At 40.9% G+C, this 241412-nt stretch overlaps 42 protein-coding genes, 1 long non-coding RNA gene and 1 other non-coding gene across 59 annotated transcripts; 20 read left to right on the top strand and 24 right to left on the bottom strand.

Moving 5' to 3' along the window:
- The first annotated feature begins 3286 nt into the window (after positions 1-3286).
- On the top strand, positions 3287-7202 carry LOC108111059 (zinc finger protein Xfin). The gene is given in 6 exon segments (XM_017220388.2): positions 3287-3654; positions 4498-4871; positions 4932-5147; positions 5149-6051; positions 6053-6330; positions 6395-7202. Coding segments are annotated over 6 exon segments (2352 nt in total). The 5' UTR covers positions 3287-3650; the 3' UTR covers positions 6972-7202.
- Positions 7188-8060, bottom strand: LOC108111060 (transcription initiation factor TFIID subunit 11). Its single transcript, XM_017220389.2, has 2 exons — positions 7722-8060; positions 7188-7657 (listed from the first exon to the last, which is right to left on the bottom strand). The coding sequence occupies exons 1-2, from the start codon at positions 7982-7984 to the stop codon at positions 7336-7338; spliced, it is 585 nt and encodes a 194-aa protein (XP_017075878.2). The 5' UTR covers positions 7985-8060; the 3' UTR covers positions 7188-7335.
- Positions 8061-8480: 420 nt separating this feature from the next.
- LOC108110938 (methionine aminopeptidase 2) lies at positions 8481-10348 on the top strand. The gene is given in 4 exon segments (XM_017220231.2): positions 8481-8700; positions 8802-8914; positions 8916-9615; positions 9740-10348. Coding segments are annotated over 4 exon segments (1347 nt in total). The 5' UTR covers positions 8481-8594; the 3' UTR covers positions 10168-10348.
- LOC108110936 (sodium channel protein Nach) lies at positions 10327-16538 on the bottom strand. Its single transcript, XM_017220229.2, has 8 exons — positions 16417-16538; positions 15903-16109; positions 11940-12290; positions 11733-11883; positions 11135-11328; positions 10757-11083; positions 10591-10700; positions 10327-10537 (listed from the first exon to the last, which is right to left on the bottom strand). Exons 1-8 carry the CDS (start codon positions 16527-16529, stop codon positions 10338-10340), a joined length of 1653 nt encoding a protein of 550 aa, XP_017075718.2. The 5' UTR covers positions 16530-16538; the 3' UTR covers positions 10327-10337.
- LOC108110940 (zinc carboxypeptidase) lies at positions 12389-13966 on the top strand. Its single transcript, XM_017220234.2, has 2 exons — positions 12389-13081; positions 13223-13966. The coding sequence occupies exons 1-2, from the start codon at positions 12395-12397 to the stop codon at positions 13808-13810; spliced, it is 1275 nt and encodes a 424-aa protein (XP_017075723.2). The 5' UTR covers positions 12389-12394; the 3' UTR covers positions 13811-13966.
- On the top strand, positions 14582-15918 carry LOC108110939 (zinc carboxypeptidase A 1). The gene is given in 2 exon segments (XM_017220233.2): positions 14582-14872; positions 14874-15918. Coding segments are annotated over 2 exon segments (1272 nt in total). The 5' UTR covers positions 14582-14605; the 3' UTR covers positions 15879-15918.
- Positions 16539-16628: 90 nt separating the features above from the next.
- LOC108110937 (sodium channel protein Nach) lies at positions 16629-18605 on the bottom strand. Its single transcript, XM_017220230.2, is given in 7 exon segments — positions 16629-16776; positions 16843-16940; positions 17022-17190; positions 17245-17708; positions 17765-18067; positions 18153-18481; positions 18483-18605. Coding segments are annotated over 7 exon segments (1599 nt in total). The 3' UTR covers positions 16629-16663.
- Positions 18606-18675: 70 nt separating this feature from the next.
- On the bottom strand, positions 18676-21279 carry LOC108110463 (pickpocket protein 11). The gene is given in 6 exon segments (XM_041819081.1): positions 18676-18854; positions 18928-19031; positions 19309-19441; positions 19492-20118; positions 20186-20711; positions 21211-21279. Coding segments are annotated over 6 exon segments (1638 nt in total).
- Positions 21280-28222: 6943 nt separating this feature from the next.
- Positions 28223-34612, top strand: LOC108111116 (inositol-trisphosphate 3-kinase homolog). Its single transcript, XM_017220466.2, is given in 5 exon segments — positions 28223-28888; positions 32714-32842; positions 33168-33277; positions 33468-33909; positions 33911-34612. Coding segments are annotated over 5 exon segments (1335 nt in total). The 5' UTR covers positions 28223-28612; the 3' UTR covers positions 34289-34612.
- Positions 34613-34921: 309 nt separating this feature from the next.
- LOC108111222 (alpha-ketoglutarate-dependent dioxygenase alkB homolog 4) lies at positions 34922-35962 on the top strand. Its single transcript, XM_017220623.2, has 2 exons — positions 34922-35689; positions 35749-35962. The coding sequence occupies exons 1-2, from the start codon at positions 34965-34967 to the stop codon at positions 35951-35953; spliced, it is 930 nt and encodes a 309-aa protein (XP_017076112.2). The 5' UTR covers positions 34922-34964; the 3' UTR covers positions 35954-35962.
- A 53-nt stretch (positions 35963-36015) lies between these two features.
- On the bottom strand, positions 36016-37211 carry LOC108111221 (transcription factor E4F1). Its single transcript, XM_017220622.2, is given in 3 exon segments — positions 36016-36169; positions 36171-36881; positions 36935-37211. Coding segments are annotated over 3 exon segments (960 nt in total). The 5' UTR covers positions 37061-37211; the 3' UTR covers positions 36016-36046.
- A 3834-nt stretch (positions 37212-41045) lies between these two features.
- LOC108110562 (neuronal acetylcholine receptor subunit alpha-7) lies at positions 41046-126358 on the bottom strand. Of its 9 annotated transcripts, none has more exons than XM_041819102.1 (13): positions 125946-126358; positions 70564-70703; positions 70299-70343; positions 64122-64166; positions 60691-60800; positions 53688-53868; positions 52267-52342; positions 51676-51870; positions 46591-46677; positions 42285-42394; positions 42003-42217; positions 41738-41911; positions 41046-41213 (listed from the first exon to the last, which is right to left on the bottom strand). In XM_041819102.1, the coding sequence occupies exons 1-13, from the start codon at positions 126010-126012 to the stop codon at positions 41129-41131; spliced, it is 1530 nt and encodes a 509-aa protein (XP_041675036.1). In that variant the 5' UTR covers positions 126013-126358; the 3' UTR covers positions 41046-41128. The 9 variants fall into 9 exon arrangements, with proteins under 9 accessions (XP_041675036.1, XP_017075149.1, XP_017075144.1 ...); XM_017219660.2 differs by lacking the exon at positions 64122-64166 and adding an exon at positions 50797-50883; XM_017219655.2 differs by lacking the exons at positions 46591-46677; positions 64122-64166 and adding an exon at positions 50797-50883.
- A 33-nt stretch (positions 126359-126391) lies between these two features.
- On the bottom strand, positions 126392-142743 carry LOC121530250. Of its 2 annotated transcripts, none has more exons than XR_005993875.1 (3): positions 142435-142743; positions 133379-133567; positions 126392-126930 (listed from the first exon to the last, which is right to left on the bottom strand). It is a non-coding gene; the product is annotated as an uncharacterized LOC121530250 (long non-coding RNA). The 2 variants fall into 2 exon arrangements; XR_005993876.1 differs by having other exon boundaries at positions 133379-133549; positions 142435-142742.
- A 2207-nt stretch (positions 142744-144950) lies between these two features.
- On the top strand, positions 144951-147068 carry LOC108110905 (FK506-binding protein 59). Its single transcript, XM_017220166.2, has 8 exons — positions 144951-145225; positions 145287-145429; positions 145614-145734; positions 145791-145929; positions 145988-146345; positions 146409-146519; positions 146576-146713; positions 146828-147068. The coding sequence occupies exons 1-8, from the start codon at positions 145024-145026 to the stop codon at positions 146939-146941; spliced, it is 1326 nt and encodes a 441-aa protein (XP_017075655.2). The 5' UTR covers positions 144951-145023; the 3' UTR covers positions 146942-147068.
- Positions 147011-147825, bottom strand: LOC108110906 (putative RNA polymerase II subunit B1 CTD phosphatase RPAP2 homolog). The gene is made up of 4 exons (XM_017220167.2): positions 147667-147825; positions 147496-147607; positions 147339-147436; positions 147011-147270 (listed from the first exon to the last, which is right to left on the bottom strand). The coding sequence occupies exons 1-4, from the start codon at positions 147693-147695 to the stop codon at positions 147078-147080; spliced, it is 432 nt and encodes a 143-aa protein (XP_017075656.1). The 5' UTR covers positions 147696-147825; the 3' UTR covers positions 147011-147077.
- Positions 147826-147980: 155 nt separating this feature from the next.
- Positions 147981-148466, top strand: LOC108110907 (cysteine-rich PDZ-binding protein). The gene is made up of 2 exons (XM_017220168.2): positions 147981-148198; positions 148260-148466. Exons 1-2 carry the CDS (start codon positions 148035-148037, stop codon positions 148387-148389), a joined length of 294 nt encoding a protein of 97 aa, XP_017075657.1. The 5' UTR covers positions 147981-148034; the 3' UTR covers positions 148390-148466.
- On the bottom strand, positions 148369-152517 carry LOC108110903 (twinkle protein, mitochondrial). 2 transcript variants are annotated; one of them, XM_017220164.2, is made up of 7 exons: positions 152211-152517; positions 151780-151948; positions 151511-151607; positions 151232-151310; positions 150310-151044; positions 149814-150251; positions 148369-149589 (listed from the first exon to the last, which is right to left on the bottom strand). In XM_017220164.2, exons 5-7 carry the CDS (start codon positions 150599-150601, stop codon positions 148469-148471), a joined length of 1851 nt encoding a protein of 616 aa, XP_017075653.2. In that variant the 5' UTR covers positions 150602-151044; positions 151232-151310; positions 151511-151607; positions 151780-151948; positions 152211-152517; the 3' UTR covers positions 148369-148468. The 2 variants fall into 2 exon arrangements, with proteins under 2 accessions (XP_017075653.2, XP_017075654.2); XM_017220165.2 differs by having other exon boundaries at positions 152165-152217.
- On the bottom strand, positions 152022-152137 carry LOC121530269. The gene has a single exon (XR_005993883.1). It is a non-coding gene; the product is annotated as a small nucleolar RNA Z5 (small nucleolar RNA).
- Positions 152518-152628: 111 nt separating the features above from the next.
- Positions 152629-153452, top strand: LOC108110697 (rRNA-processing protein FCF1 homolog). The gene is given in 3 exon segments (XM_017219828.2): positions 152629-152736; positions 152795-152851; positions 152853-153452. Coding segments are annotated over 3 exon segments (603 nt in total). The 5' UTR covers positions 152629-152733; the 3' UTR covers positions 153396-153452.
- Positions 153453-153723: 271 nt separating this feature from the next.
- LOC108110694 (40S ribosomal protein S2) lies at positions 153724-154977 on the bottom strand. The gene is made up of 2 exons (XM_017219825.2): positions 154908-154977; positions 153724-154597 (listed from the first exon to the last, which is right to left on the bottom strand). The coding sequence occupies exon 2, from the start codon at positions 154594-154596 to the stop codon at positions 153790-153792; it is 807 nt and encodes a 268-aa protein (XP_017075314.1). The 5' UTR covers position 154597; positions 154908-154977; the 3' UTR covers positions 153724-153789.
- An 810-nt stretch (positions 154978-155787) lies between these two features.
- Positions 155788-168114, bottom strand: LOC108110695 (mucin-2). Its single transcript, XM_041819080.1, is given in 5 exon segments — positions 155788-159783; positions 160044-162331; positions 162485-162593; positions 165495-167740; positions 168105-168114. Coding segments are annotated over 5 exon segments (8604 nt in total). The 3' UTR covers positions 155788-155832.
- A 344-nt stretch (positions 168115-168458) lies between these two features.
- On the bottom strand, positions 168459-173855 carry LOC108110692. 2 transcript variants are annotated; one of them, XM_041819063.1, is made up of 10 exons: positions 173655-173855; positions 172861-173342; positions 172359-172799; positions 171261-171676; positions 171103-171199; positions 170349-170496; positions 170032-170263; positions 169397-169873; positions 169117-169329; positions 168459-169047 (listed from the first exon to the last, which is right to left on the bottom strand). In XM_041819063.1, the coding sequence occupies exons 4-10, from the start codon at positions 171396-171398 to the stop codon at positions 168823-168825; spliced, it is 1530 nt and encodes a 509-aa protein (XP_041674997.1). In that variant the 5' UTR covers positions 171399-171676; positions 172359-172799; positions 172861-173342; positions 173655-173855; the 3' UTR covers positions 168459-168822. The 2 variants fall into 2 exon arrangements, with proteins under 2 accessions (XP_041674997.1, XP_041674996.1); XM_041819062.1 differs by lacking the exon at positions 170349-170496 and having other exon boundaries at positions 170032-170294; positions 173655-173854.
- Positions 173856-174014: 159 nt separating this feature from the next.
- LOC108110691 (SWI/SNF-related matrix-associated actin-dependent regulator of chromatin subfamily A containing DEAD/H box 1 homolog) lies at positions 174015-177867 on the bottom strand. Its single transcript, XM_017219822.2, has 8 exons — positions 177574-177867; positions 177354-177514; positions 176391-176962; positions 176004-176336; positions 175675-175942; positions 175474-175620; positions 175116-175418; positions 174015-175055 (listed from the first exon to the last, which is right to left on the bottom strand). Exons 1-8 carry the CDS (start codon positions 177704-177706, stop codon positions 174429-174431), a joined length of 2544 nt encoding a protein of 847 aa, XP_017075311.2. The 5' UTR covers positions 177707-177867; the 3' UTR covers positions 174015-174428.
- Positions 177868-177920: 53 nt separating this feature from the next.
- On the top strand, positions 177921-185157 carry LOC108110950 (enoyl-CoA delta isomerase 1, mitochondrial). 2 transcript variants are annotated; one of them, XM_041819065.1, is made up of 4 exons: positions 177921-177930; positions 184141-184376; positions 184434-184580; positions 184634-185157. In XM_041819065.1, the coding sequence occupies exons 2-4, from the start codon at positions 184149-184151 to the stop codon at positions 185102-185104; spliced, it is 846 nt and encodes a 281-aa protein (XP_041674999.1). In that variant the 5' UTR covers positions 177921-177930; positions 184141-184148; the 3' UTR covers positions 185105-185157. The 2 variants fall into 2 exon arrangements, with proteins under 2 accessions (XP_041674999.1, XP_041674998.1); XM_041819064.1 differs by lacking the exon at positions 177921-177930 and adding an exon at positions 183898-183976 and having other exon boundaries at positions 184140-184376.
- Positions 178129-180245, top strand: LOC108111138 (probable splicing factor, arginine/serine-rich 7). The gene is given in 3 exon segments (XM_017220504.2): positions 178129-178747; positions 178749-179240; positions 179242-180245. Coding segments are annotated over 3 exon segments (1545 nt in total). The 5' UTR covers positions 178129-178261; the 3' UTR covers positions 179809-180245.
- LOC108111094 (3-ketoacyl-CoA thiolase, mitochondrial) lies at positions 180457-182499 on the top strand. The gene is made up of 5 exons (XM_017220433.2): positions 180457-180569; positions 180831-180997; positions 181262-182035; positions 182095-182249; positions 182313-182499. The coding sequence occupies exons 1-5, from the start codon at positions 180551-180553 to the stop codon at positions 182392-182394; spliced, it is 1197 nt and encodes a 398-aa protein (XP_017075922.1). The 5' UTR covers positions 180457-180550; the 3' UTR covers positions 182395-182499.
- On the bottom strand, positions 182489-183463 carry LOC108111095 (translocon-associated protein subunit gamma). The gene is made up of 2 exons (XM_017220435.2): positions 183210-183463; positions 182489-183145 (listed from the first exon to the last, which is right to left on the bottom strand). Exons 1-2 carry the CDS (start codon positions 183355-183357, stop codon positions 182721-182723), a joined length of 573 nt encoding a protein of 190 aa, XP_017075924.1. The 5' UTR covers positions 183358-183463; the 3' UTR covers positions 182489-182720.
- A 189-nt stretch (positions 185158-185346) lies between the features above and the next one.
- Positions 185347-186970, top strand: LOC108110949 (enoyl-CoA delta isomerase 1, mitochondrial). The gene is given in 5 exon segments (XM_017220244.2): positions 185347-185455; positions 185562-185819; positions 185876-186022; positions 186117-186224; positions 186226-186970. Coding segments are annotated over 4 exon segments (852 nt in total). The 5' UTR covers positions 185347-185455; positions 185562-185591; the 3' UTR covers positions 186595-186970.
- Positions 186971-187143: 173 nt separating this feature from the next.
- Positions 187144-188303, top strand: LOC108110948 (enoyl-CoA delta isomerase 1, mitochondrial). Its single transcript, XM_017220242.2, is given in 4 exon segments — positions 187144-187311; positions 187314-187513; positions 187567-187713; positions 187769-188303. Coding segments are annotated over 4 exon segments (861 nt in total). The 5' UTR covers positions 187144-187259; the 3' UTR covers positions 188231-188303.
- Positions 188294-190409, bottom strand: LOC108110947 (dynein regulatory complex subunit 3). 2 transcript variants are annotated; one of them, XM_017220240.2, is made up of 6 exons: positions 190172-190409; positions 189835-190118; positions 189483-189661; positions 188865-189417; positions 188467-188801; positions 188294-188411 (listed from the first exon to the last, which is right to left on the bottom strand). In XM_017220240.2, the coding sequence occupies exons 1-6, from the start codon at positions 190407-190409 to the stop codon at positions 188294-188296; spliced, it is 1707 nt and encodes a 568-aa protein (XP_017075729.2). The 2 variants fall into 2 exon arrangements, with proteins under 2 accessions (XP_017075729.2, XP_017075730.2); XM_017220241.2 differs by lacking the exon at positions 188294-188411 and having other exon boundaries at positions 188636-188814; positions 190172-190262.
- A 300-nt stretch (positions 190410-190709) lies between these two features.
- LOC108110479 (serine/threonine-protein kinase dyf-5) lies at positions 190710-196026 on the top strand. 3 transcript variants are annotated; one of them, XM_017219554.2, is made up of 8 exons: positions 190710-190821; positions 192462-192662; positions 192721-192888; positions 192950-193288; positions 193351-194360; positions 194583-194858; positions 195133-195192; positions 195592-196026. In XM_017219554.2, the coding sequence occupies exons 2-8, from the start codon at positions 192507-192509 to the stop codon at positions 195734-195736; spliced, it is 2154 nt and encodes a 717-aa protein (XP_017075043.2). In that variant the 5' UTR covers positions 190710-190821; positions 192462-192506; the 3' UTR covers positions 195737-196026. The 3 variants fall into 3 exon arrangements, with proteins under 3 accessions (XP_017075043.2, XP_017075044.2, XP_017075045.2); XM_017219555.2 differs by lacking the exon at positions 195133-195192; XM_017219556.2 differs by lacking the exon at positions 195133-195192 and having other exon boundaries at positions 194583-194829; positions 195592-195733.
- On the top strand, positions 196025-196889 carry LOC108110480 (larval cuticle protein A2B). The gene is made up of 2 exons (XM_017219557.2): positions 196025-196426; positions 196477-196889. The coding sequence occupies exons 1-2, from the start codon at positions 196316-196318 to the stop codon at positions 196774-196776; spliced, it is 411 nt and encodes a 136-aa protein (XP_017075046.2). The 5' UTR covers positions 196025-196315; the 3' UTR covers positions 196777-196889.
- Positions 196890-197356: 467 nt separating this feature from the next.
- On the bottom strand, positions 197357-198730 carry LOC108110461 (larval cuticle protein A2B). The gene is made up of 3 exons (XM_041819079.1): positions 198712-198730; positions 197974-198122; positions 197357-197896 (listed from the first exon to the last, which is right to left on the bottom strand). Exons 1-3 carry the CDS (start codon positions 198728-198730, stop codon positions 197456-197458), a joined length of 609 nt encoding a protein of 202 aa, XP_041675013.1. The 3' UTR covers positions 197357-197455.
- Positions 198731-199611: 881 nt separating this feature from the next.
- LOC108110778 (UPF0430 protein CG31712) lies at positions 199612-202833 on the bottom strand. Its single transcript, XM_017219996.2, is given in 5 exon segments — positions 199612-200252; positions 200313-200396; positions 202038-202310; positions 202366-202574; positions 202577-202833. Coding segments are annotated over 5 exon segments (870 nt in total). The 5' UTR covers positions 202713-202833; the 3' UTR covers positions 199612-200084.
- A 57-nt stretch (positions 202834-202890) lies between these two features.
- On the bottom strand, positions 202891-203483 carry LOC108110779 (bis(5'-nucleosyl)-tetraphosphatase [asymmetrical]). The gene is made up of 2 exons (XM_017219997.2): positions 203262-203483; positions 202891-203203 (listed from the first exon to the last, which is right to left on the bottom strand). The coding sequence occupies exons 1-2, from the start codon at positions 203429-203431 to the stop codon at positions 202945-202947; spliced, it is 429 nt and encodes a 142-aa protein (XP_017075486.2). The 5' UTR covers positions 203432-203483; the 3' UTR covers positions 202891-202944.
- A 72-nt stretch (positions 203484-203555) lies between these two features.
- LOC108110776 lies at positions 203556-205683 on the top strand. Its single transcript, XM_017219995.2, is given in 4 exon segments — positions 203556-204219; positions 204221-204761; positions 204764-205404; positions 205461-205683. Coding segments are annotated over 4 exon segments (1713 nt in total). The 5' UTR covers positions 203556-203796; the 3' UTR covers positions 205569-205683.
- LOC108110775 (ATP-binding cassette sub-family G member 4) lies at positions 205605-212716 on the bottom strand. The gene is made up of 10 exons (XM_041819069.1): positions 212435-212716; positions 209243-209628; positions 207705-207875; positions 207508-207644; positions 207299-207444; positions 206999-207237; positions 206528-206938; positions 206363-206467; positions 205943-206297; positions 205605-205885 (listed from the first exon to the last, which is right to left on the bottom strand). Exons 2-10 carry the CDS (start codon positions 209607-209609, stop codon positions 205744-205746), a joined length of 2073 nt encoding a protein of 690 aa, XP_041675003.1. The 5' UTR covers positions 209610-209628; positions 212435-212716; the 3' UTR covers positions 205605-205743.
- Positions 212717-216959: 4243 nt separating this feature from the next.
- On the bottom strand, positions 216960-219058 carry LOC108111169 (methyltransferase-like protein 17, mitochondrial). The gene is made up of 3 exons (XM_017220548.2): positions 218013-219058; positions 217666-217955; positions 216960-217604 (listed from the first exon to the last, which is right to left on the bottom strand). The coding sequence occupies exons 1-3, from the start codon at positions 218994-218996 to the stop codon at positions 217481-217483; spliced, it is 1398 nt and encodes a 465-aa protein (XP_017076037.2). The 5' UTR covers positions 218997-219058; the 3' UTR covers positions 216960-217480.
- Positions 219059-219419: 361 nt separating this feature from the next.
- Positions 219420-221088, top strand: LOC108110773 (zinc finger CCCH-type with G patch domain-containing protein). The gene is given in 4 exon segments (XM_017219990.2): positions 219420-219440; positions 219502-219723; positions 219725-220420; positions 220482-221088. Coding segments are annotated over 4 exon segments (1542 nt in total). The 3' UTR covers positions 221085-221088.
- Positions 221089-221141: 53 nt separating this feature from the next.
- LOC108110774 (DNA-binding protein RFXANK) lies at positions 221142-222024 on the bottom strand. Its single transcript, XM_017219991.2, has one exon. The coding sequence runs from the start codon at positions 221931-221933 to the stop codon at positions 221229-221231; it is 705 nt and encodes a 234-aa protein (XP_017075480.2). The 5' UTR covers positions 221934-222024; the 3' UTR covers positions 221142-221228.
- Positions 222025-222319: 295 nt separating this feature from the next.
- LOC108110772 lies at positions 222320-225177 on the top strand. Its single transcript, XM_017219989.2, is given in 5 exon segments — positions 222320-222892; positions 222955-223880; positions 223935-223998; positions 224000-224107; positions 224575-225177. Coding segments are annotated over 5 exon segments (1575 nt in total). The 5' UTR covers positions 222320-222586; the 3' UTR covers positions 224746-225177.
- Positions 225178-225524: 347 nt separating this feature from the next.
- Positions 225525-228863, bottom strand: LOC108110771 (transmembrane protein 184C). The gene is given in 7 exon segments (XM_017219987.2): positions 225525-226538; positions 226540-226679; positions 226794-227124; positions 227414-227510; positions 227574-227780; positions 227837-228114; positions 228193-228863. Coding segments are annotated over 7 exon segments (1488 nt in total). The 5' UTR covers positions 228493-228863; the 3' UTR covers positions 225525-226403.
- Positions 228864-229384: 521 nt separating this feature from the next.
- LOC108110995 lies at positions 229385-232321 on the bottom strand. The gene is made up of 4 exons (XM_017220304.2): positions 230904-232321; positions 230500-230792; positions 230051-230438; positions 229385-229987 (listed from the first exon to the last, which is right to left on the bottom strand). The coding sequence occupies exons 1-4, from the start codon at positions 232024-232026 to the stop codon at positions 229665-229667; spliced, it is 2127 nt and encodes a 708-aa protein (XP_017075793.1). The 5' UTR covers positions 232027-232321; the 3' UTR covers positions 229385-229664.
- Positions 232322-232414: 93 nt separating this feature from the next.
- LOC108110996 (60S ribosomal protein L13) lies at positions 232415-233634 on the top strand. The gene is made up of 4 exons (XM_017220305.2): positions 232415-232497; positions 232756-233016; positions 233081-233389; positions 233455-233634. Exons 2-4 carry the CDS (start codon positions 232774-232776, stop codon positions 233557-233559), a joined length of 657 nt encoding a protein of 218 aa, XP_017075794.2. The 5' UTR covers positions 232415-232497; positions 232756-232773; the 3' UTR covers positions 233560-233634.
- Positions 233635-241412: the final 7778 nt, after the last annotated feature.

Genomic DNA, 241412 nt, shown 5'->3' with positions numbered 1-241412 from the left:
AGTACAGAACGTGATGGCGGTGGTTGGGTGGTAGGTGGTTGTGGGTCGTTTTTTTGTGGGTGGTGCAGGGCCACCAGCGAGGGCAGAATGATAGATTGAGAGGAAGCCCACAGCTGAAGTCCACACTTACAGCTCTGCGGACTGTCCTATCCTAGCGAAAGGACTCTGAGATATGGGCCACGGACCGACTGAATGGCGAGCCATGTGCGAATCCACCAGAACCGCTTGCTTATATAAATTGACAAAGGTTTACCCAAATCCATATATCATTGTCTTGTTTGTGACGCTGATGAGCCGAGATTTGTTTATGCACATGTCCTTTTTATCGCCGAAAAAGTATCTATGCCACCTAGTCTCAGTTCAATGTTTTCTTTTTCCCCATCTCTCGTACCCTTTATGCCGCGTGAATAGTTCGCTTTTACAAATTGACAGAGGCTTTCCCAAAACCATATATCATTCGAGTTTCGTTAGATAAATTTGGCAAATAAATTATTCGTGCCGCCATCCATACAATTATTATTCATACGACTTCTGCTTTTCTCAATTTCTAATGAATGTATGCCTTATCATAATAGGACAAATCTATATGCAAGAAACAATTTTTAAAATTCTTCTTTAAAGAGTTATTAATACTCTCTGTTTTCAACCAAACATCTTTGTAAATCTGATTGGTTCAAGGAAATTGAACTCCATGCATCCTGTTGCATCCCTTCTTTGGAAATTCTTATACAATTTTTTGTCACATTTCACTTTTGAGTTTTGAATGACAAGTGCCTGTCATTGTTTTTCAGCCTTTCAGTTTGAATCCCTCAAATCCTAGTCCATCTCGCCTTTTTCAATTGGAATTGGAAATTTCGTCACGATCCCAACGGAACTCATCGCCTTACCCATGCGAAGGCAATTCAGCTTCTTCTTAGACCTGCATGCGAACGAATACGAGGATACGCCTATGTCGAGCTATACAGTAATATATATATATATATATGTGTGTGTGTGTGTGTATATATATAGTGGCAACCCACTTGGCTTGTCTACTAATTAAAATGCATGCAATAACCTGAAGCCTTTGTTGCCACATTCTAGCTGCTGTTGTTTTTGTTGTCGCCGAGGCTGTTGCTGATGTTGCTTTTTACTGATGTTGCCTCTAATGTTGTTTTTGTTTTTGTTGTTCTTGTAGCTGTTGTTGTTTTGTTGTTTTGTTGTTGCTCGTGTGCGTAGAAGGACGCAGCAGCAACGTTAACAATTTGCACAAAGTGCTTTGACATGTGAGGGCGGCACAAGGTGGCGGATGAAAACTTTTCTTAAGGCTAACTTATGTGGCAGAAGGGTAAGGGCAGGTTGAGGTACCTGAATTGAAGAAAAATCCCCATCTGGAGGGAAAAAGTATTAGGACAGCTTTAAGGGGTACTTTCGTTGTTGCCTTGCTTGTAATCCCATCTATTGATAGACCCGTTCATGCCGAAAGCAAGTTACATTTTTAATTGTTTATCAAAGGGGGGCTATTTATAAAACAAAAGATTCCGAAATGTCCTTGCTGGCTAATCTCAAGGGAGGACGTGGCTGGGAACTAAGAGAGACATAGACCATGGGGGTCAAAAGGGGACTCTGAAACGGGGGATTTCCCCACACATATATGCATTTTTAATGAAATTTGCCGACGATTTGCGCTCGAAAGCAATTTGAAAGCCCAAAAACCTCGCCAGCAACAGTTGCAACTACATTACACACACATTCTTGTTGTTGCTGGCTCACGTGTGCGGCTTACGAAAAATTAATGCAAATTTGCATAATAAACAAACACAATAAACGGCTAGGATGGCAGGACATGCAGGAGCCAACCGAAAGTTTTCAACTTGCAGCAGAATTGATTAAGTTGTTGGCTGGTGGAAGTTTTGTGTTAATATTGCTAGAACAATTTTCGGCTACATCTTCACCCTCTTCTCCATTTTGAAAATCAAAATATACACATATCATACATAGTATATATATTTTATTGTTTTACATGGTGCTTATCAAACTGTGCATTTTCTTTGTGCCACTCTTTCAACATTGACCTTCTGCATTTGTTTGCCCCCATATGTATGCAAATAAACAACGTTTCCAACTTACATACACACACACACCCACATGGCTTAACACCGACATTGACGTCACCTTTGAATGTTCGTGGGTTTGGGTTAAATTGCCGGCATAGAATTGTAATCAGCTTCGAGCCCAATAAACTGCATGAGTGTAAATTTCCTGAATGTAATCGCCCCCAAATCAAAATAGAGTACTCGGTGGCCTTCGAGGGCTTAGATGGGGCAATCGAGGATTGGGATGGGGTTTTGAGTATCAATACCAAACGGCAGGCAATGGTATAAATTGGGCATAGCCAGAGTTCAACACGGCAGAAATAATTCCAATTAAGACACGAAGGTATAGTGTCCATTTTATTGTCAATATTTTTCTTTCAGATTTATTAGTTACTAAAAGGCGTAAATATATTTCATATTCATAAACATATTTAGTTCTTTGGTTTAAATTTAATTTTTTGCTTTGACGTCTCTCAAGTTTGACTTTTCTTTTGCTTTGAAGTCTCTCAAGTTTGACTTTTTGTGACGAGTCCACAAAACAAACGGATTTTTGGTTTTTTCATGTTTGTCGTTAACATTTTATTTTTATTTTATATTACGAAAACTATTTATTCATGCCGCACACTACTATGGAGGCTGAATTTGAAATGTATGCTATATAGATCGGAAATGTTTAAAGAACAGGCATCAAAGAACATTTACACAAATACCTTAAATTCTTAATTGGATTTAAATTCAATGTTTACCGAATTAATAAAGCGTACAAAAAAAATCTTGTTAATTTATGCAATTTGTATTACCTTTCTATTATTTAAAACTCTTAAATATCTATGATCGTTTACAAGCGTATTAACTATTAATTTGAAATTAACCGCCGATAGCTTCCAAAATCAACCCTGTTTACATGCCCTCTCGTTGTTTAGTAAGCAAAAGGGTTATGATAAAATAAATTAAAAATAATGAAATGTACCTTAATTTAGGTTACTTTATAATAAATTCAAAATTATAAAATATTTTGATTATTAATAAGAACAAATTATATTAGATATAATTCATAATTTTCATAAAGTAGGGTTTCAAACCATTAAGGGGAAATTGCGCCTAGAGTTCAAAAGCAGAAAGCAAAAACGAACGAGAAGAATAATGCTTAACTGGTTCGTGACAATGCTGTCGGAGAACTAGTTTCGCCGCTCAAATGAGCGCAGCGACTAGGGCTGCATTGCCACCCTCGAGCTGCACAAAGAAAAATAATTTACTCGCCAGCAGCGCATTGGCGTTTTTTCATTTTTTAAAGTGTACTTAAGAGTTGTTAATATTTTTCACAGTGCTCGGGCCCGACCACAACAAACAATAATAGCCGAATATAAGTGTGAGTGAAAATGCAGCTAACTGCAATCGGCGCAAAACAGAGTGGACCACAGCACCCAAAGCCCAAATCGAAGAAGTCGAAATCAGGCGAAGCCATCATTAGCGAGACATTTGTATTTGTCTGACCCCAGCGGTGTCTGAGAATCTGAATCGGAGAGAAGAGGAGAGAAAAGAGAACTCAAGGAAGCGCCACTCGACCGAACCGATATGGGTAGGTGTATATGGTGTACGGTGGTACATATGTAGGTGTAAATATGTAGTCGTGTATCGTCCGATATCGGTGGGTTAAGGTGGAGCCCCATTTCGGGGTACAGCCGATGCAGCCAACTAGGAGCATTTCTGCGTGATGCGCGCACTTCCAAGTCGCTGTCCTGCCTACCTGCCTCGCCTCCCCCGACACTCGCCCACTAACTCGACGAACGCAATGCTACCAGGGTTGCAACACAGTGTCGCTAATCGCTTGCTATTGTCGTTTTTCTTGTTGTCGTTGGTGGACAAGAACAAATTGAGAAAAGGGCAGGAAAGAATATCGAACAAAGGGCTCTAAATCGATAGTTTACATCTAAAATAAAAGCAACTTAAACTTTATCTTATGAATAATTTGGAAATGCTTCGAATGTTATAATATTGTTTTTTATTAAAAGGTTTGAATTTATAGCCGATAGTTGTAACCGTTGTGCCTCTATCTATGCCTCTGTATTATTCTGTTGGTGAAACTATCTATTTAAACTTAAGTTTACCTGTAGAAATAAATCCAATCAGACTATTTGGAAAGGCATTACATCAATACATTTTAAATATAGTTTAAATTACAATAAATTTACACAACAGTTACCCAAGTAAATATAATAAATATTAAAGAAAGCTAAAAGTACATTGCTTATTGTTGAATATAATAAAACGAGTTTAAAAATATCGCGTCAAGTGCATTCAAACCAAGGCTTGAAGCGTTTCATCCCTGGTAGGCGCATACAAACCCAAACCAACTGAAAATCAAATTTGCATTTGTTTACATTTTCCCCTTTATTATCTATTCTTCATTTTCCATTTGCAGAGACTGAGTCGATGGCTCCCAGCAGTAGTGCGGCGGCTGCAGCCACCAAACTCCTGGTAGAGATCACCACAGATGGGGTACCCAAGTTGCATTGCCCGGTGTGCAACAAGGCGCTGGTCTCCCTGGCCGGATATGTAAAGCACGTAAAAAAGCATCAGCCGCCGGGCGGCTTCGAGTGCCGCCACTGCGATGCTCGTTTTTGCCACGAGGAAGAGCTCACCCAGCATGCCAAGGATGAGCACGGAATCACCGGTCCGGCTGCTGGCCAGGAACGCAAACCCTTTGTTTGTGAAAAGTGTGGGGCAGAGTACAAGTACCAAGAGGCATATCGACGTCACATCAGGACCAAGTGTGGCGAGGAAAAGCTACCCAGGGTAAGTAGAATGAAGGAAGAACATAAGTTATGATATTAATCTCAATACCAACCCCCTCAGGAGGAGTCCCGCCCAATGGAGTGCAAATGCTGCTACACCCGCTTTTCAAGCGGCTCTAATCTATCCAAGCACCGACGCAGTCGTCCAGACACATGTGGCCAACCGGAGTACGATTCGCCTGGAAATTCAGGGCAAAAGAAGCGAAACTCTTTCCGCAAGAAAGGTAGAAATAGGGACTCCGATGATGATGATGATGATGATGATGATGATTGATTATACGACCACCGAAGAATCGGACAGCGACGATGACATTCCTCTGGCCAGCCGGCTGAAGACGAAGCTCAAGCAGGAGAGCCAGAACTCGGATTCGGGCGACGAGTGCCCCGACTTCGAACCCAATAATAGTGAGGACGATGCTGATGCATCCGGATTCCAGCTGCCTCCGCCGGCCATGGTAAAGGTAGAGGCCTTCGACGAAGAGGATTTTGAGTACCAGGACGCCAGCATGTATGTGAAGACCGAGAGCACTGATATCTTTAGCAACGAAAAGGATAAGCTTCTGGATGTGCTACTCAACGAGGGCGATGGCCTAAAGCCCTTCGAGAGCTTGAAGGTGGAGCAGGGCGCTGGTATCCTAGACGAGATCGCGGCCGTGCCGCTGGTGGAGGTAGCCGAAGAAGATGTCTTGGCACTAAGAGGCCACCACAAGGAGAAACCAATAGGGGTTAGAAAACGAGGCCGACCGCCAAAGGAAAAAATTCCGGTCGTCAAGAGGAAGTATCGCAAGCGAAACGCACCAAGATCGCCCTCGCCTGAAGACTCTTCGGGTACTCCAAAACGCGTAGCTAAGATCAGCAAAAAGGAACTGAAGGAGCGCCTTAAGATGATCAACAAGATGGAGAAATCCTGGAAGTGTCCACACTGCGTCAAAATCTACCACATTCGCAAGCCCTATGAGAAACATTTGCGCGACGACCACAAGTTAAACGAGGCGGAAATGAAAGAGATATTTAAAGATGTTGATGTGCATGCTAAGCTGGACGAGGAGGTCTTTAAGTGTCCCATATGCAGCAAAATTTATCTGGTGGAGAAGCGCTTGGTCACCCACATGAAGGTTCACGGCGAGGATGGCAAGTTAACCTTTAAGTGTCCGTGCTACTGCAACCTGTTCTTCGCCACCAAAGGAGCAGGCCACGGAGCACGCAAGAGCCCAGCACAAAGAACTGCTCTACTGTGAGAAGTGCGACAAGTACATGACCGGCCATGACAGTCTCAAGAACCACGAACGCAATTTTCACTCAAAGAAGGAGCCGCGTAGCCAACAGCGGAACCTCATCTGCGATAAATGCGGCAAGAAGTTCACCGGACGCACCTCGCTCTCAGACCATGTGCGTTCCGACTGCGGCCGTCTCCCGCTCTATGGCTGCAGTGTCTGCGGCAAGCATTTGTCCACAGCTGGGTATGCGTACACTATATATTTATATTTTTAAAAACGTGTTAATAACTTATCTTATATCCCGCAGTATTCTAAAAACCCACATGCTACTTCACAAAGCAGACACCCCATACCAGTGCGACAAATGCGGTAAGACATTCAAAGTGAAGGCACAGTACAAGTCGCACTTGAAAACGCGACACACTGACTACAAACCGTACAAGTGTCACCTCTGTCCCAAGGAATATCCGTACAGGGAAAGTCTGCTCACCCACATGACCGTGCATACGGGCATAAAGCGTTTCCTGTGCAATAACTGTGGTAAGCGCTTCACTTGCATCTCGAACTTACAGGCCCATCGTAAGGTGCACGCCGACACATGTGGTCAATTGCCTTTGAATGCCAAGGCTACCCAGTACATGGGCGTGCAGCGTGGAAAACTCTTGATGGGAGCCAAGCCAGAGGCAGGCATGGAGTACGAAGAGACCAAGACTCTGATCGCTCAGGACGTCATCGACAGGGACATGCCCATGGCACAGGAGCTGAACTTCCCATCCGACGGCTCGGCGCCACTGGCTACAGTGCCCCTGAACTATGCCTCCACGCACTTGGTGCCCCACATCGTACTTCAGACCATGCAAGCCGAGGCCCGGCGATTGGAATAACTTCGGAACACATTCATTTAGCGATCCCACTTAATAAAGATGCTTTTGTAAACGGATGCGTATTCTACTGTACAACAAACGGGATGATAACTACATAATATCTACTTAATGACTGGATTAATTAAATAACATAAAAATTAAATAAGCTACATAAAATTGATGTAGTAAAAGGTTTAATGCCATACGGACCTGTCAAAAACATTAAAGAAAAATAAATTTTCCTTACAAAAATTTGTTTTTTTTTTTTTTTTAATTTTAGGAATTATGATTACTACAAATTGCGATAATAAGCAATTACCTTCTAATAGGGGAAACACATTTTTATTATTGACTAACCTTACAAACTATCTGGTTTCACAACACACTAGTTCAGTCTGAAATAGGGCTGCTGGTATCGACCTATTGGCATTCTATTCTTGGACCTCAGACGGCGTACAGCCTCACGGATGAATTTAGGTTGCAGAGCACCAGACTCGCCTTGAGCTTCCATCACGTCGAGGGCCTCTTCCACCACCTCCCCAACGAACACTTTTGCAATGCCGGACATGGCGATCACGACGTTCTGAGACACAGAACATCCAGTTATGGTCTGCATCAGACGCTTGACGGCGGCCTTGGGAAAGGCTGACCGACGGTACATCTCATAGCGATCTAGTTGCTCCTCCGTGAAGTTAGAAACGAGGACTCTGGGAGGGATGACAAAGTTGTTTAGAGGATGTGAAAAGGAATTGCCTTCTGGCACACACTCACTGCATTCGCTCCCGCTCCTCCTCCTCCAGTTCCTTCTTGGTCTTGAGCTTCTTGTGCGCCGGCTCTCCTGAATCCCCGTCTCCGTCCGTGTTTTTGTTGTCCCCATCCACATCTTTACCCTCGCGGTCTGCGTCGTTTCCCGGATCCGAGGTTTCACTGTCTTTCCGTTCGCCAGGTGCCGCTTGGAAAAATTTAAGGTCGACATCGTCACTGTCGCTCAGGGAATTGTTCTTCTGCTGAGTGGGAAAAAGGATTTCGTCCATTTGAGTGGGATTTTTAAGAGCACCAGCGAATATAAACAAAATAAACCAGGGCTGGAAGCAGCGCTAATGCACTTTGTTCATGTTTTGCAACACTAGTTTCGAGATACCATAAGCGGATATAAAACCAAGTATCGGTAAAATGCCTTATCACATTTAAACAAACAAAATACAATTTTGCATTAAAAATTTAGGTAGATTTATATCAAGTTAATTAAAATTTAATTGAAAAAATTTTTCTACGGCATTTGTTAAAAAAAATAAAAGTCAGTGTAAAATATTTTTTAAATATTTGTCCTGTTTAACTTTTCTAAATTCAAAATCGAAGCAAGCCCGTCCCATCGCTCTAAAGTATTAGCCCAGATAAATGCGGAAACTGCCAATTTAATTTATAAGAGAACAAGCATTATTCAAGAAATCAAGAAGCATAAAAACATTTTAAAAGGGGCTTCAAGACTGGAATATTCTTTTTGGTTTCGATAGTCCACCGCTCGTTGTGCAACACTGGCATATGACACCTCGTGTTTTTGTTCTTTTCTCCGCATCGGCATCGCCAGGCGCGCTTGATTTTGCGTTTATTTAATCGTTTAACCAGCTACCGACACACTCCGAAATGTCAGCAACTGAGACCCTAAATGTTGAGGCGGCTACGCCCGAGATTGCCGATGAAGCCAAGAAACAAAAGAAGCCCAAACCGAACAATAAGAAACTTCGCCAAGGTGAGTGACCTCATGTGAGCAGTGCGCTGCGGTAATTGCAATTTCACAGCCCACTCTGCCACAACCACCCACCACCCACTAAACAACCCATTAACCCACAGAGGCGGCAGCCAAAAAGGCCTCCGGGGAAGGCGGTGACGAGGAGCTGACCACAAACGGAGAAGCCAAACCGGCAGCACCGGCTGCTCAACCGGCAAAAAAGAAGGGGAACAAGGGGAAAGAAGAGCGGACAAACAGATCCGCCGACCATACCCATTGCCAAACTCTATCCGGATGGCAACTTCCCCGAGGGCGAGATCGTGGAGCACCCCACGCCCAAGGATCTTGCGGACGACCGCACAGCCAAGGATCGTTTCACGTCGGAGGAGAAGCGTGCCCTTGACCGTATGAACACGGAAATCTACCAGGAGCTGCGCCAGGCAGCGGAGGCCCATAGGCAGACTCGCCAGTATATGCAGCGCTATATTAAGCCGGGCATGACAATGATTCAGATCTGCGAGGAGCTGGAGAACACTGCCCGCCGTTTAATCGGCGAAAATGGCCTCGATGCAGGATTGGCCTTCCCTACAGGGTGCTCTCTAAACCACTGTGCCGCCCACTACACGCCCAATGCCGGGGACACCACCGTGCTGCAGTACGACGATGTGTGCAAGATTGATTTTGGCACCCACATCAAGGGTCGGATCATTGACTGCGCCTTTACGCTGACCTTCAACAACAAGTACGACAAGTTGTTGCAGGCTGTCAAGGAGGCCACCAATACGGGCATTAAGGAGGCTGGCATTGATGTGCGTCTATGCGATATTGGTGCCGCCATTCAGGAGGTTATGGAATCTTACGAGATCGAATTGGACGGCAAGACATATCCCATCAAGGCCATTCGCAACTTAAATGGACACTCCATCAGCCCGTACCGTAAGCATTAAAAATGTCTCCTTAATTTTTTTATACCTTTTTGGTAAACTTAATTTTTATTTGTGCTATAATTTAGAATTCAAATTTTGTGAGACATTATTTAATTATTAAATTACATTTGCAGGCATCCATGCCGGAAAAACGGTGCCAATCGTTAAGGGTGGTGAATCCACTCGCATGGAAGAGGATGAGTTTTACGCTATTGAGACTTTCGGCTCGACTGGTCGCGGTTTGGTCCATGACGATATGGATTGCTCTCATTACATGAAGAACTTCGAGCTGCCATTTGTGCCGCTGCGCCTTCAGTCTTCCAAGCAGCTTCTAGGCACCATCAACAAAAACTTCGGAACCCTGGCCTTCTGCAAGCGCTGGCTGGACCGCGCTGGTGCCACAAAGTACCAAATGGCCCTAAAGGATCTGTGCGATAAGGGCATTGTGGAGGCCTACCCACCGTTGTGTGACATCAAGGGTTGCTATACTGCTCAGTACGAACACACCATCATGCTGCGACCCACCTGCAAAGAGATCGTTTCCCGAGGCGACGACTACTAGTGGGTAGAGGATCTGGATGTTGATTACTATTCGGCGAGATATGGCTTGCATTATATACGGTTTTTGATATAAGTTCATTCTATTGTTGATTATTTGTGAGCGAAAGATGCCCGAATTATATATACAGTATATTATGCTCAGAATATAAGATGAATGAGATTAAAAAGATCTTAATATGGTAGATTCTTAACACCCTTGGGCATAAGTTCATTCCAGTAGAGGCTGTGAGATAAGTTTCGTTTTTTGGGTTTTTTAACCGAAAGTGATCTGAATATGTATACAAACCCTTTACCGGTAAGATAGTAAATAATCTCTATGTAACTGACTATGCTAAATCCATACATAAGCGAGAGAATTCCTCCAAAACGATCTGCGGTGGTTTTATAATAAGAATCTAATACAACAGCATACAACATTACTTACTCAGAAGAACAACCCAAGTGCTCACCAGTTGCGATTTAGTGGCTTGTGCAAAACGCAGTTTAAAGAATAGTTTAATTATGGCCAGTGGTCGCTCGTTGGTCAACCCCTTGCTGGAATTATATATTTCCAATGTTATAGAACAAAGAACTCATTCAATATCCCTTACAGCAAACCGTTTAAGTAGCCGGTACTATTAAGGGTACGCCTTAAGGGCGCCACATTGGTAGTAATGCCCATGCTTACTCCGTTGCATGAAGGCAGACAGTGCTCGCATTGGCGTTGAGCCAAGTGCTCATCTTTTTTCTGCAGATAGGAGAACTCACTGTAGCCATACCAAATGCTTTTCCATCTCATCAAGCAGGGCAGATCGGGTAGCATGCAGTAAGCGATGTCTATAGAACTGCCAACCATGGGTGGAGAGATACAGCCACAATGATCAACCATGCTCCTGATGCGGCATACCAGAAGGCACTCATCCAGAGAGTAGTATGACCTGGAAGGAGGATGTTCTCGCAGGCTCTAATGACTAAGGATGTGTACTTACTGGTTTAGCAATCGTCTACCTTCTTCAGGAAAGTAACATCGTCGCTTTTGCGGTGAAACAGCCCGAACCCCATTGCTTGAGCTAAAAAACATCGGTTGAATGGGAATCTCCACTATGGTGCTATGATCCACAAGGACTTCTCCTAAAGTTGTGGATTGGATGGTGGCATAGTCCTCTTGTGGAAAAATTGTTAGCTTAGAAATTTAAGAAAGTGAATGGGTTTTTAGAGAAAATATATATAAATATTTATTATAAGTATTTACTATAGTTTTTGGGCTTGGAAAGTTAGTTAAACACGCGAGATTTACCGATAAAAATGTTTACACTTAACGGGTAGTTGTGGCTAACACCAAAAATCTAACTTTTATTTTTAAAGTACCTACATACGTGCTTTTGGTTTTTACGCGTTGGTATACTAAACTTTAGTATTTTTAATTTAATTAGTAGAGATTAATTTGATCAAATAAACATGAGATGATAAATAAATTAATTTGATTAGGCCAAATTAAGATGAGATAAGCAATCCCAAGCTACTACCCCCTTAATAATAAGTGTAAAAAGAGTTGTTAAAATACAGATTTAAATTATCCATACTCACATGAAAAGCGTTATTGGTATGAAAGGTGTTTGTTTGATCTTCCTTCGGAGTATCCTGCAGAACAAACTGAACGCTATTCAATATAGAATTCGATTCAAATACCACCTTTGGGACAGCTTTCATCTCAGCATCCTCTTCTGCTCGCTTGTTTCTAAATATCTTTAATATCTTAAAACCAATTAAGGGGCTACATTGGTATAGACTTACGCAAATCGGGAATAGCTTTTACGTTGGTAGTTAAATATGCAACACACATTCGTAGAGGTTGGTCGTTTCAGGAACATTTGACTGGTGTTGACGGGCGCCCCGAAGACAATGCCTTTGATTACCAGTTCCCCGCAATCGGGGGACAAGCCACTTAGTATATCGCTCACCGAGTATCCACTGTCGTTGTGGTAACTAAAGAGCAGCCAGTGCAGCCGATCCAGCTCCGAGGCATTCCAACGTTCAGTTTCGAGGGGGTTCAGATAGAACTGAGCCAGCACCAGCAGGCGATCGGCCATATCGTCCACATCTAGGGCCACCGCCTGCAGAGAGGAGTTGCCCTGGTGATGGAATCTATTGGGGGCGTGGAGTGTTACGATCAGAAATTAGTATGCCTCACTGCACTCGTGTGGGGTATAAAAGGCCCACGGCAAGACTAACCCTGGACTAGTGCCAATATGAAGCTTCTACTGGTGCTACTGTCGGTTAATATTCTTACTTTTTGTTTGACTGAACGCCTGAGGTTCGATAATTACAAAGTTTATAGAGTGAGCCCATGGAAGGCGAATCAACTGGAGGAACTTCAATCTTTGGAGACCAAAAGCGAAGATGCTATAGTTTTGAACAATTTACATCTTGGTCCAACGGATTTTCTAGTAGCTCCAAGTTACGATGAAACTTTTCTTAAGTTCCTCAAAGGCTTGGAACTTTCTCCTGACCTTATCGATGGGAACGCCCAGGCCAGCTTATCCTTGGACATAGAGCCCGTTGCGGATGCTAACCGACGAAGTGATGATTACTCATGGAGTGAATACCATGAACTTAATGACACACATCGTTGGATGCAGAATCTTGTGGCTAAGTACCCGGACATCGTTAGTGTCTTTGTGGCGGGTCAAAGTTATGAGGGACGTGAGCTTTTGGGACTGAAAATTAATCACAAAAATGGTAGAGATGAAAAACAATCAATTTTCTTGGAGGCTGGAATGCATGCTAGGGAGTGGATAGGTCCTGCCACAGCCACCTACTTTGCCAACGAGTTGCTAAGTTCCCAGCAGTCACAGATCATGAGTCTATCCAGATCTTTTGTTTGGTACATTCTTCCCCATGCAAACCCAGACGGATATGTCTACACCCACAAAACGGTGAGTTTTAATTTTTCGGAGGGACATTATTTTAAAGTTTTGTCAATAAAGTAAAGTTGGTAGTAGGTTTTTGTCAAAAGTGCAATACTTTTATCTTATTTATATATAAAATTAGAATTTAATCTGCATTATACACAATAGAACCGCATGTGGCGCAAGACACGAAGTCCCCAGGACAAGAACTGTGTTGGCACGGATCCAAACCGGAACTGGGATTTTCATTGGCGTGAGGTGGGAGCAAGTTCTGATCCGTGTTCAGAGTCATATGCCGGACCTAAGGCCTTTTCTGAACCTGAGGTGGAGTCTCTCTCCCAGTACCTAAAAACTCTGCCGGAGCCCATGTTCATGTACCTCTCGCTGCATTCCTTCTCTCAGTTGTTGCTATATCCCTATGGACACACTTCCACTCTACCAGTAAACCATAAGGAGCTGGAGAAGATCTTCAACGTTGCTGTTGGTGCAATGAAACGGCGTTACGGAACTCGATATACTGGAGGAAATGTTTACGATGCTATTTATCCGGCAGCTGGCTCTAGCATGGATTGGGTTTACGGTGTGCTCAACGTAAAATACTCCTTTTGCTATGAGCTGCGTCCCTCCGGTTACAGTTTCTGGACCGGCTTTAGACTTCCCGCCTCCCAAATTATACCCACGGGTCAGGAGACCACAGACTCGCTGGTGGAAATGATTAAAGCAGCTGCTCAAATCGAAGGTTATAAAATTGAATAAAAGAGAGAGATTTTCTTCAAATATTTAAGAAGTAGTATTGATAAGATATGAAAGAAAGAGATCTGTTTAGAACACAAACTAGAACTAACCTTGTTTGATTATCGAAGATAACTTTGACTGGCTGATTAGATGAATGGTAAAAATTCGCTTAGTAAATTATCAATAGAAAAACAAATGATTTGATTAAATGTTTTATCAATCTTACAATCTGAATTGATACTTTACTTAAGAATTGAGTGGTACATATAAATGATGATACAACATAAACAATAGCTAAATTTAATGACGAAGCTGCCATTTTAACAATGAATATCAGCAATTTAGAAATGGGATTTTTCCAACTACGAATACTTAGATAAGGTACTATCGGTTTGCCCCTTGCTTAAGGGAAAAATAGTACAAATTTCCTAAGAATATGTTCAAATTTAATTTAAATTAATTATATAACCAACTGACAGAAAACCTAAAAAATATATTGACAAAAACGCTTTACTTTTTAATGGCAAGGCTAATGGAATCATTATTTAATGAAATGGCAGTTTTCTGATGAGCTCAAGAAGTCATGAACCGAGAGCAAGTTGGGAATTATAGTGATTTACCAGGCACAGCCGTTGAGACGGCGATAAAGGTGTTCCACGACGATTTCATAGATTACTCCTATATTTACTGCCCGAGCAATTGTCAAAGGCAGTCGCGGACCGTAAATCAGATTCAGTTTGTGGATTGTGACCGCTCTTATCGGGGGCCTATAAAAGGAAGTGGTTCATCAGTTTGTGGCTCAAACCAACGACAACCATGTCGCTGACAAAGTGCCTTCTTTTTGCCCTCCTGGCCATCGTGGCCACCTCATCCGTGAGTGCCGAACGAGTTCGCTATGATAACTACCGCATGTACAAGGCGACTACAGAGAATGCCAAGCAACTGGCGGTTCTGAAGGATCTGGAGGGATCTAGTGACTCGATCATGTTCTTGGACGGAGTTCACATTGTGGGCGCTGATGTCCAGATCGTGGTGGCTCCCCACAAGGTGCCCGACTTCTTGGAGATCTTGGGCAAGGCTGAAGATCAAATACGAACTAAAGTCGAGCGATGTTCAGAAGTCTATGGACGAGGTCGAAGAGAAGGTTGCCATCAAGGGACGTGCCACCAGGGCCTACAACTGGGCTGAATACTATGAACTCGATGATACCTACGCCTGGCTTCAAACCCTGGCTCAGCAAAACCCCGGAGTAGTCACCCTCATTGAGGGCGGCAAGTCCTACCAGGGCCGCTCCATTCTCGGCGTTAAGATCACCAAGGGAGGCAAAAACAAACCCGGCATCTTCTTGGAGGCCGGTATCCATGCCCGTGAGTGGATCGCTCCGGCTGCCGCCACCTACATCATCAACCAACTCCTGACGTCCGATGAGGAATCCATTAAGCAGCTGGCCGAGAACTACACCTGGTACATCTTGCCCCACGCTAATCCCGATGGCTACGTTTACACCCACACTACTGATCGCCTGTGGCGCAAGACCCGTACTCCCTACGGCAGCTGCTTCGGCGCCGATCCCAACAGGAACTGGGGCTTCCACTGGAACGAGGTTGGTGCCAGCAGCAGTGCCTGCTCTGACACCTATGCCGGACCTTCCGCTTTCTCCGAGGTCGAGACCCTGTCGCTGTCGGAGTTCATCAAAACACTAAATATCAAGCTATACATCTCACTGCACGCCTACTCCCAGTACCTTCTGTATCCCTATGGTCACACCTCCGACCTGCCCGATAACGTTGACGATTTCGTGAAGGTCTACGACGCAGCCATTGCTGCCGTGAACAAGCGCTATGGAACCAAGTACACCGGAGGAAACATTTACGATGCCATCTATCCGGCTGCTGGAGCTAGTGTGGACTGGGCCTACGGAACCCAGGATGTGCGCATGTCCTTCTGCTACGAATTACGCCCCTCTTCCACCTCCTACTTCACTGGATTCAGGCTTCCTGCTGAGCAGATCGTTCCGGCCAGTGAGGAGCTGCTTGATTCGATTGTGGCTATGACCGCTGAGGTCAACAACTTGGGCTACTTCAACTAAGCGACTTACTAATAAAGTACTCACAGTTTTACGGCATAAATTCGGAGCAAGCGTTTACTGATTTTGTTTGCGGTGCATACTCCAACCGCTGGAAAGGGGCTGTTGGCTACATGAACTAGGTCGGGTGCTATATGGATTTCGGTGGGCTGCACCAGGTACTCCTGGGTGAGATTAACAATCACAATGTGGGTGTAGATCACAATAGCGGTGAGCAGTGCTAGCCAAAGGGTTCTGCAAATAGAAAATCATGTGCTTGGTAGTGGTAAGTATTGCAAATATGGAACCTTTGGTTGAAAAATGGTTGAAAGATATATTAAGACCCTTGATATATCCTCAACATTATAAAGCTGAATAGGTTTAATATATAGATTATCTTTTATTGCTGTTATAGAACTATTACAAATATATCGATTTTGAAGCTGTCTGTATTTAAATTCGTGAATCTTTTCCATTTTAAACTATTCTTCAAGGTACATTACTAATAACTACAACTCATTAATATGGCTCCCAACTAGCTAGCTAGGCCTTTCCAACTCACTTGGCATAACGAACAGGTGAATGATAAAGGAACGGATGCAGTCCATTGATGCAACTCTGCCGCAAAAACTCACGGAACAAGCGCCGATAGAGAGACTCCTCCACTCGAGCCATTGTGTTTGTAGAGTGCTCCAGTCCAGACGATTTATAGTGCTAGCTATTGCTCATCAATCAGAGCCCTAATGAAAGCGTGTCAAGTGGAACGTGCAATGAGCTGTGTGTGTGGAGTGCAACTGTGTTTTGCGGCTCTAGTCCCGGTTAATGTAGTTGAAAACTGGCCTAAATGTCAGGAAGTAGAGAAACTCAAAGGCCGTCACTATGCTGAATCCCATAATTAGACCGAGCAAGCCACCAAAAGAAGCTGTCAAAGGAAATACAGTAATCAATAGGTATTGTGGATAATTTATTGAATTGTAATCAAGCATACCTAAAGCAGATAGCCAATTCTGGAATATGTCCGTACGGTACCTGGTGCTCATCAGATCACTGAAGAACACATGCAGCAGTATCCTGTCCGTGGCATTGCTGATTGGGATTAAGAAAGGTATTAGAAGTTAGGAGGACTTTATCTTTCTAACTATTCAGATATTAAAATGGAAGTATAACCTGTATGTTGGACGATTGGCAAAGTAACTCATATCCAGCCGTCCTGTAGTACTCTCCGAAACATAATGATTCGACTGACAGTCCGGCAGACATCCGCAGGGAAAGCTATCCGTCTCTCGAACAATCGAGAGTGAGAAATTCAAATTACCAAGAGCATGGGAAAAGAGTCCTAAAATCACCAGAGATGAGTAAGTATCACCCACAAATCTACTGCTTCACCCACTTTTGCTGTGAATCATGCAGTTGGTTTCCAGCACGCCGCACACTTTATAAGTGCCATTATTAAAAACGTAAGGCGGAAGACACCCGCAGAGATCTACGGCCATCCGGACACGGCATTCAAACATACAGTTGATAAAGGAATACCTTCGTAGTCCATGCATACTCCTCTCGCTGCCAAAGAGGCAGTTCCTCAAGGACAAGTCCATACGTCGGATATCATTGGTAGCGTAGGTAGACTCTGGATTTATCCTTACAAAACTTTCCCTTGTTGTGGTCACGACTTTGGTCTCCGAGTTCTCATCTGGAAAGTTGTAGGAATCGTGAAGGAGTAGTCGAAACCCATAGCCACTGAAGAACGTTCCGTAATAGTCAGATATCATGGGATTAAGCAGCACGGAGAGACCTGTGGGATAGCCGCAACCTGTGACCCGATAAGGTCGCTTCGGAACCTGATATGCGATTTTTCTGAAGTGTGAATTTGGTTATGCTATCATAGGAATTATTTTAGTATTCATACTTACTCTGGAAAATTATTGGTAATACCACCAAAGTAGTTAAAGGTGCAGCACTGCCCTTCCATTGTATCTATTCGTTGGAAAAGACTGTCACATCGGGTATTAATGCCCTTCCAAATGCAACTGGAGATCATATCGATGCAGTCTGGTGATAATTGCTGGGTGAGTCCTGTGAGTGTAAGATTATTGAGACTTAAAATTCGATCATAGATATGCAGTGAGCTGTTGCTGATGAGGTTGTCCACCGGCAAAAGTGTGAGATTGAAGAGGTTGTGAAGCTCCGATTTGTTAACACCAACTGGGAGTTGCCTAGAAAAATTATTGGAAATTACTTTGGGTATAGATTATCTATGTAGGGATAGAGATTGCTACAAACATTATATAATTAACTTACATTTGTTCCAGCAAACTGAGTGCCTTGTTCTTGGATATCTTGTTAAAGTTACATATAGTGACCGCTGGGAACGGAATATTCCAGGTGGGAAAGTGCGAGCTCTCGATAACGGTCACCGTTGGAGTTTCTTGACTCCAATACCAGGAGAAGACGACCAGGACAATGGATGTGATGATGGCCAGGATCACAACCACCAGCCAAAACCAACGCTCATTGCGACTGATGTCCTGTCGGGTGATGTAACTGAATCCGTGAAGGGACGTAGTCTGGCAGTAGTTCCGCATATTGTCAGTGAACCAATCTCTAAACTGGCGAAAACGATGTTTAGGGATGGATGGAATTTTGTTGATTGATGTGGATGGGATCACTGCGTCGTCGAGTGGCAGTGGTGGTAGCCATTTGTTGGGCCTGAACCTGCCGCAAATCAAAGATGCGCCGCTTCTTGAATGCCATCTCTACAGGTTGGCTTCCTTTGGGCAACTGTGACTTAGCCGAAAGGCAAGATAATTAGGACAGCTCCTAATTAGTTAGCCCTAATGACCACCCCGGTGTTTCCCACCTTTTGGTTTCGGTGACGTCGCCAAAGTATCTGTTGTCGGGTTAGCCAGTTGCATGTTGGTCGCACACACGAAAAGAATATCAACTCGAAGACCGAAACGAAACTGCAGCCCATAAATAGTCCGGTTATACCACCGAAGGTTCCTGCCCATAAAATGGGTTGTTCGATGAATGTCATTTTTAGTGGAAATACCTTGTAGGTCATTAATGGACTTGCCTATGAATGTCAGCCAGTTCTCGTACACGTCCAAGAGCAGCTGCTCGGCAATTGGTGAGTCGTAGTAGACATGGAGACGGACTTTATTTGCTGAATTTTTATAGCTAAAGTATTGATTAAAAATATTTTTATTTAAATCTAACCATAAGTATGGTTTATTTTATACAAATATTGATTTGATTAGTCCTTAACCTTAAGCACGGATAATGAATGTAAATATCTTTCAATATTGATGTTTTTTAATGGATCATAAAATCAATTCAATAATACCATATGGCTTTGAAATGAAGATTTCTTACAATTTTTCAAGAATATTTATAGCCCTAGGGAAAAATATATATTCCAATAAAAACTCAAAAGACTACAATATGTTGCACTTACCTTGAGTTATTAATGTTTTTACTCGTAGATTTCTCTATAAGTCGTATATCGCTTTGGAATTCATAGCGATTGAACTCACATGGCGGAAGGCAATCGCAGTTCTTTTGTTCTCCGTTGGTGACCTCATCATTATCTGTAAACAGTCAGAAATAAGTGAAGTTCCGTAAATATTCTGCCACATACCAAAATCCATTACACATTGCATTTGTTTTAGGCCGCAAATAGGCCAGCTTTCTTGACGAGGAGCTTTGGGTGGAACACAGGTACACAGCTTTAAGATTTCTTTGCTGCGACATTCTGCCTGGCAGTTGATTTGGTTGTACAAGTTAGATGAGATCAGAGGACGTTCTATTGGTAAGTAGCATCCTCTTTTCTGAAGAGTTAAACCCTCTACATTTTTCGAGAATCGGTTCACAAAAAGTCTTAGCATAATATGAGTTTCTGATCCGCTTGGCACTAGTAACCTTGGTGTTCCTTCGTTTGGTATTTCGTTGGATTCATGTATAAGAACCTCTAATCCACGCAAATTCGAATTTTCGAGCACTTCTTCACTAGGTCCTAAAACCAAACTGAGCCCTAAATGAGAGCTGAAAAGCTGATTTTTGTAATTAAAAATGCAGCAAAGGCGTTGATCCAGTGTCCAAATAGGCATCAGTTTCTCTAGGCAGCTTTTTCCTCGGTTTTCCCACTGACAAAATTCAATTTGAGGACAGATCGGTAAAGCCAAATCCTCTAGGAGTTCCAACCAACTTACATTTCTTATGGTTAGCTGATCTATTACAGAAGAGTTTATGGATGATAATGTCTGAAGCATTTCCACTGGCAATCTTAATTCTTCTGCTTTAGTCTGTAATCTTTTCTTTGGAAATTGTATGTAAACCGCAAATAGTGACCGCAGGAAATGGTACTTCCGCCGTGGGCTTCATCATAGTGTCTATAAAGCGTATGGTTGGTGTTTCCCTTGACATGGAAAGTGACATAATGACTAGGATAAGCGAAAGCAGAACTGCAGTGCAAATGAGCAGCCACCAGAGAGTTCGCTGCCAGGTTTTGGCACCCACAAAGATGTGAAAGCCGTGTATGCTAGCCATCTCGCAGTAGATCTCAAATCCTGTCTTCTTCTTACACAAGCCATCATCATTACGTTCTTTTAGAAATCCAAGGAATCTGGGCAGAGGCAGTTGCTGGAAGCGTTTTGAGAGACTAAGATATCATCTGAGTATTTTTAAACGTTTTAAGCTTTTTGTTAGGTTTAAATTTGTTTTCGCTTTTGGATTTTGAAATCGCTGAAGTGGCTGGCATTTATTTGGTTGCTTCGGCTTTAGGTAATTTTCAAAATTGTCCACATATATGGGTGGTGGGGAACCCTCTCTTTGTAAAGCTGACATGACAATAACAATATTCTGAAATTTTAAAGTGTTGTGAGTAAGTTAAGAATGACGCTGAACTATCCTATTTTTCTAAAAAAAGCTTTTTATATACAAAAAAAATTAAGTCATTTGGGCTCCGTGTTATAAAATTGTATCTGGGAATAACACGCCCTTAAAGCTGTTCTGTCCACAATCAACAATATCATAATTGAGGGTCAGTGGGCGTGAGTGGAGGACTTTCACCTCTATATCTGTGTGTGCTTAGTCGTAATCGAGGCAGTGTATCAATATCCATTGTTGATTTGCCTTCACACCCCCAACTGGAGAAACAATTATCCAGATATTTATTTGTCTATGCGCAACTGGCTACCGAACTACACAGGCGATAAGCTCGGTAAATATGAATAGAAAATTGTTTGCAGCAAATATATTATTATGTGAACTTCCTACTCGCTCATCCTCGTTATTGTTATTGTTTTTGACTTTGCATTGGCTTGCTAATGAGTCTATTGTTATCTACATACATACATACCTCCCTGCCGCCCACAATTACGGCGTTTAAATATTCCGCTCGTGTCATCGCTCGAAGTCCAAGTGTCATTGTAGCTCCAATTTTAAAATGGTTTTCGGGGTTTTTCCCAAAAAACTAAATTTGCACCTTCGTCAGCTGATTAATGGAACTGGGTCTGATTGCCAATCTGTTAGATTTTGATTTTCACGATTCGTAATCGCATAATCACACTGCTTTCATAATCTTTCTATACACATTTTAAGCAATTAATGTGTCAGATTGTATACAATCTTTTAAGGTGAAAAGCCCATTTAGATTTGAGGAACCTGATTTGTAATTGAAGTCGTTACAAGTTCAGCAAGTGCGGGAATGTTGTTATAAGGAAAAGAGGCTTGTGCCAAGTATTATCCCCATCAAAATGATTACTGCAAATCTATTCTTCTATTAAAAGTAATAAAGTTAAATGCTCTAGATAAATTTATAAAAAAGATATAAATTTATATGCTTATCTTATATATCACTTTATTATATATTTATTAGGAGTCAACCTAAAACTCAAAACAAGGTTCTTACTAGGATTTTTATTTTACAGGTTATAGGCTATAAGCAGCACTGACATATGCAGCATACTTTTAGGGATTACTAAAACTGCACAAGATTGACGTAGGACCCCCTTCCACTAAATTTTTATTTAATGGAAAACCCTCTCCATTAATCTATATTTTTTCCGTTATCAAATATATGTTATTTCCAAAGTTATATATCCAACTGAGGCGTAGGAAAGCTTGAGATAAATATTTTCTTTGCAAATATTTACGAACAAATATGATTTGTGGGTTAAAAAATATTTGAATTCAATGGAAATGTAAGAGCTATAAATTTTTCCCCTGAATTGGGGTTCGCATGGATTTAATTATCTCTGTGCTTGTTCCGTTTTGTTTTTTGGCCCGTTTACCGGCCCCAAGGTTGCCAAATCTTTCTAATGAGATTCCGCAGGCATTTCGCCGCTCATTTGCATGCCACGTGCCCGGGAGGCGATGTCTCCCGATTTCAGCCCCAATATATTACTCAATTATTGTTTCGATGTCGGGACTTGATAAGGGGCTTAGACTTCATCGATATCAGCTGCTTGGGTTAATCGATCCAGGACAGATGCACTCGCTTCAAGCTCGAGAGCATGGGAGTTGGGCCTAGGTTATTTTGGTGCATTTGCGTATAAATAAACCCTTGAGTAACGGAGATCGCGGGGTTCAACTCGATCGATTTGCGTCACGCAACGGTAAAGACGAGTGTGACTGCAACTGTATCTCTGAATTTGCGGTAACTTCCAGATTTTAATTCCCATTTTGACCGACTGATGTGGCCCTGAAAGAAGCAGGCACGGCGGGCTATTTTTGGGCTCCTTCAATGTAAACTCATTGTTGTTTTTCGATCAGTCGGAGGCGAGTCATCCGTCCACCCATCAATCTATCCGTCCGGTTCTTGTTTCCAGGCGCCCCCCTGCCGAGCTTCGCATTGTCTTTGGCTGTATTTATTATCATCTGGCGCTGATTTATATGGTCGTTAGCCGGCGACTTTTTTTTTTTGCAAAAACTAGAGCGAGGCTAATCTCTTGCAATTGACGCAAATTGATTTTGCACTCGAAATCGAACGTTCTGCCTTGGCTTCGATTCATGTTTATTCCCACTTTGGATGAGTTGTGCGGTTCCAAAAAAGGAAAGAACGTGCCGGGTTCTACGATGCAGAAAACGTGATCGCTTCAAAGTCATAATTTCCTAGGAGGTCAGTGGGTTTCCATTGAGCCTGACTTAATAGTTTCTATCTAATTAGTAAGGAGATCATTCACAAGCCATGTGCTTAAAGAACTTATTAGCGTGATATTCATATTTCTATTTCTGGGCCTTATAATTTAAGGATCTGGTCGAGTTTCTTTGACTCGAAGTAGTTTTTATGACAGTGGCAGATGGTGACTGGAAAAGTGGAAGTTTGACTACAGTCTCTCGGACAGATTGTTTTTCAAAATCTGTTTGTTTGTCACGCTTTAAGATCATGTGTTTAGCAATCTTCAAAAAATAACAAAAAAAACTCAATTAAAGGGGATGACATAATGCGATTAAAAAGAAAGTCTACCCAGATTGTTATTCTGTGGCGAAAGATTTAATGGCCAATTTCGAACACGATCAACTGGCTAAAACACAAGGCAGCCGTTGTTTTCTGTTTTCCTCATCGAAACGAATCAATCAAATTGTTTACACGCCCATAAATAATTATTCTTTTGTTTGTTTGTTGTTGCCACTCGGCTGCCCTGTTGGTCAGGTTCTAATTTTATTTTCGCCAGCAATTCTCAGCTTCTCCTTGTTTTTGTTTCTGTTTTTTTTTTTTTATTTGGGGCATGACCCCCCTGCAGATTATCACCGTTGCAAAGAATCGCTTTTGCAGCTTTATCAGCGGCTCGCGCCATTCACATGTTGTGACACTATTTTTAGAAACAGTTTGCTACAAAATCATTCACAAAACAAATGACACTTAGCAGAAATTAACAGGTTGATAGCCTCTAGAGGAGTGCAAAATCTCGTGCAAAACAAAATTAACTTTTAGTGCGTTCGGCCGCGGAAATGGGAGCACATGGGGTTCAAATTGTTGCCAGGCCAGGATATTTCAATTAGTGTGGAGTGGTCGCAATAAAAAATACCACTTGGTTTTTAGTTTCTCAGAAAGGGGGCTTTTGAGAGCGAAATTTCACAGAATCTACAAATTTACGCGAACTTATTGTGACGAACACCATTGCTTATGGGAAATCTTCCATTAATCTGAAAATTCATATATTTCTTATCAGCTTCAGAATTCATCTTGACTACATTGTGACGTTTGTCGGTCAGGCCATGTCCATACTAATCAGTACATAAATCTGTTGAAATTACGAGGAAAGTTTTCAAACATTTTCTTGACAGTCATTTCCTGTCGATTCTTATAGTCAACATTCTAGTTGGAAAGTCCAAAAAAAACCTTAGATGTTAATGAATCATTGGAATTTATTTAATTAATTTTTGGTAATAAATTTCTAAGAATTAATTACTCTACGTTTTCTGTTCCTCTTAAGTTATTCATTAAAAAATACGCTCTGTTATATAGGTTATATGGTACTTTCCCAACAATTGTTCTGTGCACTTCGTTTCTATTTATATTTTTCAAGGGGAGAAACCACAAAATGGCATATTTGGATATTGTAGAACAGACAGTTACTACAGCTGGTTAAACACTTGGTTTATCTTGCGGCTTTACACGTTTCGTTTCGTTTATATGAGTAAAGTCAAATACTAAACCTCAAACAGAAACAGAACAATGGGAAATACTTGAAGCTTATGAAACATTCTACAAAGATATCGAAGTATGGTTAACACACACTTCACTTTCAGTACCGACAAATTGAAGGGCACTTCATATACCCGTACCTATGTACGTAAAGCTAAATCAAAAACTTTGAAAATGAAGAAAAGTTCAAGTCAAATATAAAGCAAGTTCAATGCTCTCACAAAAGAATTAAATTCTGTAGACGTTAAGTAAAAATGCAAAATTTGACTTGTCCATTTTGATTACCAAATCAATTTGTTTTAAATTCTTAAGGCCAATACAGGTAGGTGAGAGGGTGACTGATCTTGAGAAAATCCTTTCAAACACGTTCTGCTCTGGATTAATCAATGCCAAGCATTTAAACCCACTCACAGTTAGATTTGGAGATACCTATTCTAATTTTAAACTCATTTTTCATTTTCCCAGCTGAGCAATTTAATTGTTTGAGCGGCGCCAAGCTGGCGTCTATAGTTCTCTTTATTCGTACAAATATATATATTTCTATATATGAAGATCGGCTACAACCAGTACAAACACTCCCACATAGAGAAACATGTTAATGAGGAACGCTTTTTCGGCGTTTCGCTGGTCTTTGCGTTTTGTTGACTGAGCTTAATACTGTGACGTCAGGAAAGTCATTGAGCTATAATTTAATAGCGAGCGACTTCTCCGGCTGTCTGTCTGTCTGGTTAAAAAGAAGAAGAAGAAAAACTATAGCAAACATTCTGTGTGGAGTGCGAGTATGATTGAATTCCAAACAAGAGGAAGAGAAGCCAACGGAGCTACCTGAGCGCAATATTAAGTTACACTTATGACGAACGATTCCGATTTCGAATCCGAATCCGATGTTGAATCCGATTCTGAGCCTGAGCCAGTCCAGTCAGCTACGATAAAGTCGCGAGATTAAAAAAGTCAAGTGACAAGACAACCAAGTGCGTCAATCGTCGGGGCAAAAAGCGAAACAACATGGTGACGGAGTACAAAAGTCCGTCTGCATTGGTGGCATCTTGGTTTCTTTTTTGCTCCTGAGCTGAGTGCATCTGGCATCTGGGTTCTTTGTCTGGTGCTCTTAGCCACTGGTGCGTGCAGATGGCCCATCCGCATCCCTTCACCCAAAGCCGCCAGCCGTCGAAAGCCAGCGATCGTGACAAAGAAATTTCACGCAAATATTGCGTTTGACGTCAGGCCTACGATGATGATGAGGTTGATCAGGGTCTGGAACCGGGGCTGGGCTTTTCAAATGGGCTGCCTTAAAGTTGGGATCTCTGATTATTCACTCAAGTGGGAAGTGCCATTTGAATCGAGATGCGAGACGCCAATAATATCGCTTAATTGAAGTGCAGCCCCAGCAATGCGATTCAGTGCAGGAAGGGGTTTCAATTTTAAAAGGGGTGTAGTTTTAACCTAGGTTTATGAGGTATAGTATTTCATTTATGATAAAAAAGTTTATGCTTAAATTATTATAGAATTTAATTAATAATTCCGGATAAAAAAATTCTAGCTGTCATTCCAACTAAGCTTTTCGAAGATCCTGAAAATTTGTTTCATACAAAAGTTGTCTTTGATTTTTAAAAATTCTTTATAGTTTTAATAAATAAATTATTGTTTAAATATGTACATATTTATTATTATATTAGAACACTATTATTCATTAGTTAACAATAATATTTATCTATTTCATAAGAAAATATTATAGCTCTTTTCAAATATATTTATAAGCTTGGTTTTTCAATGTTGATTATTACGTCCGACACTGGTTTTTTTTATCGATCGTTATAATTGCAATGTATGAGCAGCTAACTAGGGCAACTTATTATTAATCGCTTCAGCTACGCCGGAATGGTAATTATAGCCAGAATAGTGTTGTCGGGAAATGGCTCGTGTTCGTCGGATCACGTGCCCGGGAAACTATTGTTACTCATACGCCACGTTGCCGCCTGCAGACGAAAAGTTCAATGCATTTCTCGAGGCATTTTCCCAAGTAATTAACATATGATGGCTTTGCATTACAATGACGAGGTCTGCGACAACTGACGACTGACGCAGTTGCCATGTGGGAACCGAAAAGAGGTGGAGGATCCAAGGGGGAGAATGCAACTCGAACTCGAGGGTTTGTATGTCACTCAAGCCCAGACTGACGCACGCATCTCGATGGTATAGAGATTGGGAGCGGGAAAGGAGATGGGAAAGGGTATTGGATTTGTATCGAAATTCACAATAAATATGCGCATATGGCCAGTATAGGTATTCTTTGGCCGATGGCCATGAACTCGATGGCTCTGCAAAAATTGGCGCAGATTTCGGCGACAGTTTGCATAATCCCCCGATCCCGAAACATTGCGCAGTTAAGTTGGATTTGCATTGCAGATGGGTCCGGGAATTTCGCCAAGTTCAACAACAGCTCAGATAAAAGAATAAGTCGAGACGGTTCAATGTCTGACCTTAAATGGCGCCATCTGTCTGTCCTCCAGTTCTTGCCGCCCTCTGGACTCCCAGATCACTCTTTTGCGCGTTGACAAAATAAAAATCTGCTGTTGTTTCTTCGGGTCTAGGATTCTATGAGCTCTCCCAGCTATAATGTATTCGCTTTCAATTGTTTTCCCTTTCTTTGCGATGTGAAATTCCAAGTAAACAATAGTTGTGATCGTACTTCGGCGAGCCCTCAGAAATAGAAAAGAGGCGGAATAGCGATCGACGCATTTGAAATTCCTTGTTTACTATATAGTAAGCTATGGATTAATCTCAAAATGGTTTTGGTAGAATCATCATGACATTTACATTCAAGGTGACGAAGGCAGGAATGGTTAGGGATTTTCCACCATTTTAGCAATTTATATTTTAAGATTCTGAAGGTTAAGAACCTGTAATTGAAATATACACAAATTCTATATGATCTTTGATATTAGACTTTAGTTTAATGCATATAATGAAAAGCATGCTTAAAAATTACTCATTGAATAGAAAAAATTCCCTAATTTTTCTGTTTTGTACATATGTGACGTCAATTGCCAATTCATTTATTTAAATTTAGTTTCTAACCGACATAAAAATAAAAATAGTTTTTCATAATTTTAATTTTGTCAAAAATGAATAAAATCGAATTGTTTGGCTTCTTACTGAGTTCAATAAATATGTTTATAAAGTATTATATAATCTACTTTATACTGATTACTAAAGATCGCGCTATTTTTAGATTTTAACTTTTACCAAGACTCAAGACAATTCCAGCTTTACACTTTCTCAGAACCTTCAAATTCTTCCAATCAAAGACATAAAGTGTAGACATTCTATAATATGTATAACAATATAATAAAATAATTAAGTGAGATCAAGATCATCTATATGGTATTTTTAAATTGTGATCTTGTTATTATTGCGTTGTGATTATTGCGTTATACATGTTAAATTTGCATATATTAAAACATGATCCCTCCTACTTTTTATCGCTCCCAACGTTTTATTCCTGAAATATCCAGAAGTCTATATTGATCAAGAGGGTGTAACCCATCCCCTCTCTTTAACTCTCCCTTGCGCTCTTGATTAGTTCTCCCCAGAGAGTGAGCAAGATCCCAAACGTAACTCTCCGGCACTCCAATTCCCAGAGAGCACTTCGTCGTTTTCCCGAGACACGAACAATCAACGACGATTGCCGATTCGGCAGATCACAAAACTGGCTGCCATATGGCAAAACCAGTTAGTCGTCAACCAGAGCAGCCAGACAACGTAACGCCTTGATTCTCGCCGGACTCACCGATTTGCCGCGATCGTTAGTGTCTGTATACAGTTCCCAACGGAACCGAGCGATAAAGATAAATGTGCAAAAACAAAGCGCACTTAGATAAAGATAACGAAGTTTCCATGCCAAAGCACAGTGCAAGTGAAGTGAAACGAGAACGCAATTTTGAATAGGAAATATAAAAGTACTGAGATATAGAAGCCGAGACTCGGAGTCAGAATGCAAATGTGCCGAGCATAAAGCGTGAAAATCAACGAGTTGCCCCCAAACGATATAAACAGCTAACTTGAATACAACCAACTAAGTGAAACCAAGTGCGCCGAGTACCCGATCCGAATGACTATGACTTCAACGGTGCTCCAGCGGCCAATTCAAGCCAAAGCCGAGAAGAAGGCCTCAAAGTCAGCTAACTCAACGAGAAGTCGATCCACAATGGCCTGGTCAAATGAAAAGCTGCGCTTCTCCTGCATTGACAACATCGGCCTGAAGCAGCTATGGAAACTAATTGCCTTGGACACGAGTGCTTCCTCCAAGCAGCGCAATGCCATGATGTTGGATGTAGAGCAGCAGCAACAGCAGCAGCAGCAGCAGCAATCAAACAATAACAACGAGGTAAGTGACCGACAGAAAAGAAAGCTTGTAAGACACAAACAAACACAACAACCCAACCAACCAACCGATAAAGTGACGTCAATGAGGATTGGGGCAACGCATCCACATCCGCGTAGAAAGCCAACTTGCAGAGAAAGTGACCAAAAAAAAAAAAAACAGACAAAAAACATACAAAAAAGAGTTACGAAGTGGTGTTTAAACTCTGACTCCCGGGCCTTGAATGACGTCTGTTTGTTGTTCATATATTGTTGAAACAACTGTGGGACCCACCCAGCTACCCAACCACCCAGTCACCACCCGAACTATGCGAAATGCAAACAGAGTGTGGGAGATCGGTCTGGAATTTCAATAATCCACGTAACGCCAATTTGCATACCACGGCGGATTGGGGCGGTTTGGGACGGATAGGAGGGCCTGCGCTAATTAAAGCCCAGCAACGAGACCCGTAAACGTAACTCAGCCGGACATGGCCAGTTATGATCACACATCTGACAGCAGATTGAGATACGGACTCGCCAGAGGCGTCGCTTGTCCGCCAATGGACAATCGAATCGATTCATTTGATTCCGTTTTATTAAAGACAATTGATTCGTTGACAAAAGGCAAGAGACTGAGATGGAGATTCATCTCCCTTTTGAGGCAAGTCCTTATTTCTCCCAATTGACAAAAAACCATTTATTTGAGTTCCAAGGTTTATTGACTCCTCCCTTTTTTCTCTAAGTGTATCTAGCTTCAACGAGCTAAGCACTCTTAAGTATTTCAAGTGTCAAGTGCAGCGGCCCACACTCTTTATGGCCTCAGCTATTATCGGTTAATTTCGGCCATTTTTAATTTTTCGCTAGTCTAAGATCAAGGCTTCTGACAAGAGCGAAGGCTATTATAAGTTTGGCGATCGGGTTTGGGGCCACTAATCTAGTTTCTAATTTAAACCGTGGATATTCCCCTTAAATCCCCGTCATCTTAATTATGTCGCCAATTTTGTTGGCTGAAACTTGCGGTGAATGTCAAACTTTCGCAGAGTGATTCACATGGATGAATGCATTAAAGGGAAAGACGTTATTTATACTGACGCATATAGAGGGTCTAAGCGAATCCGGTTCTCCTCTGGCTAACGGTTACTCATGACCAACGAACCACTAGAACTGCGACTTAGATTGATGGCGATGCTAAAAGATTGTGTGATGGTTAAATGGTCGAAGTTTTCTGATAGTTTCTGCCCCTGGGACACGGATCTAACCCTCGGCTGATGATATTTTTATAAATTTTTTAAACCAACTGGTTTGAGCACCCCTTGGCCCCCATCCTCACCCCTCATCACCCTTCCTGGCGAGCCCCTCGCCCTGCGTTCACTGGATTGACGTCAATGCAAATAAACTCTCCGGCGGACCGAGACTATCGATATATCGATTAAATCCCCACTTTGAGACAGTCTGGGCCAATGCCTTGGGAGCGTCTCGGGAATCGTCTTATAATGTCAGGGCTGTGTTCTACAAAACCTGCGAAGGCTGCTGCACCTGAGTCACGCCCACAGAATGGGCATCCTGGAAAAAACCAGTTCTCGGTAACACGTTGCAGGTTCAGGGCCAAAAGCCACTAGCTTCTAGGCGGTTTAGGTTGGACCTTAACATAAGATGCCCTCTGTGGGGGATCAAGAACTATACACTCGGAGTCAAAAAATAAAATTCGGCAGGTTGATTTTGTTTAATTAACAACTCAGCCAAAGTGCCTTGACGTCACACGCATAAATTGATTTAAGCAAAGTTTTTGTTTTGCCTTTTTTTGTGTGCTTTAATTTTTTTGTTGCTATTCCTGCGGCTGTTTCTGTTTCGGTTTCTGTCGGTTAACACGTTCGTCCGGCGGCTATAGAAAATGTTAAGTAGTCATAAATAAACACTACTAAACTGTGAGCTTAGTTAAACGCCAAAAAATCAACAAGAAAAAATAAATAAAAAAGAATAACTAAAAATAACGTTGAGGCTGAAAAAGCGGCCAAAACGCACTCAGAACCCGAACTCGATCTCGAATTTGAACCCTAATAAAGGCGAACCGAATCGCTCAAGCGAAAAATGCTGTAATTTTTTTGCTGTCCGATGTCAGATTTAAAGTTAATTATTGTTTTGTTCGCTCTGCGGTTTCGCTTTCCAGCTGTCAGAAGTGATTTTCACTGAGGTTTTCCATCAGCGATTTTTCCCTGTGATGTGGCCATACACCAGTGCACAGAATCCAGACGGTGGTGAGATAATAAAACATATAATTCCATATAAAAATGAAGTAATATTATAAGGTATCGGGACCAGATTCTCCCACAGTATGACGCACTTATACTAATCCAAATTAATGCCCAGGTGCTAATTTCAACCAGGTGGTCTACGTGCAAAAATGTGCAAATATATCGGCCATTTAGAATGGGCTCGTTGGCAATCTGTAGTAAATGCAGTTGTAAAACAAGTAGTCAATGAATAAAAGCCGCTGACGTCGACTATTTCGATCGCGGCTATAATTAAATACCCGTTAACTCCGAAGCGTAACGTGTAACTCTCGATAAAGGTCAGTGCTGACGACACGAACCTCGTCGAACCTCGAATATTGGTTAATGGAATTTGATAGGCGGTACGCTCCACCTCAATCGAATGTGACATCTTATTAGCGCCTAATTAATACATAATAGAGGGGTTTTTGGTTTACGATCAATATGGAAATTCGAGCAGAAAAGACCGATAAATCGGACTGTCAGAAGATGTTCTCATTACCATATTTCCAAATGCCGAATGATTCTGTTATCTAAATTTCACATACAAAACTAATTTGCCAGTCAGCAGAATCGTGTGTTGGGGCGCCATTCATTATCTCTAACCTACATATATCTTGGGGGCTTTCGCAGTTAATCCAGTGTATTTGCACCCTCAAATCAAATATTTTCCAACCGCAAAATGCCGCAATATGATAAGAACAAGATCATACCATACCCAGCTGATAAGGAGCGATGACCCTGGCAACGGGTGTTCACTGTGGTTTCGCTATTCAACCCTTTTACCCCTACCTCCTGGCACGCGTGACGAATTTGTGCCACATATGCAAATTTGCTTGGCTTACGTAAAGATTCGCATTCGGAGCAATGCTATTAACCCAAGATTACGACCGTTGGCATGGGATCTGGTTAAATAAGACGCAGCGTTATCTTAGGCCAGTTAAGATACGATAATAGTGGGGAGATAGCGAAAAACAAGAGCAGAAGCAGATTGGCGGCTATATAAGAAGCTGAGGCATAAACAAGTTCCAAGGCATTTACCTTAATTAGTCAATTAATCAAAGCGGTGGAGTGAGGATCAGATCGAATCGTATTGAAACCGATTGGGTTGTATTGGATCGGATCGCCTTCTACGCTGACAGGTCGTTATTTGTTATGGCCAATGCTTATGGCTCAATTCGCATAGGCAGCACAAACAAAAACAGGCGACAACAAAAACAAACGCCAACTTTGCATACTAAGTGCCTCATTAGGGACACGGCAGTGCCGGGGATCGGTCGTAAACCACACACGACGACCCATCAAGCTGCGCTCTCCGTCTTTTTATATAAGCATAAACAAAACGGGCCGCTTAGAATTTTTCGCCGTTTGGCAATGCATTCGGTTTGAATAATTAATTAACGCCTTCGTGAGTCACAGTTGGGCAAAATCTAAAATTAATTCTAAACAAAAAAAATGCATTACACTGTTAAATGCAATTACAATTTACATTTACATTTTTTATTGATATATATATATTTTTATATTTTTGTTTACTTCTAAACTAACAAAATGATTTTTGTTTTCTATCATTACAGCGGATTCCCAATGAGAACTGCGACAACTTGGCCGACTATTTGAGTCACCAAAGAGCGGCCCAGGCACAAAAGAATCACATCCAATCCCAGGCCCCCGCCCAGATGTCCCTGCTGAAATTCTTGGCCATTGTAAGTACCCGTTGTTTTCAATCCTGTCATGTCAATTGGACAGAAACTTTCCACCTTCCACGCTTCCTGTTTAAAGCCTCAGACAATGTGCGATCGGTTGGCTTGCGGGTTGCCTGCATAAATTTCACGTTTACGAGGCTCGGGGCGTGGCTCTGCGGCTGGCAAATAAAATTTGTTTGATTATTTATAATCGCTGCCGGGGGACAGTAATGTTTCGCACTCGCGAAAGACCGATGCAAACCCGTTCCCAGCCGCGATAATTGTGCGATTTATCAATGAATTCGTATTCCGTTTTTACTAAGATCATTTCTTCTTTTGTTTGCAGAATGCTCTAGAGTTGAGTGCCCCAGCAACGCCACATCTCCTTCAGCATCAGCAGACTCAGACGCAGGCGAAGCCCCAAGGCTGGATGCAGCTTTCCGGTCACCCAGAGAGGTAAGGATCATAATATAATATGGATGGATATAAATGGATTAAACTCCGTTTTATTAAGTTTTAGTAGGAAATGGTGGAAAATCCTTTAGTTAATGGATTAGTTTTATTGTAATTGGCAATTATAAAAGTCATTTTACTGCAATGCAAAAATTTTAATGAGTTCCTCTAAAATCTTTTCTTTTCATTTCAGCATTGTTCCCACGTCTACCGGAATAGTGCGCAAACGCATCTCGGGATTCGAGGACAGCGAGGTGAAAGCTTATCGATTGATCTGCCAAGAACCACAGACCGCCCAGATAGTACCCGCTTACTTTGGAATACAAGAAGTGCAGGCCCAGCAATACATTGAACTGCAGGATCTCCTGGCCGGCTTCCGGGATCCTTGTGTGATGGACATCAAGATGGGCAGCCGCACCTTCCTCGAATCGGAGGTTAGCAATGCCACCCTGCGACCGGATCTCTATCAGAAGATGATCGCTGTTGATGCTGGAGCACCAACGCCAGCAGAGCACGAAGCACGAGCGATTACCAAGCTGCGATATATGACCTTCCGGGAGTCTCTGTCCTCCTCACACTCCAAGGGATTCAGGATTGAGGCACTGCGTTTACGTGGACGACCTCCTGTCAAGGACTTTGAAGACCTGCCGGACAAGCGACCAGATTGCCCAGACTATTGAACAGTTTCTGGCTGCCAGGCGATCCGTGCAGAAGGAGCTTCTCAAGCGACTAAAGCACATGCGTCTGGTTATCGAGCAATCATCCTTCTTTGCCCGCCACGAAATCGTTGGCTCTAGCATCTTTATCGTCTATGATGACGATAGGGTTGGCGTTTGGCTGATTGATTTTGCCAAGTGCCGGGAGCTGCCACCCCATATTAGGGTTGACCATCGCAGCGCCTGGACTCCGGGAAATAGAGAGGAGGGTCTGCTCCGTGGAATGGACGAGCTCATCCGCTCCTTTGAGGAGGTCTACGCCCGCTGCGGTTCCCATCGCAGCTGCCTTAAAATCTAATTGATAGATCGATTGCAACTGCAGCTGGATCTGCACCAAAAGACTGATCACTCAAGCTCCATTTGTACAGATAGAAAGAAAGAGAATAGAGAAGGATTCATCTCATCGTCCGGGCTGAGCTCCACCTTATATTACATTTCCTTTCCATATTGGAAAATCTTGAACTCAGCTCGGTTATAAAATGTAAGACTAGCTGGAGAAAAAATTAACGATTAGTATTGATCACCAAGCAGCATTTGTTTGATTAAAACAGGTTTAAACTAAGTATTTGTGGAAAAAATCTTAATCTAAACACAAAAAATAAAATATCTTAAGAATATTAAACTTTGCTTTTGTTTTAATTATAATGGGGATATATTTTTGCGGTTAAAAATAGGAACTAAAAATTTAACTCCGTTAATTTCATGTCATTCATTGTTAACTGTTAACTTAATGAATAGAATAATTTACGGAATAACTAATCACAAGAGAAAAGATAAATTTTATTTTTCGGACTTAAGTCAAATTAGTTAACAGTTTGTAAATTAGGAACTTAACAGCAGTATGTTAAATTGTAAATATGGGACTATTCAGTATGTTGAATATTTATGTAAAATTATAATTTGCTGGCTTATTTACCTTCCTGGATGTGGTCACACTAGGCGGTTTGTTATTAACGTGATTTTTCATTTTAAGGATGAATACAATTCGTCCATGTGGCTGCAAGGGCGTGCGAACATGTTTGGGATGCGAGAAGGACTTTCAGATAACAAAGCCATCGCTGCAGGAGCAGTTCCAACAACTGGATGCTTGGACATACTGCGTTCACTGTGAACTTTTACAGCCCGGTTGGGATACCTCCAAAGTGCAAAAAGATCATGAGAATCACAAAAAGGACGAAGGTCTTCCTCTGCCGGGCATCCTGGTGCAGGAAGGATTTCTTAGCGAGAAGGAGGGTTCCCAACTTATAGCTGACTTAGACGCACTGCCCTGGGATATTTCGCAGAGCGGAAGGCGCAAACAGAACTTCGGCCCCAAGACGAATTTTAAGAAGCGGAAGCTTCAGCTGGGTTCATTTGCTGGATACCCCCGAACCACGGAGTACATTCAGCGCCGATTTGAAGAGGTTTCCCTGCTCCGTGGCTTTCAGACAATCGAACAGTGCTCATTGGAGTATGAGCCCACCAAGGGTGCAAGCATAGATCCCCACGTGGACGACTGCTGGATCTGGGGCGAACGAGTAGTGACAGTTAACTGCCTTGGGGACGCCGTGCTCACCCTAACTCCCTATGAAGTCCAGCAAGCGGGGAAATACAATTTGGACTTGGTGTCCCACTACGAAAAAGAACTGATGTCGCCGCTGCTAACCGAGGATCAGCTGGCCAAGTACGAAAGAAAGGTGCTGCGCATACCTATGCCGAAGTAAGTCACATAACTATACACTCTTTCGTTGGTTTACCAAGCGGTTTTATACATTTTAGCCTCTCGTTAATTGTTCTGTATGGACCGGCGAGATATCAGTTCGAACATTCTGTTCTCCGCGAGGATGTCCAGGAACGACGGGTTTGCATTGCTTACAGAGAGTTCACGCCCATGTATATTAGCGGAGATGACATTCAAAAGGGTGACCCTGTGAGGGAAAAGTCACAGATATTTTGGGAAATAAAGAAGCCAACGGCTGTGTAAATCTTAAAATTGACAAGATATTGGTAGGCAGCTTTAGGAAATAAAATCAAAGATCAGGGGGATTACTATTGTGTATATGTTAGTACACTTTTATTATGTACCAGGGTTGTCCTGACTCGCGCTGGCTGGTTTGTAATCGAGTAATGCCACCTGAGCAGGTAGTTGTACTCCATGAATCTTTTTTAAATGGGCTCTTAGGTTGCTACTGGTGCTAAAAGGTGTTAGAGCAAACAACACACTGGTGGTGAGAGTGCTTGCGGCGAATGTGTTCGTTGAGATCGCGCACTTTGGCAAAGGCAGTGGTGCAGTACTTGCAGACATGCGAGTTGCGCACATGGGTTTTCAAATATTGCGGGGATGCATAAGCCAGAGGGCAGTACTGGCATTTGTAAATTGCTTGGCTGCCACTAGGCTCTACGTCTAGCAGGCGATTAGTCTCATTGTACTCGTCAAGGTTGTAGTGCTTCAGTTCGACGGCTGCGTAGTCTACGGTGCGCACCTCGTAGGCTGGCTCTTCTAGCTGCTGCAAGCGGGATTCGGTCAAATCCAGTCGTGGTTGGGCCGTAGTGGCGGGAAGGAACTCGGAGACAATAAGCGAGTCCTGATTTGCCAGTTTCTGTGAGGGCTTTGGACTAGGGTCTGTTTTTCTTTCTGTTTCTTTTGCTCCTGTCTGCGGTTCTAGAACTATAAAATCAAATGGTGAAAACTCCTCCCAGGTCTCGAAACCCTCTTCAGCATTTGTTTCAGGCTGCTCCTTCTTCAGAGTTTCCACATCCTGGCACATTTCAACCTCTGCGTCATTGTATAGCTGCAGAAGCTGCTGGTTGGCAAACTTAAGTTTCCGATAAAAGGCGTAGTGCAGTTGGCACTCCTTCAGACAGCCACTGCAGATCATGGGCAGCTCTTCAGTTAGATTAAGATCTATATTCTGGGGGATAATGATTGTATTGCTTGATGTTTAGCTTTCTTCAATGGGCATACCCTGCCGAACATGGTATGAATCAGCTCGAGAACTGTTTGTTCGGAGCTGCCGCTGCTTCTGTGCTCTCGGATGTCCACAGAAGCGCTGTCTACAAAGCAAATCCGGCATAATTTACGCAGGTCCATCACAATGAAAGTATATTATGCATTGAAACTTCAACAAAAAAATGTAAACAATAGTGTGGTTGGCTATTGTTACCAAAAAGATCTCTTTCCGAAAAAATAGTATATTTGGTATATTTATTTTTTGTTTAACGTCTGACTTGCGGTCTTACCAATTTTTCAAACTTTGAATTATTTAATTTTTTTCTTCTAATTTTAAAATTATTTCTTATTTTAAGAAAAAAATTAGTCGTTTAATTCTCTTTTCAAAATAAATTTTTATTCAGTTTTTTTGTTTTTGTTGCAATCATGTCTCTCGATTTTTAATATTAATTTGTTTATTATTTAAATCATTTAATTCCTTTGTTTTTTCGCTTAAAATTAATTATTATCGTCAATGTGACGAAAGTTATTTGTCTGCCAATAATACTTATTGACAACAGACTTCTTGCTAATTTTTGGTTTCTGTTTTTAGCCATTTTGTTTTTACATGCATAATTTTTGGGAAGATTTTATGGTTTTTGTTTCGCGTTTTGGCAATCGACAGAAATTCAGTAACGGTTTAATAATTATGCAATTAGCTATTTAAATTGATTTGGTAGTTAGACTTGGGACACAGGTGGAGGCTTGGATTTGGATTTGGGTGGGCTTGCAGGTATCTGCTTGGGTGAGTTTAGTGCTAAACATTTGCAGTTTACAGACTAAGTTTTTCTTGTAGTTTAGTTAAATGCTAATTTTAAATATATATTTGCCTTGTTTAAAAAAGTGTCTCGAATCGGTTTTTAATGCGCTATTTATTGTTGAACTCTGTTTAATTGCCCTGGGGATTGAGAACATGCGGAGTGCAATTGAAACGAAAATCGAACTCTTTTCGGTTTGTTGATTTCTTTATTTTGGTTTTTTTGTTTTTTGCTTTTAAATACGAACAATTCGAATGCTTCATGTCTGACTGTGTCCATGTGTGTGTATTTTGGGCGTGTACCAACCGTTTTGTAATTAGCTTTTTGCATTTCGCGATTGCGTGTAACTCTGATCAGAGGAAATTAGTTATTACTTGCAAAGTAAGTAAGTAGTAAGTAAGTAGTAGAGTTTTCAAATGAAAAAACATTTTGCTTTACTACAAGTTTGCATTTTTTTTTTTGCGGTAATTTCATTTTCATTTTGTTAAATTCGTTTATCGTTTTTAGTTTTTTTGCCATCTCTCGCAGTTGCATCATTATCTCATTATCTTGGGTAATCGCGTAGGTTGCCCTCTCCTAATGTAGGACGCTTAGTTTATGGCTCCTTCTGCAGGTCACCTCATTTCATTTTTATAATTGCCTAGTTAACGCTATATTATTATTACTTGTATTATACATAATCTCGTACATGTAGAGTTCAATCTTTTAAAGAGTGTAGAAAATGGTTTGCTTTTTAAAACAGCTTCTTTTTATCAAAAAGACATCCATACACATATACATAGTTCTAATTATGCGCCTAGCTGCTCAAAGACTAGCACTAAAATTAATTATAAAAAAATTAAATTTAAAATGCACACACCCTCCTATCGCACCATAGCCTAAGCAATCTGATTCGGATTCGGATTCTCATATATTAACTCAAGATCTCAATTTCGATTTGAATTGGAATTCACATTCGAATTTAACTAACTTTCGAAAAAACAACAACCTCATGGGGACAGAGCAGTTTTCGGTAGGATTACGCATCGCTCTGGGCGTAAGTAAAAGTCATCTCATATCAAATCTAAATTTAAATGTTGTACCTAAATGCAAATGAAACATACAAAGTGACTGTGTGTATACAAATATAACGCTTAGATCTGATCTGCAGTTCCTTCAGTTGATTCAGCACTCGATTGGGATCCTTTTCAGACATCCTGACATTCTGACAGCGGGTGTAGCTAATATTGCCGATCTGATTTCCATTAAGTAAACTTTTCGTCTGGCTATCAAAAGTGGTTGCTCGTCACACAATTCTGTTAGAAATTCTTTTGAACAGGAGAACTTAATCAAAAATTTTGGGGTACTCGAGGGGATTTAGGGAAGTGCGATTATAACTCGGCAGTGTTGCTATACTTCTTCGTCCCTTAAATCATTATCGTTTCTTCTCATTCAACAAGGAGGTAGGTTTTTCATTGATTTTGGTTTTTGTGTAGAAAATATTCACGTTTAAAAGGTTTCTTAGGTGGGTTCCGGAAAGAGTGTGTTCGAGTGTTTTGAGTTTGTCATTTTTTTTGGGGGCTATACCGTAAATATCACTGTTTTGCTTTGTGTGAGGGGAGAGCAGAGTAAAGTAGACAAAATTCGAAGCTCGTTTCTAGGAATACACAGAGGGATATACATAGATATAATATATAGACAGAGAGAACTCATCCGAAATCTATGCGAAATTTCCAACAAAATTGTGATTTTTATACGTGTGATTTCGAGTGGCATTGAGTTTTAGTTGGTTTTGTTTTTTTAGTTGGTTGGTTGGTTGGCTTAGTGGGGCTCTGTTCTTGCGCTGCTTTTGCTTCTTTTGCTTAGTGTCTTTAGTTTTGCTAGTTTCCGTATTGTTTTATTAAAAATATATCCATATATATATGTGTATGTATATATGCGGTGATATATGTGTCATAAAATATATATACACCTGTTCATCTTGTATTGCTAGTTCGGTTCTGGGATCTCTGGGGTTTTCGATTTCGATTTCGGTTTTCTTCTTTCATTATTACTTTGACTAATTAATTGGTGACTATAACTCGGTTTGTTTCGCCCTCGGGTCGTTTTGTCTTTATGCTTACACAATTTGCTACAATATTTCAACAATAAATTTTCTAAAAACATGATGTTCAACGAACATACTTTCCCACAATGTGTTCGTGAATGCGTCTTTTAAAAATTAATTCAATTCACTATGAGTATAAGTATGTATATATAGACCTTTGTTAATATCCATTATTATGTGTCAGTTTGTTACCATTTACAATCAGCTATCTTTCAAACAACTCCTTAAAAGCCTTCCAAAAGATGAACAATCTTAATGTAAACTGAATTGAGATTGGCTTTGATTAGAATGAAATGAAGTTTCGTGAAAGTTTGTTCATTGGGATCATATTTTGTTTGCAAACTGGAATGAAGGAAATCAAACAAAATATTGTTGGTCCACGTGATCCCAGAATGAAAACAGAAAGGGAAAATATTATAGCTTAAAAATGCAGACAACAAAGGGTCATCAGACCGTAACTTATGCCCCCATAACCTCATATCCCTCTCCGGGTTTCCTCTCCTCTCCTTTCCTTCTTTCCTACGAATAAATGGTTTCTTTCCCTTGTTTTTGCATTTGTCAATTAAGTGCTTCAGTGTCGGTGTGTCTCTGTACGTGAGTGTGTTGCCATTTTAAATACATATCTAATGTCTCATAGGAACAATCTCTTATATATATCATATATCTTAGGTGTAGCTGTGTGTGTGTGGCTGTGTCTGTCATCTGTTCATCTTACATAAATTATAACAACTCAGCATATTAATTAACTTATAACTCTGTTATTGTACATACAATTACCTAGATGTATGTGTGAGTCTGTCTGTGTGTTAGTGGGTATACACGTGTAACCTTTGTGTGTCCTGTCCCGCGATGTTTCTTTGTTGTTCCTTTCGTCTTCCTTCCTTTTTGCTCCTCTTTTTTGGCTATTCCTATGCAAATTTTTGTTGTTTTCTTAACTCTTATAATTTTGTATATGTGTATACGTGTCTGTGTGTGTGTGTGTGTGTGTATGTAGCTTACTTAACACTTTTTTCGGTTCTTGTACGGCAGTAATTTTTGCTTTTTTGTTTGGTTTGTCCATAAAATATGTTTTAGTACATGATTTTGTCTCGTTTCTTGTTTTTTTTTTTGCGACATTTTCTTTGCTCTTTTGTTTTTACTTAAAAATGTAATTAACAATTTTTTATTTGTATTATTTTTTTTTGTAGCTTTTTTTGTTGTTTTGGTTTTGCTTTTATTTCGAAGCAGCTTCGCTAGTTTTTGGGTTTTGAAAAAGAACTTAACTAGGCATCTCTCGTCCGCAGATGTTTCCATATCCGTTAGCTTAATTGTCTAATTCGAGCGTCCTTATTGCACGATTATGTGCGGAGCCGAGAGCAGCACAGTAACCGTTGCAATAATCGTAAAGAGCGTGAAAACAATTAAACAAAATCTGTGGAGTAGAAGAGCAATCAGAGTGTTAGCTAACAAATCACCAGAACCTTCAGAACAAAACGGCCACCGACCGGTAGTCGGCCATCTTTCAATATTTACAACACGTGTATGGGTGAGTGTGTGTGTGTGTCTGTGTGTGCTTGCGTCAGGGGCTACGACTGTGTGCGTTCATTCCGCCGGAAGTCGTGTGGCCTAATTGTTTGACTTGCCAGGCAGGCAGGCGGCTGTCGAATCCTGCCGGCTTTGGTTCAATAGATTCACACCCATTCGCGAGTGTATGTCTTGAAGTTCATAATTGTGTGGGTAAAATCGGATTAATGATGAATTAGTGGCTAGGGGATAAGCTGAAACTCAAAGTTTAGCCGAAAACAGCTAAAACCAAAATGCTTATCTTACTCTTACACAAAATTATCAGTTTCTAATCCATTTTTTATCATAGGAAACTCAGATCATAAATGATCTGGTCATAGTTTATATATCCTTAACGGGGAGATTCCCAAAGAGGTGATACTGAAAACTTACCTATCCACAACCATTGCCGCGAACTTCCAATCGCCAATCAATTCCGCTTCGTCGTCAGCTTTGCGCATGCGCGCCGTAATAAATTGCAATTCTTTGAGAATTAGATGAAGATCTTTGTGATTGCAGCCAATGGCTGTGTGATGCTCCTCCACCGTTGTGGGCCGGCCAAAGCTACTGCAGTGGTACATTTAAATAAATATAGAATACATTAATTTGAAATATTATATAAAAAAAAAATTTTGGTGGAAATCGAAGCACAACTTACGCCGATGAACCAATGGCGGTTTGGGAGCCCGATATTGTGTGCCGAAAGTCGTCGTCAATGTCAAGGACATTGGCCAACAGGGACTTGGAGGAGCGTTCCTTTAACTCCAGCTCCTTCATGCGATTGCTTAATAGTATTGTTTTGCGTGTGATCTTGCGGCCGGGTCGACCCATTCGCAAGATCCAGGGCAGCCATTGTAGGAAAACGGATTTAATCTGGGAACCGAGGAAGTAAAAGTCAAGCGGGGAACAGCGGGGTGACATGACATGATGATTGACTCACCCACGGTGGCATCTCGTGAATGTCCGCTGTGCGATGGTGATAGTTGAGCACCACTACTGTCAACACCACCGACGATGCGACCATGAACATGATGCAGTTGAAGTAGGTGCCTAAGGATTGTGCAGGTTTTTGGGGTTGCGGATTGCAGATTGAAGTTTGCAGTTTGTGAGGTGAGCAGAGAGCAGAGAGAAAAAATCCTATATTAGAGTGGTGCTCCGGGGACTCTTCAATTTATTAATAAAACACTAAGAACAAAAGCTCAAAAATAATAAATTACAAAAATATTACAACATTACTTTAGTTTAGCTTCATTTGATGAAAGACTTTGGTTAGATTTACGGTTAGAGAAAGTAGCGTAATCAAAATTACTGTGTTGTTACAATGCTGTGACTATGTTACTTTACTCAATGTTACGTTTACGTTGCGAATGCTACTAAGTAATTTCTAATGAAAGCCACTACGTTTGATGTTTATTATTAAATACTATTTTAGGTTTCATTCTCCATCATGCAGTTTAGTATAAACTGTTTAGACTAGGGATCATGCTTGGATTTTGGCTTTAACAATTGGAGACAAAATTGAAGCAAAGGACAGCGAAATCCTTATCGTATCTATTATATAATTTTTGATTTATTAATTCATCAATGCCATCGTATAAAAGGCTTTGCGTTTCTTTTAGATTTTCTTAATTTTCTTAGATTTGTTTTTGAATTCAACTGTCCTTTGCTGCTGCTACTCTAGTAAAATACAAATTGCAAGCAAATTTGGTGTGGGCTGGGGTCATCGGTTTTCTGTGTCTGGGTTAGTAATTTTCAACTTGTTCTAGAGAATGCTGGGAATCGATATTTTTATAGCTTTAGCGAACGGATTATGTGATTGCAATTGATTTAACGTTTCTGCATTTTACTGTATGCTCTCAGAATATTTAATAACGATATAAAATTCGATTTAATTAGCTCATTGTTTTGAGTAGGCTTTTGATACTTGGGTATGAGGAACAACGCCTAATGGCTAATAGCGGTTACCTAAAGCTTAGAAATAAATATGTACAAAACATTTCCGGTTTTCGACTGGGTGTCTAAAGCCAAGCTAAAGCACCCTTAGACCAGAAATCGGAAAGAGAATCGGTTTAGAATCGAGAGTGTGGTTAACGTGTTAGTTGGAGTTTGTCTCAGAGTCAAAGAGGTTCAGCCAAAAGTCTAAAGAAGCAAAGGTTGTTCGGTTGGGTTTCGGGGTTAGTTTTCTTGGGTTTCGGGGCATGGGTTCCAAAAAATACTTTTGGTTCATCATCATCTGCATCTCGTTTTTATCCAGTTGGAGTTGGATCATGCTCTTCATCGCTTAACATTCTTTTACCTACTTTAGTCGGTCTAGTTTTGGTTTTTACAAGATTCACTTTGATTTTTAGCGCAAACTTTCGTTAAGTCTAATGAGTACTTTGTACAATCGTTTTTGGTTTTGATATTCATTTTTTTGTTTGTTTGATTTAGCAGCTAAAAGAAAGAAGAGTTTTGGTTGTTTTTATTTTTAAAGCTCTAGAATTTAAATTTAGTTTTTGGTTGGATTGGATTGATTGTTAATTATTTTTTTTTCGAAATGATAAACTCAAAGTTACAAACGAGTCAATTGAAAGTTGGAATACCTAAGAGCGGTACAGCCTCGCTGGTTTTCGTAATGACATTGCCGACCAGCAGGGAGAAAACTGTTTGCGACAGTAGTATAGTGACACCTGGAAAATATTTTGTCAAATTTTTTTGGTCAGATCTCTCGTGTGTATTTTGGGATTTGGTCCGTCCTGGGAGTTATCCGTACCAGTGTGTCATCGTTTTCAGATTAAGTTTGAGGGTTGAGGTAGAGGATCGGGATTGGGTTACAGAGACGATTGCCTCTAGAAAAGCTTCAGGGTTTGTAGACTAAATGATATTTTTTGGCTGAACCTTCTCGCAGAGAACGCAACACAACTTGACACACAAGACATAATTTTCGATTTATTCGTTGTTTGTTGGCGGTGGAGAGAGTGCATTCCAAGTGGACAGTGGTTATCTGTTATCTGTAAGCAAACGAATCCGCGACCCATTTCAACAAACAAACAAAATAAGCGGATCTCAACGAAATGATATTTTTGCAATACCAGATATGCAATCGAGCGATCAGTATTTATTTACATAACACATTATTCAATTGGAATATTTTAAGGCTTTCAAAAGTTTGAGTTCTCAAAAAGGTTCTCAAGCAAAAAATATCATTCCGAGAAATGGGTCAAAAAGTATATTGAAGGTGAGTTCGCATAGATTTTGGGATATACATTATGTGTATGTGACTGGGAGATTGGATGGGGTGGGTGGGTGTCACAGACAATAGCTAAGAAAGTTAAAGTAGCGTGTTTGGGTGGGTTCTTGTGGGTGGTTTGTGGGTGGCTGGTGGTTGGGTGGTCATGACTGAGAGTATCCTGTGTGACGGGTGAGCGAGCGATAACGATAACGATAACGAGAACGAGCTTTAAGATGGTGACACAGTACTCATGGACAAACCGAGGGTGATAAATATATCATCTTATTTTGGTGGCGGTGACGGTGACGGTGATGGTGAAAGTGAAAGTGGAGCAATGCTAAATTCGATTATCTATTCATGAGCGATTAAGGTGGGCGGTGAGAGTGATAGTGATAGTGAGAGTGAGAGTGAGAGTGAGAGTGAGAAAACCAAATCAAACACAAATCAAAGCTGTTAGCAAAAAAGTCAAATCATACAATACAAGACATAAAACTTCTTTCTTTCTTTTCTTTTTTTTCATTTTCATTTTCTTTGTATTTTCATTAATTGATTTCTTTCTGTCTGTGACGACGACATCATTTAGCATAAAGTTGCGCCAAATGTTTGGTTCATCTGGGCATTAGTTTTCTTTTCACAAGTATTATCCCAAACTCACTTGCATTGAAATCTGTCTCATAAGTATCTTTTGTAATTACATATGGATTGAAATTGAGGGAGTGGCGGTTTGAACGAAGCGAAAAGAGTACAAGCAAGGTGTACTGTAATACATAACAGTTATATTATATATATATAGTTCGGATATATTGTATACATAATCGTATATAGTATATATATTTAGTTTTTGCACAAATTGAATAATTACAGAAGGAACTGGCCAAGGCGACACTTCGATGTACTGGATTAGCTTTTGAAATTGAAATTTTGAAATACAATTATTCGAATTTATATAGAAGTATATAGTTATTAAATCTAATACATCATCATCAGCATCGCTGGTTTAGTTCAGGGAATTGAGTATATATATATATTGAAGGGAATTTGATCGATCATTGGTGCGGCATCATTGGAATTCGTTGGACCGAACTTCAACGAGGCTGTGTGGAAGAAATTGAAGAGAAAATGGAAACGGAAGTGTAGGAAATATATAGATCGGAAGTACATATAGATAACGATAGCATTTAAAAGACTGCCCTAACTTGTGTTCCTGGCTGGTTGTTGATCTAAATTTAAATTGACTTGAATAAGAAGCAAACCAAAAAGATTGTTGATTGTTCAAATGAATATAGAAGGATATAGGCATAGTGATAGTACGAGATAGAGAGAGAGAGAGCGGGAGAGAGAGTCAGAGATAGCGGCAACAGAATATATAGTATGATCAACTAAGAAACTGCTTCGATATATATTTGTATTTGATATTATAACTTCAAGTTCAGAACGATTCAGAAGATAGGGTGGGACAGAGAGAACGAGTTGGAATTAGAATTGATTTGGTTTAGTTTGGTTTGGTTTTTTAGTTAAGTTAGTAAGTACTTAGCAAAGTTATTTGTAATTAGTAAACATAGTACGACGTACACAAATAACATTTAACAACTTTTATCACTTTAGATATTGGATATTGATTGTTTGACTTGGTTGGTTAGACTAATACTTTATTTAAGTTTTAAATTCGGTTTCGGTTTCGGTTTCTTTTTGGCTTTGGTTTGTTTTTGGGGATTAATATATGCGAACAATTTAGCAATGTGTGTGAGTAATATAATCGTAATAGATATGTATATATATATATATATATAGGTAACAACAATAACAATAATATTCATGAATATATATATGTAGTTTAGTTTAGTAACATATATATATATATATATGTATATATATGCGAATATATATACAGATATATATATATATATATATTTAGGCGTGTACGTGTAAATCATATTAAGTACTTTGTTAATTATTCTTTGGTTTTTTTGTTTGTTTTGACAAATTTGAATATATATTTGCATTTTGGTAAGTATGTTTTAAATGCAATCGCTACCTAACAAGGGGATTGCATCAGATACTTGGGGCAATGTCTCAGCTACAAGGTTGAGAAACACTGTGAGCGATAGAAGAATTGTAACTCCTGAAACAAAAGAATTTCGTTTTCGTTTTGAAAAATACAATAACAACCACACAAAAACAAATGACACAATCAAAATGGAAATCAAAAAGCGTACGTTTATGTATGTTCCAGTGTGTATCTGTAGTGTCCTTTGGGTGGCGTGTGTTATCGTGTTATCGTGTTTATAGACATATTCGAGGACTTCGGAGAGGTATGTGGGCTCAGTATAGTTTGGGGCAGTATCTGTTTCTTTGTATCTGTTCGAGGTTTCGTTTTACGCAGCGCCTTTCGGGCCGAACATGGAGATTGGAGATGGACATTGGACTTTGGATTTTGGAGATTGAAGAAGGGTTCTTTTTTTTTTTTTTTGGCTATTTAGAATTAGCATTTATCGGTTTCATTGATCTTGATCTCTGAATGAAGTGTGTGAATTGAGTGTGGATGAGTATATGCCTGAGTATGCTGCGAACTCAAAAATTGAATTGGGTCTAACAGAAATTGGAGGGCCTGGAAGGGGGAGGGTATATATTTTAAGGATATATACAAATATATATAAAAAGCAAGGGGAGCTCTTACAAAGTTGGTCCCCAATGAGATGGCGTTAGGTTAAATCTCTGAAGGTGTTTTTCCCCTTTTATGTCGCTTGAATCTGACAGAATGGGCACAAAATGTTCACAACATCTCCGAGAAATATTTATTTTTTTAAAACAAAATCTCAACTTTTCAAGAGCTTAGTGGTTGAAGGGGGTTTGGGAAGCGGGTGGTAGTACCATTCTACCAACTTTGACCCATTAGTAGGGCAAAGGAGGAACAGGAAAAACTTTGAAAGTAGCGCAAGTTTTTCTTGGCCAGAGAATATATTTGTAAATTGAACTCGAAGTCGACCCAAGACTCCACCGACACAACCCCCCTTTTACACTTGCCGCTACGTGTTGCCAATTTGCCACGCCCACATGCGCGCCTCATTTAATTTGCTACGTGCCACAGCGAAAGAGACGGCACCAGAGTGGAAGCAAGAGCGAGGACAGCGGCTAAATGGGCATTAGGAGGGGAATTTTGCATCTCGCATGCAAATGATTTGTCAAGTCTTTTCGGGGGAATGCTTTTGGGGGCTTGGAAGGGTGGTAAATATCGGAACGGGTTAATATTATATATATATATATAGATTTAGATACATGACATAATATGAACGCATGATGGGCTCGACATCATGAACGATACGATATTATGTGGAGTTGCAACTCTACCATCTGATCAAATGGATCTGCATAAATGCAAGTTCAAATGTTGCTTCGATTTTGGTTTCGTTTAGGGTTTATCGTTTAGGCGGCGATACGTTTAGAGCTACGGTTCTATATATGGTTCGTGGGTACGGTTTTAGATGCTAGGAGTTTACGGGTTGCAAATGACTGGAATTTTGCGTTTGCGTTTGCTTTTTTTTTATTTATAGATACATTTCCAGGTTTTTGAGCAAGAAGATCTAGATTAGTTTGGTGTTGTTTAGTGGCTGGGTGGTTGGGTTTTTGGGTTGTTTTGGTGTGTGAGAATTCAAGGAGTTCGTTTCTTGCGAGTAAGTAGGTGCAAGTTCAAATAGTTCTTGCCGGAACAAGAAGGAGAGATATAGTAGCTATATGAATATTGACAAACTGGTATATATACTGAAAGAGCGAGAGCGAAAGAGGGATTTTTAGACAGAGTGTTGAGAAGGTGTTAAGCTTTGGATTGCTTTCGGTTATAGCCTCTTTTTTTTGTTACATATTTTTGGAGTTGCATGCGCTCGTGTGGCGGCGTTCGACAAAAGTTCTGGTTGTTCTTTTCGTGGTGGTTCGGTGGTGTATTTGTACTTGTTGGGTTAAGGACCAGTGGTTTCGGTGTACTTACGTCTGTTCAGCGTGTTGTCTATTTACAGTGTTCGGTATTGTGGGTGATCGGTGTCGAAATATATATATATATAGAGTCATATATGATTAACATAGATGCTTAGTTTCGAGGGCAGCCCTGGACTGCCCCTTATTAAGGCTTTCTTTGTACAGCTCTAGCGATACAAACTCTTTGGTTAAGCTATACCTACCGCGAGGCATCTACAGTCAACAGGATTCGTGTGCTCAGAGGAGGTACAAGTATGACAAGCTCTGGCCTAGCTAGCTATTCCTCTCTACCAAGCCAAGTATCAAAATGTTCACATCAGCCGCCATACAAACCTCTTTTTTCTATTCACTAACTTTTACGAGGTAAATGCATTGAGTTACGAGGGGAATGATTCTACAATCCGAGGTCTCTGGTGATGTTGGCTATTGCAATTGACATTCGATTTGGCCACAGAGAAGAGCGAGGGAAGGCAGATGGCGAATTGGATTCCCAAGGACTGGCAGGAGCAGTGCGGGTCGTGAGTGTAAGTGCATTTCGTACGCTTCTTTGGCACTCTGCATCCCTAACTGACCTCATGCTGTGGCTGCCTGCCCTCGAGCCCAATCACACTACCACAATCCTTCCACCACTTTCACTCTTGTTCTATTTATGGTTTGTTGATGTTTTTGTCTGACCAGGCCAAGAAAAATACCAAAAAAAAAAAAAAAATTTAGGAAAAACGGAAAAACTGGTTAACTCGCTGTTGGGCTTTTTGTAAGTTAGTTAGTTGGTTTTTGTTTCTGGTTTTCTGTTTCTTTTTGGCTTTGGTTTCACTCCTGTTTTTCATATATTTTTGGTAGCGAAAAAAGGTGGTTCGTTGGATTTTTTATAGTTTCTCTTTTAAGATATTTGTGTATATATACAGTTGTGGCTAGATTTAAAATACATTTTCTTTAATTGCATTTCTGACTACGTTTTTTTTTTATGCGGTTTTTTGGAATGCTGCTATGCTTTCAGAGTCGGGATGATTAGACGGTAGGGAATGTGTAGAAGGAGGACTCGTCCCAGCGTGATTATGAGAGCGAGGGCACACTAAGGACAAGCTTATATTTACAGGATGATCGGGTTTACTCAGTTTGGGTTTATTGTTATATTCAACATTGGTAGGTTTGGCAGGCTAAGAACTAAAAAGACCAACGAAACGATACGATCGAAACGAAGGGATCAGCTAGAGGCACACGTAGATAAGCAAACGAATCCAACAAACAAACAATCGAACAAACGAAGCAACAACCAAACGACAAAAATAACTCAGGAACCGATTTTTTGTTTTTTGTTTTATTTTTTTTGGCAAACACAGCAAAATTGAAACGAAAAACTCTCTTAATTGTATTTGTACTTGTAGCTGTGGCTGTAATTGTGGCAGTAATTGTGATTGTGGCTGTGATTGGACTGGCGATGTGTGTGTTAGTCGTGTGGTCAAATACCAATTATGTCAGAGCTATCGGAGACCCCGAGGTAACCAGATGGAATTAAGTGGTTAGCAAAAAAGTATATTAGAAAAGACTGGGCAAGACCATAAGCTAAGTTAAGTAGGAAAATGCGAAAGAAAAGCTTAGGTAAGAGAGTGAGAGAAGAGAGTTCCTCGGGTTTGAGACTTGAGTACTTTACATGGTACTTGGAAAGGAGTTGTTAAGTGTTGGTTCATTGGTGTGGCAGTGGTGTGTACTGGGATATATATAACATATACATATGTAGAACGTGTGGCTAGTCTATCCGACATCCAGTTGGTTTTGGTGGTTCAACACGAGGTGAGAGTCCAGAGATTACAGAGAGATATAGATAGATCTATGGCAAACATACGGAGAGTTAGGAGTTATTGATCATTCCTCATTCGTGTAGAGGTGTAACCGGATGTAACCGGATGTGTGTGTGTGTGTGTAAGTGGATTTCCGGGCTATGTGTTCTTGTGGGTGTGAGGCAGAAGACAGTTACAGAAGTGTTGAGAGCTAAGTTAATTGGTATTTCGTATATCGTTTCTGATTGGTATCTTTTGTTAGTATTCGTGGCTTTGTTTTTAGTTTTAGTAATTTGGTATTTTTTGTATTTTTAGTTTTTTTTTCGTTTCTCAGTTCATTGCACTACTGTAGCAAAACTAATGATTAACTAAAAACAGCATTAGCACAGCACGACTTTCTGTTCGACACTGGTTGTAGTGATTGATGTTAGCTCGACCGATCGCAATCGGTCCGTACTTTAAGCTATAGCGTTTTAATTAGCGTGTGTGTGTACCTATAAGAGGAACAGCATCCGACGTTGTCGGCATGGACTCGGCGACAAGGTTTAGAAATACTGTTAATGATAGTAGTATAGTTACGCCTGCAACAAGAGATACAATAAATATAAAACGCAATTTAAATCAAAGTCGAACGCAAAACACATCGGAAAACTGAAAGATCAAGTTTACATAATAAGATTTATATCATTAGTATTTATCGAAAAATTAGGATAACTTTTACACATTTTACTCATCAACTTTTTAGGTTTTTAGTTTTACTCCTTTAATTTGGGATTGGGTGATATTGTTCAAGGAGTTTATAAAGGGGTTCATTATTTAATCTTTGCACGGGACAGCAGGGACTTTTTAGTTAATTTTATTTTTTGGGCAAAATGAGTGTTTCCCTTTTTGGTAATAATATACTTTGGTATGATTTTTTACTTATTTGTATTGTTGTCAAAAAGGAAACACTCTTTGATTCTTTTAATAAAAGTTATTTACTTTATTTTAAAACTGAACAGAGAACATGCATAGACTGACTATCGTTAGAAGCAGCGTTGAATACGTAGATTTTAAAGGGAGTTTTTAGGGTTTATCTTTGATAATTAAATCCAGCTAAGCCTCATTTCGCTACCCTTGCTGCTTTGACCTCACCGAACTCGATAACCTGCCGGGCCTAACTAGCTAACTCAGACATCTATGCATATACAAAGATTCGAACTGGAAGTTTCGATTCAAGGGATTATCTTTCGTATCACCGCTGAAAAAACTCACAAAATTCATTTAGAAAATTGGATAATACAGTTGAGATCGATTGGTAAATATATATATATAGAGAGTTTGTAAAGTGGTTCTGTGTTTGGGTCGAAGGGGGACTCGGTTGGCATACTCACCCAGCGTCAGCTTCTCGCCCGAGTCCGGCGGCAATGTGAAGCCCAAGAGGGCCATCGATGAGATTAGCACACATGGCACGATTAAATTGAAAAAATAATATAATGTACGGCGACGTATTTGTATAGTAAAGGTGATATCGACATATGGTTCTGGGCAGCAGGCGTAGACTATCGTATTCTTCTTTCCCGGCATGGCTGAACGATAAAATTGGATTAGTGAGCTTCGTGGCAAGGATATTATGGATCGAGACAGAGACACAAACATGGATACATTTACAGACACAAAGACACACATTATGTACAACAGATATTATATTTTTTTTTATACAGATTAGACTTGCGATTCGAGATCGTAAAGTTGTATGTACAATTTAATAGTAAAAACTAGATTAAAGAAATCAAGAGCTAAGCAAAACATAATGGTCTATGAAGCAATTTTTCGGTATCGCAAGCAATGTGTTTAAAATAATAAGGAAATGCGGTTTTTTCTTAGGCAATCGAGGTAATGCTGATTTAAGACATTTACAAATGACAACGATCGAAACGAAATAACAGTTAGAGAAATAAGCATAATGAGGTTTGTTTACTAACCAAGCAAGTACCACTCGCCATTTGTTATGAAATCGGAAAGATCCCCTCCATCTTCGGAATTCAAAACCAAATCCAACTGATTTTCAAACGATATTTTGAGTTTTTTTTTTTCATGGGTATTCACAGAGAATGGAAATCAATTTGCAATAAGCAAATTAATTTTTACATTTTTTTTGGTAGTTTGGTCATTGAGTTTTGAGTTTGAGTTTTCGGTTTTTTTTTTTTTTTTTTTTTTAATATTGGAGAAAGAGAACATTTAAGATTTTAGTTTGTTGTTGAATTTTGATTAGAGTTTTTACAATAAAAAGCCACATTGAAACAACAATTATGTACAGATATAGCATGTGTTCGAGGTGTACGAATTATATATAGAGAGAGAATAGAGAGCGAGCAAAATAGAGAATTTGATATTCTTTTCATTTGTTTTGAGTTAAAATCTTGTGGGTGCAAAATACGTGGAAAATAAAAACGCTTTAACTTAAAGTTCTTCTCAAAACATCCTTCATTTCGAGTATGTATAGATATGTATATGTAATGTTTATTTTTTGTTGACTTTCATTAAGAGTCTTTACGTCGTCCAAAAAAATATTCGCCTGTTGCTGATTTATTTTGGGCGTGGTTTTTGATTTTATTTGCCTGCTACCATGCAAAATAGTTGAAACTTCAGAAGTTCTCTGGGTTGAAAGATTCTAGGGTTTCAACACATGATTCCATTTTGGGAGACTTTCTACGACTGGGCTAACCGAAAGTTTTCCAACACTGGCAGAAATAGATAGTGCTGAAAACGGTTGCCTTTTTTGAGCTAAGCTCATCGTGTGCGTGTGTGGGCATAAAATATTCAGTTTTTTTTTAGAAAATAATCCGATTTGAATATTTCAGCCGACACACTGGACCTCTTACAGTTCAGTGTTGTTAACAACACTGCGATCTTTTGGTTTTGTAATTCGCAAAAACGCAAAGAATTGTTCGACATGAGTTTTACGAACGAACAAATCAAAAACTAGAATATAGATCGGGTGGATAGAGATAGAAAGACAGTTAGATAGAGAGAGAGAGAGAGAGAGATGGAAGTTTGGAAAAGCATATAAAAGAAATTACAAATCCGTCCTAACCCTATCCGTTTATCCTATATACTCTCTATACTTTTTCTTTTGGCTACAGTCAACTCTCGACAAGTTGGACCGCCCTCGCGTGTTCCTCGTGCGTGAGTCTCGTGATTGACAGAAGCGTGATCGTGCTCGAGTTTGAATGTGTTCTTTTTTGGTGTTTTGGGTGTTAGTGTGTGTGAGTAATGTGATGTGTTGCCTAGTGTAGCCAGCGTTCACTGTACTATTGGAACTAGATGCTGATGCTGTTGCTGTTGCTGTTAGTTACTGTTTTTGCTTTTGCTTTGCTGTGTATTTTGTCGATTGCCACTTTACCTGATTTCCATCGTAAGTCCAACTACCGAATTTCATATCGCAATGTTGGTCATCAAATGGGAACCACGTGATGTCTATCTTGCATGTGCTCTTGAAGATACCAGGGGGCACGTACAGACAACTGCCGTTATGTTTGACCACAATGTTGGTGTGATACGTGCCATCGAATCCCTCATCCGCGCTAGATTATTGTACAATTTGTTTTAATGGATTATTCTCTCGATCGATTTGGTTGTTATTCGCTTATCAAGTTACTAATTAGTTTGATTTATCATTTATCGCTTTTTTTTTTTTGATTTTTTGATATTATAGTTTTCTTAGCAGTTGATCGATTCTTTGTTTAAGTTATATTGTGACTTGCGCTTGTGATTTGTCATTTTCTTGTTTTTCATAACTACTAAAAATGTTTTTTTTTTTTTTGTTGTTTTTGGACTTTGCTCTAGGCAACTAGAGCTGGGAGTTTTTGGGTAGTATAACTATTCTGGGAATCATTTGGAGGATTTTGTGTTTGGTTTGTTGTTCTGGGTTGTGTGTTGGTCTTAAAGGCTAAACTCTGTGTGGTTCTCAAAACTCTACTTGGGACAGACTTATATGGCTTGCACTTAAAACTATTTGGGTTTACTTTGTTGCTATTCTGTTTTCCGTTTACTCGTAATGGATCTCAGCCAGCGTTTGACGACCCCAACGGAATTTCTATTGCCTCAATAGAGTGCGCCACAAAATACTCGACAACGGTCTGGGAAATGGCAATGGAAATGGAAATGGAAATCTGCGGCCGGATACAAATATCTTTGCAGCTATGTATCCAGTCTGTCCAGTCGTACTACCAATATGCGAATATGCAAATGAACCTCAGCAGATACTCCAAAAATGTGGGCAAAGCATAGCTATATATAAACCCATCAGTGAATATATATATATCTATATATTTGCGTGCATTATGTATGAGTGCCTCTTGACTTTGCTGATGTCCTCGAATGCTGCAATAAAATGCAATTACGGCTCTGATTCTGATTCCGAGTCGAGTACCGAGAATGTTGCGTAAACATTTTGTGGACAATTTTGTTTTGCATTTTTTGGTCACCGCAAAAGAGGCAATGTCATGGGGGGATTCATGATACTGAAATGCTGGGTGACAGCTAGAGAATGGGCGAGCATACATGGATGTTGGGGTGTTGGGCCGTGTTTCCCCATGGTAACGAGGCTTACATGCAACTGCTGTGGCATTTAAGGGGAATTTGTGCGCTGATTAGCGGCAGGTCAAGCTGAAACCAAAGCGCAGATGTTGCCCACTCGGGCTTAAGAGATTGCGGTTTTGGTGGGGGGTGGGGGGTCATTTTGGCCTGGCCCCAATATATATGTGAGTATTCTGCGGCATTACAGTTAATTGATATGACAGCGAGTGCTGAGAGCATTCTGGCCAAGAATGTGTTTTAACACATTCCAATTTTCACCTCTAATTGGCACGTCAATCCTTTTCGACCGGCGCAACCTTCATCACTTTGCCCGCATTTAAAAATCATTTTAATTTCGAAAAGTGAAATATTCGGTTCGTCTGTGTTTTTATATCGTCCTTGGTGCTGAATCCCTCTGTCGGGCCTGGCTTCTTATTAATATTGACGTTGGTCTCGGCACGGCACGGCACGGATCCTTCGACTAAGCCGACACCGCTGTCAGTTTCATTTTTTGGGTCGAACCTTCGACTGCGGCTAACTTCCAACTTCTGTGCGACTTCTGTGATGCTTTGAAGAATACAGATAATGTTGCAATTAGAGTGAAAGCTTTTCATTTCGCGTTGGCTGGCATTGGTGGTTTAAGGTCCGGCATCTCAATTAAGCAGCCGTGAAAGGAATCGCAATCCACGGCCGAAATCAGCATAAGTAAATGATACAAAGAAAAAAAGGAAGGAAAGCGATGTAGTCGATTGATTCGCAGAAAGAGGCTTCGTAATGAGGCACGGCCAGTCTTCAACAGTCATGTATCTCCATCTACGGCTTTTTCTGTATCCGTATTCGTGTCTGTGAATCTCTTGCTATTGATCTAAATGATGGCCGCACATTAGCAGCGCTGGCGACGCATACAAATTAGGTTCAAATGTAAGTCGAACGAGAGGAAGATGGTTGGAATTAATAAATTAAACGAAGTAAAAGTCTGTCGGGGCAATGTTCTTCGAAATGAAACGTGAACTCGACGTGGAATCCTTTGCAAACTGTCTAAGAAATGTGGGCGAATGAGTAACAGGGAACACCCCGAAGCTCCACTGTTTGACTTGGCTCCTTAGTCGGGGACACGAACCCTGGACTTTCTGTGTGCAAGTTCATTAGCAAACAAAGTTGACAGCCGAAAGGTTTCTCCATGGGGCGACGACGAGGGCCACGCCCAATGGCTCCATGGCTCCATCTACTGATTTCCCCTGACTATCCGATTACCCAGCTAATCAATATGATTTTTATTTCCAGCCATTCGCGCGTAGGCCTCAGCCTCGTCCTCGTCCTCGGCCTTCTTTTGTCTCGATTTTTGGTCCTGGTTGTGGTCCTTCGTCCTGGTTCTTAGCTCCCCAACCTACATTTTCGATGCCTTTTCCTGCGAAATCAACGCCGGATGCTGCGTGCCATGGAAATTAAACCTGCAACGCGTACGTGTTTTGATTCATTGTTCCCGACTGGGCATTTTTTTGTTTGCTCCGGCTCTCGGGTGACATGTAAATTCCATTTAGATCCAGGGGTCCAGGAATCTAGGCATCCAGGGGACATACATAGTGAACATGCCCCATGCGTCAATCAAGCGTAAACCGTGTGTGACCGGTCTCCCCCATTAGGTTAAATAAGCTTAGTCCTGCAGTGGCGGCAAATATAAATTGCAATTAGTCCTGCAAATGCACCTGGCCAGCGGTCCGCAGAGTTGACACTCCGCCAGGTGCATTTATATCTGGGCCCAAAGTCTCCGCAGTAGTTTGTCTTCATTTCGGGACCAAGTTTTGAGCCGTACTAAATGCGTATGTGTTTGGTTTTTTCTTTTTCCAGTTTTCAGTTTTTATGCCTTGGGACTTGTGTGGCATTTAAGTTGTTTTTAGTCAGCACCTGGCAATGGCCAAGAGGATGTGGAAACAAATTTTTGACGTTTAAGTAATGGCTTAAAATGTTTAAGCTCCCCTGGGTGGACACGGATTTGTTTGGCTAACTTTTCCTTTTTTTTTTTTTTTGGCTAGTGCCCTGAAAAGGTTTCGCTGCAATCGCAGCCGGCGGCGAACGCAGCTAGCAAATCGCAAAAAATGGAAATATCATAATGAAGTTTTTGCAGGCAACTGGTGGAAATGTTAGCTTTTTTGCCCGGCCATGAATGCATGGCGTACTCGTATATATGGCCAGGCGAATCTGTCAGATAATTCCGTTGGTGGAAAAACGCTGGATGAGATATAAATTTAGAGAAATAGAGTTATTCCTTTGAAGTCGTTTGTCTCTGCACAAAGTAGCACTGCAACCGCAGCTGCTTCATTAGGTGTCTCTGGACTTGTGGTTTCTTACATATAGAAGAGATACATACCCTAGAGATTTCTGGCCGGGAAGGGGGGATGCATGCAGTTGGTTTTGGAGCTTACATGGGTACTTAGGCTAACTTACGCAGACTTAATGGGTATGGCAAATGATTCCTCGATGCCTGTCTGGTTAACACATCGATGCACACGCACACACACAGATGGTAAAATATATATATATATATATACGATATATTTGGATATAAATATTGGTATATAGTAGTGGGTAGTTAGACACAGATATAAAGTTATGGGTTAGTAGATAAACAGCTTGTGGGTGGGTTGTTGGTTATATAGAGATATGATTATAACTGGACACCGAGCAAGAATCGAGAAACATGAGCTTATTATTATTTATTATTGTTTAGGAACACAGTGAACGAATAGCTAAAATGAACGATATATATATATGTATATAGCACACACCGATAACAATTGATTACTTTGGTGATTGCAAAGCTTACATACACACACACACACCACCCACTCTCTTGTTGGTCATTTTAAAATGGCGAAATGGGAAAATGAGAAAATGGTAAAATGGCGAAATGAGAAATGAAATGGCAATTATTCAAGGCACTTGAATGGGTGAATGACTGGGATGCGGGCATCTAACACTCGTTAGGAGGCCAAAAACATTTGTAATTTGTACTCCCTTCGCAATTGTTGTTAGCTTACGGGGCGTATGATGAATGCATGGCTATGCTATGGACATAATTACCAGACCAGTGGAGCACCACTGTTGTTTTGCCTAAGCAAGCACACACGCGCACACACACAATCACACTTCTAGATTAACTAGTTGGACATATAGACTAACATTTAGTGATAGCGTTTTGGTAATAAATTTAGTCAAGGTCTTTTAGACGGACTCGTTTTTAGGTATTTGCTTTTAGGATTAGAAAATGTAAAGATGATACTTCCATGAAATACGTTTTATTAAGATTTCTTTATTTTTAAAAATACTTATTTTTAATATTTATGTTTTGCCTTTATTTACCTTCTTTTAGCATCTTAAAAGGTTCACTTAATGGAAACGGACAAAGTTTCAGGCAAATCTACTTTAAGCCAAAAGAAAAATGTAAACTGCCGGCGGAATGTTGGCAAAGGATTTAAAAGATAACTTTTTACAAAGTTCTTCTCTTAACTAAAAGTTAATAAAAATGAAATTTCTGTGGAGATTAATCATTGATAAATGGAAGAAATTTTACTACACTAGAGTTTTCCAAGGAAGGTTCATCTTGTTCTCGGTAAACCGAAAGTTTTTTAGTTTATAATAATTATAAGCTTGTAACGTATTTTCTCGTGAAATGTTTTAATTTTTATTAGTATTTAATGCTTAAATGAAGCGGTTGATAATCAGTTAATCTGTGGGTGCATTGGTTTAATATTAACTTGATGGGTTTGCTTAGCTAGCCTAGCCAAGTTTTCGGTTTAGTAGAATTTATTTAGTTTAAGCTTATATTAATATGGAATGGATTCTCTATTTAGATACTTTTAATATGTTGTTAATAGATTTAATTTAATTGTGTTTCTATGTGAAGTGTTTTATGTATGTATGTGTATACGGAATGTGGGTGGTGGATTAGTTTGGGTGGTGGCAGCTGGTCTCCAGACAAGGTACATGTCCTTTTTGGCACCTTGACGGATCGCACAGCGGTTTTTAGTTGTGAGGGATGAGGTGGGGATTTAGGTTAAATATATATATATTTTTTTTTGCATTTGGTATTATTTTTATATGCGGTTTTATTTAGTCTTTTGTTTAGTAAGAGGGATTTGATTTCTCATGCACAATACTTGAAAATCTATTTTGCCTTTTTTGTGATGGTTTTCTGGATGGTTTTCTTGTTTTGTTTTTTGCAAAGCTACGTATGAGTTTTATGACAAAAAACATTTAGCTTTCCATTTCTTATTTTTTTGGTTTTAATTATTTTTTGTAGAGTTTGTTGTCGGCCAAATAAATTCAAGTACTGAACGTCTAACCAGAAATATTACACCAGCATATTGTTGAACAATCTCTGAGGTGGTTATTGTCTTTCGGATATAGAGCGAGAGGACTTTGACTTGAGCCCAAGTTAAAGGTGATTTTAAGGTGAAGTCTAAGTGTGAGTCTTTGACTGGGAAGCAGACCACAGACCGCTGTCCTCGATTCGAGGAATTTGACCCGTGCTGTTTCGAACAAAATACTTGCGCAATATTCTGGTTAAACAAAGTTTAGGTTCTTTGGAGTTTAGTCTGGGCGATTATTTAGCTTGTTTAGCGTTTACTTCGTCTTTGGTTTAAGTTCGCTTTTATGGCTTTTGATGTTTTTTTTTTTTTTTTTGGTTTTTTTGGTTTAGTTAATGCTGGATAACTCAGGCATTTCATGTGTTATACAACGTTCGGTTAGCATTACGAATCCAATTACAATGTGAGGCCCACATCAACGGCAAGCTGACAATGTACAGTCCCACTAGACAACCACTGCGTGTAAACTACTCTTATTGAAGTAAACAAATGTAAATTATTCTGGTTTTCTTTTTTTTTTTCCTTATTTTTGGTTAAGTCACTTTTCGAAACGTAAACATTGAAAGCAAATCATAAGTGGATAACATTGAAACACAAATATTATATAATAAAACGGGTAGGAAAAGTCGATTTGGCCACCGAATCAAAACACATAATTGCATGTTTGACTTGCGGCTTGTTTCGATTTTCAAATATATATTTTTTCTTTTATTTTTTTGCAAATATTTGTTTACAAATAGACACACAAACAATAGCGAGTGGATTATGATGCGTTTATAATAATAGCAATATAATTAGGGGGCTATGGATATGGGTCATACATAACTAAAGTGTATGCAAACATATCAAATATGGTGGGGATTATCGTTCGGAATTCAAAAACCAACTCAAATCAAAACGTACAAACAATATTATTAACTAAGGTGTATAAACTAACTTAACAGGGTCTGTTAACGGCTAAAACTTCTCAAATGGAGTTCATATATCCCTTTGAAAACCCATTCAACAGACTCTGCAAGTAGGCCACAACTCTAGTTGTTAGCTAGTAATCTAGTTTAAGTTAACTAAAGTGCACAATTCAACTACGTAAGTATATATGTATTCTAAGTTTTACTAAAACTATAACTGAACGCAAAACGAAACGATAACGTTAACGATAATGTCTTAGGGTCTTAGGGTCATCATCCTAGGCATCGTCTTGGATGGTTGTGGTTTCATTGGTCAGCCTAACTTACCATTGTTCAAGTAATACAGTGATTGTGGTTTATTTACGAGTTATATTGTGAGTTATACGATCCTATGCCTAGACTTAAGTCTGCTCTATATGGCTGGTTATTATTGTAATGCGCAAACACTTTATATACTGATTCTCAGATTAGTTTGATTGTTGGCTGGGTTAGCCTTTCTATTTGGTTACGTTTACTGAGAGTCCGTACTTGGTCTTGGACACAGATCACTTACCTGTTGTACATGAGCACGTCGGGCTTCCACAGTTTGTTGGGCGTGATTCGTAGATCCTTGACCCCGCCATATTCCGTTTCGTTCCAGCGGAGGTTGTAGTCGTTCCACTCCTGCGTTGACATGTTTTATTAGTTTTAATAATGATTGCTCTGTCATTGCTCTGATTTTAACATACACAGATATGTATTATTTACTATCAAATGAAACGTCTAAAAATTCAAACAAAAATGCGACGTGATGTTTTGGAAAAGAAAACAGATTTCTCTGGTTATATATGTATATTTTTGGGGGGCTCGGTTGGTTAGAGTACGAAAAGAAAGTTGGAAAGAAAGTAAGGTCTTTGAAAATGAAATCTACTCATATGCTGAGCACATGCACATATACACACACACATGCAAGCTATCAACTACCACTACCATTACGCACTAGGACTAGGATAAGGCTAAAAAGATGGCCAACTCGTTCCATATCTTTTTTCGTTTACTAACTGATTGGCAAGCTGTTGCGCTTAAGCATGCCAACGCACCAACACACACACACACACACAGTCTTTCTCACGTAGTCATACAGGGGGCACGCATACAGATACACTGTTGCTGGCTGCATTATACAACAATGTGCAACTTGACAACAATTTCAGGCTAAGTCAACCAGACCGCCCTCCGCCGCACCACCCCTCGACGGAACCGCATATGAGACAAGTTTTATCAACGTTCCTCGTTTGCTCTTTTCTGATCCTGTTTGTTGGTACACAGCGAGAAAAACTATTAAAGTCTTGATGGGAAATATAATTGAGGATGTTGCTTTAGTACTTTCGGGGTACTTAGATTGTATAAAAAGTAATTAACAGCCATTGAATTTGAAGTACAAATTGAGTCATAACTCTTTACATCCTCTATTAGTCTTACTTAATGATTTTCCCCAGTGTAGTCAAACAGTTGCTCTAGTGCTTTGTGTCACTCTGCGGTTGCCTGCAACGCGATTCTGTCCCACGTCCTGAATTTCCCCCTGGCCGTTGCGTTTTGTGGCTTTCCTACAAGTGGTTCATGTTCGTGTCATAAAAGCGGCAAAGTTTCCCCTCTACTTAGTTTCGCCTTTGCCGGGCTCATGTTCGTTCTATTGCTGTTGTTGTTGTTGTTGCCGCTGTTATGTTTATAATTTAACACATTTGTGGCATTTTTAGAGCAAGCAATTGTCCTGGCCGACCTCCCATAGAAGAACGTGCTCTTCTCCTCTCTAGCCCTCTTTGCCCCGGAAGCAGCAAACAATCCCTTTTTTAAATCACAAAAATTTAATTACATGCCACATGGCCTCGCCTGCTGCATTAAATTATACGAGTGTAGTGTATCTGCATCTGTGCCGGGGCAGCTTTAAAACTGTTTAAACTTTGCCACTTTCCCGTTTTTGTTGTTGTGTGCGGTTTTTATGACAGCTGTAAAAACAGATACCCCGGTACCACGGCCATTCCATTTCGAGGTGAGCCGAATGCCTCTATGGATCCTAAAAACTTTATTCGCCAGGCGGAAGGACGCAGATTTTGATGCGAGCGTGGCAATTATTTTGCAAAATAGTTACCGCGAATCTCACATTTAGTGGAGCGTGTCTAGGCTTTAGGGTCTCCCCTTTGGGGTATCCCTGCACATGGCCTAATGTGGTTAGGAATGAACTATTTTAAAATGCGGTTTAATGTCATGACTCTGGAATTTGTTTTGAAATCTAATAAGTGTCACTTTGTTTTATTTGATTGCCTTTTTTCTAGTTCTATAAATGTTATTGAAAATCTGCAAATTAGAAGAAATCAAATCTGTAACAATGCCTAATATTGATTTACATTCCTAAACTGTTTTACAAATTTAAGCTATTTATCTATAACCTTATTTAACCTTAAAAATCGTATGCAAGAGTAGTCGATGGTCATCGATTTTTCGGGCATTTACTGGTCGCGCTTTGTCTCTGATGGCTTCTGCGTTCATTTACCGGCTTTAATTGCTATTTGACGGCATAATTGGGCCGTCGAGCAGAACAACAATCGGTTGGTTGACTGGCACCATCGACAGCTGGAAGGACTGGCATTTGAAATTCCAGCAGCCTGCCTGCCTGTCTGCGGTTGCGAGTGGTATATTGACAAACATTTGAACACCATTTGAGGGCGAATGCCGACAGTTTATGAACGCCTCACTCGGACCAACAGCCCATCAATCATAAATAGTGCAGATTGCACCAGTTCAGATGCGGCATTTCATGTGTATTTTTCGTTTGATTGCAATTGTGAAATTACTAAAATTTATAGTTCTCCTTCTGGGATGGAATCGAACTGTGGGCTATGAGAAAGCGCGTTGCAGTTAGCAAGTCACGTGTTAAATAAATAATTTAATTAATTTCCCAAATTGACAGGACTTGACGGGGGTAACAGGATTAATGCCGGAAATGAGAGTAAAAGCTGGCAAAAAAATGTACAAAAATATATACGCCTGGATTTCCGCTGACTGATGTCCGTGCATTTACCCCTTTTTTTTTACCATTCATACGATAGATAAGGAGCAAACAATCTCATACAAAGGCATGCAGGACGAACTAACACAAATGGACATATTACACGATGCGATATGTTGACATGCAAATTGTAGTGTAGTTTTTTCTGTGCTGGGTTAGGTTCTGTTTAGAGTTATGTTTTTTTGGTCAGTTCGGTTTATGTGTTTGATTTTTTAGTTTGCTCTTAAGTAGAAAAGAAACTGAAACTAACTCGTTTATCGAGTACTAAATAAAAATGTCAAAAAACGGCTATTGGCCGTATGCCAAAAAAAAAAAAGAAATGCCATTTTGTAGATCTCTATGTAGAAAAGTTATAAATTCAAAGAGAATAAAAAGGAAATAGCGGAAATCAAAGTTCATTTAGCTGTGTCTGTGGGCATGTGGGGTTTTGTATTTAAGTAAGCGATTTATTACAGTATTTAAGCTTGTATTTAATGGTACTTATTTAAGTGCTGATGTTTAAATAATTTAACGCACACACGAGCTAAGCCAACGCAATCTCAACGAGAGATAGATGGGAAGAGAGAAAGAGTCTGGAGAATGAAGCGTTTTTTTTTACAACAGAGCTTTAGATTAGCAGGAGAGTTCGGATATGAAACTTTCAACTTTCAACAAGGAATATAAACTCGGTAAACTGTTGATACTTTAGGTTAGGGCCGTGTGTGTTTAAATTATAATCAGAATAGACTCTTTCTGGTCCTAATCGAGCATTCAGTACTACTACCAACTAGAAGGATAAGCCGGACAGAAACAGAAAGAGTCCTTGATGTTTGGTTTATGATTAAATAGGTTTAAAGCGATTACACATTATTTAAAATTACGATTTAAGCTAGTAAGTAAGTATTTAACTTGGGGTTTAGGTTTATGATTTATGATGGCGAGTTTTAGTTAAGACTTACCAACGAAAGCCAAAGATTCGTTATGAGAAGCTGATTCTTCTCGTCCTACAAACGCATTTGGAACGAATTTTGGTTGTTTTGTTGTTAACGCCAAAAGAACACAAGAAAATCAAGTTCAACGAAAGACGAACAATGGAAAGTAATATTAAGTAAAACATAAGAAAAGCCAAAATGTTAATAAAAGTCAAAAGTTTAAAAAGAGCAGAGCATGATAAAAGAAAGTTTTGGTTTATACATTTGTTTTATGAGTTTTATAAGGATTTTTTTTTTGTGTTTTTTTTTCGTTTTGAGCTGTTCGTCTATTTTTCTTTTTCTTTTATTTATAGCATCTGTTTTTATGACGTTTATGAATAAGATTGTTTTAGTTTAATCTCCACTAGCTCAGCTGCAATGAAGTATGACTTTAATGTGCTGCAAGTTCCTTTAAACTTGACTTGGTTTTCAGTTTAGTTTTTGCTTTCAAAGTGCAACAAAGCGTCAGGACCAGTGTGTAAGTAAACATTTATCGTTCCCTTTGGTGCTGTTGCAATTAACTTGTCCCATCTTCTCCCCCATCATCACTCAATTTGCACAGAGACCGAGAATGAAAGCCGAATGAAATGCTATCAGAAACTTTGTTGGCCCAGCTTTGAGCTGCTCGCCTTGAAAGCTAATCTCAATCTCTAATCCGAATCTCCTCCCGCCCAATTTTAATCTGCTGGTCGGTCGGCCTTCAGATCCTTTGTCCATTGCGCCAATTTACTTTACAATCCCGCCTTCCTGTAAGCCATACAGATAGCTATATATATATATTCTTCTTCTGGTCCACCATTCAGCCTGTGTGCTTGGCAATAAAAACTTTGAACTAGGTATCAAAACCCATTTATCTTTATACAAAATTTTAATTAAAGATATTTCATGCTGGCGCATTGTCAGTCACTATCCAGTCTAGTCCAGGACCAACCAATTCCAGTCAGTCACCGGATGATGGTTTCAAGGTGGCCCACAACGGATGCCGTTTGAAATGCAGATGAACGACTAACCGAAAACGGCAGATCTGCATGTGAAAGCCCCCTCTAAGGTGACTGTCATTAATAACTTGCCGGGTTAAACAACAACAAAAATGGTTACAACCCACAGCCGCAGAAAGAAAAAAAAAGAGAAAAACAAAAACCGCAGGACCCTCCAAAAAGGATGCGGGAGAGTTTGGCAGCAGCTGCAGTAACGACTTGAGCCATTAAAAAAAAAACAGATTCGGGAGAGTAGGAGGGGTCTTAATGATATGCAGGTTGGATGGTGCCGAACAGAATCCTTGGACATGAGTTTGCTCTGGTGACCTGGATGATTTCTGCCTCGCGATTTTCCCTTTTTCCACCCATCACCCAGCCCCGCGGGCTAAGAGCTCCCAGCAGCTCGGTTGGCATTTTCGTTTAAGCCAATATGCAGGCACTTCCTCTTCACGTCAAATGCCACAACACAGCAACATTTGAATGTGCGGTGGCTCTGAGGTTTTGGAGAACCTAAGGAGCGGAGGAGTATGTGTGTGTGTGTACGTTATGATATTTTTGCTGTTGACACCTTATAAAAATGGCGGTTTTGTGCAAATTTCATGTTTATGACAGCAGGATGCGGTGCCTGGGATGTGAGCCCCTGACATTGACGCATACTAATGACATTTTCCCTTCGCTTTTTCGTTCGACTTAAAAACTTAAAGCATCATTTGCAGCAGACTTGGCATCTGCATTAAGCGTTAGCTTCAACGTGACACAGTCGCTTCCACAAGATACAGTTACATCTACGTGGCGGCAACTCTCTCTCTCTCTCTCGCTCTCTTCGGCTACTGCATAAGCTTATAGATTTATTTTGCATTAACGTGCCAAATTGTTTTTAAATGAGTTTCTAATGAGCCAACAATTGCCGTTGTCGTCTGTAGTAACAACAATCCAGATTTCAGATTTCGAAGTACAAGAACGGGCACTCGATCCGGGGATCCCCAGGATCCACTTTTGGTAGTCACACTCCCGTGATAAATGAATGTTTTTTCGGGCAAAAGTTTGTTGCTGCTGTTTGCCTTACAAATGGGTTATGCACATGAGCCAAAAACGAGAGTAGACTAACACCACATCCATCCGTTCAAGGACGAAGTTTGTTGGCCTTGCCAGCTCTCAAAGTCCTTCAGTGAATGTACGAGTATGTGTGTGTGTATGTGTGTGCTTTCCAGGCGAGACAAATGAGTGGGTGATAAGTGAACGAGGCAGTTTGTTCAACGCTGGCAAATGACTTTGTCGAACTCTCTGGCTGATGTTAGCGGGCCATAATTTGGGCAAAAGTATGTTTATAATGGATTTTGGGCGTGCTTGGGAAGTATCAATGGATAAACCTAATAGATTTGGCACCACCTCAACTTCTAATCTTTGCCCTTAAAAGTCAAAGTCATTGACTGGGATTAGGATGGGGAAATTACCTTGAATATATTGTTAAGTTAGTAAGTAATTACTTTAAATTTGAACTCACTTATATTCTGGTTACTCTTATAAGTATGCTATAAAATTGAATTTGGTGCTTTCTATTTAAAATTTTATAGCATACTTATATGGGCCAATGAATTTCTCTTTTTTTTTAATTTAAATTTCAAAATCAATTTATCTTAAGTTTATTACCAATAATCACTGCCTAAATCGGCTAACCATTTTCAAATGGCTTTTGTTTGGTTCTTAACGAGGCAAACTTTGAAATTCAATAGCTGAATTAATCTTCATTATTTTTTCCCTCTTATCAGCTGGAAACTAAGAAAAACGAAATTTCCACACAGATTGCCAAATAATCTGCATTAGATTTCGATTTCTGACTTTTAGCTTTAGCCACACCCTGAACAACAGATTAAACACCATCAAAGCTTGTTCACTTCACACCCTCGGAAATTTGCAATGTTTTCATCCGCTTTTTTGGCTGGCTTGGGGAAAGCGTTAGAGAGGGTGGCCTTTGGCCATTTCCTTTTGACACATATTTCTAAAGCCCCAGTCATTTAGGTGGCTTTGTGGTGGCTGCAACCTGGCAAGTCATTAGACGAGAGGTTACTACGAGTGGAGGGATGTGGCGTTGAGGGGTGTTGAAAATGGTGCTATGGTGTTAGCCGAAAAATGCTAATGACTTTATTTTTCTTAACTTTGATGCTGATGACGCCCGCACGACCACAATGTGCATTTTAATGTCGTGCCAAAGGAGCCTTCGACTGCGACCTGACCCGCTCTCGCCTTCTCGTCCTGATCTTTCAACTCAATGGCATTCGGTTGCAACTGGCTGACATGACGGGCCATCATCATCATCATCTCCTTTATGGCAATCATCAGAACGAGACGGAGTAACCTTTTGGTTAGCCACGACTACGTGGTTGCCCTGAGATCCTTGACGGCAATTGCAAAACTTTGCCAATTGTCGGTCCTTTCGTAATCCCCAGCATCAGAGAGAATTTTCGAAGGACATTCATTATTAGTTGGTGCAATTTGAGTAATTGACCAAACTGTGACCAGGAGCCGATGAAAATGTCATGGCTCGTGGAATCATAAATCTCCATTCGGATCGATTTATAATTTATGCCACTGGAAATCAACGGGCTGCGGTTTCAATTTCACCCCCCCTTTATTTGATCCCCATCCTTGGCCATCCAAATGCTGTCCGAATGTATGCGAGTGCATAAATCAAATTATTTCATAAATATTTAATCGTGTAAATTAAAATGCATTTGATTTGCGAGTGCATAGATGTCCTGGCTTTAATTGTATAATTTATTCGTGAGGATATGATGGTTAAGAGATGGGTTGGATGGGAGCACATTAAAGTCATAACTTCATCTATATCTTTTGGATTTTTTTTTAGTAGGTTTTGGCTGTTAAGGTTGTTAGTTGTGTTAATCGCAATATGCAGATACATTTATATGGCAATATATATATATATATTTATATATAATATATACGTATAGCTATAGATACAAAGAAAACACCGATTTGGAATTTGTAGTTTATCTGTTCACTTTTTAAATGCACTTCGTTTAAACAACATGCAAGACACGACTTTAGTTGTTTTTGTTTTTTGTTTTTTGCTAACTTTTGTTTTGGTTGCGTTTTAAAAGTAGCTTTTTGCTTTTTACTCAGATATTAATAATCAGAGAACGCTTTATGACATGTACCCAGCAAAAATATATGGTAAATTTACGTATATCGAACATAATCCGTAAAGAATACATGTACACCATCTCTCACTGTAACACACAATCTCTCTCACACACACACAAACGCAAAACGATGGCAACTTAAATGCAAGTAAAACATAATTGAATATCGGGCGGTGGTTGGGGTGTGGCTAAAAGTAATAGTCTTGTAAATCATTTTGTCAATCGATTAATGCACTTAATGGACCAGACTAATTTGGGTCGAAGGTTGGACTTCTCTGAGGGTAGTCAGGATAGCTTTGTAATTTGAAATAAACATGTATCAAATCTACCTAAGCTGTAACTATTTATTTCAACTTAAAATTTAGTTGATTTCAAATTGACTTTACATCGATTAAACTATGAATGTGTTTTTAGATTCCTTTGGCGCTGGACTGTGATTACCCATTCCCTAGAGAAAGGCACTTTAATGAGGGGATTATGGAGGGTTAGCAGCAGCAACTGTGACCATCGGACATGGAATCGCGAATATAATTTCCCGACTAAGCACATTTATTCACACGGCATGCCGCATGTTTCCGGGGGAATAATTATATATAAATATATTGGAAAATGTTTTCATTTCACGTTTGCACCACCATTGGGGATAAAACCAAACGGATAAAAAAATTACAAAATAATTATAACAAAAATCGAAAATGTATAAATATGTATGACCATGTAAATCACACGAAACCAAAAACAGCAAAACAAAATCCAAATAAAAACGCCTAATCACCTGGCTGGCTGATCAGGAAAAGCAAAAAATATTTTAATTAAAGGCAATCAATTGAAAATATTGTTATGTAGCTTAAAGTTGTCGTTCTACTACTTCTTTTTTTCAACTAAAAAGACCATTAGCTAGATTCAAAAGTTGTTAGGCTAAAAAAAGGAGCGATTTTTGTTGCCATGAAATTGAAAATTGACGGGCAATCATAAATCTGCCTCTGGATATGGATAGCTCGGTGGCAGGAGGTGGAGCTATTAATTTTTGTTGAAAAGGGTTTTTCCTGCTCTGTCTGCAGCTCGCTCTGGTTTTGCGTTTATATGGTTCCGGGCCAAGAATGACCCAAACGATTGCAATTGGAGTTTTCAGGTGAGGCTAACAACAAAAAAAATGGCTGTCGTTTTACAAATATAAATTTTATTTATGGCCTTTCGGGTCCTTTGTTTTGATTTATTTGTTTATGTTTATGGTATGCCCGGCAATTTCTGCCAATTTAGCAATGCCATTTTGGGCATCCCTTGTCCAGTGGATGGCCATTACCCCTCCATCACGTCCATTCCAAGTGAAATTTGTGTAAATCAAAAGTTTCAGATGCGGGGCGATAAGATTAGCCCGAAAAAAGGTTCCCTACTCAAAGGAGTCTGAGGAAAATCCACCACTGTTTCATTTTTCAGTGAAAATGAAACCAGAAAGCTCTTCTAAATCATAATCAAAGCATTCTCCGTTATTTATTAACATTAATACTTAATAATTGGTTTTAATTTGTGCTGTATTTGCATGTGGTTTATGCTTTTAACGTTCTGTTAAATTGAAATGTGTTCAAAAGGCAACCAGCAGACGTCGTTTGCTTGCAAAATAAACTGACAAAAAGAACAAATAAAAAAAAAAAAAAAACCAATTCAGGCATTCACACATACTCACTCACTGACACTCATACACACAGGGTGAGACATATTGAGACAACACATATGCATACGCAAATATGTATTTATTTATTGATAAAGAAGCCCCCGTGGGGCAATAATTATTCAATGCCAAAAACAAATTCAGAGAAAATGAAACGAAAAAAATTTGTGGTTTTGGTGGTGGAACAAAGTAATACATATAAAAATTATATATATATTTGTCGCTTTTTGCCTGGTAAAACGGAAACCTCAAAAGAAAGAAATGACATCACAATAAAAAATAATCACAATCGTTCAAAATTATAATAAAAAAATAGTTGTGATGGAAGACACAAAAACGACGGGTACATGTCACTTACCAAATTTAACCACGCATTTGTGGTCAGAATCTGATTCTTTTCATCCTATAAGAGACGCAATCAATAATTGTTAATTCTTAGCCTGTTCACGTAACAAATAGCAGTCTTATGTCTTTGATTTCGATAGCGAATGGAGCCAAACTCCATACGAACTCTTCTCATATTTTCTCAGTTTTTTTTTTTTCTGAATTTTTCTTTATGATTTGATGCTTTTGAAAATGTTAGCTGGGCCAAAAGAAGGTCAGAATCCCCAGCGACCACTTACCACGTCGATGATCTGCTGCAGCGTCAGTCCAAACTTCACCTCCAGAGGTTCCGATTCATTGGCCACCGGTCGCTCCAGTGTATTATAGGTGGACAGCAGGTGATTTAGCAGGCGTTTTTCATGTGGTCCTTGACAGCTTTCTGCAAAAATACCAAAAACCACAAAATCAATGAGAGTGAAGAGTAGCGTGTAGAGAGCAGAAAACGTGTTGCAATTAAGTTGGGGATCATATTTGCCGCTGATTTATGGCACTTTCTGCCAAATTAAACTAATAACAGGGCTCACTTATTGGCAGTTGGGCCGAACGGCTGGCTCATTACGGGAAAAGCCATTAGAAAAATGCCATGTACTCTGGCAGCATGATGAGTTTTTGGCCGCCAGTTAATTGGTCAAAATCATTTCGGGACTCTAAATGAAACGTATTTTTCGCTCTTGCTCTGGGTATTTGTTAGAATTGTAGATGGACTAAAATGGATTGAATGTGCCAAATGAAAGCTAACAAATTGGAGTAGTTAAAGTAGTTAATACTCTCATTTTCAACCTGACTTTGGCATTATAATTAAGAAGCTCATTTTATAAAAGTTTACTACATTTATGAATTGCCTCCCAATAAAACCTATATCCTGTAACTTAACTATGGTTGCTGGTAAATAATATAAAGCCCAACCATTTAAGATACTTTGTCCTAAGACCTTGTATTATATTTCCATTTGAGTGCTCTTACATAGTTGCTTCACTGGCCTCCGGAAAATGACTTTGGCTCCCACACAATTTGGCCAGCCACCTCCGCAATTCTCTGGTTTTCGTCTGGCCTAGGTGGCAGCCATAAAATGTCATTAAGTGCCACTGTGTAGGAGCTCTCCTCCACAGTGAATGTAAGGTGGGTAGGGAGTGGTTGGTGGAGGCAGTGTCTCTGCTACATGGTACATTGTGTTAAAACACACCGTAAAATGGGCAATGGCAAATATTTGAGATGAGCGCAAAAAGTTTTTCGGAATTTACGAGGGGAATACGCTTTGACCAGCAGCAGCAGCAGTCGAGTTTCGTTTCCCCAGGAGCGATGATAAATTGACAACTCAATTGTGAAAACTATTTGCACGCCATTAGGCGAAAAGGCAGCAACAAGAGGTGTTACCAGAGTTGAACCAGGGGACAAATATTGACAGGGCAGCCGCAAAATTTGAGCCCAACAGTGTGTCAACTCATTCATGAATGCATTGGGTCTCCAGTCCAGTCTCCAGCCTCAGTGGTTTTGGCATGATTCCAAGCTGTTCGCATTCATGGTGGCAATCGAATCCATGTCGGAATTGCGTTTAAATTATGCAATCGGGACAGGAGCAGAATCCGTAGCAGAATCGAAACAGAATCAAAGGCAGAAGCAAGCCATCGCAGGCCATGAATTTGGCATGGCTGAGCCAACCACTTGGAACTGACCGCCGACCACTGACGAACTGACCGAACCCACAGGCTGTCAAGGTGAACGATTGTGTTTATTACACGAGCATTAATATGCAACGCAGAAGCAGAGGCAGATTAACAGATGACCAGGTTGCAAGTGTGTGGCACTGAAGTATTCGGTGCAAAATGGCCTTTGTTCTGGCGACAAGTGACATTGATAAGCAACTAACCTACATACTAACCAAGTGATTTTCTTATTAAAAGTAAACTGATAGTGAATAGATCATGGTTTGAGAGACCATTTTCCGATTGGTTTGATAGAAAGATGTTCAATTACATACTTCGACTGCTCTTGCTCAGAAGTTGAAAAAGAGAGGGAAACAGCAAGCACGCCAAAATTCGTGAGACCAGACCATCTCAATAAGAAATATCTTACATGCTAATACCATGCTAATATACCAAATTTTAATTAGTTATGTGGTCCATCAACAGTAAACATTTTAAGCTCCTTCTGACAGATTTTTATCAATTTTCCATCACTTAAATCATTTTGAAGTTCAATTTAAAGTTTAAAAAAAATGGAAATTGAATTCAAAGTTAATTGCTAAACTTATCTTTGTACACAAGATAAATGATTTTTTAAAAATAGAAATTTGATTAAAAAAAATGTTGAATTTTCTAATACGCACTGCTAAACTAAATTCAATTTGCTTAGCTTATATTTCATTAACAAAAATAACTAAGTCAGTCAGATATTATGATTTATGATGAATTAATGTTAATTGACGTCACGCAAAATTTATAATATTTTCGAGATATGTAATCAGTGTACTTGATTCCTTCCCTAACCCAGCTGCCCCATGAATGGCTATCACCAAAAACTAAGCTTTGAATTTTTGAATAGCAAAAGCTAACCCTTATCAGTTGCCTATTTAATACGTGAAGTCTGTGGCGGAGGCATTAGTTTTTTGACAACAATGGAGGGAATAGTGCGAAACTGCTGCCTGTTAATATTAATCGGCATTGCGGCTGGCTCCAGATTGCATAAATCCGATAGAAATCGTTCAGATATGGAGATCGCGAATTTCATGATAAGCAACATGAATTACAGTGGTAATCCCTGTGAGGACTTTCACAATTTTGCCGGTGGACGGTTCGCAGATCCACACAGTGAGAATAATCAATATCACCTACAAGACGTTATCAGACAAAAATACAACGATAAGCTGCAGTTCCTGTTCAATCTGCTGAAGGATCGAGTTTTCATCGACGAGGACTCTGTGGAGGAGAAGGTGTGGATCTACTACAACACCTGTCTCACGGCCCCAAAAAGCACTCGATCGCTGAGGCACTATTTGGAGCTGGTTCCGCCGGGTGAGAATCTAACATGGCCCCAATTCACACCTTACGGAAGTCAGTGGCCAAAAGGAAAAGTTTCAGTGGGTGGAGACCTTGGCAATCTTGCGCCGTTATGGAATGAAAAATCTGTTAATGTATTTGAATGCAGATTACGATAATTGGACAAGGGATAAATTCACTCTATTTATTTACAATCCCGACTTCACTAACGATAAAAATGTGTCTGAAATCCAGAATCTTCTGATCAGCACTGGAGTAAGCCCAGCTCGGGCCACTCCTCTTGCCCAGAGCATAATCGACTTAATCTCTGATCTTGAGGAAATAACAGATGAAAAGGATTTGCCACAGCAATTATACACCATAGAAGAGATCCGGAATCGAACTGGTATACAGCTGGGCAAGTACCTGGAGATTGCAGTTGGCCATCTTTTCGAGCCTAGTTACGAACTGAGCACAGGTGACATTAACTATCTTGAAGGCTTAATTGGAGTTCTTGAAAAGTACGACAGTGAAGTGGTGGCCAGTTATTTCATGGTTCAGTTCTCACTTTTTGTGAAAGATTTGGATGGCAGTGAGTCAGCAGGAGATGACTTTACCTGTGCCGAAGCTGTTGCAGTTCAAATGGAGTTGGCCACTGAGCTGCTGTACAGGAACTATTACATGGGTCAAGGAAAGCTGGAGAAGTACGACAAAGAGGTCCAGCGGATTTTTAGTGCTCTGCAGGAAACTTTAATAGCCAAAATTGAGGAGAATCACTTGAACTTCAGCAACGTGGAAGTCACTCATCTTCAGCAAAAAGTGCTTCCCATGAGGGTGCAAATTGGAACAATCCCTAGAAGTGGAAGCCCTCGCCGCTTTGTCACCAAATTCTACTACGATTTAAATTTTGATGCAGATTTGGATTACGCTAAGCAACAACTTAATGTGCTGGAACATCTAACGAAGAAGGAATTTGAGCAATTAAGTAAACCTGCTCCAAGGGGCAGTTCTTTCTATATTGTAGACTTCCATTCAAAAACGAAGGCTTGGCCCCAAAGGCTAAGTTTGGATACCATCGTTGTACCCTATGATGCTCTCCAGAAGCCGTTCTTTGGGCTAGCAGCTCACGACTCTTTCAAAATGAGTGAGATGGGATTCGTTTTAGCTCGCGAAATGATACAAATTTTCTGGCCAACCCTTATTAACTATGACAGCAATGGGATCTTCACAGAAACGTTAACGTCTTTCGAGGAAAACGAAGGCTATATCGACAGTTTGGCCTGTCTTAATAGAAGTTCTGAGTCGAAAGATCTCCAACAACGCTTAGATGACGTTGCGAGTTTGCAGCTGGTCTACGAAGCTTATTTCGGCGACAATTCAAATTTTAAAAAGAGTCACGAAGCGTTTAAAAATGTGTCCCTTCCAATGACCTTCCTGATTAGTTTCGCTGAGGTTTATTTGGGTGATGAAAAGTATATGAGCTTTACCACCACGGACTCCGACAAAACAACTGTTAACGAGGCGGTTAGCAATTTACCGGCTTTTGCTGAAGTTTTTAGGTGCCCAAAGTCCACACCACTTAACTTGGAGGAAACATGTAGATTTTTGTAGACCAAAAATGCAACTATTAAATACTTTAAACACTTTAAAAAATTCAATTTAATACTCAAATCTTTTGTCACAATAAAGCTAAAAAAAAATTCATTTTTGTTCTTGTGAATTCATGGAGGTCAAAAGTTTTTTCCCCTATCAAAAGGTCGCCACATGCTTGGCCTTACTGAAGAGCATGTGTGGATTAGTTGATTCGGAGCAATCAGATTTTTTAATCGTTGCCAAGCAACGAAATCAAATTAAACAAAACAAACAAATATAAACATATTATTTTTCGTAATTTCAAAAAAAAGGTTGTCTGGAAAACCCTTCGTTTATGATTCGTTGAAAAAATTTGTCGAAGGCAGCATTGCTTTGAGTCTATCAGGAGATTAATAGCTGAGACGATTAAGACACGAGAAATGCCGCCAATCAGTCGTATATTCAGCCAATCGGACATATTTAAAACCAAAAATTTCATTTAAATTAATGCAGTATGAGCCAGAGCCAATCCTTGAAGGACGCTAGAATTAAGCAGCATACTTCTAGGCGCATAGGGACCTCTTGCAAGTTGCTGTTTGCTTGTGTTTGGCTGTGTAAGTGAGTTACTATTAACTTATTTGAGCGATGTGTGTGTTGACCCAGTTTCAGTAGCTAGCTGGCTCTCGGGCCTGATCAATTTGGCCTTGAGCGTCGGTTACAACTTCTCCAGCTGCAGTTGTCCTTGCATTAAGTTGACATTTGATTTCTCCGGCCACCATTGTTGCCTTTTCCTACCCACTTTTGCCTCTGGGGTCGTCGTTTGCATGATTTAAAACTATTTAACTTGGTTTATTCGTAGTTTCTTTTTTGTTTTTAAACAATTTGGTCGTTTTGCATTTGGCACCTTGAATGCTAAGTGGTTTTTTCTTTTGTTCTAAACCCCCTTCTGTACCGATTCGCTGTGCTCGCTTTCAGTTGGTTTTTCAAAAATTTATGAGCACTTACTTTAACCTTGGTAGCAAAATGGGTGGCGTTCTCACAGAGAAATTCTTCATGCAATTGTGCGGGAGGGTTTTGGTAAATTGTTAATTACTATTGTGATGCATTGTGTGCCCCTTTTCCCAGTGGCTCTCTCGAATTCCTTGTGCGCTGCGCAACTGCGCCACCGTGCCGTATACGTGATTTTTGTGGGTAATTCAACATCAACCGTATCCCAGAAGCGTGCTGAGATTACTCTGCTGTTGTGAACGAAGTGGGAAAATGAACTCTTTCAACTGGCAGACATTATGACAAAACAAAAATCAACTTAATTCAATGAAAACTTCGGGGGCGGGTGGGGGTGGAACTTTCTCAAATGTTTAGCAATTCAAATGCTGAAAATCCGTAAATTGTTGTTTAAGTCAAGTTGCCACAGCCTGTCTGTTGTTGCCTCTCAACGACGCTTACCTAAGCAATGCAATTTATTAAACTAACTACTTAGGCATGCGAAAATAAGGCCCCCAGGAAAACACATAAAAATAATCTAACACACTCTCAAGGCGGCTCAGGCAGGCACTCTTCTGCCAAGAAGTGAACGAGGCAGAGGGCAGCTAGCAGCGGAGGAAGTGGAAGTGGATGGCAAGAGCTCGGAGAAGTAGCAGCTGGAGAACTCAAGTGGCAACACACACTTCAAGGCCCGACTCGACTTGGCTGCCAAAGAGATACTTTCAGCACGCCGTTCGACAGCATCACCAGGAGAAGCAACAACAACAACAACAACAGCAACAGCAACAGAAACGGCCACACCAACCAAATCAGTCACAATGGGAGATGCACTGCCTGAAAATGCAATTATAAACATCGACTTTAGTTGAGATTTTTCACTAAAACTAACTTAATTTTCAAATATAAAATTATTTTAAGGCCAAAATATTTGATTTTCCATCTTGCATTTCACTGCCACACCTTGTTCGATTTCTCTCAGTGCAGTCTGCTTTTTGCGACTTAATTGCAATGTGTGGGCCGCGCTCGGCCTTTGCATTATGCATGAACCGACACACGGCTCGTTATTATCATTTTGGAGCCGCTGCCTGCTTGGCGCTAATTGCAATTAAACAATAATGCAAGCGGCGGAGTGAAGAGATTCTTCGAGAGGGGGTCTTCTCGGACGAATTTTGAACAGAAATTTGCTTAGAAAAATATGTGTAACTGGCTTGTAATAATGTCGTTCACTTTCGCTTTCACTCGCTCTGTGCTTTGTTGCGATGGCAAAAGGCGTTTAATTAAATGTTAATAGCCAGCCCAGCGGGAAGGCAGCAGCAACAACAACAAAGGGAAGGCAATTAACGGATCTCGTTGCCATTCGCCGTCTTTGTTTATATGTATTTGCATATCATTAAGGCGGGAAAATAACTGAAAATGTTTTCCCTGCGAGTGCATTATCAACACTCGCCGGCGACATCTGACATCCTGGATGAGTGCCAAGACGCTGAAGTGTTTAATTGCCAACAGAAATTGTCTCACAACGAAGTTTGTCTAGGATAATGAGATCCTTTTTCGTACAAAGGGAACATCTCTCCTTTCTTTGCCGGAAAGGAAGAAAACAGATCAACCGAATTTCAATTGACCCTCTTCCCGTATCTCGGATAGCGCATTCTTGGTCTGCCCCCATTGCGTTTGTTCTAAGAGCCACTTAAGAGCCATAAAAAATCAACACCCAAAGAGCCCAATTTCATTACGCATAACATTTCGACCATCTTCGTTGCCATTTCCCACCAACAAGCAGACTAACACACACAGAAACAAAAAGATATTAAGACCTATTTCCATTTAGCTCTCAATGAGCTTGATGTGTTTTTCAATTTTTCGGGCATTTGGAGAACGAATCCAACTGGGATAGCCTCATGCCCACGACTCGCTTTCTCATATTAAATGCATATCGCAATGCGAATGTGTAAATTTTTGTGCCCTGGTGGGTAGATGAGTGAGGGCGGTTGGTTGGCCAGTTAGACGGCAAAGGGCGCCGCATCGCCATGCAGCATGTTTGTGTCACGTTCGCGACTTCATTTGAAATTCATGCATAATAAGCAGTCAAGTACAGGGATCCACACATACACATTCACGCCAACAACCCACCCATCCATGGCTGTGCATCACGAGGGTCGTCGGGTTGCCGGGTCGACAAGGGAATGGGAAAGCGAGTGGGCGTGGGTATGGGTAGGCTGAACTCCATTCGCTAGGCGGCTGCTGCATAAACAAGCATCCAATGTCGGAGCTAATTTTATTAAAAAGCATCGCCAGCAGCCAACAGCTAAGCTAAAAGGCAAGCAGCGAGAACACAGAGAGAGTTCCAGCACAGTGGATGCATAGCAACTTTCGGTACTGCAAAATCTATCCAATTACGATATTTTAAAAAGACCAAATGGTTTGCACTATATGCATATATATAGTAAATAAAATATATTGTTTTGGAAACAGAAACAGAATCTTTGAATTGAATCTTACCTCGAGCATACCTTTATAGTAGCCTCGGCACGTATAGTCCTCGTCCGGCAATCCATCTCGTATCTCGTTGGTGATGTATAGGGTTTAGTAGAGTAGTTCTTTAAACTCTGGCCTTTTTGAAGATATTGCATTTTGCAGTAAATTCAGTCAGGCATTAAGCCCCAACAAGTAGAATTGAGACGGCCTTCCCCGGCTGTGCTTGCAAGTTGGAATGAAATGGCTTGCAATCGATTGGAAATTTCAGAGATTTCATAGTCCATCAGCCGCATCGAATACGATTTTGGACCACTGTAAGTTTTGGCCTATTCAACCCCGTCAGTTGACTTTGGACATCCCGCTGTTGTGTAGTGCAGTTTACTGGACCAACTGAACCCAACTGATGGAGTGGCCGCAGTTGTAGTCCACGTCCACTCGCCCATCCCATGATGGTTCCACTTCGCCCAACTCGCCGACAGAACATAAAAATGCAGCTCTCGAGCATAAACAAACATAATGCGTGCCCTTCCCCACTGGGTTTTCTCTCGCAAAAATTTATGCGAAACGAAGTTAGGCGAACCGCTTAGCATATAGTACACGCACACACACACACAGGCCTGTTCGTCCTTGTTTTCCTCGATTCAGGACCCTAGCTCGGATTTTTTTTGCTCTACTCCCGGCTTCCATTTTAATTAGATACTCGTACATAAATTTTAAAGGATATTCTGTCGGGAGGGGTGGGCATGAAAGGTAGGCAGCTTTTTTCGATAGGTTCCTATATCCCTTTGTTAGTGACTTGTCATCGGCTAAGTTCTCTCATGTGGAAAAAGTAATGGAGCCCCTCTCCTTCGATGGTCGATGAGTTACATTATTAAATCGTAACTCAATTTTGACTATTGTTTGCAAACTGTTGATTTTCAGTTTTCTATTTGTAGTTAGAACTTTTCTACAACAAGAAGTAACTTTTTGGTAAGCAAAGAGTTGTAAATACAATTTTTGTAGCTTTTCAAAATTGAAAATGAGAGGAACATTTATTAGAATTTAAGTCTTGTAGTTTGCATTCCCTTATAAAGAGGACCTTCTAATTATCACGATAATTTGTAAATTTCAATTTAATCCCTGCTCCTGGTTTTCAGTAAGTGTCAACCTTGGTCAGCGGCTTAAATCATCAAAATTCCCCGTGGGCTTAGAACTCATACATGAAGGAAGGAGTGGCTCTTCAAAAACAAACAGCAGCCGCACGAGCACTTTAAATTTAATCGCACGATTTATGACGCACAATCTAACCGCTAATTTATAAGGCTTAAACCCCTACCAAGTCCCCCAAAGCCATGGCTGTACACACATCTAGATGTGGGAACTGTACGTACTTCTGCTCCCGCCACTGTCCACAAAACACTTTGCGCATTTCAAATGAATATTCCATCTCTCGACGTGTACGCAGATTTTTGAAATCGCTTGGATAGACAGGGAGAAAGCACAGGAAAGCAGGAAGAAGGGGGGGTTCTTTTATGAATTCGTGCGACTGTATGCGTGGCTAGATTTTGATCGCGGTTTCAGCGTTTGCGGCTCAGTCACTGGCAAATTCAATTTCAGCGCCAAAGCCACCGCCGACGCCGCCGCCGCCGACGCCGACGAGGACGACGATGATGGAGCCAGCGACTTGGTCATTAATTCAGCTGCGTGGTAACCACAAAATTAAATGTGCAAAATAATTTAAATTCGAGCTGGAAAATTGCCCCACCTCTCTACCTTTATGCTCTCTTGCTCTTTTTTTCAGTTGGTATTTAAATGGGTAAATTTACATTATTCACTATTTAAATTTTACCAACTCTGGCAGGGAGAATTGTAATTAACAATTGTTACTCCATTGTAAGCCTAATCTGGCTAAGTGCTTCACTTTTATTAATCGCATTCCGGTTCTCCGGAAATTTTTGATTTACTTTTGTGTTTTCCTTCTCCACTACTTTTACCCACGTTCAACTCTTAAATAATTTGGCACGAAGTCTCATTATCGTTTGCCAAAAGGGAAGCCCTTTCCTACTCTTCCTTGCCCTTACCATTGGAAAAGCTACCCAGCTAGGAAAAGTTATAAATTGCTACATAGTTTTCTGGTGTTTTCCCCCTTCTCACTAACTCTGCCTTTCGTCCTGCTGTTTGTTTGTGTGTGTATGTGTGCGTAACAAAATTAAATGTGCGCTAAGTAACGAGATATATGTATGTGTGTGTGTGTGTGTGTGAGGGCGTTGGTGTGGGCGAAGGGGCTGTCTAGTCTCAACATTTGGTAGGACAAATTAAAAGCACTCGGAGATTCCATTTTATGGCCCGGCACCAATGCGACGACGATGCTCTTGAAAAATTATGCATATGTTAGAAGTCAACGAGAAAGTCCATAAATTCACTAAAAAGATCCTAGAAGGAGTCGCAAAATGGGAATATATGCTCCTTTGTGTGTTGGTCTAGGAATGTCAGTAATGTTTGAAATTGATTCCGTTTTAGTTTTGTTACAACGGTTGAATGGCCCTTTATCTTTATGTAGCTATTCGTAGGAATATATAAGTGATCTGATTTGTATCCTTTGTTATCCTTTTAACGACTATTAAAATCAACAATTTTAGTTAGAACCTATTTGAAATTCGAAATCTTATCTTTTGGAATAACTTAAAAATCAAAAAGGGGACATTTTATGATTGCTTTAACTGTTAGATTAGCATATAGGGACCTAGCTTTAATTAATTTAGGAATTCTTTCCATTCGACTAGCTTAAACTTGTTTCATATTATCTAATCTAACTCCTAAGAAATCCCCCTTAACATTTTTAAGCAATTTAAGCGGAAATCTGTTGAATGGGCTTCCATAGAACTGAGATAGGCAAAGCAATGCGAAGCAAACCCAATCACATCCAATTGAGCACAATTTGTGCCCCATTCATGTTCAGTTCCACATCATCATCATCAGTGTCCCACCATCATTTCGGCGCAGTCACTAGGCAACTCATTAACGTTAGACCCACGCAAGGTCCTTTAACCCGAATGAAAGGAGAAAGTGCCGGCCTATCGATGGAACAAAGGCATCATCCTACCACCTGCAAAGGTCTACTCCTGCATCCTGCTCATTTTTTTTTTTTTTTGCAACCAGTCCTACAGAGATTATAATCTGGTACAAATGAGAAAATCCCAGCAAACCGACAGATTAAATTTGTATTCCACTTGTATTCCAAAGCGGATGTGGCCATGTGTGCAAAATTGAGTTCCCTCTTACAGATTATATGCCTTTCAGCCTATGTCTATGTCCTTCTGCGTGGGACTGTGGGATGGGGGCTAGCGGCATGGGAAGTGGTCATAGTTAGGTCCTCGAAAAGGGAATCTGTGTGGCACAGTGTTAGTTACTCTCCAAAAGAGCCTTCCATTATTAATGAGAAGACAACGCAAATTAAACACACACGCGATGGTGAGCTGGGGAGTCGCTTTTGGGGGTCGTAAAGTTAGCATCAAAGATTCATTGATATTGTAGGTCTTTGAACAAGTCTACCCCCGGCTTCCTTTCTCCTTCCGAAAACTACACTCCTGGATGGTTGGGGCCAAATGGTGGAATTTGTCCGAGTAATTTACGGAAAATGCCTGACTTTTGGTTAGCTGCCTGGCTTTTTGACTGCCTCTTAGTTAGCCAGAGGCCAAGGCAAATGTAATTTTGTGTAAAAATTTTCATGAATGGAATCGTTTTTCCCCCCTTCTTCCCCGCAAAATACAAGCGCTTCGAGCTTGTGTGTAACAATTGTGTGGCATATTTTTGGAGGTCATTTAAGTGAGTGAGTTAGTTAGTAGCTTAAATTGGAAAGGAAAATCCGAGAATTGTTCTCGTTTAGAAAGCGGAAACAGTAAGTAAGCGAGGCAATAGAAATGCTCTACTGGGTAAATTCCTGTGCGTCATGTTCTTAGAAAAAAAATTGGTATTTCCACTTACGCCAGGCCAACTTTCCCAAGGCAAATACATTTTACATGGCCTCCACATGACCACAAAAGACAGAGTAGTGCAGTACAGGTAGTAAATCTACCTTTTTTGTGGCTGACAGCTTAACGCCTCCAAATCATATTTCATTTTGGGGCCAGATCATTCGCACTACAATCTCCCTCAGTCATTTGTCTGTTCAACCAAATTACGAGCTCGGGAGAATCGGGATGGAAGAGTGCAGTTTTCTGTTGGGGAAATCGCTTTCGTAGTTGCAGCTTGATTAATGACACTGCCACAGCGCTTTCAATTGCACTCTCTGCGGTGCATGCCACAAATCTGAGATGAATTGCTCGATGGCACAGTGGTTTGGCTCGCATTCGTCACTCGAAATGTCGAAATATTAGGCTAGCTTTCGGCTGGATTCCCAACGACACCAACAGCTTGTTTTCCGGCTTTTCCAACAGGAAACACCAAATTCCGCTTCAAAATCGTAATAATATTCCGCATATATTTTTCTGCCACTTCTGCGCGTTGAAACTTCATTTGAATTACGATTTCCCCATTGGCAATTGCCAGGCAACTGTGGCACCTTGCAACGCGTTGCAACTGCGCTAAAATTGCATATATTTTCTATAAATTATATTGCCCAGCAGTGCCAAATGCAAACTAGGCTAAGAAAATGTTTCGACAAAGTTTGCATTTTCCTCCATAAATTTACGAGTCCCTCAGTCCTTTCGTTTCGTTTCGTTTCGTATCGGGCTAAATGAAATTGCACAGATTTGCACACACACAGCGGCCTCTCGCAAGGGTTTGCTCACTTTAATATTTATGAAAACAAAAGGCGTGTCACCCACGCCCCCTGTGTGTATGGTGTGTATGGTGTGTGTCTGTGTGTTTGTCATCCATTTATGCATGTTGTGTGCCTACATATTTGATGGATGTCAGCGAGGCGACGAGAATCAAGTTGAGTCCTGCCTTAAGAGCCCTTCATCATATTTTATGTGGCTTGGTTTTTCTCTTCTTTTTTTATGGGCTTTGGAAGACCAATCGTGGGAAAAGCTCCAGGCCAAGTGTCTCATTTGACGGGTGTAATTTAAACGTTACACGGAAATTAACACAAGTAAAAATCGGGCAATAAGACTGAAAGCCCATTCGAATGGGCCAGCGAGGCAGTCAGGCAGCTTGAAACCGAGCTACAGGCCGTTTGCGTCGCCAATAAATGTTCAAATGAGCAAAGTTATTTACAGTTGTTGCCGGAGCAGGAGCCACACAATTGTAGATCGTAAAACAGCTTAAATGATTGCCAGAATTGCTGAAGGGGTGAAAAAAGGAGGACTGTGTTAAGCCCTTTACTGCGTAGGCTGCGTCCAAAAATTCATCGTAAATAAGTGGGCAGAAATTCTATGGAAATTACGAGGGCTGCTTTACCCTTTCGTTGGACTTCTACCTATGATCTGAATATAACTCTTTTGGCAGCCCTCGCTCTCTTTCGCATCCAAAATATACGCGCTTTCTTTCTGTTTGCTCTCGCTGACGCTCGGCAATTACCGCCAAATGAGTCCGAAAAATAAATTCACATTAATTGTTCTTGTTGCTGTCCTTGTTGTTTCGGCTATTTGTTTTAAAGTTTCGACGCCTCATCCCCCTTCGCTATACACCAAAGCATTTAATTGCCCGCCCATGCGGCACTCGCTGTGCTCCATTCCGCTTACCGCAAAAGCGGCGCTTGGCAGGATTTAAGACCCGGCATGATGGACTAATGGTTGCCCAGTACCAAAGCTTGCCAGGGTGGACTTACCGGTTTGTTGGTGATGGATGGGTTATGAAGGCTTTAAGTATACGTAATTTAACAATTTTTATTACCCTCGAGGTTTAAGTACTATATCTCTGCAAGCTAACTACATTTATTTATTTTTTAAAGGATAGGTTGGTCATGGGATGGAGTCCTTCAAAATATATGAAATATAATTGGACTTTATAAGTTTTCAACATTTTTTCGACGGCTTATAGTTCTTAGGGCTGGACAATCTCAACTCTTCGATACACGGCTCTATTCGATATTAGTAGGGCTTCCAACTGATTTGCATATCGCTACATCGCAAAAATGTAGTACGTTACTACAATATATATGATTAATTCAAATGTGTATTTTACACTTAATGAATTAACAAAAACTTATGTGTGCATACAATCTAAGTTTTATTTAATAATAAATATAATAGATATTTAGGTTAAGGTTATGCTTTGTCACCTGATTTGGCGCGACTTTACAACTTTTTCAACTTTTTTTCGACGGCTTCTAGTTCTTAGTGCTGGACATTCTCAACGGGCTCTTTCGATACACGGCTCTATTCGATATTGGTAGGGACTGCCAACTGATTGGCATATCGCCTCCTCGCATCACGTACAAAACCATTTTAAAACCAATTTATCAACAGAGCTTCAGTTTAGTTCTTTAGTTTCTTTAAGTGACTTTTGTGGTTATTTAGTCTCAGGACTTTCGACTTAGCTTCTCGATCTGCAGTAAACCATTTAAAATGTACACTGGAAACAAGGCGAATTCTGGCTGTGTCCCAGCAATCTCAGAACCATTCGAAGCCACCATTCCGTGCTGGGTACCCAAAATGGCAAAAGGAACATTTGCGCGGCTTGTTGATTGTCGCGACACATTGCCCAAAAACGTGAGCCGACTGCCAGGCAGGAAGCGGCAAAAGCTGCAAAGGAAACAGGAAACCGAAACGCAGAGGGCGACATTTTTAGGTGGAGAAGGAGGAGGAGGTGCACCGGGAGGAGTAGCTCTGAATGTGTAGAGTAGAATCACAGAGTTCTACTAGTCCCTGGGTGAACAGAGGTGGCTGCATTTAAGTATTTCACTTACAGCTTTTATGGCAATTGGCGTGAAAATTGTAAAAATGCATTTTGCTGCCTCATTTTTCTTTTAGATTCCCCATCGACCCCGACCACTGTTGTTTTTTTTTTTTGCCAGTTCAGTTGACTAAATTGAGTTTCAATTGCCGACACATGGCCAGCCGGTACGTGGGGAATTCTCTCAATTGTTTTCTGTTTTGGGACACAATGGCTGGCTTTGCCATTATTTATGCATGGCCAGCTGTATGGGCTGCCAGGACACGCTCTAAATAATTGAGCAAACAGTGCTCCAGTGCTCTATTCCTGCTGCCATTTGTTGAATCCTTCTCAGTTCTGGCCAAATTGCCCGGTGTCGAAATGAGGACAATGACGTCGCCTTCAATGTCGTTTCACAAGCACCTCTGACAGCTCAAGAAGGAGTCAGCCTAAAGCACAATTCTATTTAATTAATTGCAATGCATTGGATTTTCCAGGTACTCCCCAGGTATTTTCCAAATGATTGTTGAAAGTTTAGAAGCCCGACTAATTCCAAGTTAATTCTTGGCATAGCTTAATGATCTTAGTGTATTATTATCCGTAAAGTTGAACCAACTTGAAGAATCTATTCGCTTTCTGCAGTCATTTTCCAGCTTTTATTGCGTTTTCATTGCTTTCTGCAGAAAATGTAAGCAGTATGAAAAACTATATATATTTTACTATAACTACTTTGTACTTTCACTGCTTTATAAAGCTAGGACATTAAGCAATATCTTTGATTAAACTAATCTTCTCATAGACTAGAAACTCATGCCTTTTCTAAAACTGCCGAAAATGTTTTTGTTTACGTAAAATCATTATCAACGCTTAGTCACCAGCTCATTAGTTTTGACTTTGAACTCTTTCTCTTGTTTTTTTAAATATTAATTTTTAATCGTTATCAAGCCCTCAAACAGAAGCTCTCCATGAACACAAGTTTAGTTCTAAAAAAATTGATAACATGAATTTCATAGATTAAATCTCTATACTGAAACCTCTAAGAAATTAAGAATTATAAGAAATCTTTTTCGACCAAGCTAATCTTATTCTTCTTGTGTACACTACTTAAGAAGTTTCCTAACTGCACTTTCTGTGGCTAGGAGCACCATCTGGTTTTGATCCCCACTTCATAAATGACAACGCTGCGTATGCGCATTTTGCCAGCACATGCAGTGGCACATTTATGACACCAAAGAAGACCAAAGAAAACAACGGAAGGCCATCAAACAAATGACTGCAAGAAAATGATTAACTCACTAGCAGAGCAGTGCTCTCACATAGCTCTGGCAGTGCCCTCTCGAATTTTCCTATTTTCCACATTTCCCCCGTCGCAATACCGACACGCACCAGATGCCATTTTGGAAAATGGCAAGGGATGGAGAATAGAGGAGTTGCCCAACCACGCAACAACTTTTTGCTGTCATTTTGAGTATATTTTTCATTTTTATGACGAAGAGATGAGTATTGTGCACTGGACTGGCCATTCATTCATTCATTTTGGCCAGCGTGCTGAGTTTGCTCCCATCTGGGAGACAGAGATTAATGAGAAGCCCCGCATTTTGTTAATTTTGACAACTTCTGCGTTGCTGACTGCGAACAGAGTGGTAAGGGCATTGAGATGTACCCGGCTGGTGGAATGGTGGGGCTGGCAGCTAAACAATATTTAATTGCCGCCCACCGCCCTGCCTCCAGTCGATCCACCTCTCATCTTCTTATCACAGTGGGCGCTCATTATGCTCGACGACATTTCGCATTTTGCCACTGTTGCTGTGGTTCATTAAACTTTTCAGTTTCATTTGTCATCCCAGATGTCGGGATGACGGGGGAGAAGGGGGCCAAGGAACTGGCTGGAGCATGCCAACAATTGAAATGTATTTGTCAGATAAAACTTTTGTGATGGCCGCGCTTCTAATTTAGTTGCAGATTACTCAAAGGTGGCAAATGACGCAAACTTCAAGCGCCATCAAATCTGTCAAAATGTCAGACGAACGAGTTGCCACAGGGGATGGGTGAGTTGAATGGGGAAAGCCAAACCTTTAATGTGCTAATTGTATCGTAAAAGGGTCTTCGATGCCTTGATTTGACTTGAAAGGCAAGGAACCTTTGTTGTAAGGTATATATCTACCTTCCCTTTCCTATTTACATAGCCTTCTTTTTCCCCTTATCAAAGGCTTACTATAAAATGTTTCTACTGATAATTCTCGTTCTACGTCGTCCCTTTAAAATGTTATCGCGAAAACTAAGCTTTGAGTAGCAAAAGCTTACCCCGACCTTATCAGTCGCCTATATAATAGGCGAATTCTGTTGCGGAGGCATTAGTTTTTCGACAACAATGGAGAGAATAGTGCGAAACTGCTGCCTGCTACTTTTGATTGGCATTGCGGCTGGATCTAGAGTAACTAGTTCCATTAATTCCAGTTCAGATAAGCGGTTCCTGAATTTTATAAAAGACAACCTCAATTATAGTGCGAATCCCTGCGAAGATTTCCAGAATTTCGCAGGCGGATGGTTTGCATACCCGAACAGTGAGAATGATCAATACCACCTACAACACCTTATCAGGCATTTGTACAACGATAGGCTGCAGTTCCTGTTCAATCTGCTGAAGGATGGTCATGTTTTCATCGACGAGGACTCTGTCGAGGAGAAGGTGTCGATCTACTACAACACCTGTCTCACGGCCCCGAAAAGCACTCGATCGCTGAGGCACTATTTGCAGCTGGTTCCGCCGGGTGAGAATCTCACATGGCCCCAATTCACACCTTACGGAAGTCAGTGGCAGAAGGAAAGGTTTCAGTGGCTGGAGACCTTGGCAATCTTGCGCCAATATGGAGTGAAAAATCTGCTGATTGACTTGTCACCAGTTTATGACGATTGGGCAAAGGATAAATTCACACTATTTATTTACAATCCCGACTTCACTATCGATAAAAATGTGTCTGAAATCCAGGATCTGCTGATCAGCACAGGAGTAAGCTCAATTCGGGCCACTCCTCTGGCCAGGAGCATACTCAACTTAAACTCCGATCTCGAGGAAATAACAGATAAAGGAGATTCGCGAAACCAGTTATACACCCTTGAGGAAATCCAGAATCGAACCGGTATACAGCTGGGCAAGTACCTGGAGATTGCGATTGGTCATTCCTTTGAGCCCAACTACGAGTTAGCCATAAGCGACATTAAGTATCTTGAGGGCTTAATTGGAGTTCTTGAAAAGTACGACAGTGAAGTGGTGGCCAGTTACCTCATGGTTCAGTTCTCACTTGTTGTGAAAGATTTGGATGGCAGTGAGTCAGAAGGAGATGACTTCACCTGTGCCGAAGCTGTTGCAGTTCAAATGGAGTTAGCCACTGAGCTGCTGTACAGGAACTATTACATGGGTCAAGGAAAGCTAGAGAAGTACGACAAAGAGGTCCAGCGGATTTTTAGTGCTCTGCAGGAAACTTTAATAACCAAAATAGAGGAGAATCACTTGAACTTCAGCAACGTGGAAGTCACTCATCTTCAGCAAAAAGTTCTTCCCATGAGAGTGCAAATTGGAACAATCCCTACAAACGGAAGCCCTCGCCGCTTTGTCACCAAATTCTACTACGATTTAAATTTGGATGCAGATTTGGATTTCGCTAAGCAACAACTTAATGTGCTGGAAACATCTAACGAGGAAGGCATTTGAGCAATTAAATAAGCCTGCCCCAAGAGGCAGTTCTTTCTTCATTGTAGGGGATTTCCTTTCAAAAGAGAAAGCTTTGCCCCAAATGCTAAGTTTTGAAACCATTTTTATACCCTATGATGCCCTCAAAGATCCGTTCTTTGCGCCTGAAGGTCATGACGTTTTTGAGATGAGTCTGATGGGATACAGTTTAGCTGCAGAAATGCTAAAAGTCTTCTGGCCAAAATTTATTTACTATGACAGCAATGGTATCTTCACTAAAACGTTGACGTCTTTCGACAACAAAGGTTATATCGAGAATTTAGCCTGCCTAAATCGAAGTTCTGAGTCAAAGGATCTCCAACAACGTTTAGATGACGTTGCAAGCTTGCAGTTGGTCTACGATACTTATTTCGGTGAAAATTCAAAGTTCCGCCAGACTCAGTCAGCGTTCACCAAGATGTCCGTAAAAAAGATATTCCTGCTTAATTTCGCTCAGAGTCTTTTGGGTGATGAAAAATATTTTACCTGGTCTAGAATTGACTCCCACAAAATAAGACTTCACGAAGCGGTTAGAAATTTACCTGCTTTTGCAGAGGTTTTTCACTGCCCGAAGTCTGCGCCTCTTAACCCAGAGGAAAAATGTAAATTGTGGTAGAAAAAAGATGTAACTTTTAAACACTTTCAAAAATATTAAAAAATGTAATTACATGTTCCATATTTTCGTCCCAATAAAGCTAATGAAAAATTCCATTTGTTATCAAAAAAGTGTTTGTTTTGGTAAATTAAGGTCAAGAGTTTTTCTCCAATGTCGCCAGATGCTTGGCCTTGGTGAGGGCACGCGTTAGAGTTAGGCTGATTAGTTGGGGCAATCAGTTTATTTAATTGTTGCCAAGCAACAAAAACAATTTTGAATATATTCCGAAAATTTAAAATATGTTCCCTTATTTAAACTCGCTCGCTTGTAGTATTTACTTTTTCCCTTTACTAGCACTTTTATCATCTCTACGGCTGGTGTTGCTTAATTTGTTGTTCCTTGTTGTTCGCAGCTCATTACCATGGCAATGCCAATTACCAGGACTGCAACGCGATTCCGAGTGCCGAGTACTGAGTGCTGAGTACCGAACCCGACTGGAGTATAATATCAGCACATTAACTGGTATATTTCTTAATTAAATTGATTGCCAGTCGCTCGAAACACTTTAATTCGAGGCGAAGACAGGCACACCCTTTCCATATATCTAGCTCTTTCGGTTTTCATTACTTGCACGCCTTTATGCATTTTAATTAAAGTTTATTATGCCCACGTCCTCACATCCGATCACAATGGGGAGCTTCAGCCATCACTTCAAGTGGGTTAAATGCCAAAAAAAAAAAAAAAAAAAAAATAGCAGCAGGAGAGGAGGAATAACTATTGTCCCGGAAATGCAAAGTTGCCCATTTCAACCTCCTGCCTTTAGCCAGCGTGACGAGTACGAAAAACGCTGGCCAAGTTGAACTTTTGTTAATGAAAATAATGCAATTACTGCTGAAACTGAGGAAAAGGATTTTGGGGAATGGGCCACAGTTGCAGGTCATGTGTGAACGTGTTTGTGGTTTAACCCCACCGACTGCCCAAAAAAAAAGGCAAACCAAAGAAGGAACAAATAGCCAGAACTTTTCAACTTGTCTGTCCGCCTGTCTATCTTGGCTCAACCGATCCGTTCTCATTCTAGTATAAAGACCGCCGCTGTTTGTTTAATGCAATTAAGCGAGGCGGAAGTAATTCTGCTTGAGCAGCCTCCTGACTGACTGCCGGGATAGTTGGGTTTTTCTTTTCAAATTCGGTTTTGGCGGAAGCAGTATTCGATTTCCATGAATCATCATGATGGCTAGGAAAACTATGTTATGGCAATAGAGCACTAACAAGCATTCTATTTATAAATAAATTTAAAGAATATGCAAAATATTCAGTTTATATTAATAAATCTGGTTTATACTTAAAGATGCAAAAGGGGCAAAATGTCTGTGGTAATATCAAGATAAATTGCATTTGCTACGAGAAAATTCTTTTTGTTTGCCAGAGTGAACTTAATAACTACTCGTATTTTAATATGGAATTACTGGAATATTTCTGGGATTTTAAGTTACTTGGCTTTAAGCCAGATCGTGTCGCATCTTGGTTTTTCCGTCTATTACACTCTCTCTTAAAAGGAATATAATAATGGGAAAAGCGGAAAAAGTTGTGCCTGCGCCCTTTGCAAACAATTTCCTTTTTTTTCTCCGCTTTATTTATTTAACTGTGCTCAAGTTTTAATTTCTTTTTTCTTCGGCTCGACATTGTTTCCGCTCTTCAGCGCACTAAGCATCACCACCCACCACCCACCGCCAACCGGCTACCGCCCACTTGCCTCAAGATGCTGTTGCGGTTTTGTTGCCACTTCTCTTTGTTCATTCTCCTGGCGGCGCATGTTAAAGTGGAACTGCAGCTGGAGAAGACGCCTTGATTTCCCACTGAATTTGATTACCGCCTTCATAATTATTGTCACGCCGTTTCGGTTGACGCCTGGCTTTGGCCTTTTGCCACGGCCCCTCTTGACATGTGGCAAGCAGTCCCGGCTCCAGGCCAGATTGCACTTGGTTGCAAGTGCTAAAAGTTGTCAGCATCGCAAAAACAAATAAACAAACAAATGGAGCGGAAAGGGGAGTGACATTCGAGGGAGGAATGGCCCGAGTGGCAGTATAAAAAGTAAAAGTTAAAAGTAAAGCGTCAACTACGGCCATATGTTAACAAAGTTTATGGAACTTTGTTGCTGCCACCAACACTGTGCAGTGCCACTACCTGTCCAAAAGGTAACACTTTTCAGCTGAACTATAGTCACAGATGAATCCATTGAGTCGCCCATAAGCCCCTCGTGATTAACCGACACCTCTTTGAGGTAACATTATACCTTTTCAGGTTATTTTCACTGGCGCTTGGCTCATAATTTAAATGGGCAAACCAAGCAATAATCCTTAATTGCTCATTTTGCTTAAGCATCTCTACACTGCTCGTCTCGTCCTCGTTCATGGCATAGCTACTGCCATTTAAAATGCCCAGCGCAAACAAAGTTTTCGAGGGGAAAGGCGTGTGAAACTTACTCAGCCCGGGTTTCGACGTCGGCCAGGTTTTCCATTATGCATGTGCCTGGTACACACAATTTTAGGCCTTTCAGCGGACGCCGCATGTGTATTTACTTTGCCTCCATCTAACCGAAGGGACAGGGCTAGGTCTGAAAAACGGGTAGAAAACTAAGGGGAACGATGTGGTGGTGTGGAAAAGTCGAGGTACTGCTGCAGGGGAAGGAAACTCTGCACAAAAGACGACAACGATGTCGACGGTCGACGGATGTTCACTTGCAATTCACGTGCAACGTGGCGTATGCAAAATATTTGCATTGATAAACAGCCACAGCCAACACGTGTGTGTGTTAGTGTTAGTGTGTGTGTGTGAGAGTAGGTTAGTCACCGTAAGTGTGTGCCCAGGGCTATTACCTTTTCATGGAAATACTCATAGTGGTTACTTCGTGGGTGGAAAATTCGAAACTCAAAATTACAGCCCATCATCTTCATTAAATAAATAATATTAATTAGTGAAAACCTTGGAATAAACCGAACATTTTCAATGGTAATTCGATAATGAATTTGCAAATATATTTATATTAATGGAAATATTTTCATATTTTAAAGCTTTAAGGGAAAGTTTTTATGATAACATCAAATTAGATTTCCACATATCTGGCTAAAAATCAGCAGATTAAGTTTTCAATTTCCATCATTAACAGGGGCAATGCAATATTTTCACAAAAGGGAAAATAAATAAAGCAAATAATATTGACCAATTAAAGCATTTTTTTGAATACTGAATTCTCTTTAAGTAATAAAAGCGTAAGGACCCCCTTCTTAGATTAAAGATTCCAATGCTCACAACAACACTTAATTTTATTGCACTTCAGCACGTCCCATAGACTGAGGGAAATGCAGGCAACCACTGTGCACGCCGACACTCGCAAACAGCGAACAGGTGAGGAGTAGATTCAGTAGGTGGGGGCAAGAGGAACTCATATGCCTCACAGCACTTAAAGTTTTTCATTTAAAGTTTTTGAAAGGTAGTAGTAGTAGTTCTCACCGGGCCCCATACCGACCCGCTCCTATGCAAAAGCTTATCGATTGGCATAGCGACACAGGCAGCGAGGGACCTCACCGTATGCAACGGAATTTTTATTATATCCTTTCAATGGCAGTTGCCATTGAGCGAGTTCTCAGCCAACAGCGACCCTGTCCTATCAGCCCCCCCCTAAGCCACATACCCCATAACCCTAACCAAGTCAGAGAACTAAAGGTTAGGGCCACCACAACCACAATTTATTGATTAATATTAACTGCCCTCGACAAGATGAAATTTGTGCTAATAAAAAGCAAACGCGACCTTGCCACAACTATGGAGAAGGAAGAAGGGCTGCAAAGGATGTGCTCTTTAATTGCGCAATTGGGCGTAAACTGCCAGATTGACTCATTGACAGACTAAGGAGGAGGAAGCAGTCGACACTGTTTTTGTTTTTCTTCATTTCATTTTTTTTTGTTTTTTTTTTATGGTAAGTGCACTGGCACTGGCACTGGCAGTGGCACTGGAGACGATGACGATGATGCACTTCATTGAGCAAAAATGCAAACAGCCAGCGAAAAAGGAATAAACAAGGAAAATCGAAAACGGGATAAAACCCATGCGATGGAGGTGCACTCAAGCCTGAGCAAACATATTTGGCACAGTCTATTTGTGTATTCTGAAGATGCCCGTAAGAGATATGCCACACACTCACCAATATTCCTTTTTTGGGAAAACAAACTGACTTGGCGAATCGTCTCGACCTAGCACTTGGAACCAATTAACAAAATATTCGATGCACAGAAAGAAGGACAAACAGTTTTCGCTTTGGGTTTTCTCTAATTTCGATTGATATTGCAGATATCTAAGATGGCAATGTTGTGTCAGCACTTTCGACAGCTTTCAGACTTTTATGGTATCTAGAAAACTGCATCTTGTTTGCCAACTTCAAAAACCCAAAAACCTATCCCACATAAAACATTGGATGCTTTGGCATTCAAGGGAGCGAAGGTGTAAAGCCAGCAAGTTGCTTTCAAAAACAGAAATTTCATGAGAGAGAGAAAAGTTTTAAATTCGAAATGACAGCACTGAACAAAATATGAAATTTGAGTAGCAAATAACAATTCTGTAATCCTTATTCTTTCTACCATTCATTCATTTTTACATCTTAGAAATGTTCATGACAAATAATAATAATTTAAGTTTTCGTTTCTGAGCAACAAAAGAAAATACTCTGATTGCCCCAAATCAACTAATCGAAAAATCCAAAACTATATCGCGTGTGAGGGGCACACCCAAGGCCAAGCATCTGGCGATTTTCTGATAGGAGAAAAAACTCTTGACCTTAATTTACCAAAACAAACACTTTTTTGATAACAAATGGAATTTTCCATTAGCTTTATGGTGACGAAAAAATGGAATATGAAATTACATTTTTTAATATTTTTGAAAGTGTTTAAAAGTTACATCTGTTTTCTACCACAATTTACATTTTTCCTCTGGGTTAAGAGGCGCGGACTTCGGGCAGTGAAAGACCTCTGCAAAAGCAGGTAAATTTCTCACCGCTTCGTGAAGTCTTATTTTGTGGGAGTCAATTCTAGACCAGGTCAAATGTTTTTCATCACCCAAAAAATTCTGGGCGAAATTAAGCAGGAATATCTGTTTTACGGACATCTTGGTGAACGCTGACTGAGACTGGCGGTACTTTGAATTTTCACCGAAATAGGCATCGTAAATAAGCTGCAAGCTTGCAACGTCATCTAAACGTTGTTGGAGATCCTTTGACTCAGAACTTCGATTTAGGCAGGCTAAATTCTCGATATAACCTTCGTTGTCGAAAGACGTCAACGTTTTAGTGAAGATACCATTGCTGTCATAGTAAATAAATTTTGGCCAGAAGGCTCTTAGCATTTCTGCAGCTAAACTGTATCCCATCAGACTCATCTCAAACACGTCATGACTTTCAGGCGCAAAGAACGGCTCTTTGAGGACATCATAGGGTACAAAAATGGTATCAAAACTTAGCATTTTGGGCCAAGCTTTCTCTTTTGAAAGGAAATCCCCTACAATAAAGAAAGAACTGCCTCTTGGAACAGGCTTATTTAATTGCTCAAATTCCTTCGTCGTTAGATGTTCCAGCACATTAAGTTGTTGCTTAGCGAAATCCAAATCTGCATCCAAATTTAAATCGTTGTAGAACTTGGTGACAAAGCGCCGAGGGCTTCCATTTCTAGGGATTGTTCCAATTTGCACCCTCATGGGAAGAACTTTTTGCTGAAGATGAGTGACTTCCACGTTGCTGAAGTTCAAGTGATTCTCCTCAATTTTGGTTATTAAAGTTTCCTTGAGAGCACTAAAAATCCGCTGGACCTCTTTGTCGTACTTCTCCAGCTTTCCTTGACCCATGTAATAGTTCCTGTACAGCAGCTCAGAGGCCAACTCCATTTGAACTGCAACAGCTTCGGCACAGGCGAAGTCATCTCCTTCTGACTCACTGCCATCCAAATCTTGTACAACAACTGAGAACTGAACCATGAAATAACTGGCCACCACTTCACTGTCGTACTTTTCAAGAACACCAATTAAGCCCTCAAGATACTTAATGTCGCTTATGGCTAACTCGTAGCTGGGCTCAAAGGAATGACCAATCGCAATCTCCAGGTACTTGCCCAGCTGTATACCGGTTCGATTCTGGATTTCCTCAAGGGTGTATAACTGGTTTGGCAAATCTCCTTTATCTGTTATTTCCTCAAGATCGGAGTTTAAGTTGAGAATGCTCCTGGCCAGAAGAGTGGACCGAGCTGGGCTTATTCCAGTGCTGATCAGCAGATCATGGATTTCAGACACATTTTTATCGATAGTAAAGTTGGGATTGTAAATAAATAGAGTGAATTTATCCCTTGTCCAATCGTCATAATCTACTGACAAATCTATCAACAGATTTGTCTTTCCATAACGGCGCAAGATTGCCAAGGTCTCCAGCCACTGAAATTTTTCCTTTGGCCACTGACTTCCGTAAGGTGTGAATTGGGGCCATGTGAGATTCTCACCCGGCGGAACCAGCTCCAAATAGTGCCTCAGCGATCGAGTGCTTTTTGGGGCCGTGAGACAGGTGTTGTAGTAGATCCACACCTTCTCCTCCACAGAGTCCTCGTCGATGAAAACTCGATCCTTCAGCAGATTGAACAGGAACTGCAGCTTGTCATTGTACTTTTGCCTGATAACGTCTTGTATGTGATCTTGATCATCCTCAATGTGCGAGTCTGCAAACCATCCGCCTGCGAAATTCTGGAAATCCTCGCAGGGATTAGCACTTTTATTCCAGTTGCCGTTTATGAAATCTAGGATCGGTTTATTTCGATTGGAACCATTGGAATTATGTGTTCTAGATCCAGCCGCAATGCCGATCAATATTAACAGGCAGCAAGTCCGCACTATTCCTTCCATTGTTGTCGAATTACTAATGCCTTCGACACAGATTTCGCTTGTTATATAGGCGACTGATAACTATATATAGCACATATGGTATCTTAAACAAACCCAGACCGCTCGCAGGAGGTCATATTTCGGGTTGCTTGTATTTAGGTAGGCCCAGGTGGCGGATGTACTTATAGATAGACAAATGCAGTACATAGATGCAAAAATTTAGTACCTGACATATGCATCTTATCTATGTACGAGTATATACTTTTTCGTGTGTTCTTTCTGAACACACGTTATAGTGGAGGGCCGCGACTCATTACTCTACCAGAAATCGATGCCTAGATTTAGGTCACTGATTTTTCAAGTTGATATTTCAAACTAAATTTTATTCGTTCAAATCCTATCTTAAATAGCTAACATGAGAATGTACATTATTGATCTTAGTTCTAGACCCACGCATCGGACAGTTCCCGATCGTGGGTAATACTCTAAGTGCGATAAGGGAGCACACATTTACTCCGATAGCACATATGGTATCTTAAACAAACCCAGACCGCTCGCAGGAGGTCATATTTCGGGTTGCTTGTATTTAGGTAGGCCCAAGTGGCGGATGTAGGTAGACCCAAGTGGCGGATGTACTTATAGATAGACAAATGCAGTACATAGATGCAAAAATTTAGTACCTGACATATGCATCTTATCTATGTATATACTTTTTCGTGTGTTCTTTCTGAACACACGTTATAGTGGAGGGCCGCGACTCATTACTCTACCAGAAATCGATGCCTAGATTTAGGTCACTGATTTTTCAAGTTGATATTTCAAACTAAATTTTATTCGTTCAAATCCTATCTTAAATAGCTAACATGAGAATGTACATTATTGATCTTAGTTCTAGACCCACGCATCGGACAGTTCCCGATCGTGGGTAATACTCTAAGTGCGATAAGGGAGCACACATTTACTCCGATAGCACATATGGTATCTTAAACAAACCCAGACCGCTCGCAGGAGGTCATATTTCGGGTTGCTTGTATTTAGGTAGGCCCAAGTGGCGGATGTACTTATAGATAGACAAATGCAGTACATAGATGCAAAAATTTAGTACCTGACATATGCATCTTATCTATGTATATACTTTTTCGTGTGTTCTTTCTGAACACACGTTATAGTGGAGGGCCGTGACTCATTACTCTACCAGAAATCGATGCCTAGATTTAGGTCACTGATTTTTCAATAAATTTTAAATAATCTTTCGTTTTGTTACACAAAACAGATCACTTCTACTTCAGAGTTTCAGAGAAGGCTAGGAAATGGTAGAAAATGCACATGCTCAGCTGCAAGAAGTTGGAAAACTCTTTATTTTTCGAAAGAAAATGCGGCAGGGGAAAACAATTTAATGATGTTGTAGGAAGCTGTCTTCCATCGTCTTGGCCAAGAGACCGTTGTGCATGTGAAGGGACGGCAGCTGCACTCAAACTGATTTTGAGCTGGTCAACGTCGGGCCACAGCACTCGGACTTAATTATGACAGCAGATGATGCGGGGTTGGGAGTGAAGTGAACTCGACTGGACTGCTGGTGGAAAAAATGTGGTATAACTTTCAGAGCTTTGCCTATTTACTGAACTTTGTGGAGCCAACGGCTGACATCTGGCTAGAGCTATTGTTGTTGGTCAGTCTTAATTAAACGTAATTAAAAAGTTAGCTACGACACGCATTTGTTAACGTGCAGCAGAAACATTTTCGCCTGCATCGTTTTCACCACTCTCTCCTTGCCTTTTTCATAGCCGAAAAAGTTGTTGGCCAAGTCAAAACCTTTTTGCGCTCCCTTATTTTTTTTATGACTTGTCTGCCTTTGCCCCTTTTACGGTCACTTCGAGGCAAAAATTTTTGCGCATAATTAGACAAAGTTTTGAGCTTTTCTGCCGGAAAGTTTTCGTGGCCGCAAATGTGCGAGAAAAAGTTCTGTGGCGAAGTCATACAAGGATATGCTGGCTAACAGATTTCTGGCCACATAGTGGGCGGTCTGGGCCCGAAAGACTAGAAAAGGTACTTAAAATGGACTAAAAGTAACTATGGTAAAGTATAAGACAAAAGTACCATTAAAGGGGATAGTGAGGGGTGCGATGTTTAAGTATTTTATGGCTCTAAATGTGGGCAATTATTTAACCACGTGAGCTTATTAGAAAGAAAAAGGAAAATAGTGAGTTTTGTCATTCGATATTTGAGTGTTTTCATTGTATCGCAATTTGCAAAGGCAGCTCTTAGGAGGATGGCACTCTTAGTTGATTGGGCATTAGGAATTGATCTCTACTTTTATGGCCTTGTTTACTCGCCTCGGCCAGTGTTAGTTTATGGCAAATGAAAATATATAGAAGCGGACATAAACGCATATAGATTTATATGGTTATTCCCCTATCACGATACCGCCATCCACACCTGACTCCCCTCGCTGGGGTTGGAGTTCTGTTTATTGCTTTTATTTTTCTCGATTTCATTTTTGTTATGGCTCGTAAATATTTTATGTTCTCACATTTTTTTTTTGTTCGGACCAAAGTTGGGTTTTTTTGCAAGCTCTTGCCGTCTCAACGGTGCTGTTGCTGACTTTGATGCCTTCACTTAGCATCAAGCCAAGTGTCAACACAATTTGGCTTCAACCTTAATTGATGGCCATAATGCACACAACTCTTCCTCTCGCCCGCTCTGCCTGGCTGACAATGAATTTAATGCCTGGCAACATGTTCGTGGGAAAAATTCAGCCAGGCATAGATATATTCCGCTGTCATTTTTAACACCTCTTCTGGCCCCGCACTTCAATTACTGTAATGAGAAGGAGGTAGGGTGTAAGGGGTAAGAGTGGTTCAGGGAAGGTGGACGAGCTGGGTGTAGCGTGCAACATGCCGCAAAAGTCTTAAGTGCCTCGGGCGGCAGCTTCGTTGTCGACACTTTGATGGCACTCGACTGCCAAGGGCTCCATCTCGCATCCACATGCACACTCGCAAGCACCCTCATGCACGTAGTAATACACTACATAGAACAGACGAGGTCAAATTAATAGCACTCGTATGTCCACCTACAAATGCTAATGTCTAGCTTATAGAAAGATGACGGGATTCTTTATAGTTAAAATCTCTTCAAGTTTTTCATCAAAAACTGATAGCAACATAACCTGAGAATCTGTCATTAGAAAACTTCAGCAACTGAAAGTTTAAGCTGTTTAGTTTTATGTTTTGAGTTAGAGGAAAACTAAGTTTAATGAATGCTTTTAAAAATTTAGTAACTTATACATTTATGTCACTAAAATAGCTAAATTTGAAAAGTTTTCTTGAGGACTGCCTTGACAAGAATACATCATATTAATAAGCAAATTATAATAAGAAAGAAAGTTCTAATATTTCCAACACAATTGTAATTTATTTTCGACTAAAATTTTGTGTATCGTTCTTTTTTGAGCCGCACACGTGTTAAGGTATTTTTGCGTTCTTTGCGAGTCGTCGACACTTGACGCCCGTTTTGGGTGAAGGTCATTTTAATTTGTCCTCAGCCTGAACCCTTCCCCTTGAAAAGGCGCCTTCAAAGGAAAGGAGCCTTTAAAGCCTTGCCAAATTGTTTGCCCAAGAAATTAAAACAATCAACCAACCAATGTCAGAGCAATGTCTCTGGTTCTCCCTTCTCTCATCCCCTTGCATTTTTTGCTCGCTCTAATCCTTTGAAAGGCTGCCGAATGGCAAAATGGCGAAGGAAAATGGTAAAAGCAAACTGCGAATCCAAGCTGAAAATGTGTCAAGGTCCGCGGATTTGAATTTAAAAGCGAGCCCTTGCCAACGTCCTTATCCCGGGTTAAGTAAGTGCGCGCCTGAGCCTCCCCACTTCACCCGTAAAACAGACATAAAACGAGCGAAAGTGTGGGGGTAGCCTAAGCCCGCGAATTGCAGCGCGGACGTATTTAATTTTATTCTCAAGTCCCACTGGGACCCCAGCTGGAAAAAAAGGTCAAATGACCAAAATGTTGTTGATGTTGGGACAAGTTCAAAGACCAACTGAACAGCGGTTAGGGCATAGAGCAAAGGAGCACTAATATAACAATAGGGCCTGGCAAAGTTAAAAATTCACAGCCGAGTAAATCCAAATAATGATTGAGCTCAACTTTATACACATCTGCAGATACTTTCAATTATAGGGCGTATTAAAGAAGTAATATAGCTGAGAAGCTTCTTGACTTGTAACCACATGAATTTTGATTTGGATTTTGACGCCCACATGACGTATGAGCAATGTGCATTCACTTGCAGCTGGATTGCTCATACGCCACGTGGTGATTGCGTGTCGGCAAATCACACGTCAACTGCTTGCTGACTCTGACATTGGCTATAGTCGAATGGGTTAGCTTATACATATTTTTGGGCTAATTTATGCATTGGTCCAGAGACTACATACATTACACATACGTCACGTGGATCAGAGAAACTTCCTCCTGTGTGCTGGCTTTTGGTCTCTCCTCATAAATCCCTCACGTTAGCAACTTTCGGGCCATCTTATGGTCACTTTATTGCCATAATAACACATCTTTACTTGGGCCACGTAGTTACATTTAAAAGGGTTGCAATTGCGGTAGTTCTGCCTCGGGCTGTTCATGATTTATGCGTGTGTGTGTGTGTGTGTGTGTACGTGTATGTGTGCAATAAAATGTCTTGTCAACATTTCATAACTCACTTTGTATGCCTCCGCCTCCTCTGATGCTCTCTGCAGGATTCACACTACTGCTTTTGCCCCTCCTCCTCCGCCTCCATCTCCTTTGGCGCCCTTCTGTTTGTGCATGACCAACACAATGGCGGATGGCCCAGACTTTAGCGCTGGTGAGGGTGCACGTATCCCTGTGTGATGGTGTGTGTGACTGGCGGTAAACAGACACGCACAGTCGTGTCTGACTGTCTGTTTGCCAGCCTCTTTCTCACTCATTTGTTACTGGTCTCGTAATAAAGCATTTCTCATATAGTTTGGCACTGATAATGCGGCCGCCTGTCTGCCTTTTACCTCGCCGCCCATCACGATAAAGATAATGATGATGACTATAGTGACGGTGACGTTAACTTTTTAAATGATAAATAACTCGATTCCGAGTTGTCAGACTAAAGCCAGAGAGACATGTGTTAATCAAAGATATAGCCATGATTGAAGCAAAACGTATTCAATGGCATAACAAGCTTGAGCAAATTCGATTTCAAATTTAATTCCGTTTCATTCCATTCGAGCTGGAGGAAATAGAAATTGATTTTTGAAAACACTTTCCTTTCCTTCCGTTGAGCGCATTCAAATTAGCTTCAACTTTGTGTGTTTTCAATTATTTCAAGTACCCAGGAGGCGAGTTCTAAAATACAAAAAAAAAAAAAAAAAAACCAAAGAAAACGAGAGACAGGGAGGAAATCGACACAATTGATTAAATTTTACTGTCGTCAGAGGAGGAGCTTGCCCTGCTTTGTGCCCCGATTTTGGCCATAACTTTTTACCTTTTCACCATGTTTTGCTATTTTCCGCTTTCACTTCTGGGAACCCCCATCTTGTCCCGCGTCTCGGCGTCTTGTTTTATGCTTTGCTGCATGTAATTTTACACCAAGCACCATCAAATGGCAATTTTTACGTTTATCTCAAATGACATTTATGTTTCCCAATGGTTACATTTTATATCAAATTGAAATTGCACAAACAAACACTTTTTGCCTGTCTCTCTCTCACTCTCTGTTTTTAATTTTTCTGTTTTCCTTTTTGGGGGGCAGTTTTGAATTCGGTAGACGGTCTGGGAAATGGCAAAGTGAATTTTTAATGGCATTTTGATAAGTGTCTCGGCCAGTCTCTGTTTGTCGAGCTTGCCAAATGAAAACGGCAAATATGTTGATTACAGTTTTCTGAGAACTCTCTGGGAATATCCTGCAATCATTTAAGTTGCAAATGCAACATTTTTGTTTGTTTACCTTTTACTGGAGTCAAAAGCTTTTGGTGAACCAAAATGCATACGAGGTCGAGCAAAGATTATTACATTTTCTCTGCTTTACAATATACAAAAGTCATAAGGAAAATATGAACCTGAATTTGTTACTAAGAAGGAACTGAGAGAGGGAAAAGCAAAACTACAAAAAACCTAAAATCAAAAATCGTATTAAATAAGCATATTTTTGTGCCAAAAAGTTCGATCTGAAAATACACATTTTTTTATTTTCGATTTATTTATTTTAAAGAGCTTAAAGAGTAGCCAAAACTTTATATTTGTTTTGTCAGCTGCATTTTGATAGTGAGTGCACTCAACACCCACAGCCATAACGTTATTTTCACGACTAGCCATAAATGCTATCAGTGATTTCCTTGCAATACCCACCAAAACTGCTTTTTTACACCGCTAATAGAATGCAAATAACATTCTAACGGCTTTTGGTGGCCGAAAAACATAAAAACCCAACCGAAATTGGAAGCGTATTTCATTTTTTTTAGGGGATTCGATTTAAAATGGAATAAATATATATTTAAATAGATATACAGTGTGCATATATCGTGTCCCAATGGCAATGGCCATATATCATCTGGCATATTTGTATGTTCCAATATAAATATAACCTAAGGCTGAGTTCTGGTCAACAATGCCGCGCAATGCAAACAATGTCACTTCAAAATGTCACACAAATCAACGGGGTCCCGTCTCCCCAAAAAACGACGGCATGTGCCATCGATCAAAGCGCATTCCCTTTGGATCCGGGCCAGAAACGCATTTGGTGGCGTATACTCGTAGTCGTATGTACGTAAAAATATCATTCAATTGTCAGCACTATAAATGTGTGATCATAAATCATGCAGAGGCACCCACACGCACCCAACCAATGGGAATGGGGGGCGGTGGGGAAATAACTAAAAATAATACAAAACAATAAAGGCAAAACGGGGGGAGTGGGGGAAGAAAATAAGTAAGTAAAAAGGTAAAACCCAAAGACGGCAGGCGAAGGCAATAAGAAACCGTGGAGATGGCAAAAGGGCTAAAGGACCGCAACATTGCGAAGGCGAAGGAGATGCCTTTGGTCCTTGGCGCCAAAGAGGGCGACGCCAGGACCCACGCACGCCTGCATGCGTATGGGTGGTGTGGTGAGTTAATAATTTATATATTTATGCCGCTGAAGCGTAAAACGAAGTTGAAAAACCAAAGCCAAAACCAACAAAGGAATAATACAATAAAAAATACACATAATAAAAGAGCTGCGAATGGTGGCAGGAGCAGCAGGGAGTCCGATGTCGGATGTTGGAAGGAGCATAAGAACAATCCCTCCATAAGCCACAGCCTCACTCCAACCCTTACCCACTTACCCCAGTTGGAAAGCATAAGCATAAGAAATTGGCGACAGAAACCGAAACGAGTTTTCTTCGCTCGCAGTTTCCCACACCTGAGTGCCAGAATTTCAGGATCAAATGTTGGCGTAAAAAACCACAACGAAATGGTTAAGGACTTTTCGTCAAATACAAAAACATTGAAAAGTAGTTTAAAGTACATACTTAAATATTTTTATAAAAAGAAAGCCAAAACAAGTGGATTTTATTCAGCAAACATTTTACATTTTTGGCTAAATTAGGTAACTGAGGTAGGAACTAGGAAAATGCAATGCTCACATAATTTATTTTCATTTTCGAAAACAAGAAATCAAGGAACATGCAACCACATCGAATTAATCAGGGTCCACCACCATTTGTTTTCTGATGCTCGCTGACCTTATCCCTTTCATTCTGATTTTGTGGGATTGAGTGCAGCTCTGCAGCTGTGGGAAATGCAACATCGTGTGCAGGACCTGCACCGAACCCGATGCATAATTAATGTTGACATACACAGTGGAGGAGTGCAACGCCAAGGCTAATTCGGTGTAGGCGCATGCATTTGGCGCATAAATCACCTTGAAGGACCACCCGAGGACTAGAGGACGAGATGGCCAACTAAGAGCTGAAGCTGCTATTGTTTTTAAGCAACTTTCTAATTGCCACTTTAGCTGGCAACACGAGGGCGAGTGAGTGTATGCGTGTGTGTGTGTGTGTTTAGCTGCTCATTCATTAAATACAAACTGCCAGCAGGCTGGGAAGGAGCAGCCGGCAACATCCTTGCCTTGCCTTCCTTGCCTTTCCTCTAACGACAAACAATGAAAGCAAACGGCATGGCAAAACAAGAACATCATCAACAAGAGGGTAGAAAAGCATAGGACAAAAGTGCAGAATTGCGAAAATCTCCGGCACGGAAACTGGTATACCCTGCTAAGGAGCCAGAACGGATAATGGCCGTGCAACCCATGGCCATTAAGTTGTGATTAGGTTTTCGTCGACAACATTTTGATCAAAATTATAATAATCTACCCCCACTTATGGTATAACATTTTCCCTATGCTTTTTGCCCTAATCCATTCAGAGCGGAAGTGACCGGGTCCCGAGAGGAAAATGTGAAAAGTGCGAGAACACACTTAAAAATTTCTCAAGTATACCTAACGGACATCATTTTGTACAACTCATTATATATGTACAACAAACTCACACACATGCAGGACTGTTAGCTCATTTCTATTGTTTGCCGCAGTCTGCAGTTCAGCTCTTCCCTTCCCAACGGGCATTTCGAAACCCTCGTACCTCCTACCTCCTACCTTCCATCGTCCTTCCGCTGACAGCAGAGACGCGTTGTCGTTGTCCTTCCTGTGCTTTCCCCTGCAGCTACAGCCGCCAAACAACAACAAAAGGAGCAACGAGAGCAACAACAATTGCAACTAAATAGCCCACTGCTGCCGCTCATTGTTGTTTCTGTTTGTCTTTTCGGCCCAAGTTGCCAAAGTTGAGCGTGAACATTTTATTAATATATATATATATATTATGTATATAGATATATATGCAACATGTACTGAACACAGAACGAGAGAAAGGGAGGTGGTGGATGAGATTTTTCATTTTGAAAATGCTTCAAACTAGCAAAATGTTCGCTCTTTTGCTCCTTGCTGGGTCCAAGGGCAGCTTTATCATATTTTATGAGACGAGATGAGAGCGTGGGCGTGGGTGTTAGTGGGTGTGGGCGTGGCCTGACCTGAGCCAAGCCAAAAGCTGAAGCACTTTCACTCTTACGCAAAAAGTTCAAGGACTTTTTAGCATTTATAAAGCAATTAAAATTTAAATGAACAATTTTCGGGCGCTTCGGTCCCAAACAAATTGTGACATGAAAGTCGTAAAATATTTATGAATCATGCAAAGGACCCAGTTAAATAATTGTTGGCATTTTGTGCAAGTCTAGAGGTCATGCAATTTTATCCTAGTCGCTGTCCTCTGAAAACATTTGCGCCAAGCAATTAGTTTAATTTGCAGAAATTTCAACGTGGCCCGGATAAGTAGGCAATACGTTTTTATTGCAGCCACCTGATGAGTTTCCTTCTAAAAGGGCCCCTCGAGGTTGGCAATGATTTGTGTCCTTAGTTTTTATATTTCCGGCTGCGCTTGAAAGTAGGCAGCAACAAGTGAAAGGACTTTGTCGAGTTTTTATGTGATTTTCGGCCTCATATTTTTTAAGTTTGAGTTATTTTAGTAAAGTAAAGAAAAATCAAATCAATTACCATAAAAAAAAAAAAAAATAATAAATAATTTAGTATAAATATTAAATATAAAAATAATATTAAAACTGAAACAGTGCGCTGCCTTCCCTAGAACACTGCTTCGCTAAAATCCAATTCTTATGCTAATTTATCTTGTTCATAATCCAGAACCTAGCCCACAAAATGGATGTTGTGGGACATCATTTGTATCGATTCCGGACATTAGGTATCCGCTTTCAAAATGGCCGACGGTCGACGGTCGACGGTCGAAGGGTGATTTTCTGTATACACACAAGTGTCGGTATTCCATTATAAAGTTTTGGCAGCATTTCGTTTTTAGCGCATTTCAATTATGATGAGGGTCCGGTTCGGTACGGTTTGTTTTAGAACTTTGTTTTGGATCGGACGCATTAACTTTACTGCCGACTTCCTCGTCTGCTGCTGGGGCCATAAATTACTTGACTCGAACAAATGCGACCGGGGCATGCAACAAGCTGCCGAAATACTGGCCTCCCCGATCACCCTGTTTATCCCGGGCTTGTTTGCTTGCAGCACGCGAGCATTAAAGTTAAATTGAAAATAAATATGGCCATGCGACCACGGCGAGCGATGGAAATGTCAATATAAACTACCCCAAGCAGCATGTGTTTGGGCGTCCACTGTACATATTTGTTGTGTATTTGTGGGTATGTAGAAAAACAAAATGGTTTTTCATATGGTATTTTTTATATATATTTTATAAAAAACTGTCTCTCTCAACTTTAAATAAGCCATAGGCGATATTTCGCAAATAAGTTAAACTAACTTGTTTGTATGATAAGGATAATATTATACTTTTTTTACAGTTCGTTACATAGTTTACTGTCCCCTTTTAAATTACCCATAAGGGATATGTTTTTTGCCAATTATCAGGTTTAAAATTTGTTTTTAAAGATAAATATTTTTTCTAAGTGACTGCGGCGCAGCTGCTAAGGACTCAATCTCTTCAGATCAGACCTCGCTTACGCATAAAAATCTTATAAAAAAATACTTCCAGCCAACTATAAAGTATGCGCTTTATTCGCTCGAAACCTGTTGTCTCGTTAACTGTGACAACTTCGGCATTCGGGCGTAACAACAACAACAACAACAACAACGACAACAACTGCTACAACAACAACGGCAACAACAATTATGGCCTCTTGTCGACATTTAGACTTAATTTAAATGCAAGACTAAAAACAAAAAGGGAACGCAGCAGGAACGAAGTGAAATGAAAAAAAGAAGGTAACAAAGGCCGCTCGACGTAACGTAGCGTAACGTAATGGCTGACAACAAAAACAGCGACAGCACGAAATGTATATAATTTATGTGAATTTTATTTGTTGTTGCCGCTGTTCCATCCGTGCACCCGCACACACACACACACACATATATATATATACACGAAAATGTTGTTCATTTCGGCGTTTAAGTTTGGGAACAAGGGCATGAGCTACATCCAATTGAGTTTCAGTTAGCCCGGGATAAGAACGCACACACAGATACACAGCAGATGTACTATGTGTATCCACACACACACACACACACACATATACGCACCACATGCCGCTTAACCCAATTCGGTGTGGAAAAAAAACTCAAACTGAAAGCTAAAAACGCAAGTGTCTTAGGCAGTTGTTGGTCTTGTTTAGCTTTCGATGGTGGAGGTGGGGAAAAGTCGGAAGTTGGGTGGTTTTTGGGCGAAACGGATGTCAGAGGTTAGTCTGCGTTTGGCAACGAGGCAGCATTCGCCAAGGAATGATTTTCAAAAATTCTGCTCCCAACTGGCGAGAGGGTTGCTCAAGCAAATTAGCTTTCAATTAGAACCAATATAGAAAGCATAATTTCACTTTACTTAATTTGCCAATCAATCAACTTTCCAACCGCCGACAAACTTTCCTAAAATCTGACTGCCTTAAGTCGAATTTTGTGTAATTCGTTTAGTGCTCAGATTTTCTTTCTTTGATGTCTTAAGTTTTAAGCGATTATTGGGGATTAAGTATTAAGATAAACTTAACTTACTTAGTCTTAAGTATTTATGTTAAAATGTGTTAAAAGTTTTCCTTTTTAAGTTTTAGCAATGTTAGTTCTGTAGCTTTAGATATGCAAATAAAGTTATTTTTGACTAACTTTCGGTAACAGATAGTTAACTTTACTAGATAAACTTCCTAATTAACCCTCGTTGAAAATCAACTACGCAAAGCCGCGTTGAGCTGAAAAAATCTATGCTCCTGCAGTCAGAATTTCTGGCAACTTCTATGCGGTTTCGGGAATGAAGTCAATGTTGTCTAACCACTTTCACCACATGATTAACTCTCCGCTAACCTTGGGGCAAAAACTTTGTGTCAAATTTAAAGCTTTGGGAACAAGACGATTACGATAACGACGCGATAACATTAAAGGGCTAAACAAGACAAGGCTCATTGGGCCATAGTTTCTGATTTGGCAAACAAACTCGTGCGTGCGTTAAATTGATTTTCGCCAAAAGGCTGAAACCAAAACCATTCTTTACTCAGCTGGGTTCCCGTTGTCCAGAGTTCTTCCTTTTTATGACACGAAACGAGGCGAACTTAAAGCTCATTTCGATAGTGGAGGATAAGGATACAAGGATACACATGTGGGACTCTGTACTGTTCAGCCGCAGATCATCCCCTTTGTCACAGTTCCGTTTGCCGTTTCTCATATGGATAACCCAAGCCTTTTGTCCTGGACTCGAGTTGGGACAGGATCCATTGTAGTCCTTAGCGCGAGTATGTTGCCCTCAATGAATATGAATCTTCTCCTTTGGCCCACAGCCTCCATCTCTCCATCTTTATAATCAACTAAAAGCCAAATAATCAGAAAGTCAACACAATACCCAAAAAGATTTCCCTGGCAAAGGGGTTAAACACATTGTTTGTGAGTTGAAGGATCTAGATGGGTTTCTTGAAATGTAGCCATGATTGGAATTTCTTGGAACCTCTTCAGATATTTGTGCTTATCAGCAAGAGGTGATTCAAATCATAATTTTAATAAAATTATCAAAAGAATGTAATTCAGCAGCTTCTTTAATATGAATTCTTTGATTTTATCATTTTTGTTAATAGCCCAGACTCTTTTCATTGCAAATCTAACAAGACCATTTCCTCCTTCATTATGGTTAATCATCAATAAAAGGAATTCTCATAAAAACTCTATGATTCAGCTTGTTTTACCCTCCCGAAATAGTACAAGAAACGATTATCTGCGGACTGACAAGTCCATGAAGCTTGTCGCTTGTCACTTGGCAGGCGTTGGCCATAAAAATCAATGAACGCTTTTTGCCCCCAAAATAGTTGGCAGCTGACAACGGCAAACAGCGACAAAAAAAAAAAAAAATATATAAATGAAACGGTGGCAGGATGTGAAGAATTTTTTAAAGCTTTCTTGCGACCTTAGTGCCCTGCCTTTTTAGGCCATGTTTCTGTCTCTAGCCACGTAAGAGTGTGTGTGTGTGTGTGTGTGTTTATGTGTTTTGTAGTAAACTTATAAAAATATCTAAATACAATAAGGCAGCGGGTGGCAAGGAGGCGTGGCAGGGCGCAAGCAGGCTTTCCACACAACATGTTGCCTACTTTTTGACATTTTCAACATGTGTCCAACGCCTCCACGCCAACCTGCCTCTCTCTTTCTCTCTTTCTTCTCGTTTGTGTGTGACTTTTTTTTTGTTTTTTTGTTTGTTACTTTTTAGCGTTGACGTTTGCGTTGATTTTTGACAGCTGCCTTCACACACAGGCACAGGCAAGCGCACACACACACACATACACATATGAAAACAATAACAAAAACTTGTTACCAAAGTTAAGGCAGATTGCTTCTGCCTTATTCCTTCCTGCAACAGCCCTCCCCCTCTCTCTCTCTCTCTCCCCCATCACTTTCGCCCACTTTCTCTATCCATCTCCGCTCAGTTATTGTTAGACTTTGTGCGTTAGATGTGCATACTTTTTGCCCATATCTCTAAGGTTTATGTCAAGGTTCCCGTTTTTTTATTACTTTCACATATATGTGAGGGGGTGATTCTTTTTAGAGCTCATACTTGCGACATTTTTTCCCTTCTACCTTCTGCCCTGTGCCACAAATTGCAGTTTAAAGTTGACAGCAAAAGGATATGAGCACTTACCTGTAAGTAAAAGAAAGGTAAAACGAAAGCTGATTAAATACAAGGCCAAGGGAACTCTACTCTTAACAGCATGGCTATGTGTGTGTATGTAAAGGTTCTGGTAATACAGTTAACATTTATAGGGCAATATCGCAGTGTGAATGGGCGAATGGAACGGCAGATAAAGAGACAGAAGGACAGAGACTGCCAGATGGTTCACTTCCCAAATGGTAAATGCTCGATTATCCGGGAGTGCTCAGAAATCGGACACGGAGTCTGGATCTCGAGAATATCCTCATGCAATTGGATGGAAAAATAGGTTTGCTTGGGTGTTTGTACCTCTTAACGAAGCTCCAAGTTTCTTTTATTCAAATGCTAGGAAAGCTAGAAAGCAATTATTAGAGGATGCAATAATAGCTTACGGAATTTCGAAATTGAAAAGGATGCATATGTTCATAGGGAAACCAAGTGAAGCCATTTCATTGTACTCTTTTACAGTGAAAGGTTGATATTTTAATCCTTAAAAATCAAAATGTTTTTGTGAGTAAAACTCAAGACAATTTCCAAAGCATTTAAATGTCCTTTGTAACTTTTTATGTGCTTAACAAGTTGCATTTTATTCGATTATTTAGTTATTCACTTTCGAAAACGTACTGGCAAGAAAGCCAGAGAAGGTCGTCGATGATTCCATTACTTATAAACCCTCTCAAATTATAGCCAAATCAAAAGCTTGCCACACTCGGACTATCACATTACTTTGCATACGAAATTTCATTTGTCAACTATTTGGGACTTAGTTGCCGCCCACTTTATATATGCATGTATATAGCATGCCTAGTACATGCCTCACATGGCAATTGCAATCAATTAAATGGTAGCTATTTTAAGCCTGGTCAACAGAAGAATTGAAATTATATTCGATTTTCGGGGCAATCAAAGCACAATATGCAAATAAACTGAGAATATTTTCGGGGGCGTCATTTAAATGCGTTTCACAATTGCTTTCTGTTTGTGTTAGCAAATTGGAAATACAAAAGCCACAAACCTAGATTCGGATATGGGTATCTGTGTGTCTGTTTGCCAGTGCATAGATAGATATATATACTATATAGTATATAATAGATGGACCCGTAGAAAATGGAGCATGGAAAAACATTTAACGCTTGACTTAAATGCCGAACTGAGGACCAAACGAAATACAATAAAATGTGAAAATTCGAAGCTTTCAAACGGCAATACAAGAAGTCAAAGATTGATACTGGATGCGGGGCGTGATGGTCGATGGGTGGCAAGCCAGGGGGCGTTCCATTGTAAACACACACACACACACACACACACTGAAAGCAAAAGGACCTACGATGGCAAACGAAAAACGACAGCCGAAAACTGAAAACTCGGAAAAAAGTGCACGCGCCGAACAAAACAAACAATTTGCCCAAAAACTTGGCAAAAGCAATTGCAATTGCAAGATGGGGAAAATGGTGAAAGGAGGTTGCAGGGAATGGTGGTTGGGGGATGGGTGGATGAGGGATTGAGTGGTGCATGGCACCACAACAAAGTTGTTGACAATGGCAAACACGTTAACCAAAAACTTTGGCACAAAGATAAACGCAAATAAATTTGGCAACTTGTTCTCGTCTTTCTCACAGTTTGTCTTGCTGTGGGTGCCTGCCTTAAGTTTTGCTGGAAAATCCAGGGAGGTTGCAAAGACTGATGAAAATGCATTACAAAGCAAGGCCCGCATCATGATCACTGGCTGAGCAAATCTAAGCCCGCATTCAAATCACATAAATATTGTAAATTCCTTGGACTTTGATCAGCTCTCGGCCATAAACGATTTTCACGGTTTCGCAAGGGGTGCCGGAGGAAGAACTGGGTAGAAATACGGATAAAGAAACCACAAATTGACATGCATTGAGCAGGACTCTACGCCACCCAAAAAAAAAAAAAAACAGAAAAACACCACACAATCCTGCCAACCAGGAGCTTTATTTCTGTGCAAGTGTGTGTCAAGAAAAAATATATATATCTCCTGTGTATCTTGTATCTTTCAATCTTTGTTGCTGTATCCGTGTATCTGTGTCTGTTTCTGTTTCTGTATCTGTGCGAGTGCTCGGCAATGTATCTTGCGAGTCGAGCAGAGATTTGCGACGCATGACACTCATAAGTAAAATGCCTTTGGCCAGGCAACGTGAAACGGAGCCGGGACAGGAGCAAGACCAATGAGAAATCAAACCGAATGTATCCCCCAGCTTACGGCCGGACAGTAGCAGTAAAAAGAGCAGTACAAAGTAGCCAGGAAAATGGCACTTCAAAAAAATATGTGAAATTCGGACAGAAGATAATGCAGATTCAGCATAAAAATCATTAAATATTCTTCGTAAAGAGCCCCAATTAAGAAACGAACTTCTTTTTTACATTAACAACTAGCATAAAAACTTCCTTGTGTTTTACTTTAGTATTTATTTTCTGCCCAGTACACCCAGCATTTCATTACAGCTTTATTAATTTCTATAAAATAATTCCTTTAATTAATGCTGAAATGTATTCAGTGCTGTTTTTTACCCATACGCTTCATGTTGCTATTCAATTTGCCAACGTTTTTACATAGCATTAAGGTTAGCGATAAAAACCGTTCAACCTATTGAAAAACTAGCAGTTTTTCTACTTTATATGCATGACAGCTTTTCTTTCATGTCGCATTAATTTGATCATTTAAGTTCGCAAATTGTTGTGTGGTGGTTTTTGTCAGTGTGCCAGAACATAAATCGTTTTGCCATGTCCCATTTCCCTTTCCCAACGTGTCCATTTCTGTATCTTAGCTCTGAAAACGTAAGCCGCAACCGTTTCTCTAACATCTAACAAGTTGTCGATAGAGTTTTTTTTTCTTGGTTTTGTCTAAGACAGGGGGAAAAAGCTACAGCAATAACTAAGTATGGCAATCTAGGGTGGCTTGAAAATCTGCCAGAAACTATGAATAAATATTTTTTATAATAAAAAAGGATTAGAAAAAGGGAATTATTTGTAGTAAAAGGTTGTTAAATTATTTATACAAATCCCTATTTTTAAATATATTTTCTCTTTTATTATACAAAATATAGCAGGTCCCTGTCGATTATTGCCCAATCTGAGCATCTTCAGAAGCATATTGGCTACACTTGTTATTGACAGCTTTGTTGCTTGGACTTCTTTGCCCGCCCAACTCCCTTTTTCCATCTTTGCTGGCAAACTACAAGGAATAGCCAAAAGCTGTCGCAACAGTCCGGCAGTTAGTCACCCATCGACAAAGGGACCACACAACATGGACATGGCTATGGAGGGCAGGGAGAACTCAAGAGTGACAGGGCAATCGCTAAATCGTTGCACAGCGAGTAGAAGAGAAATCTCTGAGGAAACGTTAAAGGATATTACGGCACGGCACGAGTTCAGTTCAGATGCCAATAAGGCAAGTTTTTGGTCATTTTTATTGGCTGTGAAAGCTGTCAGAAAATGCTGAACTGAAGTTACCGAACTGCCGAGCGCCCATTTCCCGCAATATTCAACCCATTCGAACGAGACACATATGCGTATACGTAATGCGGCGCGGGGAGGAAATGAAAAATGTAATTAAAAAAGTTTTTTTCGGCCAAGTCTTTTGTCATGAGTTAAAGGGGTTCTTTTTTGGGGTTGAGGGGCAAAAGGGGGAATACAGGGGGATGTTTGGTGGCAAGTGAGCAAGCCTAAGTTGCAAGCCAGCAATTTGCAGGGAAGCCTCCTCACTCGGAGGCAGAGTAGCGCCCTTTAAATGTACGATGAGTGTCATTCAGTTGGTTGGGCACGCTGCAAGCTTTTTAGTTCCCCACACACATACACACACACAGACCAACACACATAGACACAGATACACACATACGTTGAATACGATTCATGTGCATGTAAAAAGTGCTCATTAAAACATATCAACAAGCTTTATGACTGCTCCACCTCGTACCCTTTTCTCAGTTGCCTCATCTCATGTCGTCGTCATCGGCACCAGCGACGGCAGTTAAATTCATTCATAAAATACGTGACAAAACGAACGGAAATGTAAGAGCGGAAATTGCCAACAAACACACACATACACACATACACTTACAAATAGAGGGGTCTTAGTGCTTAACCACACACACATTTGCAGCTAGACACTAAGAGTTTGAGAGAGGGGACTCTGAGTGGGCTGGTTTTGGCCCAAGTTGGGCAAAAAGTATTTTACCACTCACCGCGGCAGTCTTTCCCTGGCAAATGCAACTATTATCAAAGGAATTAAACAGGAAAATACTCTAACGAACGAGTCTTAATGATAAAAGGAATGCTTTAAAGATCTTTTTAATTGGTTTTTAATTTGTTAAGTATTTGATAAACTTGAAGATATATTAATATTATATTCATACTTTATTTGCCAAAATCTATTTCCTAAAAAGGCTTCTTGGAAATACAGGACTGCTATTAGTTAAAAATAAGGTTTCTAACAGGTAAAATTTGGTTCCTTCAGAGTATATTTTACTTCGTTGCTTTGCATATTTAACAATTGTACTTGGTTTTTTATTCCAACTTTTTATACTGACGAATCCAGTAAAGTGTCTACTTGAGTGTAGCGAAAACGTTGAATCTCTGGGCAGCACCACCCCCTTTCGCATACATAAAACCCACCTTCCGTTTGCCTCGCCCCACAAACACCAATCATATTACATTTGCAATATTTTCCTTCACTTTCGCTCGGAGTAAGCCATCAAATTGTGTGACGGATGCGTGGGAGGTGGTAAAACTATCTCATAGGCAGGCGAAATCTCATAATATTGATAGTATTTCCTACGTTGAGTGGGCGGAAAATCAAAAAAAAAAAAAGGAATAAAAGGAAAAAACGAAACGAGTAGGCGTAATATAAAATCAAGGGTATTTCTTTCTGTTCTGATTGCAATTGAAATTGGATAGAGAAGGGGAATAATTTTGTTTATGCTACGGCTTTTGATGACAAGCGCTTAGGCGGACCTTTTCGGGGCAAGACCCTCGTCGAATATCAGTAAATAAAAATGCAATTTTCCAGAGCTCGCTTAAGCCCGGCTAAACCCTTGAAAGAACTAATTTTCCCAGCCATTAAATTCACTTTCTCTTCAACATTTCCCGTTTTTTTTCCTTAACAACATTCCTGCGCTCTTTTTGCTCAACTTTAATGCAGCGCAAAAAGCTTTTAGTTGTAAGCTAACAAACTAACGGTAAACGCAATTGCAGCGGCAACAGTAACTGTAAAAGTGAATGTAACTGTCATTGGCCCAGCCGAAGGACGTAAAAAGTATAAGGAGCGAGTGAGAGTGAAAGCGAGAGCGAGAACGAGAACGAAAGAGTGCAACAGATAGATAGACACACTTAAAATAGCAAACAACCAACCCAATGAGCAGGCTCTTAGTTGACCCAATTTGACCTTGACCCATTTTCACTTGCCATTCACCCGCTGGGTAGCCTGAACTACTATAATTAAATGTTAATTAGCAGACCCCCGTCACTTTTGTTGAGCTCACAGCCTTTGAAGTCCCGTCCACTTGGCCGAATCCCCTCAAGCATTGCGATACGAAACGATTCCATCCGATTCGATTCGATTCGATTCCGCAGGCCCATTCATCTCATCGTAGATTACAATCAATTCCAATCTGTCAATATCGCTTCACCTGCCCAACATTTATTCCACACGCACAGCATATAGAAGCAGCTCACCGCCCACAGCTTATGGCCCACTCTAGGCCGAAGCCTCGAATCCACACCCACACCCACACCCACAGTCATCCTTGGACATTGGAGGTTTCTTCGGTCCGGAACGATAAATGTCAAAGTCAATGCAGGGCGGAATATTCTCTCCATTTCCAACTACTTGTCCAGCGTTCAGTCAAGGTCTTGTCACTATGGTAACGTACAGTAAAACTTGCATAATAATGAACGATGAAAATAATTAAGTTATATTTTTAATTAATAATGATCTCAGATACAAGTTTTTGTTTTATAAACTTGAATGATTATTTTTAGGTTATGGAAAACACATTTAATAAATGGCCTGTAAGTAAATTTATTATACAGACGTTTTACTGTCGGCAAAATTATTCAAATGGGTCAACTCTATTTGTCTCCCTTCACCACCATCTGTCTCCATCTCTTTCCAATTACCGAACTCAGCTTCTTCTTCTTTTTTGGTTAAATAATTGAAACGATAAATTTTACACACAATAAAATGCTAGAAATTCAATAAAGTTCACAATTTTACAGGACACCACACATTCGGGGCGTGGCATTGACATGGCATCCGAGGCATGTAGCTAGCATGTAGCATATATAGGTTGTAACTGTAACTTGTTGCTATTCCCAGCTAGAGCGAGACAGAACACGAGTGGGACATGCATAAACATGATTTTATGTGCACACAACACGACAATAAAAATCACGCATGAATTTCATGGATCCCCAAACTCACAGCCGCTTCTCTACCTTCTCTTTTCCCCCTCAACGTGCCACTTGCATAAACAACTAGGAGAAATAGAGAAAGTGGAGAAAGAGCCACAGAGAGCTAGACCAACATAAATAGAGAGAGAGGGAGGTGTAGAGGTAGGGGTTGAGTAAAAAGGTCGTCGTGAGAGTACAAAAAACCTCAACACGAGTAAAACAAAATGTAATTACAACAAGGACTTTTCAACAGCAGCATTTTGCACATTGCAACAGCTTTGTTTAGTGAAAGAGAGAGGGGGGAATGAAAACAACAATGCCACGTACGTGAAATGCAACAATGTGCCACGCACGTATGTGTGCATGCGTGTGTCTATGTGAGAGTGAAAGTGAAGGTTAGATACACTGAAATAAAATATAAGTAAATCATGACTCATTTAATTATTATTATTTATCTTTACAAGTTAAGAATCGCCTTTTAAATATTTTGTATGGTCCAGTCCAACCCATTCTTACATCATTTTTGCAAATTCTAATATAATCCTTACTTAATATTTATTTCTGTGTTTGCGAAAAACTCGAGCTTAGCTGGGCCAAAACCAAAACCAAAGAGAAGAGCAGCCCAGAGGGGGACGGATGGAAAACATTGGGCGGTGGGCTTAAGGACGGTCTACACTTGAGCTTTATTGCATACATTAAGGGGCCAAGGTGCGCCGCAGAGCAACACATGCATGCAGCTCATGTTGAATTGGTGTGAGTGAAGGGGTGTGGGATGTACAGGGATCACTGTTTCTGCGTCTATTTTCCTAATGGACAATGTCGCTATCTATTGCCAAGTAGAACGACAAAGAATAATAAGAGGAAGAAGCCAAGACCCACATATCTTAGTGGAAGAACTATAAATCAAGCCACAAATCCAGACAGCGGGCGCAGAATAATACAAAATGCATACATAAGATAGATACATATATATATATATACGACTAGAAGACTGATGGCCAAAGTCAGGAGCACCTCATTTGTTTAGATATGAGACAGTTTGGAAGGAAATGATTGAGATGAAGTAATTGTGAGGATAAACAAAAAACTAACTAAGTAATAGTTCTCAGATATGTATATAAAAACTTAATTTTTAAAGCAACAAAAAATGTATTTTCCTTAAAAAGAAAACTGTATTATATTAGAAAATAGCTAGACCTATCCTAAATTAGCTTTCAAATATATAAGTTAAAAAAAAAAGAAAAGTACTTTTACATTCCTAGCATCCCCAAAAGTGAGAGCCTTTTTAATGCAAAATATATTTTCAAAAAAATTCCTGCTCAGCTGGTGCCCAATTTCACTTACGCTCTTAGTGATCGTTATTTTCGGGGTATGCGGAGTGCCCATCCTACATATATCCTTCATGGTTCCTCTACATGAATGCCAAGTAGGCGTCACGGTGAGGGAACAAAGCAGGCGTGGGCATGCCACATTCTGGAAGGCTCATTGTTCGGCACTTAGTCAGGACGATGTCGGCAGCAGAGGCTCCTGCGTTGCAGCCACGTCAATGTCGATTAGATGATGCTCCTCTGAGCTGCCGGCAATCCCCGCCTGACTAACGAGCGACTGATGCGACAAGCGCCATTTGGCTTTTAGTTTGGTCGGAAGGGTGAAATGCGGTGGCTTTTTGGGGGTGGGCGATGCACCTGCAATAGCAACCTGAGGACACGGGCAACGATGAGATGGCGTCGACATCCTTGACATGCTTGCGGAATGCCATGACAATTGTGCCACCAATCTCGACCTTTATCTCTGTCTACTATATGTTCCAGCCCCTCCCTCTTTTTAAACTGTAAGCACCGCGAAAAAATAGCTTTAGCTCAAAGCAATTTGATGATAAGCAATCGTTTTTACTAGCAAGTTGAATATATTTTATTTATTAATTGGGCTTTACACTTTAATTTTGATTAGAATCAGAAATTAAATGCTTTGACATCGCACGCGTTGACCCGAAAAAGTAACAATACAAAAGTTTTGGTGATAATAGAATAATAATCTAAAATTTTCATTAAAGCTTCATTCTCTGATAAGGTTTCGGAGCAGGGGCTACTTCAGGATGATTTGATAGTAATTTCTACGAAAAACATTGAGATGATTCAGCACAGCTAGAGAAAACAATAAAACTAATCAAATATAAAATGACGTCAAATTTAAAAGGGTATCAATGCCTGACCTCCATGATTAGACAAAATGCTTTGTTTACATATAAAATTTCAAATTAGTCACACCAATTAAGTAAATTGGTGTTAATAGACAGGCAAACTGATAATATAGAAGCCTATCAAGCCAAGTTCAAGAATCTCAATATTTCATTTTGATGATAAGTGATTCAAAAAACCAAAGCATGACTCACTCCTTAATCGCAATTTATATAAACAGAAAAATAGAAAAATCATGGGAACTAATTAGATTTAAACGTGAATAAAAGTCTATTTGTCGGTAATACTGAACACTTTTATTTTATATCTTAGCCAAGACTGAATCCAATCGAAATCATACTTCACAAAAACGATCTTATGTTTCATCGGCTATCGGGGTTATATCGATATTTAAAGTGACCGTGTAGTCAGCGTACTACAGATATTAAATATGAAGTAAGGAAAAACAAAGTGTTATGATAAATGATAGACGATCTTATCTTAGCTTAATTCAGGTTCACTGATTATCGAGTTATATCGATACTCAAAGTCAACATGTCATGCCTACTACAGATACTAAATATATAATAAGGAAAAAACAAAGTTTTATGATAAATGATAAAATGTCTCTATATTAATTTAAGGCTGCTTTTCCCACAGTGTATTTCAGAAATTTCCTAATTAAAAAGCCGCCGTTTTGAGCTCAATAGTTCGGCCATGCCGAAACATAGTTACGCACTTTGTGGCAGCAGTTTGCAACTGTTGACAGCCTTGTTAGTGGGAATGGAATATGGATTTTCGGGCGCACTTCCTGCGCCACTCTGCCTCACGCCTCCTTTTACTGCAGACAGGAGTCGCATCAAAAATTCAACTGTCTGTCAATTATAGGACCAAAAGGAAAATACACACTTGATGCTGTCTGCCAACCAAGACACAGATACATATGGATATTAATATATATGTATATATACAGGATGATAGGTATATATATATATATATATATATATACATATATAGATAAATCTATTGAATGAAACTGGCTGCGACTTGGACTTTGAGTGAAAGAGCCAGGCACCCACGCAAACGCTCTCTATATCACCCAATCGCTCTCTCTCTTTTAGTTCTCTCTGAGGAGTTTACAGCTCTCGCATTTTCCAGGAATTGAGCGGAAAAAGAAACGGGAACAAACATGCGCATCCCCGAATATCCTTGAAAAGGCGAATCTCGATTCCAGATTTTAATTCATTATGCTTCAGAATAACTCAACTCAATGTGAGAGCTCTGGGGAACAGAATGAAGACGGGGCCAGGGGCCAAAAAAAAAAAAAGGGACTCTGAACTGGGATTGTGGACCAAGAGTAGGACTCACCTGACTGCCAGGGCACCAGCCCATAGTCCATAACCTACAGCCCATACCCATGAAAACCTCGGCACTCGTTCACGTTGCTAATGTCACCATGGAGACACACAGCTGCCGAAAACTGTGGATCCTGGGCGCCCTAGCGTAGGCTATGCAAATATCTCGACGCACAACAAAGTAAAATTCGCTCTGGGCCAGCCAACCGTCCCAATCCCCAACTCCAATCGCCCCCTTCGCACACAAACCAGCGAAATTTGCATGTTTTTCTTTCTGTTCTGTCTGTTTTCCCGACAGACTGCTGCCGCTCCTGCCGGCGGGTTGGCAACTAGAGAAGCCCGCCCTGCCAAGTCAGTCAATTGGGCCCCACGTTCTCCATTCCCTAACACCAGAACCCCTGACCCCATGACTCCGATATACATTCACATTCACTTTCATTTTGGCTACCGTTTCGCTCTTGCCATTCCAGAGGCGTACGGATGATTTGGGGCTTAAATTCTTTGTTTTACTCTTCTGCCTTTGACATCGGTTAGCTTTGGTCGATTTTCTCTAGTATTTACTATTAATAACTAACTATTTACCTTTAAAGTTGTGAAAATTGCAGTAAAAAATAACTTTAGAAAAACACACAGTTACTAAAAGAGTGTTCTATCAACCTGTTTTCATAGTTAATATATATACTTAATTAATTACCCCTCCTTAAAACCCCTACTACACTAACCCATGAGTACGCCACTGTTTTGCATACATTACGCCGTTCGAGGGGGCGTGAAAAAATATGTGGAGGGGTTTCCAAACGTCGAGCCTTCGGGTGGCCTGTTTGTAATTCGCTTTGCAGTCGCCATGGGCGCAATTATTTTTTACCTTTTATGGGGCATCGTGCGAACGGCGGCGCCCCGTCGAAACTCCCTGACTTTCTCTTTCTCTTTCATTTTTTTTTTTTTTTTTTTTAAACGCTTTTAGTGCAGGAAAGTATCGGAGCAGCGAGGCATTCAAGTGCCTGGCAAACAGCCGCAGAAAACTCTCGCCATCGCGATTTTAATTTCGCCACCGCTCCTCCGCGGCCAGAAGATACACCAAAAGATACTTTAGTTGGCCCTTTGCGGAGGGAGAACTATTTCAGGGATCATCATACTCATCATCATTACAAACGGCGGGGCTTTCTGGCTTAAAGCAACTAGCTCGACAGCAATTTGTGAGGTGTCATATTAGTTAATTAATAACAGAGCTTTTTTATAATATTTTTGCGAATTTAAAAAAGGGTTTTCATTGGGATCGAACATTGGAAATGATTTAAGAACTATAAATGTAGTTTATTGGTTTGAGAATACATTTTACAATAGAATTAAACAATAAATTGAAAGACAAGTGAAAGTGCAGACGAAAGGAAAGTCTAATCTACAGACTTTTATTTTAAATTCAGTAACTTGATTTATTAGCTTGAGCATAAGGTTATAAAAGTTTGAAAGAAAAGCTTAAGAATAAGTGAAATCAAATATTGAAATCTACAATTGAATTTGAATAAAAATGGTCATAATTTTTCTTTTTCCGAATTGAAAGCTTAAAAAACACAAGGCCACGCAGATGATTGGAATTAAGTAAGGAATTCCTCTGTAATCACAAAGTCGTTGGAAGGCAATACAAGGTCGTAAAGTGAATGGAAATTCCCCAGTGGAAAGTGGGAGGTGAGGATGGCTAAGGTGAGTGTCCTCATCCTGACTTCCTTCCTTCCGCCTCTCCACTTTTTTAGTCCTCTCCTGTTACTTGTTTCGTTTTTATGACATTTTTAAGTAAGTCGCCGCGCGCAGCTTGCAAGTCTCAAAATCCACCTCTCGGGCGTTTCATCTTCCTGTTTGTTACCAACATTATTTTCCCCCTGACTTTTTACTTGGGCCATCTTCTTTTTTGTTTTTGTAATTGAATGCGTTAAATTACAGCAAATTTATGCTTATCAAGTTTTGTTTCTGCTCTGCTCGGTTTTTTTTTTTGACTTTTTTGATTCCCCTGCCAACGGAATTATCTACCCTCGGTTTTTGTTTTTGCTTCTTTTGGAGGGGCCCACGAGTGCTGTTTACGGTTATTTAGGCGCAGGCACTAAGTTCCCTCCTTGCTGCTCTCCGTACTCGTATATTTTTTTTACGATTCTATGGGGTAGAGATGCCGGGATTGGCAGTATAAAAAATACTTATTTGCAAACTTTTGTGGCGGCATCGCTGACTCATTCAAGGATGACAATGAGGAGGAACCGGATCTGGAGATGGGCGTAACGCTGATGCCTACAGGTGCCCCCAAGGCCGGGCGTGGATTTGTGCTTACGAACATCACCCACTGAAGGGATGAAATCGTGAGTCACGAGTGCACTGCGCGAAATTATGACAAGTAATAAGGTGATAAAATTTCAGTATTACAGCAGGTGGGAATAGTTTTTGTACTTTTGTCGAAACTCTTTTACCTTTCATAAAAAATGTAAAAAAAAAAAATATTTTTAAAAATCCTTGGCAGTTTTACAGATATAATCCACTAAATAAGAAGTTTTCGACATCTTTGGAATACGAAAATAAAACCAATATATCAAAAACTCATTGCCAATATTAGAGTCCACCTCTATCTCAGCAAAAGGAAGCCATAAGCGGAGCAAGGTTAGTCCGTTGATGGCGCCACGGAAGTGCAGAACCCGTAACTGAAACTTGTTTTCCTTGCACTGCAACTTGATTCGCCTTTGTCCTGGTCCACAGAAACAGATACAGATACAGTTTCAAATTCAGATACAGTTTCAGCTACAGATACGATTACGCGACGGCAACCTTGAAAGTTTCGTCCTGATTGCGGTGAGGTAGAGAACAACTGAAGCCGGAAGTCCTAACCAAAGCCAAAGTCACAGTCAGATTCTGGCTCAGAATCAGAGTCACAGAGCCAGGAGTCTGGTTCCGAGTCTGAAATATCCGGTTTACCTGGCTGGAGAGAACAGGCGGTGGCAAGTTTGAAAGTTGGCTTAGAATCCAACCAGAAACATGCCAATGAAAGACGGAAGAAGTTTCTTCATTGCCAGAACTTCAGAGCCAGTTCTCAGGATATTAACAAGGATATTAACAAATACATTGTGGTCGAATAATCCCAAGACTTGCTCCCTTCGGCATCGGATATTCAGAGGAAGTAAAATAGGACAAAGCTGCAAAACAAAAGCAAATTAAAGCTGAAAATGCCCATCCAAGCTTTGGCAAGCAAATCCAATAGAAATTTATTTCATTTAAATGTACGAAAATGCGTAAAAAGTCTTAAAATAAAATATATGACCAGCCATATATATACGAATGTAGTCAGGACGGTCTGACAGTGTCAAGGTGCTGGTGGTGGTGCAGCCCAGACTCGAATTTCCGCACAATTTATGCGTTTGCCAACTGCCAAGCGGTGGCAACAAAAGCAATAAGGCTGAATGTTGAATGCTGAAAAATTGCGTATTTCTGTCCCGCTCGTCGCTACGCAATTTCCAACTCCTGATTTTCCAATCAGTGCACACTCCGATATCAGTTTATTGAAAATATTTGTCTTTGGCCAAACAATCTCAAGTCGCAATCCCCGCCGAACTGCGAACTGAAAACTGCCGTCTTCATTAGTCTCTGTCGGAGCATCTCAAACGAATTGGGAATGTGGGTAGTGTGGGTTGGTTGGTTGGTGGCCAAATAAAGAACATTGACATCGCACAACGACGGCTCGGGACAAAGTCAAAGATTTTCGCCCGTCAACTCCCCAAGCGATGCTTAAGTAATAACTTTTCAGCGACAAGAAGACAATGGCCCCTCAAAAGGATCCCACTGTCAGTGGCGGCAAATGGAAGAGGTTGCCGGAGCTCTGTCTTGCATTTCCATTGGCCTGCATCAGGAAGCAATCAAGCTCAAATTGATTGTTAAATTCTCAACAAAAGGTTTTCTATTAAGTTGTCTTTACATTAACAAATTAATTTGAATTATTTTGCATATACTTTATGAGCTTAAAATGAGCTCAGAGAAGTGGAAAGTTCTTGTTATCTTCACCAAACTAAAAGCTACTCAAGTGTTAAGTGTCTCCAATTAAAATGGCGAAGGCGATTTTGCTAATGATCTTTATTTTAAGCTTGCCTTTAATCATCAAGACTTGTAGGAAAGTGACTATTAGGTATTTCTAGGAATAAATTACTCATTAATATAATATTAAATATAATTTTATTGATTTCTCGCTCAGTACCGAAAACTCAACCAAATAATAATCCTGTGTTTTTAGTGTCGACTGTTTCTGAGCTGGATGTGAACTTAATTTTGTGCATTCAGAACTCTGTCGCAGTGGAAACACTTGAAGCAAACAACGAGAATTGAGTTGAATCGCGCCGACCCGTGCCGCACGTTGTTATTTTTGTCAAAAGGGGAGGGCACATGAGACTTCATCGGACTGGAGCAACGACCAAAAAAAAAAAACAGACAGACTTTCTCAACTCTCGATGCAACTTAAAAAAGACAGATATTGTGTATAACGTTTGGAGAAAGTGAGTGGTGGGGTGGGGCTTTGTTTTCCCTGTCCTCCATTCTTTTGGTGTGTATTTTCCGGCGAGTGCTCGACTGACTCCGGGGAAAAGAATGTGGATTTGAAGTGCGGCCTCCTGGGGGCTCCTCCGCATGACAATTCTATTTTTTCTACTTGAATATTTGTCTCCTTGCTGCACTGCCCCCAAGACCACCTCTAACCACCCACACAACCCGCCACGTCTGCCTCTTTGTTTTTCCAACTTTTTCCCACTTTTCTGGCAATTGTGGAGCTCAGCGAGCAGTGAAAACTAAAAATATGGCCAAGTTTGGCTCAGGGCGATCTCCATGTGAATTTATGGTCCACTGCCTGGGAATATCCCGCATGTACACACACATACACACACGCACACAGAGAGCACAACATCCTATACCATCCTATATAAAAGATATAGCCATGGCTGTAGTTGAGTGTTTTTTTGTGAATGGGTAGGAGGTAGGGAGCTTGGCTTTTACTTTTACATTCCGCTGGCATTTCTTGGCCTGCTTAAAGCGCCGTGAAAACGCTCGCAAGGAAATTGAAAAATCGGATGCGGAATTGAATAATGTGTCGGATGGGCGGTTGGGTGGTTGCATGCCCTGCCCTCCTATTCAGCTGGCAAGGCCAGGCGGTGTCACCTTGCCGCAAGATTTATGCACGATGGAAGGGGTCGAGCGAGTCGAGGAGATTTCGCATTTGAAATTGATAGTGCGACATGAGTGGGATTTGTTCGAGTTTCGCCGCACTCAGCGAAAAGCGGAAAAATCTCAAGCACTTGTTAACGCAAATGTTAGTCTGTGGTAAGGTGAGACGTTCAACAACGTCAACAAAGTCAACAGTATCAATGGAGTAATAAGTTTGTAAGTCCACAGATAATATTTGACCTTTGAAAATATGGAATTTTAAGAGTCTCTTTTAAACTTTGTTGGAAAATTGGGAGGCATTAAAAATGATGTCCCAATGGTTTAATATTTAAATTAATTAATAAATAAAGTTTGCCTTTAATGTCTGAATATTTTATGTTTAATTTTCTAGAACCCCCAAAAAAATGGCAATGAAAGGCAGTGAAAAATGTTTTCTTCAACCTTTTTCAAGGGTCATAAAAACTGCAAGGGTTTGCTTTTTCATAAGACCACTTTTCCCCCTTAAACCCGAACCAAGTTTAACCGCATACTTTAATATTTACAATTATTTAATTAGTGCCCACCTAAGCAAACCCCGGGCCAAAAAGGGAAAGTTGTTGGCCAAGGTAAACGTTGCTGGAAGACAAACAAAAGGAGAACAGAACCAGGACCAAGAACAGAATTCAAAAAGGAGTATAGCTTGGGGTGAATAGTTGTCGTGGAGCACTCACCTTTAATTATCGCCAGAAAGATCAACAGGACAAACAGCGACAGCGACGCTGGCAGCGGGGAGTCCATGTCCTTGGCTTGTTTGTATCGCGTGGCTCTTGGCTTGAATGGTTGCCCCGCGCCTTCTGCTGCTGCTGCTGCTGCTGCCTCCTTCTGCTACTACTCCTACTTCGGCGACGACTTCTCCTTTCAGATTGGGTGTCGGTGTGGTTGAGCTGCAAAGTGCCTGGCAATCCTTGCCTCGTCACCTTGGCTAAATAGTTGGCCAGGGCTACTGGTCCTGGGAGCTGCCAACTAGCGATGATGATTAGCACAAAAGGCCCGAGACAATGCGCCCGTGTGGGTCAGAGTTCAACAATGGAAGTCCGACTCCGTAGTCAGTTTGGCATTGCAACCTTTATGAGGCGCTTAAACTATCTCCACTGGAACTGAAATCTCTCGATTCCTCCTCGCTTTCTAGCAGAGACTTTGATTATTATTTTATTTCTGGTTTTTTTGGAGCAAATATTTGGCACGCGTTTTCCGTCTACTCGCTTCTGCGATTTTGCTGCGGTTGTGGTTGTGGCACAGCTTCCTCTTCCTCTTCCACTTTGGTTCAGCTCTGCAGATTTAATTTCCGGTTTTCGCCTGGTCACAGATATTTTTTCAGAATTTTCTTTTATATATTTTTTTCTTTTCGCTTTTCCGCCGCTTCTATTTGACTAATTCTCTTTCGTTTGCTTTATGGTTTCCCCTTTGCGTTTCGCCTTTGCTATAATTTACATAATTTGCACTTTTTGCTGGTTTGCTTATATGGTTTTTATTTTCGTTTTTGAGTTATTTGTTTTCTTTTTAGAGTTTGAGAAACCTTAGGTAGCAGTTGTTGTTGTTGTTGTTGTTGTTGTTCTTGTTGTTGTTGTTGTTCTGGTTGATTTTCTGGTGATGGTTATCCTTATCCTTCTTAGTACAGTTTAGTATCGTTGTTTTCGTTCAGTTGTAAGATGTTAACTGCGGGCGAAAGGTTATATTTTGTATGTTAGAAAAAGTTTTTTTTTATAAAAATCTAGTTCTTTTTCTTAATATTTCATTAAAACTTCTACCTCCCAATCTTTATAAATCAACCACATTTTGAGTTCCTTCTAAACCAAAACCTCTTTCCCCTATTCTAGCCAAGTACTTAGTCCTCTTTTAAATAGATTACGATATCCCCCGTTTCTCATTTAACGCGATTTGCTTTAATTCCCTTAGTCGTAATCTTCCCCGCTTGTGAGGTTTCCCTATACACACAGCCCTGGCGCAGTTTAGTCCTTTGATATTAAATCCCTTGCCACAACTTAGCGAAGCGAACTTGCTGCTTACCGCAAAGGCAAAAGACCGCAAAGACAAATACCTGAAAAACAGAATGAACACCAAAAACAAAAAACAGAAAACAGAAACACGGAAAAAAATGACAACAAAAAGTTTAGCTGAGTTAATGTTTCATTAAAAATATATATAGTTAGATCCATTAGGAGTTTTTCTAACCCAATTCCAGTGTGAGACGAGGTGCAGCTGCTCTGTCACCTCGGAGGCCGTCGATAACAACAGCCAAAACCACCGAAACCACCCATTGCGAGCCCAGTCATTGATTAGTTTTTGTTTTCGGTCAACAAACTTGAGTAAATTAAAACAATGAATTTGCGTAAAAACGCGACTCGAACAAAAACAAGAAGGGAAAACCGAAGCAGAAAAATAACAAAAGCAGGCGAAGCGCAAATTAAAACAGTGGCTACTGGCTTTCGCGAGAAAGAGCGAGGTGGGGGAATCGAAGGGCGTGGCGACGGCGGGCGTGGCTGGGCATTGGGCCGAGAAATGCAGTAATTGAAATACATGCGGCGATGGCGGCATCGAGGCTGCGTGTGGCATGAGCTGCTATGTTGCTGCTGCCACAAAACAACGAAACATTAATGGCAACAAGCACAGAGATTTACTGCACTAAAAGATACCTTTTAGTTGATTTTAAAGATATTTTCTATCCTGAGCATCGTTTTATCTAAAAAAATCTTCATTAAATCCTAAAGGTGACATATTCAAAAAAGTTCTAAAGAGAGCTAAAGAGAAATGGAAAATCGACAAATTTACTTTACACAGCCGAAAGTCCTTTTCATCCACCTGCCACATGCTGCACCACGAACACGGAACAACCATTTTGTCCTCGACTGCTGGGTGCAAATATCGCAGCATGCTTTCAGGCGCCGGCCATCAGTGTCGTAGAAAGCCACAATAATTTACACGTGCTCGATGGCCACAGAGGGTGAAGAAGCAGGGAACAGAGGAATGGTGTGCGTGAGAGCAGGAAGGGAAGGACTAGCAACCGCATCATCTGGGATAAACTAAGTCCGTGGGGTTGGAAGGTTGAAAGGGCATTAATTATGATGGAAAATTAAAATATTCAACTTATTTGATTCCCGAGCGGTGAAGTCAAGAAAGAGGTGCACCCACTTTACCCTTCCCCCTTAAAAAGGGAAGTGTTTCATTTTGCCAACCGCCCCGCCCCGTTTACTTTCTATATCTTTGTCTATGGCTGCGTCAGCTGTTTGTCTAATTAGAGGTTTTATGAGTTATGTTGTGTTGGAGAAGAGGAAAGAGAAACCCCAGGGTTGAATAAATGGTTGGGGTAAAAAGCACCTCTCGCCCTTGTCGCGGTTAATTAATTTCAAGTTTAGTTTCAGTTCGCTCCAATTTGTTGTTGGTTTCTGCGGGCTTTTTTGGCACAAAGCTGGCAGGTAAAAAGTTTCAAAGTCAATTTAATGCTTCGCCAATGATGAGAGGCAGCCGTCGTACACAATGAGCCTTGAAATTGAAAGAGTAAGAGTCCTCCACCCCACCCCACTCATCGTATTTGACCTCATCGTCTAACTATCCCTTCTCAAAGTCCTCCTCCTCATATTTACCGATAAAATTGCAACCGCATAGGCGCGACAAAAATCGGGACAAAAGGAAAAAAAAAAGAATGTGGCTTGGGCTGCGGCTCCCTTGAGGACTGAGCTTTGCACATCTGGTGGCTGCATTTTTTAGCGCACACCCCACAAGGCCTCAAATTACCTGCTGCCCCCGATGTGTGCCACAAGTGCCTCACTATATCCGCTTTGAGGTTTCAACTTTTTGCGGTCGTCGGTTCATAATTGAACCCTTTGGTGGCCACATACACACACATTCTGCCTGCCAGGAGATTGCTGCACAAATTTGCCTTAGCCCCGCTGCAAATTATGCTCAAGGGAATCCACTTAGCGGCTTAGTTGCCAGGGATTTAAACAATGTAAGCCTTAATACACACGTTAAAAATTCACCTATATCCTTTCCATGGAGCAGGATTTTTTCTATCAACGTTATCCAGCGAATTGAAACTTCAGATACCCATTAATAACATTCATAAACCATGGAATAAGGTACTTTCGAGCTGATACAAAAAATAATATACTAAGATTACAAAATTTTATACATTTTGGACTTCTTTAAAGAAAAATAGTTTAAATGTTTTCCCTTTGAAAGCAATTTCGTTGATATTTTGCTCGGTGCTGAAACTCAAACTTCGAATGACTGCGTAATGTTCGTTGAGCTAGCTAATCAAGCGGCTAAGTGCGATTCGAAAGCCAATCAAAGTAAAACTGCATGTAAAATGAGCTTTCAGCATAGAATTTAGAGTGTTTTCGATATTAGAAAGCTGACTGACAAGCTGACAGAATGACAGACGCACTCAGGCGCCTCTGTTCGCTTTTGGCCTTTGCCCTGCATTCATTCATTCATTCAGCTGCTAACATGGCGATAAACATACACACCCAAACACACACTTCCTTATACATACACACATACACACATACATCAGAAGCCAGAAGCACTCGTATGGACGCTGCAAATATTGCCATTGAGCGAACGTCAAAAGTCATTTCGACAAAATACTGCTGCATACTTTGCGGCGCTGGCTTTCGAGTGAGGTTATTGGCGCCTCTTCTCCCTTTTGAGAGCGCATTTTGCTGAAGTGGTTGGTGGAGTCAAGGCTTTTGTTAGCACAAAGCCAAAACAACAAGTGCTATGTAATTACAACAACAACATCACCAGCACCAGCACCAGCGCGCAGCCAACAAGGGAAATGCAAAAATTCACTGAAAAGAGAACTGCCGAACGGAAAGAAGCTTATTTGTTGTTTCGGTGCTGAGAAACGACCTCGTGAGTAGTCACGAGGCATAAACTATATTGGGATTTAGTTAGCTTTATTAAGACTTTGACGAAATGATATTTTGAATATCATTAGAATGAGAAAGAACAATGTTATAAATCAAATTTCATAGAAAAAAGAAATATCTTCCAAACATTTTATTTCAATCTTTTTTAAGCCTTGCCTATTATTTTTACAAAAAAAATATATAATTTATAAGCTTGGGCTAAATGCCGCACGATTCGTGACCTTTGTAACCGAAAATACAACCACGAACTCATCCACAGCCGCCTGTTGCCCCCCAACTGGGTCAGACATCGCATCGGTAATGAGGCTGCCAATGCTGCCGATGCATCGCGATGGTGATGTTGATGGTGATGGCGATGGCGATGGTGAACGGATGAGGATGACAACGATTATGAGGCAGAGCAGAATGGAGAGGCGGATGTGGATGATGGCGACGATGATGAGGATGATGTGCAGCTGACATTATAAACAATTTCGCAGCCATTGGCGCAGTTTAATTAAAATGGCGACCAAAAATATTCAACTATAATCTATTGCAGGCAGTAAAGAGAGAGAAGAAATCGAGAAAATAAGCGGGGCGAGGGGGAATGGAAGTTAATTTCATGGCGCAAAAAGGAAATGGCACAGCAAACAAAGGCAAAGACAATGGCCACGGCCAGGAAAACCCAACCGAGCCAAGCCAGCCAGGATATGGGATACGGATAAGGGGAGCCGAGGGGCCACTGAGACAGAAATTAAATTGGAAATGTTGTACTTCGTGCAGCAGACAGGCCAAAAGGAAATACACCAAAGGCATCCTGCAATGCAAAACAAAAAATCAGGCTGCCCTCGGTGTGGGTGGATTGTAAATGTGTGTATGTGTGTGTGTGTGTGTGTTGGTGTAATTCTGCATCTGTGAGGGCGAGCAACAACAAGTGGCCAGGACACGGCAAGCGGAAGCTGTTGCTGCAGGATGCAGGGCCCTGTGTTATTATACAAATGGAGGCGGCCTCTTATAAGTTGGAAATTGTCTCAGATTTAGCAGGAAGAAAAACGAGTGAAAAAATAAGCAACAGCAGGGAAAAGCCAACGGAAGATAAGGGCAACTTCAATTTTCCAGGAAACGAAGGACGAATGCCCTAGAAAAGCTGAACTTATTGAGAGAAATTTAATAAACAATAATTCTGCGAACAAATCCGCACTTCTATCGAATTGTAAATAAAGCTAAGATAAAGCCCAGAGTGCTAAAATAAATTCCTGATCTTATTGCCAAGTCTCATCTGCCCAAGTCCAATGCAAACTTGTTAAACTTTTAGTGCAGTTACAAAGAGAGTACTAACCATCTTTCAAAGCGACAGACAAGACAATGTGGGAGATGGGAGATGGGAGTTGGAAGATGGGGACTTGGAAATGGAGACTCAAGGAAGCCAAGGGAACCAGGCTATACAGAGAGACATTGGGGAAAAGGAGCCACAGCCAAAGGAAAGGCTCCGTAACTGAGGCAACATTATTTAGGTTTAATCAGCAAAGCAGATTTGCATACGACAGTTTGGCTGCAATGAAATAAACCAACTGGAATTCAAAGGAGCCATCCCAGAGATATCCAGAGCACAGGGCTAAAAGCGGAAAATACATCAAACAAATGAGGAGGGCCAACGAGACAGGGTAGTCTATGGAAAACTATTACAAGCTCCTGACAACTGGAGAAATGGACATTTCAGCCAAAATGTCACATGCCAAGCCAACTTAAAGTCAACGAATTAACAGCCTGATTCAATTTTGATTGTCCTAATATACGGAAATTGTCCTAGCAAATTAAAGAAAAAACTCGTTGAATTTTTAATTAATGCTGAGCCAGCAAATTACAATTCGTAATTCCTACCTCAACTCAAATTTGTTTCATCTACTCTCCTTTTTTTAGTGCTGCCAATTTCAGTGTTCCCTCCGTGAATTAAAATCAAATTAAGCAACTTTTCGCACTGCACTACGACAGGAACAGGGTTAAAGCAATAAAAAAAAAAAACAAGGCTAAAAAATGCATCGTGTTCCGCATCCGTTAAAAAAAAGTTGTTGACATGAAAAAACGAAGTAAGTAACAAACATTTTTTGGTCAGCATCGTGTGTGGGTGCAAAAATTTCACAAAACGGGTAAAAAGCACCATTCAAAATGCAGCTGATGGCAAGGAATTTGCCCAAAAACGTCTTCATAGCCCCGCTCTACCGTAACTCTACTTTTCGCTGGTTTGGGAAATTGCTTTCGGTGATTTTTATTGGATTTTCGTGTGTAATATGAAATTCATAACAACAACCAACAACGACGAATGGTCAGGCAGGCATCAGGCCCAGAGGAGGAGAAAATTGGAGGACAGACAGTCGACTCCAATTGCGTTGGCGACGATTTGCAGTTTTTCATGATGCCACTGCCACTGACTCCATTGCTGCTTCCTCTGTTGCTGCCTTGATGCCATTTTAAATTTCCAGCTAGTTTACTTCTTTTTTTTCACCCAGTCCCGACAACGCTGAGCTCGACACTATTTGATTGCTGGCTGGCCGAGGCGTCACTCTGACAAGTTGCAAGTTTTTCCGCTGCCCTAACGAATCTCTCATTTGGGCATATTAACAATCAGCCACAGTTGGTTGACAAAAAATTTTCTTGCAAGGATAATACTTACATTTTTCCTTCAAGAATAAAATAAGAAAAATTCTTTACCTTTTACTTTCTTTGTTTTTAAAGAGAAATCAAAGTTAAGAAGCTATATAAGCTGTTTTTTCTCTTAAAAAACAATTCATAAACATTAAATAATTTGTGTTCTCCAAAGATTTTACACTTTCAACTTGTTATTCATCTATCCAATTTCGTATCTTGTTTAAGTAAGTGCTTTTAATTGGAGTTTACTTCCCATTTATACCTCTCTTTTAACTCAGTTTTTTTTACTACCTCTTCTAAAAGCCTCTACCTAGTGCTTATACTTTGGCTCTTCGTTGTATCCTGTCATTTATACTTCGTCCTTTTTTTCAGCATGAAAATGTTTTTTAAGCCAGAGTATACCCAACTGACTTTGAATCAGTTTCAACTGCAGCAATTTCCCAGTTTTTCTTTTCATACACCATATACGAACATGTCACATATCTGCGAGTTAACTTAGCTAAGTCTGCCATGGAAATTGTGAGGAAATTTTATTTCTGCATTTGCTAATTCACAGAATTTGTTGACCGTTCCATTCCGTTCCGTTTCGTTTCCCCAATTCCACTTACCCAGCAATTTTGTCGAAATGAAGTTGAGAGTTTCTGCTGTCCAAGAAGTTGCTGTTGGATTGCTGATGTTGCTGCTACGAATGTTGTTGGTCTTCTTGATGATTTTCTTGTTGTTGTTGCTTCTACCAATTGTTGTTGTTGTTGTTGTTGTTGTCGTTGTATTTGCTGCAGCTGCAAACAATCGGCGACCTTTTTGTTTTTGCAATGGAACAAACACAACAAAATTGTTGATGAATGTTCCATAATTAATATGAAAATTGAATTTTGCTCTCTTTTTGTTCGCCTTCGAGTGGTGTTAAGTTATTTTTGTTTTTGTTGTTTTTGCGTTTTTTAGGTTTATTGTTTACAATTGTTGAAGTTTATTTTACTTTATTTGGATGCATTTAATTTCTGGCATTTAATTTGGAATTGTTGTTGCAGTACTGGTTGCAGTTTTTTTTAGTCTTGATGAGTTGATGGCAGTTGCAAATTGATGAGAGAATTGCTTGATTGGTTGCTTGCTGGACTGATTGATGTATTGATTCTGGATTTTCGATTGGAATTTAGCTGGCATGTTTGATGCTGCATCGTATCATTCGCTCAGCAGATGCAAGGATATAGATATAGATACAGATACAGATGCGTATAGAGATGCAGATACGGGTGCAGATGCAGATACTTATGCAGAAACATGGATGCGAGAGTAGTAGATTCAGATGAGTTTGGTTTCAATTTAACGATTAATGCTTTACTTTAAACCTTTGTTTTTATTTATAATTTTTTAATTTCCGTTTTTAATAGTTATGAACACATTGTTGCTGTTGTTATTTGTTTTGGCTTTCCCTCGTGCTTTTTAATTTGCATTCATTTAATTTTTATTTAACATTTTCTGAGTTGTTTTTTTTTTGTTTTTGGTTTTTGTTTAATATTTGCATATTGCCTTTATGTGGTGAGTGTAAAGAAAAAACTTTTATTTAAATTGGATTTTTATCTGTATGGCAGGTCAGAGGGAGATAGGAAACAGAAAGAGAAAGAGAGACAGAGAGAGAAAGTGATGTGAATATTTACGTAGCTAAAATGTTTATTGATATTAACTATGAGGGGTATGTGCATTATCGTTTCATTTACTGCGAGTCAATCAATCTGCCGATTTTCCACTTGGCCCTCTCGATCTTGAGGGCCCAGCGTTTTGATTGATTTTCCCCCAAATTCCCAAACACAAAGCACAGCCTAATCGGAATTCGGCAGGCAATCAGCTTAATAAGAGCTTGCTTCTCTTTATTTCGCAGACATTTGTATCTCATCGATTGCCTGTTGCATGAACAGAGTGAAGAATTTCGTTTCTAAATGTCCGGCAAATAAATATGTATTTTTCCCATTTTTAAGAACTAGATGGCGCTATTTCAAACTGTCACAGGCCATAAAAATTCAATTCGTTTCAGAGAGTTTGGCGAAATAAGAAATAACAATTGCCCCGGTCACGCCCTCCTGGACAATCATAGCGCGGCACTTCCTGATGATATTCCCCACCATTGCCATATATATTCGACATCATACCATTCCCCATTGCAAACGCCCATCACGTGCCACAATTTACGGTCAAAGTTTCGAGGGTCGCAACACTCGCAAAACTGTTGCGACTGCCAACTAAACATTAGTTTAATGTGAGTATCTTCCTGGCCCCAGACCCTAACCTCCTACTTTTCTTCTGGACCCCTTCTGGACCCCTTCGATAACTATAAGTACTAGTGTTTGGATAGCCGGAGCGCACAAAGTTTGACAAAAGTCACTTAAAGCCGCCGCAGCAGCCATTTCGAATATCCGTTATGAGAACACAGGGCCAACTAAAAAAAAAATAAAAAAAAGAAAATGAAAAGAAAAGAAATGAAAGGAGTGGAGTGTAGATGGGGCAAAGAGCAGTTAAGAAGGACGAACGAATATACAGAAGAGTTCCAACTGAAGCTACTCGAATGATGAGAGTCCCTCGAGTGAGTTCGTAAGCAAAAGTTTGTTTTCTTTTTTACTTTTCCCATAAATCAATCAGTTATCGATAGCCAGGAAATTAGATAACTTTAGATTCCCAGAAACAAAAACATACCAGTGAGTTTAAGCTATATTGAACTTAAAGTAAGCCTAAGTTTTAGGGAAATAGTTTCTAATGTTCTTTTTAATAGTTATTTACTTTTGAATATTGAAATTTAAAGCTTTTAAGCTCTGAAGATTTCAATCTTAAGCGGTTTATTTGTTGTAAATATAAAATCTAGAAGAAAAGTTTCAAACTGAATTCAATTTTTAGATTATATTTGTAGATAAATTGAAAGAACTGGCATAAGTTTTGAAGGAAAAATAATACAGAATGAGTGAAGGTCTTTTTCCCAATTATTTACATATCTGATATAAAAATAAAAAGAGTTTTTTTTATCAAAATTTAAACTACAAGCTCTAGAAACAAATATCAACTCCAGTTGGATTTTTAATCTTTTTTACTAACTGACCAAAACGACCCCTAATCCCTGTTAACCGTTCTTCCTTTCTCCATCGTCACTTCTCTTGGTTTCTCTCATAAAATACACCTCAGAGCCCCGAATCGTTCTCGTCCAGTTCCATCAAGTTAATCTACCCGAATAATACCCTGGGGACGGGGGACTGCTAAAAATGATAAAAAGAGTTGAGCCACTGACCAAGAGACACCAAAAAAAAAAAGAAGGACAGAGAACGACAACCAAAAAAAAATCCCAGTCACTCAGCTAGTTGGGCCTTTGTTGTTGGTTATTCTGTCCCTGTTGTTGGTGCTTTTTTGCCTGTTGTTGGTAGACAACGTTGTTATTTATGACAATTTCATTGTCTTGTCCACTTGCTGCCCTTTTTATTTCCGTCTTTGCCTTTTGCTTATTTACTACCACCCATACACAGCCATACAGCCACACAGGATGTTCACACAGACGGGGGGAGTGAGCGAAAAGGAAGAGGGAGTTAGAGAGAGCGAACTTGCTTTTGTGTAGCATACTTTTGTGCGCGCGGCGTTATCAAACGTTTTCCGCGCTGTTACTCTTAGGAATCGGTGTATTTTTCTATTTCTTTTTTTTTTTTTTGGTGTACTAGGACATCTTTTTAAACAGCTCTATCCGTGTGTCGCTTGTCTGCTGTGTGCGTGTGTATGGCTGTTATCAGTGGCGTAGGACTCATTGATGGAACGTTTTGAGTGAGTTTCACCGAAACTCATTTTGAGCCAAAGAGCAAGAGAAAGAGAGAGTCGAATTAGAAAAGGACTCGACCAACTCAACTTATGTTTACACTTGGAAGAGCACGCCAAACGGAGTCCTGCCAATTGTTGCAAGCCCTTTGTTGTTGTCTTGCGGGTGAAAGCTTGCTGAAAACCCCTACATACACACGCACACACCAATATTTATGTATAACCAATTCGTTTTCCTTCTTCTTCTTCTTCTTTTTTTTTTTTTGGCAGTATTTGTTCAAAAATTTATGAAGCTTCTGCTCGGTCAAAAGTGGCTTAGGAATTTATTTAATTAACCCCAGGCTGCCAAGGAAAAGCACCAACAAGAGCAGCTTTTTCCCCTTTTCTTTTTTTTTTGCTGTATGACAGCAAAATTGTCCTTTAAGTGTTTTATGAGTGCGGCATGATTTGAAATGATTTCTATTTCTGTGCGGTGTCTCTCTGCTTGCTTTTTTTTGTTGCTACGTGCTCCAATTCCCACGCACACATACACACAAGTAAACAGGAAAAAATTGTGATATTTTTGAATGATTGAAAAGGAACGTACCAAAACTAAGCTGGCTGTTACAACCAATTTTTAGGCAACTAATTTTGGGTTAATAAGAGGTTATTACAATATTATATTGAAAGCAATTATTTTCTTCTGTGTACGCACTAGTACATACGCAAACGTAACAATAGCTGGCAAAAAAAAAATAAGAGAAGCAAAAGCGGAATGCCAGGATAGAGGCAAAAGTAAACTTGCAACTTGTTTGCGCTTTCCCTCACTGCCATTGTTACTGTTTGTTGTTTTTGTTGCCGACTGCCTGCTGATTAGAAATGCTTTTGATGTACGTATGATGAAAATCTGCGGCTTTTCCACTGCGGCAAGTGCAGCAACCTGATTCAGGCGTAATGAGCAATTAAAAAACTTTCCCTCCCCCTTTTGTTTGCCAATTGAAACTTGGACAACGAGATCTAAACTTTGGATTAAAATAATTGCCTTTAAAATTGTAGAGCTTAATTTTAGTTGACATTTAGATAAAAGTTTTAATGGAACTTAATTATTTAAGTTACACTTTTATATGCACAAAAAAATGTAAAATTTTTGGTTTGAAACATTTATTTAAAATTTAAAATAATTTTAACCAGATAAAAGCTTTTATAAAGTTTAACAAAATGAAAAATTTTTGGTATTTTAACTGTATTTGAACGCAAAGGAATAAGCTTAAATAAGTTTTGGCCCATTAGCTGTTTGTTAATCCTGACAAACTTCAATCATCATACATTTTCACATTAATATTATAGGAAGTAGAATTGAAAATTCGTTCTGCTACACGGTTAATGAGTTTTAAAAGTTTCTCAGTCGGTCTGTGAAAATATTGTGAATTAATTCTGTACATTTTTGTAGCCTTCTATCTACTTAAGCTTGAGTAATTCAACTCCAACTACGCATTCACAAGCTTCATATAACTTAATAAGTAACTTGAGAATTTTCAGCAGCTGCATTCGTAGAAAATGCAATTACCGGCCTGAAAGTTGTTCATATTGTTCGGCAGCTTCTCCGTAAAGGTATACCAACAATTTAAACTTTACACCTTTGGGTATTTCTACGATTACCCATCGTAAACTATTCGCTGACCCCAAAGAGAGTTCCCGACTTTTGATAATTGCTGTTGCCTTGCATTTTGAGCTACTAAAAAGTGAAAGAAAAAATGCGTAGCTTATTCTGAATTTTATGCATAATAACTTTTCTTTTTAGGATAAGTTTACCGAAGCAAGGTTACCTCAGTCCGCTCTGTGATGAGGTTTATACTTTATGCATTCCCTCATGGCTTGGTATATAGTGTTTTTTTTGCGATTCCTGTGAGATATTGGGTATGGCCTTCACCCCCAACTGTCTATCCAACAGCCTACCCCACTTCCCTCATCATCCGTTCCATGTGTTAAACCAAAAAGTTGTAAATCTGCCAACTTACGTTTAGTGCAACAAAGTCGCGCTTTCGTATGATGAACATAAAAGTGTGAGCAAAAAACAAAAAAAAAGGAAACTTTACTCACACATGTACAGGGGCAAGAGGAGGGGAAGCGAAAGAGAGAACGGGGCGGTGGAGAAAGTGAGAGAGGGCGAGAGGGCAGAGCGGGATGGGTAACGGTTAAGTTAGTGCTGAGGAAAAGCGCCGAGCTCGACAGAATTCCATGCTGGCGACGAAGATGTTGTTAAAATAAAATAGAAACGAAGGCAAACGACGGACGAGCAATAAAAAAGTGCGTAAGGAGAAAAATAGAAAATGACAGAGAGTGGTAAAGGAGAGAGGGGAGGGCAAAGGACAGCAGGCAGAGCGCGGCAGCAGCAGCAGCAGAAGCAACGATGACGATGTCGAAATTAATACGAAGGAATCACATTAAAACTTCTACAAGAAACCAGAAACAAGGAGCAAGGACTCAGGACTCCTTGAAGCTCTCGCCTGGCGAAGCTTTCGGTTGGGTTAAAGACGAAACATATTGTGCGTAGACGCCAGTAAAAAGGACGAACAGGACGACTCACCAATACACACACACACAGCCAACAACAGAAACACCAACACAGACAACGTGTTTGGGTTTAAGTGTTTCGGTGCAGGTTGATGACGGGGGTTGGATTCGGGATTTTGGATTCTGGCAGACAGATAGACACGCACACAAACCCCCACACACTAGCAAGTGTATACACACGCAAAGTGGAGCAATTCCGACAACTCCATTTGCATCGGTATGTGTGCCAAAGCGTGTGTATTTGCTTTCCATTTATGTGTGTGTCTCTGTGTCTTTAGCGTTTAGAATAAAGGTACACTCACATATACACACACTCATCACGTTTTTCCGTTTCGGCTCTTTATTATGTCTCCCTCAAATGTTAAATCGAAGAGGGCCAAAATAAAAAAAGGGGGAAATGTGGCAGAAGCCAACTCGAAGAGGACAAACAAATTCAAAGCAGTACAACCTAAAATCATCATAAACAAATCCCCAGGCAGGGCGAACTTGAATTTAGTTTCAAGAACAGATGATTTTTTTAAACTTTTATTAGTCTTTGAAAATTGTAAGCTTTTGGTAGAAAATATCACGAGATTGTTTATATTTTGAATTTATTTATTTTTTGAAAGATTGTAAAACAGCTTTCTGATGGTCAATTTCTATATTTTATTCACAATTTCCATAAATCGATTTATTTATTTACCAAGGCTTACGGGCGAAAACATCGATCTCATATAAATTTATGACTTTCTTTGAATTTGAGACTAAAAGTTTATTGTGAAACAAAAGTGGCGCCTGAAGCCTGTTCAAAATTCAAAGTTTATTTGAATTTATCACAAAAAGATATTGCAAATTTGATATAAATTTATCACAATAAAGCACAAATACAAAAATATTCATAAAATCACAAAAAAAAGAACTAATAAAATGCAATATTCGAGTGGCCTGATTATGAGATCAGAGCTATTTTAGCTATTGCAAAACCACTGGTCGAGAGTCCTTGTCAAATATAACCCAAATTTAATATCTATAAACTATAATTTTCATTTTTCAGCATATGCAATCAACTAACTGAGGTGGAACATTAAACCCCCACACAATGCATAAATTCGATTTATACTTCACTCAATCAGAGTCAGAGGCGATTACGTTAATATGCCATGGGCGTATAATAAATAAGGTAATAAATTCGATTCCTTAACTGATTTATGTTAATTGAGTTATAAGCTCAACACTTAAGAAAATAGCAATCTACGTTTTCATCACTTATCAAACAATGAAACTATTATCTATAATTACGAATTAATTAAGATTTTATGTCATTCTTAACTATTAGGAAAAACATGAAAGTAGTTTTTTTATCTTTAATTAAAATCACTACTGATGTAGAGTGAAAAATGTTTTAAGAGAATTTTGCTGTGCTCTTTTATATGAGACCTTTAAAAAGCTTAAAGTAGTAAGCCCTTGGGTGGCCGCCTTTTCCCGCTTCAGGCGCCACTCGAGCTGCCTCATTCGTCTCATGTTTCCGAGTGCCACCACCATCTCATGTGGCACCACGCGCTTCGCAGAATTCGAATCCCCCCGTGCCCATACCCACCAACAACATCAAACTATCGATGGGCTGCGGCCCAATTTTTAAACTACATGCCCTAAAATGTGAACTAGGCGTAGTCAAGCAAAATGATTGATGAAAAATCTGCGTGTGTACACAACTTGCCACTCAGCACGACACACATACGAACATTCGCATGTATACACTCACACATGGACGCACATATACATGACCACTTACGCCCACTTAGACACGCCGCGTTCTGGTTGCTTTTTCCATTTTTCCTTTTTTTTTTTTTTTTTCTTGTATTTCTCCTTATATGTGTGGTGCGGCTGCTGCTTTTGCCAGTTGTTAGTTTGGCAGAAAAGTTTTCTTCCCTTTTGCCAAATTGAATGATAAGGAGGCAGGAGAATGAAGGAAGGGAGCAGAATGGAGACATGAAGGATGTGGGTGGAAATGACTAAAAGAAAAGTTTTTCTTTTTGGCCAACTGATTGATAATAGTGCAAATGTTAATTGCATAAGGACTTGGCAAGAGGGGGATCGGAGCAGGAAGTTCGAAGAGGAAAAACCAGAATCGAAAACCGCAAAACTGCAATTTCGTATGAGAGAAAACTGGCAACAATCTCGGCACAATGGATTCGCAATTTAAGTTGTGTACAATTAAATTTTAATTATCGCAACAACAGTGAATCCGAAAACAAACGAACGCCAACCGCCAGCCGCCACCCCCCATAAGACCCCACTTCAAACAATCAACCACAAAAATGTGCGTTTTAAATCGCAATAAAAGTGCGCTTAAGTCGCTCTGATTTCGATTCCAATAAAACAATCAGTCAAAGCACAGACAAAAAAAAAAAGGAAAGAAGCCAAAAAGCCAAGCAAAAAATGTGCAAGCGAGTGGAACTAAAGGGGAAAGAAGGAAATCGCTGGGGATTTCCCTTCGACTGTGTTCTGGGAAAATTGCTACGATTCGTGGAGATAACTGTCAGAAGCAACAGTTTATAAGCCAAATACGAGCCCGAAAAACTGAACTGCACTTCGGTCGACGATTGGGTAATTCGCTGGGAAACTTTACGTTTTCTTCTTGCTTATGTTTACACAATTTTATCACTCACCAAATTCAGTTATTTTCTTTGTGGCTTGCCACAAATCAAACGAAAATTTCACTAGCAAATGAAATTGTTTTTCCAGCTAAACGAATCCGAAATATTCTTCTTTTTTTTTTTTTGCAAAACGAAAATATGTATTTCGGAAATAACAAAACCAAGTTGGAAAACATTAAAATTTGTAGCCAGTTTGTGGTGTTTCATATGGTATTTGGCCAGAATATTTTAGTGACAACCTCACACTAGATGCTCGTTAAATTATTTTAATTTGCCCGTCTCCTGGAAAAACTAAAACCAATAATTCCCCAGTTGCAGGACATGCAGCTTAGAAGCAGGCGCAACAATTACACGAAATATTGAGTGGGAAAATCGTAGCATACTTTTAAGCTGTTGCACCGAAGCGAGTGCATTGGTTTGTGGGAAAAATGAGGAAAGCAGAAAAGTTGCAATGCGAACGGGATGGGGATGCAAGAGGAAGCAACAATTTTGCTGGTTCTGTTTACCTTTGTTCGTTTAAGCAAACATTTTTAATTGGCTATCAATTTACTGCAATTTTTTAGTTGTCGTTTTGTATATATTTTTTTATGGGTATTTATTTATTAAATTTAATTTTATTTTATTTTGTTGATGATGAACACACTCGAGCTGAAGTTTTGGGGAAACGCACAAACACACGCACAGACGACACTTACACACACTTGTACGCGCGAGAGCTGCCACAGAGGGAGATAAAGTAATTTGTTGTTTGTTTGTTTGTTTTTTTTTTTTGGAAGTTTCTTCACGCACTAGTCAATAAGTTTTTTAAGTCTATACGATTTGGTTAGCTTTGACTTTGACTTTGACTATGATTGGGTTTCGTTTCGATGTCGGGACTTCCCCGCTAATTTCCCTCTCTGCACAGGACAGCTGAACTAACGGTACACACACGCCAAGGCAGGCGAATGGCGGCAGCTCGGAGAAAGTGCGTCCTGTCTGGTTGTACCCTAACGACTTAATGCGCTCAACGCAGCTTTTCACACGGCCATGGACCACGAACCACGCAGCATCCACAGTGGCTCGATCCGAAACGGAAAACGAAGCTTCCAGCCGAATGGATGCCGAACGTTCGAGTGAGTTTTTCTTGCTCCTATCTTTTTGAGTGAGTTGTGCCTGGAGAACTGAAGGAACTGTGTATTCGGGGTCATTGTCACTCAATCCTGAGAGTGGCAACTTGAGTGAAAGCTGCCCTGGAATGTTTACAGTCGAGTAACGAGCAACAGCAAATGCTCTGCCAACGACGACGTCAACGGCGGCAGCGTGAGTGGGGGCGGCCGTGGCTGGTCAATGTCTCTATACTATACCTGAAAAAATAATGGGCCTGGACGTGGACACAGCACAAGGCACTCAACAAAAAATTAATATGCTATATTCGAGGGTGTCAAGGAAATGTCTAGAGACTTCATAACTCACATGCTGGATTTTCTAAGACCAAAAATTTCATTAAGGATCTTCAGACACATTTTCATGTTATTAAATATATGCTGAGTATTGTTTAATATTATAAAAACACAGAATTTTGATTTTTTAAGTTTAAATTTACTGCTTGATTGTATGGGAGCCAGTCAATGACCAAATAGTTTCAAAAACCATAAACGTATGCGTAATCCTATTCCGTATGGTATAAGATAAGATAATAATGGAAATTGGATTTTATTAGCTAAATAAGTAATATTAACAAAAGGATTGCCAAAATATGATTTTCTACTTAAAACAAATTTTATAAAATTCATTTTCAGTGTAGTCATGCAAGATGACGAACCCTAACTAATGAGCGACAAGTGTGACAAACACTGGCCTTTTAGAAGCTCGGATAAAGCGCTGGTTGATGACTGGCTAATATTTTAGCGAGCAAGAAGACAGCGACAGCTGCACCGATTTATAAAGACACACGCGGAAATCAAAGGAAATAATGTCACAGCGGGTTGGCTTAAAGAAAGCTACCAACAATATACACAGTTATCATTTATATGTCATCCCAGTTGACCTTGAAAAAATCGTCTGATGTCCAATGCCATAATCCCCCAATTGCTCTACTCTGCAGAGCTTATAGCAGGCAAGCGAGCGAGCTTACGAGCATGAATTATAGAAACCAATAAAATTAAGTGCATTAATTTATTTTGTTGTTCTTGCTGGAATACAAAATGGAACTTGGCACAGCCAAAAGCCAAGGGCAAAATAATCAAATATAACAAAAACGATAACAGGATTATATTCAATGTATACTATACACAGTTATAAGAATGCACATGCATTCGAAAGCCGCTGGGCAGCTTACACATGTGTGGCACTATGTGCATAGTTCACAGGCATCAAAATAAAATGAACATCTGACGTCCTTTAATTTTATTAATTGGGGCTTAAGTGAATTAACCAAGAAAATGTCTATGACTTATATTTGTATGGAATATTATTAAATATCTAATAAAACGAACCTTTTCTAAACTTGGCAGTATTCAGAATTGAACTTTAATATAATATTTTAATATCCTATTTTTCTATAAATATATTGCGCATATTTTTTTTATTTTTCAAAAGTAATAGCTTCTGACTCGTCGAGCAATAGAGGGACCACATTTTAAATAAGTTGAAGTATCATGATAGGTCTTACGATCCCTATGGATCGTCGCGGGACCCAAATCTAATCCTGCAATCCCAAATTTATCCTTCCTATGACGACTATCTGAAGGATCACGCATGGCAGTTGCTTCTTCAGAGTAGGGCGACTTCCAGTTTTCAGTCGATATTTTCAGAGTGGAGTCTTCAGTCTGGCATATAGCCAGACAACACTTCGTTCCATCTATATTGTACAGTCCCTTGCTTTGTCCCTTCCATGCTTAAAAACCATCTAATTCACCTGTAAGAGATGACAAGTATAGCCGGAAATCTAAAATGTGAATACAGGGTGCTTATTGATGTGCGTCCTAACTATGCTAGGTGGGTGAATTCACTAGATCGGAGGGTGTACTCGATTAGTGTTAACCGTCTAACATTTTTTGTGTGTCCAGAAACTTAAAGAAGCCATTACATCATAGAGCGCTTTAGTATACGTTTACACTTAATAGAACTGTTAAGTAAAGCCTGTTAGTTAACGCTCACTTCTAACATAGTCCAGTAAAGACGATGAAAAATGTGTGACCAGCGTCAGCAATAGCCTGTCACTAAAAATTTGTTTTCTTTTTTGACAACTTCTCAAATAACAACTACTTGGTCACTCAGCTTCATAGAATTGAAATTAAAAAAAAATGCCGGAAGAAAATAAAAATCAAATTGACTTATCCGGGGACGGCGGCGTCCTTAAGGAGATCCTTAAGGAAGGAACAGGTTCGGAGACTCCGCACAGCGGTTGCACCGTGTCTCTGCACTACACGGGTCGCCTGGTCGACGGTACGGAGTTTGACTCCAGCGTTAGCCGCAATGAACCCTTCGAGTTTCCGCTCGGCAAAGGTAAGTGCTTGCCGGTTTCCCGAAACTTCTACTCAGCATTCTGACCTGTGGTACTCTCCAGGCAATGTTATCAAGGCCTTCGACATGGGGGTGGCCACCATGAAGCTCGGTGAGCGGTGCTTCCTCACATGTGCTCCCAATTACGCTTACGGTGCTGCCGGCAGCCCGCCCGCCATTCCACCAGATGCCACTCTGATTTTTGAGGTATGCTTAGAAAATATTCTTACTCATAGTTAAAATCTTAAATAAATATTAATTATACTTAATTCAAAATGCATATAATTCTGACCATTATAATTATTTTTATCAATATATTTACTTTGTTATTCAGACAATTTGAAAATCATATCTGTAAATCAAAGCCAATCCATAAATCTTTTCCTTTCAGCTGGAGATGCTGGGATGGAAAGGAGAGGATCTGAGTCCTAATCAGGACGGCAGTATTGACCGCACCATCTTAGAGGCCAGCGATAAGAAACGCACTCCCAGCGATGGTGCATTCGTCAAAGGTTAGCTTATCATATTTATGCGGTTAACTATAACTTATGCGGTTTCCCAAAAACAGCTCACATTTCTGGAACTTTCGAAAATCGCGTATTTGAGGATCGTGATGTGGAGTTCGACTATGGGGAAGGCAAGGCCATCGGTATTATCGAGGGAGTGGAGATTGCCCTAGAGAAGATGAACATAGGCGAGACCTCCAGGTAAATCCCTTCAGTCATAAGAAACTATGAAGATTAAAACGAAACCTTCACAAAATAGACTAAAAATTCAAGCCAAATATGCGTTTGGAGCAGAGGGCAATGAGGAATTCAAGATTCCACCCAATTCAGCAGTAGAGTACACAGTTAAGCTTGTAGACTGTGGTAAAGGACTGGAGGAGTGGAAACTGAGCGACGAAGAGCGCTTGGCAGAAGCCAAAGTCTACAAGGAGAAGGGCACTAACTACTTTAAGAAGGAAAACTGGGCCCTGGCCATTAAGATGTACACAAAATGTAAGAATCTTCTTCCCAACACTGCCGATACCAACGAGGAGGTGAAGAAGATCAAGGTGGCCACACACAGCAACATTGCTTTGTGCCACCAAAAGTCCAACGATCACTTCGAAGCTAAGCAGGAGGTAGGCTTTTGCGTTCAACACATAATATTGAATAATTAATTAGGGTGTTCATACATGATTTAGTGTAACGCTGTTTTGGATTTGGACGCGAATAATGTGAAGGCCCTATATCGTCGTGGTCAATGCAACTTGACTATCAATGAACTGGATGATGCTCTTGAGGATTTCCAAAAGGTTGTTAGCTTCTTAACGTGATTCCATTTCAGTTATTGTAAAACTGTATCTTTAAGGTTATCCAATTGGAACCTGGCAACAAGGCCGCTGCCAACCAAGTTATCATCTGTAAGCAGAAGCTCAAGGAGAGCAAGGATAAGGAGAAAAAGCTATATGCCAACATGTTCACCAAACTGGCCGCCAACGACAAAGAGGTATAGCCAAATTCATAATAAAGTAAAGCCAAATAAAGTACAACATTCTTATGTATCATCCCCACGCGTGTCTTCTTCGCTGATTTAAACCACGAAACTTTTGCCAAACTTTAGACCGAACCACCGCGGGAAACTGACGTGCTTAGCAAGTGCGGCGAGTGGTCTGAAGAGGATGCCAAGCGCGAAGCCGAATTGACGTTAGAACGCGACAATATTATCATGATCTAAACCAGATCGACTAGTGCTTTAAGTAATATTCCCTAGGGTTTATAATCCCACATCGAAAATCCAGTAATGTAATGAAGAATTGGTCTTAATGCCTATTATATGAAATAAATAATCGCTTTGAGAGCTATATCGATGGTCAAGTATTTCGAGGTAATAGCTGGAAGCTAGGTTTTGTCTCCCGATCTCGTAGCCATAATGGCGATGTGGGCACCTGGGATTTAATGTACTCGGAGGCCTTAAAGCAGTATCCGGAACAGAACTTCTTCCGTTCTGTTAAGTCGTAAACCTTGTTTTTAGAAGCGCAGATGGTGTACTTTTGCTTGGGAATGCTGCAATGCATTAAAATTTAAAAACTGAATAAAGCCTAGATATTTAAAAGAAGATATGGAACACTTACTTTTCTAAAACGCTGGAGCATATCGGATATCCACAAAGTTTATTTATTTCCCGCTCGTCCACAATGTCACAATAATTTGATGGACCAATCTCCCAGAGCTGCACATATAAAAAATACTTATTTCCTTCACATCGCTTAAAATGTAAAGTTCTTTTACCATTGATAGAAACTCTGGCTCTGGTATTCCAGGCTCCAGAAGTCGCACCACAATTTCATGAGCCCTCGCAATCGCCGCTCGTTTCTTTACCACCGCCGCTATAAGTTGTTGCCTGCGCACCATGGGGCATTAAAATTCAACATCATTGAATATGTATTTATTGTGATTTACCTTAGTTGGTCGTTCTTCTCCGTTGTCATATTTGTGTTTTTTTAATATAATTTACAATTGAGATGGGCGATCGCACGAAAACAGAAACCGATAAAAAAATGAAACATTGTTTTAAAGTACAATTTTTGAATCGTCATCGTCAAAAAACATTTCTAAATTATATAAAAATAAATGTATAAATAAAAATGCTAGTTATTAAAAAGAAATTTTATTATAGATTTCTTAAATGTTAATATATTTATAACATCACCTTATTGCTCGATAGCGAGCCACTTTTTATCGATATATGTAATTATAATTTTTTTTTTCTTAGGGTCACACTGTTTTTGTAAACGTAAATAAGAAATTGATAAGAAAACAAACGAAAAATGGTTTGCGAGAAGTGCGAGGCAAAGTTGTCTAAAGTTTCTGCCCCCAATCCCTGGAGAACAAGTACAGCTCCCGCTGGTGGACGTAAGATCAACGAAAACAAGGCCTTGTCCTCAGCTCGCGAACGATACAATCCCATCGGAACTGCTTTGGCGCCTTGCCGGTAAACGCAATCTATCAAGAAACATTTTAAACATCTAAAATGCCAAGTCTTAACATTCCAGGATCTGCCGTCAGAAAGTACACCAGATGGGAGCCCATTATTGCCAAGCATGCGCCTACAAAAAAGCAATATGCGCTATGTGCGGCAAGAAAATCATGAACACCAAGAACTACAAGCAGAGCTCAACGTGATGCGGTTTATCAAGGAATTCACTTAAGCCTAACCTAGCCATAATTAACAGAATAATTATATTATAGTACAACAAATGCCTTAATAAGTCAAGCCTCTGAAGGGGTTTTTTTCCCGTTTTCGTTTGCCACTTTGGATCTGAGAGGAGTAGCTTAGACCATCCTTGTCAAATTCCAATGGCATTATGCCAAGATCGCCAGAATAGCGATTTTTGGCAATCTGTAGATATTTTTTACCCCTCACAGAAGTCAGCCTTTTGTCCTGGATAATCAGCACATTGTCCGCCTCTTGCGTGGCCTTCGCAGTTCCGAAAACCGAGCTTGTGGTGAGCTCATCCTCCTGACGCTCTTTGCGCGGATGCATAACCAGCGTCACGTGAACATTATGCTTAGTGGCAAAGGATCGAAATGCTGCTATTATAGAGTCCTGCTCCCAGAACTTATCGCCTCGATATGTCGACACGCCCATCATGAACTGCAGATTGTCAATAATCACGTGCATCACGTCGTGCACATAGGAGGCATGCTCGATAGCTTCCAGAACGGGCTTAAGTGGCTGCTGTCCGTGAAAGGTCATAAAGTAGAGGGGCAAACGCTCGAATTCCGCTGCCCAATGGTTAAACTCCTGCAACCGTTCGTCCAACGGATATCCAACATACTGTCGAAGCAGAGTGGCAGCCAGCCGGGTATTCCGTATCTCGAAAGATCCCCACAGCGTGCTTACACCTTGCATGGCCAGGTCTAAGGAGTACTCGCTCATGAAGGTGGTTTTTCCACTGCCTGTGGGTCCTGTGAGAATAGTCAACTCTCCCCTCCGGTGACCTTTGAGGAGCTTGTTCAGGACTGGAAAACGCTTCCATTTCACTCCATTCACTTTTTCGATGTTCTGCAACTCGCTAAGAATATCATTCCGCATGGCTCCAAATGTGGTAATGGCCTTGTGCCGCACTGGCGTCGCTTTGGCCAAAATGTGGCGCAGATTAAGGCGTCGGCGCAGAGCCAAATGGGGTGCTGGTTCCGTTTCGGTGGGTCGGATCAAAAGACACCTTCGTTCGTCCATTTTTAGTGCAAATGCTCGAGCTGCATCCCAGCTATGACTGGCATCGTAGTGCAACCAAAAGACAAGCTCCTTGAACCGCTCTAAGCCGGGCAAACACTCCTGAGGCAATGTCTTTAACTCGTAAGGCAGACAGACAACGCAATCTGAGGAACAATAAAAGAAAGAGCATTAATTTTAGGTAATTTAATCAGAGCGTACTTCTTTTGCACTGATAAAAAATTGTTTTTAATTTCTTTTCAACCACTAAGATAATTCGTATCTTGAAATAATCCTAGAGCACGCTATGATATGAATCTTATGTATAACTATTTTTTTTACCAATTTGTAAATTTATGACATTTTAAAAATGAAATACAATTTTACTTACGCGTATCAATATTCTGTGTCGCAAGGACAATAAAATCCAGAAGATTGCTGACTAAAACCGCTTTGTTCTTGTTTGCCGCGCCATGAATTAACAGTCCGGAGCTCGAGCTTTCCTGGAAGGTTTCCTCCCGTCGATCGCCCAGATATAACACCTTTTCACCCACCACCACTTGCGCGGCATTGCGTAACCTAAAGTGGAGTAGTTTTTGCTTCGGGTCCCACTGAGCTCCAATGACATTTAGTTGGTCCTCCTTTAAGCCCTTAACCCCTAGAGCTTCACATGCTTCGAGAGTCACATCGACGAGGTGAGGAAACCTGGAGTCATAGAGCGGTTTTCTTTGCGGTGGTCGCCTGTAGCCATCTGGCGTAGGCAACTGGTAGGATAATAAAGCGTTGGCCAGGGATGTTTTTACATCGCAATTTGGGCAAATAAAGGCTCCTATGGGGTAATCAAACACATAATAGGCACGTTTAAAGTTATTACTTCTTAAACTCACCCGTCCTCTTGTTTACGTAAGCCAACAGGCCTTGTTCGGCGCCTTTTTGGGCATTTGTCGCCGGCTGCCTGTTGCGTTCGCACAGTCGGCACTCCAGTTGCAAGCACGTGTGTCCATCTTTGTGGGGCAAGTTTAGCTGCCTCAGTTGTCTCTTGAAGTCCACGTACTCCTTTGGGTCCAGTGAACACTCTGCCAAGTTTGAATCAACTTGATTAGCGTAATTTTTTCTCCAATCCCGGATTTTGTTGTTATTTATACGCAACAGCGGTTTGATTAAACCGGCGCGTCTCATTTTCCATGTTATCGGTATCGGAGGTTGGGGGTGTTAAATAGGGATGGTAAGTTTAAAATGTCCGCGTTGTTTGGCGGAATAGCACATAATTTAAATATACCTTATGAGCATTAAATTATATAAAACTTTATAGGCTGAGAAACTTTCTGAAATTTGATTTACCACCTCTGCTGGATTTGTTTACTTTTGCTAATTACTTTAGAAATTAGAGTGGACATGCCACTTCCAAGAACAAGAGTATGTAACTTTTCAGCCATAACTAATTTTATTTAAGTTTTCAGCCAACTCGAAGTTTCAGCATTTCCTACATTTTTTAAAACTGCAAACCCCTATATATTTCCATACCCATTTTTAATAAAAATATACATTTTTAAAGCTTTTTACATTTATTTTAGGAACAAAAGATTAGTTTTTTTTTGTATAGCAGTTTTCTGGTCGTCATTCTGAAATTAAAGTAAAAAAGTTTTAGAATTGATTCAACTAGGTTGGAAAAAATGTATTTTTTTAGAAAAGCAATCAGACGCCTTAGACCATCCTTAAGCCGAAGCTTTCTGGTGGAAACCGCAAAAGGTGTTGAAGGTAATCATCATTTAATTGCTTAACCAAAGCAATATTGTAAAATATAATTACCTTTGTGATAGACAGAAAACAAAACCCTCCAATTATTGATCACATCAATTCCTTATTCCTCAAAAAATGCCAAGTGATTCTAGAAATCAAAAAAAAAAAAGTTAGTTTAGTAAGATAATAAAAAAATGATCACAGGGTTTTAATAAATGTTTTTGTCAGACGCCTTAGCCCATCCTTAGACCGAAGCCTTCTGGTGGAAACCGCAAAAGGTGTTGAAGGTAATCATCAGTTTAACAATTTATTAGACAAAAATGAAACTGCATACAAAAAAATAAATACCTTTCTTGTTATAGTCCATGTGCTCGATGTTAGCAGAGCCAAACATAACCTAGAATTGGCAACGTGAGGAAAACGGCCATTTTAGCATCTCCTCAAGCTAGAAAAGAAAAACAACGCTTTGTTAATACCCTAATAAGATACACATAACCATTTTTTTGAATTTTTTTGCATCAGTTTACAATTTTCCACACGAGTCTAGCTCTCGGTACAGGTCTGTGTAAAAATTCATCACAACAGCACAAATTACTTAAAACTTCATTATACCTTACCTTTAAAATGAGTAGTTTAACCAAAGGTCTCACGGCCCGGGTGTCTCATCGACCCCACATTTCGGCTGGAGGTCTCGGCGTCCTCACATGTTACACCGAGGTGTCTTACATGCACAAAGCATGCATTTGCTTAATTTCAACCAAAAGGTTTCAGAGTCCAATATTTCTACTGTAAGAAAAAAAAATCATCTTAAGTACAAACTCTAGGTAGAATTAATTAATACACTTTTAAAGTGATATGCCATCAGATTGCCGATTCATCTTAATTGAACAAATATAATTCAACAAAGCGCTGAAAAATACAGCGCAAAGTCGAGAAAATGTCCCTTCAGTCTCGTCATCAGTTTCATCATTTGAGGCATAAGACTTCCCGTTTTTTACGCACTTTAAATTCTTCTAATTAAAGACCTTAAAATCTTCAGCGGACTTACCATCTCCTTCGAGTTTTTGATAAAAAGTGAACCACATCCGTCAGCACACGTGGAAGGAAAAGTATATGTAAAAATGGCGGCGTACTATCGATGTCGTTGCATGCAGCCATGGAAATATCGTATCGGAAAAGCATTAACTTTAAATACATTTAAATTAATAACTATAACGACAAATAAATATTCTAATTTTTTTCCGTATTGAAAGAAATTTATCTTGTACCAGAGTTAAAAGTAATAAATGATAGAACTATCACTAACCCTAAATCGAATCAATCTGTTTATCTTTAATAACAAATAATACATATCCTAAAAAAGAAGTAGTTTTCATTTGAATTAAATGTATTTTTGGTTTTAATCTTTTGCCAATACAAATTTAAATATTAAAAAAAGATAGTCGACAAACCGATAGTTTAAAATAATCATCGCTGTTCATAACAAAACAGCTGTTCACCAAAATAGTTCCCGCACGTGTGCCACTCTTTTATTTTTATTGTTTACATTTTTTAAGGCATTACATCTAAAAATGGTAACTAACTATAAAATTTAATGAATTTCATAAACTTAAAAATTTTCTTGTATTATAGGGTAAGCACAAGAAAACACAAAAGGTCAAGAAACAGCGAAATTCGCAACTAAAACGCCTTGATGAAGCCAACGGATGCCCGGATCAAAGACCAGATTCGTGTAAAAAGGAAGAAAGTCGAGGATCCTCAGAAGATTAAGTTGCATCAGGCTACCCAGCAGAGCTCTGCCTTATTTTTCCAGTACAACACCCAGTTGGGCCCGCCGTACCACATCGTTTTGGACACAAACTTTATCAACTTCAGCATCAAGAACAAACTGGACATTGTGCAGGGAATGATGGACTGCCTGTATGCGAAGTGCATACCCTATATCTCTGACTGCGTGCGAGCCGAGCTGGAGAAGCTAGGCAACAAGTACAAGCTGGCCCTGCGCATCATCTCTGATCCTCGATTTGAGCGTCTGCCCTGTTTGCACAAGGGCACCTACGCGGATGACTGCCTGGTGGAGCGGGTGCGCCAGCACAAGTGCTACATCGTGGCCACAAACGATAAGGACCTGAAGAATCGTATTCGAAAGATTCCTGGTGTACCAATTATGTACGTAGCGGCGCACAAGTACGCAATTGAGCGTATGCCCGAGGCGTACGGAGTGAAGGCGTAGATCATTTGATTATCTATCATAAGTGTAATTTTTTAAATATAAATGTAATTTAAGCGACTACAATGTGTTTTGTATTAGAACTTAGACATCAAAATTCCAGTTCCAGATCGCTACATCCGCATTTTAATATTTTTTGGCAATACACCGATTTGTGATTTCTTTTTGGGGAATTTTATACTTTCGGTTTTTAGGATCCTGCTTTTAAATCTCAATTCGTAGCATATTTAATAATCAATTACCGGTGGACTTAAACAATGTACATTTGAACATGTACCACAAAGATGACAAAAGTAAACTTAGATAGCCAGAAGAATAAAAAAGACAAAAGTTTTATATTTTAATGTTTATGACTTTATTCAAAAACTCTGGATTGCTTGGCCTCAATGATGTTCATTTAGGCATCGGCGTGCAGGCGAGCAGTGGGCTTGGACAGGAAGTCCGAGTATGCTTGGTAAGGGGTAGAGCCCAGAGGCATCTCCTTCCACAGATCGGGAGTCAAGTAAGCGTACGTCTTGGCGATGGCGGCATAGGTGGCCTTAGCGAAGTTGCCAAGGGTTCCAGTGGAGCCACGGGCCGAGGTGTAGCAATCCTCGATACCAGCCATGGTCAGCAGCTTCTTGGGCACAGGGGCCGAGACGATGCCGGTACCACGGGGGGCGGGGATAAGACGCACAGATACAGAGCCGCACTTGCCGGTGACCTTGCAGGGCACGGTATGGGGCTTACCGATCTTGTTGCCCCAGTATCCACGGCGCACGGGCACCACGGAAAGCTTGGCCAGGATGATGGCTCCACGGATAGCGGTGGCCACTTCCTTGCTGCACTTAACTCCCAGACCAATGTGGCCGTTGTTGTCGCCGATGGCCACAAAGGCCTTGAAACGGGTACGCTGACCAGCACGCGTCTGCTTTTGCACGGGCATGATCTTCAGCACCTCATCCTTCAGCGCGGATCCCAGGAAGAAGTCGATGATCTCGAACTCTTTGATGGGAAGCGAGTACAGGTAGATCTCCTCCAAAGACTTGATCTTGCCCTCGCGCACCAGGCGTCCCAACTTGGTCACTGGCACCCACTCCTTGGAGTCCTCCTTGCCGCCACGTCCACGGGCACCGCGTCCACGGCCACGACCGCGTCCACCACGACCACCACGAGAGCCAAAACCGCCACGGAATCCACTACGGGCTGGAGCTGCGTCCGCCATTCTAAAAGGTAAAAATTACCAAAAATTTGGTTAGTTTCACATTTACATGGTAAATTTTCAGTTTTTCATTTATTCAGTCAGACAACTAAGCCCATCATTCTGCCATCGCTGCCTTCTGTTCTTTTCGTCGCCATTTTAAGACACGTGGTGTCCCAGTGGAAAAATTTTTTTTTAAGAAAATACGTTTAATCACTTTTGTTTTTTAATTTTAAATTATCTATTTGCATTTTTCAAAATACTAGCTGTGCAAAAGCACATTTTTTCTTTTAGAAACCTATTATTTCTCACAACATTTATATAAAAATTCTTACTTGTAGGTCTATCAACTTTATTGGGGTGAAGACAAAAACGAAATGGCCGAGCCATCCGCTTAGAGCTGGCGCAACCCCTCACGATAGTATCAATATATCGAACAAATGTTCATGAATATCGATAAGACGATATCCACATTTACTTACTAAACCTTATGGCATTTTGTAAAATTTTTCAAATTGACTGAATTATTTCTGCAACATCAAAAAGTAGTACTTATTCTTATAATTATAATCTTATAATATAAAAAACTAATATTATGTTATATTCTTTCTGCACCGCTCTTAAACGAGTTCTTGTAAAGTAGTTCACTGTTATTGTCAAATACAATAGCTTTATTTATAATTTACATTACATTTTGTAAAATTTTTCAAATTGACTGAATTATTTGTGCAACAGGTGTAACGCAAAAAGTAGTACTTATTCTTATAATTATAATCTTATAATATAAAAAACTAATATTATGTTATATTCTTTCTGCACCGCTCTTAAACGAGTTCTTGTAAAGTAGTTCACTGTTATTGTCAAATACAATAGCTTTATTTATAATTTACACAAAATAGTTTTATACTAATAAAAACTATTAGGAGACAAAATTAAAAGAAATCGGTTTGGCCGACACGAAACAGTTACTAAAAAAGATAAGATTTTAAGTTTTAACAATATTTACTTTACGATTAAAACTAAAAATTATTTTGATTTAATAGATTATAATTTTGGTTTGTAAAATATCCCTCAATCGTATTAAATGCCTACTATGTACATACATATATTTAAAATATAAGTTTGCATTACCCTATAATCAACAATGATGAAAATCATCTGATTTTCGATAACCATATTTTTTCTTAGCCAAGTTAGAAGAAATTTCAACTACTATAAATACTTATATGGTGAGCATTTTCAAAAATGTATTTGTTAAGGTTATGATTGGTTTGTAGTGTTTAATGATCGCCAAAAAAAGGTGGAAAGTGAACCAAAAGGATTTGGCAATTGTGGTAAGGGTGGAAGATTGGGAAGTGATATTTCTGGTGGGGATATTGCAGTTAAGTTAACTTCAGGCAATGGTGGTATTGTCGGTAACGCGGCTGGTAGAGGGGGCAATGGTAAAGGAAATTCTGGAAGAGGTAGTGGTGGCCAGGGTAGTGGGAGCGGAAGAGGGGGAAGATTAGGCAGTGGAAGAAACGACTGCCCGGGATCAGCGGGCTTATGATAATGAATATGGTGATGTTGGTGATTATTTTGCGTTGCTGAAGTGGTTAGTTTCGTCGTGGATACTGTGCTTGTATTACTCTGATTAAAAGCCTTAGTAGAAGTATGAACGGTTGTTGTTCCTAATGTTGTAGGCTCTTGACTTGTGGTGGTATTTTCCGTTGTTGCCCTTGAAGCCGTTGTTGACCTTCGAGTTGTTGGCTTTCGGGTAGTCTTTTTAGTTGTTGTTTTCGGAGTGGTTGGAGTTTGTTTAGGAGTTTTTGTGGAAGTCGTATATTTAGTGATCGGCTTTGTTGTGGTCTTTACAGTTGTTGTCTTCTTGGTTGTTGGTTTTACAGTGGTTTTTCTAGTTGTGATCTTTGTTATTGGTACTATAGTTCCTCTTGACGTGGTTGATTTTGCGGTTGTCTTATAAGTTGGCTTAGAGGAAGTTTTTTCAGTCGTTGTTGACTTTTGAGTTGTTGGCTTTCGGGTAGTCTTTTCAGTTCTTGCCTTCGGAGTGGTTGACTTTCGGGTAGTCTTTTTAGTTGTTGTCTTCGGAGTGGTTGGCTTCTTAGTAGTTTTTGTGGCAGTCGTCTTTTTAGTGTTCGGTTTTGTTGTGGTCCTTACAGTGGTTGCTTCTGGGGTAGTCTTTTTTGTTGTTGTCTTCTTGGTTGTTGGTTTTATAGTGGTCTTTCTAGTTGTGATCTTTGTTATTGGTTCTATAGTTGCTCTTGACGTGGTTGATTTAACGGTTGTCTTATAAGTTGTTGGCTTAGGGGAAGTTTTTTCAGTCGTTATCTTAACAGTTGTTGGCCTTCGAGTTGTTGCCTTTCTAGTAGTCTTTTTAGTTGTTATTTTCGGAGTGTTTGGCTTTCGGGTAGTTACTCTCGATGTGGTAGATTTTGCGGTTGTCTTATAAGTTGGCTTAGATGAAGTTTTTTCAGTAGTTGTCTTAAAAGTTGTTGACTTTCGAGTTGTTGGCTTTCGGGTTGTCTTTTTAGTTGTTGTCTTCGGAGTGGTTTGCTCCTTAGCAGATTTTGTGGCAGTCGTCTTTTTAGTGTTCGTTTTTGTTGTAGTCCTTACAGTTGTTGCTTCTGGGGTAGTCTTTTTTGTTGTTGCCTTCTTGGTTGTTGGTTTTATAGTGGTCTTTCCAGTTGTGATCTTTGTTATTGGTTCAATAGTTGCTCTTGACGTGGTTGATTTAACGGTTGTCTTATAAGTTGTTGGCTTAGGGGAAGTTTTTTCAGTCGTTATCTTAACAGTTGTTGACTTTCGAGTTGTTGCCTTTCTAGTAGTCTTTTTAGTTGTTATCTTCGGAGTGGTTGGCTTTCGGGTAGCCTTTGTGGTGGTCGTCTTTTTAGTGTTCGGTTTTGTTGTGGTCCTTACAGTTGTTGCTTCTGGGGTAGTCTTTTTTGTTGTTGTCTTCTTGGTTGTTGGTTTTATAGTGGTATTCCTAGTTGTGATCTTTGTTATTGGTTCCATAGTTGCTCTTGACGTGGTGGATTTAACGGTTGTCTTATAAGTTGTTGGCTTAGGGGAAGTTTTTTCAGTAGTTATCTTAATAGTTGTTGGCCTTCGAGTTGTTGCCTTTCGAGTAGTCTTTTTAGTTGTTATCTTCGGAGTGGTTGGCTTTCGGGTAGCCTTTGTGGCAGTCGTCTTTTTAGTGTTCGGTTTTGTTGTGGTCCTTACAGTTGTTGCTTCTGGGGTAGTCTTTTTTGTTGTTGTCGTCTTGGTTGTTGGTTTCATAGTGGTATTCCTAGTTGTCATCTTTGTTATTGGTTCTATAGTTGCTCTTGACGTCGTTGATTTATCGGTTGTCTTAAAAGTTGTTGCCTTAGGGGAAGTTTTGTCAGTTATTGTCTTAACAGTTGTTGACTTTCGAGTTGTTAGCTTTCGAGTAGTCTTTTTAGTTGTTATCTTCGGAGTGGTTGGCTTTCGGGTAGCCTTTGTAGTGGTCGTCTTTTTAGTGTTCGGTTTTGTTGTGGTCCTTGCAGTTGTTACTTCTGGGGTAGTCTTTTTTGTTGTTGTCTTCTTGGTTGTTGGTTTTATAGTGGTATTTTTAGTTGTGATTTTTGTTATTGGTTCTATAGTTGCTCTTGACGTGGATGATTTAACGGTTGTCTTATAAGTTGTTGGCTTAGGGGAAGTTTTTTCAGTCGTTGTCTTAACAGTTGTTGACTTTCGAGTTGTTGGCTTTCGAGTAGTCTTTTTAGTTGTTATCTTCGGAGTGGTTGGCTTTCGGGTAGTTTTTGTAGTGGTCGTCTTTTTAGTGTTCGGCTTTGTTGTGGTCCTTACAGTTGTTGCTTCTGGGGTAATCTTTTTTGTTGTTGTCTTCTTGGTTGTTGGTTTTATAGTGGTCTTTCTAGTTGTGATCTTTGTTATTGGTTCTATAGTTGCTCTTGACGTGGTTGATTTATCGGTTGTCCTAAAAGTTGTTGCCTTAGGGGAAGTTTTGTCAGTCATTGTCTTAACAGTTGTTGACTTTCGAGTTGTTGGCTTTCGGGTAGTCTTTTTAGTTGTTATCTTCGAAGTGGTTGGCTTTCGGGTAGCCTTTGTGGTGGTCGTCTTTTTAGTGTTCGGCTTTGTTGTGGTCCTTGCAGTTGTTACTTCTGGGGTAATCTTTTTTGTTGTTGTCTTGTTGGTCGTTGGTTTTTTAGTGGTCTTTCTAGTTGTGATCTTTGTTATTGGTTCCATAGTTGCTCTTGACGTGGTGGATTTAACGGTTGTCTTATAAGTTGTTGGCTTAGGGGAAGTTTTTTCAGTAGTTATCTTAATAGTTGTTGGCCTTCGAGTTGTTGCCTTTCGAGTAGTCTTTTTTGTTGTTATCTTCGGAGTGGTTGGCTTTCGGGTAGCCTTTGTGGCAGTCGTCTTTTTAGTGTTCGGTTTTGTTGTGGTCCTTACAGTTGTTGCTTCTGGGGTAGTCTTTTTTGGTGTTGTCTTCTTGGTTGTTATTGGTTCTATAGTTGCTCTTGACGTGGTTGATTTAACGGTTGTCTTATAAGTTGTTGGCCTAGGGGAAGTTTTTTTAGCCGTTGTCTTAACAGTTGTTGGCCTTCGAGTTGTTGCCTTTCTAGTAGTCTTTTTAGTTGTTATCTTCGGAGTGGTTGGCTTTCGGGTAGTTTTGAGTGCTTTTTAGTGTTCGGCTTTGTTACCTACAGTTGATGCTTCTGGGGTAGATCTTTTTGTTGTTGTCTTATTGGTCGTTGGTTTTATAGTGGTTTCCTAGTTGTGATCTTTGTTTTGTTATAGTTGCCCCTAGTGTTGATTTATCGGTTGTCCTAAAAGTTGTTGCCTTAGGGAAGTTTTTTCAGTAGTTGTCTTAACAGTTGTTGACTTTCGAGTTGTTGGCTTTCGGGTAGACTTTTTAGTTGTTGTCTTCGGAGTGGTTTGCGTCCTAGTAGTTTTTGTGGCAGTCGTCTTTTTAGTGTTCGTTTTTGTTGTAGTCCTTACAGTTGTTGCTTCTGGGATAGTAGTTTTTGTTGTTGTCTTCTTGGTTGTTGGTTTTATAGTGGTCTTTCCAGTTGTGATCTTTGTTATTGGTTCAATAGTTGCTCTTGACGTGGTTGATTTAACGGTTGTCTTATAAGTTGTTGGCTTAGGGGAAGTTTTTTCAGTCGTTATCTTAACAGTTGTTGGCCTTCGAGTTGTTGCCTTTCTAGACGTCTTTTTTGTTGTTGTTATCTTCGGAGTGTTTGGGCTTTTTGTTGTTCGGGTAGTTACTCTGCGATCTTTGTTAGGTTCTAGAGTTTTGACGTGGTTGATTCGGTTGTCTTATAAGTTGGCTTAGAGGAAGTTTTTTCAGTAGTTGTCTTAAAAGTTGTTGACTTTCGAGTTGTTGGCTTTCGGGTAGACTTTTTAGTTGTTGTCTTCGGAGTGGTTTGCGTCCTAGTAGTTTTTGTGGCAGTCGTCTTTTTAGTGTTCGTTTTTGTTGTGGTCCTTACAGTTGTTGCTTCTGGGGTAGTCTTTTTTGTTGTTGTCTTCTTGGTTGTTGGTTTTATAGTGGTCTTTCCAGTTGTGATCTTTGTTATTGGTTCAATAGTTGCTCTTGGCGTGGTTGATTTAACGGTTGTCTTATAAGTTGTTGGCTTAGGGGAAGTTTTTTCAGTCGTTATCTTAACAGTTGTTGGCCTTCGAGTTCTTGCCTTTCTAGTAGTCTTTTTAGTTGTTATCTTCGGAGTGGTTGGCTTTCGGGCAGCCTTTGTGGTGGTCGTCTTTTGAGTGTTCGGCTTTGTTGTGGTCCTTACAGTTGTTGATTCTGGGGTAGTCTTTTTTGTTGTTGTTAATGCCTTTACAGTCGTTTTCTTCTGAGTTGTTGGATTCCTAGTCGTTTGCCTTTGAGTGGTTTTTTTTGCTGTGGTTGGTTCTCTTATTACTTTTACAGTGGTTTTCTTCTGCGTTGTTGGATGCCTTGTCGTTTTTGCTGTTGAAGTCTGTAAAGTTGTTATTTTCTCCGTGGTAGGCTCTTTTGTTGCCTTTACAGTGGTTTTGTTCTGAGTTGTTGGATTCCTTGTTGTTTTTGCTGTTGAGGTGTTCAGAGTTGTTGTTTTCTGGGAAGAGGGCTCTGTTGTTAACTTTGCAGTTGTTGGTTCTGTTTTAGTTTCAGTGGTCGACGTCTTTTGAGTTGTTGTTTTCTCGGTTGTAGGCTCTGTTGTTGCCTTTACAGTGGTTTTCTTCTGAGTTGTTGGAGTTGTTGTTGTTTTTGATGTTGGGGTGTTAAGAGTTGTTGTTTTCTCGGTAGAGGGCTCTGTTGTTGGCTTAACAGTGTTTTTCTTCTGAGTTGTTGGATGTCTTGTTGTTTTTGCTGTTGAGGTGTTTAGAGTTGTTGTTTTCTGGGTAGAGGGCTCTGTTGTTAACTTTGCAGTTGTTGGTTCTGTTTTAGTTTCAGTGGTCGACGTCTTTTGAGTTGTTGCTTTCTCAGTGGTAGGCTCTGTTGTTGGCTTTACAGTGGTTTTCTTCTGATTTGTTGTTTTCTCGGTGGTATGCTCTGTTGTTGCCTTTACTGTTCTTATGGTGTTTTTACAGTGGTTTTCTTCTGAGTTGTTGGATGTCTTGTTGTTTTTGCTGTTGAGGTGTTCAGAGTTGTTGTTTTCTGGGTAGAGGGCTCTGTTGTTAACTTTGCAGTTGTTGGTTCTGTTTTTAGTTTCAGTGGTCGACGTCTTTTGAGTTGTTGCTTTCTCAGTGGTAGGCTCTGTTGTTGGCTTTACAGTGGTTTTCTTCTGATTTGTTGTTTTCTCGGTGGTATGCTCTGTTGTTGCCTTTACAGTGGTTTTCATCTGATTTGTTGTTTTCTCGGTGGTATGCTCTGTTGTTACCTTTACTGTGGTTTTCTTCTGAGATGTTGGATTCCTTGTCGTTTTTGCTGTTGAGGTGTTTAGAGTTGTTGTTTTCTGGGTAGAGGGCTCTGTTGTTAACTTTGCAGTTGTTGGTTCTGTTTTAGTTTCAGTGGTCGACGTCTTTTGAGTTGTTGCTTTTTCAGTGGTAGGCTCTGTTGTTGCCTTTACAGTGGTTTTCTTATTAGTTGTTGTTTTCTCGGTAGAGGGCTCTGTTGTTGGCTTAACAGTGTTTTTCTTCTGAGTTGTTGGATGTCTTGTTGTTTTTGCTGTAGAGGTGTTTAGAGTTGTTGTTTTCTGGGTAGAGGGCTCTGTTGTTAACTTTGCAGTTGTTGGTTCTGTTTTAGTTTCAGTGGTCGACGTCTTTTGAGTTGTTGCTTTCTCGGTTGTAGGCTCTGTTGTTGCCTTTACAGTGGTTTTCTTATGAGTTGTTGTTTTCTCGGTGGTAGGCTCTGTTGTTACCTTTACAGTGGTTTTCTTCTGAGTTGTTGGTTTCCTTGTTGTTTTTGCTGTTGAGGTGTTTAGAGTAGTTGTTTTCTCGGTAGAGGGCTCTGTTGTTAACTTTGCAGTTGTTGGTTCTGTTTTAGTTTCAGTGGTCGACGTCTTTTGAGTTGTTGCTTTCTCGGTGGTAGGCTCTGTTGTTGCCTTTACAGTGGTTTTCTTATGAGTTGTTGTTTTCTCGGTGGTAGGCTCTGTTGTTACCTTTACAGTGGTTTTCTTCTGAGTTGTTGGTTTCCTTGTTGTTTTTGATGTTGAGGTGTTTAGAGTGGTTGTTTTCTCGGTAGAGGGCTCTGTTGTTAACTTTGCAGTTGTTGGTTCTGTTTTAGTTTCAGTGGTCGACGTCTTTTGAGTTGTTTTTTTCTCGGTGGTATGCTCTGTTGTTGGCTTTACAGTGGTTTTCTTATGAGTTGTTGTTTTCTCGGTGGTAGGCTCTGTTGTTACCTTTTACAGTGGTTTTCTTCTGAGTTGTTGGTTTCCTTGTTGTTTTTGCTGTTGAGGTGTTCTAGAGTTGTTGTTTTCTCTGGTAGAGGGCTCTGTTGTTAACTTTGCAGTTGTTGGTTCTGTTTTAGTTTCAGTGGTCGACGTCTTTTGAGTTGTTGCTTTCTCGGTTGTAGGCTCTGTTGTTGCCTTTTCAGTGGTTTTCTTATGAGTTGTTGTTTTCTCGGTGGTAGGCTCTGTTGTTACCTTTACAGTGGTTTTCTTCTGAGTTGTTGGTTTCCTTGTTTTTGCTGTTGAGGTGTTTAGAGTTGTTGTTTTCTCGGTAGAGGGCTCTGTTGTTAACTTTGCAGTTGTTGGTTCTGTTTTAGTTTCAGTGGTCGACGTCTTTTGAGTTGTTGCTTTCTCGGTGGTAGGCTCTGTTGTTGCCTTTACAGTGGTTTTCTTATGAGTTGTTGTTTTCTCGGTGGTAGGCTCTGTTGTTACCTTTACAGTGGTTTTCTTCTGAGTTGTTGGTTTCCTTGTTGTTTTTGCTGTTGAGGTGTTTAGAGTGGTTGTTTTCTCGGTAGAGGGCTCTGTTGTTAACTTTGCAGTTGTTGGTTCTGTTTTAGTTTCAGTGGTCGACGTCTTTTGAGTTGTCGCTTTCTCGGTGGTAGGCTCTGTTGTTGGCTTTACAGTGGTTTTCTTATGAGTTGTTGTTTTCTCGGTGGTATGCTCTGTTGTTGGCTTTACACTGGTTTTCTTCTGAGTTGTTGGTTTCCTTGTTGTTTTTGCTGTTGAGGTCTTTAGAGTAGTTGTTTTGTCGGTAGAGGGCTCTGTTGTTATCTTTGCAGTTGTTGGTTCTGTTTTAGTTTCAGTGGTCGACGTCTTTTGAGTTGTTGCTTTCTCGGTGGTAGGCTCTGTTGTTGCCTTTACAGTGGTTTTCTTATGAGTTGTTGTTTTCTCGGTGGTAGGCTCTGTTGTTGCCTTTACAGTGGTTTCCTTCTGAGTTGTTGGATTCGTTGTTGTTTTTGCTGTTGAGGTGTTTAGAGTTGTTGTTTTCTGGGTAGAGGGCTCTGTTGTTAACTTTGCAGTTGTTGGTTCTGTTTTAGTTTCAGTGGTCGACGTCTTTTGAGTTGTTGCTTTTTCAGTGGTAGGCTCTGTTGTTGGCTTTACAGTGGTTTTCTTATGAGTTGTTGTTTTCTCGGTGGTAGGCTCTGTTGCTACCTTTACAGTGGTTTTCTTCTGAGTTGTTGGTTTCCTTGTTGTTTTTGATGTTGAGGTGTTTAGAGTGGTTGTTTTCTCGGTAGAGGGCTCTGTTGTTAACTTTGCAGTTGTTGGTTCTGTTTTAGTTTCAGTGGTCGACGTCTTTTGAGTTGTTGCTTTCTCGGTGGTAGGCTCTGTTGTTGCCTTTACAGTGGTTTTCTTATGTGTTGTTGTTTTCTCGGTGGTAGGCTCTGTTGTTACCTTTACAGTGGTTTTCTTCTGAGTTGTTGGTTTCCTTGTTGTTTTTGCTGTTGAGGTGTTTAGAGTTGTTGTTTTCTGGGTAGAGGGCTCTGTTGTTAACTTTGCAGTTGTTGGTTCTGTTTTAGTTTCAGTGGTCGACGTCTTTTGAGTTGTTGCTTTTTCAGTGGTAGGCTCTGTTGTTGCCTTTACAGTGGTTTTCTTATGAGTTGTTGTTTTCTCGGTGGTAGGCTCTGTTTTTACCTTTACAGTGGTTCCCTTCTGAGTTGTTGGGTTCCTTGTTGTTTTTGCTGTTGAGGTGTTCAGAGTTGTTGTTTTCTGGGTAGAGGGCTCTGTTGTTAACTTTGCAGTTGTTGGTTCTGTTTTACTTCCAGTGGTCGACGTCTTTTGAGTTGTTGCTTTCTCGGTGGTAGGCTCTGTTGTTGCCTTTACAGTGGTTTTCTTATGAGTTGTTGTTTTCTCGGTGGTAGGCTCTGTTTTTACCTTTACAGTGGTTTCCTTCTGAGTTGTTGGATTCCTTGTTGTTTTTGCTGTTGAGGTGTTTAGAGTTGTTGTTTTCTGGGTAGAGGGCTCTGTTGTTAACTTTGCAGTTGTCGGTTCTGTTTTAGTTTCAGTGGTCGACGTCTTTTGAGTTGCTGCGCTCTCGGTTGTAGGCTCTGTTGTTGCCTTTTCAGTGGTTTTCTTATGAGTTGTTGTTTTCTCGGTGGTTGGCTCTGTTGTTACCTTTACAGTGGTTTTCTTCTGAGTTGTTGGATTCCCTGTTGTTTTTGCTGTTGGGGTGTTCAGAGTTGTTGTTTTCTGGGTAGAGGGCTCTGTTGTTAACTTTGCAGTTGTTGGTTCTGTTTTAGTTTCAGTGGTCGACGTCTTTTGAGTTGTTGCTTTCTCGGTGGTAGGCTCTGTTGTTGCCTTTACAGTGGTTTTCTTATGAGTTGTTGTTTTCTCGGTGGTAGGCTCTGTTGCTACCTTTACAGTGGTTTCCTTCTGAGTTGTTGGATTCCTTGTTGTTTTTGCTGTTGAGGTGTTTAGAGTTGTTGTTTTCTGGGTAGAGGGCTCTGTTGTTAACTTTGCAGTTGTTGGTTCTGTTTTAGTTTCAGTAGTCGACGTCTTTTGAGTTGTTGCTTTCTCAGTGGTAGGCTCTGTTGTTGCCTTTACAGTGGTTTTCTTATGAGTTGTTGTTTTCTCGGTGGTAGGCTCTGTTGTTGCCTTTACAGTGGTTTTCTTCTGAGTTGTTGGTTTCCTTGTTGTTTTTGCTGTTGAGGTGTTTAGAGTTGTTGTTTTCTGGGTAGAGGGCTCTGTTGTTAACTTTGCAGTTGTTGGTTCTGTTTTAGTTTCAGTGGTCGACGTCTTTTGAGTTGTTGCTTTCTCAGTGGTAGGTTCTGTTGTTGGCTTTACAGTGGTTTTCTTATGAGTTGTTGTTTTCTCGGTGGTAGGCTCTGTTGTTGCCTTTACAGTGGTTTTCTTCTGAGTTGTTGGTTTCCTTGTTGTTTTTGATGTTGAGGTGTTTAGAGTTGTTGTTTTCTGGGTAGAGGGCTCTGTTGTTAACTTTGCAGTTGTTGGTTCTGTTTTAGTTTCAGTGGTCGACGTCTTTTGAGTTGTTGCTTTCTCGGTGGTAGGCTCTGTTGTTGCCTTTACAGTGGTTTTCTTATGAGTTGTTGTTTTCTCGGTGGTAGGCTCTGTTGTTACCTTTACAGTGGTTTTCTTCTGAGTTGTTGGATTCCTTGTTGTTTTTGCTGTTGAGGTGTTTAGAGTTGTTGTTTTCTGGGTAGAGGGCTCTGTTGTTAACTTTGCAGTTGTTGGTTCTGTTTTAGTTTCAGTGGTCGACGTCTTTTGAGTTGTTGCTTTCTCGGTGGTAGGCTCTGTTGTTGCCTTTACAGTGGTTCTCTTATGAGTTGTTGTTTTCTCGGTGTTACCTGTTGTTACCTTTACTGTGGTTTTCCTCTGAGTTGTTGGATTCCTTGTTGTTTTTGCTGTTGAGGTGTTCTGAGTTGTTGTTTTCTGGGTAGAGGGCTCTGTTGTTAACTTTGCAGTTGTTGGTTCTGTTTTACTTTCAGTGGTCGACGTCTTTTGAGTTGTTGCTTTCTCGGTTGTAGGCTCTGTTGTTGCCTTTTCAGTGGTTCTCTTATGAGTTGTTGTTTTCTCGGTGGTTGGCTCTGTTGTTACCTTTACAGTGGTTTTCTTCTGAGTTGTTGGATTCCCTGTTGTTTTTGCTGTTGGGGTGTTCAGAGTTGTTGTTTTCTGGGTAGAGGGCTCTGTTGTTAACTTTGCAGTTGTTGGTTCTGTTTTAGTTTCAGTGGTCGACGTCTTTTGAGTTGTTGCTTTCTCGGTGGTAGGCTCTGTTGTTGCCTTTACAGTGGTTTTCTTATGAGTTGTTGTTTTCTCGGTGGTAGGCTCTGTTGCTACCTTTACAGTGGTTTTCTTCTGAGTTGTTGGATTCCTTGTTGTTTTTGCTGTTGAGGTGTTCAGAGTTGTTGTTTTCTGGGTAGAGGGCTCTGTTGTTAACTTTGCAGTTGTTGGTTCTGTTTTAGTTTCAGTGGTCGACGTCTTTTGAGTTGTTGCTTTCTCAGTGGTAGGCTCTGTTGTTGGCTTTACAGTGGTTTTCTTATGAGTTGTTGTTTTCTCGGTGGTATGCTCTGTTGTTGCCTTTACAGTGGTTTTCTTCTGAGTTGTTGGATTCCTTGTCGTTTTTGCTGTTGAGGTGTTTAGAGTTGTTGTTTTCTGGGTAGAGGGCTCTGTTGTTAACTTTGCAGTTGTTGGTTCTGTTTTAGTTTCAGTGGTCGACGTCTTTTGAGTTGTTGCTTTTTCAGTGGTAGGCTCTGTTGTTGGCTTTACAGTGGTTTTCTTCTGATTTGTTGTTTTCTCGGTGGTATGCTCTGTTGTTGCCTTTACAGTGGTTTTCTTCTGAGTTGTTGGATGTCTTGTTGTTTTTGCTGTTGAGGTGTTTAGAGTTGTTGTTTTCTGGGTAGAGGGCTCTGTTGTTAACTTTGCAGTTGTTGGTTCTGTTTTAGTTTCAGTGGTCGACGTCTTTTGAGTTGTTGCTTTCTCGGTTGTAGGCTCTGTTGTTGCCTTTACAGTGGTTTTCTTATGAGTTGTTGTTTTTTCGGTGGTAGGCTCTGTTGTTACCTTTGCAGTGGTTTCCTTGTGAGTTGTTGGATTCCTTGTTGTTTTTGCTGTTGAGGTGTTCAGAGTTGTTGTTTTCTGGGTAGAGGGCTCTGTTGTTAACTTTGCAGTTGTTGGTTCTGTTTTAGTTTCAGTGGTCGACGTCTTTTGAGTTGTTGCTTTCTCAGTGGTAGGCTCTGTTGTTGGCTTTACAGTGGTTTTCTTATGATTTGTTGTTTTCTCGGTGGTAGGCTCTGTTGTTGCCTTTTCAGTGGTTTTCTTCTGAGTTGTTGTTGTCCTTGTTGTTTTTGATGTTGAGGCTTTTAGAGTTGTTGTTTTCTCGGTAGAGGGCTCTGTTGTTAACTTTGCAGTTGTTGGTTCTGTTTTAGTTTCAGTGGTCGACGTCTTTTGAGTTGTTGCTTTCTCGGTGGTAGGCTCTGTTGTTGGCTTTACAGTGGTTTTCTTATGATTTGTTGTTTTCTCGGTGGTAGGCTCTGTTGTTACCTTTACAGTGGTTTTCTTCTGAGTTGTTGGATGTCTTGTTGTTTTTGCTGTTGAGGTGTTTAGAGTAGTTGTTTTCTCGGTAGAGGGCTCTGTTGTTAACTTTGCAGTTGTTGGTTCGGTTTTAGTTTCAGTGGTCGACGTCTTTTGAGTTGTTGTTTTCTCGGTGGTAGGCTCTGTTGTTGCCTTTACAGTGGTTCTCTTATGAGTTGTTGTTTTCTCGGTGGTTGGCTCTGTTGTTACCTTTGCAGTGGTTTTCTTCTGAGTTGTTGGATTCCCTGTTGTTTTTGCTGTTGGGGTCTTTAGAGTTGTTGTTTTGGCGGTGGTTGGCTCTGTTGATGTTTTTACAGTAGTTGTATTTGGGATGGTTGGTTCTTGTGGTATATTTATTAGTTGTGGTCTTCTGAGTTGTTTTTCTAGTGTCCTGCTTTGTGGACGTCTTAATAGTACTTGTCTTTAGTGTTGTTTTTTCAGGTGTTGGCTTCTTTGTAGTTTTAACAGTATGTACCTTTTTTGTGGTTAGCTCGGTAGAACTTTTTGTTGTTTCCCTTTTGGTAGTTCGGTCAGTGATTGCTGTTGTCGTTGGGTTGAAATCTGGGGCAAGTGGACACTCCGGAAGGAAGGGAAATAGAACGCAGTTATCGGGATACTTTTGGGAAGACGCAGTAGCTAATTTGTCCCCAAATTTTGTTTCACTTCCATCCATTGCTGCATTAACAGCTTGGTGGAGTGTAAACAAAATAAAACATCTTAACATTACCTACAATTTAAAAAAATATATAATCCAGTACCTTAGAGAACTTTCGACTTACCATGGCAACTTTTCGAGCAAGACTCTGAAATTTCGAGCCCAACCTTGTGCTTAAATAGGAATCAAAAGACATGAAATAGCAAGGTGCTGATAAGCTTAATCAGGGGTCGAGGTTCAACAAAGGTCAGCAGGTAGACATTCCTTAATTTTATAACAAAAAAGATAAGCGTCTAAAACATTAATACGTTTAAAGTATAGTATTTGTGTGTACATCCATGATTTCAAGAAAATTCAAATTGTAGACTTTTTGACTAGCTGTGATTTATTACACATAAATATATGGATTCACATAAAAGTTGAGCCTTAGAATATAGAAGAGTCCGAAGATACCGAGTCAAATCGGCAGATCTCATTTGGTACTGGGCTTGGTGTGTAGTGAGCAAGTCTCGGGTTAGTTTCTCTCTATTGCTGGTGCCGAAATAAATATTGCTTATTCCTAGGTAAGAGTACGATAAGATAAATAGAACAGAAGTTTTCCAGGCCCTAAATGCAATGCGACAACAGAAAATATAGCTGATGGTGTCTTTTAGATTGCACAGTGCCCGAATCCCCGCCTTGGTACTAGGTTCAGATCTAGTTCAAGTTGTTTCCCATTTTCAAGTTCTAGTTGTTAGTGTGTGTGTAGTAAAGAACCGTGTTGCCTGGAAGCTGCCAGTGGGATGCCTTCAGCTCGATGAGCTGAAGGAGAGTGCGTCGAATGGATGCTGCTGATTCGCCTGCATTCAGAAAGGCATCGCGAACGAGACCCATTAGTAACTCCAATTGCTGTGGCAGCTGCTGCTCCATATCCTGGCCAATGCATGTCAGCACATAGAAGAGACATTCGATCTGGTAGAGAAATAGATAGCATTGCATATTAATGAACTTAAACAACAATTTGTAAATTTACAGACTTACCTCTGAAAGAGATCTTATAGGTGGACGCACGCAATCCTCGCAACATTTGGACAACAAACTTAGTAGCACCAGCGGAGGGGAAGTCCCCTCGTGGTGGGTTCGCAGTTGGAGCTGTCGGCGCTTCAGCTGACAAAACATCTCCGTGAGGAAGGCCATGAATGCGGTGAATCTAACACGGGATGGCGACTTCATGCCCTGGATGGCAAACAGCAGCTGTACAGATTAGAAATAGTAAAGTATTAAATATATATTTTATCAGATATTAGATTAAATTACTTACTTTTTCGCGTTCCTGATACCACTGACGGCATGTGTTGAGAAGGGCCTCCAAAAATGTCTCCTTCTGCTCCCGGGCGATGATGTTTAAGCACAGGCGAGAGATTGGTAATGCAAACCGCCGGCTCTCCACCGCACGCTTGATAAATTGCGATGTTAGTTCCATTAGACAGCGAGAGTTAAGTTTATTTGGATCCTCCAGAGCCGTGTCAATAAGAGCTTGAATCTCTGGCGTGAACTGGCCAATGTCGGCAACTTCGTTTCCCAACCCCAAACCTAATCCCGCCATTCCTCTAGTTAATGCGTCTGCTGACGATAAGGACTTCGAGCGTTGCAATGAATTCCCATTTATGTATGGATCGATTCCATTAAGATTTGCCTGATAAGGCTGAACGTAGTTATTATTTAGCTGTCCAAACTGGTTTTGAGTAGCCACCTTGTGACCTCTGGGCTCAGGAGCAAACTTGACACGATTCGTTGTCTGAAATTTAAAAAAAGTTTAGCATAAACAAGTTGTTCTTTATTTAAAACTTATTAACTAAAAAAAACTTATTAAGTCATTCCTATTATATATTTTTTATGTAATGACTATTAAATTTAAATACCATTTTCGCTTTGTTAATTTAAAATGGAGCTTACATGCAATATATTTCCACTGGAGGGCGAGTTCATGAGCGGCAACTGACCGCCAAGGGGGCTGGCACTGATTGGATGCGTCACCAAGATAGAGCTGGTTGATAGATGGTGGTTGGCCTTCAAGCCCGACATGTTCCCAAGGGAGAGTCCGGCCTGGCGGCGATTCACGTTTCCATACTGACCCAAAACCGGAGCCACTCCGGGTCCATTTGTGGGTGGGAAGATTAACGACGAACTGGAAGAATGTTGTAGACTGTAGTTTAGCTCTGCAAGGAGACGGGAAGAGGGGTAAACAATGGCATTAAAAGACTTTGCATTACCGATTGCTGACTGCCTCGGCAGGTGCCCCGGAGCTGCTTGTCATTGTAAACTCCTGGGCATTGACGTTCAGCTTGTTGGCGACACCACCGGTAACACCAATTGAACCATCACCACTGCTGGCTGGAGCAGCCAGCTCTCCGCGCACATCTGAGACAGAGGCAAATAAGTTTTGGGGGGTCGGGATACCCAAGGATGGATGTGATGATGTGAGGGACAGGACAACATTGTGTGGGGAATTGGAATGCACAGGGTATGAGACAGAGATATGAAAAGAATCAAAAGAAAAATGTGGTCTCAGTAAGTAATCGTTGGAACTGATAAGCTTGCAGCGAAAAGAAAAAAGCAATCCAAGCTGAGCTGGCTGATAGCCATTCTTAAGTGAGATAAGATCAGAAACTAATCTCAAGCTTGGGACATATATATTTCTGGACCAGAATAATATGCTTTTAACGTTTAACTTTTTCTTTTAAAATCTATCCATAAAAACTTTATTATTCGTACTTAGGTAATTAAGTAGTCTAGTACCATCCTAATTAAATGCAATTCACTTTAAAAATCCTTTTATATGATCAAATTTATTAAGAATAAGTTCACAAACTTGAAAAAACGATCAGTGAAATAATCTCGGTTAAAATCCAATAAAGCTGTCAATTGTTTCCCGTTATTGATTTCTACAAATGCTATAAAACCGAACACCCCGCCAAGCACCCAAGCGAAGAGAAGAATTTATTAAGAATGACTATAACTACTCACTTGGAGGCCTGTATATATCCATGGCTGGTTTGCCTCTCATCTGTCCGGTCTGATTGCCAGGCACGTTGAATGCCAGACTTCGTCGTTTGTTGATATTCTGAAACCGCAAACGCAAATATAGTTAATGTTCGATATTGATATCGTTAGATGCAACTCACCTGTTGATTTGAGCTGCGCACAAAGCTGCGTTCCCGGGAGATAACGCCGGGCTGAAACTCAGGTGACTTTCGCACCTTTCGGGGATCATTCTGTTGACCGTTTAGGCCGGCCTGGGCCAGTTCAACTTTCTCGGCCATTTTTTTGATTTTCGAGTACTACTTCTGCTTTATATAGATAAACTTAATTGAAGGTGAAAGCCTAATCTTTGGTAGATTATCCTCCGGTTAATCGTTTTATAACTGGGATTCCGTGGAATAAACGTCTAAATATGTGGCTTCAGTATTTGAGTAAATTTGTACATATCACAATAGTTGATTTCCTTTCTTCCTTTTTCTTACTCCTTTGTCGAGTTGAGTTCTCTTCTTAATACGATGTGAGGGCTATGTTCCCTTTTTGCAGATTCAGATTGCTGGGTCTGAAATGCAATAAAATGTTAATCGTGAGAATCCAAAGCTTAAGCCCTGAGCCAAACCCAAAACATGTTCACCTACTCATAAGTCAAGTAAAGATATACAAAAACTGTTTACCCAAGACTCGAGATGGAGGCACAAACTACTTGATCTCTTTGAGCAACCGGCTTTATGACGAAGCGTAGGAGTTGCATCTGGTTTGGGGTCTTTGGCTAGAGTACTTCGTATCCGAGCATGACATCAGCCCCCGAGTAATTCTTATATGGTGCCCACAAGGAGTCCGGAGTGAGTCTCCGCGAAAGATACACACTATAAAGTACAGTCAAGCCTCAAAAAATGACGCCAAGAAATGTTTTTTGAAAAATAAAATAAACTACCAATTTAAAAAGGAAATGACTTGCTGTTAGCTAACATTTTTATTACTTTAACAAATTACATGTATGATCTTTTGGCTTCTGGTTCAAAAAAGTTAATAGTTTTTTTATTCTTCTTAGTTTTTTTTTTGGTTTTTAAAGACTTTAAAATGTTAAACATAAAAGAAAAAAAACTATATAGTGTAGTTGTACTGTGTATGACTACTACCACAATTATGTGAACTTGCCTCGTTAATTGCTTGACAGTCTATTCCCAGATTAGCAAACAGAATAAGCTGGGCCTGGATTATGAATCACAGCGATGGATACTCACCTTTTAGTGCAAAAATTTTTCATCCAAATTTGTTTCGTTGTTGCTGCTGCTGCTTGAGCTTTTGTTTATCTCTCTCTATAAAGTATATAGATGGGTTTGTTTGTGCGTCGCTATTCGTCGATTCGATTGTTGGTTGGTGCTGCAGCTTAGTTGTTCGTATAAAGATATTTATCTACTTCGTAGATACGCTCTTTCGTGTCTCGTTTAATCATGCTTGGCATGCGCCAAGTCAAGCCGTAAGCAGTGTCAAATATAATTAATATTTCAAAGCGGACATCCACGCCCCAATATTCCGAATATGTTGGAACACTAGATGGTTATGGATTGCGCTCTTCCAGATACAGATACAGCGGCAAATGCAAAGACACAGATACAAAACGCACACACACGCACCGCGATCACAATTGATTGTAGTGCTTATTGTTGTTCTTGTTGTGGCTGCTGTGTGAGCGAGAGAGTGAGATGAGTGAGTATGAGCGGGTGGCTCATTAAGTATACGCACCGTTGGTATCATCTATTTTTGGTTTGTCGCTTTGTGCTGCTTGTTCTCGGCTCGTTATATGCTCGTCAATTATTACAATTCCGTTTTGTTTTTGTTCGCGTTATTATTTTCGTTCGTTTTTCTTTTTGTGTGATTTTTCTCTCTTTTAATGCAGATCGCTCGCTAAAATTATAGTTATTCTTCGGGTTACTCACACTTTTAAACATACATATTATCGGTCACTACACCCATACAACGCCAAAGTGGGGGATTATTAATTGTTATTTATATTTTCATATATTTATTTCATGTTTAGCCTGCACGCGCTGTTTGTTTTCCCCCAACTTGTGCGCCGTATTCTTTGGCAATTGCCAAAAATTGCTCACATGTGCCGCCGCATCTATATTTATAGTATATGACAGCGCTGCGAGTGATGACTGTATCGCGGCACTGTGTAGATACATCTATAAACCTATATGCAGTTGGCGTTGCTTCCGTTTCCGCTAGTCAAAAACAATAAGATCAGACGGGCAGAAAGACAAAAAAAAAATGTATTTAATATTATTGGCCTGATTTATTTAGTATTTTAGTGGCCGCCGCGGCAATATGATTTCCGCTCGCAAACTGTTTGTCTATTTTTAAATAGAATTCAAGAAAGAATTTGGGTAGGAAACTTATGTACTTATGCATGATTCACATAACGGCAGCGCGGACTTAGATCCCGAATTGTTAGGACAAAATATAAAGGATTGGGATTTGATTTTAAATTAATTTATATACATATATGTATAACTCGACTTGTATTTTAGATTTACTTTAGGTTTTCATGGGTTCGTTGCTGTCGATCGAGACACTATATCTGCGGGGTATATCTATTTATCGATGTACGCCGTATTATGTAGGCATGTATATTCGCACGTATGTATGGATGTGAGTAACGCTGTTGGCTGCTACACTGGCCTGCGTTTAACTTAAAAATTAAATCATCGGCGCGAGCGATCAGTTGAAGACTAAAGACTTGATGAATCGCCTCGCCACGATCAGAGGCAAAAGCTCTCCAAAACTGTTTTACTCTCTCAACATCGCTCCGAAATCACACACAATCGGGGAAATGCGAGAGAAATCCGATGAGGGTTGTCGAGCTTCTCGAATATCAAATAAAAACAAACGTCATGTTCCCATTCGTACACAAATGATTTTTATCCTTATAACAAGATTTTCAATTCTATACATAAAAGCTTAAAGAAAAGAAAACTATGCAGGTTGACAAATCAATAAAACAAGAATATGAAATTGTCTGCCTTGGCTTAGGTGGAAATGTTTTTGTTACTAAAGATGAACAGTTGTCGTTCTATTGATGACAAATTATTAAACCAATTTATGATCCACTTTCCGTTGAGTTTCCGCAAAATCGCTCGTTCCTAGCCACAAGTTTATAAAATATAAATACAATCAATTAATCAATAGACCAGTAGAATTACTCAAAAGATTTTAACAAAATATGAACGCGCTAGGGACTTAGGATACGTTGATCCAATTAATAATTACGGAGGTGGGGAAAAAGACAAGAACGACGACAACGAGAATGCCTACTTGGCGGGCGATGCTATAGAGTTGTTCAGTGAGTTATTTAGCTGTTCCTCCTGATCTTTGTCCAATCCTAGAGCCGTGGTTAGTAGCTTGACCACACAGCGCTGCTCGTGCACCTCGCCCTTCTCGTTAGAAGTAATGTCCTTTTCTAACTTTAGCTTCTCTTCGGCGGCCATCAGGATGCCTTCCTCAATGGTACTTTCGGAAATTAGGCGGTAAATGGTCACCGGGCGCTGCTGACCCATACGGTGACACCGATCCTCGGCTTGCTTATCGTTGTAAGGGTTAAAGTCGATGTCGTGAATAATGCAGGTGTCGGCAGCTGTCAGATTGATGCCAACGCCCCCGGCTTTTGTGGAGAGCAGGAACACGAAAATGCTGTCGTCCACATTAAAGTCAGTAATTAAGTCCTGGCGGACATTCACGGCAGTCGCACCATCCAGACGGCAGAAACCAAACTTTCGTATCCGCAAATATTCCTCCACAATGTCCAGCATCATGACGAACTGACTGAAAAGCAGAACACGGTGCCCCTCTTCCTTTAACTTTGGAAGCAGTGTGTCCAGGTACCGGAATTTCCCGGAATCGCAGATTAACTCGTCGGGTATTTTCACATCGTAAAATTCCTAAAAGAAAATTAAAAGATTAGTCATTTTCAATTACGTGCCCATTTGTAAGAGACTCACATGCTTGTTGCACAACTGAAAGACCTGAAAATCAGACATGACGGCGAGCTCCTCAAAGATATATTGCTCATTGGTCTTCTTGTAGGAACTGACACTTGCCAGGCGCTTAGAAAATCCACGCAGATGAGCATCGGTGAAGTAGTGCCGCATCAGCAACGGGTGGTTCGCAATGCGTCGCATCTCCATCATGATCGCTATCCCGGCCCTTTCACTACTGCTGCACACCTCTCCCTTATTATTGGAATAATACTCTACTAATTCGTGATAATAGTGTTTTTGTTGATTGCTCATGGATACTTTTTCCTAAAATTAAACAAGTAATTAATATTCTTTAATAGTGTTTTTAACTGTCCCTTACCACTAGACTTAGCTTCTTGGGCAGGTTCTTGAGTACATCTTTTTTAAGGCGTCTAAGCACGAATGGTTTCATGATGCGCTTGGCTCTCTGGATCTGTGTTTCCTGAAACTGTGACACCTCTTCCTGGTCGCCATCGGATTTTCCCTTCTGAAATAAAGCATGTTATTTATTTTTCTTTTGATTTTACCTTTTCTTGTTTACCTTAACGAACAACGATTTAATGTCCTCAATACTCTTAGCAAAGAACTTGGGCATCACGAAACATAGAAGAGAAATTAGCTCCAGCAGATTGTTCTGCAGCGGAGTTCCGGTAAGAAGAATACGCATCCTGGCATTGATGGTTATAAGGTTGGCATAGCGTTGCGTAGTCATGTTTTTCAGCATGTGCGCTTCATCAAAGATAACGTAATCTAACTTGCAAACTCGAAACATTTTTCTTTCCTCAGGAGTGGATCCAACAATGTGATAACTTTGAAATTTAAAAAGAAAATTATGTTTTAATGAGCTCATATTATTTGTTGGTTACTTACGTGGTCAGAAGAACATCGAAACCAGTAAAGCCATCCCTAGCAAATCTACCTCTCATTCTCCTCCGCTCGTCCTGCGAGCCATGATACTTCTCTACTACCAGTTTGGGACACCAGCGGGAAATTTCCGCTTCCCAATTATCCAGCGTGGACGAAGGAACCACAATCAAATGGGCTGCCTGGCTTAGACCATTCTCCTTTAGATAAGCCAGAAATGCAATCACCTGAATTGTCTTTCCCAGACCCATTTCGTCCGCCAAAATGCCATTCATTTCTTGTTTATGCATTACAGTGAGCCAGTTAAGCCCAATGATCTGATAGTCAGCCAACTGTAGACTGCAAAAACGAAAAAGTAAAGAGAAATAAGAGGGAATTTTGAGTAACACTTACCCGCTGCTTAGAAGTTTAGGCTGCTCTGCAATGCCAGCACCATTGGAAATCGCCTTCTCCAGACGCGACACCATGTTGTTGCACTTGCTTAGAATGTTGGCCACCGTGTTCTGCTTATTGATCAGCTCCTGCGCGTAGTTCAAGAGATCACCCGACATTTTGATACTCTCCAGTTTTTTGCGTAGTCCGGCCCAGTCACTAAAAGGTCGACATTCTATGATGGCTAATGCTTTTTTCTCAGACAGCGTTTTAACAGACTGCAGCTCAATAAGAGTAGCCTCGTTCATGAACTGGAAAACTTTTTTTCGCTGCCCTGTCATTTTGGTTGACATCTCGGAGTCGCTATCATCGCTGTCGTACACCTGATCCTTGGACTGCTTTACATCCTCATCATCTGAGTGGTCATTATCCGAGAAGTGACCCTGTGACCTTCCGCTAGTTCCATTTGAACTTGGCTTTAGCTTCGGCTTGAACAACGGTCCATTCTGGCCCTTGGGTTTGCAGTTCTCCCTTAGGTAGCGTATAGAGGCAGCCACATCCCAATTGGTACGGGATAGCGACTCTTGAATGGCCTATGAAATAAAAAAATTATTTTTGTGGATATTAGATGAAGCAAAAAGTAAAAATAGAAAACAAGAAAATTAAAACAGTCGATACGTAAATTCTAAATACAACATAAAAAACTCTTTTATGTAAATTGAATTTCCATAACAAAAAAATAACAAACAATAATCATACCATTTAAAAAGGTGTTCTATAAATCAGCTGTTTGGTAAGGAAGTGTTATACACGAGCAATATGTTTAAAGCCATTTCTACCCCCGTCAGCGACGACCCTGGCAAACGACAGCTGTTCACAACGCCGGGCCCGAACCGAATCGCCATGTTCGGTGAACACAGACGTAGAGACGCGCACTTCCCCGCCAATCCCCCTAAAAACTATGGATCTTGGTTAGAAACTTACCATTGTGTCGTACTGGGGCGAAATCTTGGCAGCTGCCATATAGCGCTCCTCCTTTTCTTTCACGGTCAACTCCAGTTTGGTTTTCTTGGGCGTTTGGGAGTCGTTTCCATCGCTGTCACTATCGGCCATCACCTGAATGCGCTTTTTGCCAGGAACTCGCTCTGAAATCACTGGGTTAATCAGCGGGTTTCACCTTTGGGAGTTTTAGCTCATAAAGTACCAGTTTTCGCAGGACCCGCGGCGACAGATGAGGCATTCTTGTTGATGCGAAACTGTCGCAGGTCACTAAGACTCGACTTGGCGGGAGAAGACGAGGATGCGGACGCGGATGCGGCCACTGAGCTGTCCGACATTGTGGGACAAGTCGAAACGCTTCCGTACAATCTGTCAGTCCTTATTCACAAATTTTGTTTGCAACTCCTACGATCGTGAGGTTGTATTTGTGAGGTCGTGCATGCTAGTGCGACCGTTTTGGTTTGGCTAAAAAATCCAATTTCACAGAGTAAATTTGGTCACATTGCCGCTTATTTAAATATTTCCCACTACTGTTCACATAGAGTTGTTTTTATAAAAAAAATTTTTGTAGAATATCTTATTTTCTCTTAATTTAATTATTATAATTTAATTTTAATTATTAATTTTTATTTGGTTCTAAACAACACGAAAAATACTCTCATTCTGTAATGAATTTACTGTGTATTTCTGTATAGTGCTTCCTTAAAAAATCGCTAGACCATAATTTACTGAGTTGCCAGCTGTAATCGATTTATCGCTTCCGTGTTAATCGAAAGTTCGCGACGCGTTGCAACCCTTCATTTTTTCGCTTGCTTTTGGTAGGTTAATTGAAAACACTTTTATTGCAAATAAACTAATTGCCGAGCCGAGGGCGAATCGAGAAACTGGCAAACATGGCTGGCGGCAACACCCCGCGTGTGATCCAGGTGACCAACATAGCGCCGCAGGCCACCAAGGACCAGATGCAAACTCTATTCGGCAACATCGGAAAGATAGAGGAGATCCGTCTTTACCCCACTATCCGGGATGTCTCCTGTCCGGTGCAGTCTCGCATCTGCTACGTGAAGTACACGGAGACGACAAGTGTGCCTGTGGCACAGCACCTCACCAACACGGTGTTCATTGATCGCGCCCTAATTGTCATACCGGTGCTAGCAATTCCTGAGGAGTACCGGGCCCTGGAGATGCTCAAGAACGGCACAATAGTGCCAGGTCTCCAGAAACCGGACTCAAAGCTGCCGCCAGAGGTCATTAATCGTATCGAAGGTCAGCTTCCGCAGCAGGTGATTAAGACGTACGACCCCAAACTGGTGGAGTTTAATCTGCCGGAGTACCCGGCCTTGCCCTCCTTTTACGATGGCCGCAAGATTGAGGAGATTCCGGCGCACCATCATTGTGTGCGACGTAAAAAACGAGTGGCGCCTGGACGACCTGATGGATTGCTTTCAGCGCGCCGGCGAGGTTAAGTACGCCCGTTGGGCTGAAAAAGACAACAAGACGTACTGCATGATAGAATTCTGCGAACAGACCAGCATTATCCACGCTTTGCGCATGCAAGGCCAGGAGTTCAAGGGCGGCCATTTAAGTGTCTACCATTCAACCTACTCCATAACCAAGCCGGAGGCCAAGTCCAATGAGGCAGCACAGGCGGAGATTGAGGAGGCCATGACCATTGTGAAGGAGGCCCAGAGTATGATCTCGGCTGCCATTGACCCGGTGATTGGTATGCTCGCCAAGGACAAACGGCGCAGGTCTAGATCACGCTCCCGTTCTCGGGAACGTCGAACCAGTCGATCTCGCTCGCACCGTTCCACATCGAGGCGGCGTTCCAGACGTTCCGGTTCCAGGGAGAGACGAAGCGTATCCCGTTCTCCGGCGTTCACGCTCGCGGGGTAAACACTCATCTCGTTCGCGCAGCAAACGTTCTAGATCCCGACACCGTCGGAGTTCGTCGCGTTCCAGGAGATCTCGCTCCCGCGGCGGCAAGCATTCTCGATCGTCAAGGTCGCGTGGCAAGCGCTCCAGGTCCCGCCATCGCCGCAGTACATCACGCTCTCGTAGCTCTCGTTCCCATGGAGCTGGAGGAGGAGGCAGTGGAAACGGCAAGCGTTCTCGATCTCGCGAAAGGAGCAAGAAGTCACACCGCAGCGAGAAACGCTCGTCACGTTCACCCCGATCTAGAAGCAAGCGCAGCTCTCCCTCACCGCCGCAAGTGACCGGCAGTAGCAAGTCACGTTCTAGTCGCAGCAAGGACCCGGCCATCATCTCCTCTAAGTCTTCGCGGCGACGCGACCGCTCACGCTCTCCCGAATCACGAAAACTGAAATCTATCTCCGAGGACATGGAGGTGAAGAGTTCGCGGTCTAGCGCCGATTCGAAGTCACGTAAATCGGTGAGCGTCGAAAAGTCGGACAACATGGACATCTCCAACTCACCCTAGACATAGAGAGATTGCACACTACTTTATAATAAATGCAGAACTTAAGTAACTCCCGTCTCCATTATAAGCCGATACCCATTATTCTCAATGAGATTTGTATTCTGCTCATACTCTGTCCTAGTACCCAAGCATAAAGTCTAATTAAACAAGCAACATTTTCGGAATCTTTACTTAAAAGATCATCCTGTATACCCTTTGATATCTTATTGAATACAATTTTAAATTTCTTGGGAAACTTTTCTATTGAACTCACTGTATTAATTGCTTATAAAACCTGATTTAATTTATGTAAAGCTATGTTAATTAGCCCGAAAATACAACATATTTGGGAGAGCAATGGCTAATTTTGTACTAAACAACTCAAAACTTAAATCTTTTTTACCAAATAATAATTGTGTACGGAGATTTCCCTTCATAAAGATATATTAAGAAAAGAATTAAAGTCTTTTATTTGGAAACTACTAATTTTTATTTCATCTCTATTGAAAATTAAATAAGATGAATCGTCGAAAGCTATAAAACGTAAAGGCTACTTTTTTGCAGTGTATCGTACAGCTGTAGTAGGTGGGCTTGTCTCTTTTTTGTTTGCCAGAGAGAAGGAAAAAGCTTTTGAGCTTTCATCCAATAATATGTCGGCGATGGCGGCTATTCGCGACCAGAAGCCGAGAGTTATTGAATTGCGGTAGTCGCATTTTCTTGTATTTAATTATTTTTATTTTAATTAAGAGTGAAAAATTACAGAATGTCTGCAGCAACTAAAGGTAATTTTAGGAATCCTTTTCGGTAAAAAAAATATTTCAACAGTTTAGGTGCGAGATGATCTCGTATAAGGGGTATGAACTTTGGACTTGTTGATGTCTTATCTGATGCTATCCCCCCCGCACTCAGCCGGTTGCACTTTGGACCTGTTGAATCGAAAACAAAAATCCGCTTTCTTTAATTGCTAAATTTGTGCTATCACTCTTTGCCTACGCACATTATCTATGTCATACAACAATGTTCATATGTCTGTCCCCTAAAAGGTATCTATATTGTGGCTGCCAAGCGTACGGCCTTTGGAACTTTCGGTGGGTCCTTGAAGGGTATCAACCAGACCCAATTGCAAACCACTGCGGCAAAGGCTGCCCTGGATGCCGCCGGTCTTAAAGGAGAGCAGGTGGACACCGTCATCGTAGGAAATGTGATTGCGGTAAGTAGGATAATATCCAGGTCCTTAAAGATTGTTATAAAAACAGGATGTGCTAAGCAAAGACAGTACACAGTAAACAGACAGTTAAACTAAGCCAAATGTTTTAGATCTAGATAGTAATCGGTCAGAGCAACATTAGAGATTAGATATGGATTTCAATACCTGTCTTTTTATTTATCACAAACTGTGACTCCTTAAAATCTTTTAAGGAATCCGACATAGTTTATTTATGAATTCAAAAATATATTATATAAATCCACGCAGTCCTCCTCCACGGATGGTATCTATGTGCCCCGTCATGTGGGCCTTAATTGCGGTGTGCCGATCGAGAAACCTGCCCTTGGAATCAACCGATTGTGCGGTTCCGGCTTCCAGTCAATTGTTAATGGAGCGCAGGACATCCTGGTTGGCGGTGCCAAGGTAGCTCTGACCGGTGGAGTAGAAAACATGTCCCAGAGCCCGTTCATCGCCAGGAACGTTCGATTCGGCACCACATTGGGCGTCAATTACAACCTGGAGGATGCCCTGTGGGCTGGACTCACAGATACGTACTGCAAGCTGCCTATGGCCCTGACAGCCGAGAACTTGGCTGATCAGTACAAGATTACCAGGGAGCGCGTGGATGAGTTCTCTCTGCTCTCACAGAAGAACTGGGAAAAGGGTCAGAAGGAGGGTGCTTTTAACGCTGAGATCACACCTATCAAACTTAAGGTCAAGGGCAAGGAGGTGGACTTTGTGGTGGACGAACACCCTCGCCCCAAGACCACCATTGAGGGTCTGAATAAGTTGCCCTCGCTCTTTAAGAAGAATGGCGTTGTGACAGCCGGAACTGCCTCCGGAATTTGTGATGGAGCCTCTGCTGTCATTGTGGCCTCAGAGGAAGCCCTCAAGGAGTACAACCTTAAGCCACTTGCTCGTCTGGTGGCCTTCTCCTTTGTGGGCGTGAAACCCGAGATCATGGGAATTGGTCCAGTGCCCGCCATTCAGAATGTCCTAAAGGTATCTGGAAAGAAACTGGAGGACATTGATCTGATTGAGGTAAGAAAGATTTCTTACAGACTACTTATGAAATCGGAAAATAACCATAAGCTTAACAGATCAATGAAGCCTTTGCTGCCCAGACATTGGCTTGTGCCGATGCTCTGAAGCTGGATCCCTCAAAGCTGAATGTGAACGGTGGCGCCATCGCTCTGGGTCACCCTCTGGGTGCCAGTGGCTCTCGTATCACTGGTCACCTGGTGCACGAGTTGCAGTAAGTTTTAGAGGATATAAATCACAAAGTGATCATTGTAATATGTTCTTTAAATTTTTCCAGGCGCAAGAAGCTGAAATACGGCATTGGATCCGCCTGCATTGGAGGTGGTCAGGGCATCGCTCTTCTCCTCGAGGCGGTTTAAGCTCACAGCTCAACTGGAACTCGTCCTGCATTTACACTTAAACTAGAGCTACAATTTCCGTTTCAAAACTCCCCCGATAGCAATAAAGAAATTATTTTACCTTTACAATTTATTAAATCATCTGCATATGGAAGTCTATCAGCTTTCTACAAGAAAGACAACAAGTTGGTGTTTATATTATAAAATTTCTATGCTCGCATTGCTGGAAACGCCAATGGGAATAGGGCTGACGGATGAAAAGGAACCAGCTAGCTGTCCCAGGAAATCTCTTGAAGGGCCTTACATTACGAGTACATGAACATGGGATGACATGGCGGCGATTTCACTTAGTTCGTCTGGGCGCTGGTGGAGAAGAGCGCCAGGGCGCCGCTGGCGATACCCACGGAAAAGATGTAGTTGATGAACGGCGTCGAGTTCTTCAGGATAAAGAAGCTGATAAAAATAATCACAGCCAAGTAGATGGCGTTGTTGTAGAAGATGGAGAAGGTGGTGGCTTCATAGTCAGCCACCTCGTTCTTCTTCCATAGGATGCGCTCATCCTTTTCCTTGCGGGTAACCTTCTTATCGTCGCCCACCTGGCGGTTGACCTCGCGGGTCACAGCCTCCTCCCTCCTTCCGGCGATCTTATGCTTCAGCTGGAACTTGATGTTCTTGTAGGCGGTGGCCATTAGATAAGTGCTAGCCGCCGTCACCAAAACGAACAGGATGGAACTGGGCCACAAATCCATGTTATGGATGCGCCAGAAGAGCCCTGTAAGGAACATCACTTTCATTCACCAAGTGTTCCAAAACATACAACGTGTCACTTTACTCACAGATTGGAACCGCTGACACGATGAAGGCATTGCCGTAGAAAAGCGCCGAAGACTTGGTGCTCACGTTGCGGCTGAAGTCCTGCAGCAGCAGCTCCTCCTCCTTGGTGAATCCCGAGGATTGCACTTTTTGTTGCTTACCGGAGCCCATTTTTCGGTTAGATTTTCGTAGAGAAAGTAGCGAAGGCTGAGGTGGAGTGTACACGAATGCAAGAATACGATTCGTTATCGGCGTCGACGGATTGTGACGTGTAAACGTCAAAAAACAAGGTTGCAATACGGCTGTCAGTGCAAGAAGTGACACTCGATGGGCGATAACAGGTTATCGCTTATCGACATGGACGAACAGTTATTATGGCGGTTTGAATTAATTATTTGAATGAGATCTTCAAATACTTCCTAAATAATATAAAATTGGAAGCTTTCGAAAAGATATCAATGGATTTTGCAGATCAGCAGTTTTATAAATTTTTTCAATAAAAAGTCATGAAAGCTGTGCAATTTATTAAACTGAAATTTAACATAATAAAGAAATTTATTTATATTTTTCCATAACAAGAAAGCAACTATTTAATGTTAAAAGTTAAGCCTACTTCAACGTTCCCTAGATATGCTTATTAAATGTTTTCCTTATAAAGGCATAACGAATTCGCTGTTATCGGATTTTCCATCCGAACCCTATACACAACTCCCCTGCCTAATCGATAGCGCAACAGGTTTTGCGGCAGATGAGGTTGTTTGTTAAAATAGCTCCCGTTTTTATAAAAAAAGGTAAGTACAAAAATTTATTTTTTTAAAGGTATAAATTTCTTTGCGATATATCAAAATACAAGCAACAAATATATATTTGGATTTTTTTAAGATTAGGCAGCCTAAAAAGTTTTGTACCGGTATCCGTTCAAAGGTCACTTTCAATTACGCCGTTTTGCATTTCAGAGCATAATGTTGCGATCAAAAGTCCTGAGCTTGGTGGCCCGTAGTGGATCGATCCGCCTGATGTCCACCGGCACAAAGTTGACCACTGTGGATGTCAACGACAAAACCGGAATTGCTACTCTTACAATGAATCGGCCACCCGTAAATGGACTCAACCTGGAACTACTGCAGGATCTGAAAAGCTCCATTGATGAAATCGAAGGCAACAAAAGTCGCGGTTTAATTTTGACGTCGGTTAGTCAGATTTAATTTCGTTGATTTTACAATATTAATTGCATAATTCACTTTTAGTCAAGTTCCACTATATTCTCAGCTGGTCTAGATATCCTGGAGATGTACAAGGCGGACAAGGACAGGATTCGAGCATTTTGGACGCAACTACAGGAGACTTGGCTGGCACTATATGGCAGCAGTGTGCCCACAGCAGCGGCCATTAATGTGAGTTCCTTGTAAGACTCTAGAAATCATTCTCTAAAAGACTACGTCTTTAGGGCCACTCTCCCGCTGGTGGATGTTTGCTAGCGACTTCCTGCGAATACCGAGTCATGGTGCCCAAGTTCACAATCGGCCTTAATGAAACACAACTTGGTATTGTTGCGCCCAAGTGGTTCATGGCCTCTTTCCTGAGCGTTTTGCCACAACGTGAGGCAGAGCGCGCCCTGAACCAAGGACGTATGTTCACCACAGAGGAAGCCTTGAAGGTGGGCCTCATCGATGAGACTGCTACCAACAAGGAGGAGGCAATTGAAAAGTGCACCGCCTTTATTACAACCTTTGCCAAGGTCAATCCTCTGGCTAGGTCCCTGACAAAACAGCAATTCCGAGCTGCCGATCTACAGCAACTGGAGAACGAACGAAAGGACGATTTGGAGAAGTTCTTGTTCTTTGTCAATCAACCAGCCGTACAGAAAGGCCTTGGCATTTATCTCGAGGGACTAAAGAAGAAGGCTAAGAAGCAATAATTAAAAGATTTTATACATTTTGGAATAGTAATAAAGCTTTTATAAATCTAAAAGATCATTACATTTGTATGATTTCGGAGTGAATTTCAATATTGGCAGTAAACTAATTTACAATTTATATTTGTTTTCATATGTATAAAGCTGCTGGATTAATGCAAAGGGGAAAATATATGAAATACAATGTTTACCTGTTTAATCAAATATTTAAAGCTTATTATATTCGATAATTGTCAGACTGTCAGGTCGATAGTTGATAACAATTCTCTGGGAATATTCCACCGATGATCGGTAGACTTTTTAACAGCTGAGTAGATAAGAATTTTTAAAATCAGTTATTGAAATATTAACTAGGTAAGTAATTATAATTAAATTAATTTCGTAAAATAGTCGTCATTTTAAAAGAATTAAGAGAATGAGATTTTTTCTTTCTACCCAATAAACCACATCTGATCCAAAGGTCGTTGTTTTATACATATATCAAAGAACGATGTTGCACTCAAGTCTCTTAAGACTAGTGGCCCTCAGGGTCCCAATAAGACTGATGTCCTCTACCACCAAGTTGACCACAGTTGAGGTCAATGATAAAACAGGAATCGCTACCCTCACAATGAACCGCCCTCCGGTAAATAGCCAAAACGTGCAATTATTGATAGATTTGAAGACTTCCGTCAATGAAATTGAGAAAAACAAATGCCGTGGCCTCATTTTGACGTCCGTAAGTTGTTATGTTTACTTATTGAGTAAAGTAAATAATAGATTAATATTTTGAAGGCAAGTTCCAATGTGTTTTCCGCTGGTTTGGACATCCTGGAAATGTATAACACTAATGAGGAGCGTCTCCGTGTCATTTGGACTGAGCTGCAGAATGCATGGATTGCCCTCTATGCTACCAGTTTACCCACTGCAGCAGCTATTAATGTAAGTGGAACTCTTTTGAATTCCCAGACTTTTAAGTGTTTCAACAGTATAGCTCAACAATGATTTCGTTAATATTGCCCGTATGACTTTCCAGGGCCACGCCCCCGCCGGAGGCTGCCTCTTGGCCACTGCCTGCGAGTATCGTGTGATGCTGCCCAAATTTGTAATCGGATTGAACGAAACCCAACTGGGAATCATTGCCCCCAAAGTGGCTGATGTCCGGATTCGTCAACGTACTGCCCCAAAGGGTGGCAGAGCGTGCTCTCACTCAAGGTCGTTTGTTTACCACGCAGGAAGCTTTCGATGCAGGCCTAGTTGACGAGATCGCCAACTCTAAGGAGGAGGCCTTAGAGAAGTGCGCTGCCTTTATCGGCAGCTTTTCTAAGGTTAATCCACTGGCCCGTGGGCTGACCAAGCTTCAGTTCCGTGCGGAGAATATAAAGGAGTTTGAAAAAATACGCGAAAAAGATGTTGCGGATTTCATAGCCCTTGCCTCTCGTCCTGAGGTACAAAAGGGTATGGGCATTTACCTCGAAAATCTGAAAAAGAAGGGAAAGAAGGAAAAGGACTAAATTAAAAAATGGATTCTATTTTATGACATAAAACATGTTGATCATGTTCGATTTTGAAGAGCAGACCAGATACCAGCATTTAAATTAGAATTATAAGATTTCAAATCGATACGTTAAAAAACGATTCAACATATGTAGCTTAAAAATAAAAAATATATGTCTATATTTTCAAAACATTTTTCATCGTCCACAAACCAAGATCATCTCGATAAGCAATACTTATAAAAACGAAGTTAATAAACCAAACAAATAAACATCTTCATAAATATATGCATTTTAACTGCGTAATTTGATTATTTCTTTAATATCTGATCACGAAAAAATTATCTAAGTGTTAATAATAGAACAAATATAAATTTTCAGATTACTAATTTAATTACCCTGTGCATTTCAATAAGTTTGGTCACCTTTTAGTTTTTAATAAAAAAAATATATTCTCTAATAAAAATCTATTAAACAGATACGTTCGACTGATACTTGTTGATCTAGATTTTTTCCGCCGTATAAACTTTGCCTGGAAATGCCGACCAGCTGATCGTTTCGGATTCAGTGTTTGTTTTATTTGGTTCGCAACTCGACTTTGTATATGATAAACAGGTTAATTTGTTTAAATTCCTATCTGCCGCTCAGTGCGTGATTGCTGCTCCAAATCCAAAGTCGTCGTAATGTTGCGTAACAGGCTAATAGATGGAGTCAAGAAGATAAAACCGATAATTTGCGGGGACAATCGCTACGATACTTGGTCAATGGAGCGAACTCAAAGCTGACAACTATAGAGGTCGATGATAAGAGTGGAATCGCGACCCTATCGATGAACTTGCCACCAGTTAACACTTTGACGATGGATCTGATGCACGACATTATCGATTCGATCAATCAGATCGAGAGTAACAAGAGCCGTGGTCTTATCCTGACTTCGGTGGGTTTGAGTTACGAAAATTGATTCCAATATTAATGAATTTTAACTTCTAGAGCAATGACAAAGTCTTCTCCGCTGGCCTAGATCTCAATGAGCTGTTAAACCCGGATGTGGAGCGTTTGCGGTTATTCTGGACGCGATTTCAGGACTTGTGGCTAGCCCTGCATCTTTGTGGTCTGCCCACAGCAGCAGCTATTAACGTAAGTCTAACTTTTGGGATAGATATATTAAAACTCTTCAATAATCCCAAAAAAGGGTCATGCTCCCGCGGCCGGATGCGTCTTGGCCACTGCTTGCGAGTACCGGGTCATGCTACCCAATCTGTTCATCGGAATCCATGCTACCCGTTTCAGTTTCGTTATCTCCAAGTGGATGATGAACTCATACCAGAGCGTCTTGCCCCGGCGCATTGTAGAGCGGGCCCTTAACCAAGGTAAACTCTTCGGCACTCAAGAGGCACTGGAAGTGGGCCTCGTCGACGAAGTGTCGTGCAGCAAGGAAGAGGCTCTTGAGAAGTGCACCACTTTCATAGCGACCTTTGACAAGGCGAATCCCGTGGCCAGATGTCTTACGAAACGAATGTGCCGCGATGCAGATGTACGAGAGCTGCTTAAGGATCGGGCCGGAGATCTAAAGGAGTGCGTTGACTATGTAACTACTCCGCTTTTCCAGGAGGGACTGTGCGCCCACCTCGATGGCCTTAAAAAGAGGAAATAGCGGGCTTCTAAAACTGGGTGATCAAATTGCATTTATTATATATGTATATGTGTATTAAAATTGTTAATTCGAAGGGGCTTCCTGGTGCAATTCGTTTGGCAGATTGGCCAAAGCCTCTGTCATCATTTCCATAAATGAGTTGATCTCTAGGACCTTGGCACGATGGCGGTCTACTTCTTTGCTGTAAAGATATAGATTTAGTGGACACATCTCATAAAAATCTGTTGGGATCATACTTGTTAAGCTTCATGATCATTTCATCTATGAACTCCCTGCTGCGTTGGGCCATGCGATCCTCGCGCTCATCCACCCGTGAGGTATGGGTTGTCATCATGCCATCCACAAATTTAAGGACTGCCCCCCGGTCATCCACACACATTCTTAACTCTCCGGGAATGGCATTTAGCTCATTGCAAGAAAGCTTGTTGGAGAGAAACTGGGTTACAATCTCAGTCATGTTGTCGGCGAAGTAGCTACACAGAACACGCAGCTGCTGGAAGATCACCTGAGCCTGCTCAACAAAGCTGGCCATCAGCTCGGAGATCTTGCGATTGAAGTTTAGCGTGGAGTCCTGACAAGCAAAACTAAATGAATTATATAATTGGACCTTAGATCAACTTAAACTTTTATTCACCTCAACAGCCTCATGCAAATGAAGCTCCTGAGCCATAAGACTCTCCCACATCTCGTTCAGGGAATCCTCAAAGTGGGCAGTAAGGGTATCCAACTGGGTTTGCACCTCCTCCAACTCTTCGTCTCGTTGATCGAGTTGTCTCCATTTCAGGCGCATCTCGTCGAAAGTTCGCTCCTTATACTGTAGGAATTCCTCGATTTGTCTTTGTCCCTGGGCCTGTAATTCCTCCTGACCTTCATGAAGGTTGTCATTGAAGTCGCGAATCTCCTCATCTCGTTCGCCGAAACGCTCCAATCCCAGACGGTAGATCTGCTGAGTAAGCTCATACATATCCTTCGAGTACTCTTCGTAGAGCTCCTGAGCTTGTGCCCCCACTAACATAAGGATACGCCCGTTTTCATCGCCTCGCCACAAGGAATCGAACAACTGCTGACCATCCAGATGCTCTACAAAGCTGGAAGCCAATCGATCCGCCTCGGCCATTTCGCGAGCCTTCGTTTCCAAGCCCTGGATCTCCCGCTCCTGTTTATCCTCGATTTCACGTAATTCACGGCTAAAGTAATGGAAATACGTCATTATGCATATACAAGATAAACTAAGATTGAGGGTAGAACTTACTAAAATCGCTTTTGGGCTTCCTCCCTAGCCTCTGCTTTGATGAAAACGTATTCGTAGTAATTCAACTGGGGCAATATAGCAGTCACATAGGATGACAACGGAAAGTCTGGTGTTTTCGAAATGGGATTACCCTCTAAATTGAGAACTTTCAGGCTGCTCACAAAACGCAATCGTTCGATCTAAAAGTATTTAAACTTACAATTTTAAATTTTCTTTCTGACACATTCTGAATAAAGGTTTTTAAATGTTGTTTTCCAAAGAACTTTCAGTTTTGCTTAATATCAAAAAAATATCTGGTATATAAATAATATCCCGTTTATTTCATATAAATTATCTTTTTAAGCATTCTTACCCCTTCCACCGTATCGATGAGATTATTACCAATGCTGAGAATAACCAAATTCTTTAATGTATGTATATTTTCGATTTTCCGAATGCGATTGCTAAACAAAGATAACTTTTCCAGATTGACTAGTGTTTCTAAGTTCTCAATCCGTGTGATGTAGTTAAAACTTAGATTCAAATCTTTTAGAGCAGTGAGCATTTCGAGATGCTCAATCACCTCGATTTTGTTGCAGTTCAAGCAAAGCTTTGTCAGATTGGGCATCATCCAGAGGTGGTCAATCCTTAAAATGTCTACGAAATAGAACATTAGCTTAATCTTACATTGTTTTTAGAAAAGATCTTACTCTTGAATTCCAATCGCATGGTGGTAATGCGGTCATAAACCACCGGTTCCAGTTGATGTAATCGTCTAGCTTCCCCCTTTTGTCCCTCCTCCAGATAGGCGGTTTCGATCATTTGACGATCTATGATGCCTGGTTCTGGACAGTTTATCTCTTCTAGGAAGCCCCTGAGGGGCTCCTCTTCCTCCTCCTCCACCTCAGCGGCACTCTCACTTGGCTGACTTCTAACCGGCTCGTCCATTGTGGTTGGTTCTTGTACAATATATCCCTAATCCGCGTGGTCCGCAGAATGGACGGCAAGTTGCCAGGGCAACCCGCAAAACATTGCCCTGCCTAGTAACCATTGGTCGTGTTCCACCCTCGAACACTTCGTGAGTTTGTGGAACCGGAACTGGAGACCCTTTCAGCCGGCTCGGGGACCTTCGGCTCTTTAGCATTCTCTCCCGGATTCGAAGGGTGGTCTACTTAGGGCTGCGGTTGCTTGGGTCGTCGCGTTGTTGTGGATATCGGGACAGTCAGTTGTTAGTGTTTGCTTATCAAATAAACTTCTGTTCGCAAAGGATATCCGCATCGGGAGCAGCCATAAATCATATTTAAAACGGACTAACACATTAATTCAAGCGATCTCGGATTCAAATGCAATTGAGCTTAAGGTATTAGTGATAAAAAGTCTCCAAATAATTAATCTTCTGGTGAAATGGGCGATGAAAAGATGACTAGACCGAAGGGACTTTTTGTCAACCCCCAGTTCAATCGATAAAGTGACCCCGAACATTTAACTTTGTTTATTTGTTTGTACACGGTGCGAAAAACGACATAGTAGCTTATCGGATATAGTAGTGCATATAGTAATCGGCTAATCGGGCGACGGATGTGCGTGCCAAGAGTTTAAGTGAGTCAAATGTGAGTGGTTCAAGGCTGTGACGCATTATTCAAGAAAAAGCCTGGTCGAACCGTGGCTCCGGTTGCCCCGGGACCGCCCCTTCCCCGCCCGAAATTGCAAACCAAAACAATACGAGTATATACATACATATATACGGATATTAAAGGTGAAAATGGTTCGTATAGTATGAATAAATTATCACCCAAGGAACTAAATTCGCCAAGTGACCACAAACCAATTACGAAACAAAACTAAACCGACTTGAGTATAAAATATTGTTGCAAAGTTTATAAGTAGTTGTTTTTTTTGAAAAATAAGAAAAGCTGTAAAAAAATGTAATATCAGATAAATTTAAAGTAAAACCTTATCGACTTCATGTTTTCTTTACGGTCAACTGAAGAATGCATAACTTATTGATTTCTGATTATGTGAGTACTTACTCAGTTTTTTAACTTCTAAGCTATCAATGTAAAAAGTACCGAGTAATGTCTGTAATGAAACAGAAGAAACCGTTCTTAAAATGAAAATTCCAATTAATTTAACTTTCGTGTTATTATCTTGAAGAAACAAAAAAAATTTCTTTCGACCACATTGAATGAAAAGACATACAGCCGAAATCGAGCTAACAAAGGAACTCCTTTATTAAGGAAGAATTTATTTAATTATTTATTAAAGAAACATTTAACATTTCTGGTTACATGTATGAAAAGATAAACTTTAGCTTTTAAAGCGTTGTCTAAGGACCTCCTAGACCAAAGGAGAATCTTCCGCCATGTGCGTTTAACAAAATGGAAAGTAGAACGAACTGCAGCGCCATCTTTTTGAAGAATGAATCAACTGATTAATACTTTTCCTTTTATACACAAAAATTAGCAACGTTTTAGCTTTTTTTTAACTTTATTAGAAACGCTCTAGGAATGCGTTTAAACTTAATTTTTACTTTGACATTTGACATTATGTTTAGTGTTTAGTGTTCAGACTTGTTACAAAAAATGTCTTTCAATTGAACACAATATGAGTATAATCTATATCGCTCGTTAACTGAATCGACTCTAGTTAACAAACTTGTTAGGACAATCATAAATCATGTCCAGGAGTTCTTTCCCTTCCTTTCGTTTATTTCATGACCCTGATGAGAAATTCGTTTTTGGGTTAAATAAATTTGGTCAAGTTCTTAGCCGGCTACACGTGATCGATATATTGATTTTAATTAACTGAACTGGCATCCGAAAATGGAGACTCACGAAATCCCCCATTTGGATTTGATTTGTGTTGAGTGTTAGTCATTTAATTTAACTGTGATTTCCCTTGAAGTCCCCTCATGTGGGCGGTACTCATAAGTTATTAAGGACTCATTCTGATGTCGCGTGTGGCTTGTACTTACCTTGGATTTTCTGTCCCTTCGTGTAGTCGCATCCGGAGAATGTGTGAAGAGCTGCCCCCATCTGCCTAAGCATGAATCGCTATATCACGCTGACCCAACTGGGCGATGGAACCTATGGTACCGTGGTCCTGGGACAGCGCAAGGACACTGGTGAAAAGGTGGCCATTAAGCGCATGAAGCGCAAATACTACTCCTGGGAAGAGGCAATGAATCTGCGTGAGGTCAAGGTGGGTTTCGCTCATCTTCCTAAAATTGAAGTTTCCTGAGAATTTTTCTCTTTTTCAGTCTCTGAAAAAACTTTCTCATCCGAACATTGTAAAGTTGAAGGAGGTGATTCGGGAGAATGATACCCTCTACTTTGTATTTGAGTATATGAAGGAGAATCTCTACCAGATGATCAAGGATCGGGATACACACCTGCCCGAGCCGGAGCTTAAAAGTATTCTCTTCCAGGTGAGTTGGCATGTCTGAAGAGTCATTCGGAGATGTGATAACTTGGCAATTCCTTGTCTAGGTTTTGACTGGTCTGGCCTTCATGCATCGCCACGGCTTTTTTCACCGCGACCTTAAGCCTGAAAACTTGCTGTGCTCTGGCCCGGAGCTCATAAAAATAGCCGACTTCGGGCTTGCCAGGGAAATTAGATCAAGGCCCCCATTCACGGACTACGTCTCGACGCGATGGTACCGGGCACCAGAGGTACTCCTGCACTCCACCAACTACGGCAGCACAATTGACCTCTGGGCCATGGGTTGCATCATGGCCGAGCTTTACACCTTTCGTCCTCTCTTCCCTGGCAGCAGCGAGGTGGATCAGCTCTTCAAGATTTGCTCCGTGCTGGGCACTCCAGAGAAGGTAAAAATAATAATTTTCCTATCCGGAGACTACATAACATTTATTGTCTCTACCTACCTCAGGGTGATTGGCCGGATGGTTATCGCCTGGCTAGCATGATCCACTTCCGTTATCCTGACTGCATCAAAGTGCCACTAAGCAGCGTCGTCAGCCGCTGCAGCCAAAATGGATTGGATCTGTTGGAGGATCTACTTGCCTACGATCCCGACAAACGTCCGACGGCTCAACAGAGTCTTAAGTATCCGTATTTCCACGCCCTCAAGCGAATCTCGCCCACAGCGGCCACCAAGGCGAATGTGAGGCTCAACTCTAAATATGCGGCGTCCAATGGCCATCCGGTTCAGGCTGTCTCCAACAACGTGCTTCCGGTACAAGAAAAGCTGCAGGCGGTCACAGAGTTGCTCCACCAGACTAACAATAACATCAATAGCCACACCAATCTTAGCAAGAACAACAACTTGACGGCCAAGAATGGGGGCATGCCGAGAAAGTATCAACCGAAGCTGAGCTTTTTGACTACCAACGAGATGGGTGCGGGTTCCCAGGCTGATTCATCTAGTCTGGGCGGAGCCACAGTAGATGGAGTTCAGGTGCCACAGATTCAGAACGGTGGAGAGTCCATAAATGACATCTACCTAAACCGCAACATATCGCAGCTCTTCGGACTGCCAGCTGGTTCGCAGCAATACCAACAGGCGCACCACCCGAATGTCTCATTCAGTACCACCACGTCCCGAAATGCCGGCGCCATCTACGTCAATGGCAGTCATCTTAGTTACGACACGGCCAACATGAATGCCAAGAACAATGCCAAGATTGTGGTGGGCGCATCCAATGGTGGTTACTATGTGCCCGTGGCCAGGCCATCACTTCTGGGCCCCGAGGCCAAAGTTTACAACGTCTTCTCCAAGGTCAGTGCCAGCCAGGCTCCACCCAGCCTCATTGTACGACAGCCCCAACTGCAGCCGGAAAGCGGTCAGCCGCCTATGCGACTCTCGGGAAGATCGCGAGCTGCTGCCCAGGAACCCAAATTAAGTGCACTAAAATCGGATGATCTGGATCTGATATTAGGGTGAGTTCATGAAACAAAAGTAGGTTAAAATAGCACTTTATAATTAACCTTGACTTTCATCCAAAACTTTTTTATTTCTCAACTTTTAAATGAAAACGAAAAAGTATTGGAAGAATTTGTAAAGTTTGAGCTACAATTTCTGAGTGGGAGCACTCCTGGCACCTCATTTCGTTTTGTCCTCAGCCACCTCACTGTGTGTTTCTCCGTATCTCCCCCACGTAGTTCCAAGCTGAAAACCTCCGCCAAGCGTCAGCGCAATGCCAAGGCCAATATTCTGCTGGAGGACCTCTTTGGACAGCTATCCATGGATTCGGACAGCGATGGAAAGTATCCGCACACGGTGCCTCCAACGCAGCAGGCAAAGAGTGGGAAGACGTCGACTGGTGGCCCTCGAGAGCGGGATCTTTTCGGGGAGAGCTTTCTGCCCAGGCCGGGATTACGGAAGAAGGCCACCCAAAGCAGTCTAGAGGTGAACAATGGCAGCCACGCGGACTCCCTGTAAGTGGGTAGGATGACCTTATCGCTGAGGACATCCTCGCTGGCCTGCATGCCCTGTAGACCTTGACCCATGCTTCCTTGCATCCTCATGATCATCTTTCCTGCATCCTGTCTCTCTCTACATTGTACTATGTCTCTTTCCTTTCTTCCCTCTTTCTCTCTCTCTCCCTCTCTCTGTCTCTTAATCGCGTTGTCTCTGTCATCGTTTTGTGTGTGTTTTCATTTGCTTGTCATTGAACATTGAACATTGAACACTTTGTCTGGGTGCCCCAAGTGATAACTCCTCCTCGTCCTCCCCCTCAATTGATGAAGAATGTCGCTTTTGGCCCATAAGGTAAAAACCAACATTCGCCATTGAGCTGTAAATACGTTTCAGTAGCAGTAGAGACTCTTAGCCCACAATATCATATCATCATCGTATATGGGGGAGAGACTTGCCGATCGTACTTGTGAGTGCTTTCAGCAAGGATTTCCCTTTCAGTAGTTGAGCACTTATAATTTGCCTGTCTCTATTTACACAGTATTTTATTAGAATAAATTATCATTAACTAGAAGATTTTCTTTTCTATACTTTTAATATAGACACTAACTTAGGTTCTTTATACAAAAGATATATTTTCCTCAGTGTTTTAATGAATTTTGATTTTAGTAGCAAAAATAAATACATTTACTAACATTTTACTAACACCCCTTTGTTTAACATATTTTAAATGCTTAACTCCCATAATTTCAGAGCTCCAAACACTCAAAAGGAGAAGCATACAGTGGCTGCCAGTTTCCCCTGGGATGAATCGAACAAGACGGAGGATGAGAAGCTTACGGCTTGGATGGTAGCTGAGAATGGTAACTTGGTTTTGGGTAGTCATCAGCAAGCGTAGAAGTCGACAGCACTCCACTCCAATTCACAACAAGTAGTTAGCAAACATTAAATTGGAACTAGCGAATGGTAGAGTTAATTAGATGAGCACAAATTGAAATTTCTGGATATGGAGTTTCAATATAGCCACTATCGTATTCCCAGGATCGCTGCTGGAAAATAAATTCTGAGGAGATCGACTTGCGAAATGCCGTTGTACCTGAAACAGAATGGAGTAAATTCAAGTGCCTGCTGGTCTGCATATTTTCGAACTGAGTCTATATCCAAATCACCAAGCCATGGAATCATCGATTGGGCGTGTAGAGATAGTCTAGTCTCGATATAATGTTATTGCTGTGATACAACTAAGCTAAAAATATTGTGTAAAGTAGTCTACGAACTTGAGTCTCGAGTGTAAGTTGTACTTTAAGCTACTATACGATAATATAATCCGAGTGAGTTTTGAATCGATTGCAACAGTTAAAGGCAAGTGCAGGGATTTGGTTTCATTTCCCTCATGGGCGAGGTATATGGGTTGCATAAGGCTTAAGAGTAGTGCGCGGTATTTGATTTCAGCTCCCATAAGTTGGCCACTGCGACAATGGGCCAAGCATTGTCTTATAAAAGAGGTCTGAGCCCTGCTCTTAGTCATCAGTCGAGTGAAATACATCGCTCTAATTACACCTTAAACGTCTTCGTCATGAATGTCTTGGTAAGTGGGGACACTGTACATCCTATTGCGTATCAAAAACTTTGCTATAGCATTCCAGCATCGCCTTCTGCCTGATCCTGAGCGCCCTCGTCGCCGTTCAGGCTGGGATTATTGCCAGTCATCCGGATGAATTGATTGCTAGTCCTGCCCAGTATGAGTTTCATTACTCCGTCCACGATAGCCACACTGGCGATGTAAAGGATCAGTTCGAGCACCGACGTGGCGAATATGTAACTGGACGTTACTCCCTCATCGAACCCGATGGTCACCGTCGAATTGTGGACTACACCGCCGATCCGTTGCTGGGATTCAATGCTCAAGTTCGTCGGGAACCAATTTCTCGCTATTGAGATGGGTTATTAGAAGAAGTGATACAGGATTTATCCACCGGACCGGACTAACGATTTGTCTACTTTTAAGATAGAAACCTTTATTCGTAGAATAAATCTGAAGGCTGTTCATTTTAATATTGAAGTTGATTATTGATCTACATAGTTCGTTTAACAAAAAAAAGCTGGAGGAGTTCTGTACAGTCTTAGTTCTGTTTAAAAAATGGAGATAACCTGCCAAGAAGGTTTTAAAATTGGTGTAAAAAACAATTAGACAATTTTGTAATCTGATCATTTTTGTATAATAAGACTTAGGAAACATCTATATCTTCATTTATGCTAATTGCAATTATCAAATTTCAATATTTCCCAAATTTTCATATAAATTTAAAAAATCAGTATAAGATATGTTTTCTAAAAATGCATTTATTGCCTTCTATTTACACATAGTATTACATAGATGAGATAGGGGCCCTCAGTCATCGAGTTATGGCGCTTTTGATGACCGGATGCCGAAAAGTCTTAGAAGAGATATCAGAGAATAGGAAAGAAGATTGGTACAGAGGAAGCTACATAGATATGATAGGAGGTGTCTGGGTGGTTAAACAATAGTTCAGATACAGATGCGGATGCGGATGGGTCGTCGTCGATGCGATGAAGTCAGTGTTTGCTATCTCTCTCGATCAATCCTTCCCAAATCTTAATGGTAAATGCCGAGAGGAAGTTTAGCGGGAGCGAGGAGCTTGGGTGCCGCATAAGCCAGGGGCAATGGTGCGGGAGCCAGGAGCTTGGCAATTGGCGCAGCCTTAATCACCTTTTGGCCCAGAGGATCACGACGAACCACGGCATTGAAGCCATTGTGGGCATCTGAGGTGTAGTCCACAGTACGCAGGTATCCATCAGCATCGATCAGTGTGTACTGACCCTGGACCTGATCGCCCTTCCTGGATTCCGTCTGGCTCTTGATGTCACCGGTGTGTTCGTCGTGCACAGAATAGGCGAAGTCGTAATGGGCAGGTGCCTCCACTTCGACGGTCTTCAGCAGTGGCTTCACAATGGCCGCTGGCGAGTGGTAAATGGGGCTAATCGGCAACTCAATGGCAGCGACGGCTCCAACACCCAGGATAAAAAGTGAGACAAGCTGGAAGTGGTCATTATAGGTAAGCTAGATACTAATATCCACTTTATGAAAGAACTTCTAATATCCTTTTCACTTACAGCGAACATTTTGGCTTGGACTTGTCTTGGGATTTGGTAGATTTGCTGACTTGGTGGCTGCTGCGGCTCCTGCACTGAACTATGTCTCCAAGTGTTGCGATCGCAACTTTTATAGTCAAAAGCACTGCTCTCTGGCCCTGCCCCACCACCTCAAACACTTGATGGGTGCCACGCTCCAAGCACACGCACCACATACTTCATAGCCCAAACCAAAAAAAAAAAAAACTACACTCCCCAAAAACCGATCTCCGATCACCCAGCGAACCGGAATCCAGCTAATGCAAAATTGTTATTATATTTGTATTTCATTTTTTTGGCAAATCTAGCGCTATGGTAATAAAACATTTACTCTGCTCCACTTTGGGCAACAATGTAGCCACCGTAATCTCTTGTCTCTGGATTGTCAATCGATTCCTATGGGTCCACCACAATTCATAGCTTAATATTGAGCCAAAGTCAAGTGAAAGTTAAGGGTGATATTTATGTTCAATGAGTAAACTATTAATTATTATTGATAAATTGTCATTAGCTATCATAATATTAAATTACCAGTAGGGTATTGGATTAGGAGTTAAATTTAAGCAATTGGCGAAATATTTTGAACTGCTTAAAAATCTTTAAGATAAGCTTAAAGTTAACTTTCTTCTTAAGAAATGGTAAATATTTAATGCATAAATATACCTTAATTAAAATTTCCCTAGCTTTTCTATCAATCCGAAATTAGAGCTATTGAGTTACCAGACAAGTTGGCTGACATATTGAATGGCTTTAGGAGGAGGGGCATTAGCGTATCTCCCGTCACATCAAACAAATTGCACGTTGACATTCGCAGATCGCTCGATCAGCAAAAATCGCTATACTATATGTAGTTTAAGAGCTTTGCCGATTTTCCACTTAATTAATTAATCAAATTGCAACATCCGCCCGTGTGCCGCCCAAGATCGCTGGTGTGGCTCTGGATCTCGATCTGGATCTGGGCCTGGGCTGGTCAGGTGGCAGAGCCGTCGCCTTCGCCTTTCACGCATGTGCTCCGCACACAAATCAATGCACCATGGACTCCCCAGACCAAACTCGTTGCCAAATTCGATATGAAGTAATAAGCTGGTCAAGTGGGGTGTGGGGGGTCAGGTGGAGTTGGTTGCAGTGGAGTGCTTCAGTGCGTATGCGTAATCTTGCGCCACATTTATTTAGAACCACATTACGATTGCATTGCGAGTGGTTTGACTCTGAATCTGAGTGGTCGTGGACCAATTTGGCATCGCCGCCGCCTGCTCACGCACTCGGACAGATCGGTTCCTACGTCTCCCCTTCCGTCGACTGTCCATTTGATCTCAGGTTCCATTTCTATGCCTCGCGCGCGGGCGTGCCGGCTGTCGTTCGCTGTCCAGCGTCGCCCAACCCAATCAGCAAACAAGACATATAAATTTAAGTAGTCTCTATAAATAATAAGTTGTGTCTACTTAGCGACATGTACACTAGCGGAGATCGTGTCCGATACAATTGCAGGAATCAGGGGATAAGGGTGGCGGCAGGAGCTAAAGTGCACGCATGTTTTGGCATATCTGTCAAATATGCTAAGCGAATGGCACTTGATTCTTTCGGCAAAGCTCTTTGAATCTACAAAAATAAATATCACTGTTTGGCATTTCTAAAGATTTTTATTATCGATTTCATCTGCGTTATATGTTTTCTTGAAATATCAAAAAATTGCAAATAGATTACATATGTATTTCACTGACATCTTTTTGGTTTTTTTTGTTAATTGTTTCAGCTGTGACAACAATACGACGCACTACACATAATCATTTGTCTCACATATGAATTCATTATGTAGAAAAGGTTAAGTAAATCGCTAGCGTATTGTACTATATAGAGCCGTATATGTTCAGTAATTGGCAATTTTGAAAACGTTGAATCTATTTGGCTTCCCTTTGCCTGCTCCTAACACCATTGCTCGTCCTTAAAATAATAATAAAAATATGGAACACAATTACAACAATGAAAACGAGTGCATGATCTTTGGCGCAGGCAAAAAGCCACTGAGGTAAAAAAAAAGCAAAAGCTGTTAACAAGAAAAGGTGCGACGGTCACCAGAATGATGGCTACACCTCTCATAATGCTCCCGGCTTGAGGGAGAACGAAAGCTTCGGCCTGGAATTGTTTTTGCCTAATATGACCTTCTGCTCCTCCTTAACACGCTTCTCCTGCTCCTTGCGCATACGTTGCCGCTCTTCGTCCATCAGGCGCTGCTCCTCAATTATTGCTAACCGTTCTTCGGCCTAAGAAAATCAAAAATCAATAAGAGAAACATTCAAATAATTAAATTGATCAAATCTTACAAGTTTTCTTTGCGCCTCTTCGATTTTACGATTGTTTTCGGCCAAAATTTCTTCGAGCTCTTCGCGTTTTTGTTTTTCATCCTCCTATAAAACCCAAACAAAATGACGATTAATACAAAAATCGACTCTTTAGCCGGAAGCTTAGAGCTAAGATATAAAATAAACAGTTTCTTGACATCCGCGATGCAAACAGTGCGGCGTATTCGACGCACGTTTGTGGTTGCAGTTTTTTGCTTGATGAGCTGCAAAGGCAGTTAGAATCTAGTTTTATGTTTAACAATAAATTACAAAGAAAATTTCAGTAGAAAGTAAAACATTTAGTAGTGTCTAATAAGAATGTTTAAAGTAGGTTTTTCTTTTAGTTTATTACATTAAAGGAGCACACAACATAAACAAATGTACTAGTATTTGCTAAATGGTTGGTCTTCATTTGATTTTTTTTATTGTTGCTACTTACTATTTAAATAGGTCATTATTCCAGTACAAAGGCTAAATTTGTGTTAATTTATAGGTTTTTTTTTTTTTGCAGATTTTTGATTTGGGAGTTTTGTGGAGTTTTTCGCTATTCCAGACGTACAAAATTTGCTCGCAAAAACAAAAAGCTCAAACACAAATAATTGGCAATCGGTACGGTCAAGAATCCAATGCAAATCCGGTTTTTAAAAATCTTACAGAGAGAGTTCTATAGAGCTAAACACTTGGGGTGAGTCTGTGGGTCTCTTTGGCGTCCATTCGCCGATCACAATTTAAGATGGTTGTCGCGCCTGTTTATCCGTACAGCTGCTGGCTTATCACATCGCTGGCGTAGGAAACTCACCCGTCATTTTTTTGGCATTGAATTGCTTTGCATGCAGCGTACAGTTGGGACTATACTTAGTCGGCCCGCCCCACAACTAGAGAACCTAACTACCCGGACTAACTTAAGGACACCAGCTCAGTTTGAATTGTTTGGTTTTTTTTTTTTTTTTTTTTAGTGTGCGGGGGAAAGTGCGTCCATGGACCAAACGCTTGGCAGCAGGCTTGCTCAACTTCCGGCAAGGCGGCTCAACGTGTAGAGCACGAGAGTGTTTTGCTGTGTCGGGTAACAAAACACACACTTGCATACGGGACAAGAGCAGCACGTTCGTTGCACGGGCCTACTGAAGCGGAGTTTGCGCGCAATAACAACAACAACGAGTTACGAGAACCAATACCAAAAATTAAAATTATACAAGATGTGGGTAGGAACGAACAAAAGATGAAGCTAAGAGAATGCAAGAGTTCTGAAATAATGGGCATCAAAAATGTGACACATGCGACACTTGGCAATGTCGTCATTTTGGCTTTTTTGGTAGGAAAAATAAAAATTACAAAATTATTGGCAAGAAGAAAAGGGGCGAAATTATCCGTGGCGTTCTCATCACGACTCACTAGCTGGCTGGCTGCGTATGAGGGCTCTGAAAAGGTGTGACTGGTTAGTGATGTAGCCGGTTAGTGAGAGCCCTGGGCCCAAGGTTATGCAAGCAATATACTACGGATATGATGATGGGACATGGAAGGATGTATGAATAGCCAGTGAGTCGCGGCTGAGAGCGCCGCCGGATCCATTTCGCGTGACGTGGTAGAGACGACTGTTTGAACTGCTGTTTTGGGTTTATTTAGGTGTACGGTAGATGTGGCATTGTGTACGTTTTTCTGACAGTGATAGCAGCAGTCGTCCAGCGGAATCTGAATACGAGCACCTACCTCGCGCCGGCGTTCTTCTTCGCGTATCTGCTCTCGCCGCCTCTCCAGCTCCAGCATCATTTCGCGTTCCATTTCTGCCTTGGCGGTCTCGACGCGTCTGTTGACCTCCTGCTCAATCTCGTCGCGCCGCTTCTCTAGCTCCTCCTCAACGCGCTTTTTTACCAGCATCTCGATGCGTTTAGCGGCCTCCTCTTCGATAGTCTTTTGTTCGACCTCCTTTGCACGCCGTTGCCGCTCCATCTCGGCCAGGCGTTCGACCTGCAGCTGGTTTTGCTGGAATGGACAGTATTAGTTTATTTAATACCTCAGTGACATTAGGTTTACTTACCTCGTCCAGCTTCTTGAAGCGGCTGCGTTTCTGTTTACTGCGTTGCGACTCCTGCTCAGAGTAATGGCTGTCGCTGCTCGACGATGTGGAGCGTTTCCGAGACTTAATAATCGAGGGAGAGTGACGATAGTCGCGCTCTGTGTGGCGGTCACTGCGGTGTCTGTCACGTTCGCGATCCCTGTCTCGCTCGCGGTGTCGCCCATGATTTTCACCTCCGAGGATTTGTCTCTATCCGTCCGGGTACTAGGTCGCTCGTGGTCGTGGTGGGACTTACTGCGTTTTTTGTGCTTGCTCTTGTGGTGGCGTCGCTTGCTTGACGGACTGGGAGTGCGTGAATGCGAACCCATTGCACTGAAGTGTGTGGTTATTTTTAAGATTTACGCTTTGGAAAATGCTTAAATCGGCTGCCACAACAAATCAATGGAAACGAGTAAAAATCTCAAGCAATTTTCACAGAAGCCTTGAAAATAGTGTGGCAGTTTGGCCGGACATGATTGTGGTATTTTTTATACTGTTTTCGGTGCTTTATTTATATACATTTCAGTGTTGCGCAATGTTTCATCGCTTATTGTTTTCAATTTACTTTGGTTTGTTTTGATCTAAAATCATGTTGTGGAATTTGTCGATCATGTCTTGGTTGTCTTTGAAGCCCACGATTTCCTTAGCCTCTTCCTTAGGTAGCCACTTAAGTTCTGTGTGCTCCTCAGACAGAATGGGCTCCTGGCACGGATTCCGCAGCTCAGCCAGCCAGTAAATCACAATCTTTGGCTTGCCCCCTACCGCATAGTTAAGCGTCAGCGGCGAGTCCTTGTATATGATCAGATCCTTTTCGTCAAAGCTGTGGATGTTTTTCAGAAATTAAGAATGTCATGACGAGAAAATAGTTAAGCACTTGCCCGGCTTCCTCTTTCGTTTCCCGCAGAGCAGTGGTAAAATCGTCTTCGCCCGGGTCTACATGACCCTTAGGAGAACTCCAGTGGAAAGAGCCATAGGAAGCCTTTAGCAGAAGATATTCAATTTCCCCGCAAAGACGACGAAAAATAACAAATCCAGCCGCTTTCTTCATTATACTGTTGTCAACTCGCCAGAACCGGTGTCTGACCAGTGCTAGAATGTCCTATGTAACAGTGCTGTTAATTTAGCTTTTTTCCGTCAATTAAATATTAAGAGTGTTTTAAGTATTATACATTATAAAAATCTTCTTGTAGTTGTTCGGTGTTAAATTGAGAACTAGTCAAAAACTAAAATATTCAAACTCTACGCAATTAGCACAAATGATTTTATGCTACTTTAAATAATTAGCAACAGTACGCTTACAAAGAAAATTCGTCAGTGCTGGAAAACGAAAGCAGATTTAACGTATGTTTGCGGATTGGATGTGCACGTTGTTTTGTAAATTCATTACATAAATTTGGAAGAAGTACATTCAAAATGTATGCCCTGCTGCGCCGCTTTGCCGGCTTCACCAACCTGGGCAACTCAGTCAGAAACTATGCCTCCTTCACTCCCAGGGATGTGTTGAGAAACACTGCCGACGAGACCGGCACAATGATCACCCGATTCGCCAAGCATATTGCAATGGAGCGGTATAGAGATCGGGATCATGTGCTACCCAAGACGACAGTCCGGTACGCTGACTTCTTCCCCATTACGGATGACCGGTACTTCCAGAGGACAGTACAGAAGATTGATCCTTCTCAACTACCTGCTCTGATTATTCAAGCCTCCAGCTATCGCTCTAATGCCGTTGTGCCCATGTATGTGGCCGCTCTGAACGCGTTGGATAACTTTGCGGCCAATCAACTGACCAAGATGGACACAGGCACTGTGCTAGAGACCCTGTACTCATTTTTGTTTCCTCATTCCGACCTGGTTGAAGCGGACAGACTTTTATTGGTCAGCCGTACGGCGATTGGTAAAGGAGGACTTCCGGGATAACAAAGAGCGATTCGTTCAGGTGTGCTTCTATCTGGGATTGCAGAAAAACCAGGCTAAATCACCTAACGACTTCCAGCAGCTCCTCGAGGAGCAGCTACTCTCTCATCTGCCTGCCTTAAGTGAAATGGATCTGGCTGTGGTCAGCAATGCCGCCTACAAAACATCCACAGTGATTTCGGGCGAGGCGAGAAATGCCTATGAATCGCGCCTGGTTGATGCCATATTGAATCTGCAGTTCGCTGCAGGGAACGACGCTTTGCTGACCATCTTTGTCAAGGCTTTGCGGTTGCAACGCGTTAAGAGCGAGCAAGTATGCCAGCATTTGCAGAATATTTGCCTTGATCCCGCAAAGATCGCCCTGTTTGAGCCCCGAGGACTAGCACACATCTTCGCATTCTTTGCCGAACAGCTTTGGGATGGAAAAAAATTCCTGGCAATAGTTATAGAGCGACTAATGACTTGCTGAAACCAGGAGACTTGCGCGCCAAGGATTTAGCCACATTTGTTTGGGCCAGCGCTCAACTCAACTGTGAATTGTCTCCACAGCAAATCAGGCAACTTGAACTGGCAGCTCTTCGAAAATTGGACCATGGAGAATATGATAATTTTCCGGACAATCTTGTGGACACCTGCCTTTCATTGTGCACTTTGGGACACTACTCTAAGGATCTGATTGATGCAGCCGAAGAACTTAAGGCAGGACAACGACGACAACGTGATCAACCCAAGGTGGATAGCCGGTTGATTGTCCTGCGATCTGCTGTAGCCATTGAGCAGCCATCAATCGCACGACTTAAAACAGATCAGGCATTCAAAGAATTTGATCGTGCACCAAATTATTTGCTGAGGGATCGACCGGACTTGACCAAATATGCCAAAGACCTAAATGAGGACTTAGAAGTGGAGGGCGTGGATTTGGTGTGTCCCATTGTTGGAATAAATCTGCCGAGCTTGCGAGTACAGACAATGGGCGACCAGGAGAGTGTGTACTTTGTGGAACTGCTAACCGCAGAGCAGACCCTAAAGTTTAGCAAGCAACCTACATCGCTATTGCGCCTTAAGAAGAGACTGCTGGAATCCCTTGGGCAAAAGGTTGTAGTGGTAAGTATTTTGGAAATTTTGAAACTACAATAGGCTAACAAAAAGTGTAATCACAGCTGAACTCCACCGAAATGGCCACAAGTGCGAAAGAACTACATCAGCTTTTAAAAACAACATCCGATGCAAAAGTAGAATCCGAAGTTGCCCAAGGCCTGAGCAACTGAAATGTGTGATACAGAGGTCAACGTGGCTTTCTAGGCTAGTTACAAATCGTAGCTTTATTTAACAGTTTTTATGTACTTGTACATATTATTTAAATATTAATAGCACTAAACGTAATGTTCAACAATTAATTTCTAATACAAGGAATGGGCAACAGGTGTGTCTTCCCTAAACAGCCTATCTGATTGACTTGATCTTGGCCTTGAGCACGACGTAGGAAACCAGTCGGAAAATTAGGATCATGGCAACCAGAGCAATGACATCGTTCCAGAACTGATCACCTCTCATGGTTATTTCATCTAAGAATTTCTTTGGATACCTGTGGGCGATAAAAATATTAAATATCGAAAAATCATAAATGCCTGAAACTATATACCTGTAATGGCAGTAGGGCGCCTCATCGCAGGCCAGAACTCCTCGATCCAGACCATATATGGCCGCTATGAAGCCTTCTAATCCATATCTTAAGTATGATATGTGACTGCCCCATCTTAAGTAGCTTGGCAGATCCCGCAAAGTCACTCCAAATCCGGCAAACATCATCATCGGAATAGTTAGTACTGGAGCCAAGAATGTACCGTTGACCACATCGAACCAGGCACCAATCATCAAACCAAAACTATGGCCCACAAACACGGTCAGTAAACTAATGGCGAAGAACATCCAGAAGCGAACCCACTCCATAGGCTGATAACTCCATAGGTAAACGATTACCGTAAAAGAGAAAGCAACTTATAGTCTATAAAGGATAAACCTTAGTTAATAAGACTAAATTGGGAAAAATTAAATCGAAAGCTCACCGATATGGGCAGGTCCACAAGGGTCATGGCAGTGTAATAAGCTTTGAGTGAGTACCAGCGGTTAAAGTGCTCCTTGATCAGAATGGAAATATCCATGGGGACTGATTAAAGGTAATTTGATTTAGTTAACATTTCCATTCAATAAATTAATGTAAACTTACAAGTCAGAACAGTCAACATCATCGTGGTCATTGAGTGGTGCATAAGTATGGCAAATAGTAAGTTATAGTTGTCCAGCACTCGAGATCCCTCTCGTCCCGTGTGATCGTACATGGCTCCAAACAAAGCAGCCACCGCAATATTGACTCCGATCCTTAAGTGCGTCATCGTCGTGTCTCGTTTGGCTTTGATGAAACCGCGTCGCAGTAGCACAGAGCATTGGTTTGAGTAGCTGGTGTCCTCCAAGGAACGGCTTTTAGCTTTCTTTGGGATAGGATACTTTCTCATCAAAACATCAGAACGCAACACGGCACTGGGATTGTCAAACCAAGTCAGGCAGCTCCCGTTCTCCGTGGCAACTTTAAGGGTGTATACTTTGTCGTAGCCATACTCTCCGCAGGCCAGCTCGATAACTGCAATATTAAGGGTTTAATTAGTGTCTCATTCAAGGCAAAATATTTAGCTAAGCTCACTGTAATCCGCTGGATTGTGGTACATGGGACAGGGCAGATCCACGGAATGCAGAAATGGCACCAATTTTTGGGTGCTGCCCTGGTAGACACAGTTTCCAGCTGATAGAACGTAAACCTGATCAAAGATCTGGAACAACTTAGCCGTAGGCTGATGGATTGTGCAGATAATGGTTCGACCTTGACTGGTCAACCTCTTGAGCAACTCCAGGACCTTTGTGCAAGAGCTGCTGTCCAAGCCACTGGAAAAGAAAATGAATATGTAAATCTTTCTTAGATTGGTAAATATATATTGATTCTTACGTCGTGGGCTCGTCCAGAAACATCACAGTGGGATTGTTGATCAACTCCATGGCAATGGATAGCCTCTTCTTTTGGCCACCGGACAGGCGCATTGTTAGGGTCTGATCGTGATCGTACAGACCTAGAAGCAGCAGAATATCCTCGATCTTCCAAGGAAGTGGTGGAAGTTATGATATTGACTAACAACTGAAGACAACTCATGGACTCACCCTGCTCTCCTTCTCCTCATAACTGACAGTCTGACCCAGTTTAAGATCGGCGGCTATATGCATATTCTCATTCACGGTCAGTAGAGGCTGGAGACGATCATCCTGCGTGATATAGCAGGACATGCGACGGAAGGAGGCTGAACAAGAAACATCAGATATAATGCTTTTCAACTTGAAAGATTTTATATAATACTTACGCAAGTCACGCCGTCGACCATTAAGCAAGATGGAGCCATCCACGCCGGTCGTTTTAAAACCCGATAAAGCATCTAGTAAAGTAGACTTTCCTGCTCCCGAAGGGCCCATAATGGCGATGAGTTGGCTGCCGGGGAACTTTCCGCATACATTGTGCAAGATTTCCTTGGATCCTAAAAAACCGCGAAATTACTTAATGCTATCATAAATGACCATAAACGTTTAGTAGACATTTTTATACGGTCGTTGGTATCAAGGTTCAGGGAACCAACGGACAACCCGTAAATACACGTGCAGCGAATGATTTTTTCCTTGAATCAACTGCCGGCTATAACTAAACTCAATTAAACGGCTAGTAAGGTAATGGCTCAATCAAAAATGTTACCCCTATGTATTATTTAATTAAAATATCATTTTTTAGCTTTATTAATCTGCTTGACTGAATAACTTTTTAAGAACGAAACTTTGAAAAAATACCTAATCAATCAAGAAAGTGTAAGTAGACCAAATAGCTGCTAAACAATTTTTAAAATCGTTGCATATGAAAAGACAGTTAAAACCTGTCATTTTAGCAAGATAATTAACGACTATTGAACATTGTATTTACTAATCTGATTAGTTAGGTACTCTAATCAACTCAAAACAGCTTAATAAAACATAAAATCCATTTTAATAAAGACTTTGATTTCCCTTAACAAGATACAATTTTAGCACAATGATAAAAATGGCATGATTTCAATCTACCTTACATTTGACCACACATATTATCTTTATTTTAGTATAATTACCGCCACGGGGCAAATAATTGTATGGTCATCAACCGGGGTTCTAATCAAGTTACCAGGGGCAAGGCAATACCGATATCAATTACTGTTTGCTTCCTTCTGAACTTTGAAATTAGCAAGTTAGACTCTTTTTAAACATTTATATTGAACTACAAATACTCTATTCATTTTCTTAAGGAGAAGTTATTCTTTCTTATTGTGTAAACTCTACAATAGGGAATTTATGAATGACTAACTGGCCGCGTTACAAACGCCTTGCCGAAATATATACAACCGGGAAGGAGGTGTGATCGGAGTGATCGACGCTTATCTAATCAATGGGAAACCAAGTTGGTAAAAGAACTAGCAAGCAAGTGTTTATGGCTGATTGGTATGTGAAGCATTGCCGAAAGCAATAACCTTGAAGACAAATTTCTTATAATCTACAAACATCCATATTTTTGTTATATTTTTTCTAATATTCAATTGAAATCTTCCCTAAACTTGCACTATTCTATTTATAAAACTGGTTTCAAAAAACAATACTTTAAATTAATATCCAGAGCGTTCACTATATCAAAAGGATAACAACTTCTTAAGGTCGATCTGTAAGAACACATCACAAAGAGTAACCGCTGATCGTAAAACACATAAAAACTGAACATGGTCATAGCTCCTAGCTAATTTTAAGTTTCCCACTTGCAATCTTATCGAGCCATATCTTAGATCATGCGATCACAGTGGATCGTAAATGGCGCCTTCCTTTGGTAGCTCACCTCGGTTAAAGCCCAATTTCACGGTGAGGGACAGCTCTCTGAATTCCATGTCCACGGGCTCACGGGCTGGCAGGTTGTTTAGGGCATCGGTATCGAAGTGCACCTCCTCCTCCACCACGGGTTCCAATGGCGGCTGTTTACTGGCCGCGGATGTGGATCCATTGGTATACGCCACCTGCGGCGGAGTGGGGACTGGTGGGGGCGTGACACTAGACTGCGCATTTCGCCATCCTCCAGAATTGCTAACAGGCACTGTGGTGGTGTTGTAGACTCGACTAGAGGTCACCTCCCCGACCTCAATACCCAAACCGAGGCCGGCAACTCCGTTTTCGTTGCCGAACAAGAACTGTTCCCGCGATGTCGCCATTCTGGGATTCTGGGATAACCTATGGAAGGAGTTAAAAAACCTTTTAATAATTCGAACCTTTTAATATTGTGTGTATTTATACAATCATTAAAATTTAAATATATTTGTTCCTTTTTGATTATGCTTAGCTAGAAGATAAGTCTTATCTTTATCACTCTTTGTTTTTGATTTAACATTGCTAATCAATTGGAAGTAGAGGCTTGTTTATATAATCAGTATTAATTTTAACTTTATTGATGACTAAGACGTATTATACATCTCAGTTACCTCTAGCACAAAAAAGAAAAAACAATAGCAAAAGCCTTAATATTTTTAAATTAGTTGTGCAAATGAAATATGATGTCTGGTTTTTTGGAAGCTTGTCTGCAAATTATTTAATTTTGCAGATTATGCAAGATGCGTGACTAAATCTGCGAATCTGGTGTGCAACCTGTTGCTGACCAATATCAAATATTTAGCTTAGCCCATTAAAACTGGTTTCATTGCAGCTCAATTCGCACTTTGATCGAACGCTGACAGATCGATCAACCTTTGTCATCTAGACCTCATCATTCGAATTGGTTGCGATTGTTTATTTATAGAGCCCTAAAATTGACAGGGAAAAAGCAACTAATCCCTTGTAGATGATACCCCAGATTAAACGAAGATCTGTCAAATTGGATGGGTGATGAAACATTTCAGTTATCTGCAACAGTCCCAATTAATTGTGAGTTTACATAAGCAAAATGTAGCACGCAGTTTACTCCACATTTCGCACTGCCGCAAGAGACAATTAAATGCGAGTACATTTAATGCACAGATTTGCGAAAAGATCAAGGTACAGCCGTTGAGGCGGAGGCGGGCAAACAATAAAACGGCACAATTGAGTGGAAATGAAATTGCAATCGTGAATGTTGTCGTATGCACATCTGCTATTGATCCGCGATCCCAACCGATCTGATCCGATCCCATCCGAACTGATCATAACAAAAGCATTGTCCCATGCGGAGAGTTAACAACAAATGGAAGAGCCGTTGTCGTCAATACTGCTGGTGACAAAGCTGTAGCTATAAAGATGGGTTGTCTATGGATTATCAATGCGAGGTTGTAGTTAAGTCTTACAGAATATTTCAATAATTAATAAGTTATAGATATTCAATGAAAGACCCTCTTAAACGGTAGGCAGAGTTATAAATATTTATGCTACTGATTCCCTAGTTCCAGATGATCATATGAAATCATGATAACAGCATTGTCATGTATAGAAAAATAAGAATAAATTTATTTGTTGTCGAAGCTGTGACGAATTACTATATAATATTTGTGACTGCCTTATCACGAACTGAGCAAATTCCCTGGCCGGGCAACTGGGACGTTTCCCTTTTCTATTTTTGTTAGTAGTTGGGAAAGGTAGGGACTTCGCTAATGAGAATTGCACTTGAACCCTGCACTTACAAGCTGTTATCAGGGCTGTCAAACACAATTACCTATGTCAATGCCCCGGATTCCCGGGAAGGAGAATCGGGGTTACGAAGGGAGTGGCCCTAGCGGAGAGTGACGTTGATGGGCCTTAATCAGGTTTGGCTGAATTTCAATATTGATTGATACCAGAGCTCTATGGTCACGTTTTGCCGGACTTTCCGATTTCTTGGATTCCTTTGTTCGACCTGAGCTTTATATTTCGTGTTTGCCTGCTACTTTTGGGGACTTAAATGTCTGCCTTTATGTCGCCGAGTCCGTATATATAGCCCAACATCGTAGCAGCACTTATGTACTGGATGCTGCCCTGAAACAATGTTTTGTATACCTCGCATCGATGACCGAGCAAACCGGTTCATGGATCCCCTTCTCCGATTCTGATTTTCTGCGCTGCAGCTGAGAGATGGAGATGGAAGCGAAAACAGCAGCTGTTCGAGCGGAGATCGCGGGGGGAAAACGGGAGCAACGCCATCCCGATCGATGGGAACAGATTTCTGTTTATACTCTGATAATGTGATAATTCAGAAATAACACCCGCCGCCACCCATCTTTGGGCCCTGGTTATTGTCGTATTGATTTTTAATGCGATTGCCGCATTCTGTGACAGCACTAACTGTACAGTTAATCGAATTCATTTATATTCGCATATCGCCAATCCAGAACACAGAAAGCGGATTAAGCAGTTTTACATAGTCATGCGACCCGGTGGGGGTCGTCTTAACGGAAGTGACCCAGAAGTGATCAGGTCTACTGACGCCAAAAGATACATATCACTTGTATCTATTCCATCGCAGATATCGAAGCATGAATCATTAAGTCATTTAACACTTGCCTTTATGTGCTTCGAATCAGTTTTATGCCCCTGACAATTTGTTAACAAAGACTGGGGTTTATATCTAACTTCACTGATAAGTTCTTGGCCAATAAATTTCTGTCTAAAAAAACGTTTATTCATTTTTCTTCGTCTGCTCAATAATCATTGCATGCAACTTTTAAATTGTCAAAAATTGTGTTTCTTTTTTATGTACACATATCACTACAAAATTCTAATTTCCTTAAAATTGTTATAAAATTGTTTCCGAAGATAATATATACTGTACTGGCTAACGACAATTGTCCTTTGTCTTTAGTTGAAAATTTTCCCTTCTTCTAATTTATCACGTTATTTTGTATTTTTAATGGTTTTATTTTCATGTTTTCACTTAGATTGATTTAACATAAATCACAAACTTTAAAGTTTAACAATAATGTATTTTTTATATAATTTAAAATTTATAAATTAAAGGCGCAAGCTTTGTAAACATAGAATTTTGTATTTAGATTACACTTGATTTTTTCTTATGCCCACACTTAAGGGAAGTCCTTACCCTTTAAAGTGTCAGGACTATCACACTCTGGAAGAGATTTATAAGGACAAGTTTATTCCAGCGACTTAACTCGCGATTCGCATAACCGAGTAACAGCGTCTTCGAAGCGACGTGCGCGACTGGCGGTCAGTAAACAAACAGTGATCCCAGCTAGCTGCTATAATGCTATATGGCAGTAGCAGTTGCCGTTCCCGATCCAGTACCCGTTCCCCCCAGAAGTCGGAGAGTCGCTTCATCGGCCCAGCTGACGACTCAATGGCCACAAAGAACACTATCGGCCGTCTCAGCTGGTGTGTGTTGTGTATCTCAGCGCCCAAGTGGGTGTGCTTTCAACGCAGGCTTTATCGAAGGCGTTCAGTGGTGGCAGGTTTTCCGTCTCTGGCGGGGAATTATTAAACCTTTATGTCTTATATCTTAAAAAAGAAAATGTTAATGTATAAGAACATTTACTATAATATCAAACCTGTTTTGTTTCTAGTTTTAAAACTTGACGTTATTGAAAAGTTTACAATTCAAGCACAAAGTGACTGATCATACAGTTCTGTATAGAAGGGAATTCTATGTGATATCTTGAAGGTACACTTTAGGAAATTAAAATTAAAGATTATATGATTGAAAATTTCTTATTAACAAACAATCTCTACATTAACGGTAAAATTAAAAAACTCTGTAAGTAATTACATATCTTATTCATTTTATTTTGTTAGCTAAGTTCTCATCTCTGACCCGAAGATCGTTCGGCAGTCTCTGCTGGCGTATATTTCGCATCGGTTATTAGTGTTTTGGCGTTGTTATATTGTCGTTTTCCTTCGCTGATAAGAGCCGCTCACAAACACTGACACACCTGCAGTACATACACTTAGCTACTCACCTGTGGCAGCTAATTGAGTTTTAAGTTTTTTGGCAGTACGATCTCGGCCCGATTGGCCCGGTTGACAACGGTTCGTGCTCGGGTCACAAGTCCACATATCGAATTTCTTCGACACTTCATAATGGTCGTATACGTAATACGTAATAAACATTCCCGCGCCGCCGTCGATTTCTTCGTTTCGGTTTTATTCTATGCCAATGGCAACGCACAGCGAAACAATAGCGAGTTCTATCCCCGGACAACATTATCGGGCCAGTTTACAATGCCTATATATTCAGAATGTGCCCACCAACAACCAACTTTGCTTATTAAGGCTCTTTGTGCCTGCTCATGAATCAGAGTTACTTCACCGATTAGCTTCCTTGTCCATTGTTCATTGGTCCCTTGCCGTTAATTAAGATTCACGGAGCAAGGTTATCGGAAGTCTTTTTTTTATTCTTAATTGGTTTTATAGGGAGTAGAGTGATATTTTTAGCTACTTAAATGTACTTAATTCTCAGTATTTTATACATTATAATGCTTTAGAAATTATTTTTAAATGTTTACTAATGAAAATTTGTAATAGTTTTTATAACATAAACGAAAAGAACAAAAATATATGAATATTTATTTAACTTAACAAAGTTTAGTTTGTCAATGATGGAAATTATATCAATAAAATACCTTTCAATCGATGTACAAATAAGTCGTTGAGAAGAATACGTTAACATTTAGTGACTAAAAACTTTTGTTGGATTTCGTATACTTTATTTATATTCACTCTCAAATACTTAATTATCATAGTTCTAATGCCTGAGATATTTTTAAAACCGAATCACCATGAATTCCAGTATAATCATTGTGCTTTCACTTTCTGTTATTCAGATTTCGACATTCCTCACAGCTCTGTCCCACTTGACATTTCCTTAGTTACTTAACTTCATTGATAAGTGCTTATTTAGTTATTATCGTATTAATTGCTCCATCAAACGAGTACCGATACAACAATATGATTCAATCCTCAGATGGACTTTGACCGTTCTCGACTCGAACTAAACAAAAGCCGATTGATATAGTAAGTAATGTATGTTCCAAAGCTAATAATGGAGAACGGAGCAAAGTGTAAAAAACCTACGAAACGTCACGGCTTTATCAAGTGCTACTGGTGATCAGCAGCTGGTTGGGCTTGAACTTCGGTCTAAGCTGGTTCCGGGGATTTATAAAGTGGCAAATACTCGATGACTGGAGAAGTTCGTTCCAATACTATAAATAACAATTTACATAAGTGTTCGATAAGTTTAAATATTGACTACATCTACAATCTGCACGCCGGCGATCACCAAGTAAACGATAAGATTACAATTTATGATCGTTTCGCGCCATAAAAGGCTATAGGAAGTCGTAAATAAGACGCATGGAGGCTCATCACTTCTGGTACCAAATCAAGACAATCACATAAATTCCTCGTTTTAGGTAATCCGGCTTGGTCTAGTTGATTTTTTCGCCAGTATCATTGCACCCACAAACCACTAACACGATCAAATTTTGGAGGAGTTTAGTTATCATGCAATTTCAGTGTAATTGTAGCTGTTATGACTTGTATACAAGAACAATATTTCTTAGGAAGCAAAGTCCGAATTGTTGGGGCTTCTTTAAAGCTTTTGTCGTGGGCGATTTCGGTGCCATAAATCTCTGTAGCGACCGAAAACCAAAAACTGATAACCGTGGGTACTGCGTGTGCCTCAGGAGTGATTAAATATGATGTTTGACAAAATCTGAAGCTCATCGGAAGTGGTTTATTTCCACAGTTTTGTTGCTCTGGATTTGACAAATCATGACTAATGGCGTGATTTTATGACAAATTTATTTTAGTAAACTTATACAAATTCGAATTTCTATTACGTTGCGCCTCAACGCTTTTGACTTATTGATTCTGAGAAGAAGAATCTGTACTATTATATTCCACTTCTTCCAATTCACCTGAATACATACCAGATAAAGACCCTCAACAAACTTATCCTTTTAGAAATCCTTCGATGAATGCTTAACAAATTTCTCACACACCTGAAATTTTGCTCAACCGGATCTTGGGCCAATATGGTAACGGTTCAGCAAGATACAGGCGCGAATGAAATATGCCGCTAAAGGACTTAAATTTAGTCAGGACAAATAATCAACCAAGTAACTTTCACTGGATCTATGGGTGCCATCGGAACCGCAACCACAACTTTTCCCGGCCACGCTCGGATTCGAACTGATGGCCAGAAGCCAGCGCCAGTTAGTAGGTAGCCACTTGTGATCAACGCCCGGACCCGGGCGACCTATCTAACTATGTATGTACAAGCGTATTAGAACTAGAGACTCACGGTTAGGGAACAAAAGGAAGCGCTGACAATGCCGGCTGCCTGGTTGGCTGAGTTGCCTCGGTTGGGGTTGGCTGACTGGACTGACAGTCTAGCTGAATGGGTGGGTGGGTCACTAGCACCACTTGCAACAGCGGCGCATGCTTTCTAAACGCCACCATTATTTACTTGTAGTTGTTGTTGTGGGACGCACCTTACTAATACAAATAGCCAAATGGAAGCGGAGCGACAGCTGACACCATCGGCGAACGCGCCTTTTTAACGAGCGACCAGCGACCCCACCTAGTATCACCCGGAGTGATTACATAGAGCCCAGATGGAAATGGAGATGGAGATGCCACTGCCCCAGGGTCGCCATGACGTGTGCTTATCCAGAAACTGGGCATGGACTTTGGTTGGCACACAGAGCAGTCGTTGGATCCTGTCATATATCCTGCCATTTATACGCACCTCTAAATGGGTTAATGACTGTGTAAATGCATTTCCTAATTAAATTTGGGTCCCACAAGAAATGTGGTGTGAAAATATGAATTGAATTATCTTCATAACCCACTTTTAGGAACCGATATCCCATCCAGTTTAAAATAAAGCAAAATTTGAAAATGATTATCAGCAAATGTAAGCTGCTAACAGAGTATTTAATTACAAGATTGATCAATTTTTTTAACTCTATGTAAACGCTGATAGAGCACTGAAGAATATTATTGGTAACACTAAAAATATGTTTAAAAGAGCTTACAAAGATAATAACAACAATATAAGAATATTTTAACAATATAATCTATGTAAGAGTCTTCAAAACAATTTGTGATAAGATATTAAAAGAGTTGCTCTAAATTAAATTTGATACAAAAATGTAAGCCTTAATCAAGAAAATCCCATAGGATAGCAGCCCGTTGAATAGAGTCCTTTCCTACTCTGTTTTAAATCCGTCCTTATGTATCCACGGTTCGTTACTCTATAACACACCTTTTTCCAAAGCCAATCCCTAAAACCTGATGTATATGGAAGTAGTCCTTCCGCACCCATCCCCTTCCAATCGGCGTGCCACTTTTCGCGCCCCACATGTTGCCCTTTTCCGACCACGCTATGCCCTTTTTGCCTCACAGGACTTCAAAAAGCGATGAATGTCTGCAGGGGATGATCTGCGGTCGTTAAAAGGGCGCGTCTCCTATTAAGACTTTGAAAGTCGCATAACTAAATGTCAGGCAAGGTGGGATTGGCCACTAAAACGGAGTTATAGTCCAGACATTGCGACTGAGTAACAAGATCTATTATAACTAAAAGAAATATTAAAAAAAAAACCTTGATATTTATAAGCAGGTATTTTAATATCCAAAATATAACAACACTATTCTAGTTAATTATGTTTAAATATATTACATTCTGAAAGTAAAATGTTGATGAAATAACGGCGCCTCCAACGCTGCTCAAATATCCCTCCACAAATACAGGATGGGATACAAATGGGATTGCTGACATCGGCGACCATTGGCCAAGCAAAGACTCTTATATACTAGTGACATTACATAACAAGCTGATCCAAAACGGCAGGGCCAACCCATCCGCAGTCGCATCCGCCTTTTGTCTTGCCAAACATTAAAAACTAGGTGAGGGTGTGTTGACCGTTGAACAAAATTTAGTATCAATGAGCATGCGGCCCTGCCATTTGGATTCTATGGTTAATTTAAATGCAACTATTTAATTAATTTCAGCTCCGCCCGAAACGATTTGTTTGCACATAATTAAATAGACTAATTGGTTGCCAGTTTTTAGTATCAATTAGCTTCAGGGCGTGACTTTATGCCTAACATGTTGATTTAACAGCTTAAACTACGCTAAGACAGTTTCTTCTTCGGCGGGTGATTCTGTTGAGCTGGGATTGACTTGCGGTTGTCCCAACGACATAGGCAAACGATCCCCCCAACGACTTACTTTCGCACAAGAATAAGCAGACCTGGAAAGAAGATATATTTGCTAGAAAAGTCTTAGAAAAAGCAAAAGTGGGTTTTACTCACTTTCCGTGCTTGGACTTTGTGAAAATGACCTCTTGGAGATTGCCTTCATTCGTGCAGACCCGGCAGATAGCATGCTTTGACCTTACCAAGGTGGGTCGTACAATCCGCGGCCAGGAGCTGGAACTATCGGATTGGGGACCTTTCCGCAGAATAGCATAGCTATAGAGGGAGGTATGACGATCCGCCAAGGAATCGCTGCCCAATCGCAAAGGAGCGAAGGAAATCGGGAAGTTGCAGGGCGTGCGATCGGACAGATCTCGAAGACGGGGACAGAGAACGTCGTGCGGACACTAAAGGTATAAATTAGTTATTAAAAATTCTTATGTATTTGATATCTAAAATCTTACGGGTGCTACAGTATGTCCCTCCTGATCCAGGTCTAATAAAAACTGCCTGGCCTCGTTGACCAGCTCGCTACCACGTCGGGTTCCCTCCTCCACTATGACCATGTACCCATCGCACTTTCGCCACAGATTCCGCAGAACGTCCTCCCGTTGCTCTTTGTCTACCAACTCGAAGAGAGTATGAGAAATAATGACCAGATTGTAATTGGTTTCAATGGCCGGCAGAAATTGTCTATAAAAAACATTGCGCAAGGCTATCTGCTTGTTTTCGTGGCCGTCCCGAAGAATTAACTCAGAGATCTCGTTCATCTCCTTGGACCTGTCCACGTTGTAGTACTCGAAAATGTGATCGCGCCACAGTTCGCTGGCCACCCACATGCCAGTACCGATGCCGGATCCAAAATCAAAGAAGCTGCGTGGCCGGAACTGCTCATCCCGCAGTGCAAGCTCTGTAAGAACGCGCTTCATCACGGCGTACTCCTGAGCACCACGAGCTATGGCATAGACAAGGGACTCGTATGGACCGTATTCGATCCGTTTCCAGGCGTATATTCGCTGACTCAGTCTTTTGTTAATCTCTTGTTCCCGCTTTCGCTTCCATCGTTCCACCTCCTCCTCGCCCAGTGTCGCTAGGCGATCAAGAGGCATCTTTGAGTTTATCTCCTCAATGATGAGTCGTTTCTTGTTCTCAATCTCATCCTGTGTAGGAGGCGGATGGCGAGATTTGATGTAGGCGTTGAGCTGTTGGCCGTCATGTATTAGTTTCTTGACAGGATGGTCGCCCACGATTCGCTTTAGAGTATCACTCAATTGTTTAGGGAGCTCCACATGATTGGGTCTCACCACGCCGGGATGTTTCCTGGGTTTCAGGGTGGCCTGTTCCAATGCCGAGACCACGGCTGGATCCACGTCCACGGCAATCTTGCATGTAAAACGGTGCAGTCGAGGAACTATGCTGCTCCTTGTGAAATTCAAAGAAAACTGCATAATAAATCCTATTAAATCTAATAATATGTAACCAAAAAATCAAAACAACAACACGAGTTTCGTTTACCGGTGTTTTGTCAGTGTTGAAAAACTCACGAGCATTCAGCTGATGGTGCTGCCAGAAGTTGTGCTTTAAAAACAATGGCGGTTGGTTAAATAGTAATTAAATTCAAATTTTAGGTAATGATTTCATATATTTAAATATATTATCTTCTTCATTTTTAGCATTTAATTAAATACTTATTTTTATCAATAAACATAAAAAATGTATCTTTTTAAAATTTATCTACTAAATAAGAAGAGACCTATAACCTTAGCTGCGACTGTTCATGTGTGAGCTCCTATAGTCGCATCTTTTTGAAAATCTGAAAGACTTGCAACGTCGAAGCCGCATAATGATTTAACAAACAAATTAAATTGGTTATGGATGAATACGAATCACAAGTGAGCAAAGGTGATCCCATTTTTTCTTAAATTCCTTTATGACAATCCTTGCATCAAATAGTTGCTCGTTGTGGAGCAGGCGTTGGAAAATGCCACGGATGAAGCGCAACGCCAGGAACTTTTGGACCTAAAAACTAACCTGCAGGAGCTGCTGGCCCTCACCCGGGATTCAGGAGATGAACCATCTACCGATAAAGTACCTCATCAGGAAGACGACCTGGACGACGAGCTGCAGCGATTGAAAAGCGAGCTCAACGAGCTGGAAGTGACGGGCGCTACGCAAAGAGGCGGTAGATGAAGAGCGGCAACTTGCTAATTTAAGGACCAAGTACTCAGCCATGGTGGGTGAGAAATGTTCCGCTCCCCACGAGCACAGTTGGGGTACATGCTATCATAATGCCTTAATCTGCGGAGTGGACGACGAAGTGGTTATGAACAGCGAAGGCTTCTTGGATGCTAGACTAAGAGTGCTTTTTACAAATCCGACACATCGAGAAATGTTGCCTTGTTCCTATTACCTCGAAGGAGAGTGCCGTTTTGATGAAACAAGGTGTCGCTTTTCCCATGGCGCCCTGGTCCCCGGTAGCTCTATTAGAAAATACAACCCACCGGATTTCCACAAACTGGCCCGTAGTCGTCCTGTGTTTGCGCTACTTCCGGACCGCTTGTGGCACCGTGGTCGTGTTCTTTGTGTAAATTTCATAGAACAAGTGTGCCGAGTGCGCTTAGATGGACAGGACCACAAGGAGCGCGAACGTGACTTTAAATTCGAAGAGCTGTTTCCACTAACCACCGACCAGGATGAAGATGACGAGCTTTCAAATGAAGACAGCATCTCCAGCATGAATGACGACAGCAGTGACGAGGAAGACTCGGATATGGATGACGTGGAAGAAGCTAGGAGAGCCCGAATGGTCGAGTTAAGTTTGTTTACTTTTAAGCCAACGGAACGTTTGGGTGCATGGGAGGAGTATACACGAGTAAGTAGAGCAGTCTGCTTAAATACAACGGTATGACCTTTACCAAACACGCACATTACAGGGCATTGGATCTAAACTTATGGAAAAAATGGGCTATATTCATGGTACTGGACTTGGCTCAGATGGAAGAGGCATCGTAACCCCAGTAAGCGCCCAGATACTTCCTCAGGGTCGATCATTAGACGCCTGCATGGAACTGCGTGAGGCCGCTAATGGCGATAAGGACTATTTCAGCGTGGAGCGAAAGCTGAAGCGTGCCCAGCGGCGACAGCGAAAAGTGGACGAAAAAGCTTACGTCAGGGAGTCGCAGCGTACAGATGTTTTTACATTTCTAAACGGTAGTGTTCTGGGTCCTGGAGAAAAGTCAGAGTCAGGCGAGCCTGTAGCTAAGAAGGTTAAAACGAACGAACTACAGCAGCACTCGACTAAAGCTCTTAATGTAGAAACAGTGCGAGTTGCTGATGAAATACGCCGAAAGCAACGGGACATGGCTAAGGTGAAACAGTCGATAGACCGAAACTCTGGAGATGCACAGGTCCAGAAACGACTACAAGTGCAGTTTGAAGGCCACAAACAGGAGCTGGCTTTGCTGCAGGCCCAGGAACGCAGCCTGAGCAAAGAACAGCAGACGCGCAAGAGCAAGAATAAAATGTTTGAGTTCTAATATACAAATGTATTTTACGACTTATTAGAATGAGGGTATTTATGACTTATGATTTAATTGTGCTTTGAGCTTTACACTTTTTTTAAAACAGGACAAATGATTCTAGACTTATACAAAACATTAAAGCCTTAAATCTACATACAATTAAATACTACCGAAGGCACCCGCCGTTATTATTGCCGTCATGTACTGCTCCAGCAGTGCCTGAGCCAGATGAGCGCCATGCTCCACGGCAAGGGAATATGCAGTGTCCCCGTCCTCGTTAGTGGCACTCAGATCCAAATCTCTCGCCAGCAACTCATTGCAAGTATGAGGATGATTGCCGGCAGCTGCATACATGAGCGCCGTACTCCCAACAATGTCCATGTGACCGGAATCCGCGCCGTGCTCAAGCAGAAAGCGGACGATCTCGTTGTGCCCACCAGCAGCGGCCAGAAGAAGTGGACTGACCAGATCCGGGGCCATATTATTTACATTGGCACCAGCAGCAACGAGGAGCTGCACAGACACCAGTTGCCCATAGGAAGCTGCCCAATGGAGGGCCGTGAAACCATGACTGTCTTTTTGGTCAATGTCCTGCTGACGCGTCTGTTCAGCAGCAACCTGCTCCTCAGTGATCTCTCCCTGGCCAGCTCGTTCGTGGAAAGAGAGCGAAACCTCGACTGGACAAAAGGTGGCCTCGGTGTTCCCGCGTTGTAGGTTTGTTAATACCGTGGACTGGGGTCGGTAAGGCAGGAAGGCACTCTTCCGTTTGGCGTCCAGCACCAGCATTGAAGTTGGGGCCGACCGGACACCCTCATCTTCGTCGGAATTTGTATTATTTTGGAGAGTGCCAGCTGGTGCCACCATTTGTTTTGGTTTTATTTATCTTTAATACCCTATATTGGTTACGAAAAAGGGTATATATTTTTATAAATAAAATTATGTGATAGTTGAAAAAGAATCCAACCTTAAAAGTATATGCTCGTAAAAGGATGAATTTTATTTCAATACAGGATAGCGCAAAGGGAAAGTAATAAATATTTCCTTTTATATTGGTTAAAACATCTATTATCCATGTAAACAAACATGAAATCTCTATAAGCTTCGTAGTAGTGAGTATCACATAATTGGTGCATTTCAACCGAACATACTTTGTAGATAGTGTTGTTGTTTTGTTCCTGGTGTTTAAATTGGGATGTTTAAAATCGGTATTATTCTGCAACTCCCGAACGGCCACACTTGCTTGGTTTGTTTTTATTTTCTCGTTTCAAAGCTTAATTTGCGTTTAATTATGTAAATATATTTACCTGATTTGTTAGCGCTGTATTTGTGTGTTTCATAACAGGTTTTGCGACGCGTCGCAGTTGTTTCTTTGGCCAAAACGTCCCTGCACCTGTTGCGCCTTGCCAATTTGTTTCCAGTGCAAACCTGCGTTTGGCCTTTTTTATGCCCTTTAGTTGTACGTTTCCACTGCCTGAGAACTAATTGCGTCGAAGTAGAATCCGCGAATCGTCACTAAAATGGGCAACGCAAGTTCCAAGGGTGAATCCGATGCTAGTGAACCGCCCCTGGACGGAGGGAAGCTGCACAAGCAGCAGCATAAGTCCAGCGATGCCTCTCACAACGGAGTCTCTGACGTGGGCGGCAGTCACAACAGTCTAAAGGTGCAGCAGGCGCAAGGAACGATGACTAGGTCCGCTTCAGGGGCGGATGTCACCGAGAAGTATCTCACACAGTTGGTCCCAGTAGAGAAGCTGGCCGAGATCCTCAGAGAACAGACGTCAGCAAAACTTGGCATTAATGGCATTGTGGCAGATGTCTTTGTGGTGAGTAATTAACTGATAACACCGGGCACTCCAAATAATATAAAAAACACATATTTTGCCAGTCACAAGTATTTCCACAGTATACCGACTTAGGCCAGCGGCTGTTCAACCTTATGCACTCAAACTCCAAGGCCACCACAAAGCATCTTGGAGCGGTAGCTTTCCGGCAGCAATGTGAACGTTTCCTGGGCATTATGGACGACACCAAAACACTAGAGTGCTACATCAAGATGTACGCCCAAGAAGACAATCCGGACTTAATCGACAAGACAGGCGTTACACGGCTACTCCATATCTGCTACACTATTGCCATGCAGCACTCGGGCAACGCCGTGTTGTGCTCAGCTATAAATCGCACGTTCGGGTCGGTAACCAAGTCAATTTTTCTGTGCCACGACAGTATGAGTCTGGGCTACGTTTGCCGCTGGTTTGAGCAGAACCTGATGAGGCTTGTACTATTGGTTCACAAATACTGTGTACATACGTTATCCACCGCTTATCGCGGCCTGGAGCAGCAGAACCAATCTTGCGGCATCGAGTTACAAACTCCGGTGCTGGAGCAGCGCAATCCCTTCACGGATACCACGGACCACAGTGGAGGTGTTGGTCGAGATCTTGACTCTCTGATGCCACTCTCGCAAGCCTGGCTGCTGGCTGGAGCTCTACCGCCACTATACTCCAAACCACAAACTGTCGCTCCACCTGCCACAAAGGGGAACAACAACGTCAGTGCCTCGACAGCTGTACAAATCTTTAAGGAAAAACTATCAATGATGCCGTCGCATTGGACCCTTCTGTATGATTCCAACGAGCACGGCGTGGGAGCCAATCGGTTTCTGCACCACGTTCTTGGCTACCGCGGACCAACACTTGTTTTGCTGCACACTAAGGACGAACAGACGTATTGCGTGGCCTCGCCCAGTGAGTGGAAGGAAACACATCTATTTGTGGGAGGCGAGGGCAGCTGTGTTATCCAGCTGCTGCCCAAGTGGGTAGCGAAATATGGAAAATATCAAATCCTTATTAATGGTATTTCTTAAAGGTTTGTGATACTGGAAAAGAAGCCGAACATTCTGTACCTTAACACCAGCATACGCGGTTATCCGAAAGGGATTACGCGCCGGCGCCGATCCGCGCAAGCCTATTATATCAGTTGATGAACATTTCGAGAATGTTGACTGCAAGGGCTTGGCGGCGGGACTTATGTCAATAGAGGTAAACCGATTTTTTTGATATTAAATAAAACAGATTCCTAGGTATTTTTCCAAAAAGGAAAACATTTTTGATCTGAGCAGTTTATGTTGTAAAAATTTCATACATTTCCTCATGTCATTAATGAAAATCAATCAATCAAACCAGTTTAAGTTAACAAACCAACATTTTGAATATTTCTCTGTACTTTAATCGCATTCATGTACAATAAGCCTTATCCAACAGGGTATATTTATATATGTGTATATGCATATATGGTATAATAGTGTAAAATTCATAGACGTATATCGTATATAAACGGCATTATCTCCAGTCTAAGCTTTTAAAAATCGCACACCAGTGCCTCTTAATGGCATGGTGTACTCTAGCGATGCAATTTAACTAAGTCTACGATTCTCCTTACCCAACAACAGTCAACCACCAACAACAAAAACTTCACGTTGCTCCTCTTTCTTCGATCTCATCCGCAGGTGTGGGGCTGCGGCGATAAAACATCACGCGAAGTGCAATTGGACATCAAGAAGTGGCAGATCAAGGAGGCCGAGCGACAGCGAACCGTGAAGCTCACGGCGGCCGACTGGATGGACCATCCGGATCGATATCTTCTTGAGCTGGGTGGCAGGCAGAACTACAACAATTGATCGGAGCAGCTGCGTGTTTACATATGTATGCTAAAAGCAATAGGTATGCCTTCCGTTTTGGTGGCATGCCACGTCGAAATGTACTGGGATTCGTTACAATTATGCGCACGCAGCACGAGAAGTAATCACTGGACTGAATTTGTTTTTTAATTGATGTTGATTGATATTCGGTTTACTTGTTTTCTTTCTACTATCAACGTTTAGTATTCGATTTGATGTATGTTCGTAACGTGAATTCCGTGAATGCCTTTAAATGTACTTCGGTCTACTCTGTATCTATGTCTCAGACATTGTCTCTGTTTTCGTCAATTTTTATTTAACGTTTTCTGTTTTGTTCTGTCTTTTTGTTTAAATGTAAAAAAATCAAGTATTATGAAAAGACATAGGAATCGAAGTGCTTAACAAATATTTCAATAAATGTTACAAATTAAATTGAATGTGATTTTTTACTTAGTATCTTGAAGTTCTGTTCTGAACACTATAATATCTCATATCACCAAATCAGAATATTATTTGGGTCTTTATCTTTACGCGGGAGTGCAAGATAAAAAAGCAGAGCAAAAAAAACCTGGAATGCAAATGTGGAATTACTGATACAGCAAATTTTTTAAACTTCCTATCACATATACGTTTTGCGTCAAAAGAATCGAAAATGTATAAAACGATAAGACTTGTGTAGAAAAATGGAATAAAAAGCAATGTTAGTATGCAGATGGGTGCAGTAGCATATACAAATAATACAAATTTCAACAGATAAAAACATAAAAGGCGTTTGCAAATATTTTCCAATATTATATTATTAATGTGTATATTAGTTTTACAATAAGAATTTCTATTTAAATACGAGTCACGCCCTTTTCTGACCGGCGGATGTCACAAAATTCACAATCGGTTCAGGCATGTTACTAATTAACTACTTCGCCACACAAAAGTTCGAGACCTAACTATACGGGGGCACTTAACACGGATGCAAAGAATAAAAATATCATTTTGGGAAGGTCGGCCTACAAAATGAGCACATAAAAAGTACATACAAAATATCGGACCCCATTCAATGATGATTCTTTGGGCTAAGGGATGTGTGGATCTGTTTGTGTGCGCTATCAGGAAAAAACGATTACAGTAATGGCGTTGTAAAATAAGTTGGTTTCGCGATGAAAACTAAGGCCACAATTTAAATTCCCCATTTAATGGGCCGCTGGAAAGTGTTCGTTTCATGAGTATTCTAAGCCTAGCACAAATCTTGATATGGGAAAAACAATAAATATAAGTATAGCGTTTAACTGAAGAAGGTTTTAAGGTCAACGCGTCTAGGTGATGTACTCTCGATCGCGGCGTCGCCTGGTCGTAGAGGCTATAACGACAACGGGCTGCTCGCCAGCACCGTTATCCCCATCTTCTTCGTCCACGTCCACGTCTACCTCATCGTCGTCAGCGTCATCTTCCCCGCCCGTTGAGTTTGACCACTCGGACGCCGACCGGTTGCTGCCAGTCGCACTAAACTTTAAACTGCTTGACATGCCAAACGAAACGGACAGCGAGGCGCTGAGCGATGAGGCATTCATCTGCTGGCTAACGTCCACACCATCTTCGTCCTCGAAAGTGTCGTCAATGTGCGGGTGCTGATGCTGCTGGTAGTGGTACTGTTGGTAGCGGTGTCACCTGCCTGTGCCCGCACCTAATAGCAGGGCATAATCATCGTTGGACTCAGGAATCGGCTCGGCCGCCGAGGCGATTCCGGCACCGGGCGGTAAGCGCAGGAAGCTACCACCTACGCCAGCACCCGCAACCCGCTCCCGGATCTCTTTCGCGCTCGCGTAGATGCAGTGTATCGCGCTGACGGGTCGATATCTCAGAGTTCGACGCGCCCGGCAAGTGCAGTTGTTGTTGTTGGTAGTTGTTGCTATTGCTACGGTTACCATCGTCGGTTACGCCTGCTAAAGGAAATCGAGATTGGGAGTGAGAAGGTTGATTTTCGGGCAGTGTGTTCAGCTTGCCATCATACACAGGCACGATCAGGCGACTGGAAGTTGCACCATACATGTTACCTGATTGTGACGAGTTGCCCGGCAGCTGCTGATCCTGGCGCTTGCTGATCAAATACTCAGACTCACTACTGGAACGACGAGGACTGCGAGCCAACGGCTGGTATGTGCTGCGTCCCTGAAAACGGCGACTAAGCGAACTGCCCACTACGCCCAGATGCTCGGTGACGTCCTCCTGCATGTCCGAAATGTCCATCATGGAAAGGAAGGCGCGACACCAACTATGATTCGGATTGTTCCAGTACTGCGGAGAGTTGATGTGGAACGGGCTGTGCGGGAAGCTGTAGATGTGAGCTACAGCAGCGATGAACATCTCGATACAGATGAGAAAGTTCTGGTGGACAATCATAACGTTATTTAAATTGAATTCCGAAAATGGTAATTTGAATAATAGAAAGTAAGGCTGGTGAAGCACTCTTAGTCATCACTTTAAATACAGTTCTCAGTCATAAGGTTAATTTTTGTTAACCTTACTTATTCTAATGAACACTCATAAATCTAAATATAATAAAATCCTGAGACATTGTCAGTTTAAATATTTCAGTTTGGAATATGTAAAAACCCCAAAGGTATTAACCTTATTTTTCATATTAACCCGTATCTTTAAGATCAATTTCACTCACCTGCAGCAGGGATGCGAGATTAGTGTCACCAACATCCGACCCAAAAATGTCCTTAATTATGCCATAGTATACTAGCACATTCAGCAGCACTCCTTGGCTGTGGTTGAAATAGAATATGTTTCACATATGTGCATTCTAAAAGCCTTCAACCGGCACTTACAAAAACGAGAAGAATACCACAGCCTTGATGCACAGAAACTTTGGAATGGGCTTCATAGGTTTAAGGTCCTCCTTATTGGCACGGTAAAATAGCACCAAGCAGTACATGGCCACAAACTGGGAGATGTTATTTACGACCACAATATACGGAAAAGCCACGTTACCGGCGAACTCGCCCTCACCGTAGACGCCGCACAGTTCGCAGATACTAAGGGACTTTGATTAAACTAACAAGTTAAACAGAAAGTTTATCCCGACACTCACACAGAGATAAAGGTGGTAATTGGCCGCACCACTGTGTACTGGAGGATGCCGTGCTTGCAGTTGTGGATGAACTCACGTCCCATCACCCACGGACGCATGCAGCACAACGGAAAAAAGTGCGGCACCTGTGGCTTGTACTCCATGGTGGCCTCCAGGTCCATGCCGAGATTCAAATAGTTAAGCAGGTACACCATGAAGTTGTAGATAACGTACGCCTCATAGCATTCGCGCAGAGAGTCCACGTAGATGGAGTGCTTCGGAAAGAACAGGCCGATCCACTGCAAGTTAACAGAGAGTATTAAGTTTCTTGTGGTCTTCAATAACAAATTCGATTCCGACAACGGTGACCTACTTACCGCGTTCAGGGCATAGATGGGCACCATCCACAATATGCGGATTATGTGCTTCTGCAGTATGGGTTTCGTGAAATGAATGACGTGTTGGATGATATGCCATATGGACACAGGCACCGCGGACAGAACAAAAAGACCGCCGATGAGGATGAGCTGGTCGTTGCGCTGGAAGCCATCCTTTACTGAGTTTACGATTAGCAGCGGAACCACGATGATGGCAAAGATTACATAGGTGACAATAAGCAGCGGGCGTATCCAGATACGCCACTCCTCGAAGAAGCGTCTTACGTCCAGGCCGCACATTCTGTCCTCTGGCGTCCTGCTTACTTTGACTCTAAGCAAGTGGTAACCAGATTACTGAATTTCTGGACTTCGGTGTATAGTTGACGTTGACGTTGCTATGCCGCCCCGATTTTGTTTTCTCTTAGCTTTCCGATTTCTTCCGCTTCGATCCGCTCCTCTCCGCCAGAAGTTCTCTCACAGAAGGTTACAGAACTAGGCGGTTGCACCCACGTTGGAGGCGCATTTTCATAGATTCCGCGGTAGCAGAGCAAGGGCCTCAATCCACTGGGTATGGACCTACTGCAACTAATCCCACTGATTTGTTGCCCTTCTTTTATGCGAATTGAAATCCTATCTGCGGGTGCCTACGTCTATATGATTCAATGTGACCAGCCTGAGGGATTCTAAAAAGGCAAATGCTGCAGAAGCAACGGATTTTTAGAAATTCATTTGAATAATTGTAATATTTTTGTGCAATATAATAAAACCATCAGTAGGAATGTGTAATAATGTTTATTGGACCAATCTGTAAGTGCAAAATCAAAATTAAAAAAACAAAACCAAACTTCCCGGCTAAGAAGTGGTAATTTTTCCCAAGAGATGAGAGGGAAATTTAAAGGGCTGCAGATAAGAAATAATATTAATAGATTTTTTTTATTATTTAAAAATGTTGAAATTCAAATTTAACATGAATCATATGCATACAGTTTAAAATGTAACCAGAGCAAACCGAAATAAAATAATTTATTAAGTTTGAAAGAAAATTAATTTGATTAGATTCTAACTTAACTACAGTTATACGAATATACTAGTTCTTTTTTCATGGTTTTGATATATTGATGAGATGAGCATGGAGAACGGAATTTCAAAAAACGGTCGACCTTGATGAACAAATTTTAAAATGCGAATTTTGGGAATTTAAATTGATTATCGATTTATTTAACAAATATGCTTAGATTAATATTTTCATTGGGATCTATGCTGTCAGAATATTCTCTTAACATTTATACGATGATACATATAGACGTTCCGTGTCCAACCAAGGCTATACTCTGGTTTACAGTACGGCGGAATTGCTATTAGGGTACTTGTCCTGCCCTTGGTGGTCATGTTCATATAAACAAGATCGGATTAAGTTTAAAGTTATTTAAATGTAATTGCATTATATAAAAACAACTAGCTGCGACTGCAAACTAATTGTTGTGATGATGTAAAAAGAGGATCGCGTCAATTTGACTGCCACTTAGCATAAAGCGCTTGTTGAAGTCGTATATTTGGTCTCGAAGCGCCTTCTTGAAACTAAGAGTCACCACGCCGGGCACGCTGTGATACAGGGTGGACAAGTCCCGCAGTGTTCCATAGATGTGACCCATCTTGTGCCACCATTCGATGGGAGACTCATCCAACTGGACAACCACCTCGTTGCGATAACGTTTAAGATCAGTTTCCACGCTGCTATCGGCATCCCTCTTAGGGGGACTGGGGATCTCGGCAATGTCAAACAACAATTCTAGTTCTGCAATGAGATACGTGTTATTCCATGTTGTTATAATTATTATTTTTTTATTTGTATACTTACTTGACCTCCTGGAAGCACTGTTTCCTGGATTTCTTGGCTCTGCCTTGATAGCAACCGCGCTGCTGGTGGCCGCCACTTCATTGGACTCACCCTCGCTCACGCCTCCAAAGGTCTTGTTATATTTATTGGTCAGCATACGAATTGTTCTATCCAGGTTGTCAATTGTGGTCAGGCGGTGGAAGCGTGGATCTAACAATGCGGCTGCAGTCAGATTGTCATTAGATATAATATGGGCCTGAAGAACGCTGGAAATTGTGCGCTTCACATTCATCATTAAGGGGTCGTCTTGCTCGGCAATCCCCAGCTTCTTTATGAGAATCTTTGAAGTGATTGGGGAAAGCATACTGCACAAAGGGATATCCTCGCCACGCAGTGTGTCCAAAGCAATCTGAAAATATATAAGCCAATAAGAAAGATTTCTTGATACTTCAGTTGTGTGGAAAGCTTACCACAAGAGCACTCAGTGCCTCCGTTACTGTCTTAGCTGATAATACCAGGTGATCCATATCCTCAGACCAGGTGATTGACTCCGCAAAGAACTTGAGCATTTCGTACAGTGTCCAGGGGAAGTGTTCGTTATACGAGGGCAAGGGCCCCTCAGCTACCTTGGAGGCAATCTCCGACGAATGACGCTGCATAAGATCTTTCACTTGTTCCATTAGCGTTGCCACTTCTTCAAGCTCAAAGACGCGTCGTAGACATTTATCAATCACCGAAACATAGCATAACACAATGGGGATATCTGAAAAATAAATTATACTTAAGCAATTGTTTACTGAACAGCAACCAGGAAAGGTACAGCTCTAAATTCCTTCTTTAAATTTATAAGGTACTGCTCTGCTGATGCACTTACTTTTCTCTCGCAGATAAGTGTACAGCAAGTCCTCATCGTCGTCATAGTTTATGACGGCTAGTGTACAGTTAGCCAAGTAAAAGTCAGTGAGAAGATCGTCGAAAATGATATAATCGTTGTATTCTACGGTGGCGTAAAGCATGCTCCTAACCGACTGGGTCTCCTCATCCAGATAGTAATGGAAGATGCTAAGGAAGCGGCGCTGCTCGACATTCATCCATTGCTCAAAGGCGAACGAGAATGGCTTCTCGGAGGTAAACTCTCGTGTGATTTCCCCAATCTCCAAGAACTTTGAGGCATGCATCTCATTGATCAACGAGTCGATCTTGTGTGGCTCTGGCATGGGAGCTGAATTGCCCATAGCCAGCCGCACAAAATCACTAAAACCGGGATCGTACAAGGACTCTACATTGCGCAAATCCTTAATCACGATGTCCGTGAGAGCCTCGGCAAGATTGGCTATGTTGGCCACGGCATAGCCTCCATCCTCGTGTTTGATGGCACGCCCGTGGACTATTGTACCAGAGGGAGTAGCGACCTTGCGCTTGCGACCATACTTTGGTTCCATAACCAATCGCTCCTCCTCTTCGACCAGATTTTCGGCTTCGTCGTAGGTAAACGGCACCATGGTCTCGTAGAGCATAGTCTGCGAGGAGGCGTCCTCCTCAGCCTGCATTGCTGCAGTAGCCACAGCGGCCTCGTCCAGTTCCTCGTCAGAGGCGTTATCGTGGTTGCGGTTATTGATAAACTCCAGCTTGACCCGGCGTGAGGAGACATTCCGCTTGGAGAGCGGAGGATGTGTTACATTGCGCGGGGTCTTGCGCGGCGGTACATGGATGTCGTGCTCCTGGCACAGTTCTTTAAACAGATCCTTATGACGATGCTGGAGATGGGCCCGCAGGTTGGTTGTGTTTCCGTGGTTGGTGAGTACTTTGTGACACTTAATACAGACCACATTCTGCTTGGTTATCACCTCGTTGTTGTCGTTCGAGGGGAAACCAAAGTACCGCCAGTAGACGCTCTTCATCTTGGGCGAGTACAGCTTGGAAAAATTGAGCTGTGACACATCTTCATACTTTAGCTCGGCAATGGCTACCGGCGACGCGGATACCTCTTCACTCATCTTCGTATCTTAACGGGATTGCGATCTGGTTGTTTATTTTGATTTGGGTTCGACGACGATTGCTAACCAATGTGGGAATTAGCGCGCAATTTCTCGATTATAGATAGACGGTTCAATAGTCAATAGTTTTTTATCTGTATCAGAAGTACAGTTCAGAGTTGCCACGCGACACGCCAGTCAATCGATAAGGCAATTAAACGTCAATAAATGCTCAAAATGCACTCGAATATATTTTTAACGATTTTTACTCTCTGTTAAAATATACGCGTCACTGTTTTTTATTTTTAATACGACTGTCTGGCGTAAAAAATGCGATTTGTTGAGTATTCTGGTTAACACTGATTGCATCACCAATCGATAGCTGGGGAAATTTCTCATTCGCATTAGGGAATTTTCTAGGGAAATTTTCACTTGGCCTACGACGTGAAGTTGGTTGCGATTTCCTTTTTAATTCGTTGTTGGGAAGAAAAGGTGTGTAAATTTCGTGAGCGTCTCGTAGTTTAATGAAAATAAAAGATAAACGAAATGGAAACGAAACCATCAAGTGGGCAATATGTTGGGGACTTTGAAGGGGATTCAATGACAATCCTCAGACGTTTAAAAGTGCGCTGAAATTACCATGAAATAAACAAAATCACTCAGCCACGTGGGTCTAGACCTTGGTTAAGCCGCATTTACTGGTGTAAACTAATCACTAATGTTTTTATTGTGTTTTTGAAACCGTTGCAGCCAATCTAAACCGTCAAGATGGGTAAGGGTAACAATATGATTCCGAATCAGCACTACCACAAGTGGTGGCAGCGGCATGTGAAGACCTGGTTCAACCAGCCGGCCCGCAAGGTCCGCAGGCACGAGAACCGCGTCAAGAAGGCTAAGGCCGTCTTCCCCCGCCCCGCCAGCGGTGCTCTGCGCCCTGTGGTCCGCTGCCCCACCATCCGCTACCACACTAAGCTCCGTGCCGGCCGTGGTTTCACCCTGGAGGAGCTTAAGGTGAGTGAATTTTTTAAAGGCTTACTCCAATTTTCTTAGATTCTAACGTAATCTCTCCTTATAGGGTGCCGGCATTGGCGCTAGCTTCGCTAAGACCATCGGCATCGCCGTCGACAAGAGGCGCAAGAACAAATCCCTGGAGTCCCGCCAGCGCAACATTCAGCGCCTCAAGGAATACCGCAGCAAGCTGATCCTGTTCCCCATCAACGAGAAGAAGATCCGCAAGGGCGAGTCCTCTCTGGAGGAGTGCAAGCTGGCTACCCAGCTTAAGGGAGCCATCATGCCAATCACCAATGAAAAGCCCTCGGTGGTTGAGTTCCGTGATGTGACCAAGGAGGAGAAGAAGTTCAAGGCCTTCGCCACGCTGCGCAAGGTAAGTTATTGGCTTTGGGTTTCTTTAAACTCTTTATCCTTAAATTTTGGTTCCCCTTTTTACAGGCTCGCACTGATGCCCGTTTGGTCGGCATTCGCGCTAAGCGCGCCAAGGAGGCTGCCGAGAGCGAGGACGCCGCCAAGGGAGACCCTAAGAAGGCCAAGAAGTAAACCGCCTCTAGACCTGATAGTTCTGTCTATAACATCAACAACCAGAATAAAATATTAGTTTTTTCTTAAACGTGATTATCTGTGCTTTGTTGTTATTATCACGGGCGACGGTGTGATTTTTATCGATATCGTGTGTAATTATCGATAGACCGGATGTTTGGCGCCTTGCTTTAAACCTAAATTTCACATCTGAGATCAAAAAAACTAAAAACTGAACACCTTTAAAAAATTTTTTTTTTTTAAATAGTTCTTTGGCAATTTTTAGTAATTTAATTTTTGTTTGTTTGCATGAATTTTTTCACTAGATGGAAATTGGGCATGAATTAAAGCCCAATTTAGTCACAAATCTAGTCCAAAATTGAAAATCTTCTTTTGTTTTAACATATCAAAGTTTATATTCTGTAGAATGGAATAATTAGATTGCGGAAGTAATCTTTTGGTTGAAAAAAATTTCTTTAGTGCCTCACTAGTGTACTAGTTTTTTTAGTACAAGAAAATGATGCTGATAGATTTAAACACTTCTTAAGGTTGTATAAATTTGAAAGAAATTAGGAAACTTGTTTTGCTTGTAAAGACTAAAACTAACACTAGCTGATTTTTGAGTCTGACTTTTAAAGATCGTTTTTGGCCGTTATAAAACACTTGATGAGATACTTACACAAATTATGGAGTTTATTGCAACAAAAACATGTTTAAATTATTAATCTAATGATTCAAAAATTATTTTCGGTATTTATTTAAATATGGTTTGTTTTTATTTCGTTTTAATATTTAATTTAGTGTTTTGATTCTTATATGGGAGGCTTATGTTCTTATTAGGCAGTCATACAATACCACAGTAGCAGCACATTAATAATGTATGCATTATTTAGCAATACATCTGTTTCACTCATTAAGAGTTTTCCTTTTAAGTTTTCTATACAATCAATTATTTCTTTAATTTTAAGCTGTGCTTTTAAACTTTTTCAAATCAAGATATCCTTGTCCCTTATCCTTTCAAAATTTTGTATATATACGTATATATATTTTTTGAACTAATATTTATTTAGATTCAGGCAATACAACGTGACAATAATATAGGATCAGAGATTAACCACTATAGTTTGCCAAAGTACGAACATTTCACTGACCTCAATATAATCGCATTTGCACTTGAACCGCAAATATTAATTGAGGCCGCCACCCCGAGATTCATATTCCATATGTTGGTAATAAGGGCAGACCACTTCCCACATCCCATGCTAAACCAAATATGACCACATTCATAAATACATATGTATGTATGCAAAACCATAACTCTTTCGATGGTACGAAAAAAACATAAAAAAAAGGGTTGTGCTTCCTCAACCAAATGCGACAAGCCAATTCAATTATCGGGTGGTGCAGCAGCATCCAGATACAGATGCAGATCCAGATCCAGATAGAAAACCCAGTCTCCCGACCCACGACCCACGACCCGCACCTTGAACCTTGTTTATTCACTTCACTGATTTTTATTTCACTTAACCTTGTTTGCTGCTCTTCTTTTCCCCCGGAAAAAGAGGGCGAGGATGCTTGTTTCGGTGTCGTGTCAACTGCATTCAAATTTTTATTATTGAAATTTATGAGCGCAAAAGTGATTTTCCACATAGTTTTTCCTGCTGCCCATTGCCACCCCTCAATATTTTTTTTGTCTTGTTGGGTTTTCCTGCTTTTTGATTGTTTCTCTTTCTGTTTTTGCTTTGTTTCGACTGTTGTTTATGGACAACCAGCATGGTGGTTAAGGCTACCGGGGTGGGTTTTTTTCGGGTGCTGATCCGGGGGGCAGTGGCTCAAGCGGCAAACAAGGATGCGAGAGCAGGAAACTGCTCGTCCGTAATTGGCAATTGTTTTTCTATTTTTGTGTGTGTCACCTTTCGCGGCGACATTTGCCGGCGACCAAAACTTTTTTGCAACATGTGCGCCATGGTGACAAATCAAATGCAGATTTACTTTGCGGTTTATTTGAATGGAGGATTCTAGTCGGAAGGTGAAGTGCAGAGGGAAAAATTTTTTTTCATTTGATTCTTAACATAGTTGAACCACGTGTATTAACGCTTATAATTCAAAATATTAAATATTTAATTTTAGTTTAAAACAAATATTATAATTGATAGTAAATAAACTGAAAATTACCCAATAATGACTTTAAAAAATGTGTATATGAATGTAGCTAGTTGGTTTATATGGTAAGTATAAGCTTAATAAGAAATCTTTCTTTAAACCCATTTTCATTTTTCATAAATGAAAATACAATTTTTCTCTCTGTACAGAACTCTGGTGACTGAGTCTGATACTGTTAGGGCAAAGATGTGAATTTAATTTAACATCACACAAATGCATTTAAATTTCCTCTGCTTTTTATCACAAAATCGATTTGCTGTTAAATCTAAATCGGTGAATTTCCCGCATAATTGATGTCAGGCCAACCCATACCCATCCTTTTTCATTGGCTGTGGGTTAATCTGCATATGGTGCTACTACTGCAAGTGAAGTGTCCTTGCGCTGGCTATGAAAGTATTCACATCTGTATACCTAGGCCCGAGGTTCCGTCTGCACCATAAACGCAATCAGTGCTTAATGATCCGTACAGCAATTGGATTAGTGCCTGCCAGGCTCAAGGGTAAACTTGTCGGCTCAGGGACGGGACATATTCAGAACTAGAACCAATAACTATGATGAAGATTTACATGTGAAATGGCCGTAGAATAAGCTGCTAATGTGGCCGATGCTTAATCGAATAACTACATAGTGATGATCTTACTTTTCTTATCAATAAAAAGTAAAATTCGTTAATCTCATTTTATATGATGTCCTTGCAATAAATTACTTACAAAAAATACTTTTTTTCTGGGTAAGAAAAATATTTCGAAAAAGGGAAAATTGATATCTATTTGCCACATTAAATGTAAGTGAAAATAACATTTTTACAATATGAAATCGATGGGAAATTAAGATATATTTTTATGTTTTCAAGGATTAGACAACTTTAGTAACTGCTGAAACCACCTGTCATCAGAAGGAAAGTTATCTATCATCCTTCTAAATAAAAATGCTTAACTTTTTTGTTAACAACTACAGGAAAAATGCCAAGAATCCTTATGAAACTTAGAAGAACCTTCTGCCATAAAATGAGATGAAAAAACCTATGTTCAGTGTTCAGACAGTGACTTTTCTGCTAGTTTTCTCTATATTTTTCAAATATTTTGCTGGTTTGTCTGAAAAACAAAGCAAATATGGTAATAAACACCAAGAGTGGTTAACACATTGTTTGGCAACTTTTGGGAGTTGAAGCTTAAAACGAACTATCACACCTGACAGCGTTCTAAAAAACTTTTCTGGAATTTTTATTTATTTACTTCCTAATAAATATTTGCATTTTTTTTCTTTGTTTTTTGTAACACATGGTGCATTTACACAGTAGCTTCATTCCATCCCTGTATGAAAACAAAAGATGTGTTATGCCCCATCAATTTTGTACCTCGCTAATCCATGTCCTTGCAATTTGATGAGCTATAGAAAGTACGTAGATCCCTTACCCCCCTAAACCAGAGCACACAATAAAATGCTTATTATTTTTCCATAAAAAACCACCCAAAAAACCAAACAAATTAATCAAATATGCAAATAGGCGGTTTCGCCCCTCTGACAAACCATATTTTCACGGATCATCTATCAAAAATTGGCACGCCATAAAAAAGAGCAGGCTGATGCAAATGAGGGGGACCCTTCGTCACAGGAAGTTGCTTTTTTAGCCCACTTGGTTCGATTATGAGATCAATAGAGGCGGCACGATCCTGGCAAAACAAATCGTAAAAAAGGCAAATTGCAAATTGCAATGGGCGCGAAATATCAAAATCGCATTAGAATCACAATGGCAGGACAATTTTCGCATATGCGAATAATAATTGCCGGAAAATATGCAAATGAGGTGGGAAAAGCGACTGAAGTGGGCTGGCGTGAAATTGAAAATTGCATAGACAGAGAGGAGCTGTGAAGTGAGCACTTAAAGCGATTTGCAATTGTTCTCCTTGGACGAGTTGAATGTCCTTTACTGTTGGCCACGTGTTTTGGGGTCCTTCGTGTGTGTGCCACCGGCACGAATAACAACAGTCAGCTATATATATATATATCTGGAAACCCATTGGGCTTCGGGCCAAATTCAATTAACATTTTGGGGGCAACAGGGGCGTGGCTTTTAACTATAAAAACAACGATAATGAGGCACTCCATGGAGTGGCACACCGCAAAATGGCTAAATATTGCACGCCACTAAGCTTGAAGTGGAAAAATAAACTGTGGTTTGAGTTTATTGATTTGACAATAAATTTAATTATTTGGGTTTTAAATTTATGTGTGAGCCTTGAACTGTGTCTATATTATTGGGAAGCAAAAGTTATTTATGGGTTTATCATTAAGAGGATGCTTCTAAGAATATTTTCTTGCAAAGCTCTTAATCTCTTTAATAAATTATTATTGAAAATTGCAACCTAATTTATCAGTGTTATTAAAAGCTGTCAATATGTGTGTCATGTTTCGATTTTATGTTTTTAAATTCTTACTACGTTCTATTTACCATACTTTATTTTATTTTACAACTCCTAGCATTCAAAAAAATTCCTATTACTAATTCAACTTGTGTAGTAACCATTTTCCCATTAAAAACTTGTTAAAAAAGTAAAATATGTTCAAGTGCCTGGCAGATGATGTCCGGTCCTGATTTCAAAGAATCTCCATTTTAGACAGCTCCTTAACCCTTGGTCTCAGCCAACACAACTGAGAAGCCCTTCAAGCGAAAAACAATTACGCAACTGTCCAAAAGCAACTGAAACCGAAAGTCCCAACGAAACCACAGCCCAGTTTATCGCATAATCAAGTGCAGACAACAGATTTAAATTTTTCAATATAAAAACACATGTTAGGAAATTGTCCAGGGAGTCGTCCAACCTGACCCACCCGGACCGCAAGTGAAACATTTGAATGCGGTCGGATGGGCTTTAAAATCAAGTGCCTGTAGGTAATGCGATATTTAAATTTTAACCAAAAAATGCGTACCTAAAAAAACGGTCAGATAGGAAATAGATATGTAAGCTCGATTCGCGGGGGTTGGATAAGTCCGCTAATGTGAATACAATAGTCCTACTTGAAACGACCCGAGATCGTTTACTCACGCCGCCGACCGCAAAAGCACCCTCCTCCCTCTTCGAACAACCCCTTCCCAGAGACCGCGAAAAAAAAAAGGTCGCCTGACTTTCGATTAATCAAATTATCGCGCGCCCCGAGGGTTGATACAAAATCCAAAAGGAGTTGGGGTTAAAACGGCCAGCCACTTGAAAGTTCCAGATGGGAGGACAAACATTTGTCCACTTTTTGCAATTTGTACAGGTCAACCGATGGTTCATTTTTTTGATTCTGTAAATTTTTGATTGTTTACTTTTGCCGCGTGTTTTGTGGCACGCCACTGGCAACATCAATAAATTGTCAAAATCTGTCAAAATTTTTAATGACTGTGTGACGGCTAATAACCGATAATCGATTTGTTCAAGGCGGCCTATTGATTGCAATTGAGTTTGCAGTTCGGTTTTCATTTTTTTGTTGGCTACTGTGGACGTTTTTATGGATTGCTCGCTCTTCTGGACAAACAATTGAATCTGTGAGTTTAGTGATCGGGGACCATTTTAGAGTTTTTAACGTCAGGCGGTTATTTTTCATCCATCTAAAAAGTGAAAAGCAAACATGTGGGCGATGGTTTTCCGGGCGGGGAAACGCTTAAAGTTCAACAAAGCAAAATATTTTAAAAGTAAACATTTTTAATTTAATATATGGCGTATTTTATTGAGCAAATTTATTAAAATGTTATTAAAATATATATTAATATCTATTTTAAGTCTGAAATAATTTATTATAATTTGATTTTATTTTTCATTTATTTAAACGTCTCTTATTTATGGCAAAATTTATTGATTTATGTGAATAATTAATCATGTTAAGTCTAGAAACGGTCTAAATTAAATGAAATATTAAAATAGTTATTGTTATGTTTTAGGTCTAGCATATGATTTAAGTTTGCATGTTTTAGGTTATATTTCTGCTTTTGTTCTATGATTTGTGGCTAAAAATGTTTATTATCAATAAAACCTTTTATCAGTTGACTAAAACTATGTTTTTTGGCCATAAATAACGATTTATTTTAGTGTATTCCCTGCCCGTTGACTGGCTTTCACTTTGCCCAAAAACCACAACCTCAGAAACTTTCGCACCTATGTCGGATGACCAGGAAACCTCAGATGCATGCAAGTGCAGTACTCCGACCACCACCACAACTTCCTCATCCCAGCCCGTTGTCTAACCCTTTTTTTTGGGCTTAATTGCTAAGGCAGATCATAGCCATCGGTCCGTTGCTGCAACAAAGTAACTGACAACAATCCCACAATCCGAATCCTTCTACTTCGGCCCGAGTCAATGGTTGTATCACATGCATAAATTATCGTAACTGTAACAGTCGCGCATGTTTCAGTTCATTAGGGGACAGTTTGCGACCTTAACCCTTCTTCACGAGCTGCACGGTGCTGTTCGTCTGTGTCCATATGCAAAATAATGCCGCATCATTAGTGCGACGACCAACAATGGGAAAGGGTTGCAAGTGGGGCACGTGCCCGAACACCGGCTGCAAGTTCTCCGTTTCGGGACTTTTTTGCCCTTAACCCAGCCCAGAAATCGTGTTTTTCCCAGGATTTGCATATGCTGATGTTCACAGCATCATGTGAATTAGATTTTAGTGCTTTTCATTGTCGCAGGTCAAAGGGTTTAAGGGCAGGAGCAAAACTGTCTAGTCATACAAGTGTGTGATTTTAAAATACAGATATCCAAAAGATTAAAGGGTATATTGCACTCTTAATTTGAATTTTGAAAACGCTTTATCAATTTTTAAGCTGAGCCCGTCTTACAAAGATCCTGGATCGAAAAAATTAGACAAAATTAAACCTTTTAGTATGAACAAATATAAGAAGAAGATGAACAGCAATAAAACTGTTCAACTAATTATTCTCAAAGTCCACATTTCCCCAAAAAAATCTGTTCTAATTCAAAGACCACGCCTTCGATTCCTTGCATAACGCCTCCTGTTCTCGGTCAGTGATTTTTTCCCACACAACAGGGAAACCACAGAAAAATGTTGACCTTGTTAAGTTTTGGCAAAATAACCCGCAGAGTTGGCGATCCATCTGGGCAAGGCCAGTTACCTGACGGGGATCCCGAGATGAGGAAGATTGGAGGGCGAGCAGCTTGGACAGGTACTCACGCTTTATCCACTCACAAGTCACGGCTTCGTTTTGCAGCCAAAGAAGTTGCAAATGCAACCATAAATCAGCTCCTCATATAGGGGACACGAGCAACAGTTCATCGGCTGGAATATATCTAATAATGATATCAGGGCACGCTCTCTGGGTATAACGCGTTCTGATTGCCTCTTCGACAGCTTCCCGAAAAGCGGGAGGCTTTTCTCAGGCTCCTTTCCCTTTTTGAGGTCCCAGCAGGCGAGGCATCGTGACACCATCTCCATATGCATTTTCAACTGATGCAAACTACAGTAAAAAGTATTTCCAAAGACTCCTCAGCCATCCTCTTCCTTACCCACGTCACGGTTATTACACTGAAAACATTAAAGAGGCCAGAACCAAATAGCGTTAATGTGTCTTCCTAATTTAATTAGATTTTTTAAGAAATATAAAAATGAAAGATTATTTTAATTAATAGATGTACCTTATTTCGTTTATGATTATATAACCTTATTTTCAGCTGTGTATACAAAACAATTATGATAGAAAAAGGAAAGG

The sequence above is a fragment of the Drosophila eugracilis genome, unplaced genomic scaffold (genome assembly GCF_018153835.1).
Source record: "Drosophila eugracilis isolate 14026-0451.02 unplaced genomic scaffold, ASM1815383v1 contig_445, whole genome shotgun sequence".
NCBI classification, from domain to species: Eukaryota; Metazoa; Arthropoda; class Insecta; order Diptera; family Drosophilidae; genus Drosophila; species Drosophila eugracilis.
The sequence above is the reverse complement of the archived record's forward strand: the minus strand, read 5'-3'. Positions and strand labels throughout refer to the sequence as shown.

Bases quoted from the DNA above. Each gene is read 5' to 3' on its own strand.
- LOC108110775 (XM_041819069.1), bottom strand. From the start codon at position 209,609: ATGGCGACATCGCGGGAACAGTTCTTGTTCGGCAACGAAAACGGAGTT. The intron at 206,939-206,998 runs GTGAGCTTAGCT...TTAATATTGCAG, and splicing joins CCACAATCCAGCGGATTACA to TTATCGAGCTGGCCTGCGGA. The intron at 206,468-206,527 runs GTAAGTTTACAT...ACCTTTAATCAG, and splicing joins GATGTTGACTGTTCTGACTT to TCCCCATGGATATTTCCATT.
- LOC108110947 (XM_017220240.2), bottom strand. From the start codon at position 190,409: ATGGACGAGCCGGTTAGAAGTCAGCCAAGTGAGAGTGCCGCTGAGGTG. The intron at 190,119-190,171 runs GTAAGATCTTTT...TCTATTTCGTAG, and splicing joins CATGCGATTGGAATTCAAGA to ACATTTTAAGGATTGACCAC. The intron at 189,662-189,834 runs GTAAGAATGCTT...AAATACTTTTAG, and splicing joins TCATCGATACGGTGGAAGGG to ATCGAACGATTGCGTTTTGT.
- LOC108110905 (XM_017220166.2), top strand. From the start codon at position 145,024: ATGCCGGAAGAAAATAAAAATCAAATTGACTTATCCGGGGACGGCGGC. The intron at 146,346-146,408 runs GTAGGCTTTTGC...TACATGATTTAG, and splicing joins ACTTCGAAGCTAAGCAGGAG to TGTAACGCTGTTTTGGATTT. The intron at 146,714-146,827 runs GTATAGCCAAAT...GCCAAACTTTAG, and splicing joins TGGCCGCCAACGACAAAGAG to ACCGAACCACCGCGGGAAAC.
- LOC108110691 (XM_017219822.2), bottom strand. From the start codon at position 177,706: ATGTCGGACAGCTCAGTGGCCGCATCCGCGTCCGCATCCTCGTCTTCT. The intron at 175,943-176,003 runs GTAAGTAACCAA...TAAATTTCAAAG, and splicing joins TTCGATGTTCTTCTGACCAC to TTATCACATTGTTGGATCCA. The intron at 175,621-175,674 runs GTAAACAAGAAA...GCTTTATTTCAG, and splicing joins TTAAATCGTTGTTCGTTAAG to AAGGGAAAATCCGATGGCGA.
- LOC108111094 (XM_017220433.2), top strand. The intron at 180,998-181,261 runs GTAAGTAGGATA...AAATCCACGCAG, and splicing joins TCGTAGGAAATGTGATTGCG to TCCTCCTCCACGGATGGTAT. The intron at 182,036-182,094 runs GTAAGAAAGATT...TAAGCTTAACAG, and splicing joins AGGACATTGATCTGATTGAG to ATCAATGAAGCCTTTGCTGC.
- LOC108110694 (XM_017219825.2), bottom strand. From the start codon at position 154,596: ATGGCGGACGCAGCTCCAGCCCGTAGTGGATTCCGTGGCGGTTTTGGC.
- LOC108110692 (XM_041819063.1), bottom strand. From the start codon at position 171,398: ATGGCCGAGAAAGTTGAACTGGCCCAGGCCGGCCTAAACGGTCAACAG. The intron at 169,874-170,031 runs GTAAGCTCCATT...TTTAAATTTCAG, and splicing joins CCAGTGGAAATATATTGCAT to ACAACGAATCGTGTCAAGTT. The intron at 169,330-169,396 runs GTAAGTAATTTA...TAATCTGTACAG, and splicing joins GGTATCAGGAACGCGAAAAA to CTGCTGTTTGCCATCCAGGG.
- LOC108110779 (XM_017219997.2), bottom strand. From the start codon at position 203,431: ATGAAGAAAGCGGCTGGATTTGTTATTTTTCGTCGTCTTTGCGGGGAA. The intron at 203,204-203,261 runs GCAAGTGCTTAA...AAACATCCACAG, and splicing joins GAAACGAAAGAGGAAGCCGG to CTTTGACGAAAAGGATCTGA.
- LOC108110950 (XM_041819064.1), top strand. From the start codon at position 183,935: ATGAGGTTGTTTGTTAAAATAGCTCCCGTTTTTATAAAAAAA. The intron at 183,977-184,139 runs GGTAAGTACAAA...CGTTTTGCATTT, and splicing joins CTCCCGTTTTTATAAAAAAA to CAGAGCATAATGTTGCGATC. The intron at 184,581-184,633 runs GTGAGTTCCTTG...CTACGTCTTTAG, and splicing joins CCACAGCAGCGGCCATTAAT to GGCCACTCTCCCGCTGGTGG.
- LOC108111222 (XM_017220623.2), top strand. From the start codon at position 34,965: ATGAATACAATTCGTCCATGTGGCTGCAAGGGCGTGCGAACATGTTTG. The intron at 35,690-35,748 runs GTAAGTCACATA...TATACATTTTAG, and splicing joins CTGCGCATACCTATGCCGAA to CCTCTCGTTAATTGTTCTGT.
- LOC108110562 (XM_017219660.2), bottom strand. From the start codon at position 126,012: ATGGACTCCCCGCTGCCAGCGTCGCTGTCGCTGTTTGTCCTGTTGATC. The intron at 70,704-125,945 runs GTGAGTGCTCCA...GTATTTTTGCAG, and splicing joins CTTTCTGGCGATAATTAAAG to AAAGCTGTCAAGGACCACAT. The intron at 60,801-70,298 runs GTAAGTGACATG...ATGTCAACGCAG, and splicing joins CAAATGCGTGGTTAAATTTG to GAGTGGAACGACTACAACCT.
- LOC108110940 (XM_017220234.2), top strand. From the start codon at position 12,395: ATGAAGCTTCTACTGGTGCTACTGTCGGTTAATATTCTTACTTTTTGT. The intron at 13,082-13,222 runs GTGAGTTTTAAT...TATACACAATAG, and splicing joins ATGTCTACACCCACAAAACG to AACCGCATGTGGCGCAAGAC.
- LOC108110936 (XM_017220229.2), bottom strand. From the start codon at position 16,529: ATGGCTCGAGTGGAGGAGTCTCTCTATCGGCGCTTGTTCCGTGAGTTT. The intron at 16,110-16,416 runs GTGAGTTGGAAA...TTCTATTTGCAG, and splicing joins TCACCTGTTCGTTATGCCAA to AACCCTTTGGCTAGCACTGC. The intron at 11,329-11,732 runs GTGAGTATGGAT...TAAATTTCTAAG, and splicing joins ATACCAATAACGCTTTTCAT to CTAACAATTTTTCCACAAGA.
- LOC108111060 (XM_017220389.2), bottom strand. From the start codon at position 7,984: ATGGACGAAATCCTTTTTCCCACTCAGCAGAAGAACAATTCCCTGAGC. The intron at 7,658-7,721 runs GTGAGTGTGTGC...CATCCCTCCCAG, and splicing joins GAGGAGCGGGAGCGAATGCA to AGTCCTCGTTTCTAACTTCA.
- LOC108110907 (XM_017220168.2), top strand. From the start codon at position 148,035: ATGGTTTGCGAGAAGTGCGAGGCAAAGTTGTCTAAAGTTTCTGCCCCC. The intron at 148,199-148,259 runs GTAAACGCAATC...TTAACATTCCAG, and splicing joins ACTGCTTTGGCGCCTTGCCG to GATCTGCCGTCAGAAAGTAC.
- LOC108110774 (XM_017219991.2), bottom strand. From the start codon at position 221,933: ATGGTGGCACCAGCTGGCACTCTCCAAAATAATACAAATTCCGACGAA.
- LOC108110996 (XM_017220305.2), top strand. From the start codon at position 232,774: ATGGGTAAGGGTAACAATATGATTCCGAATCAGCACTACCACAAGTGG. The intron at 233,017-233,080 runs GTGAGTGAATTT...CTCTCCTTATAG, and splicing joins TCACCCTGGAGGAGCTTAAG to GGTGCCGGCATTGGCGCTAG. The intron at 233,390-233,454 runs GTAAGTTATTGG...CCCTTTTTACAG, and splicing joins CCTTCGCCACGCTGCGCAAG to GCTCGCACTGATGCCCGTTT.
- LOC108111169 (XM_017220548.2), bottom strand. From the start codon at position 218,996: ATGCAGTTTTCTTTGAATTTCACAAGGAGCAGCATAGTTCCTCGACTG. The intron at 217,956-218,012 runs GTAAGATTTTAG...TTATACCTTTAG, and splicing joins AGGGACATACTGTAGCACCC to TGTCCGCACGACGTTCTCTG. The intron at 217,605-217,665 runs GTGAGTAAAACC...TCTTCTTTCCAG, and splicing joins ACAAAGTCCAAGCACGGAAA to GTCTGCTTATTCTTGTGCGA.
- LOC108111095 (XM_017220435.2), bottom strand. From the start codon at position 183,357: ATGGGCTCCGGTAAGCAACAAAAAGTGCAATCCTCGGGATTCACCAAG. The intron at 183,146-183,209 runs GTGAGTAAAGTG...TGTTCCTTACAG, and splicing joins CGTGTCAGCGGTTCCAATCT to GGCTCTTCTGGCGCATCCAT.
- LOC108110906 (XM_017220167.2), bottom strand. From the start codon at position 147,695: ATGACAACGGAGAAGAACGACCAACTAAG. The intron at 147,437-147,495 runs GTAAAAGAACTT...TTATATGTGCAG, and splicing joins AGCCAGAGTTTCTATCAATG to CTCTGGGAGATTGGTCCATC. The intron at 147,271-147,338 runs GTAAGTGTTCCA...AATGCATTGCAG, and splicing joins TGCTCCAGCGTTTTAGAAAA to CATTCCCAAGCAAAAGTACA.
- LOC108110479 (XM_017219554.2), top strand. From the start codon at position 192,507: ATGAATCGCTATATCACGCTGACCCAACTGGGCGATGGAACCTATGGT. The intron at 192,663-192,720 runs GTGGGTTTCGCT...TCTCTTTTTCAG, and splicing joins TGAATCTGCGTGAGGTCAAG to TCTCTGAAAAAACTTTCTCA. The intron at 195,193-195,591 runs GTAAAAACCAAC...CCATAATTTCAG, and splicing joins TGTCGCTTTTGGCCCATAAG to AGCTCCAAACACTCAAAAGG.
- LOC108110995 (XM_017220304.2), bottom strand. From the start codon at position 232,026: ATGAGTGAAGAGGTATCCGCGTCGCCGGTAGCCATTGCCGAGCTAAAG. The intron at 230,793-230,903 runs GTAAGTGCATCA...TTTATTTTTCAG, and splicing joins CACTTATCTGCGAGAGAAAA to ATATCCCCATTGTGTTATGC. The intron at 229,988-230,050 runs GTAAGTATACAA...ATCTCATTGCAG, and splicing joins CAGTGCTTCCAGGAGGTCAA to AACTAGAATTGTTGTTTGAC.
- LOC108110461 (XM_041819079.1), bottom strand. The intron at 197,897-197,973 runs GTAAGTGAAAAG...GACCACTTCCAG, and splicing joins TCCAAGCCAAAATGTTCGCT to CTTGTCTCACTTTTTATCCT.
- LOC108110480 (XM_017219557.2), top strand. From the start codon at position 196,316: ATGGGCCAAGCATTGTCTTATAAAAGAGGTCTGAGCCCTGCTCTTAGT. The intron at 196,427-196,476 runs GTAAGTGGGGAC...ACTTTGCTATAG, and splicing joins TCTTCGTCATGAATGTCTTG to CATTCCAGCATCGCCTTCTG.
- LOC108110903 (XM_017220164.2), bottom strand. From the start codon at position 150,601: ATGAGACGCGCCGGTTTAATCAAACCGCTGTTGCGTATAAATAACAAC. The intron at 150,252-150,309 runs GTGAGTTTAAGA...ATTACCCCATAG, and splicing joins TTACGTAAACAAGAGGACGG to GAGCCTTTATTTGCCCAAAT. The intron at 149,590-149,813 runs GTAAGTAAAATT...ATTGTTCCTCAG, and splicing joins GACACAGAATATTGATACGC to ATTGCGTTGTCTGTCTGCCT.